Genomic DNA, 288358 nt, shown 5'->3' with positions numbered 1-288358 from the left:
GTAAAGGCGGTGGCTTGGTGCCTGAGCTGTGGGGTTTGACTGGGAGATGGGGGTAGAATCTCGACTCCACTCTGATATTGACGTTTTTGCTCAAATCTTTGGCTGTCTTAGTGCAGTAATCCTCTGCATGTGTTCCCTAGCAGTGCCCTTCAGGGCAGGTGTAGGAGGCACAGAGGTCTTTCTGCTCACAGAGAAGCACTGGAGGGATCTGGAATGTTGAGCACACAGTGCTCTGTCCCTTCAAGGGCAGGAATGCAATACCCATTGTCTGCCCAGAAGTCTAGGAGAATCTAGACACGATCGCTAGCTTGGTGCCCTTTGCCCTGCATATGTGGCTAGTGACTTTTCCAGCACCGAATCCCCACCCCATCCCCTTATCGACGACTTGTTTTTCTTAGTCTATAGAACCCGTTCTTTATGGACTTTACAAAGAGTTTCCGGGTATCACATCTGATCTGTAGTTATCTTTCTTTGTCCCTTAAGGAGATTTATGGATGCTTTGTTGTTCATGCAGGATTGAGTTAATCATAGCCAGAGTAGTTTTCACCAAATTGTGCTGTGCTTAAGTACGCCTAAAATACACCACTTGGGATCAGACTCCTGGAATTTGAACCTGCACCAGCTCCTGAGATGTGTTGAGCCAACCTGCTTTCCTGTCTCCTAAGGCTCATCTCTCTGTAGCCTGTTAAGACCACAGAGACCCCCACAGATGCGGCCAGAACTTGGTTCTGTAGTGAGTTTGAAGCCCAAACCCTATGACCATGAGCTCCGTGAGGTACATGGATTGTAATCCTCACTATGCCTGAAGTGGTTATAGAAACGAAATACCCTCTTGATTCTCTGCAGATTTTATGGGGTCCAAAGTCATCATATCAACGGGAGAATTGAACCTGCTGGATTTTGGTTTTCTCCCCAAGTCCCTAAAACCAGCAGGCTTGGGGCCCTATCTGACCCCAGAAGCCATGTTTTCTCCCTCTGCACTGTTACCATTTGATAAAGGTAATAATTTATCTAAATGAGTTTTGGACTCTGCTTTAGGACCTAGATGAACAACACATTCTTAACACTGTCTTAAGGATATACACTTGTCACTCCACAGTGTGGTGTTTGATGACTGGGAGCTGCCTTCATGCAGGCTAAAAAGACCACAGTTTACAAATTGACCCCTTTCTTCAGGCATAGGTGTTTCATGGGGGCCAGGCAGATTGGAAGCATCAGGGATGGTCAATCTCATTCCAGCTATCCTGCAGGCCTTTACATAGAGAAAGAATTTAGCCCACATAGCTCAGTGAAAAGGTGTAACATTCAAAATGCTGAACTTTAGCTCTTTGGAGCAGGAAAAGAAGAATCAAGACTGAAAAACAAGGAAATGAGTAAGACACGTACAGGCTGGTGGAACCTGGCCTAGGAGGAAATATTTACATGAGTGTTCAGCATTGACTTTCTTTTTATTGTCGCAAATTGGTAGCAGATGCCTGCCTTTTCAGACAGACTCACAGGCTGATCTGAGAGACTCCGAGTTAGACAGCAAATCACTCTGCCACTTGATATGTTTTGGAAGTTTTTTGTCGTTGTTTTCAAAGGAACAAGAATGCACACCAGGGAGCTCTAAAGCAGTGCTTTTGTGAATGGTGGTTAACGAGGGACGCCCGGGGGAGTGTTAGTTCAGCCTGGGGTAGCCATGCCCGACCCTGGCCACTCTGTTTCCTTCGTCCTCCAACCTCAGGGCACAGGAGAAACAGAGTGCCTCTGTTGGACTTCAGGGCCCCTTGTGGGCTACATGTGGCAGGATCCCAGGATCATGGCTTGCTCAAGTGCACTTTCCCTAGGGTTGAAAACAGTGGCTTTTCATTTTGAGCCCTGGGTTTAGTCTCAGCGTGTTTTCTTATGCTGCAGGCAGTGGTTTTTCTTACTGAATGTAAATGCCTTATAAAATAAGGTTGGATGGTTTGACACCTCCTTAGGCCTGGAACACTTTCTCAGAGGGGGGACCACATGCCAGCATGAGCTGATATCCCTTGAGGCTGTCGAGGGTCATCTAGGTAACAGGGAGAGTCGAGTCTGCCTTGGTTTTGATGCTGGGGTGCCATCAGACTTTGAGAATCTGGGGCTCAACCTGAGAAAGTGATATGTATATGAGGCTGTGGCTGGAGGAGGGCGTGCTGGCCTGGAGGATGGCCTGGAGGAGGGCGTGCTGCCCCTCAACTAGTGCGCAAGTCACCACCACAGGGTTTCTCTTACAGCTTGGAAGTTCATCACCAAGGGACACCAGGGTAGGAACCTGGAGGCAGGAGCTGATGCAGAGACCATGGAGGGGTGCTGCCTACTGGCTTGCTCTCATGGCTTGCTTTCTTATAGCACCCAGGGCCAGCAGTCCAGGGATGGCTCCTTCCACGGTGAACTGGACTGTCCTCCATCAATCATTAAACAAAAAGATGCAGCCCAGGTTTGCCCACAGGCCGGTCTGGTGGGAGGTTTTTCTCATTGAAGGGTCCTTCTTTCAAAATGACTCTAGCTTGTGTCAAGTTGAGGTAAAACCAAACAACAGTTACTGGTGGAGGAGCTACATCCTAGCATGGTGGGGAGACCCTGGCAGAAGCATGAGACAGGGGGTCCAGCTGTCTGCAGCAGGAAGAAGAGAATGCTGGGAGTTGGTTTACTTTGAGTTTGGGATCCCACAAAGTGGTGCCTCCCGCATCCAGGGTGGACTTTGCTCCTCTCTGGAATCACCATGAGAGGCGTGTGTGCTAGCATGTGCTTCAGTCAATGAACAGGGAAAGGAGTGGTCACATCTGGGCTGTGGCTTAGCCTGTGGTCAGGCTGGGAACTCTCACACAGGAACACAGAAAGAGAGAGGATGAGACAGCTCAACTCTGCACTTCTGGCTGACCTTGGCCAAAGGTTTCTAAGCTGTGAACAGGACACCCAGAGGGCAGTGGGCACCACCCTCTGCACAGAGGTCCTGGGAGCCTGGCCACTGCCCATCAGTGTCTGTATCTTCTTCACAGTACCTGTACACCACACAGGTGACTTTTTACAAAAAAAGTCTTGCTCATGATACGTTCTTAATGCTCTTGTTGTTTTAACAAGGTTATTGAAAACGTTGGGGAATCCTGAACCACCGCCCCAGGCTCAGTCTCCAGAGAACCTCTGGTCACTCAGTCAGTACATAACCTTGTTCTCCACGTGTTTAAAGCATCTGATGACTGCGTGCTGTTGATGTGTGCTTGAGCCCACGCATGACAGCCTGGGATTCATGCCTAAACGAACGAAGGGTCTCGTACATGCTTGTCCCCAGGGCATATCAGCTTCCTCGTGGTTGGGAACACTAAACTGAACATTAGTTCTGTGGTTTGGACCATTTTAAATAGTCAAATTATGACACAATACACAAAAATTTAAAAAAATAACTGAATTACCAAGTGTGTGTGGAGGGGAAGGGCAGGTGCTTACTGTGCCGACTGATAAGAGCACAGTGTTACAGTGTCCCTCGGTCACTGGGCAGCCCCTGCTCTGTCTCTCTGCCTGTGATCCCCGTCAAGAGCAGGATGTGGCTTTGATATAGAAGTTAATAGATGAGTTCTGTATTTGCAAATTTACTTGTGTTTTGTGATAGCCACATTTGTTTATTTGGTGCTGGGGACCAAAACAAGGGTATGGTGCCTGCTACATACCTGGCCCCTAGAATGTGTAAATAGTGAGGACTCTGTTTTGATCAGGCACTTATTACTGTGTTTTCAGGAGACGAGGGCTAGAAAAAGGCCAGCCTCATCTAATGTCATGCATTCCTCACCAGCCCCTTAAGGGGTGAGGGCTAGCCTCATTCTCTTCCTTTCATGGATGAGGATGAGAACAATTTACATGACTGGGGTCACAACAGAAAAAAAGACCTCTTGGCTCCAATCTGTCTTTAGCCTGTGGTGCTGTGCTGGCAAGGAAAGCCCAAAGAATGCAATGCAATGAGAGGATGCGTGGGGGGGATGGGGGGAGATGCGTACGATGGGGGGATGCATACGACGAGGGGGGGGATGCGTACGACGGGGGGGGGAATGCGTACGACGGGGGGGGGGATGCGTACGACGGAGCGGGGGGATGCGTACGACGGGGGGGGGGATGCGTACGACGGGGCGGGGGGGATGCGTACGATGGGGGATGCATATGATGACACCATATCTTGATACTGTTTTTTTAAAAAAAACTTCCTCCTAATGATTTCTGTATAATATATTCTCCTTGTGATTAAGAGTCCAAATTCTGGAGCCAAAATTCCCAGGCTTGGGTCCTGGCATTGTGGCCTCAGCTCTGGACTTGGAGTGGTTCATAAATACGGTAGAACAGGACCAGGGAGACAGCTCAGGTGGTAGAGTTTGTCATAAAAGCAGGAGAACCTGAGTTTCACCTCCAGCTGTGCAGAAAGCCAGGCCTGTAATCCAGCTGGGAAGACAGATCCCTGGGACCCAGACCCCAGCCAGCCTTGCCGGAAAGGCCAGCCCCAGGTCCCAGTGCGAGACGATCATGCTCAGTGTGAGTTGTACACACACATGTGCGTGACACTTACACACACACAGACGGAGAGACTGATTCCTGGTTCCCTATTTATGAAATATGGATTTATCTGGGGCCTGCACCCACAGAGCCTGTATTTTAGCCCAGAACAACACTGAGTATGCTAAGTACTTGAGAGCTGAGCCTGGGCCATCACCTGCAGCCCCCGATGAACACAGAAACGACACAGTATGGCTATGGCTCCAAGTCAAAGAGGATTTTGAAAAAGTTCAGTCCCTTTGGGACATGTGGCTTCTTCTGAGCCTGGGAAGTTCATTTTGAGCTTTCTGTCTGAGTCTGACTGCCGGCAGCTAGCAGGTTAGACTGTGCCACTGAGTCTGACTGCCAGCAGCTAGCAGGTTAGACTGTGCCACTGAGTCTGACTGCCGGCAGCTAGCAGGTAAGACTGTGCCACTGAGTCTGACTGCCGGCAGCTAGCAGGTTAGACTGTGCCAGTTTTTCACCTTTTTTTTTTTTTTTTTTTTTTTTGATGAGTAGCCTGTTAATCAGAGGGGCACCTGATGGGTCCCACCAGGACCTGTGACAGGGTGAGCAATAGAGGATTAGAACGCAGGAGGTCACAAGAAAGAGCAGCATTCATTTCTGTGCTGCCCCCTCCCCGCCCCTGTTAACCAACTTGCCCGTTTTCCCTCCCTCCCTTCTGCTGCCCAGCCATAGTAGAACAGCATGGATGGGGCAGAGAGAGCCACAGACACCCTGGACCCAGGCAGACCCATGCAGAGTAGGATGCCTTTCTGCGACAGCAACAAAGGGTGGGGCAATTTCCACACCTGTGTAATTATGGTAATTCAAGAAATTTATGCCCTTTTCTTGTTTCTTGAACCACTTATACAGTTCTCCCTGCTCTGACCCTGTCCTCACAGCCGAGTGGCACAAAATCAGTACGGGGTAGTTGGGAACAACTCAGGAGGCTTAGGCCAGTAGCACAGCCTAGGAGATTCCACGGAGGGTCTTCTAACCTTCGGTCAAAGGGACCAAGGGAGCTTCTCCTGTGTTGACATTTGTCCTGTCATCTGATGAAACGACTCGACCTAACCTGCTTACATAACTAACGCGTGCTCCTGCTCGCAGGAGGACTGCTCTCCCTGAGAGGACAGGGCCGCTCATCCTGTGCTCTGTCTTAGGTCGACCTGCACTAGGTGAGGATTTTTCTGCAGCATATACACTTCCTATCAGTGAACAAGAGCTTCTTTCTTCCTGTCTGTTTATTTTGCCTGGGGCAATGGTGCAAGATTCTCTGCTAAATAGAACTCAGTCAGATGATCCCAAGTGTGTGAGCTTGTTAAAGACATCTGTTTAAGTTTGAAAGAAGTAATTAACGCACACTCGGACAGAAGCTACTGCTAGCGAGACTAGTTTGTCCACTGGCATTTTCTGCGTCTCTCGAAAGAATCTTTTTTTTAATTTCATCTAAAGATAAAAATTTAAAGAACATTAAAATTTGATTCTTTGCTCCCTTTAAAAGATACATTCACTATCTAGTTAACCTACTTAATACTAACCTTCCACTGCCCTGTAATATTTTTCTCCTGGAGACCCAGAGACAACTCTAATCTTTTGCCGTTTTGAAATTTTCTTATCTAGGAGATGAGCTCAAGTGAGGGTTTTGGTGAGACGCTGATTTCATTGGTGGGAGCTTGACTTCAGACATGGCCAAGAGGAGGCTGGAGAGCACGAGTGAGGACTTAGGTTCAGATCCCAGCACCCATGTGGCATGCATCTGCAGTCCTTGTACTCATGCGCGAGTGTGGGAGGCAGAGACTGGAGAGCCCTGTGAAATGTTCTGGCCAGCTAGTCCGGCCTGTAAACAACAGAGAGAGCCTGCCTCAAATGAGTGGAGGGTGGGGACCAACACCTAAAGTTGTCTTCTGAACACCATGTGTGACCACACATGGCCATAAACAGGCACACAAAACATGCACGCACACACACACACACACACACATTCCAAAGGCACAGGCAAAGCTGTCTTTCAGAAGACTGTCCATGACAGGTTCAGGCCTAGGCAGAGCGTGTATAGAAAGTCATGGACGTCTGCTGTGGACAAAAGCACCTGTATGGCTTGCCAGATGTTAAGGGTCATCGAACACATCGCTGTCTGAGTCAGCAAAGCCACTGGCAGGAGCATGCTCAAGATGTGCTGTGAGGAACAGCTATGGGCTGAACTTGAAAGGTCTCTAGACACGCATGTTTGATGCTTGGTCCTCCACAGGTGTGGGCTGAACTTGAAAGGTCCCTAGATACGCGTGTTTGATGCTTGGTCCTCCACAGGTTTGGTCCTCCACAGGTGTGGGCTGAACTTGAAAGGCCCCTAGACACGTGTGTTTGGTGCTTGGTCCTCCACAGCTGTGGACTGAACTTGAAAGGTCTCTAGACATGCGTGTTTGAATGCTTAGTCCTCCATAGGTGATGCTGTGTTGAGAGGTTATGGACACTTTAGGACATGGAACTAATGGAACTAACAGACATAGACCACCAGAGTGAGCCTTCTATTTTTAAAAATTCTTTGGGAGTTGCATACAGTGTGTTTATATTTTTCTTTTCTATCCTCTAACTCACCCTAGAGTCTTTAGTCCCCTACCTGTTCCCTCCCCACCCCCACCCTGTTCCCTACCCACCTAACAACATGTTTTTTTCTCTCTTAACAAAAACAAAAAAAGTCACAAAAATCAGTGGAGTTTGGTTAGTGTTGGCCATCTGCACCCGGAGATGCTCCAGCTCGTGTTTGATGTCACTCCATTGCTCCATTGACGAAAACTGCTCCTGGTCAGTCAAGGTGTGAACAAGCAGCAGCTCCCACTGCCATGGGTGGAGCTGTGCCTCCCCACCACAGTAATCCCAGAAACTGTGCCCCAGTCCTCCTTTTGGTGGTTTCTGTTGCAGTGAGGTGAGAGTCTGCACACAGGGGCCCGGTCCTCACTCAGACACTCCTCTGTTCTGCAGGTCCCTCTACATGAAGCATGGTCCGTGACCACTGGTGCTCACTCTGTTGGCCAGCTACTTGGGAGGCTGGGGCAGCTGGGCATCCCAGCAAGACCTCATTAAAAGCAAAGACCTTGTGAATTTAGGGGGAAATAGTCCATCCCACTTTAGCTGTCATGGCATGTCAACCATTTGCCCTAAAATTACTGACCAGTACTGTGTGTGGGTGCTGTGTCCAGGAAGGTTCTGTCTGGAGTTGTACTGATTAAACTACATTGGATGTCAGTAATGGCGACATTGCTAATTTGGTGTGCTTACTCCTCGGGTGGATTTCGTCTTCATCCAGCCGTTCTCGGTATTTCCTTTACTCGTGAGAGCAGGCTCACGGCAGCTCTCATGGAGGACTACTGTCTGAGACTCCCCACATAGCTACACCATTCCACGCTTTGGTGCTGTGCTTGGCACATCTTTGAGTTGCTCTGTTCTTTACTTAAAGCAGAATCTGGGAAGCAGGTAGATGTTGGGGCTTGGGAACTCTGGGCCGCACATGCTGAGCACATACCATGCCATGGAGCTGTGTGCCCAGTCCCCTATCACATTTTAAGGTACCAGGCACATGCGGTGTGGTAGCACACATCTGTAATAGCCCAGCATTCACTTAGGAGGCTCCAGAAGGTTTGCAAGTTTCAGACCAGCCTGGGCTCCATAGCAAAACCCAGTCTCAGAAAAACAATAGCAAACAAATATAATGCCAGGAAAACAACAGGAAGGTTTTAGTTACTTTGTAAGACATAGATAATTGCCTTTAGCAGTTGTCCTGGGTGCATTATGAGCTTCTAAAGCCAGACATTGCTTAGACAACTAGCAGAGAGGAGGAGCGGCCTGGGAATGAGCCCCTGTGTTTTTTACTCTGGCCTCACAGAGACAGACACCTAACAGAAACAGTTGAGGGCCGGAGGACTTGGGTTCACCGTGGTGGGGGAGGCATGGCTTCAACTGTGGCGGTGGGAACTGTCTTGTTCATACCATGGCCGACCAGGAACAAAGGTGAGACAGACATTAGACAGCTGCTCAATGTCCCAAGTCCTCCACAGATCTGCAGCTTCTGGGGTGTGTTTGTTGAGTCTACCTGTGTGTGCCAAAGGCTGGGCGCAGGACTTAAACAAAGATATCCTTGATTCTTACCCTCAGAGAGCTTGCTGTTCTGGACTGAGGACAAAGAAGTAAATAAACGATTACAAATATAGGCCACAGTTAAGTGTCCTGGAAGAAACATCTTATTTCCTGCCAGCAGCCGTGGAATGGGAGGAAAGAGTGCCAAGGCCATGTGGCAACCAAGAACATTTAGGGCAGCTCTGAAGTTGGAAGAGGTGACAAGGCTGTTTAGACCGTGGACTTTGGATCTTTTGTAGCCCAGGCCGGCCTCAAACTCAATATGAAACTGTATTCTCCTGCCTCCGCCTCTTTAGCGCTGGGATTGCATGCAGGCACATCTAGTGCTGGGATTGAATGCTTGCTGGGTGCATGCTTTCTCAGCTCAGCCACAGCCCCAACCCCTGCAGCATTTTCTTATTGCAGTGAGAGACATGGGCTTGCATTAGCTCCCAGCATGCTGAGCAGGAGGACCAGTGACTGGTCAGGTAGGAGCGGGCGGGAGCGTGAGTGTTTCGTGGTCGAGTTCAGAAACACACAAGGGAAGGTTGTCAGAAGTGACTGCTGAGTTGTGACCTCTTAGAGGTGAGTGACTGTCCTGAGGTGGGGCAACCTGAGGGAACTGGTCTCACTGGGAACTGAGCATGTGAGCGAGAGCCACTTATGCAGAAACCTCTGGGAGCTGAGGAGGGCTCAGGGGTCAGGCTTAGGCATCACCAGTGCATAAAGAATGCTTCAAATGTTTGTGAGAGTGGACCCGGGTAGAAGGACCGAGGTGGCAAGGGGCAGGTGCTACATAGTTAGAAGTTGACTAGCCTGGGGTCAGAACTTTGTGTGACTGTCACCGTGTGGAGGTGGAGGGCAACTGTGAATGGGGAGAAGCAAGTATGTGGGGTACAGAGAGGGTGTAGCTGCACAGGTAACCCAGGCTCAGGGACACAGAGGCATTCCCGTTGAGGTGGCAGAGATGAATTTGCAGTGGCAATGCAGAAACAGCTTGACTGTGGTTGGTTGACAGCAGACGAGCCTGTAGCTACTGAGACCAAGAGTCTCTTCAGCCTGGGAAGCGCCTGGATGAGCACGTGTCTCTCTCAAGAGCCCTCTGCTGTGCTAACAGGGATATTCATTAGTATTTGTTTTCCTTACCAAGATTTAAAAGCAATTGCTTTCAAATGTTAGTGTGTGGCATGTATCTTTATGGTAGGTCAGTTACTACCATCCTATCCATGAAGAAGGGAGGCACAAGAGAGCTTGGTGAACACATCTTGGGTCTGAGGACTGGGCTGGTCAGATGGCTCAGCAAGAAAAGGTGTCTGCTGCCAAGCCTGGTGACATGAGTTCAATTCCCAGAACTGACGTGGTGGTGAGAAACCCGATTTCTGGAAGCTGTCCTCTGACCTTCATATATATAAGTGGCCTGCACACACACAATACACATATAATAAATAAATGTTACTTTAAGAATTAAAACCCCAGGACCAAGAGGCTATTATGCTGGTCTGGGGCTGAGGTTTCAAGCATGGTGCCTCCGTCTCAGGGCTTCGTGGTTGGACGGGTTAGCTTTCAGAAGTGGAAACGCTTTAGGGGCTTCCTTCTGGAGTCTCTGGAGCCCTTTCCGCTTCATACCACACAGTTTAGGATTGGGCCGGCTCTCCCTCAGGTCCATGCATGCCAATCAGATGACCCGTTAAACCCCTCCAGAGATGACCAGCTAATGTTTGATTTAGGGCATGCACATATGGAGGGGTTGGGTACTGTCAATTATGTACATAAAAAGTCAGTTGTTTTAAAATGATAGAGCGGACCGCATGCACTTGGGGGAGGGTAGGCTGTGCTCATGCTGTGCTCCAGTCTATGTGTGTCTGGAGGTGGCTGAGCTCTTGAGTGCACACTGCCCACAGTGACTCCTCGCCCAAAGACGGCGTGCCCTACAGTCTGTGCTGTATATGATCGCTGCCGAGTGGACTCTTTAATAGAGAGGGGGGCCTCTTCTCCCCATTTTATAGCAAAGTGGACTTAGGACTTGGCACCAGCTCTGAATGACCAGGAGGCAGGAAGCTGGAAATAGAAGCCAGATCACTCCTGTGTCTGCCTCATTCACGTGCTAGAGCTCGCCTCAAGATCATTATCAGCGGAAATTATTTCCCTTAATCTCCTGGGAGTGTGCTTTAATATTTTTATGCTGACTTATGATAATTTGATTCTGCGATTTTTAATTAAGTAAGGTTGAAAACTTTTTAGGCTACTTCTGGAGACTCATGAAGTCTTTCCTTATGTATGATAGAAATGTACATAGCTACATCATGAACTGAACCAAAATGGGCTAAAGGAGCAGGCTTTTACTGTCCTCACACTGTCCACCCCCACCCCAGGAGTCCTCAGGTTCTGAACAGTTCAGCTGAGGCCATTGTTTTTCAAAAGCTGCTTGAAAATTCAGCGTCCGTCTTACTTACTATGCGCTTTGCTCTGTCGTTTTATTGGTGGTTTCGAAATGCACTTCAAAGGCTGACCAGACAGCATCCCTATGGGAATCACTGGTTAGAGTCTACTGATGACAATCGGTGAGTGGTAATTTGGTGCTAATTATTTGGTGACTAGGAGCATATATGTGTAGAATATTTTGTATGTACAGTCATTGCGCAGACAATTGTTGTGTACCCAGGATCCCTAAGTTCCTAGGCGGGCAAGACCGGAGTGTCTGCCCTGCTGTGCAGGGCTGCAGCTGAGGCATGGGGGTGAGGTCAGTGTCCATGGGGCTCTATATGCAGGGAAGGCTAGGAGGAAGGCAGCAGGGTGGGGGGCATTCTAACCCAGGCCTTGCTTCCAGTGCCTTGGAGATGTTTGCACCTAGCACAGCCTTGAAGGGAAGAGGACATTTGTTTGTGGGGCATGGTAACGGAGGGACCCTGGTGTGTAGAGATACAAGCTTGCGGTCAATTTCTACACATACAGCCACCCTTAAACACAACAGAGGAGGCAGGCAAATGGCTCCTAGGGTGCCACCAATTGCTGAGAAGGAAGACAGTAGTCCTTCTGAGGCTGCCTCTGTTCTTTTCACTCTGGAGGCTCCTTGAGGTCACCCAGGGACAAGTCTAACCCTGAGGCAGTGGGTGCAACTGACATCAGTTTGTCCTGAGAAAGTGGGGGGTGGGTGGGTATTGTACCTTCGTGTTTCCCACAGCATTGTTGACTGCCAAAGGTGGACACAGTCCAAGTATTCACTGGAGAGTCATGGGCATAGGCATGGTGACATCTGTGCATGCAACGGAGTATCAGAGTATCGTCCGGTCTTCAGAAGAAGGGAGATGGAGGAGGTATTATGATGGCTGTGCGGACGATTCACCCAGGGGCAGATGCTGTGATTCCACCTCCTAAGTTGCCTAGCATGGGCAGATGAAGGGACAGGGTATTTAAAGGAGGCAGCCAGGGCTGGAGGGGGTGATGGGAAACTAGCATTTGGTGGGTGCAGAGGGTTTGGGGTGATGAAACAGGAGATAGATGGTGCTGATGACTGCACGGCAGTGTGTATGCCTCCGCGACCATATATAGCACACGGCAGTGTGTATGTCTCCACGACTGTATATAGCACACGGCAGTGTGTATGTCTCCACGGCTGTATATAGCACACGGCAGTGTGTATGTCTCCGCGACCGTATATAGCACACGGCAGTGTGTATGCCTCCGCGACCGTATATAGCACACGGCAGTGTGTATGTCTCCACGACTGTATATAGCACACGGCAGTGTGTATGTCTCCGCGACCGTATATAGCATATGACAGTGTGTATGCCTCCGCGACCATATATAGCACACGGCAGTGTGTATGTCTCCGCAGCCGTATATAGCACACAACAGTGTGTATGCCTCCACGTCTGTATATAGCACACTTGGATGTGACCATGATGGTGAGTGTCACATGTACCACAGAATTAACCTGCACGGACAGCATGCCTGCAGCTCAGACTGCAGAGGAGCCTGGAGGGAAATGGCTCACCGCCTCTCTTCAGTGTGCTGCATTTCCTGCCAGGGTCGTCGGGTGCCCCTCAGCACTAGGGACTCCTCAGAAGAATTATTTTAGGTACCTTAAATAATACAGCGGCCTAAGGACCTGACCGCATCAGGTCATACATGTCATCTACCACCTGCTTCTATGACAATTGCCTCTCTGGCCAGAGAAGAGGTTATTTCTCATGATGACACCCCAGAACTGTGGGGGTTACGCTATCCCAGCCCTGCCCAGGCTTCTTAGGTTTATTTCTTGCAGTCCCAACCAATCTTCTCACTAGGCTGAAGCTTAGATTGTTTCTACCTTTTGGCAAAGTCACTGCCCCCTTGGAAATAAGCTTTGAAGTTGAAGGTAAAAGAGCCTGCTTTCGGCAGAAGCAGCAGGAAAGAGCTTCACTTCTTTTGAAGCAAACTTCAGGAGGACTGAGGAGAATTTAAAAGGAGCAGAAGGGAGGCTGGAGCCTGGTCCCTAGAGTAAGACTAAGGGGGTTTGAAGTAGCGTGAAGCCCTGAAGCTCTCAGACACTTCTGGAAGCCAAATGTTTGCAGAGGTAGGCGTGCTAATTATGTGACTTGATCATGATACCTACCAAACTATGGCACTGTCACCCTGTAAATACAAAGACATGTGTGTGCGTGTGTGTGCGTGTGTGTGTGTGTGAGAGAGAGAGAGAGAGAGAGAGAGAGAGAGAGAGAGAGAGATTCTCCAGCAGTCTCCCATGATGATCAGGGTCTGCTTCTCTGTGGGTCACAGAGACAGCCCGTTGAAGGGTAAGTGAGTCATGGCTGGATGAGGTCAGGTGGTGGCCTGCAACTGACCCAGCACAGCCACACACTAGAGAGCCACCATCAGGAGGGGCAGCAAACCTCTGGAGGGAACAAGTTGGTCAGACAATGTTGTGTGCCTGCCAGTTACTCTCTCTCTGGAAGACAGCCCTCGTGTTTTCCTGATGGCTCAGAAGATAAAAGATTGTGCCCTTTTGAAGAGTGGGACCTCAGACATTTCCCCAGCCCTCGTCTCTTAGATTTGAGGTCTTGGACGAGGTCTGTGCCCCATGGGAGCTTCAGTTTCTCCATCTGCAAATTGGAACTCAATAGCATTCATGTTGAGGTGCCCTGAGAAGTTAACACTCCCTGTCCATAAAGCCCATAGCAGAAGACGTGGTCCATCAACACTGCCCCGTCCATAAAGTCTATAGCAGAAGACGTGGTCCATCAACACTGCCCCGTCCATAAAGCCTATAGCAGAAGACGTGGTCCATCAACACTGTCCTGTCCATAAAGCCCATAGCAGAAGACGTGGTCCATCAACACTGTCCTGTCCATAAAGCCTATAGCAGAAGACGTGGTCCATCAACACTGCCCTGTCCATAAAACCTATAGCAGAAGACGTGGTCCATCAACACTGCCCCATCCATAAAGCCCATAGCAGAACGTGGTCCATCAACACTGTCCTGAACATAAAGCCCATAGCAGAAGACGTGGTCCATCAACACTGCCCTGTCCATAAAGCCCATAGCAGAAGACGTGGTCCATCAACACTGCGTCCATAAAGCCCATAGCAGAAAACGTGGCCCATCAACACTGTCCCATCCATAAAGCCCATAGCAGAAGACGTGGTCCATCAACACTGCCCCGTCCATGAAGCCTATAGCAGAAGACGTGGTCCATCAACACTGTCCCATCTATAAAGCCCATAGCAGAAAACGTGGTCCATCTCAACACTGCCCCGTCCATAAAGCCCATAGCAAAAGACATGGTCCATCTCATAGCCTAAGGAACCACTGTCCTTATGTTCTTCCTGAAACCTCAATGCTATGTTAAGGACTATGTGGCTACATGCAAAACAAAGTCCCCTTTCTGCCACATTTGCCAACTGAAGAGTTTGACGGACAGGGTTGCTTCCACACCCTACCTGCGAGTTCCATGTCCCTTAGGTGACTTGTGGCATTTCAGGTCCATCTATAAGCACACGCTTTTTATTGCACTAATAGCTGAAGTTAAACCACTAGGGTTTTATGAACCCAGGAAAATGGCCTCTTAATGATTACAAGACCTTAAATGTCAGACCTGATTTAACAGACACAGTAGAGCATCAGGAAGAACCTGCCCTGTCCCAATGCTCCCAGCCTAAGTTTCAAAGGACTTTGTCAAAATGCAAACTGAGCCTGAGGCAGGAATCAGTGGGAGGGGCAGCTGTGCTTTGTAGAAGAGAGGCTGAGACCTCCTTTTCCCATTAGCTGTCCAGGGAGCCAGCAATTGCATGCAAACAGATTAGATTATTCGTACAGGTGGGGCTAGTGCACACATGAAGGGTATGCCTGGGCACGATTTCCCACCCAGGTTAGTGACCTCTGGGGTTTATCCTCACTCTGGCATCCCGGAAGTCTTTGATTCCCTCCACGTGTTACCCTGAGCTAGGCTGGGGTTCTCTCCTTCCTGTGACACCCAGGGTTCATTGCAGTCTGTTTTGTAATTAGCTCCTATTGTGTCTGCCAGTTCACGTGACCCTGGCGCCTTGCAGTGTGTGTTTAGGAAGTGAAGGGTGACTTCTTTGTTTTGCTCAGAGTCTGGGGGTGGAGGGGGTGCGGTGCTGACTGAGGGGTCATGCCGCCTGACCTTTTGTGGTGCTTGCTATTTTGGTCAGCTTTCCCTGTTTTCAGGCATGCTGATTCCCGCCCCCGCCCCCCAGACAGGATTGACATGTTGGTTCCTTGGTGACATTCCAGTTTGCTATCCCCACTTTTCATCTGAGTGTGTCTAGACAGTATTTCTCCTTATGACTCTTAGGAATCTACACGTTTTTCAGAGGGCACCTCATCTCCAGCGCTGGCTTTCAGCTTTCCTCTCAGCTCTCTGTCACTAAAGCCCTAGGGCAGTGGTTCTGGCTTGTATGGGCACTCCCAAACACATAAGCATTCTCTCTCTGACAGAGGTGTGTGCATATATATTTATATATGTATATATATTTATGTATGTATGTATATGTGTGTGTATTCTTTTCCACAGCATCCGTGTGATATCCCCAAAGCCTTGACACGAAGGGACTTTGCAGACCTTTGAGATAGACTGTTGAATCCAATAAGTGGTAGAATCCTCATTGCATCTGAGCGACTTCGTGTGGCATTAGGCACAGCTCTCTTGCTGCAGGGTGACTTTGGAAACTTTCCCTCAACAGCCTCGTCATTAGAACTGCTGCTGCTAACTATATATACAGTGAGGTAGTTACACTAACACAGCTTCCAAAGACTGGGAGGCTGCTTCCTCTCTGCAGATGCTGACGGAGCAGCCTGGATGATGGAGAGATACGTGGCTCATTTTCTACAGACCAGAGCAAGCCTGAAAGAAGGGCACTGAGTTTCAAAGATGTCTTCTCCCAAAGGCCAGGGGAAAGGGAGAGAGGAGAGAAACAGAAGTGGCAAGGAGCCTTCCTGCTTGCTCTGTCCGTGTGCAGAGTTGGGTGACAGTCCTGTGCTTGAGGCCAAAGGCTCTCTAAGCAGCCTGAGGGCAATGCTGTAGTGTCTGTGTAAGTTGTGGGTGGGCCCGGGCCCCTCCCATGCCCACGTAGCTTTCAGGTCTAACTGGTGGCTGCCGTAGTGCACTGGAAATAGGACTCATAGGAACCATTAGTGTTACAGTGGTCCTCATCCTGGTGCCCCTACTGTCTACCGCTGACCTGAGCAGCCGTTCTACCTCCCAGGGAGGAAAAGTTGAACCCCATAGTTTTCACAGTGACATTCTTGAGGGTCTCAGCAGGGGCTTTTGAAGTTCCACAAATGGTTGGTTCATTTTCAATATGTGTTTTTTCCTCGTATTCTTGTGCATCTATAGATTTCAAATATCATACATAAATGTTTTAACAGCTCTATTGCAATAAACTCTGCTGCCATCTGTTTACTGAAAGCCAATGGGTGTTACACTCCCTGCACACTCATGGAGTTATGGAACCGTCTTTGCTGTCTAATCTTAGCAAGCTTTCATCGCCTTCAAAGGAAACCCTGTAGTCACGGACGGTCCCCATTCCCTGCTCTGTGAACCTGCTTCATCTATGGCTCTGCTTCTTGGGACATTTCATCTAAATGAATTCCTAGGCAATTCTGCCTTCGAATGTTCTCAAGGTTCATGTTGTAGCTCACGTCGATACTTTATTTCTTTTTAAAGGCTTATTGACACTGCACTTTATTTGGCCATTCATTGGTTGATGGGCACGTGGGCTTGTGTGCCGCCTGCTGCTGTGAGCATTCCTGGTGAGTTCTTGTGTGCACAGTGCTTGCATTGCTCTTGGATCATATCAAACAGTGGAGCTGTTGATTGTGAAAGGTACCTGCTTCACATGTTAGGTATAGTTTATGAGTTTATGTATGTAACATATCCACATTGTGAAGGTTTAAATGTCAACCTGCCACACTCTAGAGTCACCTGAGAAGTGTGTCTCAGCTGAGGGATTGCCTAGATCAGGTTGGCTTGTGGGCTTATCTGTGGGAGATAGTCTTGATAATTGATACAGGAAGGCCCAGCCCATTGTGGACAGCACAATTCCCTAGGCTAGACCCTGAACTAGAAGAGAAGGGTAAAATAGCTAAGCAAAAAGCAAACAGGCAGTATAGGTGATTCCTTTCTCATTGCTATTGACTGTGGATGTGATACGTGATTAGCTGCATGAGTTCCTGTCTTCTCCCAAAAGTGTGGGAGAATTATGGCGGGGGGTGGTGTGTCAGTGTACTTTTAAAGCAACAGAAAGCACTAGAATAAACACATTGTTGTAAATAAGGTGTTTTAAAACTACAGGAAAATAAAACGACCCCTACTGTCTTATAACAAAGCCTGACACACTGATGACCTGCGCAGTAATTACTTAACTAACGATGCACTAATTAACTCACGCTGCCAGAGCAGGTAAAATTTATGCAGTTAAGTTTCATCTCTGCCATTAACTGAAGAGAACGGGGTCCCAAGATGTTTGAAAATGGTTGCCACAGGCTCTGTTTATCCTTGCCAATGGGGATTATACCCCTATTGTATACGCAGCACCAAAAGAAAAAATGAGATGCTGAGATTCACCTTGGACTCAAAAAAGGGCATCCTTGTCTTCAGGTTTCCACATTTGTTTAAATATCAAAAGAAGGTGCTGGAGAGATGGCTGAATGGTAAAGAGCTCTTCCTGAGGAACCTGGTTCAGTTTTTAGCACCCCATAGTGTCTCAGCCTGCAGTCCCAGGGGATGGAATACCCTCTTTGGTCTCCCTGTGTGCCAGGCACACACATGGTACACAGAAATACATGTAGACAAAACACTCATACAAATAAATAGTAAATAATTTAAATATCAATAGATTTTATGTGTTATAATCATGATTGGGCCATAGGTAAATATTTCAGCAATTATGTTTATAAAGTTTGGAATTGCTGGGTGGTGGTGTCCCACTCCTTTAATTCCAGCACTTGGGAGGCAGAGGTGGGTGGATCTCTGTGAGTTCAAGGTCAACCTGGTCGATGGAGTGAGTTCCAGGACATCCAGGGCCACACAGAGAAACCCTATCTTGGAAAAGCAAGCAAATGAATATGTATCAGTGTGGGGGGCTGAGATTGATGCTGGTGTCTTTGTCAGTCACTTTCTATCTTAAATATTGAGAGAGACTCCTTCGCTTACCCCAGAGCTTACTAGTTTGGCTAGCTGATTTGCTCTGGGAATCCTTGGCCAGAGTGCTGGAATTCCAGGCAGGCCACCACACCCACCTGACATTTTTGTGGGTATTGGGGATTTGAACTCTGGTCTTCATGCTTGTATGCCAAGCCCTTTACCTAGCACTGAACCATGTCCCCAGCACTCCAGCGAGGACCTTCTGAATTCCCCAGAACTGTTACACCCCATGCTGCTTCTCTTCTCCATCTGTGACTGCAGATTTATTGAAAGTCCACTGCATACACGTGCTAGTCCCTGAAGGGGATCCAAAGAAGGAAGGACCATGTTAGCTGGTTTTAAGATGCCTGTAACTGGTTGGAGGTAAGTGTAAGATAATCAGAGCAGAGTCATCCAAAGTATGACTGTTTAGGTATGAAAATTTGCAGGTAGCGCCAATACACCAAATGTTGTAGGAATTCAGAAAATGCCAAGGACAGCTTCCTGAACCAGGTGGCACTGTGCTGTGACTGAGATGAAGGTGGCATTCTGGTGGGTGGAGAGAGGATGCTGCCAGTCAGCTGGGGCATCTTTTACCCCCAAACCCACTTATGAGACTAATGCTTCATTAGTCTGGTCCCTGTTAAGCTTTGACAAAAAGAGATAAATATGAGAAAGAAAAACAGGCATTTTACAATAAGTTTCTAGAAAGGAGTTGACCTCCCCTAGTGCCTGGACTGGAGACGCTGGGGATGAGGCAGATGCTCCGTGGGCAGATACACTGCAGTTCATCTCAGCAGCTCCTAGAAAACTGGGATTTACGGAACCCCATTGATCTTGAATTTGCTATAAATAATTGCGAGCTGTCAACATCCTTTGCTGCTGCAGGTCCTTCAGAACAGAGAAAGGTCAGACCAGGAGTCAGGAGCTTTTAATGGTGGCGTCCTCACCAGCAGGTCTGTCCGCTACAGGTCCCTTGGCGCCTTGTGGACAGGCAGCTCCGCCAGCCCTAAGGGAGGGTGGGATGCTCACCTCCAGGCTGGGTCTGCCTTTTCTCTCTGCATCTTCTGTCCTTGTGTGTCAGTCTTCACAGAATCGAGCATAGGTTCTGTGCTTTCTCATGAAACATGCATGTGTGTCTGGCTTAGGAAGATGTGCAGCTTCTAAAGGGGTCTTCCAGGAACTAGGAAACTAAGAAAGGTGATGTCACCGAGGTTGAAGGCAAGGGGGATGGAGAATGAAACCGGCTTCTGAGGAGGCTGAAGCCTTTCTCAGGGATGACAGCTGCATGACCCCTTCCCAGCACCCCAGCCCTCTGCAGGTGTTTCTAGGCCACCTCTGAATCACAGTGTGTGCACAGCTGTTCTGTGACTAACACCATTCCCACACAGTTTTGCATGTAGCCACAGTGGCTCCTGGGCCCTGTATCTCCTGATTCCATCAGCCTGGGAACCTACCCATCGCTGGGCTCCCTGGGCTCCTTCCTGAGACTAGACTTTGTTCCAAGGAATGCTATGCCTCACACTCCCCTGAGTCCTGTCTCCCCAGAACCTTCTGCCATTGTCAGGGCCTCTGTTTTGGCTGTGTTTTGTCTAGCCTTTGGCCTGCTCTGCCTGCCCCCTCCACACCCGGACTCTTCTGATCTTAGCACCTGCTGGGAGCACAGGGTTGCCAGTGCCTGCCTGCCTGCCTGCCTGCCTGCCTGCCTGCCTGCCTGCCTGCCTGCCTGCCTGCCTGCCTTGGGGAATGCAGAATTTGATTCCTGGAATCTGGATGTCCTGTCAGAACATCCCTGACCTGTCCCTGAGCTTCTTGGGCTTGGGTTCAGTCCCCAGGGTGACTCTGAGTCTAGATTTTGACTGCTTTTTTTTTCCTATTATTTCCTTCCCACCCTTACCCTGGCCTGTCTTGGCTCCCACTTGACACCTCTGTCACCAAAGGGGAATCCAGTATATTCCGAGGGAAAACTGGTGTCATCTGTCTCATAAGGTCGTAAGGTCCACAAGACTGGTCTGGATCCTGACTTTTTGAGCCAGTACATTTGCTTTCCCTGGTTTTGTTCTGAACATTTGATCAGCGTGTGTCCTCCAGCTGCAGGCATGGGCCCTAGTCAGGTCTGCGTGATCTGGAACAGAGCCAGTGGTCCCGGGCCAGTCCCTGCATTTCCTGACCATCAGAAGTATACCAGACATCGATACCTTCAAAGTGATGTGGTAGCCTGTGTAGTAGCTTCTCAAGTCTTCCTCCAACTCCTGGGAGAGGTGTTTGAACTTGTCCCAGAGGGACTTAGTCACTCTGGGCTTCCGTGTCACATTTGCAGGGCCTAGGTGCCCAGGATGGCCTGCAGGGGCTGACGGCGGATGCCTAGCCAGATAGTAAATCTGTTCATAGCTTGTCCGCCCCAAATAGCTAGAAGTACTGCACTGATCTCAGACATGGGCTTTCCAGGATTTGGCAAGTCTACTGAGAACCCTTGCAGCAAGAATAAGAAGCCAAGCACCATTTGTGTTCTCTGCAAACATTTAGAGTCTTTCTTAACCCACCTAGAACAATGTGAAAACAGATCTTATTTGAACAAGCTGGTTGCAGCACCTGGTGTTTTCATTTTAATTTGATTTCTTTGCCTGATTCATCAGATGGAGTCTTTTTAAAAAATAGGTTTGAGCCAGGCAGTGGTGGCACACACCTTTAATCCAAGCACTCGGGAGGCCGAGGAAGCAGATCTCAATTCCAGGACAGCCAGAGCTCCACAGAAAAACCCTGTCTCGAAAAACAAAAGCAAACAAAACAAAAATTGAGATTATAATATAACATTCTCCCTTCCTTTCTTCTCTCTAAGCCCTCCCATATGTCCTCCCTTCTCTCCTCCAAACTCATGGCCACTTTTTTCATTGTTATAATATACATATATGTATATACTTATATATTCCTAAATAGAGCCTGCTCAATCCGTAGTATGTTGTTTCTTGTGTATATGTTTTCAAGGCTATTTGGCATTGGACAACCAATTATGTGATTTCTCTAGGGAACCTCTCCTTTTTCATAAAAAAAAAAAAAAATGAACCTGTTTTCCTTCCTTTCTGAGGAAGACTCCAGTAGCCCCTGGGGATTTCTATCACTCTGGTCTGTATCCTGGGATGGCTCTGACATCAGGACAGTCAGCAGTAATATGGGAAGGAGGCTGGTGCGTGCGGCAGGCTGGCTGGGAGCCCTTTGCCCAGTAAACTGCTGAGGAGGTGTTAGCCTGACTGGTTCTGTGACTGCTGACCCAGCCCAGGCAGTATGGCACTGCCCTGTTAGATTCCACAGCTAGCCTGAGGTTCTCTTTACTCTTTTAAACACTTCTTGCTGCTAGGTGAGCCACTAGGGGCCGTGCTCAAGTTCAGCAGCTTTTTTGATGAAGCTTCAGATCCTTAGCGACAGGACAAAGCTTAGATCTGGTGATTGGGAGTGAAGGCCATTTTGCCTATCTCAGCGAAGTGATTTGACATCCACTAAGAGTCCTCTTGAATTTTGACTTTAAAGTTTGCAATGCTTGGCCAGCGTTACCTTACCTTACTTGCAGAATGCAGCGCCAGCTCAGAGGGCTGTGGCTCTTAGGAGTTTAAAACCCTGAAAAGGAAGCAACAGCAGAACATTCAGGAGTTTGGCTTTGCTTTGAGAGCCTTGTCTTTGCAAAACATCATGTTCACAAGAAACACAGAAGTGATGGCAGATGCAGGTTTCCATACAGCGCTGTACTGTATATAGGGTTCCTTTAAATAGCAGACTTCCACAGTAAACCAGTGACAGATGGCAGAGAAATGCCATGTGTTTTAGGACACTACAACCTTTTTTTGGCAGAGCAAAGACTATGTCCTTGAGGCAGGGTGCATGAGTCAGGGCATGAGGCCTGTGCTCAAGAAAGAAGAGACCTTCCCACGTCTTACAGAGGGCTGGCAAGCCTCAACCCAAGGGCCAAGACTTTTAAAGTCTCTGAGTCTGTGAAGGAGCCTGGGGTTTCAAGCTTCCCTAGTTTATAAGATAAAGGTGGGGTTGTGCTTTATCCAGTCCACCATTTCCCTATTCAGCAGTGGGGAACTTTCCAAGAATGGACTCTGGGTCTTAGGAAGTAGAATGGAGGCTCAGACATCAAACATTGTTCACTAATTATATATAAAGGAGAAGGCCAAGTACCATTCTAAGGGAAGTTGAGGACTGCGCATCTGCCTAAAGAAGGACTTCTGTAGCCAGCCAGGGGGCTCTGATTATTTGAATGAGAAGAGCTCCCATGGGTCGTTTATTTGAATGCTTGGTGTGGTAGTTTGAATATAATTGGCCTCCATAATCTTATAGGGGTGACACTATTAGGAGGTGTGGCTTTATTGGAGTGGGTATGGCCTTGTTGGAGGAAGCGTGTCACTGTGGGGGCGGGCTTTGAGGATTCCTATGTTCAGGATACTGCCTAGTGTCTCAGTCGACCTCCTGTTCCCTACAAGATGTTGGACTCTCAGCTGCTCCAGCACCATGTCTGCCTGCATGCCGCCGTGTTCCCCACTGAGATGATAATGGACTGCACCTCTGAAACTCTAAACCAGCCCCCTCAATTAAATGTTCACAGCAACAGAAATCCTAACTAAGAAGTTGGTACCAGAAGTGGGTTATTGCTGTGATGGGCCTGACCGTGTTGCTTTGGAGAACCCAAGATGCCAGAGATGCCAGAGTCTGGGGATACCCACCAAGAACAGCTGCTGATAGGGAGTGGAATCAGCCCAAGAGAGAAAGTGTGTTGCAGTCAAAATGAACAGAGTTGGAGATCTGAGAGTGTTTTGACTTCAGACATGGAGATGTAAAGTTTAGAGTTTGCCCAGCTGGTTTTCGGTCTTGCATTGGTCCAGTATTTCCTTATTATTCTCCCTTCCCTGTGTTTTAGAATGGTAATGTACATCCTGTGCCATTAGGTGTTTGAAGTATGTGATCTGCTTTTTGATTTTGATTTTACAGAGGATTGTAGTTAAATCTCAAAAGAGACTTTGAACTTTGAAGCAGGATTGGGACTGTTATTGACTAGGGGACTTCTGAAGTTGGACTAAATGCATTTTGCATTATGATATTGTTACAAGCTTATGGGACCAGGGAGTGGAATGTGGTGGTTTGAATGGAATTGGCCCCCATAATCTCCTAGAAAGTGGCACTATTAGGAGATGTGGCTTTGTTGGAGTGGGTATGACCTTATTGGAGGAAGTATCACTGTGGGGGCGGGCTTTAAGGATTCCTATGCTCAGGTTTCTGCCCAATGCCTCAATCAGCTTCCTGTTGCCTGCAAGATGTAGGACTCTCAGCACTAGCACCCTGTCTGCCTGCACGCCGCCATGCTTTCTGTCCTGATGATAATGGACTGAGCCTCAGAAACTGTAAGCCAGCCACCCCAATTAAATGTTTTCCTTATAAGAGTTGCTGTGGACATGGTGTCTCTTCACAATAGAAACCTTAGCTAAGACAGTTGGTTCCTAGCTGGTGCAACTGTTTGAGAAGGCTTAGGAGGTGCGGCCTTGTAGGAGATGTGTCACTGGGGTTAGCTTTGAAGTTTTCAAATAAACGTCCCTGCCATTCCCAGTTATCTTTCTCTGCCTAGAACTTGTGGATCAGTATGTGAGGTTTGAACTCCTGCTCAGTTCCATGCCTGCCTCCTGCTGCCTTGTTCCCTGCTACCACGGTCATGGGCTCCTGAAACTGTAAGCCCCAAACAAACTCTTTCTTCTGTATGCTGCCTTGGTTGTGTTGTCTGAACAGAGCAGTAGAAAATTAACTAATACAAAAGTCCTCTGTCTTGTCTTGTTTGGTCTTGTCGTGGGGGAGGGACAAGATTGATCAGTGGGCACCTGGCACAACACTAAGGCAGATAAATTATGTGCTTGAGGATATACTAAATATTTTTTTCTTTTAACAATCATCTGAACAGATGTGATCATGTCCCTAGCTTGTCACCTGCTTATGTAATTAAGGTCTCTACCATCATTCCCACACCTGTGAAGAGCTAACTCTGCCCTCCAGTAGCCCAACTCATAGCCCGGAACATTGTGTGAGTGGGTTCACGCAGGCAGACGGAACATCAAGGCAGGAAACCTTTGTCATGGCTGCTCCCCAAGGGCCCTACCTGTCCACCCAGCTTTGGTTCCAGAGAAAACAGACCTAGATCTTCACTCTTCTGGCCCTTTGTATGTGTGTGGCATCCAAGTGCACCGTACTAGGTCCCTGCTTGTGTCCTCCCTAGCCTCAGTGACCTACTTTCCTTTGCTCGGTGACCTTTGTAAGGTTTCCATGCAAGGATGAACGAGACAGGTCCTTGCTCGGGGCTGGTTATGATAACCTCGATTCCAAGTGTGCCACTGATGCTAGTGGGTAAGGGAATTAAATGAGGGTCACTCACCCTTGACCAGAGCAGGCTGTTGGCAGTGACCTCCTTTAGTGGGATCAACTGTCCTTCTCATTAGAATCCCCTGGTGGTTTAAGAAAATCCTTTTAGCTCAGCCCAGACAAGTAAGCAGACTCTCTGGAGGCAGGCCCAAGGGGCAGACTTTACAAAGGCTGTTCTGAGATGCAGCGAGGCTCAAGTGTATTGGCTTCAGGTGCCTTCCTTGTTTTACACAAGGACATACACCAAAGCCCAGGAGTCAACTTTTAACACATTATATCCTGGTCCTAACTCTTGGGGCAGGGCTTTCCACTCCTTGGGCAGTACTCACTACCTGGCCTTGTCCTTCTAAGATGCCCTGGCCACTGTGGTTTCTACCTCCCTCTACCTTCACTCTTCCAGGGTCCTCAGAGTCACTGCTGGGCAGGATGAAGACGGCGGTCACCATGGAGCCCACTTGCCCTGGACAGGATGGATGGGTGACAGCTGCTCCTGCCCTAGAGATGGAGATAATGGTTCTCTTGTGCTAAGAAACATTAGGGATGCTGGGTCCCCCTCTTTCACCCTCACTATCTACTGTGTAGCTCTCTTCCTTTACCCCCAGCGACTTCCTCTTAAACTCTCAGTGTATGCAAATGAATTTATTAGAACATGGCTACTCTGCCCATCTCCGGGTCCCTGGGGTATCCAGTGACTTCTTGCAGATGAGCTGTGCGGGCTTAATTAAAAGTAGAACACTTTGGTTCGTGTGGGTGTATTCAGATACGTAGATTACTGTCGTGGATCTCAGCCCCTTCCCTGCTCAGCATCCTGTGTTTAGTGTTTTGAGATGAGTCCGAAATGCTTTCAGGAAGCTGGCTAGCACTGGACATTAAGTGTGACCCGCACTGGGGTCAGTGTGGCCGGCATGGTAGGCCCTTGCATATAATTATCAGACAAGAGGGCGGTCCTTAGGTGTGGCTCGGTCTGCTAGTCATAGGTACTTTGATTCGGTGACTTCAGCACATAATGCTTGTGTCTGAGTCTTGTCTATTACTGAATGTCTGTGTGGTTAATAACGTAGCATGCTGTTTAAAGGCTAAGTATTCTTTATCAGTCATTACAATATGCAAAGACTTTTGCTCATCAGCTGTTCCTATGATAAAGGGGTGGCCCAGTAATGCGCTTAGCCTAGGAAACAAATTGCAGGGTGAAAGTGGCTGCGTAAGCTAGCTGCCTGCCCTCAGCTACCTCATCCACACAGCTTCCTGTGGATAGAAGGGTAGGGAAAAGCTGTTGCCATGGCTCCTGGAAGGGTTCAGCATGGTAAGGGGTGGAGATGATCACTAGAGCTAGTGATCACAGGACACAGCCTTCTAATAACAAGATAGACAGGTCTTTATCTTAAGAAGGGCAAGCATTGCTGCTGGCTTGTCTTGGCACCGTGTTAGAGTTTCTTACTGTGACTGATAGTGGGTTTTTCTAGGTTGTGTACCTGTGTCTCAAGGAATCTTCGTGACTAAGGGAAGCATGCCTATTGATTTAAAGGAACAGATGAACATTCAAGGTTGAGACTTTTCTTTCCCTTTTAAAGGCTTGAACTCTTGGGTGTCCGTCTATCTTTGTCTCTGTCTGTCTGTCTTAGTCAGGCTACTGTAACAAACCACCAGAGATGAAATTTACATTCTCACAGTAAAGGCCTGGACGCCTCTAGACAGTCTGCTAGCTTGGTGTTTGGACTGGTGAGTTTACAGACAGCTGACTTCCCCATGTGACCCCATGTGGCAGAAAAGGAATTGGAGGGCTTTCGTGGGGCCTCTTCATAAAGACACCCATCCCACTCCTGGGGGCTCCTCCCTTGTGACCTAATTGCCTCCCAGACTCCACGTCTTATACTGTTACATTGAGGGTTAGGATTTCATGTGAGCTGTGGGGTTGAGGTGGGGAAAGAGAACATTTAGTCTGTAATAATGTTCATGTGTGACTCTATACCTGTTCAGTTTACGAGGAAAATACCCAATGTGCTGATTAAGAAAAAAAAAAGCAAGTCCTTAGAACAGTATGGAAGATGTATTCTAATGCAATGTGTTCCGAATATGCAGCCCTCTTTCCCTGGGTGGGAAGAGCAGAACTGGATGCAGCTTTTCTACAGAAGCACCTTTGGAATCTGCACTTTGGTGGACCAGTGAGGTGGAGGAGGAGCCTGGGGAGGGGAGCTCCTGAGTTCAGGGGACATTTAGCTGCTCTTCACTTTGTCACTAGGAAAGCTAGTCTCAAAAGATTAAGGAATTTTCCAGTGGTTCTGTGAATTCCCGCCTGAACTCAAGCCCCTAAAGAATGGCAGGCCATGTGTCCCAAAGCCAGGCCAGCAGTCATACTGTTTAAGTGGACAGACAGTGTCTTTAGGGCTGGGGGAGCCTGACAGAGCTTGACTGGGACCTGGATTACGCCTACTCCTGAGCAATGGCTACAGAGTTTACAGGGACCTGCTAAGGTGATTACAGGAGGGAAGGCAGTTCTCAGGGGCACACCCTTCAGTGCTCACCCCAGAATCCTGTTCTACAAAGGGAGGCTGAGCGCATAACAGGATTGGTTGAGACTTTAGTATCTGTAACTTACATTTACTTCTGCGTGTGACTGTTGTGTCCAGTGATGTTTAGGGATGCACCCCATTAATCTATTAATCCTTTACTTCTGACTTCAAGGCTTCAGGTGGTGCCAGGGGTACACTACTCTTCCATAGACATGGGAGACGTGGAGATGTGGGCAATAAGACAGGGCATGGAAGCATGGAGGCAGATCTTCTTAGTTACCAAGACCTTGTCTTATTTCGGCCTGCCAAAAGAAACTAGATTGAGGTCATTTGTAAAGGCCATATGCAGTTGGACAACTGAAAAGTTGTCATGCTAAGTATTCATTCTCACTGGTCTCTGAGGGTTAGACTCAATCATTTGTTTCCAGTTCTCCAGAAGTGTCATGGCCTTTCTGAGACAGTAACTGTTTACACATGATTGAAGGCAAGAATCAAGAGATCAGGCACTAGCCATGCAAGCATGAAGACCTGAGTTCAATCCCCAGTGCCCATGTCAACAGCTGGGCAGGCTGGCATGCCTCTGCATGCTGATGAGGTGGAGACACGAAGCTCCCAGTCCTAGTAAGATACCCTGTGTGATAGTTTGAATGCAATTGGCCCCCATGATTTCACAGGGAGTGGCAGTAGGAGGTAAGGCTTTGTTGGAATGGGTATGGCCTTGCTGGAGGAAGTATGTCACCATGGGGGCGGACTTTGAGGTTTCCTGTGCTCAAGATACCTCCTAGTGTTTCAGTCTACTTCCTGTCGCCTGCATGTCAGCATAGAGCAGCTCCTTTTCCAGCTCCATGTCTGCCTGCATGTGCTATGCTCCCCGCCATGATGATAATGGACTGAACCTCAGAAACTGTAAGCTGCCACCCCAGTTAAATGTTTTCCTTTCTAAGTGTTGTTGTGGTCATGGTGTCTCTTCACAGTGATAAAAACCCCAACCAAGACACCGTGTCTCAGTAAAGATGGGTAGTTCCCGAGAGGAACAGAATCAAAGGTTGCCCTTTGGCTTGTACATGCATGCACCCACGTACACATGTGGACAGACACGGGTACACAAATGATAAAATGTGCTTTCAAAATTGAATTTCCATCAGTTCAAATGATCAACGTTTGAATTCTTAACAGCATATGCTCAGGAAGGCTCATGGTGCCTCAGCAATCCTGTGTATTGTAAGAGGCATCATGTTGTTTTTGTCCTGAATTTTCATGAAAAAGAGGTCAAATTTTCATTTTGGCAATGGACGCTTAAAACAGGTCTTCTGCTTCTATAACCACCACAAAGAGGCCTGTCCCTGAGTGGCATTATCAAGATGCAGGCAAGCAAGATGGGTGTGGCGTCCTCTGCAGGGCAGGGGCACAGCAGCTTCTTTAAAGATAGTTTTTGTCTTAATCTGTTTTGTTTTAATTTTGTTTATTATGATTATGTGGGGTGTGGGCCAGGTACACAAGTGCCACTAAGGACATGCAGCAGTCAGATGGCAAAGTTGGGACGCCCGTTCTCCCACACGGGAAGGAACTCTCAGGACCCGCCGAATCTTGCCAGAACTCCTTTCTTTGTATTGAAATCATTTCCCCCTTCCTGTTCTTTCCTCCAAGTCCTCCCATATAGCCCTCCCTGCTCTTTCCGATTCTTGGCCTCTTTTTTCATTAATTGTTGTTAATGCATATATGTGTATGTGTATACATTATAATCTTAAATACATAAATATAGCCTGCTCAGTCTAGATAATGTTACTTATAGGTACCTGTTTTCAAGGCTAGCTACTTGGTATTAGATAGCCAATTGGTGTGTTCCTCCCTGGGGAAGACTTTCTCCACTCTCATCATTTCTTAGTCTGTGAGGGTTGAGGCCCCTTATTCTCCCTCCCCACCCTGCATACCTGCACATGCCCGTTGCTGTCCTTGTTCAGCTTGTGTTTAGGTAGTCGTGGTGGTGAGGCTGACTATGCTCGGGAACCCGGCTCAGCACTCCCTGGCCCTCTGGCCCTTACAGTCCTTCCACTGCCTCTCCCACAATGTTCCCTGACCCTTAGGGGTGGGGTGTTTTGTGTCCACTGTGGGCCTGGGCTCCACAGCTTTGCGTTTTGATTAGCTGTGACTTTCTGTAGTGGTCTGCATCTGTTGCAAAGTGAAGTTTTATAGCACGGATTCTAATTGTTCTTAATAAAAACCCAGAGTCAGATATTAGGGATGAAAGCTGAGAGATCAGAGAAGCAGAGCAGCCAGCCACTAGAGAGACCTTTTACCTCCACCAGATCCTCAGGCTGTCCTCAGACTGCCTCCTCTGGCTAACTGCTTCAGACTGTACCTCAGACTGCATCTCCAGACTCCATCAGTCTCCACCAAACCTCAGACTACACCAAGCTCCTATCTCCTCCAGCCTGGGCTTCCTCTCTCCATATCCCTTCTGTTTCCACTTCCCGTGTGCTGGGATCCCAAGTGCTAGGATCACAGCTGTGAGCCACCACTGCCTGTCTCTGTTTAATCTAGATTAATCTAGTGTAGCCCAGAGTGGCCTTGAACTAACAGAGGTCCCTCTGCCTCTGTCTCCCCAAGTCCTGGGATTAAAGGTGTGTGCCACGACTCCCTGGGCTCTCGTGGCTTGACTGTGCACTCTGATCTTCAGGCAAGCTTCGTTTGTTCAAACGCAAATGAAATATCACCACAAAGTTTCCTTGATGAGGGGTAAGGACCATACTGCTTATGGGCGTAAGGACAGTTATTTAGAATGTACTGAGGGCTGTATATGCTGGGTTTTGTTTTTGTTTTTTGTTTTTTTCCTCCTGATAGTTAGGAATTCTCACAGTTTCTGATCAGTTTTACTGTGCACTATTAACTCCTGGATTTTTGTCTCTGTAGGCGTCGCCTTATCTCCCAGAGATCATCATTAGAGACCCTGGAAGATATTGAGGAGAACGCTCCTCTCCGGAGGTAAGTTCTCGTGCTTCGTGTGTGTGTGTGTGTGTGTGTGTGTGTGTGTACATTGTAACAGCTGGCAGTTTTTAGTTCCTAATCTTCTGAATTAAATTTTGAGAATAAGTAATTTGACTCCCAGGGACAAAGAGTTCTGTGTGGAACCCGACCCTGAAGATGTGAAAACTAGGGTGCTCCATCAATAGACTGGAGCAGGCCAAGCCGCTTGCAGACTTGGTGGTTCTTATTCCTGTGGTCTGTGGTTGGTGTTGGTCTGAGGAGCTGAGGATGGCACACAAGGCCTCCTCATGCCATCTGTGGTGGCTCTTGAGTCTCAGCCCCAGCTGCCCTTTCATCTTAAAAGTGGCTGTTTATGGAAACAGAGCCATATTAGCCCTGGCATTACACAGTACTTAAGATCTTATGCTTCACTCTCAGCAGGAGAAGCAACCAGATCTCCTCAGGAGGTGATGGTGACGTCACTCCTTAGCTAGTTGCTGGGGCAACTTGGTGAAGATAGTTGCAAGTACTCTCTTGGGTTTGGAAGCATTCCATTCCATTTTTTCCATCCAGATTAGAAAACGCGCTAGCAAAGCACATTTTTGGGATGACAGCGATTGCTTGTGACCGGCAGGTTTCCCTCCCCTCGTCCTGCCCTCTCTGTTGGCCCACATCAGTGCAGAGCTCTGGCCAGGCCTTCCTTGTGAAGGAGAAAACACTCGTATGTTGTGTCTTCTTGCCTTCTCCCTGCAGCTCCAAGCTGGCAAGGGAAAAGTGTCTGGTTCCCTCCTTTGAAATAGCCAAGGCCAAGAAGACAGGTGTGGACTGACTTCAGCCCTTCCTGAGCCTGCATCTGGGTTCCATCTGCCTGGCTACACTCTAGGATGTAGCTTCTCCTATGCCACTGTGGAGGGCAGAGCGATGTCCCGAGAGGGCTCCTCACCAATCTGGGAAGCAGAGGAACAAACCCAGATATCAGGTGACTGTGAATCTGGCCACTGACATCATCCTGAAGGCCAGGGTCTGGTAGGCTGGTCTCTACTTTTGAAGTCTCTGGAAATATACCAGACTCCCAGTAGCCCCAAAGGACATGTTCTGTGAGGCAGACGGGAAGAAGCCACTTCCCTGAAGGCACCACACATCAGCTCCATCAAAACACAAGGCAGGGAACTGGCTTTGTTCCGAGTAACTGGTGAGCAGGGAGGAGGGAGGGCAGTGCTCCCAGGTGGCAGCATGTGACTGACCTCAGAGCAGCATGTCATCTCTGCCTCCACCCCGACCTCAGCAAGGAGAAAGGAGAGGGGCCTAGTGCTCGCCAAGCCAGTGTGTGCAGTTGTGTGACAGTTGTTAGCGGAACTCCAGCCCATCAGGGTAGCGGTAAAAATTGCCCTCACTAGGGTTCAAGATCAGGCTATTTTGTCCCCAGGAAGTTAGAGGGTTGAGATTGACCTGGGGTGCCCCGTTAGCCCCAGACAGGACGAAGAGTAAAAGCAGCCTATCCTGCAGTAACTGACTTCTCCCAAGGGCGCTTACAGAAGATTGTCCTGAATTTCAAAGGAAACTTGTGTAAACATCTAAAAGTAACCTAAAATCAAGGCAGTTTTTTAAGTCTTTATTTCTCTAAATGAACTTCCAAAACAAAACAAAACAATAAAAAAACCCCAACTTCTCAGGGCCAGTGAAATTCTCAGTGGGCAAGGGCACTGGCCACCAGTCCTGCTGACTGGAGTTTGGTCCCTGGAGCCTGCAAGTAGCAGAGAACAACCGGTTGTTCTTGGTCTCCACACAAGCCCTGTGTGGCCCACGTGTGCCCCATTAGTCAGTACCTACATATATAAATAAGCAAATAAGCGTGGCCACTACAGAAAAGGCGTTCGCATTTGCTTAGATGTCCTGCCCCCAGGAAACCAGCCATGTAGAAGAAGCCATGCTAGTTGGGAATGTAGGACTCCCTGGCAGTAGTGGAACCTAGGTTCTCCCATCGGTAAAATGGGAGGGTCCAGAAAGGCTGACCTGTGAAGTCGGTTTACCGCCTCTGACAGGAAATGTCCCAGTAATGGCACTGAAGTGTTCTGGGGATGGGGGACAAGACGGGGTGGAAGGAAGGCTCTGAGCCTGGTCTGCTTTTAAGGTTAGTATGCAAAGCAGTTGCCTCCTTGGTAGCTATTAAAGCTTAATTAAGTGTATCCTATAATCAGTGCTAACAAGGAAGAGCTAAATATTCATTGAATTAGTTTTTAATTTAATTCTCTCCTCAGTTAATTTCGCTTCACTCAAAGTGTGTGCTTTTAAATAGGTATTTACATGATAATGCAGCCAGCTCCGTGAATCATCCTCTGCCTGACCCGCCGTCACCTGCGGCCCAGTGTTCCAGTTTCCTTGGCAATTGTTGCTAATAGCTCTCTTAAAGCATGGTTTTGATTCCCTGGGGTTTTGGTTAGATGCTTTTGAAGAAGCAGCATAGCACACAGCTTGCTGAGGAAGGCTTAGGTCAGTGGGGTGCATGGAGCTGACACCCAGAGATAGGACTTTTATTGTTATCCTTTCTCAGAATATCACAGTGTTTCCTGAGCACCCAGCGCTCCAAGAATGGGAGGCCTTTGGGGAGTTTGCCACCGCTCTGTGATCACCGGGGACCCCCAAACAGCACATTAGGAACACAGCCTTGATTGGCCTCCTGTGGCCGTGGCAGTTGCCAGCACCTGCCCGCTTTCCTAGACTTGGGTGTTGGAGCTACCTCTGTTTTAGTCACTGCGGCCCTTCTGCTGCTTCCAGCCTCCCTGGCAGCCCAAGGAATGAGGGTTCCTCTCTGTAGCCCCCAGTTTGTTCCCCTCCATTCTGTCATCAGGGCCCAGTGGGACCAGAGCTTGTCAGGTGACAGACGTGCTCAGACTGGTTGGCACAGAAAGCTCTGGTTTGGGGTTGGGGCAGAGTGAAGAACAGGACATTCTTAAACTTATGGCCCTACCCAGAATCCCCTGGAGCTTCTTTTCTGTTTAAGCCTCAATTGCTCTTTTCCTGTCAGCCACCCCTTCTGCGCAAGACAGCGGGAATCGTGAGTGTCTTGTAAACCTGGAGTCAGCACGGGAGCAGTTTGGGGTTCTGGGTCTGTTATACTCTTTGGTCCCTTGAGCCCCAGAACTAAGAAGATGGAGGTCCCCTCTGGTTCTGCCTTTACTTGATTTCTTCAGGCAGCCCTCTGCAAGGCTTCCAAAGAAATTCCACTTAACGCTTCGAATTCCAAGCCTTTAATAAGGGTTGCTGTCTTGAGAATATGGAGGTCCATCCCCCACCTCCCACCCACCTCACAACTTATTAATAATGTAACACTTGGGATTTGTATATGACTGTGTGCGCATGCACGTGTGTAAGTGCCTTCATGCATGTGTGCATATTCATTTAGTTCTCACAGTGTTAGTGGCAGTGGGGACTGGAAGTGTTGCCAACAGAGCTGTTAGTTGGGAGCCCTGAGTGGTCGTGATCAAGAGTATAGTAACGTCAGGGTTGGAGGCTGGGGGGACCGTGCGTCTGCTGAAGCTTCAGCCCACTGTAATGGACAGTGACGGGAAGTGGGCTTCCCTCTGGACACACAGCCCATGGGAGGGTGTTTCCTAGTAAAACCCACCAGAGAACACAATGCCTTTGCTTAGGCCTGCATTGGTTTGCATTAGTGAGATTTATTCAAGTGAGGTTATATTTTAGGGTGGTTTTGTTTTGTTTTGTTTTTTAAATATATTGTGATCTGTACTCTAAGAAAGGGCTTCCAGAAAGGCTGGCCTCTGCTGGAGGGGTTGGTCAGGGTAGATGGGGGATGGACCAGGCCCACCCCCATCTTGGAGATTGCCCTACAGGAGAGTAGAGACTGGAGTTGCCCTGTCGGTCTAGAACCCTTCTTGTTCCCCAGTTCAGTTCCCTTCTGCTATTAACTTTACCCCAGTGCAGCCACGTCCTCCCGTGTGGCCTTGAGACAGAGCTGACTGTATTCAGATGCTGTCCGCACCCAGAGCTCAGTGTGGAGTGCTTTTCCAGAACTTCTTTTTGAAAGTATAAGGTTATAGACATCCACATCCTATAGCAGGAGCCAGTTCTTGGGCTCAGAGTCAGGAAGGATTCTAATAGAAGGGACATAATTAGCTTTGTCAAGGCAAGACTGTGGGGCTCTGGGCAGCTTGATACGCACCCGTCAAGACAGGCTCTAGAGAGACAACCAGAAAGTAGGCAGGCCTGGATTCTTGTTTACTCCAAGGGAACACCTGACTCCAGAAAAAGCACAAAGTGGGACCACCCAGGAATGGACCAACCAGCATCCACAGGGGAAAGTACCTAACATTCCAACCACTGTAGATAAGATCACCTGATGTCCCTTACCCCAGCACACACCCATCCCCTTTAACCAGGGCACCCAGACAAATGTCAGCCAACCAGGGGTCCTGAACCTTAGAAATCCCTCTCCCCAACCTCTGCTGTTATAAAAACCCCACCTCAACTGAGCTGGGGCTCTCTGATCATGCCGAGACACACGGAAGAGTCCAGGTTAGAACTTGAATAAAAATAAAGGCTCTTTGCTTTTGCATACAAAACTCGGTCTCCCTGTTGGTTTTGGGGGGCTCCGCACTCTGGGCATAATAAAGACAAAACTCCAGCCTGTCGTGGTGGTATTTTTGGCTCTGGCAGTGGTGCCCATGTGGTTCTGTAAGCCAGCATTCCCGGGTTCTTCAACAGTCTCCTCAGTCAGCAATGCTTCCCACCTACAGGAGGGATTTTACTTTTTAAATTCGGTCGCTTTGGTTCAATAGGTATTTGATTATTAAAATTTATTCTGAAGCAGTAAAATGAAACAGAAACTACCTAGGTCCTAATTCTCATTCAGATTAAGCTGTGACTTCCCAAGCAGAGTCAGGAGCTGGGGCAGCTCTCCAAGGTTCCCAGGCCAGATCCTGCTCCAGAAGAAAATGACTCAGGCTTGTTTTTGAAATGAATGTTGCATGTAATCCCTGCAGCCCCAAATCTTTTAAATTTACAAGGTTCTATTCCCTTTACCTGTGTTGATTTAGGGTGACAGCAATACTAAATGTCCTTGGGACCCGTTTAGGTTACACTGTTGTAACTGGGGACTAAAGTTAGCTAGCTTTTCAGAGACGCACATAAAATGTTACCAGTATTAGCGAGGATATTGTCTGTCATTGGGTTTTTAAAGTTTCCTTGCTCCGGGCTGGCTGTATTGTTTTCCTTAGGCTACCCCACCCCCACTCCTGCCTGCCATGAGGTGACTCAGCCATTTGTCTGGTCTTTCCTTCCTGTCTTTGTGTGGATGGCTCAGTTGTCCACTAGGCAAGGATAGTGTTTTTTAAAATGACTCTTTTTTTTCCAGATGTCGAACACTCTCAGGTTCTCCCAGACCAAAGAATTTTAAGAAGATTCATTTTATCAAGAATATGCGCCAGCACGATACCAGGAACGGCAGGTACCACAGCGGCACCAAGCTGCCAGGGCCACCGGGAGGGTGGCCAGGGGAAGGGAGAGGACCGCTTAGTGACCACAGCTAAGCAGGTCCTAGCCAATGCCACGCGTCCAGACATCTCCACCTGGGGAACCCGAAGAGCGTTTTGATAGGACACGAGTATGCTTTCCCAAAAAACTTTGAACAGAGTAACAACTGCTTTTTGTTGTTGTTTTTCTGTTCTGTTGGTTTTGTTTTCATTGCTGACCAGCAGCACTGTCTGGGCTGGTCAATAAAGGCTGCCAGACCTATGCCTGAACTTGGCCTTGGCTATTTAGGCAACTCTTTAGGAGGATGGAATCTGGACTTTGGCAGGCAGATCTTTCCTCAGCGGGTTTTGGGCCTGCTGACACTTACTGGAAAGCTTTCTCCATCCCCTCACTAAATAACAATTATGTTCGAGAAGTGTACAACCTTAATATTAAAATTCTCCAGAGAATAGCACTGCTGCTACCAGCCATTCCTCCGAGACCTCTGGTGTCCACTGATGCCCCCTGACCCTAAAGGATGTCCTCTTAGCTGGCATGCTAAGAGCAGAGGGCCTGGTGCCAACCCCACCTCATTTGATAGGATTTCTAGAAGACCACGTGGTCTTTCCAACACTCGCCAATTCTTACAAAATGAAATAGCTGAGATCTCTCAGTGATACTCAGTGAGGCTCAGCTTTCCTGTTCTTCTGCGGGTAGGAGACACAGTTACGTCTTGGGCAGTGACACTGGGTAGGAGACACAGTTTATGTCTTGTGCAGGACACTGGGGAATAGGTTTTTAAAGGCCTTCTTTCTTGAGGTTTATACCTCTATTTTATGAGGCTTATCAGAACATAACTTTATAACGGTTGTGATGGTGTCGGAACCGCGCCATCAGGGTCCCCACATACCTTTCCAGACTTTATGTGATCTTCCCGTTACGGTTCTCCAGCCAGTGCTCACATTGTGCGATTTTTTGAATTTTTGTTTTGACTCTGATGCTCGCTGTTTCTTTCAGATCACTGTGCTACATTCATTCGCTCACCATTTCTGTTTGCTTTTGAGGCTGTTTCTATGCCATTTTTAGTCTTTATTCAAATCTTTGGGGTTTTCCCCAGTATCTCTTTAACTGTAACATAAACACAGAAAGGCTGTGATTCCCAAATAAAATCAGTGACAAAGCCAGAGAGGTGAGCCCAGTTTAAAGGATTCTGCTTTCAGTCCTGACCACCCAGGCACACCACCAGAGAGGGTCCCCAGGCATGGGCAGGCAGTGAGAGAATGTAGCTGAAGAAGGGTCAACAGAATGGGATTTGAAGTTACAGTGTGGTGCTGACCCCCCTCCCCCGCCAGGGACCACTGCTGTCAAGGACACAGCCTCCCTGAAGAACTGGGACAGGTGTTAAAGGTGGAAACAGAGCTGTGAGAACCACAGGCTGTAGGGGGCGCTCTACCTGAGAGGGCCCCTGGGGTTCACCTTCCACCCTGGGATTTATTAGTAAGGACGGGCTGTCCTTGTGTGAAACAAAACTAGAAAGGAAGCCAGGAAGAAAATAGGGTTTCTAAGGCAAGAGAAGGGATCAGTGACTGGGGTTGAGGAAAGGGGGAGTGGGCCGGCCCTTCAGAAAGCAGACCAGCAGCTTTGTCTGGATGCAGGTCTCCTGTGGATTTGCCGAGACATTCAGGTGAGCCTCAGGGTAGAGGGACCTCTAGTCATGTGCTTTGGGGGGTGTCTGTGTGGTGGCTGAGGGTCCTTGTATCCTGCCTCAGGAGTAGGGGTGTGAATGCGTGGCTCTCATCTGAGCAGTAGCAGTCATGGCTCTGGCATGGCGGCTGCCTGCTTACCGCTGTGCACAATCCCCAGGCCTTCTGGTGATGTCTCTTAAACTCTTAGCCTAGTTTTTTAATGTAAGTGCAAACCAGGGGCCCTTGGCTCATCTCCCCTGAAGATGCTGGTAGGGGCTCTCTTGACCCCAAGATGTCTGGCAGTGTGGTAGAGGCCATCATTGAAGACAGTTGGCCTCTCAAAAAACAGACAAGAATGTCAGCACAGGACTCTGGGCTAGAAATCAGTTTGACACATACGTTTTAGAGAGAAATGAGAGAAAGGTACCCCCAAACTGAGAACTATATAATGGGAGACAGTATTGTAGCATTGGAAAGCAAACACACACACACGGAATATAAAACCTGAGATGGCCTCATAGTTGGCAGCATCAGAGTGTCTGCTGGAGAATAACTCCCTGGCATTGAGGTGGCTCCCTGTTCCCTACCTAGGAACAGCGTCCCTGAGACGTAGATAAACCTGTGAGGTAGGTAAGGCCTGTGAGGTAGATGCAAGCAACTAGAATAGAAGCACAAGGTTGCATGGTGGATTCACGTTTGGAGTGTGTGAGGAAGAAGTGCAGAGGAAAACAGCTGATATCCTCCTGCAACTGGGCAAGCTGCAAGGGACTGTCCCCTGACCCAGATCACAGACCAGCCTCTGAGAGAGGAGTAAGCCATGATCCCTCACCTAACCGGCAGGCAAGGGAACTGGAATGGAACCTGCTGTTCGAGGCCTCACACAGGACGCAGGCTGATGCTCCAGCCCTGGGGGAAGCAGCTAGTTGTGGGTTTATAATAGGAAAACAACGTGGTTCCCAACTAAGAAGTGGACTCCTGTGGTGAGGATTACGTTGCCATGAGGGAGTAGCCACTGCCTTGAGTTGCCAGTGAGCAAGGCTCACTAGCACCAGGTGGCTCAGTAGCACGGGTGCCAGGCTGGAAGCCCTTGATACGCTTTGTTTAGCAACTAAAAACTCAACAGGTGGCCTGCCCCACATCATCAGTCCCACTACCCAGGAGGCAGAGCAGGTGGATCTCTCTGAGTCCCAGGCCAGCCTGGGCAACATAGTAAAACCCCGTCTCAAAACTCGGGAACCTCAGTAGGCTGTCCAGGTGTGGTAATGCCTGCCTGCAATCTCAGCGTTTGGGAGGGGAGTCCCTGTCACAACAACCAAGCCGGGATGTAGCCTGTTGGTAGAGCTGTGCCTAGCAGATACAAGGCCCTGAGTTTGATGCGAGCACTGAAAAAAATAATCATCAGTATTTGTTGGACACGAGTAGGTGCCTTTGGAATGAGTTGTAGTTTTCAGAACCAGAACTCAAGGAATGGAAAGAATCATAAATACAAATAATCAGGGCTCGAGCTACAGCTTGGTGCTAGAGAACCTACCTAACGTGCGTGAGACCCGGGCTTCATCTCCAATTAACACAAATGAAAAAGTAATCCTTGGATTTTTATAAGGAAGACTCTCTTGTTTGTGGTTAAACAGTAATGTCTCACCACTAAAGTGTCCTCCTCTCCCCTCCCACACCTGTGGGCACAGACAGCTGTCACAATAGCGTCTCACCACCAAGTGTCTCCCTCTTTGTCCCATCCCTGTTGAGCGTGGGACAGCTGTATCTCAAGGAGACTTTAAGGTTACTAATGAGAGCTCACCTTCAAGGTGGAAGAGGGAATCTATGATGGGATGTAACATTTTCTTGCCTTGATTGGCTTTGAAGGCAGAAACAGGGCTAAAGACAAGGAATGCAAGTGGCCACAAGCAGCTAAATGGACCATCAAACCAGTTCTTCCCACAGCCTCCAGTGGAGACTGCCTGGTGCAGGTGCCTGCAGGCCCATAGTAGCGGCTGGCGCTATAATTAGAAGGTAATAGCTTTGTTGCTCTAAGCCAGTAAGTGACGGACCCTGGTAGCCAACAGAGCAAATACTGACTGAAAAGAGGGAGGCAGAGCTGCAGCCCAGCTGTGTGACTGCACACCTCTTCATCATGTGAGAGCAGGCTGTCCATCCACTGCAGCGCAGGTGGGACTGTGAAGTGGTCTAGTTGCCATTGGAAACAAATTGGAAGTCGCTCAATCAGCATAGCATCAAGTGGTCGTAACAGACAGCAAGGCACATGCTTACAGGAACGGAAAAGAAGGTCCAGCCAGGCGTCTGTGACCCAGGGCAGCGGTTTTCATGGTAACCAAGGCCTGCAGAAGAGTAGAAATCGAGCATGGTTGCATGCAGAGGGGCGCTCTCAGCCATGTGAAGGGCCGACTGGCATCCAGTGCAGCTAATCTGAACTTTAAGCTGTGGCATGAGTGGATTAAACTAGATACAGAGGTAGGTGCTGTAGAACCACATTTCTATGAAATGTGCAGTGAATTCAGAGAGGCGGAAAATAGGTGAGGTTACCGGGTCACAAGGAGAGGGCTCAGGGCTTGGGGTAACGTGTGCACATGCTGTGACTAGACGCCGTCACCCCAAGTTGTATTGACAAATTGTCTAATGGCATGTTTTACATTTTCTGTATATTTTGCTAAGATAAAGTAACAAAACACTGGCAATAGGGACAGGACTTTAAAAACCATTTCAGAGGAAGAGAAGAATAATGTACTTGAGGAGGCTGACATACTTACAGCCTCCTCAAGAGAACTGGGAAGCAGAGAAACAAAGCAGTGTGCCAGCCACACAGTAGGTACTCAAACACACCAGACAAACTGACTAACGAGGCCGTGGAAGCGGAGTTGCAGCTTCAGGACCAGAACCTGGGTATGGAAAGAATTAACAATATGAAATGATCTTTGGTACACCATGAAGAAAATTTAAAGTTCTAAGCCTAACGCCAAGCAAGCGTTACCTTAAGAAAGTCTAAAGGAGTCTGTGATAGTGGCAGAGGATAAACTTTAATTATCAGCCCAACAGGCCTCCGGCTGTGGCTGGCAGAAACGACGACCAGATGGTGTGTGTTTTAGAAGAGAGTGTGGAGGTTCCTAGCCATCCACATGAGTGCACTGAGAAGTCTTGTTAAATTAGCTTCATTTCCTCACTGATGGAATAACTAGGTTAGTAAATTAGGAGAGTGCTGTAGACATTGCATTTCTTGATTTCAGCAAAACGTGAGGCTGTTCTTCATTACAGCAAATCCCAGTGGGTGGAACAGAGGGGCAGCTGTGCACTGGCTCTGTGCGTGTGCACTGGCACTGTGCGCGTGCACTGGCACTGCGTGGGCACTGGCTCTGTGCGTGGGCACTGGCTCTGTGCGTGGGCACTGGCACTGTGCGTGTGCACTGGCTCTGTGCGTGGGCACTGGCACTGTGCGTGTGCACTGGCTCTGTGCGTGGGCACTGGCACTGTGCGTGTGCACTGGCTCTGTGCGTGTGCACTGGCACTGTGCGTGTGCACTGGCACTGTGCGTGTGCACTGGCACTGTGCGTGTGCACTGGCTCTGTGCGTGTGCACTGGCACTGTGTGTGCAATGGCACTGTGCGTGTGCACTGGCTCTGTGTGTGTGCACTGGCTCTGTGTGTGTGTGCACTGGCTCTGTGCGTGTGTGCACTGGCTCTGTGCGTGTGCACTGGCACTGTACGAGTGCACTGGCCGGTTTGCTAGCTGGTTGACCACCCTCCGCCACAGGGCCTAGAGTTGTGGAACAGAGATGGGACACTAAGCTATGACCCTCATGACCAGTCTGCAAAGGACCAGAGTGGAGAATGTCTGGTACAGATGGGAACCGAGGTACAATTGCTTCATCAGCTGGAAGTTCTGGGCCTAGTTCAGCGAGATCAAGTTTATCAAGAATAGATGCGATTATTCGCTGTCAGCTGTGGTATAGACGAGACGCCATGTGAAAAGCTATCAGCGTTAAGATGGGCAGGATGCTGACTTAACCACAGTCCAGCCTACGTTCGCCTGCCCTGAACATATATGGCTTTTGTACCCAGTTAGAGTCAGTCCCAACAGTCACATTGTGGCTGACGTGAGTGTCCTGTCCTAACTTAGGATGTTAGCTTGTCCCAGGGTGGCCCATGGTAGTCAGCCCCGTGCGCTTGAACACCAGGTGCCCTTGTGGGGGTCTGACTTTGTCTCCTTTCTCGTAGTCCATTCTGGATGCTGTTTCTTTTGCTCACACCACTCATACATGTTTACTTGAGCCAGTTTTCCCTAAATCCTTGACCATTGACTAATCATTTTTTAAGTATGGGAGCAAGAGTGCTTGTATAATAAGTATGAGAGCCTGAGTCAGAGCCCCAGGAACCATGTCAAATTCATGTATGGTTGCTCCTAGCTATATTCCCAGTATTGGGGTGCAGAGGCAGGGGCATCCAGAGACCTCAGAGATGGCCAGCCTAGTCAAAACAGTGGCCTGTGGTTCCGTGAGGTACCCTGTCTCAAGGGGATAAAGCCAAGAGTGCTAATGACGTGTGATATCCTCTGTTCCTAGCACAGCCCTCCATGTTCATATGCATGTACCACACACAAACACACACTTAAAAATGTGGAGTCAGTGGAACTCGTTCCGCACTCCGCCACCATGTGCTGTAGTGTGCAGCTTGCCCCTCCCACCGGGGGCCCCCTTCAATACAGGGTATATGTTTTGCAGTCACGTGATTGCATTGAAATTTCACCTCCCTTTTTCTAGTTAGCAGTTTGCTGACTGCACAGGATGCAGTGGTGCAGTTCATCCAATGCAATTCAGTGCATCTTGCTGGTACTGCTCTGTGTGGGTCCTTATAGAACGAGTTCATAAACAAAACAACGGTCTTGCCTCTCCTCCCAGTGACTTGCCAGGGTGACGTAGGAGGGTCATTTGAGTACAGCTTGGGCAACATAACAGGACCCTGTCCCAAAACAAACAAAACCAGTCTATAGAAAGCATAGCCGTGACACGGCTTCCCTGTGGTATGTGAGAGTGAGTGTGTGTGTCTGCCTGCCTCTGCTGCCGGTACATCCTTGTTGCTGTTTTCAGCTCGAAATTTATAAGAAGCAAGAATCCAGCCACAGAGGACAGCCAACTTTAGGTGGGAACCAGTTCCCGTCACAGAGGACAGCCAGCTTTAGGTGAGAACCAGTTCCCATCACAGGGGACAGCCAGCTTTAGGTGAGAACCAGTTCCCGTCACAGGAGACAGCCAGCTTTAGGGGGGAACCAGTTCTTGTCACGGGATAGCCAGCTTTAGGGGGGAACCAGTTCCCGTCACAGGGGACAGCCAGCTTTAGGGGGGAACCAGTTCCATTTGAACCAAATCTTTCTTGGGTGGATCAGGTCACGGTATTATTGTGGAGACCACCTGTGCAGCCCAGACCAGTCGGTCTGGACCTTATGATTGTCCCGCGGAATGATGGGCGTCCTTAGAATATTCCTGCCTCTGCCTTCCAAGTACCAGGATTGCAGGTGCACACCACCATCCTCTCCTTTGTTAACAGGTTGCCTAGAGCTGCAGGAGGCCAGGCTTTGGGCTTCAGGCCAGAGCCACACTTATGGCTCCAAGTGCTGTCCTGGAGGAGCTAGTTTTCCTAGGAAACTAACTTCTATGACATTGTGTTTGCATCCCCAAACTTCACAGTCCTGGGCTGTGGGTCCCTGACTCATGTGTTGACACCCTAACCATATCCCTCAGGGTGGGAAACCGAGTCCTTGCGTGTGTAATTGCGTAAGCTGAGGTCATTGATTAGAGGGCGTAGTCCAGTGAGAATGATGACCTTAAGAAGCAGACCCTGCTCAGGGAGGACGTGGCCTTAGTAAACCCTGTGTTTGGAAGCCCTCCTGGGAAACGAGATTCTCTTCAGAGGGCGCACGGCCCTCTCCACACCTTGATCTTGGACCTCTGGCCCCAGGACTAAGAGAGAAATCCTGATGTTTAAACCACTCGGGTAAATGTAGCCCAGGTGGGCCTTAAACTCACTGTGTATTCCAGGCTGGCTTTGAACTCGCAGTAATTGTGCCCCAGCCTCCAGAGTGCTGGGGTTACAGGAGTGTGCTGATACCCGGTTTATCTTTGTAGTCTTTACAGGACAAGTTTAATTAGAAATGACGCCTCCATAAAACTGTTAGTAGCCCGGCTCGGTGTGGTGAGCCTTCCAGCCCAGCGTGCAGGCCCTAAGTGGGAACACTGTGGTCAGGTCTGGTGGCCAGAGGCAATACTGCTCTCCATGCTGTGGCCCTCTAAGCTCTCTTAGCTCTGTCTTGTTTATCTCCTGGCCGCTTCCTCCACTATCAGATCTTTTCATCTCAGGCTGATTGTCGCTCGCCCTCAGGTCACTTCCTCGGGCAGCCTACCTTCATCTACTTTGGATGTTCTTCAGCAGTACCCTCTGCTTGTCCATTGCAGAATGCCTGTGTCTGTGTCAGGGTGTCAACAGTCAACTTCCTGAGGGCAGGGCTCTTGCCTGCATCATTCCTCAGATCCTCAAGGCATCGTCCAGTGCCTGGCTAGAAGGTGTGCTTAGAAAGTGCTTAGAGAGAGGGAGGACCAGCTAGCTTGTTTCTCAGAAGCCTCTTGCCTCTCCCTAGATGGCAAGATAAGCTTCACCTCCCTAGCGGTACTAAGGACCTGGGAAGTGATAGGATTACATTAGGAGTGAAGGGCGTGGCGGTGGAGAAGGTGCTGCAGGAATAGAGGAACAAACTGACACCTCGCTGCAGGAATCACTGGGACACCTAGCTTAGATCTTCAGTGGGCATCCCTCTTAGCCCGGACCAGCGTCTTCCAGTCCCTGGGCTCCTGAGGCCCTTGTAGCTCCACGTCACTGCCTGAGTCCCAATATTCTTACCTGCTAGAATCCCATGCCCCTCTATAGCCTGCCCCAGGTACCGAACACTCACACCAGGCTAGTTGTCCACACCACAGCAGGGTTCCAGCACCTTTCCCAGGGCTCCTTCTTCCTGCCAACTCCCCACACAGAAACAGTCTCTGTCCCATTTCCGGATGGATGGGAACATACTGCTTTGTGAAGAATGTTCTTGGAAGCCCCATAGACTTCTGCTTTGCCCTTGTCCTCAGTGGCCCATCCAACAGGGAGAGGGTATGTGACGTAAAGGAGGGAACTTGTTCCCCAGTGGCTAGCGAGCGTGTAAATGGGGCACAGAAGAACATTTTCTTGTTGTTGTGACAGTGTTCATTCAACACTCATTATGTAATTGCCGGCTTCAGGCACAAGAGAAAGGGGTCAAATCCTTCCCGCTTTTAAATGAGCATTGTGAGCGGAGGAAGGAGCGGCTGTGGGAAAGGCGGTCTGAGTGGAACTGGGAAGGGACTGGGTTTTCCAGACACCATGCTGTTCTTTTGACCTCCTCTGGGCACAGCAAGCACAGTGTGTGCTCAGAGGATCTACCCGGGGTGGGGAGGAGGCACAGATCCAGCCAGAAGGAACAAAACCAAATGGCAGCCATATTTGTTTCCTAGGCTGCCTTACAAAGCACCCAGAGATGGGTGGTTCTGTCATTTCTGGAGGCTTGGCACGCAGGACCATGTTCTCCGGAGGCTCTAGGGAGAACTTCTGTCATCATCGCTGTTGGCGGTAGTCCTAGGCATCCTCAGCCCTCAGCAGTATCACCTCATCTCTGTCTTCCAGTCTCGTGATCTCTTCCTCCGTGCATGTCCAGGTGTCCACAGATCACTCTTTCCTTGTAAAGACCCAGCACATGAGACCAGCTTCAATGCAGCATTTCATCCTAACCCAGCCATGTCTGAAAATCCTTGCTTCTACACAGGACTGTAGCCACAGAGGGCAGGGCTGGGACTTCACAGGTCAGCCCACGGCTGGGACTCCACAGGTCAGCGCACAGTACTGTCTTTACTCCACACAGGGTTGTATCGACAGAGGGCAGGGCTGGGACTCCACAGGTCAGCACACAGTACTGTCTCTACTCCACACAAGGCTGTATCCACAGAGAGCAGGGCTGGGACTCCACAGGTCAGCGCACAGAACCACCATTGTCACTATTTTCTCTTGCTTCCTTATAGAGCAAAACAATCCCACACCAGTTTGGATTCAAAGGGTTATTTATTTGAGGGGAAAAACTTACAGAACACCATCCTACATGACAGCCAGGAAAGGAGTCTAGTCACTGGAGCAAGAGAGAGCGAGCAAAGGGCTGCCGCTGCTTTTTAAAGAGAAAGAGACCACGCCCCAGTGGGCTGGTATCTCAGCGGCTATTGGCTGAAGGAGCAGAAGGAGCTCCCGCAGCACTTCCTAGGGTGGAAAGAGTGAATCTGGAAAATGTATATCTGCATATGTTCAGATCTTGATATAGCCCTGGACTGTGTTTAGATGCTGTTACATTGTAACACTGCCCCGGTTGTTACAAGTGTGATATTTGTTTCTTTAACGCCATTGAACTGCTTGTCATTTTTAATATTCTTATGGAATATTTCTGCTGTTGTGGAATAAGGATAAAATTTCTCAAGATTGGCAGGCTCCTCAAGGAAATGGAACAAAAAGATGGTTTATTGGCATCAAGCAACACATAATGATCCTGGGTGGTGTTATACAAGGTTGCCAACACTGAGGGTGTGAAAGCAAATTCCGTGAAAAAAAATGGCCATGGAAAGTTTGTGTATAGAGTTGAAAGGTCCCTTTGAGAGGCTGTGCACCCCAAGAGCATGGGCATGACCCTCTGTGGATCCTCTGTGATCCCCTTTGAGAGGCTGTACACCCCAAGAGCATGGGCATGACCCTCTGTGGATCCTCTGTGATCCCCTTTGAGAGGCTGTACACCCCAAGAACATGGGCATGACCCTCTGTGGGTAAGAAACCCAAGCCTGTCCCAGGCTGCTGGGCATGCTTCGAACCTCCTGAAGGCTTTAGAAAACGTTGTGTATCCAGAGGCAGCCTGACCCACAGCCCCATAGAGGTTTCTCCTTAGCTGTTTTGTTCTTTTCTCTGGAGACATTTATATGGAAATGTGACCTTTGCTTCCTCATAGACCCATCTTCCTGGGATTAATTCCACCATTGAAATCATAATAAGCTTTCGGGACATCTTGACTTCAATATAGTGTTAGATGTTCCTGATGGGGAAGGTTTCCACTGGAAATGATATATGTGGTTGTCTCGTGCCATTCGTGACCACCAGTGTTGAACTTAATTCTCGCCCTCGAAGGAGGCAAACAAGCTGGATGTTCTTCCAAGGCGTCTGTCTCCCTTGTGATGGATGGCTCCTGAGAGCAGAGCCAACCTGCGCGTTCCCATGAGCCTTTTGGTTCTGGCATGCCTTAGAGTTGCCTGCATGAGGAGTCTCATTCTGGACTTGTTGTTGCCTGCCTGTTCTGGCTAATGCCTGAAGTCCCTGCTGGAGGCCACATCCACTCTGGGAAATGTGAAAGACGTATTCCCAGGAACTCCAGTGGCAATGTTGGTGATGTTGTCATGGGTCTACTCTGCAGGTCTCTGCCATGGCTTCTTCCTCTGGTCACTGTCCAGAGCAGAGTCCATGGGAAGGCTGAGCCCAGAAACGGCAGGAGCGACTCAAAAGTACAGGGCTCCTCTCTCCAGACTGGCCAAGGAGAAACCCACCCTAGTGGAATCGTTGGGAAGCAGTCTGTGTTCCTGGTTGCTAAGCTTGGCTCCCTAATACAGTAACACAAATTTCTGAATGAGATCCATGGTGTCAACATCTCCTATACCTAATCGTGAGGAACACCCAGAGTGCACCTTCAGTTCACAGAACAATACAGCCCTTTTCCTGCTGGGCGCCTTTGTGGGCAAAATGTTAGAAGACTTAGATTGCCCTTGACACCTATCGTCTCTAGTTTTCTTCTTCTATTAAAGATGTCCAAACAGATTTGGTGTGTGGGAAAGGGAGACGCATCAGTACTAGTAGCAAGGAAGGTGCCGCAGTAGTAAGACCATTGAGTTTGGTCAACGCCCTCTTTCCTCTGTGTTTTAGGGTCGCTGGTGTTGAGTGACTGGGGGTTTGGGCAGCAAGGGTCAAGGTGGAGCAGAGTGGAGGGTGGAGCCTCTGTGGCTCCAGCAGTTCTGATGGTGGTAGTGTGTGATCCGCCACTCTCACGGTGACCTGCAGGCAGGACTAGAGAGCTACTGTGGAACACACATAGGCAAAGGCAGGCTCGTTGGTATCCAGGAAGCCCATAGGTGCCCAGCTAAATGCCTGAAGGCAGATCTTATACGAAGTTAGGGAGATGATCATGGCCAGGAAGAGCTCAGGTTCGTATCCGGGGCTGCCACACCTGCTCACCTTCAGTGAGCCCTTCACTGGCTTGTGCCTTACTGGCTCCAGCATTTAGTTCCTGGCACATAATCGTTTCAGTCATTATTGTGTCCGTGCAAGTAATTGCACAGACACGCCATGTGGGAAGTTATCTCTGGGATTCGTGTGTAACAACAGTCCAGCAGGTGTGACATATTTGACTCAGGCCCACTCAGGTGTGACGGTCTTGGCCCTCACTCTGTTTACACTGGGTCTGAACGCTAATGAGCTCTGTGTGTTACATCATTGGGCCCCGTGTTCGCTCTTTCAGCTGCCTCCAGCTTTGCCTTTCTTCCTCTTAGCAGCACTAAGATCTGGAGAGATTCTAAATGCAACTCCACCCAAGAAGCCTGTCTACACTGGAGGTGAATCCTATTTAACAAGCATCGGGTCTGCCAGGCAATGCCCCAAGGGTTTTTCTACTACAAACTCATTTTCTTTTTCCAGCTTCCCAATAAAATCATTACTGATTTTACGCCATTTCACTCATTTGTTCATTCATTCATTAATTCACTCACTCATGTTTTGTTTCTTCAGACAGGATCCTGTATAGCCCATATTAGTCTCAATTTGTTGCATAGTCAAGGCTGGGCTTGAACACCTGATCCTCATGCCTCTGCCTCCCAAGTACCGAGAAAACAGGTATGTGCTTCCATGCCCAACTCAGTACCATTTTTTAGATGGGGAAATCAAGGCTCAAAAGAGAGACAAGGTGACAAGGCTGGTATCGAGCTAGGAGCTTTGCCTTCATCCTCTTTGTCCCTACAAATAGGAACCGTTATAGGGCCAATGGTCTCCCTGGTTGGTGCTTAGGTGCTTCTCTGCATCCAGACTGTGTCAGACACATTGGGTACACATCTGTAGAGAAACAGCCCGGTGCTGACCCCTTGGTCTTGCCCTCTAGAACAGGAGACGAGTGACTGGGAGCCTGTCTCCCCCAGTGTGCACCACTCACCTGGCCGAGGGGTGACTTCCCAATTGGGTTTTGAAGACTCAGTGGGAGTTTGCCGAGTATGCCTAAGCAGGACATCACAGACTGAAGAAATAGCTTGTAGAGACACAGGATTAAACTGGCCTTTTCAGTAGGTGGAGCACTGTAAGTACTCAGCATGCAGACATGGTAAGACGCATGGGAAAAACCGTGTCACCTACAGTGGAGAGGCAGGGCCAGCAGTGTGGGGTGACTTCATCCCAGGACTGTGGGCAATTTAACATCATAGTTTCAAAACAAGGTTAAGATCTCCAAACCCTGATTCACTCAGTAGTGCTGTTTTCCCTGCTTGTGACATTGTAATACTGAAGGAAATTTGAAAAGTAAATAACTCCATATGTGAACTCTATTGACCTCGTGCCAAAAAGAATGATTTTTATTTTCTTCCACTCATTTTTTTCTTTTTCTTTTTTTCACGAGCAATTCCCCTTGGCAAAAGTTATTCTCAGATGGCAGGATAAGTGCTTTGAGGGGTTTTGTTTTTGTTTTCAATGTTTTTTCAAGTGGCTTTGATTGCATAAGAACATCGTGTAGAATCACTCCAGTAGATTCTTTATAGCAGGGGTGGTGGCTAAGACTGATTATATAATTGTTCCCTCAGTCTATTCTCAGAAGCTAACATGTTGCCAGAATATGAAAAGCTAATGATGGTAATGGATTTGAACATCTTTCCAACTCACGGGTCTGGGCACGGTTGCCCTCACATTGTTTACTGTGGGGCAGAAATCAGTAGTCCTGATGTGGTGTTCACCATGCCTGCGCTGGCCACCCAAGATTCAGTGCGGTCTGCTCCGCCTTGTCTGCACAGCTCACGTCTCCGGCTGCACCTCTCACGTATGGCTGGTCTCGCACGTGCTAATATTTGGGTGGGGAAAGGCAGCAAACTTCTGCTGTGCTGAGCCTTGTGTTTTGCAAGAAGAGCAGAATGCCATCTGTTGGAGGAGGTGCGGGAGTATGCAAAAGCTGCTGTGAATTCCATGAATGTTTAATTTGCTGTAGAACTTATTTTAAGTTTGTTTTGTTTTTTTAATTTGGAGTCTTTGCATTTAGTTAGTTGTTTGTTTTTTTGTTTTTTGTTTTTACTTTTTAGAATAGTCCTTATCAGTGGCAGAAGATCCTTCTGTAGTATATTTTCCGTGCTGCCGTACCGAGACAGTACCCAAGTCGGGTATGTATATGCATGCATGCTTTACAGTTCTCTGGGTGAAAAGCTCAGACACCAATGTGCACAATGTGACTTGCCTTTCTCTCTTCTGAATTTGCCTAGATTTGACGTTACAAATTCAGTGTCTGATTTTGGGGGTATGTTCTACTTTCTTTTCAGCCAGAAAACTTCCTTGGTTTTGTGTGTGTGTGTGTCTGTGTGCATGTGTGCACATGTGTGCGCGCGTGTGTGTTTGTGCGTGTGTATGTATGCGTGTGTGCATGTGTGTGCGCGCGCGTGTGCATGTGTGTGTATGCGTGCGTGTGTGCATGCGCGTGTGTGTGTGTGCATGTGCGTGCGCTCATGAGTGCAACTTCTTCACCATCTGCCTATTTCTGAATGTCCATTTTTATCACCTTGTCCTTTACTATAAACCAAGAAAAATATGAGGTTCGCCATATGCCACTGGGTCGCTCTGACTGTTGGAAAAGGTAGGTTGGGTGAGGGCTCAATCCTGTGACCGGACTGCATCTTGTGTCTTGGCTTTGGTTTGGAGCGGGACTGCCACCACAGGACAAACATGTCACAGCAAAGTGGCACCAGGAACAGATGTGCATAACTGGAGTCTGGCGAGAGAAAAGCTCCCCTCGCTGGATTAACCAACCCTGACTCTGACTCTGAGCACAAAGCAATGGTAGGGGGTCTGGACTTGCACGATCACCTCTCCTCACCACTGCCTGCAGCCTTTGGTTCCTCCCTTGTCTCTAGACTCAGCCCTACTCTAGCACCTGTCAGGGGGGTGCTGGTATTTGGAAATTGCAGTGTGCCACCTCTGTCAGGCAAATCGCTGCACTGGTCTCACAAGCTGTCCCAAGGCTCTGCTGCTGTCTTTGAACTCTCCTCCTGATCGCTTAGCCTGATAAACTTCCTGGTCCTTACATGGATTATGTGATTACCACAAGAGTATCTACTGGTTACATAAATGACTTACTGAGCACACCAAGTGTCGACCTTTTTACTTAGAACAACCTTGCAAAGTAGGTGTGTCTAGGAAAAAGTAGCAGCGGATCTTACGGCTTGGAGGTCTGAGGCTCATGCAGGAGCAGCCATGGGCTGGCTTCAAGGATGTCCCACAGAAGCTTTCCTTTACCTACCTAACTTGCCATGGCCACAGCTGTCTCAGAAAGGCAGCCATTTCCAGGGCAACCAACTGTGGCAAGGCCCAGAGCATCTGAGTGTGAGCAGCCCCAGGGAGGTCTGTGCCAGCAGCCGATGGATCTCTCTGGGCAAGCCTCTTCTAGCCATGACCTGGATGGGTCCGTCCTAGGGAGCCTCCTCATTTCTCTGCACTCCTTTGCTGACCCTTCTGATGGATGCATTCTTTCTCCAGCTCCAGCACGTTCTTTCATTTCTTTGCATACTACTTACCATATGACCAGGCACTGGCGATGCAGGGAGAGAGGATAGCATGGTACCCATGCTCCTGAACTTAATCCATGAGAGGAAGACAGATCAGATTACATATATATGATGTCACTGTTTTAAATAGATGCTGAAGATGTTCCAACGAACACTGCCCCTTCCTAGCCAAGGACTCATTCCATTTCTGTAAGAAAACCTGGCTTCTCCATTCATTTCATCTTTGAAATGTTCACATTCATTCCCCAGGGGTCAATTTCCATATGCAGCTACCCCTCACTGCTGTACCAAGAACTTAGCATTTTACACTATGATCTCTGAGAGCAGTGGTCCCAGGCAAGAGTGGGAACGGGAACCATTTGTATGGCCCCACCTTTTGCGTGGCCACACAAGTTCCACTGCTGTGGCAGTCTTTCCGGGATGGAGCATTGATGTTATCTCCTTCCCAGAGGGTACCCGGGGCTCACAGGGGTTTGTGGACACAAGGTTCCCAGCATGGCACATGGCATGCTGAAAGGTAAGTGAGTGGGGCCCACTGGCCAAGACCACCCCTTTTGTGACAACAAAAAAGGGGAGTCAGTGTGGAGAACTTTGAAGATTGTATGCTTTTCAGCTGTGGCTTTGAAGGTTTGGGTATTTTCCTTAAAGAAATATTCGAATGGAGCTTATCCAAATCATCTATCTCAACATGGCTCCACGTGGCCTTCTCCATTTTTAGTTACCTCAGGGGAATGCAGGCTGCCAGGTAACTGGTCCCTGAACAGCGTCGGTTCATGCCTGGTGTCCCTGATGCTAGGAATGTCTGCCTGTCTCTTAACCGCCTGTGAGCCTGACTGTTCTGCAGTGTGGCGCTGAAGAGAGACATTTGGATATAACTTTATGTCTTAGATGTGAGCAGATTCGAGTCTACCATTTCTCAAAGGTTTTTAGTTGAGGAAACTAAGGGGCCCAACAGTGAATTCTATACCCAAAGAATACAGTTTCTTTGGAAGACCCCACAGGGAGACCAGCCTGTTGTCTGTGACAGTCTACCTTCTACCAAAGTAACAAGGAAACTGTGAGTGGCCAGGTGGTGTACTATGCTCTTGACATTTTAATAAACAGACATCCTGTTTATAAATAAATAATAGCCCATTTTCCATAATTATCCACTGATAACTACAATTCTTTTATTAATGATTAATGGGAAGTAGCTGTTGAAACAAAGGTATATTAATAGACATATCTAAGAAAACATCCATGTCAGTCCACTACGATAGTGTTTGTTGGTAACAGCACTAGCTGTCTTAGCTCGTGCACACATTGACTTATTATATAATACATTTCCACATGGAGGAAGCTAGTCCTGTGACGTAGCCGTCTGTCACAGCAGTCCAAGGCTGGAAAGACCTTCAGAGGTCAGACAATCTGCCCTTCCTGCTTTGATTCTGGGGTGGCCAAGATGGGACTAAGGTGGGGGTTGTGTATCAGCCCTAGAACTCTGAGCTGTTTTCTGGTTCCCATGTTTCCTTTGTGTTTCTCTGTGTGGAACAGGGAGAGGACCTGGTTATTCCATACTGTTGAGTATAGCACACACCAGTAGGGGAGATGCTGCACAGCCCTAGCTTCATCACAAGAGGGTCACAAAAACAGGAAACTCCCTAGTTCCTCTGCATGTACTTGAACCTCCTTTGCGGGACAAGCGTCTCTCAGATAGGCAGCCTTGTCTTCCTGGGTGTGTTTTCTGACTTCCCTTTCGGCATGGCAACTTCCCAACTCCATCTCCCATAGTCTTGCCTCACCCCGCCTCATCTCCTGCTGTGGCCCGAAGCCTTGTGTGTTGTTTTTTCACCTGAAGTGAACACCGATTTTGGTACCTGACACCAGCTGAGCGATGCTGCCAGATTGGTCTTTAGAGAGCTTTCCCCATCCATTTCTCATGGTTTTTGCATCCAGTCCTTTGTAGTCGCCAGTGTGCATGAGAATCGTCATCAGAATCCTTTGCTGTGTAGGATCTGCGGCCCCACCCACCTCTCCTCTCCTCTCCCCGTGTGCGTGTTCAGGCCTCACTACTGCAGGATTCGGTCCTGTTCTTGGAATCCGGAGCCTGCCTGCTGGTTACCAGGCCTGTTCACGGCAGCGGGCATAATGAGCATGAGGGTGTCTCTTCTCATAGACTAGACAAACTTCCTACCAAACAAAACAACCAACAGCTGAGTCCGCCCAGAAGGGACTGAGAGAATCCAGACAGCTGGGTAGCGGAGTGCTCCCCCATGCAGGTGTACTGCGCTAGATGTGTGAGCCCTTGGGGAAATAGAAATGTTCGAGACTCTGGGAACTCCCAGAGATGTCTGAGGGTAAGCTGGCTCCTGGCATGGTTAATGGCCTGCTACATGGAAAGAATTCAATAGAGAGCCATGCCCAAACTGGGGTTCTGCTTCGGAGCCAGGATTCCACCCTGGTACGGGAGAAATCAGAAGGGAGCTTTGCCAGGAGTCCCCAGCTCTCACAGGACCGGCCATCACTCAGCCCTTCACCCCTATTCCCTTATGATTGCTGTTTGGAATATTTGGCTCATGTCTCCCAGGCTGCTGCGGGCTCCAGTGGTTATTTCCTCCTTGTCTGCACGGCTGGTGTGGTAGCGGTAAAATCCTGTTGAGAGTCGTGAGTGAGACGTGGTTCACGCTCCCCACCTATCAACAATCAGTGGCTTCTAGCACTCGCTGAAAAATTATTCTTCATGGGGCTTTTTAAACTTTCAGACTTGCAGACATGCACAGATGGGGTGAGTTCTGGAGTGTTCTGGTCTGGGTGATGGGACAGGGCTTGAGTTCCTCAGCTTGAGAACAATGTGGATACTCAGTGTACACACAAGCCGCCAGGTGTGTGCTGGCTCGTGGCTGGAGTCTCCCAGATGACCGTTAGCTCCAGTGGACGCAGACGACCTGGTTATTTGATGGTTGTCCCAAAGTTCAGACTCCCTCAGTGTGTAGGGAAAGCTGTTAGGGAGAACATTTTTTGTTATGATTCTCAGAGGGTGTAGCTACAGCTTTGTGTGCTAAAACCAGAGTACTGAGCTGTGTGGGGCCGTTTCCTAGCGCCTCTCAGTGTGTTTGCTCAATTCTTTCTCCTAGCACTGGGTAAGATAGGTTCCTGTGTTATCATTTTGCTTGAGAAGAATGAGATACAGTGGGGCTAGGCAACCTCAGCTGAGAACGGTGAGGGCGGACGGTAGCAGGACTGTCCACTGCCATGGGATAGCTCAGTCCATAGCACTTAGCCCCAGCTATCCTCCCTTCAACCACACTTTTAGGTTGGACTTGCTGGCTCATGACTCTGTGGTATTTATAGGCGTCATACAGGGGTCACTTCCTGGGAACTTTGGTGGTCAAGCTGTTGGGCCATGGCTTTCAGAAGGTGAGGGGTGCTATTTACCCTTAGACATTAACTTTCCCGAGAGTAGCTCCAGGTAGCCGTGGGCAGACTCTCTTTCTCCCTGAGCTGAACCCAGAGCAAATTCTCTACCACTGAACCACAGCTGCAGCCCTGACTACTTGCTTGGTTTTATTTTGAGGTAAGGTCTTGCTACATTGCCCAGACTGGCCTCAAACTCATGATGCTCTTGAATAATGGGAATTACGGGGATGTGCCACCATACCTGCTCTGGGTGGAGTCTTAAATGAAGAATAATTTCCCCCATTTGGTGTTTCCTGCCTTTAGTCAGAGGGAGGAATGGCTGTTCTGGTGCTGTCCTGAAATGCTCCGCTTGATCCTCCCGACACCTTCCCCACAGGGCCCATCTAGGCTTCCGGCCTCCTCTTCTAGTATTGGAAAGGGATTTAGGGACTTGTAAGTGTTTGTCCCCAAGTCTAGACCCAACGTGTGACTGCTGCCTCTCTTGGGGGTCCAGCGTTTCTGTCAGAGGGTCACTCTTCATAGCAGAAGACCTGTCATCACTGCCCCCATGGGTGACAGGACTTTCAAAACAGAGTTTTCTTTCTATTAAACTTATTTTTTTTTTCATGTATGGGGCATGTGTGAGTGGAAGTGCCTGCACAGGCCAGAGGCGTCAGACGCCCCTGGAGCTGGAGTTACAAGTGATTTTGAGCCCCCTTATGTGGGTGCTGGGACCAAATTCAGGCCCTTTGCAAAAAGTCCATGTTAGCCACTGAGCCGTCTCTCCAGACGCCACAAAGCTTTAACTGCTCCTAAATGTGGTTTGGCTTACACAGTTGCCCACATGTAGCATTTCAGAAAATCATCCATTATAATTTTGATAGCTCTTTTTTTCTGAGCCTCCACATTAGAAACACGGGTCTTGCCTGCAGTAGACACCCATGTGACATGCCCTACAGTGGCTCTGCACACACGAGTGCATGCAGGGTGGCAGTGGACACTCGGTGTCCTGAGCAGCAAATGCAGAATTCCTATCATGGTCAGGGTTGTGGGAGGCACGCAAGACCTCACAAACTCTCCAGGAGGAAACAAAAACTGGCATCGGCGCCAGGAATAGCCCAGTGGGAGGCAGTGCAGCCAAGGCAGACAGATGCCACACCCCCGGCCTCTCCCAAGGAAACACTACCCTTGCAGTTCCCATGGGTCCCCCGGGCTTGCTGAGAATGCCTGTCTTGCCCAGGTGTGACTCATGTCCTCCAGCAGACTTCACAGGAGCACTTAACTCTAACAGGGCCTGCGCCACCTCTGGGGAGCTGGGAAATGTGGTTTTCCAGCTCTCTGGAGTCTGTGGCCTTGGCAACACTGTTTTGGTTCACTGAAGATCCCTCTTGTGTTTACTTTGAACCTGGGGAGGCCAGTGAAGAAGCCCCCTTTCCAGCATCGTCCGCAGAAGGAGCCCCCAAGGCAACACAGATCCCTAAGAATTTCTATCCCCCGCAGGTGTGTTCCCCTTAAAGACACCTGCTCATCAGATTCCAGTCACCCAAGGAGGGTTCTCAAGTGCAGGGAGCTGTGTTCCCTGGTCCCCGATCTGCCCGCGCAGTCCTCACACAGCACTGACGTGAGCCTCTCGTCCCAGCTCTGATCTGTGGTTTCTCTGTGTGGCTGTTCTGAGAGCCCCGTGCTCTTGTCTCCTTGCCTGGGGCAGGCAATGATATAATTCCCCAGTAACACCCCCTTCACCCAGTGACCCATTCCCTCTGCTTAGTCGACAGAGCCACTCAGAATAGCAGCCACAGCATGTGACATGAGCCTTCTGGGGTGGGGACTTGGTCTTTCATCATCACATCGTCCTTCTCACTGAAGGTCTAGGCCCCTGTTCACCCTCTTTTGTGGTCCTGACAAGCGTCTTTCTAGCACCGTCTCTCCCCAAGGCATCTCAGAGCCAGCAAGATGCCTGTAGATGTTTGTCCAGCTTCCTTTCCTGGGTTTCCATCTGGAATCCTGCTCTGTCGCTTGCTGATCCCAGCCTAGTCTGAAGGAAGTCAGCCGTTCCAAACAGCTTCTGTAGGCCCCTTCCCCACCCCCGAACCTCACCAAGGCTCTGCTAAGAACCTCTGTCCAGTGCCTTTGCTGAGGCCTATGGAACGTGCCCATAGCATGGTTTTTTGTTGTTGTTTGTTTTGCTTTTTGGATTTTTTTTGTTTTGTTTTGGTTTTTGGTTTTTTTGAGACAGGGTTTGCACTGGCACTAGCTCTTGTAGACCAGGCTGGCCTCGAACTCACAGAGATCCACCTACCTCTGCCTCCTGAGTGCTGGGATTAAAGGCGTGTGACACTACAGCCCAGCTCATAACCTGTATTTTAACTTGTGGACACGAACTGTGTCTTAGTTCCTCTCAAAGGAGTTCTGCATGGAACACAGTGGACACATCGCTTTCCTAGATAACTGGACGGGTGGGTGACGTGTTTGTCAGGGCCGAATTTCTAGACTTTGAGGATTTGCTCATTTCATGGAGGAAGCAGAGCACAGTGCCACCAAATGCGACAGGAAGCATGCTCTGGTGAAAGCAGGTGTTCTGTGGAGCCCTTGGCGTGTTCCTTAGGGGCATCTCCAGAGAAGCAGAGAGCTGGACAGATGACCATTGAAGGGCCTTGAAGGGACTAACGAGGTGATCCAACTGGGGCCCTGGGCTCTGCCTCTCTCCAAGTGACTTTGTCACAGCAACAAGAAACTTGCTAAGCCTGGAGCTTAGCCCTATGCTCTGGTGAACCCCAGCTAGGCCCCTCCTCTGTGCTCACTAGCCAGATGATCAACGTCCACACAGCTGGGGCAGACTGCATTTTACCTCACTGGTAAGGCAGGCGAGCCATGCAGGGATTCAAGCTCATTGCTAAGGTCGCGTGGCTTCTGCGCTATCTTTTCCTAGGCCCCACTAGTGTCTCCTGACTTTTGTCAGAGTTGGTGGCTTGACTGGGTCTAAAACAAATCAAAAGATGAATAGCACATGCTCCTCTCACCCCCGCAAGTCAACACACTTTTTCTTCAGTTGTACCCTGCTTCTGTTTAAACAACAGACCTTTTAGGTGGAAGCCAGCTAGTTAGAAGGGGACAGTTTTCCCAAGGTCAGTGCTATGGAGACAGGGTATTTTCATCTTGGTACGAGGTGACATCCCTGCCATCATGCATCCTAATCACGCCCTGTAGTCCTTTCTTCTTGGCTCTTTGTAGCTGGCTCACTTCCTTTAGAGGCTGAAAGGGCGTAGTGTGGCCAATCCCTCTTTATAACATTGCATCCATTAGGAAGGTACATTCCGGTTCCAGACTGCCCGCTCTGAGGGTTTTAGAGCACAGTGCACTAGAGTGAGAGACTGTCAGCAGAATGTGAAGGGTTATCCCAGCTCTGTTTCCATGCTAAAGGTGCTGCATCTGTGCCCAAGGGCTTCTTTCCTGAAATATGCAGACATCAGAGGGTGATTCTGCCTAGGCATCTGACCAAAAAGAAGAAAGTAAGAATGACCCAGTGGTTGATTTGCTATTTGGAGATTTGGAAAAACAAGCTAGGTGATTCTGGCCAAACCAGTGTCTATGATATACTGTGTGGACACAGCCATTAGCCCTTAGTTGAGCAGTAGGTACTGGATTCACTGGCTACCAACTCAGCAGGGGGCAGATTGCTCAGTGGGGTGCAAGGTATCTTTGGGGGGGTGTCCTAAATTGTCAACAGCTTGCACATGGTGTTTGTGTCCTTAGCTTTTGGCATGAGGCAATCAGATGAGGTCATCTGCTTGGGTCCATTTCCTGATAACTGGCCATTCTGTGACACAGAACAAATTCTATTCTTAGAGAGCCTAAATGCACTGCCTGGTCTGGGGCCCCGTTCCCTCCTCTCCACCCACTCACCCCAGAAACATCTCTTTTCCAAACTGTTTCTTTCCTCACACCAAGCATATTCCCACACAGCGACCGATTCTGCCTGATCTAATGGATGAATCATGCCATTATCCGGCCGTTTGCAAGAGCTGCCTTTAGACAGAGTTTGGTATAAGCTCTGTTAAGACCTCTTCATTGTCTGCCAGTCGCCCTTCTAGGGATGACTTTCCCGTGATGTGCAGAGTCTGAGAGGCCAAGATTTCTCAGTTAAAAGCTGCCTTTGATTTCACTTTTTTTTTTTTCTGTCTGCTGTGGCCTTTGTTCATTGACTTTGAACTTTGGTGGTATAACTCTGCCTCCATGCCAGCAGGAGAAACTGGTCCAGGATGTCCATTGCACTTGAAGGAGTAGTGTTAGCTCTGTAACTGACAAATACTAGATATGATGAACTTAAAAGGAAAAGGTTAATAGGTTTGTGGTTTTAGAAGTTTCAGTCTGGGGCTAGGGGGTAGGGCATGCATAAAGACCTGAGTTCGATTCCTGGCGCCAACATGAGAAAGCCATGGAGCAGTGGCGCATATTTGAAATCCCGTTGCTGAAGAGACAGACAAGTGGATCCCCTGGGCTCTGTAGCCAGGGAGCCTAGTCTATCAGGCAAGCTCCAGGCCAGTGAGGCACTGCCTCAAGAGGGTGCACCGCTCCCGGGAACAACATACAAAGCTACTCTGTGGCTTCCACACATACATGTACATGCACATATACATTTTCATTCACTACAGGTGCTGAAGCTGAGTCATGGCCTTCATGGTAGGGTTGCGGGGATGGGAGTTTTCTCAGTAGCCCCTTCTAGGGCCACCTCCTGACCTAAGTCCTCCATTGGGCCCTCCTAGGGACTCCTCCACCTCTCAGTAGTACACCAGGCGAGGGAGCAAGCCATTTAGCACTTGACCTTTGGGGGACAAACTACAGCAGACTACAAATGGGGCTTCCTGACAGCGCACCTGTGTCCTGGAGTCCCCACAGTGTATGATCTCTTAATTAAGACTCGCTCACAAGTGATATTTCCTTTCCTAGTCCAGTTTTCAGAGCTCTGCTTTCTCCTAGTCTCTTCTTTTTGAAGGGTCTAGAAATCCTGTTAATATTTAATTAGCCTTACATTATTTACACATCCAAGTGTTTGAGCCATTGTGGTCCTTTAAAGAGCAAGTCACTGGGTGGTGCTCCCAGCTGGTGCTCCCAGCTGCTCTGTGAGTCTGAGCTTAAGACACCATTAGAGATGTCACCCATGGGCAGAGGTCAGGGCAGCCAAGTCTTAGAAGCAGAAAGCCTTGGAAAGTCCCTAACTGGATCACACTGCCTTTCCCCCATTTACTTCCAGGTGTAAGTATTCAATTCTTTATTTTTTTTTAAGTATTATTGTGGGGGAGTGTATGTGATGTGGGTGCATGTATGTGGGGGTCAGAGGTTAACTTCGTGGAGGCGGTTCTCCGCTACCTTTCCATGTGTCCTGGGGTTCACACTAGCTCAGCTGGTTTGCATTGCAACCACCTTTACACACTGGTTTGCAATCATATTTTTTTTTTAGATTGGGTCATTGATTTTTTGCCTCCAAGGGAAAGAAAGGACTCTGAACTTCTCATCTGATAGGGAACCCTGTTTTCCTACAAGATCAGTTGTGTGCATTAATGATAGCCAGCCGAGCCTTTAGAAAAACACAGAGTTGGAAGCTGGCTATGCAGAGGTTAATGGGGGAGGGGTCCATAACCTTTGAGCACATGATAATGTAGGTTGACAGGTGGCTCTGATCAGGTGACTCAGCAGTGGTGAAATGTGATGTGCTGGCTTTGTGCTATAGCCGCTGAGGCTAAGCCTGGGGTCCAGGGGCTGTCAGGGCTGTGGCACACTGCTGTGGAGGACGCTGGAGCCCCAGATGAACCAGACTGGTTTTTAAGCATGTAACTGCTGCTGGCTGTCTCCCTGAACATGCGTTCATTTAGTCTAATCCCCTCTCATCTTGCCACCCTGGCCCTGTCTCTATCCCCTCCCTTCCCCAACTGACCGGTTCCGTGGCTGGTCTTCGCCCTGCATTTGCAAATTTTTCAAGTTTGTGGGAAAGCCAGGCTAAGCTGCAGTGTCCCCTGGAGCTAGGGTGACAAGGATTTAGAACCGAAGTTGTCCGTGGCTCTTCACCAGTGCTTTGTGACCCCTGCGGAAGTAAGTAGATGTTCTCCTACAACCTCATAAGCCATATTGTCCCCAGGCAAAAGTGCCACATTTGAGCCTTAATATGTGTAAATCTGGAATACCCCAAGCGGGACTTGAACTTGCCATGGTTTTAAAGACAGGTACTTCTATGTAGGCCTGGTACCTACCCCTGCCTCCAAATGCTGGAATTAATGGCATATGCCACCATGCCCACTGCCTTTTTGATTTTTAAAAGCAGTTGGAGTCTAAGTAAATTAACATTTGAACCTTACATATATCTGGGATTAAAAGAAGATCCTTGGCTTCTCAGAGAACGTCTGCTTTTAATGGCTTCATTCAGCCATCGCTCTGTGGTGTTGTCCTTACTGTGAGTTTAAGGCTGGCGGTGAGTGAGTCCCGTTATATTTTTAATAACATTTTATAAGATTTTAGAACAGTGGTCTTAGAAAACATTAAGATTTTATCCCTACTCTAGTGGGACTTTTGGTTAATTTTTTTCACTGGATATTCTTTTTAAAGCTTGTCTTTGGGTACATCAGTGCAACTCATAGTTCCTTTCTGCAGGCACTTCCAGTCATTCAGGCTCCTGAGAGAGCAGCCAGCAACACTCGTGGCTCTATTAACTCACACATGAGGCCAAGGCAGTTATCTGTAATATTAGGGAGCCCATTGTGAAATTGCTGTTATTATGCCAGTCATATGGCTCCAACGGCAGTTTCCTGCATCCGTGCTAAGGTCAGGTTTCAGTGACATTTATTGAAGCACTTAGTGGGAAAACCCAACCCAGAGAAGATGAATGGCCGGCACCCTTGTGCTTTCGGATTCCAGCAGATTCACGAAGGGAAATGGATATATGCCTGAAGATGTAGCTCAGCTGGTAGAATATTCGCCTAACATGTGCAAAGCTCTGGGTTCAGTCCCTAGCACCACAGATGACTGGGCATAGTGGCACCTGCCTGTGGCCCCAGTCCTTAGGAGGTAGAAACAAAAGGACCAGAAGTTCAAGATCCTTTTCTGCTGCTGAGTTTCAAGGCCACCCTGGGCTGTAGCTCAGATCCTAAAAAGGAAAAACCACATTCAGTGATGATCAGAAATGTCATGGGTGAGCTGTTTTCTGGATCTGACTCTCGAGGCACGTATGTGTGTGTGCTCTTAACTCACGCCCAAGAGCCAACCTGAGAGAATGCACAGAAGCCTGGATCCCAAACATCACCAAGTCACGTTCTAGAGTGGCTAGCATATGCGTGTACCAGCTGCAGCTGAAAAGATTCTTTCCTCCCTCATCTCCCTTTCCAGTCTCCATAACTATGCGAAGACAGACGCAGGGCAGTGTTCTCAATCTTCCTAATGCTGCGACCCCAACCATAAAATTATTTCATTGCTACTTTATAACTGTTATGAACCTTAATGCAGGCTATCTGATATGTGACCCTGTGAAAGGGTCATTCGACCCCCAACAAGATTGCTACTCACAGGTTGAATGCCGCTGGCCTAAGGGATTTTGTAATGCCTAGGACCTGGGGGCCACACACTGGTCATTGCTTACTGATGTGCTCTGACACTGCCAACAGTCTACTACAGCCCCCCATGGCCCCTCCAGTATGCCTGTACCACCTGCACTGTGGGTTACTACACCCCCATGGCCCCTCCGGTATGCCCTGGGCCACCTGCACTGTGGATTTTGGAGTACTGATAGAATGCCAAGCAAGAACACCCCTGGGCACCATTTCCTCCCCATTGAGGGTCACCTTGCTGTTCTCATTGTTCTTCCTGCCTTGAGGATGCCTGCACAGCCTCCTCAGAGAACTCTGGCTTGAAAGGTAAACATCCCTGAGGCTACAGACAGCAAATGGCCAGGCTACTTTGGGGAAATAAATGGGGAGACCAGATCTACATTATTAAACACATTGTATGTGACTGTATGGTTTTATCATGGAAGTTATCAATGAATGGAAGTCACAGTCCTGACAGGAAAGGACTAAGAGTTAGCCCAGTATGGTAGCCACTGGCCACCAATGGCTATTTACATTAAGCTGATTAAAATTTCATACAATTAATATGGGCATGGTGGTGGTACATACCTCTAACCTCCACACTCTGGGAACTGAAGCCGGAGGATCGTGGACTAGCATAGGCTATAGAGTGAGTCTCTGTCTCTGTCTCTGTCTCTCTCTATCTCTATCTCTCTCACACGCGTGCACGCACGTACACACAATTTATACAACTGAAAAATGATGTGGGATGCCCTTCTGTATATGTCTTGATTATATTGGTTGGTGAATAAAGGTGTTTTGGCCACTAGCCTAGCAGAGCAAAGCCGGACGGGAAATCTGAACAGAGATAGAGAGAGTGGGTGAAGTCAAGGCTGTGCCATGTAGCTGCTGAAGGAGAAAGATGCCAGAACATTAGCGGTAAGCCACCTCATGCTAATACATAGATTAATAGAAGTGGGTTAATTTAAGATGTAGGAGCTAACTAGGAATATAACCTGAGCCATTGGCCAAACAGTATTATGATTATATAGTATCTGTGTGATTATTCAGGTCCCGGGGGGCCAGGAAACAAAAGCACAGTCTCCAATTATAGAAAAATTAGCTTTCTTAGCCAGACCATAGTTCATATGTGGCCAGTGACCACTGTGTGGGACCGCGCAGGTGGAGAACACGAACTGGTCCATCCTGAATCATACCTGACCTGAGGCATAGTTGAAGATTAATCTTTATATTACTCTCTCACCCAGCTTGACCCTGGCCAAGGCACAGCGAATATTCTATTAGAAGGTAAAATGGCGAGGGGGGAAATGGTGGCACTAGCAGATCACATGACTTGACACATGCAGGGAAGCCTAGGGTGGAGCCTAGCCTGACCTTTGTGGACCCAAGTGTCCCTGAACACTTGGACAATTTCCTGGGTCCATGAATCTGTGATTCTCTACACAGGGATTGTGGGTCTGCTCCTGGGGGGTATCCTGTATGAAGTATAGTTTTGTTATAGCTTTATTTCCCTTGTGTGGGAAGAGGCATGACTGGCTTGCCCTGCCCACTGTGTTGTGCACTTTACTGACTGGAGTCAGGCTGTCCTGAGGACTCAGTAAGTCAGCTGAAAGGATTCTGATAGGAGCCACAGAGCACCACAAGACAGCCACACCGTCACTGGCAAATGTCTTAGTTTCTTTACCTATGAGATACGTGCAGATGGATGAGACATAAAACACTCCTGCAGGTCCCTGCACACAGGTGGCTTTGAAATTTATTCCTCTGGTTCTTCTTGCCCCCATACCCCCAGAAAATGGTACCTACCTTTCTATTAATGTCAGCATTCAAGTTTTTAATGGTATGCATGCTGCCCCCTCCATATTTGTGATTGATTTTGAGAATCACTATAGGTAGCTCAAGTGCAGGCAGATCAGTCAGGTTGACTAGTTTCAGGGGACCCGGTGGCCTCTGTAGGCACTGATTTCTCTTTCCCTAGCATGCTCTGTTCTAGCAGCCGGTTCAGTCAGCAGAGCAGCTCTGAAAAGCCACACACATAATCCTAGACACCCTAGCCCTCAAGGAGGGTGGTCTCTATCAGAGAGGACATCACAGAAGGACTTCGATACACATGATAGCAGTTGCCTTGCCTAGAACATTCTTGAAGTCCTCATTTGGATGACTTGTGCCTCCTTGTTACATTTTTTTGCTTTGTTTGGTTTGGTTTGGTTTTAAACAGGATTTCTCTGTAGCTTTGGAGCCTGTCCTGGCACTAGCTCTGTAGACCAGGCTGGCCTCGAACTCAGAGATTCGCCTGTCTCTGCCTCCCAAGTGCTGGGATTAAATGTGTGTGCTACTACCACCCAGCTCCTTCTTTTGAGTCTTGCAATGCTATACTCCCAAACATGGAAGGCAAGCTTGGTGTTGGGAATTACATACATGAACGGGTCTTGAGAAGTATTTATAATGTTATTGGAGGGACTGAGGAAGGGAGGGAGGGAGGGAGGGAGGGAGGGAGGGAGGGAGGGAGGGACGGAGGGAGGACAGACATATAGGAAGGGAGGGGACCCTATAAACTGAGAGCTCTAAGATTTGCTTGCCTTTGTCCTATGTGACTTTGATGTCATTTTGAGCGTGGTGAACCATGTCCTCAAGAAAATGGCTTTAAAGATGTAGTGTGCCTAGGTACCACCAGCCTAGGTCTGCTGGTTGATTTTGAAGACTGCCCCAGGCCATCCTTGGCAGGCCCACAGATCAAAGCAGTGACTCAGCTGAGCCGGAGGGGTTTGCTTTCCAGTGTTGGAAGTGGCATTCTTTCCCTTCTCTTCCCGCTCATCACTCCCCAGCCCTTTCTGTCTTCCTGGGTTACTGTTGGCCTTTCCATATGGCTTTCTCTTGCTGATTCTCAAAAGTCTCCATCCGGGTCCCATGGTGAGTCATATTGCCAGTATGGCCTTCACCAGCAAGCACTGGATCAGACAGAAGCTGGAAGGCAGGGCCAGACATGGCTGCAGTCACAGAAAGCCCTGGATCCCCTGCTCCATCCTGTACTCACTAGCACAGGATGCCTGGACGACTGTCATAGGTAATCAGAATGACACTAGGTGACTCTGGAGGGGCTCATCCTTTGACACAGTGAGAAATTCTACCTGGATGTAGTCACAGTGACCCTATCTCGCATCTCCGGGGTGGTGTTAAGTGTCAGGAAGAACATTCTATAAAGCCTCACTCCCCACAACATGCTGTCTTGGTGGCCTTGACAAGCCTCAATTTCGTCCTCTGTAAAATGGGTTAATGGTAACATCATCCCCAAACACGTGATGGTGAAAGGCCATGCTGTTGGAAGGCTCATTGTTATTATGGGGACACGCACTGCTAGGAGCTTGGCCTAACTCCTGTGGCACTGACCCTTTCATTACTAGCAAGCACCTAGTGTAGCTGGAGTTATCACAGATGATAAAGAGTGGCAAGGAGAGGTGATCTTAGTAACTTCAAAAAGAAGCCAAGATCCCAAGAGACCCACTGTTCACTAGGAAAGCCTTGTGTCTCAAAACATGGGCCATGTTGAGCATGTTGGTAACCAAGGGCTTCCGAGCCCCTTTCTTCTCATGTGTTCTGTTCATTGGATTTCATATACACTACAGGCGGTACACGAGAGTGACCCCCAAGCACACTGAAGCCCCCCAGAGAAAGGCACCAAAACCGTCATTTCGCAGGGTGACTGTGCTGCTTTACGCAGTAAGTGTCACATTTTGGAAAACACACACAAGCGTTTCCTCTTGGCTTGTCCTTCCTAGGGACCTGAAGTTGGATGGAGGGAGGCAGTCAGCAGGGGCCATGAGCCTGAAGGAGATCGTTGGCCTTGATGGTGTGGAGCTGGGTGCTGATGGGAAGGTAAGGTTTCCAGTATCCAACACAAGGCCCAGGATGCAACACAGAGCTAGGATGTAAGACTTACTTGCAAGGTTGCACCACGTCACTGCAATTCTGCCAGTGTGCAGACAGAAACCGCGAGTCAGTAACTCAGCAGAGGCCCGGCAGGAGGTCCCGAAGTATATGCATTTCTCTGCAAACACTGTTTCTAGATGATTGCGCAATACTCACACATGAACACACATCCACATTCCAGGATGGGGTGATGGTTCGCCTATCTATAAACTGGAGGTGCTGGTGAGCACTAGTCCAACCACTAGTAAGGTTTTGTCTTCTGATCCTAGGAAGCCCAGCCCAGTGGCCACAAAACCATGGTTAGTTTGCAGTCCCACTAAACAGGCACATTCCTCTTTCACCCACAGTACTGGGAGCTGTTATATGCTAACCTCTGGTACTGGGTAATAGGTCATCTCTGTACAACCTCCAAAAGCCGGCACCCCTGGGCGGAAGCTCCCAGTGTGCCTGCCGGTGAGCAGTCCTCACCTCAGGGCAGCTGTCACCTCTGTGTCCGAGACACAGTCGCTAGTCAAGGCTGTATGTGGGTTGCGTGCTCGTCTTCATCCTAAAGGGTGAGTGTTCACCGAGGAAGGATGAAGGTTGGGGTCGAGCAGAGGGTCACAGCCAGCTCCTTCAGGGACGCGTGAGAAGAGCCAGAAGTCCTTATCAGAGACTCCTGAGGCCTGGTGTATTCTGAATCCTCTCCTGGATTATAAGACACCTTGTACGTGACATAACATTCCAGCACATTCTGAGATGGTACCTTATTGTCTGGCATGTGAACATTTCAACCACCCACCAGGATAGATAGACCGGATGGGGCCAGTTAAACTTCACAGATCAGAATCTGTTCAGGTGATGCTTGGGTATGAAAGTGGCACCAATTTGGCAAAAATGAATACCAAACAAGTTTCCTTTTTCTTCCTTTCTTTTGTTTTGTTTTGTTTTTGAGACAGGGTCTCTCTATGTAGGCCAGGCTGCCTTCGAACTCAGAGATCTGTCTGCCTTTGCTTTGAGAATGCTAGGATTAAAGACGGGCCACCAGGCTGGGCCACCAGTTGCATTTTTCCAATCCCATTAGATTCCAGAATTGCATGTTTTTTGAAAAGCAAACCTGATCTTAGAGTAGCAACAGAGCAGAAGACAAGCCGGCCACCCCAGGCATAACCTGTGTTTGTTCTTCCCTTTTAGACAGTGTCCTATACCCAGTTCCTATTACCCACAAATGCCTTCGGAACCCGGAGAAATACCATAGACTCCACCTCCTCCTTCTCCCAGTTCCGGAACCTGAGCCACCGCAGCCTCTCCATAGGCCGGGCCAGCAGCACCCAGGGGAGCCTTGACACAGGTAACGTTAGTTCAGAGGGTCTGGTGACTCGTGGCAGGAGATGCCTCAGTTTACAGTACAAATGGGACAAGGTCCACGGGTGAGGTGAGGTGGGCAGGCACCAGGTATGAACTCAGGTCACACAGGCTCAAACACATACCCAGAAGATCTTTCTCTTAATTAGCTGCTCTGTTACCAGCCCCCAGGGCCTACCTACGTGGGAGAAACCCAAGCCGTTGCTCTCTCCCAGGCTCCCAGCTCCTTAGGCTTCTGTATCCTATTGTGCATCCTGCCTTCTGCATTTCCCACATAACTGGGTCCTGAAGCGCAGGACTGGGTGCGCGTTTCCGTTGCTCACAGTTATGAACGGGGATGACTTTTGAAGGATGAGCTGCACATTCCATGTTTGCCCACACACAGCTACAAGGATGGAAACTCTTAGCGAAATTCCAGGTGAGGGTCTAGGAAATGGCTGGCACAGAAACATGAGGGCCTGAGTTCAGATCCGTGGCAGCCACGTAAAAGGCCAGCACTAAGGAGACAGACAGGCAGACCCACGAGTATTGCTGATCACTGGCCTGGCAGTATTGGTGAACTCCAGGTTCAATGAAAGACCCTGTCTCAAAGATGGTAGAAAAGTGATTGCAAGAAACATTATATCAACCTCTGGTCTTGACACACACACTTGAATACCTGCACACAGACTTACAAACGCATGTGTACACTTACATACACTAACCCTAACCCACACATGAAATTCCAAGTAAAGGTGAAATTCCCTAGGTCAGTCTGCCCCTGTCCCAGTTCCCCATCACCTGCAAAAGTCATTTGTGTCTGTGTTTTCTAGTGGCTATCACAGCTGGGACATGATTCACACACAGCAGCCTGTCCGGAAGCATTTACCCAGGTCATGGCCCCAAATGTCACAGATGAGTTTAGCAATTCTCTCTGAGGCTGGTCTAGGACCATGTGCTGTGACCTACAAGAGCATAGGGCACATGCAGTGTCAAGTTTTGTGTTCTGGGTCAGGGAAATGACCACATAATTTACTAACATAGCAAAACATCCGAATGGTAAGAACTGGCCAGTCTTTTTGTAAGCGTGTGGATATACCTTATTGCCAAGCAGAGATGGTCCCTAGACATCAGAGCCATTGTGTGACTCTGAGACAAAATGGCCCTGAAGCCGCCTGTCTTCAATAACTGTTCTCAACATTTTCCTAGCAGCCTCAGCCTCAACGAATCTGGGGCCCCTAATTACCATTTTGCTTGTGGCCTTCAGGAAGTGACCTGGGAGACTTTTTGGACTATGACCCAAATCTCCTGGATGACCCCCAGTGGCCTTGTGGCAAGCACAAGCGTGTCCTGACTTTCCCTTCGTACATGGTGAGTGGTACCTGCTGACGGGCTGGCGGGTCTGTTAATGCTCACAGCATCCTGCAGAGGCCTCGGGGAGGTCTCTGGACTTTGCACCTGGGACATTCTATTGAGTTCTCTAATCAGAGTTGCAGGATTCTGGTTAACTGGCCTAGGAATGCCATTTAGAGAGAGGCTGAGAAGGCTGGGTACCGGGGACATGAAAGCTACCACCCAGCTTTAGAGGCCTTCACTTCTGAGAAGGGCATGCCAGGATACACACCCTGGACTCCACCAGGGAAGGCCTGACCTTTCCACGGGAGCACCAAGTTCGAGCTGAGCTGAGTTTGGATCTCCTCAGTGACTGTAAGTCTCCACAACACCCCAAACCCCGGGTGAGTAGGGCACGGGTGTTACAAGCAACACTGTTCTTGCTGTGTGTATCCCATGACTTCCTGGTTTCCCTTTGTGTAATTTTGATGACACATTCTGCCTGACTACCTTCCCTACCGTGGCGGGCTCTGGTAGAGCTGTCCTAATTGCTGGAAGCAGGAAAGAGTCTACTATGCAGAGAAATGGACTGACCAGGCCTGTCAATCACAGCATCAGCAGAGGGAACATCTGCCCAGATGCCCTGCCTCTCCGTGCCTTCTGCAATCCATGGGCACTTCCTCCCCTAGCTCACTCTAACTCCTTATCTTAGAAGCCCTACCCTCAGCATTGAGCCCAAGGGGTCTCACCGAGGTCTTTTGCGTCTACAGATGCCAAGGAGCTAAGTGACTCCAAGTCCTCAAAGGTTGTCTGCATTTGTGTTTAGAGTTTAGAACCCCTGGTCAGCACTGGGCCTTTGCCGGTTACTATCAGTGCTTGTAGTCAGAGCCCTGCTGTGCCATATTGGGTAGAATGCACTTCCAAAGTCATTTAATTTAAAATGACCGTTGTCCTCACTTTTTACTTCTTACCCCTGAGCTCCTAACATGGTTGTGTATAGGTAGGGATTGTTGGGTTTAAACGTTCGCACGTTTGTTTGTTTGTGTTCCATGCCCTGTTCATTCAAGGAACACAGCAAGACTCATTCACCTTGGTGATCAAAGTGACAATCCAGTGACAAAATCCTGTGCTGAAGGAGCCGCTGAGAAGTTGCTGTCTGCATGAGGACATGCGTTTTCAGTGTGGCCCACTTTGTCTATGGATGATCACTTTATTAACTAATTTGGGCAGGAAACTTGCTCAGAACCCCAGGGAGACCCTTTGCTATTGGCAGGAAGTGGGGAGCTGAGCCTCTGACTCCTGAGTCGGACTCTGCTCACTGATTTTGCCTGCCTGTTTCTGAATGACCTGTCTCTGTGCAGTCAGCAGTGGGACCTAAGGTCAGGGTATGAGGACCATTCTCTGCCTAGAAGATTAACAGATGTCTGGAGGTTTGAGAGAGTATGAAGGTGTACTGCTTGTAGCTGATGGTGGGGTCCTACAGGGGACTTCCCTATGGAGATGTTGTCTTGTGGCAGCACTGACTTCCCTTTGACAAGAATGGCAGGTTCCAGACCCCATATACCTGCTTATTTTATCGTGAGCTTTGGAGTTCTGGCCCCAATCTGTGCAGACACCGATGACACAGCTAATTTGCCCCCCTTGGACACTTGGATGACTTTCCAAGTGAGAGTACATGTCCAGCCCTCCTCATCCTGTGTTCCCAAGTGGGTCGTTTTTCATGTGTTGACAATGGGCTTCCAGGAAGAGTCTGTGTTTTACCGAATGCCATCATTCTTTGGCTGCATTTCCGAGTCCAGGCCATGAGGCTTCTCCACCTATTCAGGCCCCAGACAGTGGTACTTTTGATAAAAGACAGGATATCCATTTTTTTTTTTTGTCTTATCAGTTAAATTGTTGACAATGTGTAACAAACAGCTTCAGGCAAGCTTCTGTAACTCAGAGAAGCCTACAGCCTACAGGGGATTTAGATTGATCTCCTAGGAACTAGAGTGCAGGATTCTTTATTTTCATAAATTTGCCTGACTTTTGTATGTTGCGGAGCAAATCTAGAATTTGCTTATTCAGCAAATGTAGTTACCACCCTACTGTGTGCGTCATTGTTTTTTTTTTTGTTTTGTTTTTTTTTTTTTTTTTCATTTTTTTTTCTTGCTGATTTTTTTATTAATTAATTAATTTAATTATTAAAGATTTCTGCCTCTTCCCCGCCACCACCTCCCGTTCCCTCCCCCTCCCCCAATCAAGTCTTCCTTCCTCCTCAGCCCAAAGAGCAAGCAGGTTTCTCTGCCCTGTGGGAGGTCCAAGGACCACCCACCTCCATCCAGGTCTATTAAGGTGAGCATCCAAACTACCTGGGCTCCCACAAAGCCATTACATGCAATAGGATCAAGAACCCATTGCCATTGTTCTTCAGTTCTCAGTAGTCCTCATTGTCCATTATGTTCAGCGAGACCGGTTTTGTCCCATGCTTTTTCAGTCCCCGGCCAGCTGGCCTTGGTGAGTTCCCGATAGATCATCCCCATTGCCTCAGTGTGTGGGTGCACCCCTCGCCGTCCTGAGTTCCTTGCTCGTGCTCACTCTCCTTCTGCTCCTCCTTTGGATCGTGAGACTTCAGTCCAGTGCTCCAATGTTGGTCTCTGTCTCTGTCTTCTTTCATCGCCTGATGAAGGTTAATATTCAGGGGGATGCTTATATGTTTTTCTTTGGGTTCACCTTCTTATTTAGCTTCTCTAGAGTCACGAATTATAGTCTCAATGTCCTTTATTTATGGCTAGAAACCAAATATGAGTGAGTACATCCCATGTTCCTCTTTTTGGGTCTGGCTTACCTCACTCAGGATAGTGTTTTCAATTTCCGTCCATTTGTATGCAAAATTCAAGAAGTCATTGTTTTTTACTGCTGAGTAGTACTCTAATATGTATATATTCCATACTTTCTTCATCCATTCTTCCACTGAAGGACATCTAGGTTGTTTCCAGGTTCTGGCAATTACAAACAATGCTGCTATGAACATAGTTGAGCATATACTTTTGTTGTATGTTTGGGCATCTCTTGGGTATATTCCCAATAGTGGTATTGCTGGGTCAAGAGGTAGGTTGAACCCGACTTTCCTGAGAAACCGCCACACTGCTTTCCAAAGTGGTTGCACAAGTTTGCATTCCCACCAGCAATGGATGAGAGTGCCCCTTTCTCCACAACCTCTCCAGCAGAGGCTATCATTGGTGTTTTTGATTTTAGCCATTCTGACCGGTGTAAGATGGTATCTTAATGTTGTCTTGATTTGCATTTCCCTGATTGCTAAGGAAGTTGAGCATGATCTTAAGTGACTTTTGGCTATTTGAACTTCTTCTGTTGAAAAGTCTCTGTTCAGCTCAGTGCCCCATTTTATAATTGGATTGATTAACCTTTTACGGTCTAATTTCTTGAGTTCTTTGTATATTTTGGATATCAGACCTTTGTCAGTTGCGGGGTTGGTGAAGATCTTCTCCCAGTCAGTGGGTTGCCTTTCTGTCTTAGTGACAGTGTCCTTTGCTTTACAGAAGCTTCTCAGTTTCAGGAGGTCCCATTTATTCAATGATGTCCTTAGTGTTTGTGCTGCTGGGGTTGTACGTAGGAAGTGTTCTCCTGTGCCCATGTGTTGTAGAGTACTTCCCACTTTCTCTTCTATCAGATTCAGTGTGTTTGGACTGATATTGAGGTCTTTAATCCATTTGGACTTGAGTTTTGTGCATGGTGATATATATGGATCTATTTTCATTCTTCTACAGATTGACTTCCAGTTTTGCCAGCAAAATTTGTTGAAGATGCTCTCTTTTTTCCATTGTATACCTTTAGCTCCTTTATCGAAAATCAGGTGTTCATAGGTTTGTGGGCTAAAGTCAGGGTCTTCTATTCTATTCCATTGGTCGACTTCTCTGTTTTTATGCCAGTACCAAGCCGTTTTCAGTACTGTAGCTCTGTAATAGAGTTTGAAGTCAGGGATGGTAATGCCTCCAGACAATCCTTTATTGTATAAGATTGTTTTGGCTATCCTGGGTTTTTTGTTTTTCCATATAAAGTTGATTATTGTCTTCTCCAGATCTGTGAAGAATTTTGATGGGATTTTGATGGGGATTGCGTTGAATCTATAGATTGCTTTTGGTAGAATTGCCATTTTTACTATGTTGATCCTCCCAATCCAAGAGCAAGGGAGGTCCTTCCATTTTCTGGTGTCCTCTTCAATTTCTTTCTTCAAAGACTTAAAGTTCTTGCCAAATAGATCTTTCACTTCCTTGGTCAGAGTTACCCCAAGGTATTTTATGCTATTTGTGGCTATCGTGAAAGGTGATGCTTCTCTGATTTCCCTCTCTGCTTCCTTATCCTTAGTGTATAGGAAGGCAACTGATTTTTTGGAGTTGATTTTGTATCCTGCCACATTACCAAAGGTGTTTATCAGCTGTAGGAGTTCTTTGGTAGAGTTTTTGGGGTCGGTTATGTATACTATCATATCATCTGCAAATAATGAAAGCTTAACTTCTTCCTTTCCAATACGGATCCCCTTGATCCCCTTATGTTGTCTTATTGCTATTGCTAGAACTTCAAGCACTATATTGAAGAGGTATGGAGAGAGTGGACATCCTTGTCGTGTTCCTGATTTTAGTGGGATGGCTTTGAGTTTTTCTCCATTTAATTTAATGTTAGCTGTCGGCTTGCTGTAAATAGCTTTTATTATATTTAGGTATGACCCTTGTATCCCTAATCTCTCCAAGACCTTTATCATAAAGGGGTGTTGAATTTTGTCGAATGCTTTTTCAGCATCTAATGAAATGATCATATGGTTTTTTTCTTTCAGTTTATTTATATGGTTGATTACATTGATAGATTTGCGTATGTTGAACCAGCCCTGCATCTCTGGAATGAAGCCTACTTGATCATAATGGATAACTTTTCTAATGTGTTCTTGGATTCGGTTTGCCAGTATTTTATTGAGAATTTTTGCGTCGATGTTCATGAGTGAGATAGGCCTGTAATTCTCTTTCTTGGTTGGGTCTTTGTGTGGTTTTGGTATCAGGGTAACTGTAGCTTCATAAAAGGAATTTGGCAATGACTCTTCTGTTTCTATATTGTGAAATACATTAAGAAGTATAGGTATTAGCTCTTCTTGGAAGTTCTGGTAGAATTCTGCATTGAAACCATCTGGCCCTGGGCATTTTTTGGAAGGGAGATTTTTGATAACTGTTTCTAATTCTTCACGACTAACAGGTCTATTTAGATCGTTCACCTGTTCTTGGTTTAGGTTTGGTATATGGTACTTATCTAAAAAAGTGTCCATTTCTTTTGCATTTTCCAGTTTTGTGGCATACAGGCTTTTGTAGTAAGATCTAATGATTCTCTGAATTTCCTCTGTGTCTGTGGTTATGTCCCCCTTTTCATTTCTGATCTTATTTATTTGCGTGTTCTCTCTCTGTCGTTTAATTAGTTTGGATAGGGGTTTGTCAATCTTGTTGATTTTCTCCAAGAACCAACTTTTTGTTTCATTGATTCTTTGGACTGTTTTCTGTGTTTCTATTTTGTTGATTTCTGCCCTCAGTTTGATTATTTCCAGTCTTCTACTCCTCCTGGGTGTGTCTGCTTCTTTTTTTTCTAGAGCTTTCAGGTGTGCTGTTAAGTCCCCAATGTATGCTTTCTCCGTTTTCTTTAAGTGGGCACTTAGTGCTATGAACTTTCCTCTTAGCACTGCTTTCATCGTGTCCCATAGGTTTGAGTATGTTGTCTCTTTGTTTTCATTAAATTCAAGGAAGACTTTAATTTCTTTCTTAATTTCTTCCTTGACCCAGGTGTGGTTCAGTAGTTGACTGTTCAGTTTCCATGAGTTTGCCAGCTTTCTGGGGGTAGCTTTGTTGGTGGCTTCTAACTTTAATCCGTGGTGATCTGATAAGACACAGGTGGACACTGATATTTTTTTGTATCTGTGGAGGTTTCCTTTGTTTCCAAGTATGTGGTCAATTTTCGAGAAGGTTCCATGAGCTGCAGAGAAGAAGGTGTATTCTTTCCTATTTGGGTGGAGTGTTCTATAGATGTCTGTTAAGTCCATTTGATTCATTACCTCCAACAATTCTCTTAATTCTCTATTAGTTTTCTGTCTGATTGACCTGTCCATTGGTGAGAGAGGTGTGTTGAAGTCTCCTACTACTAGTGTGTGTGATTTGATGTCTGCCTTGAGTTTTAGCAATATTTCTTTTACATAAGTGGGTGCTTTTATATTAGGGGCATAGATATTCAGGATTGAGACTTCATCCTGCTGAATCGTTCCTGTTATGAGTATAAAGTGTCCCTCTCGATCTCTTCTGATTGATTTTAGTTTGAAGTCAGTTTTGTTAGAAATTAGTATGGCCACACCTGCTTTTTTCTTAGGACCATTTGCTTGAAAAACCTTTTCCCAACCCTTTACTCTGAGTAGATGCCTGTCTTTGTGGTTGAGATGAGTTTCTTGCAAACAGCAGACTGTTGGATCCTGTTTTCGTATCCAATCTCTTAGCCTGTGCCTTTTTATTGGTGAATTGAGACCATTAATATTAAGTGATATTAATGACCAGTGGTTGTTAACTCCGGTTATTCTTACTGCTTTTGGTAGAAGAGTTTGTGTGTCTCCCTTCTTTGAGTTGTGCTGTTGAAGGGTCGCTAGATGCCTGGGTTATTGTAGGCAGTGTTGGCAATGTTGGATTCCTTGGGTTGTGATTTTCCTTCTATTACTTTCTGTAGAGCTGGATTTGTGGCAACGTATTGTTTAAATTTGTTCTTATCCTGGAATGTCTTGTTTTCTCCATTGATAGTGAACGATAGCTTGGCTGGGTATAGTAGTTTGGGTTTGCATCCATGGTCTCTTAGTTTCTGTAGTACCTCTATCCAGGACCTTCTGGCTTTCATGGTTTCCATAGAGAAGTCAGGTGTAAGTCTGATCGGTTTACCTTTATAAGTTACTTGGCCTTTTTCCTTTGCAGCTCTTAATATTCTTTCTTTAATCTGTATATTTTGTGTTTTGATTATTATATGGCGAGGGGACGTTTTTTTTTGATCCAGTCTGTTTGGTGTTCTGTATGCTTCTTGAATATTCAAAGGAATATCTTTCTTTATGTTGGGGAAGTTTTCTTCCATAATTTTGTTAAAAATGTTTTCTGGACCTTTGAGCTGTGCCTCTTCTCCTTCTTCTATCCCTATTATTCTTAGGTTTGGTCTTTTTATTGTGTCCCATATTTCCTGAATGTTTTGTGATGAGAATTTGTTGGTTTTGGTGTTTTCTTTGATCAGTCCGTTTATTTTCTCTATGTTGTCTTCAGAATCTGAGATTCTTTCTTCTATCTCTTGTATTCTATTGATTATGCTTGTTTCTGTAGTCTCTGCTCGTTGACCTATATTTGCCATATCCAGCTGGTCCTCAGTTTGTGTTTTCTTCCTTGCTTCCATTTCAGTTTTCAATTCTTGGACTGTTTCCATTACCTGTTTGATCGTTTTTTCTTGGCTTCCCAGGGTATCATTTACGTATTTACTCATTTCTTCAAACTTTTTGTTATACTTCTCATCCATTTCTATGAGGGCGTTTTTTACATGTTGTTTAAGGGACTCTATTGCTTTCAAAAAGTCAGTTTTTTCCTCTTCTCCTGTGATAGGGTGTTCAAGTCCTTGTGTTGTAAGATCATTGGGTTCTGGTGTTTTCATGTTGTTTTTCAGATTGTTGGGAGAATTCTTGCCTTGGCGTCTGCCCATCTCCTCTTACCGAAGCTATCTATTGGGTTTGATTTAATTGTAGCGGGGCAATCTGTTCTCAGTGCAGGCTTCACTGTTTCTTGCCCGCACTATCCTGTATCCAGTGCCTCCGCCGCCCGGGCCCGCCTGCCGGTGCCTCCGCCGCCCGGAATTGTCTGTGCGCCGGTGTTTCCGCCGCCTAGGCCTGCCTGCCGGTGCCTACGCCACCTGGGCCTGCCTGCGCGCCGGTGCTTCCGCCGCCTAGGCCTGCCTGCCGGGCCTGACTGTCGGTGCCTCCGCCACCCGGGCCTGCCTGCACGCCGGTGCCTCTGCCGCCCGGACTTGCCTGCGTGCTGGTGCCTCCGCCGCCCGGGCCTGTCTGTGCGCCGGTGCTTCCGCTGCCTAGGCCTGCCTTCCGGGCCTGACTGCCGATGCCTCCGCCACCCGGGCCTGCCTGCACGCCGGTGCCTCTGCCGCCAGGACTTGCCTGCGTGCTGGTGCCTCCGCTGCCCGGGCCTGCCTGCGCGCCGTTGCTTCCGCCGCCTAGGCCTGCCTGCCGGTGCCTCCGCCGGCCGGAACTGTCTGTGCGCCGGTGCTTCCGCCGCCTAGGCTTGCCTGCCGGTGCCTCCGCCACCTGGGCCTGCCTGCGCGCCGGTGCTTCCGCCGCCCTGGCTCCGCAGAGGGATGCGGCCGCTCGGCTGGGGCAGGCACGGGAACTCCGGGGACCTTGGCCCGCGGTCCCGCGTCCGTGGAGGACAAGGAAACTTTGTGGACGTCTACACGGCGTTGGTCCCGGGACTCGGGGGCTCCGGTCCCCTCCCTCCGTCTCCTAATCTGCCGAAGCCTGAACCTGTGTGCGTCATTGTTTACTGGAGAACTAACCATCCATAGTCCCCTCTCATCGGCCTTAGAATGAGAGGGAAAACCCAGCAGCAAACAAGGAAGCAAATGACCGTGGTCGTGAGGAGGGTGTGGAAGATGCCGTCCTGGAAAAGTGATAGGAGTTGACGAGGGGCATCAGAGATAGGTTCCCTGTGGAAGGCAAGGGTGTGTGCAGAGTGGAGTTGAGACCATAGAGTGACGAGCCTGCATCTGTAATGGGCTGCTGATTCCCAAGAGGAACAGTAAGAGTTGGAGTTATTTGAGCAGTTGCTAAAGGACCCTCAGTAGAAACCTGAGGCCCATGAGGAGGAATAACACCCCGACAGCCACCCCATCGGGTAGATGCCAGGTCTCTGAGGCTGAGCTCTGCTCTCTGCTGTCCCCAGCGCTTCCTCACCCCAACAGCCATCCCATCAGGTAGATGCCAGGTCTCTGAGGCTGGGCTCTCCTGTCTGCTGGCCCCAGCGCTTCCTGCTGCCGCTTCTGCCAGCTCAGGGGAGCAAGGGACCACCAACCTCTGGATCCTGCTGTCTCAGCATCATCTTCTCAGACCACAGTTCTGTCAAAACCAGGGGAGAACCCAAGCCCGAGGCCTTGGGCCTGTGTGCCGTGGAATTTCAGGCCCCATTAAAGCCATTTTAAGTGTGTAGTCTCGTGAATTCTGTCCTTTGGTCCCAATATAGATCTAGTCTGGTTTTCTAATTCCCCATCTTCACTAAGGCCACCACTCTTCTGACTTCTGGAACTGTGCTTAGTTTTTCACCTATCCTGGAAGTTTGTGCAAATGGAATTAGAGACAATACACTCTCTTTGGTCCATCGTTCACACAACTTGGTGTTAGTGAAACTCACCCTCAGAGTTATATTTAATTGCTGAGCAGTGCTGGATGAACACAGTTTACCCAGTCTCTCACTGATGGCCACCTAGCTGTCTCTGGTGTAAGGCTATCATGAAAACTGCTGCCATCAATATTTCTGCATGTGACTTTTGTGGGCATGGATTTCTTTTTTCCCTGGATAAAGTCCCTATGGGTGGTCATTCGGTATCAGCCATCCAGGCTGTAGATGGGTAGATGCTTCCACTGCCGCTGTTCCAAGTGATATGTCAGAGAGCCACTTGTCACTCAGCCTGTTGGGAGGGTCTACAGGAGAAGTCCCTCACTTCAGAGTGGAAGTGGCACTAAGGTGACCTTGCACTAGATGTTGAACTTGAAACCTCCCAGGGCAAGTATGGAAACCACAGTGCAGCTGCACCTGTGGTTCAGCCTGGAAACTTCTAGAAGGTGACCACAGAGCACGAAAGCACATCATAAAAGGAGACCACAAACCATGAAGGCACGTCAGGCTGCTTGGCTGCATGCAGGCTCTTGTCGGGCATTAGCTAATGTCCAGCCAGAGGGTGGAAGGGTCCTGTCAGGACCACGCTTCCTGTGCGTGCTGCATAATTGAGGAGAGTGGTTCTTTATCATTAGAGCCTGGCAGCCTGTACTGGCAGTGGTCTCATTATTACCTGGTTTCCTCCCTCCTTTGTGGGTGTGAAAAGCAGTTAAGGAGAGAATATGAGAAAGAACTGAGCTAAGGGCAGCAAAATTAACCCTGACAATGGATTGGTGAGTTCTTTTCTTCCCTTATTCTGCTCTGACATAAAAAACGGACAGACATTCTTGATGATGTCTATAGATACTCACATCTCAACAGAATACCTGGTAGGTGGGTCTCTGGTGAAACTCTTCTCATTCCATGTACTTACCTGCAGCGTCCTAGTCCTTTGGCAAGCCCACAGCATCCTTGCATCTCCCTTAAGCTGTAGAAATATATGTTAGGATTCTGATTTCCAATCCACTATGAAATGCTAAGCAGTGGGAAATGGAGGACTCGGTATAAAGATTCATTTGGCCTGCCCTGCTTGGTGCTTGGTGGCTGGACTCTGCCCCCACCTCCATAGATGGAATTATTCTTGCTGCTTGTTTTCAGTAAGAATTATACTGGTGGCTTAGGTGCCCACCTGGTTGCAGAATATCCGAGATGTGAAGCATTTGCTGCCCATCCAATGTCTGACAGCGGACACGCTGACGGACAGCAGGACCCCCCCACCATGTGTCTGTGTGAGCTGCACTCTGCTTCCTTCAAGGCTCGAGTGTTGGGAATGCCAGGTGTAGGCTTAGCCACCAGCCTATCCCTATTGTTATCCTCCTCCTCGTCGTCCACTGTTGCCTCCAGAAAGCGGATTAAATGCCCACTGCTGTCAGTCAGATGGATTTCGTCCCCAGCACCCTGCCTAATACCCTGAACAAGCAGAATGTCCACTCTCCGCTACTCCACTCTACTGAGGATGCTCATGGCTCTCGGACAAGTACAGCCAAAGCAGAACTGGGCACTGATGTTTGCAGGACTAGAAGGGGCTGCCCAGATCACTGCCTGCTACTGCTCCTTCCTTTTAAGGCACGGTGGGGAAACTGAGGCAGCCTCACTTCCTTGGAATGTTCCCACTAGGGTAAGGGTGAATTTTGGCCCCAAGAGACAGTAGCAGAGTGGGCGGCATGCCTGCCTCTGTTCGGAGCTGCTTGTGAGGATGCCCAGACTCCAAGCCCTCGAGGAAGGAGGCCAGAGCTCCACCAGACCCTCCGCCACCTGTTAGCTTCTAAATCCTACCCTTCTCCAGTATCCTTACTGAGGCATATGGCTCCCCGCTCTGCCACTGCACTCCAGGGTTCTCTCTTCACATATCATAGCTGGTGTGGCTGAGTGGAGTCCAAGTACATCTCCTTGGATTTCCCTCCTTCATGAGTCAAGGTGGAGTAACTATAGAAAGCAGTGTACCCCAGTGTCAGCTGTAGGCCTTCCATCTTTTTCTGGGCCCTCTCGCGCGCTCTCTCCCCCTTCTCCCTGCTCCTGCCTCTGGTGAGGGCTATGCACTCCTTTGTCTCCTTTGTGAATGGCAAAGTTGTCTTTGGGATGGGGTTCCTCCCCTCAGCTGCCCCTCCTCTTTTCCTTTATTCAGCTGAGTGCACACTACTTCCTGTGGCCGGAAAGCTGCACACAAGTGCATCCAGGGACCTTACTTTGATTGGGCCCCTTGTGGCCTAGAGTTAGGTGATGTGCTGTACTTCCAGGTCAGGAAGGAGCTAAGCCCTGTTTGGTTAGCACTTTGATAGTAACACGCCTGACAATATCCAGCATTGTAAGTTTTTGTCACTGGTGTGTTAGACCTGTAGTAAGCCTAAAGTATCAGCTCTGTGTTTCATTTCTTCTTCCCCACACCAGAAAGGGTGGCTAGCAGGGACTGGGAATCCTGCTGAGTCTCCCACTACCGCCTCTCTGGCTCATTGTCAGCACTGCAATGAACAGTGGTCTCTGGGATGACTGGGAGGGCCAGTCGTAAGGGTCATTGTACAGCTCCCTCAAGAGAGCTTGCCATGCTCTTTTCTCCATGGAGACCTATAGCTCAGAAGACAGTGGTGCTAGGGTAGAGGGTAGCCCTTCTGCATCCTACAAGGTTTGGAGTCAGACCGCCACCACTCAGCCTAATTCACTCCAGGCAGGTGAGTGAGCAGAACACAGGGACAGCCCTCCCGATCAGATGTCCTGTGGCCATCAGCACAAAGCAGGTATCTTGTAGAGATGCCAGAGGAGGGAACTGAGGGCTAAGTACATCAACAGTGTGCTCCAGGCTACCTGGATGCCATGTGGCAGAGCTGGGTACAGAAGCAGAGCTCTGGCTGAGTCTCCCTGAGAAGCGGGAACAGTGAGACCAGGAGAGCTGCCACAGCAAGCAGAGAAAGGAGGTGCCTGTGAAGCCTCCCGCAGACCGAGGTTAAGGCTGACTCTTGGGAGGCTGAGGTGGCCCTGGGACAGGGGCTGAACCCTCAGCCTCAGGGAACAGGTGGGGTCAGAGGCTAGCAAGGCTACACAGCAGCACCGTTAGGTCCAGCCCACGACTGTGGCCAGGACTCTACCTCTAAGAGATGCTGTGACTTCCTGTGACCTTAGGACATTGTTGCTCTCCTACAGGTTCTCTGTAGATATGAACGAGGGAAAGTGAGGTGAGTGGGGAGGAATGTGAGCCCTGGTCTGACATGATTGTATCGTAGGAAGGGACAGAAAGGACGGGGTGTTGTAGTGAGGCATCCTCCAGTCTTGAATATCAGAAGCTAGGGGTGAGCAAGGAACATTCTAATGCTCCGTGAGTACAGCCTGCCAGCCTGCCTGGATTGTAGACTTTCAGCTAGGTCTCCAGCCTGCGGTTGTCAAAGCTACCCAGATGGTGGGAGCTTGTTACAGCAGGCCAGGAAACCAAAGTGGCCACTTCCTGTTCTCAGCCAGTCTTGCAGAGCACAGCTTACCACTGCTAATCTTCCCCTCGTATCTAGAGGCATTTCACTGCCCCCTACACACCCCAAAATAGACTGAGGCAGACAGGCTAGAGTGGCTGTTACTGGGCCCTTGCCTCAGTGACGTAGGCTGTCACAAGCCTATAGTCCACGTAGAGTATAGCAGCCTCCCTCTAGGGTCCTGGGCCACTGGTTCCACCTGGCCATGCGCCAATCTCATGCTTCGTGTGAGGAACACCTTTGTTTGGGCTACCTCTTGTCGCTCCTCCTGGAGGAACCAACTTCTTGGTAGTCAGACGCTGAAGCTTGAAGAGAGACAGCCTCCCTGAAGATCGAGTAAGGGGTTTCTCGTCTTCACAGTGCCTGTTACTGGGCTTTGACCACAGCTGATGTTTGCAGAGGACCCTCCATGTGCCTCAAAATGAATTATCTAACTCACGAAAGACTCTGACGTCAGCAGCATGACAGGGCAGCAATTGAGGCTAAAGCAAAAGGATTGGGAGTTTAAGGCAAGCCTGGGCTACATGGTGATATTAGGGGGACAGGAGGAGCCCAAATAAATGAGCAAGTCAAATGCCAGATTGGAGCTGAGCCTTGTGTGCTGCGAACAGTTGAGAGGACATTGGACTACAGCTAGAAACAAGCACACAGTAGGTTGAGAGTGGTACAGATTCACTTGTGCCTGCCAGTGGCATCCCTGTGAACTTGAGAGCTTTGCCATCCTGGTAGTTGATGACCAAGGACTGGGCTGAGGGTCTCACATCAATACTCAGTTGCCCAGCCTGTACTCACTCACTACCAGCAAAGGACATCCGAGCTCCTTACCCCAACTGCACGTGTGTGTCTGTTACAGACTACTCAGCAGCCACTCCAGGTGGGGCTGCATGGTTCTGTTGGGAAAGTGCTTGCCTTGTAAGCCTGAAGACCTGAGCTTGGGTCTCAGGACCCATGTGAAAAAGGCTGGGCCTGACAGCACACTTGTAATTCCATCTATGGCGAGGCGGAGCGACAGAAAGGATTCCCCAAAGCTCCCTACTGACTAGCCCTATCTAATCAGTGAACTCCGGGTCAGTGAAGGACCCTGTCACAACATCCCTAAAGATGCTACTTGAGGTTATTGTCCACTCCCAACTTCTGCAGCTGGGAACCCACTAGCAATACTGCCGGAAGCAGGCCGTGCTGCCCTTGCTACTGGGAACCTGCTAGGACTACTGCCGGTGGGAGGCCATGCTGCCCTTGCTGTGTCTCCACCCACAAGAGATGTCTACAGTCAGTGAACAAGAACTGCTCAGCCACTCTCAGTAGCAGAAATAACAGGAGTGCCACCTCTTCTCCAGTCATAAATGTATTTGTCATCCCAGCTGCAAGAGTCAGGAAACATAACTGCTAGCTCTTGGTCTTTGTGACGGAGTAAAGCTTCCCAGAATGAAGCAGAATTTTAGGGAAGGTTAGTCGTAGGAAAAGCACCCTGTGCACTAGGGAGCTTAGCTAGATGAGTCCAGGATGCAGCGTCACAGAACAGAATGGAAAGGATGGTTGGGTGGCAAGGATAATCTGATACACAAGTCTCTAGACTTCAGACATAGAAGCCAACTGAAAAATAAGTCATGGTAGACATATCTTGGCTCCTAGACCAGAGATTGGGTGACTTTGACTGGCCCTGTCTGTAGTCACACCTCTTTGTGACAGTCTCTTGAGAAGGCAGCTACTGTCAGCTGTCCATTGTCTGATTAGGGAAGAACAGCCTGGAATAACAGCATGGAAGTCTGTAAGGGGAAGGACCAAAGTGGAAGGCCAGGATCTCACTGCTGGCCCTGCCTGCAGCTTGCCGAGGTTGCCACATCACTGGGCCTCAGTTTCCTCACATGCAAGTTGAGATGGGGTGCATTCAGAGAAGCGTTAGGTGAGCTTTCATGTTCCCACATCCAGCCAGCTGTAGTGCTTCCTGCAGGGAAGGACCTGGGCCTCTCATTGCCTCAGACATCTGGAAAGACCTGTTGGAAAATGCAAATGCCCATTTGAATTGGATGTCTTTACTTGGTGTTACTCACCTGATTTCTCGTCTCCCCAAATGTGAGCTGGATTAGCAGAATCAAGTTAATATAGCTAACAGTATTTGTACTCTAGGGAAGGAAAATGCCATTGAGATCACTTTTCACTGGGCATATGCGGCTTCTAGTTGCCACCAAATGCAGTTCATGTGCCTATTCTAAGTCTTGTCAAGCTAGGGTGTAGCTCAGTGGTATAGCACTTGCCAGAGCATACCCAAAGCCCTGGGTTCAATTCTCAGCACCGCCAAAATCTAAAATCTCATTAAGCATCACATCAAACCAAGTGTTCAGAAAAATCCACAACTTTATTTAGTCAGGGTCACTGAGAAATGTTGGATGGATCTTGCCACTAGTGGGTCATCCCTGGGGCTGGGTGGCCTCCACCTCACATCCTGTGGAGAGCATTGACCTGCTGGAGTGACTTCTGTTGTCAGCCTAGAGTGCTGGCCCTTGGTAGATGCACTCTGGGGATGAGCTGAAGCTAACTGGCATGACCCAGCAAAATATAAATTCATGGTTAAATATGCAGAGCACTGAGCAAGGGAGCCCAGGACACTCCTAAGGTTCAAAGGAACCTGTCATAGGCAGAGTTTAATCAAGGGACTCCTAAGAATTTTACCATTCTATACGTACAATGGAACATCACTCTGCCTCTGAAGGGCAGTGCCGGCTGAACCCTGAAGCGTTGACACTGAAGGAACCTGTGATGAGAGAGCAAACACATTATTCTACTTACATGAGGCAAAAGTTAGCTCGGGCTCGGGAGGTGGCTAAGCAGGTAAGGATTCCTGCCACCAAGCCCGACAACCAGAGTTTAATTTCTTGAATTCGCATGCTAGGAGGAGAGAACCAACTCCCATAAGTTATCTTCTGACCCCCCCCAACACACACATGCATCATGGCAAACACAGTCATGTACATGTGTATACACACACACACAAATTAATGTTAAAAAAGTATCTGGACATAGCACTCACATATGTAATCCCAGCAGGAAGAATACAGAGTTCAAGGCCAGTCTTGACTACCTCAAGCCCTGTCTCAGAAACAAGCAAACAAACGAAAATGCTTGCTGGGGCTCAAGAAAGTGAACAGGAAGATGGTTGGATGGAATACCGGATATAGTTGTGGTAACTGTTGCATAACAAGGGAAAAGTCTTAATGCCACTATTGGTGCCTTAAATGGTGAATTTTATGCATGTTTTGTCATGTTTTACAAAAAAAAAAAGATTTAAACAGCAGCTGGAATGTGTTGAGCATCTGTAATGTGCAGGGACTTGTACAAAGCACCTCTCATGGTTCCCAAGATAACCAGGGGAGGTGGGACGTGAGATGTGGGGTAAATGAGTCAAGCCAGGGAGGGGCTGAGGGTGGAGCCTTTGAATCCTAACCCATATGGACAACAGGTTGAGACGGTCACGTGCCTGATGGTCTGTCTACTGGCTGCTTCGGGCCTAACTTGTACATTGTTCATACATCTGACCCGTGGTTACAGTGACGTTTCTTGCCTCCTCTATTACAGACCACAGTGATTGACTACGTGAAGCCCTCAGATCTCAAGAAGGACATGAACGAAACCTTTAAGGAAAAGTTTCCTCACATTAAGCTAACACTCAGCAAAATCAGGAGGTATGGGAGCTATGGATCACCCTGGACTTTCCAGCCAGGCCCCCTCCAGCATGCTCCAAGCTCACACTGTATTATAGTTCTCCTTGTTCCTCAGGAAAAGAAATACAGTCACATTCAGTAGACACTCTTCCGCTCGTGACTGACTTGTGCCTGGATGTCATGGGAGAGCCCAGAGCATCAGGCGTCAGGCCAGACTCCTGACCCGCTAGTTGGCACAGCTCTTGGGGAGTCATTCAGTGAGAAAAACCGTTTCACGTTGTCTGCCTGCAGCTTGCCAGCTCAGTGAACCTGAGATTATAAAAGTGAGAGGACGGAGCTGGGGGTGGCTCTCTGTCAGCAGCGTGCTGGGCTTCCAGGAGCTGGGGTGGGTCTCTGTCAGCAGCGTGCTGGGCTTCCAGGAGCTGGGGTGGGTCTCTGTCGGCAGAGTGCTGGGCTTCCAGGAGCTGGGGTGGGTCTCTGTTGGCAGAGCGCTGGGCTTCCAGGCACAGAGACTTGGGCTCACGCTCCCTCAGGACACAACCCAGGCGTGCTTATACAGTCCTGTAATCCCAGCACTTGGGAGACAGAGCAGAAATCTGAAAACACGAGTCATGTCTAAAAAAATCAAAGGTCTCAGCTTTCTGGGATGCAGGCAAAACAGAAGTGCACAGAATTGGCACCTGAAGGCATGAGATAACTTCACCTACCTAGACATGACTTCAAGGCCCTATCTTTGAAGCCAAAACAGAGACACAGGCCGGTTTTCGCATGCAGATGATTGGATGGGTTTGTGGTGCTTCACATCTGCCAGCCGTTCACCCTGTCAAGCTAGAGAGGTGCTGACTTGCCTTGTGGCATCCACATGCCTCCAACATCACAGGCGTGTGCTCACCACCTCTGAGATGCTGGAGTATGTGCAGGGTGTACCTAGTGTATCCTAACACATGATTCTGGCATTTTCTAAGCCAAAGAATAATAAGAATTAAGCATCCATGCTTTGTGCATTTGCTAGGCCACTTTCCCAAGGACCCTAGTGGTTCTGCCTTTAGCCCAACACTTCTTCTCCCTGACTTAGAGTCTAATCAATACTTGGCAGAACTTAGACCAAGCACCTGCTGTAGCTCTAAAATAAGCATGGGTCTCTTTCTTCACTTTGAGGAACCCTGCCCATTTTCCCGGGAACTCAGATATACACAATGTTCTGTGGTATCTGTCTCCTGCTCTTTGGAGCCCTGCCTGCCTGTAATCCTTGGACGTGGTGACCTGAGCTGTGCTGTGTCTGTGTTAATAGACCCACAGAGGGGCCAGAGCTCCCACATCAGTGTGGATTAATCTCAGCCTACATCCCCCTGCGGGACGGAAATAGAGAAAATGCCTTCCAGATGGTGTCATCGTCGTCTTGAGGGTCCCCAGAGCTCTCTCAGGACTCCTTGCTTCCTGTCTTTCTCCAGTCTGAAGAGAGAGATGCGGAAGCTTGCCCAGGAGGATTGTGGCTTTGAGGAGCCCACGGTGGCCATGGCCTTTGTCTACTTTGAGAAGCTCGCCCTCAAGGGGAAGCTGAACAAGCAGAACCGGAAGCTCTGTGCCGGAGCGTGTGTGCTGCTGGCAGCCAAGGTTGGAAGTGACCTCAAAAAGCATGAAGTCAAGCATCTAATTGATGTAAGTGAGCTGGGTCTTGATTGGGGGGGGCGAGGGTGCACTCAGTCCAGGGGTCCCCTGGCAGGCAGATGGACTTTAACAGCTAAAGGGATGAGGGCTGGAGAATGATTTGTAGGGAAATGGATGATCAACCTGGACAAGATTAAAAAGCCATCATTAGAGTCATGACCTAAAAACCCTGCTCAGAGAGAGCTTGAATGATGAAGTTTGTGTCTTGGGGTTTCTATCGCTGTGAGGAGACACCATGACGTGACAAGCCTTATAAAGCAAAACATTTAATGGGGCGCTTACAGTTTCAAAGGTTTAGTCCACTGTCATCATGGTAGTAGGACACGGTGGTGTGTATGGTGCTGGAGAAGGAGCTGAGAGTCCGGTATCTTGATCTGCAGGCAGTAGGAAGTGCACTGTGGCATGGATGTGGCTTGCACGTAGAAGACCTCAGAGACCACCTCCACTCCAGTGACACACTCCCTCCAGTAAGGTCATGCACCCTAAGAGTGCCCCTCCCTTTGGGGACCATTCCCTTCAAACACCACATATGGTATCCACCAGAGTCTTGTGAGCAGCGTGACTGTAGAACACCCACCAGAAATTATGGGTTCGATGTAATAATGGTGTGCCCTGACTTCTAAAGGACAGTCTCACGAAACAAGGACACCCTGACTGCCCAGGGTGGGTTTATGAACACCTGTTTTAACCAAGAGTGTAGGCAGGCTTTGTGGTAGGGGCCCAAGCCCAGCTGCCTGCGAGGCTAAGGCAAGAGGACTGAAGTTCAAAGTCAGCCAGGGCAACCTAGTGAGACCCTGTCTCAAATAATAAAAAAAGTGGGGAGGGATGGAGTGTGGTGTTGAATCTTTGCCTAGCACGTGTATATTTCCTAATACACAAATGTATATTATATGTTGTGTATGTATATTTATATAGTGTATAAATAAACAAAGAAAAGCCGATCAAGAGCCACTGAGAAAATATGCTATCACTCACAGTTCCCAAGAGAAAGGACCTTCCTGTGGGCTGCTGTAGCACAGCCATGGAACGGCTGGTTTAAACAACAGAAACTGACATCATATCACTGTGAAAGCCGGATGTGCCCTTTTTTCTGAATCTGGTCTCCTTTGAGGTCACCAAGTTCATAAAGACTACCCAACTCGTCTGAGACTAATTATCTTCAGAGCCCTTATCTCCTGACTGTTCTTCACTGGGGCCAAGGCCAGCACTGTTCATTTGTGAGGGCCGCACCTTCCGTGCATATGATCAGAACCCTGTGGGGGCAGAAGGAAAGGGAAGAACTGTGGGCAAGAGTCTTCATTATTATTCCCAGAAAGGGGTTCTCACCAGGCAGGTGTGTAGGCCTAGGAGTGGCCAGTTTGAAGAATGCCTGTCTGTGCTGGACTGCCTGCAGGTGGACAGCAGCCTCATCAGCGTGAAGGAAGGATCTGGAACTCTTGCGTTTTAAAAGCTTCTCACAGGAGTGTCCACTGCTGACTGGAGCATTTGAGGAGTGGGTGTTATAAGTGCTCAAAGCCTGGCGTGCACAATTAAGTGCCCTGTAAATGTTAGCAATTCTGAGTCCAACAAAAAGTGATCGTCCAGCTTACTGCTCAAGTCCTGAGGCTCTGCTGTTCTGTCTGGAAACCCTGCAGACCTGGTTCCTGGATGGTCACAAAGAAAGGGCTTCAAGGCAGACTCATTGCAAGGCTGAGATCTCAGGGCAGCTGGATTCACCAGGTTTATGGGCAGATAAGCAATCCTAGCCATAGGGCAGATCTGCCAGGATTTCATATCGGGCTCACGGGCTGTGACTTAACTGTTGGGGGCAGCAGGAGGAGTGTGGTCAGGGAAGGCAGGGACAGCAATGAGGATAAGCTGTCACAGGCACCGAACAGACAGTTGGTACCATGTCTTACGTATCTGAGTACCCACTGTCTCTACTGATGAAGAGAGTAAGGTAGGATCTTGCTACTTTTTTAAAGAAAGAATATTATTTGGGTTATGGTTTACTAATTTTCAGAAATGGTACAGGGTCCAGTGTGTGCAGTAGATACATGAACATGGAAGTGACCATTGCGTGCCAAATCCAAGCTGAGCATCACTAGGCTTACACAGTTATCCCCATTTTATCCATTGGCCTTTCCTGGTCTCAGTTACCCAAGTCAACCACAGCCCAAATACTGCATAGGAAAGTCCTAAAATGTCATTTGTATGTTTTGGGTTGTGCACCAGGCTCAGTGTGATGAAAGTTCTCCCTGGCCACCTCAGACGCGAATTGCTAGACTGACTGCCCAAGCATCCTAGTGTGCGTGTCTGTCCTACTCCTATGGACACCCTGGGTCACAATGCCTTCCTCTCATCACGCAGGCACTGCATGGCTCAGCTCAGAATAAGCAACAGAGAAAACACGTTTGTGGAACTTCACTACACTATAGTTACTGTTTCAGTTGCTGTTGAGCTTATAAATCAGGCACAATAAGTAAAGTTTTACTATAGATATACTATTTTATTACATATCTATAGGATATGGTATTTTTTTTTAGGATCTACTTGGGGGTCCCCAGATAAAGTGGGAAATTTACATACTATGCATGTAACGAATGCATCTTTAGAAGTAACGCTCATACAGTTCTAAGCATATTCATACGGTACACATTTAATCAGAGCTCAGTACTATGCCACATGGCAGAAGCTGATGGTATCAATACAGAGCAACAGTTCTGATCTGAAAGTAGCACCCTGATGTGAGGTCCCCTCTCAGTTTTCCCTCAGTGCCATCAGCCACTGCTCTGTGAGATTCTTCATTAGCCAAAAGCTGAGCTTAAACTGAGACCAAGTGCTCTAGCCAAAGAGGGAACTTTCTATCCCCCGTGTCTCTTCTGGTTCTAATCCTGGAAGTCCGCCTTGCCGAGTGAACAGGTGAGGGGTCATTGCCACTCAGCCGACAGCCTCACAGGGACTTGGGTCCCCATGAGACTAAATCACAAATCTCATGCCATGCCAAGACTGCCTGTGATGCTTGCTAGCCGATGTCTCTGACCTCTAAGCCTGACTCAGTTATAGCAGGTGCAATGAGAATCCCAGCTAGGTGGCTCAGCGCAGCCGTTTCCCGGCCATGTGACTGCAGATGAGCGACGTCAGCCTCTCGAGTTTTGACCACCTGTAAAGTGGGCACAAACGCAGCATCAGTGGAGTAGTGAATGGAGTTGTCCTGAATCCCCAGACAGATGGCCCTCGGGGACGGTTCACTGTCTGCACGGACAGACGGACGATGGTCTGGGCATGTTTTCCTCACCCCTGAAACACACACTGGAATTTGATTTCCACTGCAGGGGTGTTGGGAGGGGACACCAAGGGGGACTTGTGCAATCTTTTGGGAGTTGATGTCTCCTGAAACTAGAGTAGCTACAAGAGCCGCGTGTGAGGAGTGCAGCTGTACGGCTGTGAGTCCCGATTTCTGGAGGGCGTGGCTGTACGGCTGTGCGTCCCGATTTCTGGAGGGCTTGGACCCAGCCTCCCCGAGATGGAGCGGCGCAATGCCTTTACCAGACGCATCTGCCCAACCTTCAGAACCTCTCTTTTAAAATCCCCCAGAACCCAAAGTTCTGTTACAGCAGTGGAGAGCAGATGCGTCCATGATACTCCCTAGCTTGATGGTAGAAAAGTTGCACTTGGAAAAAAAAAACAAACAAAAAAGCCTAATTTGTTAAACACAAAACTAAAATGGCTCTGTTGACTTTACAGAAACTGGAAGAGAAGTTCCGGCTGAACAGGAGAGAACTGATTGCCTTTGAATTTCCAGTGTTGGTGGCCTTGGAGTTCGCACTGCATCTTCCAGAGCACGAAGTCATGCCCCACTACAGACGCCTGATCCAGAGCTCCTAGCACAGGCCCCAGGAGGGCCAAGGACGCTTCCTCTGAGTGCAGCGGCCTTGCTGCTACCAGAGAGGAGGGCTAGAGCCCGGCCTACCACGCTGAGTCTCCTGGCAGCTGTATTTTTTACAGAGAAGCCGTACCTGGAACTGGCTAGGGAGATGTCGCTCAGGCTCACCAGGAGGAGCGTGGACTGGGAATGAGGCCTTCCCGGGTCCCCAGGTGGAACTCAGTTGTGCCCATTCCTCCCAGGCCCATGTGAAGTCCGAAGCTGCTCAGGGCCTTTCCTGCAGACTGGTTCTGACTGGGAGCGTGCTGTGCTAGAACAGAGGGAGCCGAATGTGCAGGGTTGGGAGAAGCTGCTTAAAGTTCCCTCTCCCTGTGTCAAGAGCGTGCCAATCTATTTTTATATCCGCCATCGGAAGTGCACTTTCCCTGGGCACAAGGGTGTGGGTGTGCAAGTGTCTTAGGGGCACTGTGACACTTGACTCCTAAGCCAATCCCCACCTTCTATGGAGCTGACTTGCAATGATTTCTAGGTAACAATGACTCAGATCCAGAGTGACTTCTCTGCTCTTAGGAAATAACACTGTTTAGAGACTGTACCTGCCACCCACCGGAGGGGCAGCAGTTCCTGGTGTAGCATAAGTCGTGGAGAGTGGCGCTCTGAACTTCCTGCCGCCACACCACGGGCTTCTGTTTAATGCTCTAGCTCCTGCCTGTGGAGACATGAGGGCTGCACTCCATAGCGTGTATTCCTGTACTCTATGTTAGAGTGCGAAATGAGCGCGTTTATTGTGCTAAATACATATATGTGTGTATGTTTTAAAAGTCCGTATTGGGGGTAAGACGCATGATTGGAGTCTTGTGGCTTTTGCAGCTGGGACAAACTACCTTTCAAGCTGTGGTTAAGTTGATTGTTATTATACAATTGTGACTTGTCCTGATTCATTCTGGGGCTGCCTGTCCTGAAGTACTGACCATGCTGTCACCTGGTAGTTATACAGGTGTAACTTTACTGAAGAAAGCTATGGCCTTGGAAAAAAAAGAATTAAAATATTTTGTTCTTTTGCATATACATAAATGTGTGTGTGAAGATCAAGTCTCAGCCACTTGTTGTAGTCAGGGTTTCTATCGCTGTGATGAAACATCAAGACCAAAAAGCAAGTTGGAGAGGAAAGGGTTTATTTGGCTTATACTTGAGCATTGCTGTTCATCACTGAAGGAAGTCAGGACAGGAACTCAAACAGGGCAGGACCCCAGAGGCAGGAGCTGATGCAGAGGTCATGGAGGGGAGCTGTGTACTGACTTGTTTCACGTGGCTTGCTCAAGCCACCTTCATGTAGAACACAGCCCAGGGGGCACCATACACAATGAGCTGGGCCTTCCCTATTGATCACTAAATGAGAAAATGCCTTACAGTTGGATGTCATGGAGCCGTTTCCTCAGCTGAGGCTCCTTCCTCTGATGACTCTAGCTTGTGTCAAGTTTACACACACACACCCAGTACACACCTCTACAGCTGATTTCCTTGCTTCCATGCCACCTCAGAACTTGCCAGTCCTCTGATTACCTGGAGAAAGAAGGGTGGAGGAAGCAAGCGTTTGCAGCGCTCACTCTGTAGCCCAGGCTGGACTCAGACTAGGAATCCTTCTGCCTCAGCCTCCCCAGTGTGATGTAGGCATGCCCTGCCCTATCTATGGAACTGAAGTTTGTTATTAGACGTGGTCTCACTGTAGCCGGGACGACAGGTACACACTAGCACTCCTGGCCCATACAAGGTGGAGAAGCTGCAGCTGCCGTGAGAACATGGAGCCTCTTAGGCTGAATTAGCTGAATTCAGTCCTAAATATTTTGCTAGCAAGTTTCCTCATCCAAGTATCAGTTGGGTGGGATATGATGGCACATAGTCTTTTTGGTTGCTCAAAAGTTCAACTAATATTTCAGGAACACACTGCTTACAAAGCAAACTGGGAAGCACAAAACCTCCAAACTCTCTGTTTCCTGACCTTCAGAATGTCCGTGGCCATCCTTTGCTGGAGGTATCTGTCACCACGCACCCAGGTGTGCTTTTGGACTCCCAGCCCCTCATTCAGAACCTGCCAGAGAGAGAACTACCCCGATAGACAAGGCTCCTGGAGGAAGAGATGGCCCAAACAGTTCCCAGATGCCAAGCTGGGATTTGGGGGACCAAGTCCTGCCCTGTATCTTGAAACCAGATTTATATTCTTGGATTTGGGCTGATTCGTGTTCGAGCAACTATAGATGGATTCAAGATGTTACCAGTCTTTTCCCTTTTAGTTTAAGCACTGTGTGTGTGGAGGCGGGAGTCTTGTCTTAACTTGGTGGAGGGGGTGCCTTCACTCCGAGCTGATGGTCACGACTCCAGCTTTCCAGGGGCCACAGAAGATGAGAAGAGTCGGGAACACACACCCCTCAGACTCAAGAAACCTGAGCCTGCGCTGTGAGAAAGATAGGAAGGCCAGTTCTAGAAGCTTCTGTGGCTTTGCCCTTTGCCTTTATCACAGGGGGAATCCTCTGACCTGAAGCTTTCCTAGGGCTCTAAGAGACTTCTGCTCAGTTACCTGCTCCTTGAGACAGCAGGGCTGACCCCAGTCTGGTCTGCAAGGCACGGGCACCTCTGCTCCAGTCAGCCCTGGATGCGAGGGCACAGATGAGAATCAAACCCTAAAGTGGTACCCATGAGAACGGGGTCAGTTCCCATGCCTCCTTGGACCTGCCCCAGAAGCCCCCGCCAGCCACTTCCCCTCTGCTGTATCAAAGGCAAATAGGGTTTGTTGTCCTCGGCAGTTTCTTTCTGGTCAGAAATTCCCCAACCAGTTTGTCTGTTATCATCAGCCAGCAGGCTCCACTTGGAGTGGTCACTTCCCACAAATCACTCTGTGTCACGTGTCCCATCTTAGTGACTAGGGAGCAGGACCGGACTGAGGTTCCTTCCCCTCCTTGTTACTCCTTCCTGTTCCCATCATCCCTGCAACAGCAAATCAAACAGCTCCAATTCCTTATCTGTCGCTCTCTGACATTTCCTGTTCCCATCATCCCTGCAACAGCAAATCAAACAGCTCCAAATCCTTATCTGTCGCTCTCTGACGTTTCCTGTTCAGTGCTCTACTGCCGAGGCCTTTGCCCTCCAGGCCTGGTGGCCTCCGAGGGCTGCCTGCTGCCCCTTTGCAAGAATCAAACAGGAAGGGAAGAGAGGTGAGCTTAGGTGTCGTGCCCCTAGTGAAGCAGGGGGCTTGCAGGGAACACCCACGGGCAGGGTACCCTGCAGTCATTACCCTGGGACTGATAAAGACAATGCTACCAGGTGAGGGTTCCTGTGGACAGGAGGAGAAAGCAAACACCAGTTCAGATAGGGATTCACATAATTCAGACAAACGCTGGTGCCTTCCAGAAGTGCAGAGCTGATAAGAGTTGCAAAGGATGAGCTGTCTGAGTTAGATGTTGCCTGGGGCGGGTGGTTCAACAGAACACTGAGCTGTTACTGGGGATTAGAAAGTATGTCAGTAACACCATGGACAGACAGATGGGGGTATGGCATGCCTGTTAGTGGCAGAGTCGCTCATGAGAATCAGAGCTCCCTGTGGATAAGACTTCCTTCTTGGTGACAGACAGGGAAGCTGGTTAACTACCTGAACAGCTGTCCTGCAGAGCCCTTTGGGGGCGCCTGCCAGCCAAGTTGCCTGTGGCTTCTCTTTCTCTGTTCCATGCAGAGAGTTGAGAGACGGTCTTTGGCTTACTAATGCCAAGACCCTCCACTTCCCCTCTGCCCAGCCAAGGAATCAGAGACAGCTTGAATACACGAACCCTCTCCCTGTCTGACACCTGGAAGAAGACGGTCCCCATTCTGCCCTTTGTTCCTGAAACTCATCAGAGCTCCCAGCATGCTGTCTGTCTGTCTATAAGTCTGTATGCCCATGGCATCAGCAACTCTTCTAAAAAATCTCTTACCCAAGAGGACAATCTGCCTCAGTGTTCCCCTTGAGCCCTAAACCTGAAACCTTTTTATAGAGGTTTGCTGAAAGCCGGGTTTGAACCGGGGATCTTTACGGCTATTAACACCATGTACAAGACAGTCAGCCTAACACAGTGATTGAAGCACCACCCTCATGGGATGTCTAAGTCAGAGTCAGGTGGACAATGCTGCCAGTCTGCCCTTGCTCACCCTGGAGAGCCTGGGATGGACTGGGAAGAGACATGACCCAGTAAGACCTGACTCTGCCCACTAAGGAGGGCCTGGCTGTTAGTTTAAGATTGATGGGGGCAACTTGGAAATAAAAGACACAGCTTGACATCAGCAGAGACAGAATTGTCCCTTTATAGAACACCTGAAGGGCCACAGTCTTTCTGCCAGAGTAGAGACTATGCCCACATGGTATGTGTGTGGGGTAGGGGTTGGGGATTTTATAGGGTAGAAAGAGAACTTTGGGGATGGAAGATTCCACCTGCAGGCCAGTGACCTTGCAGTCTCAAGGTGGAAGACATCACTCAGAGATGTGTAAACTTCCCGCCAGGTACTGACAGTCACAGGTGCCACTAGGGAAGCCAACTTTCCTGTCCAGAAAGTCTCCATCTCCCTGAGGTCTTTAGATCATTAACCCCTCAGGGGCCACCCCGGTCTTCTATTCTGCTACCTAGTATATACGTGGTCTCAGGACACTAAGCTTCATCCCTACCTAAGCTGTAGATGAACTTCAGACTGGGTATTATTACATACAATTGGGTCAAGGGACCTTTTAGGTTCAAGTTTAAATCCCAGTTAAGCTCTTCCAGATGGGCACCCTAGCGACTCTCTCTAGGTCTGGGTCGCATGGCAGTTCCGCTCTACCCTGGAACTCCCTCCTGCCACGCCCCAGCGCATGCCTCTGTCTACAGGACCAACATCACCCTCCTCACTGGCTTCTCTCCAGGTGTTTTGTCACTCACTCCCCAGGCTGCTTGTCCCCTATGCTGGCAACACACAGCCTGCTTCCCACCTAATCCCTCTTCCTCTCTACCTTACTCCATTTCATTTCTTTGCACCTGCTGCGCCTGGGATTTCTTGTCCCATCTCTTGTCCTTCTTCAGTCTCTTTCTGGTCCTTGGCTTCTACCAGGCGTGGGAGTCCATTGAGGGTGGTGTGTTCCCCACTGTCATGTCCTTCCCTGTCCTGTGGATCCTCGCACACAGTCCCACATTATACCCATAGTACCCACTGAATGCAAACTGACAGACTGGACACTCTGAGCACACAGACACCTGTGGTCTCAACTGCACAGAGTCCTTTGGCCACTCACTTGGGAAGTCCCTACAAGGCCTTGTTGTCTTTGGTGGTTGGGTGATTTCCATAGCCCTCTGAACATGTAAACATTTGGGTTTTACACACTTTCTCTGAATGGTCCCTAGAGTTCTCATGCTGCCACAGCCTGGCCTCAGTGAGACACCTGGGAAGATGTGCAAACCCAGCCTGGCCTCAGTGAGACACCCAGGAAGGTGCTCTAACCCAGCCTGGCCTCAGTGAGACTCCTGGGAAGGTGTGCAAACCCAGCCTGGCCTCAGTGAGACACCCAGGAAGGTGCTCTAACCCAGCCTGGCCTCAGTGAGACTCCTGGGAAGGTGTGCAAACCCAGCCTGGCCTCAGTGAGACACCCGGGAAGGTGTGCAAACCCAGCCTGGCCTCAGTTAGACAGCTGGGGAGATGTGCAAACCCAGCCTGGCCTCAGTGAGACTCCTGGGAAGATGTGCAAACCCAGCATGACCTCAGTGAGACACCCGGGAAGGTGTGCAAACCCAGCCTGGCCTCAGACACCCGGGGAGATATGCAAACCCAGCCTTGCCTCAGTGACACACCTGTGTGGACCCAGCCTGGCCTCAGTGAGACACCTGTGTGGACCCAGCTGTTCCAGGATGCTTAGACTGTGCTCTCAGTTTTCCACAGAGACTGAATATGATTTTTCAGAAAGCCTTTAAAAAACAAACAAAAGACACAAAATCAAGACCTATGGGGGAAAGAATGGGAAAAGATGATTATTCTTTCTCAATACTTTTCCTCATTGAAAAATTTCATCTCTGGATCCTATTGGCCTAAAAATCTGAACTAAGAGATATGGTTCTTACTATAGCCAAAAGAAGCTTCCATAGGAGGCTGGGGAGCTGGCCCAACTGTTAAAAATGTTAGTTGTTCCTTCAGGGGACCCAGGTGCTGTTTCCAGTACCCACAAGGTGGCTCACAACCATCTACGACTACAGTGCCAGGAGGTCCGATGCTGCCTTCTGACTTCTAACCTGGCGTACATATGGTATACTCATGCACATAAAATAAATAAATCTAAAAACAAAGTATCCAGAGACCAATTTCCTCTTCTAGGGCAGACCCTTTGCTGGGAGATTTAGGAGGCATTTGATGAACACTTGTCAATGTGGTCCTCAGAGTCACCCGGGGACCTGTAGAAAGCAGGCTCCTGTGACTCCAGACTCTCTGGAGATGCCATATGGGAATTTGGCATCCCCAGGCGGCATTTTTCCCTTCCCAAGCTTGACAATCATAGCCATAAAGGTGTTGAGGTGTCCTAACAAAACTCACAGAAGGCAATCAGAGACTCTGATGTCAGCAGGGCTTCACATGTACGCCAGAAGTCAGAGAGCCCAAGTTGGGACCCAAGATTCCAAGGAGCCAGGCTCCTAGCCCACAAGCCACAGTTTATATTTTTAGAAGCAATGCAGATGAGTTGCTTCTCTGACATTAATCTCTCTGTAGCAGGGCATATGGTGGTGGGGTAACAGATTCTATACCTCTCTTCTCCCTGAGTACTGGAGGATGGAGGGAGAAGAAAAATCATGGGCAAAATAGGTTTTGGTACCTAATATGCCACATAGGGAGACACAACCAACCAAACAGAAAAAAATACCAATGGGAAATAAATCCTTGTGTCCTAGACTGGGAGATTTTTTTGTTGTTATAATGCTAATACTAAAGTCTCCAGAACCCAAACTGTGAGCCTTTGGAAGTCACTCAGAGGGGATGTGAGATACGCTGGGTCCAGAGCTCCACACTGTACAAGAGAGATGCATGGCTGAAGCAGTGTGAATGCACAGCAGTGCCCAGGAGAAGGGAGCCTGCTGGGGCAGTGCAGGAATGCAGTGACTGAACACAGCCAATCATACCCAGAACCATTGCTCTAGAAACCCAGTCCCCAGCCAAGGGCAACTACTGCCCAGGGCCTTTATTTGCAGGGCACACACCTAACCGCTGAAGGACAGCTGCATATGGAGACAGCCACAGCCTGCCATCTCACAGTCTGCCCTAGAGCTGACTGCCCTGGCTGCTACTCCCTTACAATGCACGCAGTAAACTTTTCTTTCGGGACGAGAGAGCTGGCTTAGCAGTTAAGAGCACCGACTGCTCTTCCAGAGGACCCAAGGTCCAATTTCCAGAATCCACAAAAGCTAACAATTATCTGTAACTCCAAGATCTGACACCCTCACACAGACATAGATGCAGGCAAAACACCAATGCACATAAAATAAAAATAAATTATAAAACAAAAACAGAAACCAAAAAGAACTTGCTCTCTTCTTCTCTGATTTGACTTGGATGAATCCTTCCATGGCCAGTGAGTCCTCCCACCATAGAAAGAACGGGCAGTTAAGAGAAGACCCGGCCCCAAGTCTTGAGAGACAGTAACATCTTATGACAGGGCAGACATGAAGGCATCTATAAAGAAGAGAACGAGTGATAAGAACGGGGGAGAGTGACGGGGACAATTAGTGACATGGTTCACAAAAGCCAGGACAAGGACTTATTCTTAGAAGCTGGAGAGATGTGGTCAAGAGATGAGGGAGTCTCAACTTGAGTCAAAGCTGAGAACACTGCGAAGGACTTTCATAAACACTACCCTAGAGGTGTGAACCCAAACCACAGCATGTGGGACGGAACGGGGGACAGAGGAGTGAGGTCAGCAAACAGAGCTACCGCTCTTGGGGCAAAGTTTTCTGTGGACAAGAGAAAGCTGGAGAATAGGTTTGAAGCTAGGAACCAAACTTCAGCCTTCACTATCAGTCTGGACACAGAGAAGGGAAACTTCCACCCATATGAACCTGGCTTTACTGTTGTGCAGTCTTAGCTCACATGACTTTACTGCTGTCTTAGCTCATATTGCTTTATAGTTCAGAACTGGACTCATAAGTACACGGTATACTTGTTTACTTCAGACACTCACCAAAGATGCATCAACTCATCGATGAAACCAGCAGACAGTCTGCACCCAAAGAAACTTTGAATCCATGAGTTACAGCCTCCAATCCTGAATTCCTGCTTTGAAAGATTTACCTAGAACCAGACCCAAATCTTACCTCTCTTCCCCAGTCTGAACCATGCCCAAACTTTGCTGTTCTTTTCTACTCCTGAACAACTCAAACTTTGTCTTGTTGATGTGTCTCCTGGGGACTTGGAGGGCCATATACACAGAGGTGATGGAGAGAAAGCTTCTGTGTTTTCTAAACAGGGCAGATGGGAGGGTTTTTAAATCCAATGGAGAAGCAGGTTAAGTAACTTAAAAAAGACATCCCATCCCTGGAGTTCTGAGGAGAGAGAAGACTTGGAATTGAGATGAACCAAATGTCAAAGAGGGAAGTTGGCACTCCTCAGGCATGAACAGGACGGAGGGGTAGGAAATGGGGTGGGGGCACTCACCTGACACCTTCTGCTCTTCTTTCAGCAAAGTGTGAGGCCCCTCTGAGCAGAAGAGAGCCAAGGCCTGAGACACGAAGAACACCTGTTGTAATAAGGGGAAGGGGGCTACGGGTTCCTTAAGAAGCTGTGTATTCCTAGAGCTGGTGTTGGACAATTCTGTATTCTGTCAATTATGTTTTAAATAAGTAGACAGGCAGGAAGTATAGGTGGGACAACCAGACAGGAAGTAGAAGAGGCAGGTCAAGGAGAACAGAAGAATTCTGGGAAGGAGGAAACCCACTCCTCCACAGTCCTGTCCAGACACTGAAGAAGCAGGATGTGACCTGCCCCGCTGAAAAAGGTACTGAGTCATGTGGCTAACATAGATAAGAATAATAGGTTAATATAGCTACAAGAGCTAATAAGAAGTCTGAGCTAATGGGTCAATCAGTTTATAATCTTTTTTTTGAGTTCTAGAATTTATTTATATTTTTATTAATTAATTAATTAATTAAATTATTAAAGATTTCTGCCTCTTCCCCGCCACCACCTCCCATTCCCCCCCTCCCCCAATCAAGTCTTCCTCCCTCCTCAGCCCAAAGAGCAAGCAGGTTTCTCTGCCCTGTGGGAGGTCCAAGGACCACCCACCTCTATCCAGGTCTATTAAGGTGAGCATCCAAACTACCTGGGCTCCCACAAAGCCATTACGTGCAATAGGATCAAGAACCCATTGCCATTGTTCTTCAGTTATTAAGATACCATCTTACACCTGTCCCAATGGCTAAAATCAAAAACACCAATGATAGCCTCTGCTGGAGAGGTTGTGGAGAAAGGGGCACTCTCATCCATTGCTGGTGGGAATGCAAACTTGTGCAACCACTTTGGAAAGCAGTGTGGCGGTTTCTCAGGAAAGTCGGGTTCAACCTACCTCTCGACCCAGAAATACCACTATTGGGAATATACCCAAGAGATGCCCTAACATACAACAAAAGTATATGCTCAACTATGTTCATAGCAGCATTGTTTGTAATAGCCAGAACCTGGAAACAACCTAGATGCCCTTCAATGGAAGAATGGATGAAGAAAGTATGGAATATATACATATTAGAGTACTACTCAGCAGTAAAAAACAATGACTTCTTGAATTTTGCATACAAATGGACGGAAATAGAATCAGTTTATAATCTTATGGAGACCTCTGTGTGATTTTCTTTGGGACTTGCCGACTGTGGGAACAGGGCAGGACAGAAACCCCGACAAGCCTGGCCCTCATATTACATAGAGCTGCTGGAGACAGCATGACCTGTTCTATAACTTCTTGAGTTAACAGATAACGAGGGCTTCTGGGTTACTACGTTCCCATCTTGCTAAAGTCATAAATACATTAACTAATTATTAGTGTTGGGATGATCCAAAGCCAATGCTCAATAAGCAAGCATTCTGCAACCAATCTGTAGCCCCAGCCCTTCATTTTCTGAGACACTTCCACACCTGTTTAAAGTCACCTTACACACAATTTACTCTGTCACCTAAAGCCAATCATGAGGAAGCCCTGCTGGATGAGGGTCACAGGGACAACAGTGACATTTGCTGTTTGGTTCCTGTAGTGGTTTGAATGGCAAATATCCCCTCAGGTATTTGAACACTGCCCTCTAAGTTGGTAGCACTATTTAGGGAGATGGTACAGCCTTGCTGGAGGAAACCCATCAGTGGGGACAGTGAAATGATTAAAAAATGAGAGGCAAAGAGAGTACCTTTGCCAGCCTCCCAAGGTATGCCCCTAAGAGAACAGAGTTGGTGCATGAGGTTTACTGCGGGAGGGGGAGGGGGAAAGGAGTGGGGACATGAGAGAGGCAGACAGACAGGGAAGAGGCAAGAAATAAGAAAGTCAAGAGAAGCCAGAGACTGAGCTGTGCCTGGTGGACACTTCAAAGGGGTGTGCATGTCACGCAGCTGCTGGTGGAGGCAGAGGCAGGCTGGGAAACTCACATTCTTCTTCTTTGATTATTATAAAAAGATGAGGAAATAGGAAGGGGTGGTGGGTGGTGAGGCGGAAATGGGGGCACCATGTTCTTTAGACTGCTTCCAGTTGTCTGGGAGTGTCGGCATCTTTGAGGGACCTGAGAAAGCTAGGATGCTGGGTACTTCCTGGGATAACTGGCTGTTCTAGTCACTGTCCAGGCTCTGTGAGACCATCCGGCACTAGGAAACTGCCGGCTTGGTTCAGCAGTCCGGGCCACCTGGGGCATACTCTCTGAAGCTGTCCTGGATGCAGAGTTTGAGGAGACACCTGGACTTGGTAGGATGCTGGCAGAACAGAAGATAAAGTTAAGTTTAGGAGGAAATTTTTTCTTAGGTCCTGGTAATTGAGGCAGGAGATTCCCAAGACCAAAGAAAGGTGGGGAGGCTTTGAACATTCATAGCCTCACCCCAGTTCCAGTTTGCTCTCTCTGTTTTCTGATCTCTCTGCTCCCTGCTCTGGCTGCATGCTGCCATTTCTCCCCACCACTATGGTGGTGGTGTTTATCACAGCAGAATAACTAATACAGTAACTATGTGCAGGTAAAAAGGCAAGGTGCTACACACACACACACACACAAACAAACAAACTTTCTCCTCTTAATTCTCTCAATAAAGCAAAGAGGGAAAATTACCTTTGACAGCGTAAACTCAGTGAGTTTAGACCCTGTGCCAGAGCAGATGCCCAGGAAGCTGCTCACCCCCAGAGGCAGCCCTGGCCTCACTTGATCAAGACAACAGGCAAAGACCATGGAGGGTGAGGAGACAGAAAATTCTTGAGGAGGAAATTCTGCTTTGCTACTGAATAAAAATGAATTCTTTGCCTAGGGACAAGGTAGAATTTACTCCCACAGAGTTCCCCCAAAAGGGGTAGGGAGTTGGCTAACTATAACCCAAGCTTCCCCAGGCGAGTCTGAGCAGAGACTGCCCTTCCTCTGGCTGTCAGGCAGCTTTCTTCCAACTTACCCACACTCTTAGGGTCCCAGTCTCTAAGGCTTCTTGAGGTGTCCTCTCCAGCTTTAACTGGCACTCAGTGGTTTCTGTAAATAATGTTGCTTCCATCCTTGGCTCTACAAGGTAACTAAACACAGGATGAAATCCTGGAATCTCTGCTTCTGTTTGTATCTGCCTCCTGTACTCTGGTCCACCTGGTCCCTCTGCATGGAGGAACCTTACTCACACAAGGTGTAGATACCTAGTGCACTTGGGCAAGTCACTGTCCTAACCCTGCAGTCACCTTTATCCTAGAGATAGCAGGGTCTATAGGCAAAACAGCCTACACTCAACAACAATTTACAGTGGAGAGGCTAGCCCTGCATAGATCATCCTGTAAGACCCTAGGCTAGCCCTTGGAGAGATGGTCCTGTAAGACCCTCTGGTGCCCTCTGGGAAAGACAGATTACCTGAAGGTCTACAACACAGGATCAAGGCAGAGACAATGGCAGGGAAGGCCACACCTTGGCCAGAGCAGAATTTAAACACACCATTTGGCCTGCCCTGATTCTTGTTAGAACAAAGGTCTGCCCCTAAAAGACAGTGGTCACTTTAAAAGGTCAGATCCCACAGTCTGAAGAGACCAGGCCATGCCTCCTGGCAGCTCTCCCTGGAACAGAGTCAGGAAGCTGTCAGTGCATGGCCTAACAGCAGCTCCTGATTTGTGGTCTTAACCTCTTCCTGGTTCCTCCAAGCTCTTCTTCACCTACCCTATGCTAAACTAAATCACATGGTGTGAAGATTCTGGTCACCTCAAAAAGGTCATGAAAGGCCAGGTTTCTTTGTTTTGGGGAATTGATCTAGAGACTCCTAGATCAGGGAGAATTTGGGAGGGGGTGTTCCTCCAAAGCTGCTCTCTGAAGAGTCCACTCTCCCACACCCATGCTTACTCTTAATTAAGCTCGTTTTCAGCCTCTAACGGGAAAAGTCTCCTTCGTAGGATATAGTGGCTCAATGTCTCAAGTACTGAAAGCAAGTAATTGCTCTGTTTGTCCTTTGTGTCATGTTACAGCAGTCTTTTGCCCTCTTCCCCATTTTTGGATATGGGTATTATAAGCATATGAAAATAAATGTGGGTGTTCTCGTCAGTATTCACGGGATATCCCTCCTGGCTCTATCCTATGTCTCTGTATTTCTATCTCCGTTCCTCCTACCTAGTTTTTCTAGTCCACATGCCCCACCCTGACATTGTGAACCCTGCTGAGTATGGACCCCAACAGATGTCACCTCAATGTCACACTACCACAGGGTAGTGTGTGTGTGTGATGCGTGTGCTGTATGTGGTGTGTGTATAGTGGGTGTGTGGTGTGCACACGTGTGTGTGGGGTGTGAAGGGGCAGCAGAATGTGGAAACTTGGTGATATCTACAAGCACCTCATCTTCTCACAGCCCTCATGCAAGGGCAGCTACCTACGACCCTCAGACTCCTCCAGGGTTTTTCTGGTCCCCAGTGAATGACTGGATTCCAAGTTGCTCACAACTCAGCTATTAAAACAGTGATTATATAAGGAGCTTTGGAAGACAGGTTGGGTGGGACACTGTTTAAGGCTCCTCAAGGAAGAGGAAGAGTGTGTCTTGGGGCTGTTAAGACACACTTGAGGTGGCCACCGGACAGCCATGCTTAGTCAGGGGTGCCTGACTACAGGATAAAGTGCTTATTAAGAACAAGTCGAGTGAAAAGTCAGAAAAGGATGAAGGGGTTCTGGAAACTCCTGGAGAGGGAGAGAGGAGTTAAGAAGAGTGAGTTGTATCATCTTACTTGGGGATTTGATGGTAAGAAGGGATGGGTGCATCCCAAGGTCAGGGTATGTGATCCAATTCTTGACATGTAACAAAGGAAACAGGTTGGACATTACTGTAACTGCAACCCCCCTGTCCTCTGTGGACAGCTTCTCTGATGTCCACAACTCTCCTCTCCTCTGTGGACAGCTTCTCTGATGTCCACAACTCTCCTCTCCTCTGTGGACAGCTTCTCTGATGTCCACAACTCTCCTCTCCTCCATGGACAGCTTCTCTGATGTCTGAACTCCCCTGTCCTCCATGGGCAGCTTCTCTGATGTCTGAACTCCCCTGTCCTCCATGGGCAGCTTCTCTGATGTCTGAACTCCCCTGTCCTTCATGGGCAGCTTCTCTGATGTCTGCAACGCCTCTGTCCTCCGTGGACTGTGTCTCTGATGTCTGCAACTCCCCTGTCATCCATGGACAGCTTCTCTGATGTCTGCAACTCCCCTGTCCTCCGTGGACAGCTTCTCTGATGTGTGGACACTTGGTAACAGTAAGGAAAAGGACAGGATCCCATCTGTGTGTGGTGTCTGGAGTTAACAGATCATAAAGTAGAATACTGATCACCTGGAGAGGGGAGGAGAAGGGCAAAAAGAAGTACTATTTGGTGTGTGTAGAGCTCTGTCTGGGATTCTGGAAATGGTGATGTCTGTGCAATATTTTACATGCATCCAGTGCCACTGCATTGTACTAAATTCTGAATTAAAAACTGAGGGCCACTCCCACCAGCAATGGAGGAGTGTTCCTCTTACTTCACATCCTCTCCAGCATAAACTTTCATTAGTGTTTTTGATCTTAGCCATTCTGACAGGTGTTTTGATTTGCATTTCCCTGATGACTAAGGATGCTGAACAATTCTTTAATTTAAGCCATTTGAAATTCTTCTGTTAAGAATTCTGTTTAGATCAGTACCCTGTTTTTAAATTGGAATATTTGTTATTTTGATGTTTAGTTTCTTGAGTTCTTTGTATATTTTGGAGATCAGCCATCTGTCAGATGTTGGATTGGTGAAAATTTTTTCCAATTCTGTAGGTTGCCATTTTCTCTTGTTGACTGTGTCATGTGCCTTACAGAAGCTTCTCAGTTTCAGGAGATCCCATTTATTTATTGTTGATCTCAGTGTTATGCTACTGGTGTTTAGGACGTGGTCTCCTGTGCCAATGTGTTGAAGGCTATTTCTCACTTTCTCTTCTATGAGGTTCAGTGTGGTTTGATTTACGTTGAGGTCTTTGATCCTTTTGGACTTGAGTTTTGTGCATGGTGATAGATATGATCTATTTTCATTCTTCTACATGTTGACATCCAGTTATGTCAGCACCATTTGTTGAAGATGCTTTCTTTTTCCCCATTGCTAGTGGGAATGCAAACTTGTCAAGCCTCTTTAGAAAGCAGTATGGTGGTTTCTCAGAAAATTGGGAATCAATCTACTTTAAGACTGAGCAATATCACTCTTGAGCATCTACCCAAAGAATGCACACTCATACCACACCACAAAGTCATTTGCTGAACTATGTTCATAGCAACATTATTTGTAATAGCCAGAACCTAGAAACAACCTAGATGCCCCTCAACCAAAGAATGGATAAAGAAAATGTGGTACGTTTACACAATGGAGTACTACTCAGCAGTAAAAAACAATGACACCTTGAAAATTGCATGCAAATGGATGGAACTAGAAAAAGAAAACCACCCTGAATGAGGTAACCCAGACACAGACAAAAACACAGTATGTACTCACTCATAAGTGGATATTAGACATAAAGCAAAGGATAACCAGCCTATACTTCATAACCCCAGAGAAGCCAGGAAACAAGGAGAACCCTAAGAGAGACATACATGGATCCCCCCGGGAAGAGAAAGTAGACAAGATCTCCTGAGTAAATTGGGAGTGCAGAAGGAGCAGGGAGTGTGGAAGGGGAGTGGGGATAGGAGAAGGGGTGGTGGGAGGAGAACATGAGGGATTGGGAAGGTCAAGTTGGGGGAATGACAGAGAAGGAGAGCAAGGAAAGAGATATCTTGATAGAGGAAGCCATTATGGGGTTAGCAAGAAACCTGGCACTAGGGAAATTCCCAGAAATACACAAGGATGACCCCCAGCTAAGAAGCTAAGCAATAGATTAAGCTGAGAGGGGGGCCTTAACTTTCCCTGTAGTTAGACATCCAGTAACTGATGGAGGCAAATGCAGAGCTCCACAGCTAAGCACTGGGTCGAGTTCCTGGAGTTCAGTTGAAGGCAGGAGGGAGAAGCGATAATATGAGCAAAGGGGTCAAGGCCATGATGGGGAAGACCACAGAAACAGCTGACCTGAGCTCACCGACTCTGGACTGACAGCTGGAGAACTTGCATATGAACAAACTAGGCCCTCTGAATATGGGTGACAGTCGTGTGGGATCACGACAGCCTGAGGGATCAGGATTTATCCCTAGTGCATGAACTGGTTTTTTGGAAACTTGGAGGGATACCTTGCTCAGCCTAGATTCAGGGGGAGGGCCTTGGTCCTGCCTCAAGTGGATGGGGGTGGCGTGAGGGAAAGGTGGGAGGAGTGTGAGAAGGCAGGGAGTGGGAGCTGGGATTGGTATGAAAAGTAAGAGTGTTTTAAAAATAAAAAAAAAAAGAACTCAGGATCAATGAGATGGTTCAAGGGATAAGAGCACCCACTGCCAAGTGTGATGACATGAGTTCAGTCCCAGGAACCCATTGGTAGGAGGAGAGAACCAATTCCCAAGAAGTTGTTCTCTGATCTCCACATGTGAGCATACACACAGACACAGGTTTGTGCACTTGCACACGTGCACATGCACACATGCATGTACACACACATATACAGTAAATAAATAAATAAATATAAAAACATTTTTATTGGGAGGCAGAGGCAGGCGGATCTCTGTGAGTTCGAGACCAGCCTGGTCTACAAGAGAAACCCTGTCTCAAAAAACCAAAAAAAAAAAAAAATTTTTTAAAGAGGCTAGATAGATGGCTCAGTGGTTAAGTGCTTGCTGTTCTTCAAAAGAAACTGACTTCATGTCCCAGCATTCACACTACCCAAAGTTTACATTACCCAGTGCTCACACCACCCAGCACTCACACTACCCAAGTAGCTCATAGGTGTTGCCTGTGATTCCAGCTTCAGGATCTGAAACCCTCTTTTGGCATCCATAAGCATCTACACATATCACATATACTTGCAAAAACATAAAAACAAACAGGAAAAAGATAATAAAAAGGCTGAGATACATCTTAGTAGTAGAAAGCTTTGCTTAGCATGTACAAGGCTATGAATTCATTCTCCAACACTTCAAAACAAATAAAACATAAATGGTTGAGCTGCCAGAGAAGCTTCATGGGACAGCAATAAGTCCAAGAGCAGCATGGGCTCCAGACAGAAGAGCATCGCAGGCTGGTGTTCCATGTCCCGTGTTGGGTTCTGATGGATCAGCTCCAGACAGAAGCGCATCGCAGGCTGGTGTTCCGTATCTCGTGTCAGGTTCTGATGGATCAGACCGACAGTTGCAGCTCAGCCTCACATGTGGTCACTTTGCATAACTTGGAATGTAGGACTTAATTGTTGTCCAGTGTGAAATATCCCTTTATACTGTGTGAAAAATGTCGCTGTGATTAGTTTACTAAAGAAGTTGATTGGCCAACAGCTCAAAGGATAAGGTTATGGGGAAAGCCAAACATAGAATTCTAGGAAGAAGAAGACTGTAGTCTAGAGTCACCAGCAGATGCAGAGACAAGCAAGATGGGCATGCCATGCTGAGAAAAGGTACCATGAACACAGCAAAGCATAAATAAGAAATATGGGTTAATTTAAAATTTAAGAGATAGCTAATAACAACCCTGAGCTATTGACTAAGCATTTGTAATTAATAGTAAGTCTCCAGGTCAGTTATTATTTGGGAACTGACAGGTAGGAAAGAAATGTCTGCCAACAGCCTAGCTGAAGCAAACTGCTAAGTCTTGGTTGCTGTCTGGTGGCTGAGGGGGTGACACAGACAGCTTGCAAATCTACGCCTCTCTTAACTGTTTTCAGGGCTGGCCATGAAAGACAGATGCTAGGCAGTGAGGAAGTGTGTGTGAGGCCTTGAGTTTGACCACCACCCCCAACACTACACAGGTACACACATGCCTGCATGAGGTCTGGAAACCACACATGTACTCTGTACTTAGTTTTGAGTAGAGAAGTTTTTTAACAATTCTCTGTTGCCCTTAACTTTTATTCTTCCTATGTATTGCCAATCAGAATGCTACAGTTCAAGCCTTCTAAATCTTAGTTGCTTAAACTAAAAGTCATCTTATTTCCCATGAGTCTCGGCCAGGCCCAGTTTGTCTGCTGAGGGTTGGCTGGGCTAGGTTAGCCTTGGCTTGGAGGCTGTTCTGCTCCTTTCCACAGGGTCTCTCACCCTCCACCTAATGCAGGCAACAGGTTTTTCTTTCTGTTCAGAGAGAGTAGGAAGTCGCCCAGAAAGGCAGGTCTAGTTCCCCACCCTTCTCTTGTATTTCCACGGTTCCCATGATGGTTTCATCACTCTGGGTGGATTAGCCTTGTCAGGTAATCTGGCCAATAACTGGGATGAAAATTATACTGCCCACCTTGAATCTCGATGCTAAGTATTTCGTATAATTCCATGTGCTCTTGCTGACTTAGCCATCTGTAGCCTTAATGACCATGGTTGGGGATATCTCTGCTTCTAAGAGTACTAGAGGGGTGCTGGACACTCAACAGTCACTTTCTCAGACCCAGGGAAATGTTTACAGTGACCAAAGGGGGAACTCACCTAATTGACACTGTTGGATGGAATGCTGAGTGGTCAGTTAACTGGAAGATAAGTCTATTGCAGATGGACTAGAGATAAAGCATAGGGTCCTAGTGTGGCTCAGACCAGAAGGAGCACAGGCACCAAGGGAGTACATCCCGGGTTTTTGCACCAAAATGCAAGTCTCCTGTATCACCTGACTACCTGGTCAAGCATGGAAGCCTTCACTGCATGCGAGGGGACAGCCTGGAAGGAGAGTCATCACTGACACAGCCATCTAGAGACACGGGCCTGGTGAGGTTCTCGAAACCCAAAGAAAACAAAGAATATGAGATGGAGCCCCAGAAACTAATACACACATCAAAGTCAAGACTCAGGAAGAAGTAGGAGACTGGGAATTTCTTAGATTCCTTTCCTGAGTCTAAGTGCTCGAAGCAGCAGCCACCGGCTCAGCCATCCACACTGCATCCGTGGACTGACTGCTTATGAGGCTCTACCGATGCAGATGCAGTGTGAAATGACTGAGGTGCATCTTTGTTGCAGGATATCTGGTCACACTGTGAAACCTGAGACTGGATCAGGGGACAGAGCCAGCAACCAGCAGACAGGAATTAGCCATAGAGAGCATGGAGGGGCCAGGAAGATAAGCAATCACAGAGAAATCCACCAGAGCAGCAAATGAGAGACCGAGGCTCAAAACCCTGGCCTGGTGAGTGATGCTCAGAAAGACACCAGCTGCTAGCTCCCCACGCAGATCCTTTTAATGACCCAGTGCTGATCCTTAGCTTCTGTCCTGCAGATCAACTAGGCGAACAGTGCCTGGATTAAGTCTCAAACCTTGCTCTCCCTGAGGCCAAATCTCCAGTGTGAAGACAAATGGGCTCAGAAGCCTAGCCTTTGAAGCTAGTCCTCCACAGAAAGCAGGAAATAAATGACTCAAATGTTCCCTCTGACTCAGGCAATTGTTCAAATGAGCTCTCCTCATAGCTGCCAAGGGAGGGAGAGGGTGTCCCTCAGGCCCGTCCTGGGTGAGGGGAGGGTGTCCCTCAGGCCTGCCCTGGCTGAGGGGAGGGTGTCCCTCAGGCCTGTCCTGGCTGAGGGGAGGGGTGTCCCTCAGGCCTGTCCTGGCTGAGGGGAGGGTGTCCCTCAGGCCTGTCCTGGCTGAGGGGAGGGTGTCCCTCAGGCCTGCCCTGGCTGAGGAGAGGGGTGTCCCTCAGGCCTGCCCTGGCTGAGGGGAGGGGTGTCCCTCAGGCCTGTCCTGGCTGAGGGGAGGGGTGGGTGTCCCTCAGGCCTGTCCTGGCTGAGGGGAGGGGTGGGTGTCCCTCAGGCCTGTCCTGGCTGAGGGGAGGGGTGGGTGTCCCTCAGGCCTGTCCTGGCTGAGGGGAGGGGTGGGTGTCCCTCAGGCCTGTCCTGGCTGAGGGGAGGGGTGGGTGTCCCTCAGGCCTGTCCTGGCTGAGGGGAGGGGTGGGTGTCCCTCAGGCCTGTCCTGGCTGAGGGGAGGGTGTCCCTCAGGCCTGTCCTGGCTGAGGGGATGGTGTCCCTCAGGCCTGTCCTGGCTGAAAGCATAGTGAATAGAGGAAGAGGTAAGCCAATCTATGATGGAGGTGGGTCATTTTCTATCTGTTGTTTCATTGGTTAAGTAATAAAGAAACTGCCTTGGCCCCTTTAATAGGACAGAAAATTAGGTAGGCGGAGTAGACAGACAGAATGCTGGGAGAAAGAAGCCGAGTAAGGAGTCGCCATGATTCTCCCACTCCAGACAGACGCAGGTTAAGATCTTTCCTGGTAAGCCAGCTCGTGGTATTACACAGAATATTAGAAATGGGTTAGATCAATATGTAAGAGCTAGCCAATAAGAGGCTGGAATTAATGGGCCAGGCAGTGATTGAAAGAATACAGTTTCCGTGTAATTATTTCGGGGCATAAGCTAGCCATGCGGGCGGCCGGGTGCCGGGGACGCAGCCCCGCCGCTCATATTACAACAAATCTACTTCATCCACGGCAGTCCATTGCCAGTCAGACTGACAGAAGGAAGAAAGAAGCCAACTCCTAGCAAGAGCACAGGAGCCCCAGCTCACTGGGAATGAGGGATGTCTCTACCAGGACCTGCCCCTCCCCATGGTGTGCCATCCAGGTCAGAGGCCTGCAGATGCCCCATAGGTTGCTGGAATCCAGGGTCGACTGTGTGCTTCCCTGGTTTGTCCAGGATGCAGCCATACAAGTGCTCGGAAACAACCTGAAGCATAGGAAGTTCCTTTGGCTGACTGTTTTCACGTGTGACTCTGTGATCTCAGCCTAGTAACATGAATTCCAATTGGTCTTAATAATAAAAACTCAGAGTCAGCTATGGGATGAAAGCTGAAGGATCAGAGAAGCAGAGCAATCAGCCACTGGAGTTCTTACCTGCTGTGAGATAATGCTCCTGTACACTGTAAAGATTTGTCACTCATATTGGTTTAATAAAATGGCAATTGGCCAGTAGCCAGGCAGGAAGTGTAGGTGGGGTAACCAGACTAAGAGAATTCTGGGAAGAGGAAAGGCAGAGATGCAATCATTAGTTAGACACAGAGGAAACAAGATGAGAATGCCTTACTGAGAAAAGATACCAAGTCACGTGCCCAAACTTAGACAAGAATTATGGTTAATTCAAGTTATAAGAACTAGTCAGTAATAAGTCTGTGTTTCCTTGGGACTAAACAGCTGTGGGACCAGGCAGAACAGAAACTTTCACCTACACTTATCTCTACCAATTTTTTTCATCAAGATCACTCAATTTCTGGTCTAGAATGGATAAATCCAACTCCAAATCGCTCATGGATGCTTTATACTTTTGAACATTTGTTGGCATGGAAGTTTTCAGTTCCTTCAATGATATCAGATAATTCGGCTCTTTCTCTTTTTCTTGCTCCAAGCTTGCAATCTGTTCATTTAATGTTTTGTTTTCTGGTGCTAATGACTCCAGCTTGGATGCATCTACCTTATATAAATCCTTCAGTTTCTACTGCAGCTCTGCATTCAGTTCTTCAAAGCTGTCAGCACTGGTCATGAAACTCTCATGGAATTTTATGGTGTAGCTCAAAAACTATGTTTAATTATCTATAATTCCATCTTTAGATTCTTCTCCCCAAGGCTGCCCATCATCAAATAAAGGTGAGCTTCCTTAATGGCACAATAAATCTTTTTTTTTATTTCTTTATTAAAGATTTCTGCCTCCTCCCTGCCACCGCCTCCCATTTCCCTCCCCCTCCCCCAATCAAGTCCCCCTCCCTCGTCAGCCCTAAGAGCAATCAGGGTTCCTTGCCCTGTGGAAAGTCCAAGGACCACCCACCTCCATCCAGGTCTAGTAAGGTGAGCATCCAAACTGCCTAGGCTCCCACAAAGCCAGTACGTGCAGTAGGATCAAAAACCCATTGCCATTGTTCTTGAGTTCTCAGTAGTCCTCCTTGTCCGCTATGTTCAGCGAGTCCGGTTTTATCCCATGCTTTTTCAGACCCAGGCCAGCTGGCCTTGGTGAGTTCCTAATAGAACATCCCCATTGTCTCAGTGTGTGGGTGCACCCCTCGCGGTCCTGAGTTCCTTGCTCGTGCTCTCTCTCCTTCTGCTCTTGATTTGGACCTTGAGATTTCAGTCCGGTGCTCCAATGTGGGTCTCTGTCTCTGTCTCCTTTCATCGCCTGATGAAGGTTAATATTCAGGAGGATGCCTATATGTTTTTCTTTGGGTTCACCTTCTTATTTAGCTTCTCTAGGATCACGAATTATAGGCTCAATGTCCTTTATTTATGGCTAGAAACCAAATATGAGTGAGTACATCCCCTGTTCCTCTTTTTGGGTCTGGCTCACCTCACTCAGGATAGTGTTTTCTATTTCCGTCCATTTGCCTGCAAAATTCAAGAGGTCATTGTTTTTTACTGCTGAGTAGTACTCTAATATGTATATATTCCATACTTTCTTCATCCATTCTTCCATTGAAGGGCATCTAGGTTGTTTCAAGGTTCTGGATATTACAAACAATGTTGCTATGAACATAGTTGAGCATATACTTTTGTTGTATGATAGGGCATTTCTTGGGTATATTCCCAAGAGTGGTATTGCTGGGTCCAGGGGTAGGTGGATCCTGAAATTCCTGAGAAACCTCCACACTGTTTTCCAAAGTGGTTGCACAAGTTTGCATTCCCTCCAGCAATGGACGAGTGTACCCCTTTCTCCACAACCTCTCCAGCAAAGGCTCTCATTGGTGTTTTTGATTTTAGGCATTCTGACAGGTGTAAGATGGTATCTTAAAGTTGTCTTGATTTGCATTTCCCTGATCGCTAAGGAAGTTGAGCATGACTTTAAATGTCTTTTGGCCATTCGAACTTCTTCTGTTGAGAATTCTCTGTTCAGCTCAGTGCCCCGTTTTTTAATTGGGTTGGTTAGCCCTTTACGGTCTAGGTTCTTGAGTTCTTTATATATTTTGGAGATCAGACCTTTGTCAGTTGCGGGGTTGGTGAAGATCTTCTCCCAGTCAGTGGGATGCCTTTTTGTCTTAGTGACAGTGTCCTTTGCTTTGCAGAAGCTTCTCAGTCTCAGGAGGTCCCATTTATTCAATGATGCCCTTAATGTCTGTGCTGCTGGGGTTATACGTAGGAAGTGTTTTCCTGTGCCCATGTGTTGTAGAGTACTTCCCACTTTCTCTTCTATCAGGTTCAGTGTGTTCAGACTGATATTGAGGTCTTTAATCCATTTGGACTTGAGTTTTGTGCATGGTGATATATATGGATCTATTTTCATTCTTCTACAGATTGACATCCAGTTTTGCCAGCACCATTTGTTGAAGATACTCTCTTTTTTCCATTGTATACTTTTAGCTCCTTTATCAAAAATCAGGTGTTCATAGGTTTGTGGGTTAAAGCCAGGGTCTTCTTTTTGATTCCATTGGACGACTTCTCTGTTTCTATGCCAGTACCAAGCTGTTTTCAATACTGTAGCTCTGTAATAGAGTTTGAAGTCAGGGATGGTAATGTCTCCAGACAATCCTTTATTGTATAAGATTGTTTTGGCTATCCTGGGTTTTTGATTTTTCCATATAAAGTTGATTATTGTCTTTTCCAGATCTGTGAAGAATTTTGATGGGATTTTGATGGGGATTGCGTTGAATCTATAGATTGCTTTTGGTAGAATTGCCATTTTTACTATGTTGATCCTCCCAATCCAAGAGCAAGGGACATCCTTCCATTTTCTGGTGTCCTCATCGATTTCTTTCTTCAAAGACTTAAAGTTCTTGTTAAATAGATCTTTCACTTCCTTGGTCAGAGTTACCCCAAGATATTTTATGCTATTTGTGGCTATCGTGAAAGGTGATGTTTCTCTGATTTCCCTCTCTGCTTCCTTATCCTTAGTGTATAGGAAGGCAACTGGTGTTTTGGAGTTGATCTTGTATCCTGCCACATTCCCAAAGGTGTTATCAGCTGTAGGAGTTCTTTGGTAGAGTTTTTGGGGTCGCTTATGTATACTATCATATCATCTGCAAATAATGAAAGCTTAACTTCTTCCTTTCCAATACGAATCCCCTTGATCCCCTTATGTTGTCTTATCGCTATTGCTAGAACTTCAAGCACTATATTGAAGAGGTATGGAAAGAGTGGACATCCTTGTTGTGTTCCTGATTTTAGTGGGATGGCTTTGAGTTTTTCTCCATTTAATTTAATGTTAGCTGTCGGCTTGCTGTAAATAGCTTTTATTATATTTAGGTATGATCCTTTTATCCCTAATCTCTCCAAGACCTTCATCATAAAAGGGTATTGAATTTTGTCGAATGCTTTTTCAGCATCTAATGAAATGATCATATGGTTTTTTTCTTTCAGTTTATTTATATGGTGGATTACATTGATAGACTTACGTATGTTGAACCAGCCCTGCATCTCTGGGATGAAGCCTACTTGATCATAATGGATAATTTTTCTGATGTGTTCTTGGATTCGGTTTGCCAGTATTTTATTGAGAATTTTTGCATCAATGTTCATGAGTGAGATAGGCCGGTAATTCTCTTTCTTGGTTGGGTCTTTGTGTGGTTTTGGTATCAGGGTAACTGTAGCTTTATAAAAGGAATTTGGCAATGACTCTTCTGTTTCTATATTGTGAAATACATTAAGAAGTATAGGTATTAGCTCTTCTTGGAAGTTCTGGTAGAATTCTGCATTGAAATCATCTAGTCCTGGGCTTTTTTTGAAAGGGAGATTTTTGATAACTGTTTCTAATTCTTCACGACTAACAGGTCTATTTAGATCGTTCACCTGTTCTTGGTTTAGCTTTGGTATATGGTACTTATCCAAAAAAAAATGTCCATTTCTTTTGCATTTTCCAGTTTTGTGGCATACAGTCTTTTGTAGTAAGATCTAACGATTCTCTGAATTTCCTCTGTGTCTGTGGTTATGTCCCCCTTTTCATTTCTGATCTTATTTATTTGCGTGTTCTCTCTCTGTCGTTTAATTAGTTTGGATAGGGGTTTGTCGATCTTGTTGATTTTCTCCAAAAACCAACTTTTTGTTTCATTGATTCTTTGGACTGTTTTCTGTGTTTCTATTTTGTTGATTTCTGCCCTCAGTTTGATTATTTCCAGTCTTCTACTCCTCCTGGGTGCGTCTGCTTCTTTTTTTTCTAGAGTTTTCAGGTGTGCTGTTAAGTCCCCAATGTATGCTTTCTCCGTTTTCTTTAAGTGGGCACTTAGTGCTATGAACTTTCTTCTGAGCACTGCTTTCATCGTGTCCCATAGGTTTGAGTATGTTGTCTCTTTATTTTCATTAAATTCAAGGAAGACTTTAATTTCTTTCTTTATTTCTTCCTTGACCTAGGTGTGGTTCAGTAGTTGACAGTTCAGTTTCCATGAGTTTGTCAGCTTTCTGGGGGTAGCGCTGTTGCTTTCTAACTTTAATCCGTGGTGATCTGATAAGACACAGATGGACACTGATATTTTTTTGTATCTGTGGAGGTTTCCTTTGTTTCCAAGTATGTGGTCAATTTTCGATAAGGTTCCATGAGCTGCAGAGAAGAAGGTATATTCTTTCCTGTTTGGGTGAAGTGTTCTATAGATGTCTGTTAAGTCCATTTGCTTCATTACCTCCAACAATTCTCTTAATTCTCTATTGGGTTTCTGTCTGATTGACCTGTCCATTGGTGAGAGAGGTGTGTTGAAGTCTTCCTCTACTAGTGTGTGTGGTTTGATGTCTGCCTCGAGTTTTAGTAATATTTCTTTTACATAAGTGGGTGCTTTTATATTAGGGGCACAGATATTTAGGATTGAGACTTCAACCTGATGAATTGTTCCTGTTATGAGTATAAAGTGTCCATCTCGATCTCTTCTGATTGATTTTAGTTTGAAGTCCGTTTTGGTAGAAATTAGTATGGCCACACCTGCTTTTTTCTTAGGACCATTTGCTTGAAAAACCTTTTCCCATCCCTTTACTCTAAGTAGATGCCTGTCTTTGTGGTTGAGATGTGTTTCTTGCAAACAGCAGAATGTTGGATCCTGTTTTCGTATCCAATCTTTTAGTCTGTGCCTTTTTATAGGTGAATTGAGACCATTAATATTAAGTGATATTAATGACCAGCGGTTGTTTACTCCGGTTATTCCTATTGTTTTTGGTAGTAGAGTTTGTGTGTCTCCCTTCTTTGAGTCGTGCTGGTGAAGGGTCGCTAGATGCCTGAGTTATTGTAGGCAGTATTGGCTATATTGGATTCCTTGTGTTGTGATTTTCCTTCTATTACTTTCTGTAGGGCTGGATTTGTGGCTACGTATTGTTTAAATTTGTTCTTATCCTGGAATGTCTTGTTTTCTCCATTGATAGTGAACGATAGCTTGGCTGGGTATAGTAGTTTGGGTTTGCATCCATGGTCTCTTAGTTTCTGTAGTACCTCTATCCAAGACCTTCTGGCTTTCATGGTTTCCATAGAGAAGTCAGGTGTAAGTCTGATCGGTTTGCCTTTATAAGTAACTTGCCCTTTTTCCTTTGCAGCTCTTAATATTCTTTCTTTAATCTGTATATTTTGTGTTTTGATTATAATATGGCAAGGGGATTTTTTTTTTGATCCAGTCTGTTTGGTGTTCTGTATGCTTCTTGAATATTCAAAGGAATATCTTTCTTTATGTTGGGAAAGTTTTCTTCTATAATTTTGTTAAAAATATTTTCTGGGCCTTTGAGTTGTGACTCTTCTCCTTCTTCTATCCCTATAATTCTTAGGTTTGGTCTTTTTATTGTGTCCCATATTTCCTGAATGTTTTGTGATGAGAATTTGTTGGCTTTGCTGTTTTCTTTGATCAGTGCGTTTATTTTCTCTATGTTGTCTTCAGAATCTGAGATTCTTTCTTCTATCTCTTGTATTCTATTGATCATGCTTGTTTCTGTAGCCTCTGCTCGTTGACCTAGATTTTCCATATCCAGCTGGTCCTCAGTTTGTGTTTTCTTCCTTGTTTCGATTTCCGTTTTCAATTCTTGAACTGTTTCTATTACCTGTTTGATCGTTTTTTTCTTGATTTCCCAGGGTATCATTTACGTATTTACTCATTTCATCAAACTTTTTGTTATACTTCTCATCCATTTCTATAAGGGCGTTTTTTACATGTTGTTTAAGGGACTCTATTGCTTTCATAAAGTCAATTTTTTCCACTTCTTCTGTGTTAGGGTGTTCAAGTCCTTCTGTTGTAAGATCATTGGGTTCTGGTGTTTTCATGTTGTTTTTCAGATTGTTGGGTGAATTCTTGCCTTGGCGCCCACCCATCTCCTCCTATCAATGCTATCTAATGGGTCTTTTAAGTCAGGAACAGGTTTCCCTGCTGGCCAAGAGCCCCGCTTACAAATTGCCCTCACTCGTTTCCTGGCTCTTGCTGTGGGCCAAGATCTCTCTCACCACTCAGAAGGATCTTCAGGACCAGGACTAGGCTCCCCGTTTACCAGGGACCTCGCCAACAAAAGGCCTATCCCTCTGTAGGCCAGCCACCCAAACAGAGAAACTCCCGCTGCCCTCTGTCCCGAGCTCCCGACCCAGTGCCTAAACAGGCTATACTGGGTGATCCTGCGGCCCCACAGAAGGGAGGGGGAGTGAAGGAGGGCCCTGGGCACAAGCTGGGATGTGCCAGGAAGAGAGAGGTCACAGCAGAGGAGGAGCAGCCCCAGCAGAGGGTATCAGTCCTCGCAGGCTAAGCAGGGGGTGAAGGGGGTCGGGGAATGCTCCCGCTCTGTTTCCTGTGTCCCGCCGCGGGCTTAGGACACTCTCCCCACTCATGAGGGTCTTCAGGGACAGGACCAGGCTCCCCGATTGCCCGTGGACCTCGCCAATAAAAGGCCTCCCACTCTGCAGGCCAGGCCCCAAAAAACCTACTTGATTTAATTGTAGTGGGGCGATCTGCTCTCAGAGTGGGCTTCACTATTTCATGCCTGGACTATCCCCCATCCGCCTCCGTCTGTGCACACCGGGGGTCCGCAGCTTCCGTCTGTGCGGGCGTGGGGGGGGGGTCTGCCACTTCTGTCTGCTTGGGCCAGAGTTCCGCCGCTTCCCCACAATAAATCTTGATACAATCTACTAGCCACACTAAGGCTGCCACAATTTGAAGCCAGATATGAGGGGCTCCCACTGTATACATGGAGCTCTTAAGACAGTGCAAAGGGATGCCCAAGGTCTTTAAAAATTCTTGGAACCTCTTATTCAAATTTTGTAATAGAAAACTAATAGGCACAGGAAGCCATAAAGAAAGGCAAAGATCTCCAGAAAATCTTTAGATAATGGGGCTTGTTGAGACTTCATGAATACACTACATACATTACCATTTTCTGTAAGAAATGCATAGAGCCATCAAATACATTGTTGAATGAACACTTTATCATTAAGTAGTCTTGAATCTTTGATTTTTCTAGAACTGGAAAATATACCAAGTTGACTGAAGAAGAACGCTAAAAAGAAATCCCACACTAGCTCAGAATTGAGTATAATAAAGGGTTATTCATTTAGGGGTAGACTCACAAATTACAGTTCTGTGCACGAACGGGGAACAGGAACTGAATCACACTGCCAAAGAGAGGCCAAACACATGCTTTACATAGGCATATATAGTATAAGAGGCCACACCCAAGAGGGCGGGTAACTTAAAGGCTACTGGCTGTAGGAATTCCTACAGTAGTTGACTATTCCTAGATCTATGTCCACTAGTTCTTTTACAAAATATAAAGACTTTTCTTTCATATGTAGGTTTATTTGTACTCAGCTTTCCAAAGGTTGTCCTCTCTTTGGTTTGAGGGGTATGAAGGTTTATCAAGGTTTAGGGATCTTAACTCCTATATAGAGAAGCGACCAGCACCACTGGTGAAAACTTCATGCCTATAAGGTTTCTCCTGGTTTTTTAATAAGACCTAGCAACCAACTTTCTGCAAACTGCACAACTGAACACAAATATGGTCACCAAAACAAGAGCTTCTGTCTCCACCAACCAAGGGTCATTTCAATTTTAAAATTTCCGCTAGCTTAACAAAACATGGAAACCTGGATATTCTTCCACTTCTCCTCTTTCTTCTTCAAAGAACTCAGATTGGATGTAATGATAGTCATGCCAAAACTTGGTGGCCTGGGGTGACTCCAATGTGGGGAACTGCCTGCCATTAAAAACATAAAAGCACATGTCAACAACAAAGGTTTAAAAAGATTTTTTTATCATGTGGCAACAAGCCAAGGAAATTATAAGGAAATGTTCTACTTGTCCTTTACACAACCAAACAACACTACCTGTAGGAAGTAATGCAAAGGGTACTCAAAGAAATGAAATATGGCAGATGGATGTGTTCTGTGGGAATTGCAGCCCTGAGTTGATATCCCTGCCCCCATTTGAGGTGCTTATCTGCAAGGAAAACATAATAAATTCTCTCTGCTTCTGGAGCGGGAAAGGAAGGAATTTGAGTGCATGGTGACCGGTCCTTGATCCCTGCCAGGGTCAGGTTACAGTCCCTTCGCAGCCCCCTCCTCATTTGGTGCCATGGTATAAAACCAGCCCAGCAGACAATAAAGAAAGCTGTTCCACCTCAACCTCCTGTTCTGTGTATTCATTCAACCTGGACACCCTCCGCCGAGACTCTTGGTTCCAGCCCGTGCTGGCGCGGCAGTGTTCCATTTTGTAGAATTTGATAAATTAAAATATGTACATTACACCGGTGATACCTATTCAGGTTTTCAATGGGCAACTGCTTTGATCTTGGAAAAAGCTGATTTGGTAATCACATATTTGCTAGAAGTTATGGACATCTTATATATACTTGTACAAACAAAGACAGACAGTGTTCCAGCATTTGTCACTAAGAAAATGAAACAGGTTTTTGCTTATTATAATATAAAGCATATTACAGGTATACCACACAATCCTACAGGGCAGGCAATTACAGAAAGATCAAATTGAACTCTATAGGATATGCTAAATAAACATAAAGGAGTAATAAAGATCTCCAGAAATATATTGTATAATGCTTTATTAACTTTGAATTTTCTAAATGCTAATGATAAAGGAAGAACAGTTGCCGAGAAACATTGGATAATAGGAAAAACTATGGAATTAAATCAGATATACTTTAAAGACATCTGAAGAAAAGGGACAAATCATACAGAAAAAATGTCCAATGAAAAAGAGTAAAATTTCCTATTAGTATGTCACATTTTCAACAGGATAAAAGTACATAAATCTTCCCAAATGTTTGCGTCTGCTATTCTCTATAGAAACATAAAGCAAATGATCTTTATGTAGTCCTAGTCCAATTAAAGATTAAATCTGGATTTGGAGTTGGAGTGTGGCTCTCTCCTTCTCTAAATCCAAGTGTGCTTGTTAAAGTAAGATCCAAAATCTATCTCATATCAGAACTACCTGATATGAAACAGAAGAAAAACCAAAATTAAGGGACTATTATTGCCACTAATCTCATAATCCTTTTGGTTTCATTTTAACTCTTTAACAGCTTTACTTAAAGTATAAGTATTATCTCAAAATTTATAAGATTTATATACATATATATATTTAATTGTCATGTTATTAATGGTCATATAGAGTACTATTTCTATAAAAAGGCTACCTTCCTGCACATGATTTCAGGTTGAGTCTCTATCAGTTTTCTGCAGTGAACTATGACCATGCCTAACAGTGACCTTTGATATCTCCAAAAGGAGAATAGGGCCTCACAACAACAATTCCTCCCAAACTATGATAACACCATCAAGCTGAAAAACACCACCTAAAAAGTATCTTTGGACTATAAACTGTTCAGAACAATGTTGAGGTGGCTAGCTGAGATAATACAGCCTCACAAACTACTCTAGCCAGGACAAGCTCTGAACTTTCCCATTACTCAGAGACTGGACAACAAATGATACAGCTGCTTCTTCCAGGACTTGATAATTAGTCCCAAATTTTCTTTTCAAGATTCCCTAAAGATGCTGTCACCCCCAGACAGCAGGAAGTAAAATTAAGAAGATGTCCTCACCCCCAGACAACAGGAAGTAAAATTAAGAATATAACACCCACATTCCCAAAGGGCAGGATGGATAGTTTTTGGTCTTTCATTGGGTTATGGATATTTTTCAGTGTTTAAGGGGATTGGTTACAAGTTGTTATTGGTAATGATCAGGAAAAAAGCTAAACAAGGGAGATTAGATTCAGGGTTCTTGTTTTGAAAAGGAAAAAAGGGGGATACAGATATGATAGAATAAAGGTTAGATTATTGAATTGACTCTGAAAAGAAAAAAGGGAGGATATAGATATGATAAGATAAAAAGGTAGATTATTGAATCTATTTTTTAAAAAGCAATGACTAGTCTTAAATATTTTACATTGTATTAGTCTTTTGTATCCTGTAAATAAATTTTGCATATTGATACAAATTTGAGATTAATTTTGTTAAAACAAATTGTACATGCATATCCCCATTAAAATCCCATCAAAATTCTTCACAGATCTTGAGAGGACAATAATCAACTTTATATGGAGAAACAAAAACCCAGGATAGCCAAAACATTCTTATATAATAAAGGATCGTCTGGAGGCATTACCATCCCTGACCTCAAACTCTATTACAGAGCCTCAGTATTGAAAACAGCTTGGTACTGGCATAAAAACAGAGAAGTCGATCAATGGAACCGAGTAGAAGACCCTGATTTTAACCCACAAACATATGAACACCTAATTTTTGATAAAGGAGCTAAAAGTATACAATGGAAAAAAAGAGAGCATCTTCAACAAATGGTGCTGGCAGAACTGGTTGTCAACGTGTAGAAGAATGAAAATAGATCCATATCTATCACCATGCACAAAACTCAAGTCCAAATGGATTAAAGACCTCAATATTAGTCTGAACACACTGAACCTGATAGAAGAAAAAGTGGGAAGTACTCTACAACATATGGGTACAGGAGATCACTTCCTACGTATAACCCCAGCAGCACAGACATTAAGGACAACATTGAATAAATGGGACCTCCTGAAACTGAGTACCTTTTGTAAAGCAAAGGACACTGTCACTAAGACAAAAAGGCAACCCACTGACTGGGAGAAGATCTTCACCAACCCTGCAACAGACAAAGGTCTAATCTCCAAAATATATAAAGAACTCAAGAAACTAGACTTTAAAATGCTAATTAACCCAATAAAAAATAGGGCACTGAACTGAACAGAGAATTCTCAACAGAAGAAATTTAAATGGCCAAAAGACACTTAAGGTCATGCTCAACCTCCTTAGCGATAAGGGAAATGCAAATTAAAACAACTTTAAGATACCATCTTACACCTGTCAGAATGGCTAAAATCAAAAACACCAATGATAGCCTTTGCTGGAGAGGGTGTGGAGAAAGGAGTACACTCATTCATTGCTCGTGGGAATGCAAACTTGTGCAACCACTTTGGAAATCAGTGTGGTGATTTCTCAAGAAATTTGGGATCAACCTACCCCCAAGATCCAGTAATACCACTATTGGGAATATACCCAAGAGATGCCCCATCAAATGACAAAAGTATCTGTTCAACTATGTTCATAGCAGCATTGTTTGTAATAACCAAAACCTGGAAACAACCTAGATGCCCTTCAATGGAGGAATGGATGAAGAAAGTGTGGAATATATACATATTAGAGTACTACTCAGCGGTAAAAAACAATGACTTCTCGAATTTTGCGTGCAAATGGATGGAAATAGAAAACACTATCCTGAGTGAGGTATCCCAGACCCAAAAAGAGGAACATGGGATGTACTCACTCATAATCGGTTTCTAGCCATAAATAAAGGACATTGAGCATATAATTTGTGATCCTAGAGAAGCTACATAAGAAAATGAACCCAAAGAAAATCGTATAGTCATTCGCCTGGAGAGGGGAAGTAGACAAGATTGCAGGGCAAAAACTGGGAACTTGCGGGTGAGGTGGCATGGGGCAAAGGGGAAATGGGATGAGAAACATGAGAAGGGGAGGATGGGAGTAGCTCGGGGGATTGGGATGGTTGGGATATAGGAAGGGTGGATACGGGAGCAGCGAAGTATATATCCTAACTAAGGGAGCCATCTTAGGGTTGGCAAGAGACTTGACTCTAGAGGGCTTTGCAGGTGTCCAGGGAGATGTCCCCAGCTGGTACCTTGGGCAACTGAGGAGAGGGAACCTGAAATGACCCTATCCTATACTGATGAATGTCTTACATATCACCTTAGAACCTTCATCTGGTGATGGATCGAGGTAGAGACAGAGACTCAATTTGGAGCAACGGTCTGAGCTCTTAAGGTCCAAATGAGGAGCAGAAGGAGGGAGAACATGAGCAAGGAAATCAGGACCACGAGGGATGTACCCACCCACTGTGACAGCCCACCAAGGCCAGCTCGTCTGGGACTGAATAAGCATGGGTTGAAACTGGACTCTCTGAGCATGGCGGACAATGAAGGCTGATGAGAAGCCAAGGACAATGGCACTAGGTTTCGATCCTAATACATGAACTGGCTTTGTGAGAGCTTAGCCTGTTTAGACGCTCACCTTCCTGGACGTAGATAGAAGACCTTCGTCTTCCCGCAGGGCAGAGAATTTGGACTGCTCTTCAGTATCGAAAGGGAGGGGGAATGGTGTGGGGGGTGGAGAAGAGGAGTGGGGATAGGGGGAGGAGAGTGGGGGGAGGGGGCAATATTTGGGAGGAGGGGAGGGAAATGGGAAACTGGGAGCAGGTGGAAATATTAATAAAAAAAACTTAACAATATATTAAAAATAAATAAATAAAACAAAGCTTGTCTGTGGAAAAAAATTGTACATGCATTTCTATTCTTGTTCAAGGTATTGTACCTGTACTGTAGCTCAACTAACAATGTAATGCAAATGTCTAGTTCTTGAAAGTTATTATTACCAACTGTTTAGGATGATAATGAAATGCAGGTTAGTAATTAGTCACCTATTATAATCAAACTTGTAGTTACATTGGGTTTGCTTTCAAGGTCAAACAGAGAAATATATTAAATAGACAGATCATCTTCAAACACTTCAGAGATCTACAGAATATGGCATTTAAGATGTTTTAATACCATAATTCTTTATGACAATGAGACATGTCTGCTCCTGATAGCACCAATCTACTACAGAGACAATGATGAGTATTAAAGAAATTCCACATGAATTTATTTTCTTTGTGGAAAAAGTAAGCCACTGGGCAAGAAAATGTCATTGCCTTGACTGCTGACAGTATGCTGTTCTAACTGGACAAGCAGGGCACAAGCAGTGACTACCAAACCTTGCCAAGACAAGATAGGACAGTCCTTCAGAAATCCTACCATAAAAAACTCTGTCGAATATTCTAGGCCTGTAGGCTGAAGATGGATACCCCAACATTATAGAGGAATGTCTGTTCAGGCAGCCAGCTGTTTCCGTCATTTCTCACAATTTTTTAGAAGTCACTTGCTTAAACTTTCTGCTTATTCAGTTAATATTATTTCCTTCTTGGATCTCTCATGGAGCTGAAGACTAGATAGTTATAGTTTTCCTTGTTTACCAGACTCAGAAAAGAAATTTACTAAAGAAATGTAAAGTATATAAGGTTGAGAGACATAAAAAGATAATTTTGAGGTGATAATGCAAGTTAGAATAGAAAGTGAATTAAGTACAAGACTTTGGACTCACCAACATAGGAGAGATAATGGAGTACTTTTTCTGAATTTGTCAAATGCAAATGAATTAGACATTGTTGATGCATTTATTGTATATAATTGTTATATTTGTTGTATATAGTTTTTCTTATATACACTATAACCTTTTTATTTTAGACAAAAAATGAAATGTGATATTTTGTGTTTTATTAAAATAAAGCTTGCCTGAAGATCAGAGTGCAGAGTTAAGCCACTAGAGGCCAGGGAGTGATGGCACACACCTTTAATCCCAGCACTCAGGAAACAGAGGCAGAGGGATCTCTGTTAGTTTTAGGCTAGCCTGGACCACACAAGATTGAATCTGTCTAAAAAAGAAACAGAGATCACACAAAGGTGATCCCAGCACTTGGGATCCCACACCTTTAATTCCAGCACTAGGGAAGAGTGATATGGTTGAGCAGAGAGAGGAATATAAGGTGGGAGGAGAGAGGAGCAGTGTGGTCTGAGGCAGCAGTCTGAGGACAGGATTGCCCCTTTGGTCTGAGCATTAGTAGAGAATTCATAGCAGCTGACCTTGTGGAGATTTCCTGTTCAAAGCAGACACATAACACATGTTTGCCCTGAAGCCTGATAGACAGACAGACAGACACAGACACACACACACATATACACACAAGTATCATTTCCCATCCCTATACTCAGATCACAGCAGCCAGCCCCTCCACCTTCCAGCCCCATTCCCATGCTCAACTTCCCAGTGTGGCCTCCTCTCATGGAGATGAGAGAATACCATGGAAATGAAGAGGTGGAGACTGTGTGGTCAAGGCCTACCTCCAAGTCCTCACACCTATTCTAGCAAGTTGAACCTCAGGAAACTTACCTCTTCTGCATCTGTGTCCTCCAAAAAATTAGTCTAAGGACCATTTCCCTACCACAGGCCTCTTAGAAAGAGCAGGTGAGATGCAGTATGGGTAAGTTGTAGTGAGAGCTGGCTCCCTGGAACAATGGGATGTCACCCAGTCATTTCCTCAGATACCTATTCGCTATGACCCATGGGGCTCTCTTCCAGTCTGTTCAACTCTCTCCTCCTAGAATGGGAACAACCCAAAGACAAGTTCTATCCCGAGCTCCCTCCCCTGGGAGTTGCCTCATTCCAGACTCTACCCTGCCCCTCTGCACAGATACTCAAGACCATTCCCACAAGGTATTTAAATAGAACCCCAGAAAACAAACACATTATTTTCCAGTCTTCCTTTCTCGGCTCCTCTCTAAGGGGCCGGAAAGCCATCTGGGAGCATTGATATCCATTAAACCTGGGGTTTTTCTAATTTGGTTTGATTGGTGTGATTTGGATTATTGAATTGGCAGAGAGACGTCTGAGGTGCACAAACTTTTCATCGGGTTCCTCCTATGGGCATACATCTGTCTGGAAGTCATGGGGACAGAGACTAATCCTCTGTGTGCTCAGAGAAGGGCTGGCCAGGCTGGACCTCCTGAGAGAGGCAGAATTGAGGCTCTGCAAGGAACAGACTATTTATCCCACATCTTTCAGGCAAGGCTGGGGCCTCTGCTCTAGTTCATAGTAGATTTTTCTTTCCTGCTTCCCTTTTTTTCCCTCTACTTTTCTCCTCCTTTCCCCTTTCCTGCCTCTTCCTCCCCTGCCCCTCCTTTTCCTTTTCTTTTGTTTTAGATTAGATCCTGCTGTGCTGTCCAGGTAGGGCCCAACCAGTCTTCCTGCTGAGGCTTTTGCATAGCTGGGATTATAGGCTAAGGAGGCACCACCATACAGCTCTGCTTTCTGTTGCTATATGACAGACTGCCACAAAACGTAGTGGCCCAAGATCATGCTACCATATGTCACTGCTTGGATGGGTGATCCTTCTGCCCATGTGGCAGTGGCTGGGGACACTTGATGGTACTCAGCTGGTCTGGAGCATGCGGGACAGATGGTGAGGTAGCTGGCACAGAGGTCTGTCCACTGGCACATAGTGTTATGCCCAAATCCATGAAGTCCCCCAAAAGCCAACAAGAGGACCAAGTCCTGAACATAAAAGCAAAGAGCCTTTATTTTATACAAGTTTGCAAACTCGGTTTCTCCACATGTCCAACGTATTGGAATAAATGGAGAGCTCAGTTAGAGTTGGGTTTTTATAAGTAGTAAAAGTGGGGATGAGGGTTTTCTGAGGTCCAGGACCACTGATTGGCTGACATTTGTCTAGGGGTGTCCTGGTGAGTGTGTGCTGGCAGGTGATCCTATCTACAGCGGTCAGAACGTTAGGCATTTCCTTTGGATGGTCTGTTCTTGGGTGGTGCTCAGGTAATCTCAGTTTGTGGTTCTTCCTGCAACCAGGTACTGCTTCAGGGTAAACTACTGAGACTCAGGCCTCCATTAAATTTATGGATGGCTGAGTCCTACACTGGCAGGTGATAATAGTTGGAAGTAAAGAATTTCCTTTGGGTGATCTGTTCATATTTAGCTCATCATGGCTGTCTCCTACAATAGGTGCTGGTCTCTTCAGCATGGTGGCTCCCATTCCCATAGACTATCCCAGAAGACCAAGACAAACACTGAAAAGCTGGTTCTGACCCGGCTTTGAAAGTCACTTAACACCACTGCTACCACATCCTAGTGGCCATCCCAGAATATAGAGAAGGAACAGAAAGGCATTGGGCATGGGTGGGGACCTCCTTGGAAATAAGATCCAACAGCCTCTCCAAGCTGAGCTCAGGGACAGACCTTGAAGCCTGGACACTGAGTAGGAAGAGTCCAAGAGCCCTCACACCTATGTCTGCTTCATTGAGAACAGGAACTAAAGGGCCATAAGACCATCCTGGAGTCTCAGCCATTTGACCCTGTCTCCCACTGAGTGTTTTTCAGTACTTTTCTAAAGCAACTCAGTAGTGAAGTCTTTTTCTAAGCATTAGGAGCCTTCCACCCGTGTTACCGTCTTTCATTCAGCAGATCTGTGATGTAGGAGGGTCATCTGTCTATGTGTTACTTTCATTGGTTAATAAAGAAACTGCCTTGGCCTTTTGATAGGCTGGCCCTTAGGTGGGTGGAGTAGACAGAACAGAATTCTGGGAGGAAGAAAGCAGAGTCAGGCAGACACCATGCTTCTCCTACCCAAGACAGACGGTGGTTAGACTCATGCCGGTAAGCCACAGTCAAGTGGCAATACAGATAATAGAAATGGGTTAATCAAGATGTGAGAGTTAGCCAGTAAGAGGCTAGAGCTAATGGGCCAGGCAGCGTTTAAATGAATACAATTTGTGTGTTGTTATTTCGGGTGTAAAGCTAGCCGGGTGGTGGGACACAGCCCACCGCTCCTTCTACAGATCTGGGACAGCACTCCCTTTTTCAGGCCCACAGGTCGAAAAAAGAGAAGAGTGTCCTCTGTCTAGACCATCTCCCAGGCTCCTAGGCCCCTTCCCCAACCCCAGCCATTAACCATGCTAATCCAAGAACTCAGCAAAAGGAGGCATATTGTTCTGGAAAAGGGCAATGGCTTGAGACCACCCACATCACCTTCTTGTGGCTTCTGGTGGCAAAAGCCTAGGGTGGTGCTCAGAAAAACTAGAAAGAAACAAGGGATTTCTGTGAAAGGTAGACAACTGGCCTATTCCAAGGTCCCAGAGTCTGAGTGAGGACCCTGTTAGCTATGCCCTTTCTTTCATCTATGTATAGGTGAAAGGTTTTGGTGAGATCTGGCAATCCCAGTGCCGGTGCCCAGAGGAGGGCCTTTTTATTTTATTGAAGGCCTTGTCTTAAGCCTCAACCCACTGAAAGGGCTGACTCTCTTTTGTTTCCTCATACAGTGGCTTAGCCAGCTCAGCGAAGCTGGGAATCCAGAGACAACAGAAGCCAGCTGACCCAAGGAATTCTCTAACCTCCCTGCTGGAAGTTGAGGTAGGCATTTTAAGCACAGTCTTTTTACAGGCTTCAGAAAGCCAACACTGCCCTCCCTTGGGTATACACTCCAGATAAGTCACTTTAGTTTGACAGATTTTGGCCTTTTTAGCTGATGCCCGGTACCCCAGAGTTCCCAAGGCAGTAAGCAAATCACCAGTGCTTACCTTGCAGTCTTCTTCAGTGTCCGCTGCTGTCAGGAGGTCATCCACCTACTGCAAGAGAGTGACTGTGGGTGTGTCCTCCAGTATTCCCTTCGTCAAAGATGGTTGGGGAGTTTTTGAACCCTTGAGGGAGCCTGAACCAAGTCAGTTGTCCATTGCGTCCCTTCACTGGAGTTAGTTAGCCACGAGGCCCTGAAAGGGTGGAAAGGCCCAATCTGGAGCTCAAGTCATCTGCATCCAGCAGTCTGAGACAAGAAGACCAGCTTGACTTCAGGGCCAATCTGGGCTACAGTAAGAGACTCGTTTAAAAACAAGGTGCATCAGCAACAACCTTAAGAACTCAGCTCCCAGGGATACCATCAATCATTTCTATAGTTCTCCCCTGTGGAGTTTTTTTAAAAAGGAAAAATCGGAAAATTATCAAGAAAATAAGTGGTTTATTTTTCTTTATAGCCATAACAGTGCAGTTTAATACACAACCACACAGAACCTTGCTTTTCTCAAAAGAAAGCATATTCTTTATTGGTGCAATTCAAATAAAATCCACACTGGCTTTTCAATGGAGCTGGAGTCGGGAAAGATAGTGTGCCCCTTTATTTCCAGTACTGGGGAGGCAGAAGCTTAGTTCAAGGCTAGCCTGGCCTGTACCTCCAGCAGGACAACCATGGCTACATAGCAGAGACCCTGCCTCAAAAAACAAACAAATGGAGCTGGTAAGGATTAAGAACTAAATAGGCAAGATGACATAGGACTGTGGATACTGCGGAGCCCTGGGCCAGAGAGCCACAGTAGAGCTCTAGGGGTAATGCCGTGTAGGGAGCCCCACGTCATTCCTGGGTCCCCTGAACATTCAGAGCTGAGCATGAGAATGGGGGCTACACAGACGGAAACTGGGGGTTGGTGTGCTGTTTCTCTCTCCTTCTCTGCTCTTCCCCCTCTCCCTTTCCCCTCCATAACCCACTAAATAAATATCCAACCTCACTCTGCATGGCATGCCTATCCATGTCTCTCTGTGTCTCACCTGCCACATGGCTTCCTGCCCCAGACCAGCGCCTTCAGAGGCCTGCTTGGGGAACTGCGCTGCCCTGCCTGGGACTGGCTGCTCTCAGGACCTGCTGCCCACTGCAGTCACTAGGGAACCTGTAGCATTTTTACTTAATCCATTACACACATAATTTAAAATAAAATTGTATTTTAAAAGCAGGTTGTAGGCCTTGAGTGTTGGCTCAGTAGTTAAGGGCACTTGTTGTGCTTACACAGCACATGGGTCAATTCCCAGCACACACATGGCAGCTCACTACTGCGTGTGACACTACTTCAGGTATACACATGGTACACAGTACACATAAAACAACAGAATAAATAAATCTAAAAAATACTCTAGGAAAGTGAATTGCAAACCACATAAGCATCAAGTCTTGGGACATTTTCACCTTAAGTGGTAAGCTAAGACCAGAACAAGATGAACTAAAGATCCTCACATCCTGAATACACAAACCCATCCTATTGTTTCATTTTCTTTGTTTCCCAACACATTGGAGAAGACATTCAGTGATAATGGAGCTGACTTCACTCTTCCTGGGACTGAGCCTGGGACAAGGAGGAGGTTTTCAGAGCCCCAGGGGGTGGGGGCTCCAGCAATGACGCAGGTCTCCTACACTCCAGGGCTGATGAAGTGACTTCAGTATGACCCAAACTCTCTGACACTTGCCAGAATCAAGTATCTGTAAAAGTCATCTATCTGATCTACATTGGAAGTAGAAAAAGATAAGATCTCCTGAGTAAACTGGGAGCATGGGGATAAGGGGAGAGGGCAGAAAGGGATGGGGGAGGAAAAGAGAGGAGTAGAGAAAAACATATAGCTCAATAAAAACAATAAAAAATTTTTAAAAAATCAGGATCAGAATCAGAATCAGAAACCTGGTTTTGTTTCATTTTAAACAAGGTCTCATTTTATAGCCTTGGCTGGCCTGGAATTTTCTATGTAGACAAGACTGACGGCAAATTCACAGAAATCCTCCTGCCTCTGCTTCCCAACAGCTGGTATTAAAGGTGTGTGTGTCACCAAACCTGGTCAGATCCAAAACTTGGAATCTATGTCAGCAATGTACGTTCTAATGAACTTTCTGCATGATTCTGTTGTACACTGAAGTTTGAGAACACTGTAGAAAACTAATAAATGACCATTTTATTGATCCTCTAAAAAAAAGTATTTGTAAAATCAGTGAGAAGAAATATTCAGATTGAAGCATTATTTTCTTAAGCCTTAGAGGATTCAGAGTCAAGCAACTATTTTGTGCAAAGTAGCTTCTCCTCAGTGGTAAGGTCTGGGACTTTACTCCAATCATTAATTTGGTGTGAGAGATAAAATCCAGTGGTCACTGCCTTGAGATCTCGTCTGAGAGATGAAGGAATTACATTTTAAAAAACTTTAAGGAACAAAACCTAGGCATAGGAATGCATGCTTACAGTCTCAGCCCTCAGAATACAGAGCAGGTAAGGTGTTGGAGACCCACCTGGGCCACATAGGACTCAAAAGGCTTCAGGTAATTGATTAGTCACCAGCCTAACCTAACAGATTCTACAGAACTCAACACATTCTGACAAATTCACAAGAACCAAAAGAAATTTAGAAACCAGAAGTAAATCTGCATCAACCACAAAAAGCCCTTCACTCACAACACCATCTAAAGATCTTTCTTGGTATCTCACTTGGTCCAGAACGCTGCTCAGTCCCAACCCTGCCCTGCCCTACATGACTCTCAGGAGCATTCATGCCTTGTTTTCTGTGGGTGGCATGGGCTCCAGGTAAACCAGAAAAATCAAAGGAGGGAAGAGACTACAAAATGGAAAGATACAAAACACCAAAAAAAAAAAAAAATGCAATAAGATTCCATGGGACTGTAACCACAAATACAGGACAGTGTTTGGTGGAAGTCTTGGTGTCCAGAGGCTGTGGTCCATCCAGAGGACACAGCCGTCCCATTAAGATCCTCTGCCTCCTGATTCTGCAGAACTGGGTGCAGCGGAGTGGAGATGGTCCTACATGAGAAGATGTAAGATGGGTCCTTTCTCTGCGGCGGTGCAGAGGCCCCTGTGAAATCCTCCCCTCAGTAATGAGAAAGTGGGGTGTTTGAGTCATCAGCAAACAACGAGTTCAGCTTGGTTGCACTCTCAGAGTTCTTTCTATGTTCCTTAAGAGGGAGGCCCAAGCACTGTGTTCTCCTGCAGCAGATGAGTGTTTCCTTTCCTTGAACATCTCCATCAGGAACTTCTCCGCTCTGAGAAAACCAGCAGGGCCTCGCCAAGTCCACCAAGCAGGAAGCTGCAAACAGTAGCATATGGTCAGTTTCCTCACCCTGTGGCCTACTAAAACTGTCTGGTACCTATAAACAGCAAGCAAGAGTGATGTGCCCCACGACTACCAGCCCAGGCAAGCCTGGCTCCAGGCACAACCCAGGAACCATCATACCACGTAAGGGAAAAACATCAGTTACATGGTGAGAGGTAAGAGGTCTGGGAGGCCTCCTCAGGGAAGGGAGAGTACCCACATATCCTGACCAGTCGACACTCTGGAGGAAAACCATAAGAAGGACTTCTCATACTCCTTGGATGCTTCTGGCTAAAAGGGATGGGGGGATATGAAATTATATACACACAGCCTTACATTAGGAAGGGCGTGGCTTCTGAACTTAGGCTAACAACAGTTACAGGTGAGCACATACGTGGGAAGCATGACCTTCCCACCAGCACAGAAAGAGAGGTATGTAGTCAGCAATGAAAGCAGAGACACGTGAGCACTGCAGCCGGGAAAACAGTGAATATTTAACATGCCTAAAATTTAATACAGCCAAAGATCTCTCCATTTTTTATTTTAAACTTGTTGGTAGACAATCTGGTATCTGTTGCTCTTCTGGGGACTGGGCTGGGGCACTGCCAAGGGATTACAATGGTGGGTCCTGTCAGTGAAAGGCTTTTCAGAGGTGCCTGCCAACTTTCAGTTACACCACTTTTTCTGTTCTTCCTTTCTATCTTCTCAGCCAATATCCCAGCTATCTAATGCAAATTCAGCACACACACACTCATCATGGTACCTTTATATTTCTAACATGTCTGGGGTGCTGAGTACATGAAACACATTACCCTCACGGTGAAAACCTATATTGTGATGCTGACATACAGGGAATCTGTACCACTTTGCACTTTTAGAACAAGAATGAACTATGTATGAGAATGTAGACGTAATAAACTTATGATCATACAGACATGAGTTCAGATTTATTTAAGCCTTCATTTCCCTACCTGGTCTATTGGAGCAGACCATACCTAACAATGTGTAAAGACTTGAAGTTAACATCTGAAGCTATATACCTCTGTGCTTGGCCTATAATAGACTACCAATAACACATGGCTATTCCCGGAGCAGCAATTCCTGCCTTCGTGGCAGTATGCTACCCAATCTCTGCTGGAAATATCTAATGAGGGACATGCATGTTGCACAAGTGAGTGACCATGGATACATCACTGAACTCAATCTCTATGGACCTCTTTCCTAGGGGAGACACTGGGTCAGCTCTAAGGACCAAGACATGGCACCTTCTCACACTGTTGTACCTCACCATGAGTCTGCTCTGCAAGACAAGACAAAAAAAGACAACTCTACTCTTTTACCACATTAGAGACGTGGAGAATTCCTCTCGCTCTGGGTTAGCACATAGGAGTACTGGCCAGGAAGCCAGTCATATCCCTCTATGAGACAAATGGTAGAGATGGAGCGGAAGATGTTCCAAGTGCGAATATTATGTCCCTCTTTCCTGCAGACACCATCATAAATAGTGAGAAAAACTCAAACACTTTATTTACCTCAAAGAAATGTAGCTGGAACTGGTGTCTTAGTAACTGTGTACACCTATGAAGACTTTCATAATCACCACTATAGGACTGCTTTAGTAACCCAGAAATGGTCTAACTTTCAAAAGACCATACCTAGAAATACCTATGTGTGAACACGGGGAGCTGTTTGGCTCTTATCTAGTTTGAGACCCTAGAAGGTATAAGGACTCTGTATAGTGATATTTTATTTGTGTTTTAACAAATAAAGCTTGCCTGAAGATTAGAGTGCAGAGTTAAGTCACTAGAGGCCAGGGAATGATGGCACACATCTTTAATCCCAGGACTCAGGAAACAGAGGCAGAGGGATCCCTGTTAGTTTTAGGCTAGCCTGGACCACACTGAGCTCCCAAGGTCCAAATGAGGAGCAGAAGGAGGGAGAACATGAGCAAGGAAGTCAGGACCACGAGGGGTGCGCCCACCCACTAAGACGGTGGGGCTGATCTAATGGGAGCTCACCAAGGCCACCTGGACTGGGACTGACGAAGCATGTGACTCTCTGTGGCTGACAATGAGGGCTGACTGAGAAGCCAAGGACAATGGCACTAGGTTTTGATTCTACTGCATGTACTGGCTTTGTGGGAGCCTAGTCTGCTTGGGTGCTCACCTTCCTAGACCTGGATGGAGGGGGGAAGACCTTGGACTTCCCACAGGGCAGGGAACCCTGACTGTTCTTTGGACTGGAGGGGGAGGGGAGGGGGACTGGGGGGAGGGGGAGGGACATGGGAAGAGGAGAGAGGTGGAAATTTTTAATAAAAAAAAAAGAACCTAATGCCTATTGTAGGAAACCATACTGCTCTAGATGACAGAAAAGCTATAGAAGAGAGAACAAAAACTTTAGGAAAAACCATAAAGTGAGTATTTTTGCAAATTTCAATAAATGAACAAAGATCAAAATTAAAATTACAAATAAATGGCATTGTCATTTAAGGTCTGATAGACACAGGTGTAGATGTAAGAATAAATGCACCATAATCTTGGCATTCAAATTGGCCTCTTCAGGAAGTAAATGTTTAGCTTTTAGGGGTTAGAAGTTTATCTCAGGTAAAACAATATGAGATGGTTTGAATGTATTGGACCAGATGCACAGAGAGTATTAAAGACAATGTTACCAACATAGCAATAAATATGTGTGGACATGATTTGTTAGAGCAATAGAATACTCACATTAACATTCCCCCAATTTTAGAAACAAACCATAAATTAATGTATGTTTCTGGGAAAAATATTTGTAGGTATTATAAAGACTAGTCACCGACCATTCAGGACACAACAGCTGCTAATCTTTCAAAGACATCAATAGCCCTATCTTTAAAATGGTTGGCAGTTAAGCCTGTATAGGTTACACAATGGCTTTAACAACAGAGAAAATGCAAGCTTTAGAACAGCTGGTACAGAAGCAGTTAAATGCTCAGCATATTGAAGAATTAATCAGCCCTGTAATTCTCATGTATGTGTTATTAAGAAGAAATCTGGAAAATAGAGTGGTAACATATCTAAGAGCTGTTAACAAGGTGATTCAGCCAATGGGCTCTCTACAGTCTGATATTCCTTTGCCTTCTCTATTGCCTAAAGGATGGCCTCTTATAGTTACTGACTTAAAAGATTGTTTCTTCACTAAACCTTTACAAGAAAAAGACAGAAAACTTTGCCTTCACCATGCCTACTTATAATAATTCTCAGCCTGCTAAGAGATATCAATGGAAGTTTCTCACACATGGAATGTTAAGTAGTACCACCCTGTGCCAATATTTGTAAGTTAGTCATTAGGAATGACAAATAATTTTCTGGATGTATAGTTTACCATTACATGGACAACATTTTATTATCTGATTCATATGTACATCCTTTAGAAAGAATGTTTCAAGAGGTGAAGAAAATTTTATCTTGTTGGGGATTATAAATTGCTCCTAAAAAATTCTATTCATTATTTAGGCTATAAAATAGGTTTACAAAAAATTAGCTCCAAAAAGTGTAAATTAGGTGAGATCAATTGCAGACTCTTAACGACTTTCAAAGATTACCAGGAAAAATTTCCTATCTATCGTCCACTTTTGGGATAGGTCCTAATAAACTGAGTAATTTGGTCAAAACCTTACATGATGACAAGGACTTAAATAGTCACAGGAAATTATCAGCAGAAGCTGACAGAGAATTGACTTTGGTGGAAGAAAAATTACAGAATACACATGTGGGTTGTGTGAATCTAAAGCTTACCTGCATTCTGGTCATATTACCCTGTAAGTATTCCACTACAGGAATTTTAATGCAGAGGAAAGATATTATCTTAGAGTGTATCTTTTTTTTTACCACACAAGACAAGTAAAGAATTAAAAACTTATGTAGAAAAAAGTGTCTGAGTTATTAATTCTGAAAGAAAAACTGAGACTTCGTCAATTAGCAGAAAATGTAGTACTGTATGGGCAGAAAGTGAACCCTGACAAAGAGCTTGCAGTCATCTTCGGGGAGAGATCAACAACAAATATCCCAAAAGCAAGAAAATACAACTTATAAAGAGAGCTAACTTGGATCCCTCCTCACATTGTACAGGGAACACCAATATCTGGATCCCCTGCAGTCTATACTGATGCAAATAAATAAGAAAAGGCAGGTTATAAATCAGAAAACTGAAGTAAAGTAGATCTAAGCCCTTATGATTCTGTCCAAAAGTCAGAATTATATTATATTCTCATGGTACTAAAATGGATTTTATGGACCCTCTCAACATAGTTACTGATTCATAATATACAGAAAGATTTGTTTTACATATTGAAAGCACTGAAATTATGCCAGATGATATAGAATTGACTTTATTATTTTTCCAGTTATAAGAAACAATCAAGAATAGGAACCATCCCATATATATGTATGTATTTGGAATAGCATATATTCCATCCTAGAAGGATCTGCCAGGTCATATAGTACAAGTCATGCAGAAACTGATCAATTATTGATTGTAATTATGGTGAAGGCCACAGAATTTCATTTAAAAAATCATATCAATAACAAAGGTTTTAAAAAAGGGCTTTTCTATCATGTGGCAACAAGCCAAGGAAATTATAAGAAAATGCCCTAATAGTTCTTCATACAACCAAACTCTACTACCTGCAGAAAGTGACCCAAAGAATACTCAAAGGAATAAAGTATGGCAGATGAATGTGCTCCATTTTGTAGAATTTGGAAAACTAAAATATATACACCACACCATTGATACCTATTCAGGTCTTCAATGGACATCTGCTTTGAATTTGGAAAAGGCTGATTTGATAATCACACATTTGTTAGAAGTTATGGTCATCATGGGTATACCTGTACAAATAAAGACACACAATGTTCCAGCATATGTCACTAAGAAAATGAAACAGGTTTTTGCTTATTATAATATAAAGCACATAAAGATATATCACACAATCCTACAGGACAGGCAGTTATAGACAGATCAAATCAAACTCTAAAAGATATGTTAAATAAACAGAAAGGGATGATAAAGACCCCAGAAATAGATTGCACAATGCAATTATAAATTACTAACTTTGAACTTTCTAAATGTTAATGAGTAAGGAACAACAGCTGCTGAGAGACATTGGATAATAAAAAAAAAAAACTACAAAATTAAATCAGCCGATAGACTTTAAAGATGTATTGACCTCAGAATGGAAACCAGAACATGTATTATGTTGTGGAAGAGTTTTGCTTTTGTTTCCACAGGAAAAGAAAAGATGTAGATACCATCAAACCTGATAAAGGTTTAGATTGAAACAAGAGATACCTCTGAATTAGAAGAGATGATACCTCATCAAGCAGCATGGCTGTTCATTTAAACTAACCTATAAAGCTAACAAATACTTTTCATTTGATCAGATATAACTTGCCAAAAGAGAAATGCTCCAAAATTAGGGTTGGGGAAGAGTTTTGTTTCTGTCTTTTGAGGAGAATAAAGGTATCCAGCTAAGGAATCTGAAGACCACTGAACAAGTGAGACACCTGAAGAAAAAGTAACCCAGGGAGCAAATTGGCCTATTGGTGTATCACATCTCCAACAGGATAAAATTTCATAAATCTTTCCACATGTGTGTGTCTGATGTTTTCTACAGATATATAATGTAAATGCTATTTTTGTAGTTCCAGTCCAATTAAAGATTAAAGTTGGTATTGGAGATGGAATGTGGTTCTCTTCTCTAAACCCAAGCTAGCTTATTAGAATAAAATCCAAAATCTCTGTCTCATGTTGGAAGAGCCACCTAATATGGGACATAAGAAAAACAAAAATTTAAGGACTATTTTATTACCACTCATCTTATAATCCTTTGGTTTTATTTTGACTCTTTGACAGATTTTCTTAAAATATAAATATTATATCAAAATTTATAAGATTAACATATATATGCTTTAATTTTTTTGTCATGATATTAATGGCCATAGAGAGCACTAACTATTTCTGGAAAAAGACTTCATCTACCTTCTTGTACATGATTTTAGGTTTAAGTCTCTGTCAGGATTTTTTTCCAGTGAAACATGATTATACCTAATAGCAACCTTAGAAATTTCCAAAAAGAGGATGGGGCCCCACAATGATAATACCACCAAGCTGAAAAATACCACCTAAAGATCGTCTTTGGACTACAAACGGCTCAGAACAATTTCAAGGTGGCTCGCTGAGATGATACAGCCTCACAGATTACTCGAGCCAGGATTGGAGAGAAGTCCTATTCTTTCCCATTATGAAGAGACTGGACAACAAATGACAGAGCTACCTCTCCCATTACTTCACAATTAACCCAAAAGTTTTCTTTACAAGATCCCCTAAAAATGTCATTGCCCCCAGACAGCTGGAAGTAAATTTAAGAATATGATGCCCACATTCCCAAGTAGTGGGTTGGGTGGATTTTGGTCATTCAATGGATTATGGATATTTGTCATTGTTTAAGGGGACTGGTTACAAGTTGCTATTGGTAATGGTCAGGAAAAGAGCTAAACAAAGGAGATTAGATCCAGGGTTCCTGTTGTGAAAATAAAAAAGGGAGCTACAGATATGATAGGATAAAAGAGTAAATTATTGAATCTACTTTTTAAAAGCAACTAGTAGTTTTAAATATTTTACATTGGATTGGACTTTTGTATATTGTATGCAAATTTTGTATATTGATACAAATTCGAGATTCATTTTGTTAGAACATACTGAACCTACTGTACCTACATTTCTATTCTTGTTCAAGGTATTGTACCTATACAGCTCATTTAACAATCAAATGCAAATTTCTACTTCTTGGAAGTTATTATTAACAACTATTTAGGATAATAAGGAAATACAAGTCAGTAATTAGCCACTTATTATAATTCAACTTGTAGTTATATTAGGTATGTTCCCAAGGTCAAACAGAGATATATTTTAAATAGACAGATTGTTAGACACTTCAGAGATCTACAGAATATAGCATTTTGTTATAATAAGAGCAGCACCCTGCATTCCTGCCCAGATCCTGGCTGCCTGGCTAGCTTATGCCCCAAAATAACAACACACAGATTGTCTTCATTTAAACACTGCCTGGCCCATTATATCTATCCTCTTCTTGGCTACTTCTCACATCTTGATTAACCCATTTCTAATAATCTGTGTTTACCACGAGGTCGTGGCTTATTGGGAAGATTCTAACCCACATCCATCTCAGGCCAGAGCCTCATAGCATCTGCATGACTCTGCTTTCTCTCTTCCAGAATTCTGTTCTGTCTACCCCACCTACCTAAGGGCTGGCCTATCAAAATGCCAAGGCAGTTTCTTTATTTGACCAATGAAAGTAACACATAGAGAGAAGACCCACCTACATCAGCATTTAAGATGTTTTAATAATATAAGTTCTTTTTTATATATAAAACAATGAGGCAGGTCTTCTCCTGGCAGCACCAATCTACTTCAGAGAATATAATGGGCACTGAAGAAACTCCACATGGAGTTTACTTTCTTTGTGACATAAGTTAGCCACTGGGCAAGAAAATCCCTTGCCTCAACTGCTGATGTTATGCTGTACAAATTGGACAAGCAGGACACTAAAGAGAGTGACTACAAAATACTTTCAAGACAAAGCAGAACAATCCTTCCAAAATTCTGCTTTATAGGAAAGTCTATAAATTATTCTAGGCCTGTATGCTGGAGATGGACGCCCCAATGTTGCAGAGGAACCTTGGGTGACTGACCAGGCGGCCAGCTGTTTCTGTCATTACTCACAGTTTTTGGAAGTTGCTTGCTTGCACTTCCTGTTTACTCAGTTAATATTATTTCCTACTCAGGTCTCTAAAGGAGTTAAAGACTAAATAGTTATCATTATAGTTTTCCTTATTTACCAGACTCAGAAAAGAAACTCACTAAAGACGTGTAAAGTATATAATGTTGAGAGCCATCAAAAGATAGTTTTGGATGGTAATGCAAGTTATCATAGAAAGTAAATTAGATACAAGACTTTGGACTCACTAAGATAGGATAGATAATGGAGTATTTTCTCTGAATTTGTCAAATGCAAATAGACTAGACATTGTTGATGTACTTATTGCCTATATATTACATATAGTTATAGTATTTATAGTATATAGTTTTTCTTTTATTAGTTATATCCTTCTTTTTTATTTTAGACAAAAAAGAGAAAATACTATGATATTTTGTTTGTGTTTTAACAAATAAAGCTTGCCTGAAGATCAGAGTGCAGAGTTAAGCTACTAGAGGCCAGGGAGTGGTGGCACACACCTTTAATTCCAGGACTCAGGAAACAGAGGCAGAGGGATCTCTGTTAGTTTTAGACTAGCCTGGAGCACACAAGATTGAATCTGTCGAAAAGAGAAACAGAGCTCACACAAAGGTGATCCCAGCACTTGGGATACCACACCTTTAATCCCAACACTAGGGAGGTGGAAACAAACGTGATATGGCTGGGCAGAGAGGGGACTATGAGGCAGGAGGAGACAGGAGCTCAGTGCAGTGTGAGGTTTGGTGGAGACAGATGGAGTCTGGAGATGCAGTCTGAGGTACAGTCTGAAGCAGTTAGCCAGAGGAGGCAGTCTGAGGACAGCCTGAGGATCTGGTGGAGGTAGAAGGTCTCTCTGATATGTGACTCTGGGTTTTTATTATTAGTACCAATTAGAATTCACACTACAATTCCGTCACTTTGGTAAATGAAGGGGGCCGGAAGCCCTTCTTTGCCCCCGTGAGCTCTCCTTGAAAGCCCTTTCTTCACCTGAAGTAGTTCTGCTGTTCCTCCCATTCAAGAACATACCATTACCTCCTGTCCCTGGACAAGCACACACACAGCAGCCTGAGAGAAAGGCTGCATGGAGCTCTGTTGGGGGACAATTTCATTTTAAACACTTCTCACTAATCCTCCTTAATCACCAGGAATGAACCAGGGCAGTGCTGGCCCTTGGCCAGCTGTGCTCCTACAGCCCGGGAACAAAGCCCGAGTCTAATAACCTCGCATTCATCCCTCTGGCAGGGAGACTTTATGAAGCACCCAAGGAGCTCAGTGATTGGGAAAATGAAAACAAACCTTGTTTCATTTACTGTGCAGAGAGCAAAGAGGTGGACTTTGATGCTGTTTTCTAACCAGCAGGAGCAGCTCACACGGGGTCCTGGAGTCTTCATGGCATTAGAACTATTTAAGTCAAAGCTTGAGTGAAGTGTTTGCAAACCTTGTAATCCTCACCATTCCTGAAATAAACTCGCTTCGCTGAGTAAAGGCATAACCTCAGGCTGGAGAGCACACACGGCCAGAAACACCCATTCCAAGTGTCTCTTCCAGAGCGTTGTTTCAGAGCCTTCCCAGACTTTCTCCTGTGGGTATCAAAGGCCTTGTCTCATCTTACAACTATTTTTGTGGCTACCTGGCTAGTTCCTACTAAACTCAACAGACAGACAATATTTTCCCTCAGATACAAACCCAGCACAAAGATATATCTCCAATGAATGACCAAATTGTTAAACGTGTTCCCCATCTCACATCTATACACCAACTACTTGGTTTTTCCTCCCTTCTACCCTACTAAAATGTATTTCCCTAACATCTCATTCCTTTGCAGATAAAATTCACAATCTGATAAAGTATTATACATGTGAAAAGTAATGGACCTTTTTTCTTGACAGTGTGTTATGTAGCCCAAACTTCAACTCACAACATAGGCAAGAATACAGCATACCTAGTTTAACGGAGCACTGGGGATGGAACCCAGGGTTTTGCTTAAGTTTAGGCAGGCACACTACCGATGGAGACACATCCGTAGCCCTTAATTTTACCTTTTTAAATGAAATGCCAACATTAATTCAAACGGGAAACTGATGTTTCATTCACTATAGTCCTAAAGGGATTTAGAGAATAGACATTCTCCCCTGGCTCCTAAATTCATTTTCTGTTTACCAAGGCTTGAGTAGTCTCCAGGAAGGTGATCTAAAATCAGAGGGAGAGCATGTCTTGATTCAAAGATAACTGAAAACCTTTTTTTTCTTTCTTTTCAGGCAGGCTTTCTCTATGTAGTCCTGGATGTCCTGGAACTCACTCGGTAGACCAGGCTAGCCTCAAATTCAGAGATCTGCCTGATTCCGGAGTGCTGGGATTAAAGGTGAGCGCCATCGATACCTGACTGAAAATCCTTTTCTTTGTTTTTGGTCTGAATAAATGTCCAAGGCTAGTCTCAGTTTGTAATCTTCCTGTGTCGGCCTCCCAAGTGTGGGATTTTAGAGCATGTGCATAACATCACACCCAGCTCTTTCCAATCATTTTCTGAATACCCTTGATGTTCATGAGGTTTGTACTGAGATAAAGTCTGAGCCATTGTCATGACTGGCAGTCTGGGAGAGATGGCAGCTCCAGGGAATGACAGGCAGAAGTGAAGAGCTGTCATGGAATCCTTGGAAGGAAGCAGGTACACTGTGGTCATTCTGCACAGTCTTACAGTCAAATCATTCCAACAAGCACTGCACACATCTGGGGGCAGGTGATGTGGGAGTGATTTCTTTCTAATCTGTTGCTTTCATTGGTTAATTAATAAACTGCCTAGGCCCATTTGATAGGCCAACCCTTAGGTGGGTAGAGTAAACAGAACAGAATTCTGGGAGAAAGAAGCCCAGTCAGGGAGTCACCATGATTCTCCCACTCCAGACAGACACAGGTTAAGATCTTTCCTGGTAAGCCAGCTCGTGGTGCTACACAGAATATTAGAAATGGGTTAGATCAATATGTAAGAGCTAGCCAATAAGAGGCTAAAACTAATGGGCCAAGCAGTGTTTATAAGAATACAGTTTCCGTGTGATTATTTTGGGTAAAGCTAGCCATGCGGGCGGCCGGGTGCCAGGAACACAGCCCGCTGCTCCTATTTCTACAGAGTGGCACCCAACGTGGTAATGAACTCCACGTAAAACCTGAGAGGCCTTAAAAAGGACACAGAGAGAATTTAAGACAACTTTTTGCTGTTTGTGGGTTGCATACCGCAAAGAAATTGTCCTGACTCAGCAGCAGGAAAAAACTGGCTGTTTTAAAATGCCAGCTTTCTGGGCTGTGCCACCATCGTGATCTCTGTCTGGCTCCTGCAGGAGACAGAGCTTTTGAATGGATCATTTGGAGTAAAGTGCTACGGCTTGCTTGATGGCAATGTGGACTGCTGTGTGCCTGGAACTGTGTGTGGCTCAGGGGCACCAAATGGCTCTGAGGCAGGAGAGCTCAGCTCCACCATGCTGAACTGTGCTGGTCTCAGGCAGGAACTACCGCAATTACCGTAATAATAGCGCAGTTAAGGTTTAGACTGGGCAAAACACAGGTGGTATCATATTACTTGTACATGGTGCAACTTAAGTTTTTAAGAAGTGCTTAACATTTTAAGAAATGCTCCTGGATAGTAAAAAAAACAAATTATGGATTCACAATAGGACAGATTCAGACCTATAAATGGATCACAGTGTTGGATGAGTGTACGTAGGCTTTTGAGAAAAAAAGAGAGAGAGAATAAAATTAATGCCCTTAAAAAAGGGGGGATAAAGTCCTTAAAGAGACAGAGTACAGATAGTTATAGATTAAAAGAAATAAAGAAAAATAAGCCACGTAAAAATGGAAAATTCACAGAGTCTGGATTATGTACACTGTGTTTTCTTTAAAATTTTTGACTGTGAAGGAGCTAAGTACAGAGAGACATTTCATTATATGGGCTGCCAAGCAGAACCAGAATGGATATAAGGGTATTATGACTTCAGAATTTGGGCCTAAGGATATGATGTTTTGGAGAGGGTCTTCTTTTGTTTTCACAGAGGATGAGACCCTGTGGATTTCTTCTATCCCAATATGGTATGATAGACCACGCCCTCCTGAAAGGTTGCTGTGAACACCTTCAGAAAATTACTTCCAACTGAGATGAACCTGGCAGACAGGTTACACCATAAAAGACCTAAATAACAGTGCCCCCATTCAGCAGGAAGCAGTTTTGAGAGAAAAAACTGCACCCATGTTCCCAAATATTGTTTATGAATATTCTTTTACATTTAAACGGGGAGATGATATAGGTATGAATAATTTGCATTGCTATAGATTTTAAGGTCAATTTTGTTATAGGTATATGTATTTCTGACCTTGATTAAGGTTTTGTGATTGTGTAGTTCATTTTAAAAATGTAATGTATAGTTAGGAAGTATAGGTTGTTGATGGATAATCATCAATAATAGTCAAGCTTGTAGTCATGTTAGATTTTCTGGATATATAGAGATATATTTCAGTTAGATAGCATTCTTCATATCTTTAAAGACTGCAGAATATGGCATTTAAATGTTTTAATAACTTAGGGTTTTTCAGGGGACAATGAGACACATCTGCTTCTGACAGCACCAATCTACTTCAAGAAGATGGGCATCAAAGAGGCTCCTTATGGAGTTTGATAGCCATTTGGGCAAGAAACTGCTCTTGCCTGGACTATTGCATGAGTGCATGCATGATATGGCACACGTGTGAATGTCAGAGACAATTTGTGGCAGCTGGATCGGCACCTTTATTCACCAAGCTGTCTTGCCAACTCAGAAACCCTACTCTAGATGGCCTTATCTGAGCAGCTAAGATGCTGCCTTCCCAGGAGAAGAGACTAGCCAGTCAGGTATGTTTCAGCCCATGCTCAACAGAGAGCACCTTCCAGGCCAGTTATCTGTCCACTCCAACACAAACTCACGGCGGGTTACCATTTCCAAAGGAGTGTGGGAATCCGGATTTGCAGGAAGAAATCACCTAATTTCTAAAATTTGAAATTTAAAAAATTTAAAATTTGATAATCAATCAAAACATAAGAAACAACAACTGTACAGGAAAATACATAGATCTAAAACATTTTTAAAAATCCAAGACCTGTAACCCCTGCCCTTTGTGACTTTGGATTAGTTTAAATTTCCAGGGGACAAAGAAAGACTAGCCAGTCCCATCTGGAAACCGAGAGCTGGTCTAGCACTGGGCCATGCTTGAACTCACATAATGTGTGGACCGACCGCCTGGGTGAGAGGCAGAAGGCGGAATTACAGCTTGACACTCTCCTTCTGGATGTTCACTTTGTGGCTGGAAAATTCTTCGCGGCTGAAAACCAACCCTAATCTCAAGGGTAACAACCCAGGGATTTTCAAAGCCAAGGTTCCTTTTGCAATACACATACATACTGCTTCCTTGATTTGGGTCCAAATGGCCTTTCTTTCCATTTTGCCCAGGGCATAACCTCAATTCCACAGACGGAAGCTGCCTGGAGACAGAGTTCCTTCCAGACAACCACCTTGCTGCTTGCCCAAGAGCAACTGATTTCTCACTGAACTCAGCCTCACTCTGATTTCTCTCACTCAGCTCAACACCTGGATTTCTTTGCTTCATTGAAATTCTATACAAAATATGAAGGTGTGCACGTGAGCAAGAAAACTACTGTCAAGAGTTTTGGCTAGCACCATGGAGACAGAAAGATAAACACTTACGCCAGCTTCCCTGGGTCCCCTTTTTGGGTTTTAACCTTGCATACTGACTTGTACTGATGACAAGGCTTTGCCTGTGCTTGTTAGTCCCAGAGTTTGGGAGCTTGGACACACTAAGGTCTGGGTTTGAATTCCAGTATGATATCATCTTGTCTATAAAGCTCTGAGGAAAATCAGTTAAATACCACGCTGCCTTACCCAGGAAACACTCTTTACTGTCCAACCATCATCATGATGCCATCGCCTTCACCTAAGAAACACTCTACTGCCCAACCCCACCACGTTCTTTATGGTTGGCCGTTACTATCACCGAGTAAGTAGCCCCTATGTTTAAACACTGTCACTAGTCTGCGGCACTACTGGGAAGGGCAGGAACCTTTCAGAAGCAGGGTCTCCCAGCACTCGGGAGGCAGAGGCAGGTGGATCTCTGTGAGTTTGAGGCCAGTCTGGGCTACAAAGCAAGTACCAGGACAGGAGCCAAGGCTATACAGAGAAACCCTGTCTCAAAAAAAATAAAAATAAAAATGTGTAAACAAATAAGAACAAAATAAAGAGAAGAAAGAAGGCGGAAGAGTGTTTCCTCGTTTTTACCCTTCTGCTATTGTCCAGACAGGAAATGTCACGGAGAGAGGACAAGAATTCCTTACCCTGTGTACTCACTTTTGTCTGCCTAGGGTGACTCAGGCAGGGTTTGCCATCGGACAGGGGAATGAGTGTCTGTGGACACCACAGAAGTAGCAAGTCTGGCTGTCACTGAAGGACAGTTCCTAACGCATACACAAGGCAAAGCCAGCAAGGTGGCCAGGACAGACCAGTTTATCAGAATTACTTTAGTACCAACAAGAGAAAAATATTCCCCCACTCAGAATCAGACTGTGCTTAGGTAAGGCTGAGTAACCTAAAGATGATGTAAGACTACACAAGAGGATATGAATAGGTTAATGGAAACACTGCACCACTTTATGTAGAAGACATGGACACCAGTTCCCAAATCATGATACAGAGACTTATTATTAGTTTTGAATGCTTGGGCTAGCTTAGGCTCATTTCTGGCTAGCTCTTTTAACTTAAATTAGCCCATGTCAAAATCTCCTGAGTAAATTGGGAGCATGGGGACCATGGAAGAGGGTAGAAGGGGAGGGGAGAGAATGGGAAGGGAGTGGAGAAAAATGTATGGTTCAATTAAAAAAACACAATACAATACATACATACATACATACATACATACATACATACATACATTAGCCTGTCTCTCTTTATCTACCTTTTGCATCAGGGATTTTTACCTTTCTTCCTTCTGTGTATCTTACTTTCATTGCTTCTCATGTCTGTCTGGTCCCAGGCATGTTCCCGTCTCTCCTCATTCTCTTCTCTCTCTGTTCTCGTTCTTCCTCTCTCAAGTCTAGATTTCTCCTCCTATGTATCCTTTCTGCTCGCCAGCCCTGCCTATCCATTTCCTGCCTAGCTAATGGCCCTGTTCAGTTCTCATTAGACCAATCAGATGCCTTAGGCAGGCAAGGTGAAACAATGCAATATATCTTTACGTAATTAGACACACATCCTTACATTGTTACACAAATGCAGCATAAACAAATGTAACAAATCTTTACATAGTTAAATATTTCACAACAGGTATTTGTAAGGGCTTCTGGATCAGCCAATTGTTCCCTTCTTAGACACCAAGGTATCAATGATGGCAACTCTGAGATAGATAAGTGGCTAAAAGGCATTCTGGTGATATGTTGAACTAAGTATTAGTTAGATATAGAATCTTCAGTTGAAAATGTTGGTATATAAGAACATACTGTCTAAGTGACAATACTGTATATCATGAGTTGTGTAAGAGTAAGAGTGTGCTCTTCTGAATGTCAATTCACACACTGATAACAGTTGAAAGATAAAGAATCAGGGCTTGCTTCCTCACATCTGCCACCCCAGCATCTTATAGACTGAGGCAGGAGGATTAATGCTAGTTCAAGGCCAACCTGGGCTACAGTGTGAGATGTAGGTTAGAGAAGAGTACTTGCCTAGCACATGAGGCATTGTGTTTAATACCTAGTACTGCAATCAATCAATCAGTCAACCAACCAACCAACCAACCAACCAACCAACCAACCAACCAACCAACCAATAATTCAATGACTAAATAAAAGAGGGAAGGCTTCACTAACATGAAACTTTTCTCAGGATGGAGACATCTACCCAGCACACATTCCTGCTTCATTTGAGCAGAAACCAATACCGTGATGAATGTGTGTCTTCTCTCTGCAGAGAACTTACCAGCCCACAGTTGCACTGGTCAGGACCATATCAAACAGCAAGAGTGACAAGCCAGCTGTGAGGACCTGCAATACAACAAACGCCATCAGATCAGCAGGAGTCTGGGAGGCTCCCATGTCATCTCTCCCACGCTTTGAAAGGACTGTCTCGACATCAGTCACCCCTGTCCACAGGCCTCTGCATTTAGCATGGCCTCTAATCGGAAATGCTATGTCCTGTAGTCTACTGGAATCCCCAAAGAAGCACTGAGTTTAAAACCACTCAGAAGAGAGGTGCAGTGCCACAGTTACAGAGAAGCTGTATCAACAGTACTTCCCTTGTCTCAACGCACAGCGCCCAGCTCCAGGGTCATGACGATCACGGGCCTGTGCCCAGATCCTGAGGGAAACACTCATCTGTCCACACAGCTTCAGCTCTCTTGTCCCTTCTAATACCCTGGTCTTTCTAGACTGTGCACGCCTTCTTAGAACCCAGGTGCTTCATGGCGGAAGAGAGCAGTTGAATCTGCAATTATCTGGATCATAGAAGGTTAGTCCTACACCTTTTAGAGCAAGGAAACTTGGGAATGGTGGCCATGGGATCCAGACTCCAGAGTGTATCTCAGAACAGTTGTCATGGAATGAATGTGAACCAATGACCCAACTCAGTCCACACTTAGAATGTCTGTGTTAAGCCAATTCTGGATTCTGCAGGCCAGAGGAGCTACTTTGAGGAAGGTAACCCTAAGGACCTGCTTTCTCGCAGTGAGAGAGTGGGGTACAGGCTGCTGCTGAGAGCCATGTAAGCTGGGAGTGCTCAGAAAACACAGCTACACCCCCATCCCCACCAAGGGGGTGCCCTGCACTGTCCCAGAGGCCTTTTCGGGTGTCACAGTTGGGAACAAGGCAGAAAGAAGATGGCCAGGGGTGGGTTTAACAAGCCCCTCCTCGTGCACTGTCTTACATTTGACATGGTTCTTCTCCATGTGTGCTCAAAATTCAAAACTGGGCTATCTTGCAGGTCAGATGTCTGATTTGGGAAATAAGGCATGCTACCTGTACAAATGTGTTTACCACCTCCTCACTTTCCAGTAGAGGACAAAGCTGAGGATGGTAAAGGCTAGCCCTAACCTGGAACCCCTGGACCTAGAGTTTCTGAAGGCAGTGACCTTTAAGGACCACTGTCCCATCATGCCCCCATTTCTACCTACCAGAAGTGTTTCGTTTGCACTTTCCCCAAATATATTTCATCGAGATTTTCCCATTTATCTGTTTGGAGAAATATAGTTTTATACGGTGTATGTTTGTTTTTGCTCTATCTCTTTTCATTCACACTTTTTTTGTTGTTGTTGTTTGTTTTTCGAGACAGGGTTTCTCTGTGGTTTTGGAGCCTGCCCTGGAACTAGCTCTTGTAGACCAGGCTGGTCTCGAACTCACAGAGATCCGCCTGCCTCTGCCTCCCGAGTGCTGGGATTAAAGGCGTGCGCCACCACCGCCCGGCCTTCATTCACACTTTTATTGCCATTTTCTCTTCATTTGTTTTCATTCCACAATCTTGAACAAAATTAAGAATCCTGATAATCCCTCTTTTCTTTAAAAACATTTATTATTTCCTGGAACAGTGCTAACAAGGACACGTTTCCCGGCACTGATAGGAGGGGAAGATGCAGTCTGCGATGGTTATTAGCTACGCTGTCAACTTGGTACACTGCAGTCTGCGATGGCTCTCAGCTACGCTTCAGTTTGGTACACTGCAGTCTGCGATGGCTACGCTGTCAGCTTGGTACGCTGCAGTCTGCGATGGCTCTTAGCTACGCTTCAGCTTGGTACGCTGCAGTCTGCGATGGCTCTCAGCTACGCCGTCAGCTTGGTACGCTGCAGTCTGTGATGGCTCTTAGCTACGCTTCAGTTTGGTACACTGCAGTCTGCGATGGCTCTCAGCTACACTGTCGGCTTGGTACACTGCAGCACTCCACTGTGACAGTGGAACCCAGCGTACATCTGTTTTCCCTCTTTCTCCACCATTGCCTGTACCTCATTTTCTTCTTTTCAAAAAATGTACATTTATTGAGTACAGTGTATATGTATGTATGTATGTATGTGGGCATCACAGTCCATGTATAATGTAGGTGGTTCTCTCCTTTCACCATGTGGGTTCTGGGGTCTGAACTTAGGTGGCCAGGCATGCCAGCAAGTGGTTCTGCCCTCTGAGCTATCTTGCTGGTCTTCCAGCCACCTTTAACATCTCTTGGAGGCTTCCTTTGTCCATCTTCTCTGCCTGTTCTCTGATTTACTCTTCATGTGACTTAGTCATGACTAAGAAGAGGGAGGCATCCCTTGTCAGGGAATATTTTCCACCAGGTCTGTGCCTTGGCACCTCCACACAGTTCTGGAGCTGAGCAGGAGTCTTGTCTGCTGGGACTCGGGCAGCTGGCCTGACTGTGCCTGTGAACTGTGCCTTCTGCCAAGAAAAACATGGCTTTAAATTTTAAAACCAGTCCTGACTTGAAAATCAGTCTGCTCTAACAGCCACGCTGGTGCCCTTGCCTCTGTTTCTTCCTGGAAATGTTTGTGCAACCTCCCGGCTTCCTCTTGAGCCACATTTCCAGGATCCCCCGAAGTTTTCTTTTTTAATAAGTAAGACCGCTGATGGCCGTGACACGCGTTGACATGCTATAAATCGGTGTGGCTTGTTTCTGTCAAGACTGCAGTGGCAGGCTTGCCTGGCAGGCTACTGTGGAGCTGAGCAGGCTGCTCTTCCATCTACCCCATAAGAACCATCAGGGCTTGGTTTTCACACCTTCTTTTCCTTCCATCACTAATCCGAGCAGGGCAACCTCTCAGAAAGGTGGATGCTGGCAGCCAGGTAGTTGGGCCTGCGTGACCAGTGAACAACTCCCAAAGGCTGACCTCTCCATGGCTGAGGGTCAAATTCATGTCTGCTCAATGTGATATGTTTCTGTACACAAGGGCTGCTCACTCCTAATCCTACCTATGAGGAAGTAAACGCCAGTAGCTGAATGCTCTATGCCAGAATATAAAATGGCTCATGTGTAGTCACTAAGGGCAATACCTAAGCAACAGAAGGACCTCCCTTGACTGATGGATGGAGGGTCTGTAACTTAGAGGTAGCGTGTGACTTGCCCCAGGGACTTTGAGGCTTGTGGCAGAGAGAGTAAAACCAAAGCCTTGTCTCCTAGCTCAACCTTCTCTCATAGCCAGGAACTCGAGAAAGGCTACACAAGTCACATGTGGCTTTCAGAAACCGCTGGAAGGTTGGGGAGACAGTAAATTGATAAAACGCTTGCCTCACAAGCATGTGGATCTTACTTAAGTCCACAGGATCCATGTAAAAGCTGGCATGGTGGTAGATGCTTGTAAACCCAGTGGTCTCGAGATAGGCACACACAGGCAGGTCCTTAGAGCTCACACACTAGCCTGCTTGTCCTACCTGGTGAGTTCCAGGTCAATAAGAGATCGTGTCTCAAACAAACAGTAGAAAAGCACTTGAAAAATGACAGCTGAGGTTGTTCTCAGACCTACACACCCATATACACAAGCACACAATACATGTGAGCATCTACATACACATATGAACACAAGAGTTCACTGAAAGCAAATCTCTCATCTCCACACGTGATGTTTACAGTGACATCATACACAAAAGGCAGAGTTAGGAGCAACCAAAATGTCCGTTGAGAGATGATGACCAGGTAAAGAAAGTAACTCACAATAGAGTATCACTCAGCTTTGAAAAAGAGAAAATGTGATGCATATTTCAACGTGGATATTAGGCCAAGTGAAATCAGAATCCACTCAAAGTTATCTGTCATAAAACTCATGAAGGTAGAAAGGAGAATGATAGTTTCCATGGCCTAGAGGAGCCCAGAAGGGAGAGTTATTGTTGAATTAGCCATTATATATAAATAATATATATATAATAAATAAATAATTCATTCAGAATTGTAGTTTGGAAAGAAGAAAAATTATTGAGAAAGATAGTAGTGATGGTCACACAATAGTATAAATCTATTTAATGCTACTAGGCTAGTCATTCATGGTGGTTTTAATAAGAATGGCTCCATAGGCTCATATGTTTGAATACTTGATTACCAGAGAGTAGCACTATTTGAAAGGATTAGAAGGATTAGGAGTTGAGATCTTGTTAAAGGAAGTATGTCACTGAGGGTATGAGAGTTCAAAAGTCCATGTCAAGTCCCGAGTCTCTTTCTCAGCCTGCATACCAGATTGTAGCTCTCAGCCACTGCTACCATGCCATGGGTGTGGCCATGTTCCCCGCCATGATGATAATGGACTAACTTCCTGACACTAAGCAAGTCCCACTTAAATGCTTTCTTTTGTAAGAGCTGCCTTGGCCCTGGAGTCTCTTCACAGCAACAACAGTAACTAGGACATCACTCGAGAATGCTTAAGTTACAGAAGGCATGGCTCAGCAGTCAAAGCGTTTACTGTGCAAGTGTGAGGATCTGAGCTCAGATTCCCAGAACCCATGTAATTGTCAGGTGAACATATCATCCTGCCTGTACTTCCATACAAACGGTGACACAGGAGCCCCAGAACAAGCTGGCTGGCACGATCAGCCTCGAGGTTGACCTTGCCTCTGTGAATGAGGGGAAAATGCAACAAAGGATGATTTCCCAATGTTGCCCTTGGCCCTCTACATGTTCAGGCACACATACACATGAACAACGGAAAGAAAAAGAAAGGCTAAGACAATAAATCTATGTTTATCAGAGAGACAACAGAGAATTTAGTTCCCAACTCCCCAGTGCCAACCAGTCACAGAACAGTCATGCTAACAGAGACAGCAAGCACAGATTTTCTTGCCCCTCTCCTATTGTTTGCTAAGTACCAGTTGTGGGAAAGCATTGATTCTGATGCCTGCTTGTACCAGGGGCATCTTGAATGTCTTGATTTTTTTCTGCTATAACAGAATGTGTAATTTACAAAGAAAAAAATTAAGATGGATATGGCAATTAAACTTGGCCATGGTAGGTGAAGGCAAACAAAACCATGGTTTAATATTTATTTATTTATCTATCTATCGATCTATTTTCAGGGTGGGGGAACATGTGCCACAGTTCATTTGTGGAAGTCAGAGGACAAGTTGTAGGAGTTGACTCTCTTCTTCCACCATGTAGGTTTGGGGAATTAATTCAAGTTTCAGAAGCAAGCATTTTTTTTTTCAAACAGGATTTCTCTGTGTAGCCATGACTGTACTGGAACTCACTCTATAGAGCAGGCTGGCCTTGAACTCACAGAGATCCACCTGCCTCTGCCTCCTGAGTGCTGGGATTAAAGGTGTGTGCCACGACACTGCAGAAGCAACTACCTTTACCAGTTATGACAGTTAGTTGTAACTATTACTTGATACAATGCCTAGGTTAGGTTAGCCTGTGGGCATGTCTGTGGGGTCTTACGTTAACTAAGGTGGGAAAACCTGCCCGCTGTTGGAGGCACCATTCTCTGGGCAAGGAGTGGAAAGGAAAACAAGTAGGCACACATTCATTCTTTTCTGTTCTTGAGTGTGGACATAATGTGGCTGGCTATCTCAAGACACCCGTGTGGTCTCACAGGCAATAACCTGAAATCATGGTTTATAAACCCGTTTCCTCTAAGTGGCTTTTGTCAGAGTATTCCATCACAGCAACATGAAATGAAACTAAGACACCCACTGAGCTCTGTCACTAGTTCCCCATAACCTGCCATAAGAATCTAAAACTAAGGCCAGGGTTAGTGGATAAAGCACTTACTGTGCAAGACCGGAGTTCAGATTCCCATAACCCATGGAAAGTCAGGGAAGCATGATGGCCACCTTTAATCCTAGTATCTGGTGGGTAAAGATGGCATCCTTGGGGCAGACTGGCTACTCAACTAAGCAAGCCAGAATTGGTAAGCTCACGGTTTAGCAAGAGACCATGTCTGAACAAAAAAGTGGGAATGAATGAGGAAAACAGTATCAGCCTCTACCACATGTACACACGTGCACATAAGTATGAAGTATGCATGTACACCTCTCTCTCTCTCCCCCTTTCTCTCTCTCTCTCTCTCTCTCTCTCTCTCTCTCTCTCTCTCACACACACACACACACGCACGCACGCACGCACGCACTTGCAAAACAAACACAAAACCCAGAGCAGAGACCTGTTTGGTTCACAGTGGGCTGGAGGTCAGGGGTCAAGAATATGACAACAGCATCTAGAGTGGCCTCCATGCTATGCCATGCTACGACATAAGGGCAATCGAGACAGGGCAAAGAAACTGAATCAAATTCAACCTTTTCCTCAAGAGCCCAAGATAACCACTTCCAGAACAGCATCACCTATGAGGGAAAGCCTTGTGAACCTGCAATGGCATTAACTTTCATCATGATTTGGAGGGGACAGTCAAACTACAGAGCTAGTGACCTGGGGAGTTAGCACTGGGGCTGAGAACATGGGGGTGTTCCTCATGCTCCATCTTATACTGTGCGCCCCCAGGCTACCTGGTCCATAGAATGGAATGCAGCCTTCACAGTGACTCTAGAGCTACCTCAGTTTCCCTCCTATTGCTCCACACTTTCTCTGTTCTCCAACCCATAGGAGACGCTTCCTAGCCTGCTAGGCTCTGGCCAGTCCTTGGTCTCTGGACTACAACCATAAACCAGAGTCCTTGGACTGAACTCAATCTGAGTTCTAATTATGACTACTTGACTACATCTGAAATGAGGGATTTTTTTTCTTGCTTAACTTGAAGTAGGAAGCTCCACTTCTAATCCTGATCTTGAGATGGGAAGACACCTGCCTTTAATCACACCTTTCTTCTGGGCCACACCTTCAGCTCAAAGCCTATATAAGGACAGGGAAGAGGGGAAGCTCTTGCTCTTTGTCTGCTGGCCTTAGCCTTGTTAGCAAGTGCACTCCTTCGCTGACGTTAGAGCCTACATCTTCGGGACTCAGCGTCTACTGAAGATTCCCTGAGACATTCAGCTTTGTGGACTGAGCAACTTCTGGATTCTTGGACTTTCTGTTCATAGGCAGCCATGGTCGGATTAGCTGGACCACAGCCTGTGAGTCATTCAAATAAATCCTTCTTCTATATACAGAGAGTCATTCTGTTTGTTCTGTTACTCTAGAGAACCCTGGATTTCTGGCCCTATATTCTACCTGCTATTTTCAGAAATAATGAAACTCTTATCCCTCAGTGGAGCTCCCAAATTTCACTGCCTCCGCTCTTTCCTTGCCCTGGACTTTAGGAAAGCACTAGGGACTAGGTAAGTTGTCCATGTTCCTTTCACCTGAGCAGCAGGCAGTTCCTGTGCCGTTCACACACAGTCGTGATTAGAACTGAGCTTCCGATATTCCTGAGCTGAGTCCAGAGGTTAAGGACCCTACTGGAGTAACCATCTTTCAACCTTTTCAATACCTCCAACCACCTTTCATGCAATAATATTGCCGAAGCTAAAAGAAAGCACCTCAAATGAACTACATTCTGTCCTTCAAAAGTGTCAGGAAAAGCATCTGCATTCCTCTAAGAGCTCTTGAAGTGGCTAAAGCTGCCCCTTGTGGAAGGCTTCCAACTGCTCTCAGAATTTGCCATCCAGAAGATGTAAGAAATGGTCATTAATGCTAATTGCTGTTCCTGCTTTTAAAAAGCAGTTTTAGAGACACGGGCTCTTCCCAGAGAAGAAAGGATCTTGTCAGCTCCACATGCCCCTGAAGCCCTGAGTAATAAGCACCTCATCCCACCACAGGCGCAGCCCGAGCCAGCAGCGGCAGAACTCACTGCAACATGTAATGGGAGCTGCGGGCTGTGTTCCTGCCGCCCCAGCTCCTGGTTGCCTGGCTAGCTTATGCTCCGAAATAACAACACACAAACTGTATTCTTTTAAACACTGCTTGGCCCATTAGCTCTAGCCCTTACTGGCTAATTCTCCTATCCCGATCAACCCATCTCTAATAATCTGTGTAGCACCAGTCTTACCAGGAAAGATTCAGCATGTCTGACCAGGTGGCTTGCTTCATCGCATCTGCCCTGGGGAGCAGCTGCATGGCATCTGAGCTCACTTTCTCTTCCTCCCAGCATTCTGTTCTGTTTACTCCACCCACCTATGTTCTAACCAATGAGGGCCAAGCAGTTTCTTTATTATTTAACCAATGACCTTCCTCCATCAGCAACACGCAGCGTCAGGCTTTGATCTTCTTGGCTTTGTCAATGGGTATCATAACTTTTGTGTTATTTAAACAAATTTTGCTATTTAAAGTGGGTCAAGTTTGTTTTTCAAACATTCATTTCAAACCTAAGGTGGGGTGGGGTTAGGGAAGATCAGTGGGGAACTTGCCAGACAGTGAGATAATTGGGGGGAAAGTTGGAGATTCCGAGTCCCTGTCTGTTGTTACTTAGATACACATGATTCCTTTGGCTGTTGTTTTTGAGACAAGATCTCACTATGTAGCAGGCTGTCCTGGAACTCACTATGTAGACAAGGCTGGCTGTGAACTCCCAAAGGTCAGCCTGCCTCTGCCTCCTGAGTGCTGAGGTTAAAGGTGGGTGTACTATGCCCAGCTGTCACAACTCTGAAGAAGAAAAGTAATACACACCACTGCCTGCTTCTGCCCCAGACACCCCTTAGCTAGTTCCCCAGACAGTCTCTAAGCATCACCCTTTCCTCAGTATGTTCCCCTGCTGGAGCCATCTCAAGGCCCTCCCTACGCAATTCCTGCTCACCTCCCAAGAGTCCATCCCTAGAAAGCCTTTCCTGAACTTGACCCCATGCATGTATTGTTTCTTCTCTGCGTTTCCATGGTCCCTTGCCACACACATGCCATACTCTACTCCAACATGGTCTGGTCCCCTAAGCAGTGTGTGTGCTAATCAGCTGTGTGTGCTCAGAGGCTAACAACAGAGATCTGCATGGGACGGATGCCTCATGAGCTTCGTGTGACTGCACTGGATCATCAAAGTCGGGAAAATAGTCTGTGACATCACAACACTGATCAGTTAAAATCCTTCACAGATGTGGGGTGACTAAGATACCCCCGGTCCCTCACTGCTGACTAATTATCTCCACAGAAAGGATTGAGATCACCCTAATGCCAAGTCAAACATGGCAGGAAAGGTTCTCACGGAGTCCTGGACTAACTGCGGCAGAGGGATGCAGGGATGCAGTCTCACTGTTGGGTTTCATGGGTGGAAACTAGGAGGAAACATTTCTCAAAGGAAGGCATGGAAAGTTCTGACAGATGGACAGACGGAACAAAAGGTATCCTTTTCTTCTTTCCATGTATATTTTACATACGCATGTCCATGTGTGTGTCCGTGTGTGTGTGTGCAGTCCAGAGACTGACATCATGTATTTTCCTCTTTCACCTATTCTTTGAGGCAGTGTCTCTTAACCAAACAGAGCTCACCAGTATAGCCAGTTGCTGGACAGTTTGTTCTTGGGATCCCCTGCCTCTGCCTTCTGAGGTTAGAAATAAGGTGACTATCATGATCACCTAGCATATATGGGAATCCACTGCTTGTCCTCATGCTGTGTGACAAGTGCTTAACCCCTGAGACATTTCCCCAGTTCCAAAGCGTAGTTCCAGACAAGCTGTACCAGTGTCACCTGAGAGGTTGCAAGAAGTGCAGTAGTTCAGACCCCATCCCTACAGAACGTGCTCAGAGGACACTCAGAATGGGAGTCTGTTCCAACTGCCTCCAGCTGCTCTCCAGGGACAAGATGAGCATTCTCAAAGCACCTGTCCAGGGCTGCAGAGCCTTAAAGGTCTATGACAAACAGTCCTGGAGTCTGCCCTGCTGACTCACATAGGGATGCCCCAAATCGAGCTTATTGCGAAGTGCAAGTGGAAATCTAATACGACATTAATAACTTGCTGGGCAGTAGTGGCACATGTCTTTAGTCTCAGCACTTGGGAGACAGAGGCAGACAGATTTCTGAGTTCAAGGACAGCCTGGACTACAAAGCAACTTCTAGGACAACCAAGGCTACACAGAGAAACCCTATCTCAAAAAAAAAAATTAATGTGCCAGAATTTGTTGCCTCCCCATGAGAGCCCTTACCCACTGGGAGGAGTGGATGGAGTGTGGGCAGGGGAGAGGGATGGGGTGTGGGGGGAGGAGGAGTAGGGGAAGAGCTGTGGTTGAAATGTAAAATAAAATTTTAAAAAGTAAATAAATAAATTAAAAAGAGAAATTCAAACTATTCAGAATAACCAAAAAACTAATACTTTAAATTAAAAAATAATAATAGTAAATTACAAAATAACTTAAGAGCAGGCTTTTTGCACTCCCTCCCACACCCAAGGAATTCTTCTATGTTCTCCAGATGGAACCACAGCTAAGACTAGGAAATTATTTGACATCCATTAAATATCCAAATAATCCTTACTATTCACCCTGTGACTTATTACCATGACCAGTAAGTATAATTATTAATGAGCAAGAACTCTAACTAGCAGACCTGACTATTAACAGTACTTGATATTGCTCATTAAAATATATGGGTTGTTCACTTTGCCAACCTTGTAAGCATAGTGGTGTTGAGAACAGAGATAAACAAAATGAGGCTGAGCCCACATGAAGGGAAGACAATTTCCTGTAGAGAAACATTTTTCAAACACCTGTATTTTATGAGAGAAGAAATCAAAGAACAGAATTAGGGAAATGTAATATGGATTTCTAGGTTGAGGTGAGGAAGAAAGCAACCAATGTAAGGGGAGTGAAATGCCCAGGAGAACCAGGGCCAGGACCCCTGCTCCAGTCTCTGATGGAGGGAGGGGAGCCCACTGTACAGATGAACAAACTGGGGTCCACAGCAGACAACCACCCCTGATCACAGCACAGTTTCTTGAGTCCTGGGCCAAGCTCCCTCTGCTTGTACAGCAAGGTGACCCTCCACAGTAGCTCTGTAGACCAGACTGGCCTCAAACTCACAGACATCTGCCTGCCTCTGCCTCTGCCTCTGCCTCCTGAGTGCTAGGATTAAAGGTGTGCGCCACCACTGCCTGGCTTCATCAGGACTTTTTAGGGCCAGGTTTGACATTCTTAAGAAATTCTCCTATAAGTATTATAATAAGATAGAAGTAGATCCCTGATTATTGATATTACTAATTTAAGTGTTGCTATATTAGTAATTTAAGTAAGAGATCCACACAGTTGTCAACAGCACAGAACCACTTGGTAACACAGATGTGTAAGGCAGACTCGGTAAGACAAGCCATCATCAGTACTGTCTCTGTCAGTGCTGTGGGCTCCCTCACCACACCCTTTTACTTTCTCCCCAGAGAGGTATGAGGGCCCCAGTTTCTTGCCAGCCTTGTTATGATCTGTCTTTTTAACCACTGCCACCTAACGGGTGGGAGGTATCTTGGACTTGTGCTTTTCTGTTGGTTGATGATGGTCAGCGCTGTCTCATGGGCTCATAGGCCATTCGTTCATCCTCCTTGGAAACCTGCCGTTTAGATTCTAGACCCATTTTAAAGATTTTATCTTTCACTATTGAGACGTAAGAGTTACTTACACATTCCAGATTTTTAAATTGGTGTGTGTGTGGGGGGGGGGGTGCACACGAGTTCAGTGCTGCAGAGGCCAGAAGAGGTCATCAGTGTTTGGAGCTGTGAGCCGCCCTATCTGGGCAATGGGAACTGACCTTGAGACCTCTGTAAGGGCAGGAGGCACCGTTAATGATTGAGCCATGTCTTCAGCCCCACTTCTTATCTAAGTGCGGGTCCCATGTCAGACATACAATTTTCCCGAGAGTGTCTTTCTCAGCTCAGAGTTTTTAATTTGAACAGCCCCCACATGAGCTGCTTTTCTTCTTGCTTGTGCTTTGGTCTCATAGCCATGTTTTAAGTAACAGGAATTCTAAATTACTGTTTCATCCAACATCTTAATTAACATGATCCACACATAGCAATGGAGCAATTCTCCATGTGTTCTTCGAATATGCAATATGAGCTTTCTAAACCATACACTAAGTCAGCTGATATTAGGGAACTGGCCAGTATGATATTAGGGAACTGGCCAGTATGCTCTAGCACATGAGTCCTTCCCTAACTCGGAAGACATCTGATTAGGCTATCCAATGAGCATGAGAACACAAAACTCTAGTAAACCACACACAGTGTGTAGTGATTTTGGAAATGTTAGTAACCACGTCTCTGATACAGGAAGAGAGGGACGGAGGGGGAGCTGACCCGCCTGGCCCCTGTACTTTATTTATTTACTTCTTTGTCCATTGCATTCAGCATTTTCATTAAAATGTCAGTCTTTAGCCCAAAGCTGTTTCTTCAGTTTGAAGCAATTCCCTTCTTCTTTCCTCCCCTTTTTTCTTTCTTTTCTCTTTTTGTGGTGTTTGATGTTGAAATGAGGCCCTTCACATGCAAGGTTAATCTCTGCTCCACCGCTGTGCTACAACACTGCTAATGCCAGTACGTGGAGCACTTGTGGCTCTGTCCCTGCTGTCGTTAGGCACACTTACCAATTCAGTCCTCCTCTATATCTTTTTGTTCTGTTTTTGATTTTTTTTTTTTGAGACAGGCTTTCTCTGTAGCTTTGGAACCTGTCCTGGAACTCACTCTGTAGACCAGACTGGCCTTGAACTCACAGAGTGATGTGGGAGTGTCATATCAATCTGTTGCTTTCATTGATGAATTAATAAAGAAACTGCTTGACCTGATAGGTTAGAACATAGGTGGGTGGAGTAAACAGAACAGAATGCTGGGAGAAAGTGAGGCAGACGCCATGCCTCTCCTCTCTAGGGCAGATGCGATGAAGCTCCGACCCAAGATGGACGTAGGCTAGAATCTTCCTGGTAAGTCACCACCTCGTGGTGCTACACACATCAATAGAAATGGGCCAAGCAGTGTTTATTTATTTTTTTTAATATTTATTTATTATGTATACAATATTCTGTCTGTGTGTATGCCTGATAGCCAGAAGAGGGCACCAGACCCCGTTACAGATGGTTGTGAGCCACCATGTGGTTGCTGGGAATTGAACTCAGGACCTTTGGAAGAGCAGGCAATGCTCTTAACCTCTGAGCCATCTCTCCAGCCCCCAAGCAGTGTTTAAATGAATACAATTTGTGTGTTGTTATTTCTGGGGCATAAGCTAGCCAGGCGGCCGGGAGCCGAGCAGCAGGAATGCAACCCACTGCTCCTTTCTACAATAGGGATCTGCCTGTCTCTATCTCCTGAGTGCTGGGATTATAGGTGTGTGCCACCACTGCCTGGCTGTTCTCCCTATCTTTGCATGTGAATGTTCTTTGTAAAATACCTACAGAGTCTCCAGGCAGCACCTTCTACCAGGAAGCATTGCCTCCTACAGGGCATGGGTTCAAGTCCATCTGGAATGGTAGATGGGGGGAAGGGTACAGATGGACTCAGAGATGGGGTGCAGCTCTAGTAAGTTGGTCCCCTCGATTTTATCTAGTCCCTCGAAGCTGGATCTCCAGACTCAGGTTTAGGAGCTTGGTGAGTGTCTGTCTCCTCATTCATGAAAGGTCTGCCTTTTTGTGGTTCTGAACTTGGCTGTTTTAAGCTCCTCCACCCCATCCCATTCCATCCTACCCCATCCAAACTGACAACTATCTAAACTCCTTGAACATTTACTGCAGGTACCTTCTAGAAGGATTCTGACCCACAAGACTGAATTTCTCCATTGCCTTTCTAGGCTATGCTGCGGCCTCCAAGCTGCCTCAGAATCTAGCAAACATCTCATAGGAAAGCTGAACTTGCCTTTATGGCTCCTCCAGTTTCCAACCCTTCAATAAATCCACTGTCTATCAAAAGTTCTACTATTTTCTCCTTCCCTGAGAATATGTCCTCTTGAACCAAACATCTCTAGCTCACAGGCAGAAAGAGCACATACCTTCCCTCCTTGCTCACCGCTACCATAAAGATATGAGTCTGTGCTACTCCATATACCTAGGGATGGTTCTTCTCTCTCTGGAAATGTATTTCACAAATCCCCATTGCTTTCATAGCTCTTCAACTGCCTTTAAAAATGAGATACGTACAACTTCTTTCTTCCTAGTTGTTTCTGTTGAAATGTTGGCCTGTTACATTGTGCAAAATTCTAGTCTGAAATGAAAGTTTCCCCGTTATTACATACAAAGGGAAACAGGGCCAGTGAGCTGTGATCTAAAAGCTCCTGGCTTTCAACCCAGGCTTGGCCAACCACTACTCCCCTGCAGCCATTGCTGCAGCCATTGGATGCCATGCTGAGGCAAGGTGGAAGAGCCTGTGGGAACTCTTCCAAACATCTTTCTGTTCAAAAGCAATCGTAATAACTCACCACCACAGTGTTAATAACTTGACCTTTTCCTAGTATTTTACGTATAATGGCCTGGAACAAAAGAACTTTCTCAAGGGCACAGTGTCTACTTGAGACACAGGTAGCCAGTGGTGCTTCCTATGGAAGTTTGGAGAGGAGCAATGTTAGTCCCTTTCTACTTCAGCCTCTGCCTCTGCAGGGTGCACTTCTGTTTCCACATCTCTCCTGTCATCCACTTCCAAGTTTACTGCAGAGGGAAGAAGTCCTTTGATTGTGTGATATACAGATTAATAGAAATGGGTTAAATTAATGTAAGAGTTAGCCAATAAGAAACTAGAGTTAATGGACTAATCAGTGTTTTAATGAATATGGTTTCTATGTGATTATTTCAGTTCTGGACAGTCAGGACAAACAAGTGGCCTTCCAGTTACACAAGTCCAAATGGATCAAAGACCTCAACATAAAGCCAGCTACACTGAACCTCATAGAAGAGAAAGTGGGAAGTACACTTGAATGCATTGGCACAGGAGACCATTTCCTAAATATAACCCCAGTAGCACAGACACTGAGAGAAACAATTAATAAATGGGACCTCCTGAAACTGAAAAGCTTCTGTAAAGCAAAGGACACGGTCAACAAGACAAATGGCAGCCTACAGAATGGAAAAAGATCTTCAGTAACCCCATATCAAAGGACTAATCTCCAAACTATACAAAGAACTTAAGAAATTTGTCATCAAAAGAACAAATAATCCAATAAAAAAAATGGATTACAGATCTAAACAGAGAACTCTCAACAGAGGAATCTAAAATGGCTGAAATACACTTAAGAAAATGCTCAACATTCTTAGCCATCAGAGAAATGCAAATCAAAATAACTCTGAGATTCCATCTTACACCCGTAAGAATGGCCAAGATAAAAAAAACACTGATGACAATTTATGCTGGAGAGATTGTGGGGTAAAGGAAACACTTCTGCATTGCTGGTGGGGATGCAAGCTGGTACAGCTCCTTTGGATATCAGTATGGTTATTTCTCAGAAAATTAGGAAACAACCTTCCTCAAGACCCAGCAATACCACTTTGGGGTATATGTCCAAAGGATGCTCAATCGTACCACAGGGACATGTACTATGTTCATAGCAATATTATTTGTCACAGCCAAAACTTGGAAACAACCTAAATGCTCCCTGACCGAAGAATGGATAAGGAAAATGTGGTACATTTACACAATGGAGTACTACACAGCAGAAAAAAGTGACATCTTGAAAATTGTGGGCAAATGGATGGAGTTAGAAAACGTCATTTTGAGTGAGGTAACCCAGACCCAGAAAGACAAATATCATATGTACTCACTTGTAAGTGGCTTTAAGACATAAAGCAAAGAAAACTAGCCTACAATTCATAATCCCAAAGAACCTAGACAACAATGAGAACCCTAAGAAAGATATACATAGATCTAATCTACATGGGAAGTAGAAAAAGACAAGATCTCCTGAGTAAATTGGGAGCATGGGGACCATGGGAGAGGGTAAAAGGGGAGAGGAAAGGAAGGGATGGGAGCAGAGAAAAATGCATAGCTCAATAAAATCAAAAATAAAAAGACACACAAATTTTTTTAAATGTGGAGTATAGATATAAATTTAAAAAAATTAATAAGAAGTTGACGTGGGATACCCCTCTGTATGCTGTGAAAATGTTTTATTATTATTGGTTAATAAAGAAGATCCTTTGGCCTACAGCAGGGTAGAATATAGGTAAGAAATTCAAGTAACAAGACAGGGAGAAAGAAGGCAGAGTTGGGAAGACACTCGCAGCCACCAGAGGAGTAAAAGCCAGAGCATCACCAGTAAGCCACGGAGCATGTGGTGATGTAGATTGTTAGAAATGGGCTAATTTATGCATGGAATTAGGCTGAAAGAAGCCAAACATTTATAAGTAATATTAAAGGTCTGAATGATTATTTCATAAGTGGCTGTGGGGACTGGCAGGCAGGAGAGAACAGATGGGACAGAGAAAAGACTTCCAGCTACAATAAATCACTGTATCATTATCTGAGAGCTGGAAGTCCCTAAAAGAAAGTCTGACAAGAAAGTCCTTAGTAGGACCAAGGTTAAAAAAAAAAAAAGTGGAATGTGATAGTTCACTTGTAATCTTATTTCTGGGGAGGCAGAAACAAGAGGGTCCTTGGGGCTCACTGGCCAATCAGATGAGCCAAACTGGAGAATTTCAGGTCACAGTAAGATAGTGGTTCAAAGCCTTCCTAACACTGCAACCCTTTAATTCAGTTCCTCATGCTGTGGTGACCCCCAACCATAATTATTTGTTGCTACTTTACAAATATAATTTTGCTACTGTTATGAATTATAATGTAAATATCTGATATTTGGGAAGGTTAAGCAACCCTTGTAAAAGGGTCATGACCCACAGGTTGAGATCTGCTGCAGTAAGAAATTTTGTAAAAAAAAAAAAAAAAAAAATCAGGAGAACAATTCCCAAGATGGACCCTTGGGCTCCACATGCATATTCACACTCACCCCATGCCGGAGTTTCTGGCAGAAAGGGTGGGGGCAGAGCCCCTGAGGAAACTCACACACTGAGTCGGGAGTCTGTCGAAGCAGGATCTCTTATTCCATCAGGCAGGAACTTATATAGGGCTGAGGTAGGGGGTGGGAATCTTGAAATGGGTTGAGGCGGAGTAAAGAATAAAGACCAATAATACCCTGCCACGTTTGCGGTGGCTGGGCAGAGGTGGGTTTAGGTCCAAACAAAGGCACCCATTTTCTCAACACTTACGAGATATACTAAACCTGGACTCGACTTTTCCAAATGTATCTTAAGGCGGTAATAAATCACGGTTTTGAACCAGTCAAAAACTATAAAAATACATACAGCAGAGTGTCCCCTCCCTATCTGCCCAGTTCTCACTTCTTGCCACAGACAATCGTGTTTATTACTTAAGGTTTTTTTCTGTGCATGTAATTCAATATAAATACAGATTATGGGTTTGCTTTTGTTTTTGTTTTTACAAAGAAAGCTGGCATGCTACACATATGGCTTGACTTGGTGTTTATACTTAGGGTTTTCTCTTGGCAGTTTGCTGAGAGTATCCATATGTTTTCTTTTTTCTTATTCATATAATTTATAAGTTTTAAAAGATGGACTGTTCTGAGAAGCTCGATGAACTCGTGCGTTCTTCTGCCAGGGACACGAATCACTTCTCACCCAGCATGTCGACACCACCCTCCCATCTACACGCCTGTTAGTAACTGTCTGAGTTAACAGATTCACAGCCATAGCATTTCCATCCTTACATTCAAGTTGCTATTATTTACAGAATAGTGGCTCCAAAGCAAAAGTATAGTGATGCTGGCAATTTTATTGAGGCATATTTTAACAATTGTTCTGTATATTATTGTTGTTATTACTTCCTGCTGCTAACTAATAATAGTTTAATTTATTCAACTTTACATGAGGTATGTATGGATAGGAAACAATGTAGTATATGAGGTTTGGTACTATCTGTGACTTCAGGTTGTACTCTGGGGGTCTTGAGATGTATCCCCACAAATATGGAGGAGCTACTGTATCAGGGCAAAGGGCATATACATTCGTAAGTATAAAATGTCACTTCAGTAGGCATTGGTGGCATATGCCTTTAATCCCAGCACTTGGGAGGCAGAGGCAGGTGGATCTCTGTGAGTTAGAGGCCAGCCTGGTCTACATAGCGAGTTCCAGGACAGACTCCAAAGCTACACAGAGAAACCCTGTCCCAAAAACAAACAAACAAAAAAATATCACTTCAGAGTTTTGTGGAGATAAATCAATACCCCTAAAATACAAAGGATTAACTAGGGTTTGCTCCCTATTAAGCATGTATAAAACCATGGTATTCCCAACAGCTACCACATCTATCTGTCAGACTTTCTGGTACTTTGTAACATACTTATGAAATCCAAAAAGAGCATTGGCACTGGAATGGCTGGTGCAGGTCTAGTCTGTCTGTAGCTGACGAGAAGACAACGTAACACTGGAGGCTCTCCCATACTCATGGCAACTCGTGTCCTGCCTGCCGTGAGGATCTGAAAGTACAGACCTAGTATGGAACACAAGGCAGCTGCTAAGCATTAACTGCCAGCCAGAGACCTCCAAATAACACAGGGTATGGCCATGCTCTTAGTTACCCCCAGGACTAATGGCAAGACCCTACAGTCTGATTTCGGGGCATAGAGAAGTCAAACAAACTGGTATTGAAACTTTCCTTCTTGCTGACTGGCTTTCACAATGCTGGAAGGTGACAGTGGAGGCCACTAGGGAGAAAAGACACCAACAGTGTGACTCATCAGTGCGGCCTGTACGCTACAATACCCTGCCAGACAAGGTGTGCCTGCCAATGTGACAGTGGCATGAAGTGATGGCTTAACCAACTGTTCTGTATTAAATCTCAGGCCTGTTACAAAGAAAGAAATTCAGGCTTCATACTATAAGCCTGGTCAAAAGCTTGTGGCTTACAAGGTCACAAGCCCTAGGGAGGAAGCTATTACAGTTGTTTTGCTAAGCCACATGATGTCAAACTGTTTCCTTATGCCCATAGGTCAGTGCTGCCTTCAGCCTTGGCCAGAGAAGCTTCTCTTTGCAATGACCAAAGTTAATGCAGACCCCTAGCTAGTCAAAGTGCTGAGAATTAAGGGTCTATTGAGTACCCAGCCCTAACTAGGACATCTCTATCAACTCTCCACTCCTAAGGCTCAGGGGACACCACAGAAGAGGGGCAGAAAGAATGTAAGAGCCACAGGATGGGACGCAACACTGTGAAATGCTGTCTTTGGACAATGATATGGCCACTGAACCCATAGACACACTGTAGCTGTGATTTAACCAGAACAAGGTAAGTCAACAAGACAGTCCACATTCCCATGGGCAACATGGCTGGACTCAGTAAATAGTAGCTAAACAAAAACAGAGAAGACACGAAGGGGTGAGTAGGAAGTGTAGGGGTATCTGGGGCATCAGGAGAGTACTATTACGTGTATAAAACTGTCAAAGAATTAAAAAAAATTTAAAAGATAGTCTTTAAAAAATAAAACAAAAGAGCTAACAGAGCTGGAGAGATGACTCAGGTTAGAAAGCACTGGCTGCTAGTCCCAGCATTTGGGAGGCAGAGGCGGGGGGATCTCTGTGAGTTGGCAGCCAGCCTGGTCTACAAAGAGAGCTCTAGGAGAGCCAGGGCTACACAGAGGAAACCCTGTCTCTGGGGGTGGGGGTGGGGCTGTTAGACAGCTTGTCATGCAGACAGGGAAGGTGTGAAAGAGGTCTCAGGTGATACAGTCAGTTTCTTTCTTTCCTTCTGTTCTACAGAGGTATGTATCCAGTGTCAGACATTGTGCCAAATACCCAGCAAAGCCTGGTGCACTGGACCTACTAGTCTCAAGCCATCCCTTGCCTGGCCTGGCCTCTGATAAGCAGAGAACCCCTTGGGCTGGGTGAGTGTACAGACTTTCCCATCTCAGGCCAGTCACTGAGCGCTGTGAACAAGTCATTCACTGAGCTACGCTTCCATTTCTTCAACCACGCTAAGACAGATGGAAAATTCCCAAAGTCACATAAAAACCAGCAGGTAGATATGGTTATAACACAGTTGCAGAATGCATGCCTGGCATGCATTTGATTACAAGTATTGCAAAAATAAAAGCAATCAAACAAATAAATAGAGTGGCAGAGAATAAACTCACTTTTGTAAAAATTAACAAAAGAAAGCTCAGTGTTTGGTACACTCTAATTTCAATTTTCAGAATGCTAAGACAGGAGAATCATAAGTTTGAGGCCAGTTTGGGCCACACAGAAAGACTATCTGAAAAACAAAAACAACAAAGCAAAACTAGAAATATGGGGCTGGAGCCATGAGCGCACCCTCGCAGAGGACCTGAGTTCAACTCCCGGCACCCATTTCACACTGGGTAGTGATGTGGCTACTGCATGCTTGTTTCTCACTAGTCTTGGATGTCTGAGTTTGCATGTTCCACATGTCTTGGTAATAGCTCAGCTGTTATTACAACTAGCTGCCTGGGCTCAGAATGTGCCCCAGGCTTCATTGTATCTGATATGACAAAAAGTTGTTTTATGCTGTTCTACCTTATTAAACAAAAACAGCTAAGGTATTTGGCATGGCTAAAATCTGTAACAAAAGTTAACTTAGAACTAGTGATTCCAAATTGTAACTGCTCTGAGAAACAACATGTGGGCAGGAGCCACTAAGTACAAACACGGCAGTCAACATTTTTACTAAGGACAAAGAAGAGGGAGGTCATATGACTTCACTGTCATGATGTAGCATTCTTCTGTATATGTGTTGCTTTCATTGGTTGATGAATAAAGCTGTTTCAGCTACTAGCGTAGCTGAGTAAAGCTAGGTGGGAAGCTCAACCAGAGATAGAGAGTGTAGGCAGAGTCAAGGAGATACCATGTAGCCACTAAAGGAGTAACATACCATTCTGGTAAGCCACAGCCTTGTGGCAATACACAGATTACTAGAAATGGATTAAGATGTAAGAGTTAGCTAGGAATATGCCTGAGTCATTGTCCAAACAGTGTTGCAATTAATATAGTTTCTGTGTGATTATTCAGGTCTGGAAAGTTGGGGGGGGAGCACAGTCACCATTTACATAATGGTGCCTAACATGGGGCTCGAACCCATGACCCTGAGATTAAGAGTCTTATGCTGGACATTTAGCATGTGTTTTTGCTTGGTGTTGTTCATGTTGATTGTAGTTCTATTTTTGTGTGTTTTGCCTTTTCTTTTTCCTGGACAATACTTGATATTTGTTCTTATGGCATATAGTCCTATATTAGGTTTAGAACCCTCTTATTTAGATAAAAGGGAGAGGTTGTGGGAATTAATTCAGCCAACAGCCTTTTGGGTATCAGCCCATTAGGCTGTGGTCTGAGGTGCCATAAGAGCAGACAAAGAGTGCTCATGCTCTCTCTTTCTTGGTTGGTGGTCAGAGTTCGGTTCGCAGCTTCCAGTGCCCACAGAGGACCATGGCTCTCTACCCTTACTGTGAGTTTTTCCCCAAACAAATAAATACTTGTTACCCTTTATTACAGGCTCTTGTGGATCTCCTTAATCACACCTACACTGCCATCTTTAATGAAGGTGACCACGTGGACTGGCCCCACCAAGAAGACATTAGCTCTCTGATATATTTTAGATTAGGATATAATACTGTATAATTCCTGTCCTGTCCTAAAAACAAAGTTTATGAAAGACAGGATTTAAAACAATGCTGGTTTACTGGGGCCAACTGTTTACAATGTGAAACCTTGGTTTTGCCTTCCATGGATTATGATTATGCTCTGTCTCAGGACCACAGCTGAACATTAGAGACTGAGATATCCCCATTTTATGATGCCTAAACAGTCTGACAAAGGGTCTCTCTTTATCTAAGGTCTATTCAGGCTAACAAAGACCAATTTAAAAATATATACCTTGGTATATGTGCCTAACATTAGTAAGATGTAGCTTATTTGATAAACTAAGTCATGCAAGAAACTGATAGATTTACCAGTTTAACACACCCCAATGTTACAACCACCCTGTAGCTGGTTAGTTCATTAGTTAAGTTTCCTGTTAAAAATACAGGCAGGTTTGCCTCGTTCACAGACTTCACAGTACAGAATAAACAAGTTTCAGATGTAACTTAGGAGGTTCAGAGTTTAACACCAATAAATGCAGTTTTGATAAACGGATAGACCACTGACCACAGTGTTCAGGAGTCCTTAAGTTTCTGTGGATTTTACTGGCCCAGCCTTTAGGGCTGCATACAGGCTTTTTCAGCATGACTGTATTGTCTCCAGCCACATATAACAGAACTCAACTGAAATGCCAACTCCTCCCCCTCTGAAACAAGTTAGCATCTGAGAAGGTCCAAGCTTGAGGGCATGTTCAACTCTGTTCCTTCTCACCTGCGCCTCAACATCCTTCCCTCGCCTCCTTTGCTTGTTCTACCTCTTTTGTTAGTAAATTTCCTCCGGCTGTCTTCTAAGCATAGACTTAAAGGTGTGTTTCATCCAGCTAAAGCCAGGCCGATTTAGGAATCATTTTCATACCTTTTAACCCAAAGACATAGCCTTTTGCTATGACAACAAGATGTAAATGTGTTAGAGCTGTTTTGCAGGTACCTGCAGGTTCCTGGGGAAAGAGATCTGCTACTATATAAGAAATCTGGTCTTATGTATCAGTCTCTAGACAGATCCATTCCTCCTACCAGAGAGTGCCAAGGCCAACCCACAGGGGGTCCTCCAGATACACCAACCCCCGTACCAGCTCTGAGGACACCAACTGGGCAAGGATTGGCAGGTTGACTTCCCCCACATGCCCACTCATAAAAAGCTTCATTATCTTTTAACTCTTGCCAATAGCTTTACAGGATGAATAGAGGCATTCCCCACCTCCAGAGAAGCAGCAGATGTGACTCCTGGAACACATCATCAGTGCTGGCACCACCTCTCCAGGCTCAAGCAGACACGTATCCAGCAACTGGGACCTGGTTTTCCAAGACGTTCCCGTAAAGGGCAAATCTGCTCCTGTGTCTTGCTCATTCATCCTTGCCTCTTCCATACAATTCTTTCTGGCAGTCTTCACTCTTCCCATGGCTAGTATTGTTCATAGGGCCCGTGTTAATAATCTATTTTCTCTCCCAGCAGCCTGCCTTCTCTGCTTCCTCAAGGAACAGATTCCTGAGGTCTCCAGGGTAATAGCGAACTGAATGCTTCTTCACCCAAAACTTCCGCTGAGTAAGCATGAGCTCCCCAACTTCCCATCCCCACTCTGTCCCATGCCTGCAGGAGGTAGCCAGACTTGACCCCAAGGGAGGTTAAGGTGGAAGGTCCACCTCACCCCCTCCTCCCTCTCTCCAAGCCCTGCCCCCTTTCAAAAAAGCCAACCAAGAGGCGGCTCCTCCCTCAAGCTGCTGAAGATCAAGACCTACAGGGTATTTAAATTGCCTTCTACGGAACAGCCATGTGGTTTTTCAGTCCTTTCTCTCCGGCTCCTTTCTGGGGACCTAAAAATCACCCAGGAGCATATTACCCTTTAAGCCTGGACTTTTAATTCTTAATTCCATTTGATTTGGATTACTATGTCAGCAGAGGGGCTTAATATTGGGGTACAGAAACCTTTCGGGTAGCTTAAAGCTACCTGTAACTCTAGCTGCAGGAGGACTGGATGCCTCTGGTCCATGCAGACACTGCACTCAGGTGCACACACCCACACAGAGGAGCAGGACTAAGAATAATAACTTAAGCTGAGTGTGGAGGAACACACCTCCAATCTCGGCACTCGGGTGGAAGAGGCAAGTGCATCTCTGTAGCCTGGCCTACAGAGTGAGTTCCGAGACAGCCAAAGCTACACAGTGAAACCCTATCTCAAAACAAATAAAACAATAAAATAAGCCATTTAAAAAAGCAGATAGGAGAGATGGCTCAGTGATTAAGAGCACTGACTGTTCTTCCAGAGGTCCTGAGTTCAATTCCCAGCAACCACATGGTGGCTCACAGCCATCTATAATGAGACCTGGCGCCCCCTTCTGGAAATGCGGGCACACATGGAAGGAAAGCTGTACATATAATAAATAAATAAATCTTTAAAAAAAAAAAAGAAAAAGCAGATAGGAAAGACAGATGATAGACAGGTAGATGACAGGTCAGTAGATAGATAGGGCAATAAGTGTTCTCCAAAATATCGATTGTGATGGAATCAATAAGCTTTATCTTCTTGTCACTGGGTCTCTACATTTCTCATCAGTCTTTAGGAGGTCTCCTTTTTAAATTGTACATTAGGTTCTGGCGTTGGTCTAGTTTTGTTTTCTGTTTAATTTTTATGTATATGGGTATTTTGCCTGCATGTGTGCACCACCATGTTTGTGCCTTGTGTCAGGCATCCTTAAGAGGCCAGAAGATGCCATGGATCCCCTTGAACTGGAGCTACAGAGGGTTGTAAGCCACCATGTGGGTGCTAAGAATTAAACCCAGCTCCTCTGGAGGTGAAGCCAGGGCTCTTATTGCTCTGGCTCCTTGTTTTCATTTTTGTGAGACAGAGTCTCACACATCCTGAGCTGGCCTAGAACTTGCCTTGCAGCAAGTTCTGAGAATGACCTTGAACTCCTGACCCTTCTTGTCTCCACCTTCCAGGTACTGGGATCACTGTGTACAGCCATCATCTTCAGTGCAAGTTTCCCTTTTAATAAAGGGAGTAATTCATTTCTAAAGCTTTTTTTTCTATATATCATGGTTCAAAATTAAGTCATAAGATAAAAGTTACCTGTTTCAGTAGTGGATAGCATACCCTATACTATACTGATGGGAAAATTCAAAGCCTAGGAAGGAACCATGTGGTCTGCACTCCGATGTTTAACCCTGTCTGGGCATACTGACATGATACTGAGTGAAGGATGGCTAGGTACCATAGCTGCGTGGGTACAGGATGTGCTCCTGGATCCTGCGGCAGGCTCTTTCTTCCCACCAGCTTCCACCAGCTCTTGGCTTTCTAGAGTATTTTCTATATCATATAGCTATGTACAAGAGAATTTCAACAACCAGGTGCAGGCATCCATGACAAGTCAGTCCCCTCCACCAGACCACGCATGGCAGTCTCACCAGGTCCCCTCTCTCCAATGTCTCTCACAGCTTGGTGAGGGAAAATTGTTTGTATTCTGTCAATCATGTTTTAAATAAACACTGATTGGCCAGGTAGGAAGTATAGGCGGGTCAACCAGACAGGAAGTAGAGGCAGAGTGATGAAAACAGGAGAATTCTAGGAAGGAGGAAGCCCATTCCACCACTCCTGCCCAGACCACCGAAGAAGCAAGATGTGATGCCCCGCTGAGAAAGGTACCGAGCCATGTGGCTAACATAGACTAGAATAATGAGCTGACATAAGTTATAAGAACTAATATGAAGCCTGAGCAAATGGGCCAATCAGTTTATAACCTAATATAGACTCTCTGTGTGATTTTTCTGTGGGACCTAATGACTGTGGGAACCAGGCAGGGCAAAACCCCAACAAGCAGGCCCTACATGTTTCAGAATGGCGGCCAACGTCCGACCCGCATGTTAGAACAGCTCACATGACAGAGCAGAACCAACACTGAGTACTTCAAGGAGGGCCACAGGACTTAAGTCCTGAGACCTGGTTTCAAGTCTGAGCGCCTTCATCCAAACGCATACAAACTATGTGACATCTTCCTATCTCCATCCCCAAAAGGGATACAAGTTTTGAACCACACAACTATAATTAAAATCATTTAAGAAAGGTGTGTTAAAGCATCTGTCACACAGCCTAGCCAAAAGTGAGCACACAGTGAGTGGCAGTTGTGACTGTTCCTTGTAACTTCATCTTATATTCCACAAGTGGGAGGTGGAGCTGAGGGAACATCTGCTTTGGGTTCGGGGAGTGGTTAGGTATTCCTATCTATGGAGCTAAAAAATCCTCTTATGTTTCACACATAGGCAGAAGGACCTAGGATGTCTGTTTATTAGGGAACACGAGAAAGATGTCATCATACTTCATATGGCAGGGGGATGCTAAAGAGCAAAGCCCCTGCCCCTTCCTATAATGGGAATCAATAACTTGTAGAACTGTGGGAATTGCAGCCCCAAGTTGATATCCCTGCCCCCATTTGAGGTGCTTATCTGCAAGGAAAACATAATAAATTCCCTCTGCTCCTGGAGCGGGGAAGGAAGGAATTTTGAGTGCATGGTGACCGGTCCTTGATCCCTGCCAGGGTCAGGTTACAGTCCCTTCGCAGCCCCCTCCTCATTTGGTGCCATGGTATAAAAGCCAGTCTCAACTGGACAATAAAAGAAGCTGTTCCACCTCAACCTCCTGCTCTGTGTATTCATTCAACCTGGACACCGTCCGCCGAGACTCTTGGTTCCAGCCCGCGCTGGCGCGGCATAGAACGTATCCAAATTGTGGAGCAGAAGTCGGTCTTCAAGCTTGCCTCGATTGGTCATTCCCCGTAACCTCAGGGGTTCTTGTCACCTTCCCATTTCTCATACAAAAGCTGGCAGGCCACCTCTCACTGACATCGTTACCCACAACACATCATGATGTGTGCCGACAGCCCGGCAGGCTGGGGCCAGGAGAGTTGTCAACGGAAAAGCTTGCTTTACAAAGAATCCGATCCTAACTCCAAAGCACAGGGAGCCTGAGAGGCCGGAGAGGAGCACTCTGACCACACAGCAAGCCTGAGGCCACCCCAGGGAGGTGCACCAGGGAGAGGCACCACCCGGAACATGGTGTGTGCTTTGTTAAACAGTGAGCCTGAGAGAATGGCAGGCAAGCAGCATTCTTTAAGCAACCCCAGCCCCTGACAGAAGAGTGTGCCTGCCATCCCAGCTCTGCACCTGTGCAGCTGAGCCAAACAACACACACTTCTGCCATGCCATGGAACATGGGAACTCTGAGCTCATCTCTTCACCTTAGACCTGAACTGTTTGTTAGAAACATTTTCCAGTCATGGCATTTGGAAGACATGGTGGTTAGTAGCCAGACTAACAAGGCTCCAACCTAAAAAATCTTCCTTTCCCCAACAGGAAACACCCAGACTGCAATGCCAAAACAAGAGGCAGGAGTTAGTTGTTAAGGAGCCGGGCTACAGAGCAAATGTGGCGGAGGCTTCAGGGTAGGAGAGCACAAGGAGGGCAGCACATGTGAAAATGTCAGAATGAAACCTAATACTTTACATGCTAATTTAAATATATTTTCAGCTGGGCGGTGGTGGCGCACGCCTTTAATCCCAGCACTCGGGAGGCAGAGGCAGGAGGATCTCTGTGAGTTTGAGGCCAGCTTGGTCTACAAGTTCCAGGACAGGCTCCAAAGCTACAGGGAAACCCTGTCTCGAAAACATCAACAACAACAAAATTCAAAACAGCTTTTGTGAAATATAATGAACTGGTCATAAAATTTCCTCTGTTAAAGGGCACAGTTCAAACATGTCCATTGTCCTGATTGTGTGGCCACCACGGTCTCACTGCACAGCACTGGACTTGTCTTCCCCTTTGCCTGTGTAAGCACTCGGGGTGTGGCAGCTGGTTTACAATGGAGGCGCTGTTGGGTATTACCACATCCTACCCTGCACGCTGGTCTTTCCCACTGCGTCAGTGGCTGTGTCCCGTCTCGGCTCCCACTTCCTCGGCACCAGCTTACAGGAATAAAAGCTGATTCCCACCGGGGAATCTAAGTGTCTTTAGAGACAAGGAAGCACTTCTTAAACATTAGGGAAAGAGATAAATTAGGTCCCCGAGTTACTTGAAAAAAAATTAATGTATTTTAAAACTGTATGGTATGGCTTAGAATTTCCTTGGTAATTTTTGGTAGTTTTAAACTCTTCAGACTTCACACTTCCATCAACAAGGCCACACCTACTTCAGCAAGACCACACCTACTCCTACAAGGCCACACCTACTTCAGCAAGACCACACCTACTCCTACAAGGCCACACCTACTCCAACAAGACCACACCTACTCCAACAAAGCCACACCTACTTCAGCAAGACCACACCTACTCCAAGGCCACACCTACTTCAGCAAGACCACACCTCCTAATCCCTGTCAAGAAACACCACTCCCTAATAACCAAGTAAGCATTCAAATGTGTGCATCTATGGGGGCCATTTCTATTCACACCATCAAAGCCTGTATCAACAAACAAAACAAAACAAATCACAAAGCAGAGGGGGCACTGAAACCAGCTGGGCATTGTCTGAGGGGGAGAAGAGTCACTAGACAACTCAGGAAAGGAGGTAAGGGAAATAGAAGCTGTGTGACCACAACCAACTTCATGGAAGTTTCAGAAAGAATCCCACAGGGCAGGGATACTCCAGTAGAGGAAGCATCTGCTATCACCAGCCCAAGCCGGGCGGCATCACAGGGATCCAAGATAGCGCTTCCTCGCTGCCTGCTAGAGTGCGCCAGCTTTCTCGGAAAAACAAGACATAGAAAGGCAACACACGACACCTGTGCGGGATGAGACTAAATCACTGCCAAGAGCTTTTCCCTCGAATCCTAACATTCTAGAGGTGCGAAGAAGAAGCGGGGGCTCAAAGCGGCACACCAAATGGCAGCAAATGCGTGGCAATCTGGAAGAGCAAGGCAGATACAGATGCAATAAGATTTCTCAGGAGGGCAAGCCTGTAAGATGTCTCAGTGGACAAAGATGCTTGCCAACCAACCAGAGAACCTGAATTCAGTCCCTGGGACAGTATGGGGAAAGCAGAGTACTGACTCCTGTGGACTGTCCCTCACCTTCACACATACACAAATAAGTAATTATAATATATGATTCTATTTTTATAGGGGGAGAACAAGGCCTGGATGAGAACCTTCTTCAAAGATGACAAACTCTCCTGCTGGGGGCTAAGAGAGGAACAAAGTTAATGACAGATGGGTGAGTCTCTAAGATGAAAGACTCCGGGGCTGGAGAGATGGCTCAGCGGTTAAGAGCATTGCCTGCTCTTCCAAAGGTCCTGAGTTCAATTCCCAGCAACCACATGGTGGCTCACAACCATCTGTAGTGAGGTCTGGTGGCCTCTTCTGGTCTTCAGGCATATATATAGACAGAATATTGTATACATAATAAATAAATAAATATTTTAAAAAAAAAATAAAAGATGAAAGACTCCACGTGCTGAGAAATAATCTAACACAGTGTGGCAGATGTCCACTAATCTAACACAGTGTGGCAGACATTCACACACTGAGAAATAATCTAACACACTGTGGCAGACGTCCACACACTGAGAAATAATCTAACACACTGTGGCAGACGTCCACTAATCTAACACAGTGTGGCAGACATTCACACACTGAGAAATAATCTAACACAGTGTGGCAGACGTCCACACACTGAGAAATAATCTAACACACTGTGGCAGATGTCACATATTTTGCTCCTTTTCAGAGAAAAGCGAGGAGATTGTGTAAGGACTGGCTTAACCAATGGCTCCTGGCCCCATTTTCGCCAGAGGAGTCCAAGAGGGCTTAATGGGCTTATTTCGACACTGCTCCCTGGAAGCTTGTCTGTTTGGTACTCTTTGATGATTAATCACAGTCCCCACCCCACCCCACGATGGGAAGTTTCACAAATGTATCAAAATAAAAGACCACTGTTGTTATTTTAAGTTATCTAGGATATGAGGCCCACCCAGAGAAACCTCACAGTCAGGACATTTACAAAATTAACTGTCTTCCTTAGTAAATAAGAAGCGAATTCCTTCAGGTCAAAAGTTGTGAAACCCAGAATTGCCATCATACTTTTGCAACACAGAACCCTGAGAAGATGGATGGCACTAAAATTAGCCCGGGGAGGGTGTAAAGCACAAAGATAAACAGCCACCTTGCCCAGAGCACCAAACACCACAAATGACACCCACTTCTGCAGATTCATTTGACAAAAGGAAACAGAACCTGGCTTTTTTTTTTTCTCGAATTCAGAACAGTATTTCCCTCTTGGAAAATCTTGCTCATAAGCAAATGATTCCTAGGTAACTGGCCACGGTGCTGAGTGTTTCCATACGCTTCCCCACGAAGAGTCCCTCCCTAACATGCCACTCCACATTCCTGCGCCTCCCTGGCAGTCATGGAAAGGTATCGACAGGCTGCTGGTATTGCTGAGCTAAAGACTGCAAAGGAAATTATGCCGCTGCCTCTAGGCTTAAATTTTCCATGAAAAATTGTTCTCATTGCCACAGAGGCTTAGCCAGTGAACAAGAAAGATGATTTAATTAAGAGACAGCCATAATTAGATTTTTTTTTTCAGTACACTCTTTCAGCATAAAAGTTACATTACAGCAGAGCTTCATTTTACTGCACGGCTTATTTTCATCAGACCATTCCAGAACACACAGAAATGGTGAGTTAAACTCAAAGGAATAGAAGAAAAGGAATATTAGAGTAAGAACACCCATCATCAAATAAGCTTTGAAATGTGGTGTGAAGCGGGGGTGATACGCTTGAAAAAACTGAGAAAGCAGGAAGAGCCATAAACACATGGGCACAGGAAGAATAAACCTCACCTGTGATGACGCCTGAGGTGAGGAAAGACAGAGCTAGCCTGGTCAACTGACAGACAGCGGAGGAAAGACAGAGCTAGCCTGGTCAACTGGCAGACAGCGGAGGAAAGACAGAGCTAGCCTGGTCAACTGACAGACTGCGGAGGAAAGACAGAGCTAGCCTGGTCAACTGACAGACAGCGGAGGAAAGACAGAGCTAGCCTGGTCAACTGGCAGACAGCGGAGGAAAGACAGAGCTAGCCTGGTCAACTGGCAGACAGTGGAGGAAAGACAGAGCTAGCCTGGTCAACTGACAGACAGCGGAGGAAAGACAGAGCTAGCCTGGTCAACTAGCAGACAGCGGAGGAAAGACAGAGCTAGCCTGGTCAACTGACAGTGGAGGAAAGACAGGGCTAGCCTGGTCAACTGACAGACAGCGGAGGAAAGACAGAGCTAGCCTGGTCAACTGGCAGACAGCGGAGGAAAGACAGAGCTAGCCTGGTCAACTGACAGACAGTGGAGGAAAGACAGAGCTAGCCTGGTCAACTGACAGACAGCAGAAGACATGGAAGGATAACAAAAGAAAGTAACAGTGGTAACACACACAGTGGGTGGAAGAGAGTGCTTCAGACCTAAGAACCAGCTCAGAACCTGATGACATGGCTGCTTGTCATTTCCTTGGACATGCCAAGAATAAGGTAACAGCCAAGAATAAGCCTTCCTATAAACACCTCAGGTAGAAACTAAAAACATCAGGGGCCGAGGAGACAGCTCAGTGGGTAACAGACCTGAGTTCAGATCTCCAGTGCTCATGTGAAGTTGGCTATGGCAGGGAATACCTATAACACCAGTACTTACGTATGTAGATACTTAGAGCTCCCAGCCAGCTGGACAGCTGAGTAAGAGAGGGAACAACCTGGGCCAGAGCAGGCCTCGGACAGTGAACCCCATGAGAGCAGGAGCAGATCCAGACGAGGGTCATTAGGGAAGCAAGACTGAACCAGCTCCCTAGGCCAGTGTGAGCCTGAGGTGGTGATCTCCATGGAAGCAGGAGCAGATTCAGACAACGGACATTTGCAGAGCAGGACTAAGCCAGTAACCTGGGCGAGAGCAGACCTGAGACAGCAAACTCCACAGGAGCAGGTATAGAAAAGAACCGCTGAGCAAGTGAGCCAGAGCCAGAGCCAGAGACCACTGTGGGTCTGGGTGTAAGTCTGGGACCTCTGAGGGAGTACTTCTGAGCACAGACCTCTGTGGGTCCAGGCATCAGTCTGGGATGTCAAAGGGAGTAGTCAGGAACCAGAAACCTCTGTGGGTCCCAGGGAGAGTCTGGGACCTCTGAGGAAGTGGGCCTGAGCCAGGCCCTCCACAGGTCTGGGTGCCCATGAGCCTGGGACCTCCAAGGGAGTAAATCAAAACCAGAGACCTTTACAGTACCAAGCCCAAGCCAGGGACCTCTGCAGGAATGGATTCAGATCAGGAACATTTACAGAAACAGATCTAAGCCAACAATCTAGGCTAGAGCAGGCCTGAGACAGCAAACTTCAAGGGAGTGGAGCAAAGCCCAGGAATGCTAAGCAATCTCCAGGAACAAGAAGTGAGCAACAGGGTAACTAGAACTGTAGCAATGACTGTACCCCAAGGAACAACTATCTGAGCCTTGGATTCACTGGCACCTAGAAGATTAATCAACAGAATCACAGCCAGACCCAACCATACCTATCAAAGGAAAACATGAGTAGAAAAGGTAAGAACACACGCAACACCACAAAGAGCAACACGACACCAGTAAAAACCTAAAGACCCTACAACAGCAAGACTTGAACAACCAAATATAGATGAAGCAGAAGAAAATGACCTCAAAAATAACTTCAGGAGAATGTTTGGAACTCTTTAAGAGGAAATGAGAAATTCCCTCAAAGAAATGGAGGGAAAGACAAACAAAAAATTGGAAGCCATCAGCAAATCCCTTAAGAAAACCAAAAATGCAATCAAACATATGAAAGAAACTATTTAGGACTTGAAAGCTGAAATAGAGACAATAAAGAAAACACAAGCCGAGGGAATTATAGAAACAGAAATCATGAGAAAACTAACAGGAACCACAAACGCAAGAATGAACAGCGAATACAAGAGATGGAAGAGAGAATCTCAAGCGCTGAAGATACAATAGATGAAATATTGAAAAGAAAACATGAAATGTAGGAAAAGCTTAACTCAAAATATCCAGGAAATATGGGACACCATGAAAAGGCCAAACCTAAGAATAATAGGTACAGAAGAAGGAGAAGTTCAACTCAAAAGCACAAAAAATATATTTAACAAAATCATAGAAAAAAAACTTTCCCAACCTAAAGAAAGATATGCCTATGAAGATACAAGAAGCTTTCAGAACACCAAACAGACTGGATCAAAAAAAAAAAGTTCCCTTGAAACATAATAATCAAAACACTATGTCTGATGTGGGGTTGGTGAAGATCTTCTCCCATTCAGTAGGTTGCCTTTTTGTCTTAATGACAGTGTCCTTTGCATTGCAGAAGCTTCTCAATTTCAGGAGGTCCCATTTATTCATTGTTGCTCTTATTGTCTGTGCTACTGGGGTTATACGTAGGAAGTGGTCTCCCGTGCCCATGTGTTGCAGACTACTTCCCACTTTCTCTTCTATCAGGTTCAGCGTGGTCAGATTTATATTGAGGTCTTTAATCCATTTGGACTTCAGTTTTGTGCATGGTGATAGATATGGATCTATTTTCATTCTTCTACAGGCTGACGTCCAGTTATGCCAGCACTATTTGTTAAAGATGCTTTCTTTCTTCCATTGTATAATTTTAGCTCCTTTGTCGAAAATCAGGCGTTCATAGATTTGTGGGTTAATATCCGGGTCTTCGATTCGATTCCATCTATGCCCCAAATACAAGGGCACTCTCATATGTAAAAGAAATACATCTAAAGCTTAAATCATACATTAAACCCCACACACTAATAGTGGGAGACTTCAACACTCCACTCTCACCACTGGACAGGTAAGTCAGACAAAAAATTAACAGAGAAATAAGGGAAATACAGATGTTGTGACTCAAATGGATTTAACAGACATCTATAGAATATTCCATCCAATCAGAAAAGAATATAACTTCTTCTCAGCACCTCAAGGAACCTTCTCAAAAATTGACCATATATTTGGTAACAAAACAAACCTCAACAAACACAAAAAACTGGGATAACCCTGTGTATCTTATCAGATTACCATGGCTTAAAATGAGAATTCAACAGCAATACTAATTCCATAAAGTACACAAACACATGGGAATTAAACACCTGAATCATCAATGGGTAAAGGAAGAAATATAGGGAGAAATTAAAGACTTTCTAAAATTCAATGAAAATAATCACACAACATATCCAAATTTATGGGACACAATGAAAGCAGTGATAAGAGGAACGTTCATAGCACTAAATGCCTACATAAGGAAGCTGGAAAAATCCCACACTAGTGAATTAACAGAATGTTTGAAAACTTTAGAACAAAAAGAAGCAAACTCACCCAAGAGAACTAGAGGACAGGAAATATTCAAATTGAGAGCTGAAATCAACAAAATAGAAACAAAGAAAACAATACAAAGAATCAATGAGACAAAGAGTTGGTTCTTCGAGGAAATCAACAAAATAGACAAACCTTTATCCAAACTAACCAAAAGGCAGAGAGAGAATATCCACATTAACAAAATCAGAAATGAAAAGGGAGACATAACAACAGACACAGAGGAAATACAGACAATCATCAAGTCATATTTCAAAAACCTGTACTCCACAAAATTGAAAAATTTAAAGGAAATGGACAACTTTCTGGATAAATATCACTTACCAAAATTAAATCAAGACAAGATGAGCAAATTAAACAGACCTATAACTGCTGAAGAAATAGAAACCGTCATCAAAAGCCTCCCACCCAAAAAAAAAAAAAATCCCATGTCCAGATGGTTTCAGCTCATAATTATACAAGATTTTCAGAGGAAAACTAATACAAATACTCCTCAAATTATTAGAAATAATATTGCCAAACTCTTTTTATGAGGCTACAATTACCCTGATACCCAAACCACATAAAGACATTACTAAGAAAGAGAATTACAGACCAATCTCACTCATGAACATTGATGCAAAAATACTAAATAAAATACTGGCAAATCGAATCCAAGAACACATCAGAACCATCATCCACCATGAGCAAATCAGCTTCATCCCAGAGATGCAGGGATGGTTCAACATACAAAAATCTGTCAATGTAACCCACTATACAAACAAACTGAAAACTAAAAACCAAATGATCATCTCAATAGATGCCGAAAAAGCTTTTGACAAAATACAACATCCCTTCATGATAAAGGTCTTAGAGAGAGCAGGAATACAAGGAACATACCTAAACATAATAAAGGCAATATACAACAAGCCAACAACCAACATCAAAATAAATGGAGAGAAACTCCCAGCGATTTCATTGAAATCAGGAACAAGACAAGGTTGTCCACTCTCTCCATATCTATCCAACACAGTTCTTGAGGTCTTAGCTAGAGCAATAAGACACTAAAAGAGATCAAGGGAATTCAAATGGGAAAAGAAGTTAAACTCTGACTACATGCTGATGATATGATAGCTTACTTAAGCGACCCCAAAAATTCTATCAAGGAACTTCTACAACTCATAAACACTTCCAGCAATGTAGCAGGATACAAGATTAACTCAGAAAAATCAGTAGTCCTCCTGTACACAGATGATAAAATCGCTGAGAAAGAAATCAGAGAAACATAACCCTTCACAATAGACACAAATAGCATAAAATATCTCAAAGTAACTCTAACCAAACAAGTGGTAAACTTGCATGACAAGAACTTTAAAACTTTGAAGAAAGAGATTGAAGAAGACACCAGAAAATGGAAAGATCTGCCATGCTCTTGGGCAGGTAGAATTAACATAGTTTAAGAGGCAATCTTACCAAAAGCAATCTACAAACTTAATTCAATGCTTATCAAAATCCCTGCAAAATTCTTCACAGACCTCAAAAGAATGGTACTCAACTTCATATGGAAAAGCAAAAAACTTAGGATAGCCAAAACAATATTGTACAATAAAAGAACTTCTGGAGATATCACAATCCCTGACTTCAAACTCTACTACAGAGCTATAGTACTGAAAACAGCCTGGTATTGGCATAAGAACAGACTGGAGGACCAATGGAACCGAATCGTGAACCCCAGATATTAATCCACACACCTTCGAACACATGATTTTTGACAAAGAAGCAAAAAATATCAAATGAAAAAAAGAAAACATATGTAACAAATGGTGACTGGCATAACTGGATATCAACATGTAGAAGAATGAAGATAGACCCGTATCTATCACCATGCACAAAACTCAGGTGCTAATGGATCAAAGACCTCAACATAAAGCCAGTCACACTGAACCTCATAGAAGAGAAAATGGGAAGTACACTTGAACACATTGGCACAGGGAACCACTTCCTAAATATAACCGCAGCAGCACAGACACTGAGAGAATCAATTAATAAATGGGACCTCCTGAAACTAAAAAGCTTCTGTAAAGCAAAGGACACGTTCAACAAGACAAAACGACAGCCTACAGAATGGAAAAAAATCTTTACTAACCCCACATCAGACAGAAGTCTGATCTCCAAAATATACAAAGAACTCAAGAAATTGATCATCAAAAGAACAAATAATCCAATTTTTAAAATGGAGTACAGACCTAAACAGAGAAATCTCAACAGAGGAATCTAAAATGGCTGAAAGACACTTAAGAAAATGCTCAACATCCTTAGCCATCAGAGAAATACAAATAAAAACAATTGAGATTCCATCTTACACCTGTAAGAATGACCAAGATCAAAAACACTGATGACAACTTATGCTGGAGAGGTTGTAGGGAAAAGGGAACACTCCTGCATTGCTGGTGTGAATGCAAGCTGGTACAGCTGCTTTAGATGTCAGTGTGGCAATTTCTCAGAAAATTAGGAAACAACCTTTCTCAAGACCCAGTAATACCACTTTGGGGTATAGGTCCAAAGGATGCTCAATCGTGCCACAAGGACATGTGCTCAACTATGTTCATAGCAGCTTTGTTTGTCATAGCCAGAACCTGGAAACCACCTAAATGCCCCTCGACTGAAGAATGGATAAGGAAAATGTGATACATTTACACAATGGAGTACTACACAGTGGAAAAAAACGACATCTTGAATTTTGCAAGCAAATGGATGAAGCTAGAAAAACATCATTTTGAGTAAGATAACCCAGATACAGAAAGACAATTATCACATGTACTCACTCATAAGTGGTTTTTAAACATAAAGCAAAGAAAACCAGCCCACAAATCATAATCCCAGAGAACCTAGACAACAATGAGGACACTGAAGGAGACATACATAGATCTAATCTACATGGGAAGTAGAAAAAGGCAAGATCTCCTGAGTAAATTGGGAGCATGGGGACCTTGGAAGAGAGTTGAAGAGAGGAGAGGCAGGGATGGGAGCAGAGAAAAATGTAGAGCTCAATAAAAATCAATTAAAAAAAGAAAGAAAAAGAAATAGAGAGGACACCCATCATCAACTCTGGGCTCCCTACTCATACATGGGCATGTACACACATCCATGTGCACACATAAATAAGTACATGAAATCAATAAAAAGTAAAAATTTATATTATTAAGATGTCAGAAAGCTTGCATGATTCCCCTATTAAAACAACTCAGCCTTTTGTGTGTGATGTATGTGTTTGTCTGTTTCTGGTGTTTGCATATATATGTGCAGGTGTCCCATGTCTACATGTGTATGGAGTCTTAGTGGTCAATGTTGGGTGTCTTGTCACATTTTATTTTTTTAGTTTAGGGGCTACTGAGCTAGATCAGCAGTTTAGAGCACTCGTTCTTGCGTAAGACCCAAGTTCAATTTTTAGCACCCACATGAAGGCTCCCAACCATCTGTAATAACTTCAGTTGCAAGGGATCTACCTCTGGCCTCTACAATACATACACACAGGCAAAACACTCATACACATAAAGAAATATAACCTTTTAAAAACTTAGTTTTATCTAGCCCATTGACATATTGAAGTCTCCTGCCTAGTTCAATATCTTGGCAACAGGTCACAAAATATGTTGGCATGCCCCATCGAAAAAAGAGAAAGTAGCTGTGTTGTGGCCTTCATCTGCAAGAAAGTCTGAGACAGAAAGTCAGAGCTCAGAAAACCTCCTGTGTACATCAAAATTTTATCAGGATAAATCAAGATAAATTTACTAGCAGCATTTGCCCCCCTCTTAATAGAAACTCTTACATGGGAGTTTAGACCAGGGTGGCAGTCACGTTATCCACAAGGAGATGTTCTTATGGAGACAGCTTTGAAGACTCCCAGGCGATGCCAGCATATCATTAAGACTAGACAGTGATCACAGAGCAGCCAACTGGGGGTCTCCATGGAAACCAGCAAAAATACATTTTCAAATGCACAGTGACTGTTTTGGATCAATGACTCTTTATATAAGTCTAGAATGCTGTGAATGGCACATCAATGGCTTCTTTTGTTGGGCAATCTCAGTTTAGGCTGTGAGAAGCCTTGTTCTTGTGGATGCTGCATTCAGAGCAACATGTAGCAGGCAGTAAATCCACACCACAAACCAGCGAACACAATGGTAAACTCACAGCCAGGAAACCACTGATCAACTTTGTGAAAGGACTGAGCCAGCGTTTGACAGAGCCAAGGACCTCTCACCAGTCCAGGGCATTCAATGCCCTCAATAAGGTAGAAATTAGTGTTGTGCTTATTCACCGAAAAGGACACAATTTGCACACCTGAGACTAGGTGAAAATTAAGTCTTTATTTAGGTCTCTATTGTCCTCCACAAGGCTGTTTGCTAGACCCACGTGTATCAATTCATTCAATGTGCTCTGAACCAGCAAGAGCTCATATTGTAGTACCTTCCAGTTTTACAATGTTTCCTTCCTATGAAGAGCATAGTATCCAAAGAGCAACGCCTTCTAAGAGTGAATTCTGACTATCTGAGTTAAGGACAAAAGTCCCAATAAACCCCTGGCACCAAACTCTTCCACAAGAAAAGGTTAGACCAAGTGACAGGGACAGAAGAAAGTCCCACTGTGGAGTGATATATTCCAGTAAGTTCTTATAAATCTGGCAAATGTTTTATTGAGTAGGTATCATGATTCTCAACACTAGCAGTTCCCTGTACAGAGCTGTATCAGATGTAAAGGCTACAGTGAGGTGGTCACTGCAGTCCTGCCAGCTCAGAGCTGTCTTTAGATGCCCTGCAGTCCAGACTCTGCTTTATGGAGGAAAGACCTGAGGGTTTCAGGGTGACACCACTGGAGCAGGCTCCTATATTTACGATGGCACTGTTTTGGGAGGAGGGGCATCAATAGAGGAAATTGGCCACATGTGCAGGTTTTGAGGTTTAGATCCTAGCCCCACTTCCTCTCCAATAACTGCTTCCTGTTCCATGGAGAAATGGAAAGTTGCTGCCATGTCTTCCCCATCATGAAGGCCTGTGTCCTCCCAAACTGTAAACCAAAATAAACCCTTCCTGCCTTACCATGTTCTGTTGAGTATTTGATCACGGCAATGAGCAAAGTAACCAATATTGGTATCTTGTCCATCATAGCTGCTATGACTAATGACCAGAGACTGGGGTGCTTATAGATGACATAACTGTACTTCTTACTCTTTTGAGGACTGTCAAGTGTAGATCAGAATGTTGGTGGGTTCTGTGTCCCGGAAGAGCTGCTTCTCAGAGACAGCATCCTTCTTCTGTGTTCTCACAGTGGATAGGCAAAGCAGCTCCACGAAACATTTTATTTTGAGACAGGATCCCACTCTGTAGCCCTGGATAGCCTGAAACTGGTCACATAGACCAGGCTGGCCTCAAACTCAGAGATCTGCCTGCCTCTGTCTCCTGGGTGCAAGGATTAAAGGTATGAGTCATCATGACTGACTGGTGCCCCTTTTATAAGGCCACTGATGTCACTCAGAAGGACTCTGCTGATGTGGGAGTGTCATATCAATCTGTTGATTTCATTGGTTAAGTAATAAAGAAACTGCTTGCTTGGCCCTCATAGGTTAAAAACATAGGCGGGTGGAGTAAACAGAATAGAATGCTGGGAGGAAGAGGAAGTGAGCTCAGATGCAGGGCAGCTCCTCTGAGAGACAGACGCCATGCTCTCCTCTCCAGGGCAGATGCGATGAAGCTCCGACCCAGGATGGACGTAGGCTAGAATCTTCCCGGTAAGCGCACCTTGGGGTGCTACATACATGAACAGAAATGGGCCAAGCAGTGTTTAAAAGAATACAATGCGTGTATTGTTATTTCGGGTATAAAGCTAACCATGCGGGAGCCGGGCTGTAGGAAGAGGCCCGCAGCTCCCTACTACACTCTGCCTTCATAATCTTACCATGTGCTAAAGCTATACCTACGAACATCACCTTAGAGATTAGGATTTCAAACTATGAATTTTAGGGGGGCACACACATTTTATATCATAGAAGAGAAGCTCGGTGAATAGTGGGCAGAGTCAGGGAGTGAGCACTCTTCTTCCCTCCCCAACCACAGAATTCCACACCCCATACACATCTCAAGATGGAGACTAAAGTTCTGTCTGCCTCCTTCCCATCTATCACCATCTCTGCCAAGGCTCATGGGTAAAGGCTTTCTGGTTTCTCCAGGACAGCCCCAGCCCCCAGGTTCTTCCACAAACTATTGATACCAGTCTTCCTGACTTCCCCTCATTCTCTGGCTTTCATCATTCTTACACCCAAATCCTTCTTCTAGAAAATACATCTCATCACGGGCTATCACCCTCTAGACCACAGCTCACAGCCTTCTACGTCTTCAGGGAGTTAGGACCCATCTTCTTTCCTACTTTGCCCTTGACTGCTTCCTCAAAGGCTGCCAATGTCCTCGCTCTATTTTTTCAACCTGTTCTCTTAACAGCACTTCTCACAGCCCTTCCCGGCCTTCCTTCCACCCTCTGCTGTCACTAGGAACCTGCTTGTCTCCCAAGCTAAGAGTCTGCCTGTGTTCTTCCATTCCTCTCTCTTTCCTCTCCCAGTGACCACTTCCATGCCTGCACTGTTTTGATGCAGGATCTAAGTTCTCACCCACTTCTCCAGGTTTCCAACGCGAAGCAGCTCTAGTTAGATGCTTGGCTGCAATGTGCATCTGTCTAGAATATAGTTCACCAGCTTTTCCCCTGCGGTCTCATTGTTGTCACTTCTGTCTGTCATGCCACAAATGTTACACTCCTTGAGGCTCCTCTGGATCCATGTTACTGGTGTTTTACAACTATCATCACCCACGCCATCTGTTCTAACATGGTCTAGACTTTATTTCATCATGTCCCATAGCAATCATATGATAGATTGATTAAAATTTACCTTCCTTCAAATTTTCAGGCAGATCTGATTCCCAACGTTTTTATTCCTTCCACTGAAGTTTTGGTTTACCTCCAGTCTAAATGCTGGAAGCTCATTTCCTTCTAAGATCTGTTTCTACGTTAGCATGCCCAAGCATTGTTTATCATCCGGCAGCTCATCCAGAGTCCACAATGGGCTCTACAGAGTAGCTTCTTTCCCTAAGTTTCCTATGCCTTCACCGGCTCCTCTTCTAACCAAACTCAGTTGCCCACCTGCTCCTCCTGCCTTACTGCTCCTGCAGCTCATCCTGCCTTACTGCTCCTGCAGCTCATCCTGCCTTACTGCTCCTGCTGCCTTACTGTTCATCCTGCCTGGCTCCTGTTCCTTTCTTCAACCTTGCCTGGGCAACCATGACTCTCGGGGTCTTTCAGCCACTCCTTTGCTACCCAGATTGGCATCATTGCCCAACTCACCCTTATCTATTCTGCGTTATAACAGGCCTTGGACAGGCACTGAACACAGCTAAGGCATTTCTCCTTCCTTGTGTCCGTCACTTTCCAAAGACTTCCCTAAAGAATGTTTAGTAATGGTAGAATCATGTACAACAGGGGTCTGTTGAAAGAGAAGCCTTTATATCATATCATATCATATCATATCATATCATATCATATCATATCATATCTTCATTATACATCTTACAGGATTGCTAACTGTTTCAGGCTGGTAGTAAAATAGAATAAGAAAGAATTTCGGATTGCCTTTTTGTCTTAGTGACAGTGTCCTTTGCTTTACAGAAGCTACTCAGTTTCAGGAGGTCCCATTTATTCAATGTTGCCCTTAATGTCTGTGCTGCTGGGGATAAACGTAGGAAGTGATCTCCTGTACCCATATGTTGTAGAGTACTTCCAACTTTTTCTTCTATCAGGTTCAGTGTGTTCAGACTAATATTGAGGTCTTTAATCCATTTGGACTTGAGTTTTGTGCATGGTGATAGATATGGATCTATTTTCATTCTTCTACACGTTGACAACCAGTTCTGCCAGCACCATTTGTTGAAGATGCTCTCTTTTTTCCATTGAATACTTTTAGCTCCTTTATCAAAAATTAGGTGTTCATAAGTTTGTGGGTTAAAATCAGGGTCTTCTACTCGGTTCCATTGGTCGACTTCTCTGTTTTTATGCCAATACCAAACTGTTTTCAATACTGAGGCTCTGTAATAGAGTTTGAGGTCAGGGATGGTAATGCCTCCAGACGATCCTTTATTATATAAGATTGTTTTGGCTATCCTGGATTTTTTGTTTCTCCATATAAAGTTGATTATTGTCCTCTCAAGATCTGTGAAGAATTTTGATGGGATTTTGATGGGGATTGCATTGAATCTATAAATTGCCCTTGGTAGAATTGCCATTTTTACTATGTTGATCCTCCCTATCCAAGAGCAAGGGAGATCCTTCCATTTTCTGGTATCCTCCTCAATTTCTTTCTTCATTGACTTAAAGTTCTTGTCAAATAGATCCTTTACTTCCTTGGTTAGGGTTACCCCAAGATATTTTATGCTATTTGTGGCTATCGTGAAGGGTGATGCTTCTCTGATTTCCATCTCTGCTTCCTTATCCTTTGTGTATAGGAGGGCAACTGATTTTTTGGAATTGATCTTGTATCCTGCAACGCTACTAAAGGTGTTTATCAGCTGAAGGAGTTCTTTGCTGGAGTTTTTGGGGTCGCTTATGTACACTATCATATCGTCTGCAAATAATGAAAGTTTAACTTCTTCCTTTCCGATTTGAATCCCTTTGATCCCCTTATGTTGTCTTATTGCTATTGCTAGAATTTCAAGCACTATATTAAAGAGGTATGGAGAGAGTGGACAACCTTGTCGTGTTCCTGATTTTAGTGGAATAGCTTTGAGTTTCTCTCCATTTAATTTGATGTTAGCTGACGGCTTGCTATAAATAGCTTTTATTATAGTTAAGAAAGAATTTCGGATTGCCTTTTTGTCTTAGTGACAGTGTCCTTTGCTTTACAGAAGCTACTCAGTTTCAGGAGGTCCCATTTATTCAATGTTGCCCTTAATGTCTGTGCTGCTGGGGATAAACGTAGGAAGTGATCTCCTGTACCCATATGTTGTAGAGTACTTCCAACTTTTTCTTCTATCAGGTTCAGTGTGTTCAGACTAATATTGAGGTCTTTAATCCATTTGGACTTGAGTTTTGTGCATGGTGATAGATATGGATCTATTTTCATTCTTCTACACGTTGACAACCAGTTCTGCCAGCACCATTTGTTGAAGATACTCTCTTTTTTCCATTGTATACTTTTAGCTCCTTTATCAAAAATTAGGTGTTCATATGTTTGTGGGTTAAAATCAAGTCCAAATGGATTAAAGACCTCAATATTAGTCTGAACACACTGAACCTGATAGAAGAAAAAGTGGGAAGTACTCTACAACATATGGGTACAGGAGATCACTTCCTACGTATAACCCCAGCAGCACAGACATTAAGGACAACATTGAATAAATGGGACCTCCTGAAACTGAGTACCTTCTGTAAAGCAAAGGACACTGTCACTAAGACAAAAAGGCAACCCACTGACTGGGAGAAGATCTTCACCAACCCTGCAACAGACAAAGGTCTGATCACCAAAATATATAAAGAACTCAAGAAACTAAACTTTAAAATGCTAATGAACCCAATAAAAAAATGGGGCACTGATCTGAACAGAGAATTCTCAACAGAAGAAATTCAAATGGCCAAAAGACACCTAAGGTCATGCTCAACCTCCTTAGCGATAAGGGAAATGCAAATTAAAACAACTTTGAGATACCATCTTACACCTGTCAGAATGGCTAAAATCAAGAACACCAATGATAGCCTTTGCTGGAGAGGTTGTGGAGAAAGAGGCACACTCATTCATTGCTGGTGGGAATGCAAACTTGTGCAACCACTTTGGAAATCAGTGTGGCGATTTCTCAGGAAATTTGGGATCAACCTACCCCAAGATCCAGTAATACCACTATTGGGAATATACCCAAGAGATGCCACATCAAATGACAAAAGTATCTGTTCAACTATGTTCATAGCAGCATTGTTTGTAATAGCCAAAACCTGGAAACAACCTAGATGCCCTTCAATGGAGGAATGGATGAAGAAAGTGTGGAATATATACATATTAGAGTACTACTCAGCAGTAAAAAACAATGACTTCTCGAATTTTGCATGCAAATGGATGGAAATAGAAAACACTATCCTGAGTGAGGTATCCCAGACTCAAAAAGAGGAACATGGGATGTACTCACTCATAATCGGTTTCTAGCCATAAAATAAAAGACATTAAGCATATAATGTGTGATCCTATAGAAGCTAAATAAGAAAGTGAACCCAAAGAAAATCATATAGTCATCCGCATGGAGAGGGGGAAGTAGACAAGATTCCAGGGCAAAAACTGGGAACTTGTGGGTGAGGTGGCATGGGGCAAAGGGGAAATGGGATGAGAAATATGAGAAGGGGAGGATGGGAGGAGCTCGGAGGATTGGGATGGTTGGGATATAGGAAGGATGGATACGGGAGCAGCGAAGTATATATCCTATCTAAGGGAGCCATCTTAGGGTTGGCAAGAGACTTGACTCTTGAGGGGTTCACAGGTGTCCAGGAATATGTCCCCAGCTGGTACCTTGGGCAACTAAGGAGAGGGAACCTGAAATGACCCTATCCTATACTGATGAATATCTTGCATATCACCTTAGAACCTTCATCTGGCGATGGATCGAGGTAGAGACAGAGTCTCAATTTGGAGCAACGGTCTGAGCTCTTAAGGTCCAAATGAGGAGCAGAAGGAGGGAGAACATGAGCAAAAAATCAGGACCACGAGGGATGCACCCACCCACTGTGACAGTGGAACTGATTTATTGGGAGCCCACCAAGGCCAGCTGGTCTGGGACTGAATAAGCATGGGTTGATTCCGGACTCTCTGAGCATGGCGGTCAATGAAGACTGATGAGAAGCCAAGGACAATGGCACTAGGTTTCGATCCTAATACATGAACTGGCTTTGTGGGAGCTTAGCCAGTTTGGACGCTCACCTTTCTGGACGTAGATAGAAGGACCTTGGTCTTCCCGCAGGGCAGGGAATTTGGACTGCTCTTCAGTATCGAGAGGGAGGGGGAATGGAGTGGGGGGAGGAGAAGAGGAGTGGGGATAGGGGGAGGGAAGTGGGGGGAGGGCAATATTTGGGAGGAGGGGAGGGAAATGGGAAATGGGGAGGAGGTGGAAATTTTAATTAAAAAAGAATAAAAATAAATAAATAAGTAAAAAAAAAAAAAAAAGAAAGAAAGAAAGAAAGAATTTCGGAGCCAAATGAGGAGCACGCACACCAAGGCTACAGCAAGCACTGCAGGGACGGTCTCTCCCCATGCTGATGGCATCCCATAGCTCTGGGAAGCAGAGCAGGAGAGCTGCATCAGGAACTGACTGATGCCCAAGCAGCTGGCCACAGGCTGGATTATTTGAGGCAGGAACCCCATCCAAAGGCAGGGTCATTTGATGTCAGAAGATACATAGGCCATGTCATGGTGCCAGCCCACAGAGAAGGACATGGAAAAAGGAAGGTTTTACTCTAATTAGTCTGCTTGCCCCCACTCTCACTAGTTTATATATCCTGACACATTTCCTTCACTGGTGTTAGAACGTAATTCTTTGGGATTCCAACATGGACTGAAAACTGGCAGCTGTCTAGTCCTCCCTGGGACTCCATCACCTGACCGGAACTGCTAAGACATCTGATTGCAGACTGAGCAATGGCCGGATTCTTGGCCTTTCCTAAAGGAGCCGGCTATGGTTGGACTACTCAGACCACATCCTATTAAATACTCTAATAAATCCCTTCCCTTACTGATATATAGATAAATATTAGTTCATTCTACCAGTTCTGTTCCTTACAGAGCCCTGACTAATACAGTCTGAGTCACGCATATATGAAATGTAATTCCACCAAAAAACAGACCAACAACAACAACCAGAAGGCCAGTGAAATATTCCATGGGTAAAGACACTGCCATCAAACCTGATGACCTCAGTCAATCCCAAGACTCACATGGTGGAAGGGAAGAACTCCACACATTGTCCTCTGGCCTCCACATGTACATATACGTGCTCATTCACAAATAGATATAAGAATCACAGGTGTGAAAAAATATCACCTATAATCCCAGCAATCGGAAGGCAGAGGCAGGCAGAGTTCTGTGAGTTCGAGGCTAGCCACCTGGTCTACAGAGCTAATTCCAGGACAGCCAAGGCTACACAGAGAAACCCTGTTTCAAAAAACAAGCAAACAAAAACAAGACAAAGAAACAAAAAAAAAAAATCATGTCTGATATTGTAAGGTTGGTCAAAAGTTCATGGCTTCGGAGATCATAGGGTTGAAAACATTATTATTATTATTATTATTATTATTATTATTATTATTATTATTATTTGGTTTTTCAAACTCACTGTGTAGACAATTCTGCCTCTCAAAAGCTAGAATCTCTGTGAGTTCAAGGCCAGCTAGATTCTACAGGGCGAGTTCCAGGACAGCTAAGACTACACAAAGAAACTCTATCTTGAAAAACAACATCAAAACAAAAGAGTTTAGTTCAACAATAAAGCTCCTGCCTGTCTGTTTAAGACTCTGGGATCGATCCCTAGATAAACAAAATAAAAACAAGCCAAACAAACAATACCTTAAACTGAATCAGAAGATCTATCAGAAAAAGAATTTCCCAAGGGCCATTAAAAGGACAGGCTGGGTTTTATAAGCTGCAGCTGTCTTCAGGACAAGAACGCTGGCTGATGACAATGGCGTTAGCTCCAGTGTTATACAGAGGAGCTCAGTGTTACACAAAGCTGGCTTTGAAAGGGCAGCGGGTGCTGCTGCCACTGGGGATGCCTCGCCTTTCCTGGCTCATCATCACTAAGAACTCTCTCCAACCTCGGCTGCTTCTTTCCAACGATGGAGAACTCAAGCAGTTTGAAATGAAAAGCATGAGATAAGGCACTACCCAAACTGGGAAGAATTCTCACACAGGTTTAAATCTGATGGAAAGACCCACTAAGAGTGGCAACTCAGGCTGTGCCCTCCTTACACACCCACACGTCATTGTCACACTGTTCTCTTGAATCCATTCACGTTTTCTGGTTCAGTCCTTGATGCTCCCAGTGAGAAAAAGAGCTCAGACTTTGCTCATGCATTAGATCTCACACGCTCAAGGTTACTAAGAGAAGAGACTTTTCTTTTTCCAAAGGTTGCTAAGCATTATAATGTTTTCTGGATCTTAAAGTATTTCTCAGATTCCAAGAGAGAAAAATGATAATCATGATAGAAACATCACTGAAGCCAGGCATGGTGCTGATACCCTTAATCCTAAAACTCAAGAGCAGAGGCAGGATGTTCTGTGAGTGTGAGGCCAGCCTGTTTACACAAGGAGTTCCAGACCAGTTAGGGTTACACAATGAGACCCTGTCTCAAGAAACAGAGAGAGAGAGAGAGAGAGAGAGAGAGAGAGAGAGAGAGAGAGAGAGAGAGAGAGAGAGAGAGAGAGAGAGAGAAAGAGGGAGGGAGGAAGGAAGAAAGGAAGAAAACAAGCATGCAAATGATTGCTGATATGACCCCTTGAACAATGGTTAAGAAAGAATACTATTTTAGAACCAGGAACAAGGCCTCTCAGCCTGGGTCTACAAGTTTTTTGAGGGATCCAAATTCTCCTCTAGCACCACAGGGCCATCCTTCTGGGTCACTTTCTGAAAACATTGGCACCGATGCGGTCACGATGACATCACCAGGCAATGCTGTCTCACCAAGTACAGTTGTGGTATGTTACATAATGCCAATGCATTTGGACATGCAGCTGGTCCAGGGGATGGGTATACTTGGCCGCTAAGAACACAGAACTCACATGTGATAGAAAAGATGTGTGTTGGGGGTGGGTTACAGATGTACTGAAGAGGGAGAGAGAGAACTTATCTGAAGCTGCTAAGAACTTGATGGTTCACCTAATCTAATCCTCTACACTCACTTAAGGATTAGCATCAAACCACAAGAATAAACTAAAAATTGCCTTTCCCCCAGAATTGGGGGAAAAGTTATAAACTTCCTTTCAAGTTGTGAAAAAAAAAAGCAAAGGAAATTCTCAGAGACCAGTGGTCAAATAGGCCAAACCATACACAAATCAACTCCATCACATCGTAAAAGCCAGAATGAATGTCATGTTCTACAGCCCGTAAGGAAGGTTTGTGAGCCACAAATCCAGCATCGAAATGAAAGCTGTGGCTTTCTTTTAAATGTGATGACTTTTAAATAGTTTTTTAAAGATTTATTTATTTTATGCACATCGATGTTTTGCCTGTACATATGTCTGTGTGATGATGTAGGTACTTCTTTCTTTCTATCTATTACTTTCATTGGTTAATAAAGAAACTGCCTTGACTTTTCATAGGACAACAGCTTAGATAGGCGGAGAAGACAGAACAGAAAGCTGGGAGGAAGAAGGCAGTGAGGCAGTTGCCATGCCTCTCCTCTCCGAGATGGACGTAGGCTAGAATCCTTCCCGGTAAGCCACCACCTCGTGGTGCTACATAGATTATCAGAAATGGATTAATCAAGATATGAGAGTTAGCCAAGAAGAGGATAGATTTAATGGACCAGGCAGTGTTTAAAAGAATACAGTTTCCGTGTAATTATTTTGGGTAAAGCTAGCCCTGCAGGAGCCGGGTGGCAGGAAGTGGCCCGTAGCTCCTTCTACAATGTGAAAGTGTCAGATTCCGTAGAATTGGAGTTACAGATGGTTATAAGCTGCCATGTGGGTGCTGGGAATCGAACCCAGGTCCTCTGGAAGAGCAGCCAGTTCTCTTAACGACTGAGCCAGCTCTCCAGTCCCAATGTGATGATTTTTAGTAAGCAAATTTAGTAAGTTATGTGATTATGCAATCATCACTACAATGTAGCTTTAGCTTATTTCCACCCCACAAAACCACAACTTCTTTAAATCTGTCTGTATAAATTTGCGTTTTCTGACATTTTACACAAAAGGAATAATATATGTATTACTTTGTGACTATGTTTTTCCACTGAGCAGAATGCTTCCAAGAGTCATCTGTATTCTAACATATATTAATAGCTCATTTCTCGTTACTCTTTAATAGCATTCTACTACATATATCCGATATCTTGTTTATCCATCCACTAAAAAACTCACGTCTACATTCTTTACGTGGTTTGGTTTTATTATTAATGCGACCATAAACACCGAAGTATGGGGTTTTTGATGGGTGTGCATTTTCATTCCTTGTGAGCATTTTTGGGCATAGAGGTCCTTCATGGTTGTCAGTTTGCCTGATAGAAAGTACTGAGATGTTTTTCAAAGAGCCTGCATAAATGTCTATAAGGATTCTGGCTCTGCCTCATTCTCAAAGTCAGCCTCCTAGTAGCCTTGATGCAAGGTGTGTCTCTTCTGGAGACTATGTAGTTGGATCTTGCCTTTTAAAAATACAATCTGACAACTTCCACCTTTTGAATGGAGTATTTTTTTTAAAGGTTCATTTATTTTTATTCTTTGTGTTTGAGTGCTTTGCCTGCAAGTATGTTTAAGCACCACATTCATTCATGGTGTCCACAAAGACCAGAAGAGGGTGTCAGATCCCCTGGAACTGCACTTATAGGTGGTTGTGAACCACCATGTGGATGCTGGGAATCAAACCTGTGTCCTCGCAAGAGCAGTCAGAGTTCCCAACCTCTGAGCCATCTTTCCATCCCTTTAAAAGGAATATTTAGTTTATTAACATTTAATATAATTATTGATATTGCCACTAGCATCACATCTCTCAGTCTTTATTTATTTGTGAATGTCTTTATTTCTGTCATATCTGATGGACAGTTTTGCTATGTATTAAGTCCCTGGTCGCATATGTCTTTTTTTCCTTTAGCATGTTGAATGTGGCCTCCTCTTGCTGCCTCTGGCCTCCAGGTTTTTGTTTTGAGGCTTGTTTGCTATTTTTCATTAATTGCACTGATTTCTTCCATGTGTGCTGAATCCTTTTTCCTTGATGTCTTTAACATATTCTCTTTGTCTTTTAACAGTCTGATTATAATTTGTTTAGGTAACATGCTGTTTTTGTTTGTTTTCAGGACTTACTGAATTTTTATGTCTTTCATAAGATCTGGAAGTTTCATCCATTATTCACCTAAATACTTTTCTGTCCCTGATTCTTCCTTTCCCAAGACAGTTTTTATATATAAGCTGATATGTGTGATGTCTCACAGGTCTCTGGAATGCTGCTTACACTTTCCAATTAACTTTTTTCTTTGTATTAAACACCTTCTTCTCTCTTTCACAGTTCGCTTTTTCTATCATCCAATCTGCTGAGTCCCTCTACAGAAATCTCATTTCAGTATATGTTCAACTGGTTATTTCCTAATTCCCTGTGACTAACATTCTGAATTCATGGATCTTCCGTCTGATTTCACACGGCTGTAGTCCCACCCTGAGTGTCCTGAAGGAGCCACTTTGCAATGTTCTGAGCTAACTCTACATCTGAAGCCAGATAAGCCAGTTCCCACTGACTTTTCCCATAGGCCATAATTTGCTTCTCTAAATGTCTTTAATTTTTTGGTTGAATACTGTGCTTTCTAGGTAATATGTGGTAGCAACTCTAAGCTCTGACTTTTCCCACATCTTATTACTGCAGCTGCTTGTGTTACTTGTTCAGTGATCTTCCTAGAGCAAATGTGAAATTTGCCTCGCCGAAAGGTGCGAGTGTAACTGGTGTCCTGGCAAGGACCAGCCAGAGGCTTTTGTTCAAATGCCATGAGCCAGAAGATCTTGTCTCTGCTTCTACGCAGCTGGAGAGGACATCTGAACCTCAGGCACTTTTCCTGGCTGCCTTGGCTTGTACCTTCCTCTGACTCTTTTGGCCAGGGATGTGTGGGTATGTCTGAGTCTGCTCCACCTCTGGTGTGTTCCTAGACACAGAAGCATTCGGTGTGAGATGTATGTGGGCTACAGAGCTCACAAGGCTCCTATAGGGGTCAGCAGCAAGACCTCTGTCCACAGCACTCCAGTGAGGCCTATAAACTCAAGACAGTGGAACTACTAGCTTCTCCTGTTCACTTCTGACCAAAATGACCACCCGAATGAACAATGCCCCAAACAGAGGGTGTGACCTCTAGAAGGAAGGAAGCTAATTTTCATGGCTCCCCATCACGCTGGTGGAGCAGGGCAGCGGCAGGCAAGGACACTGTGAATTCACTCCGTCCCTACCAAGAACAAACACTTCTGGCTTCTTGTGTGCTTTTAGTCAGCTTTTGGAGCATGAAAATGGACACTTTGGACAATGTTATTCCAGCTTTCAGCTTGTTTTAGAGACTCTGTCAACTTCCTCCCTCTCTCGTGCTTAAGATCTCAGGCAGCCTCCCCATTTTACCAAGAACAACAAATACTGTTAAAGGCAGGCCATGTGTGTAGGTGACATCTCCACTGTGCAATCTCATTCCAGAGAAAACAAAAGCAATGGAAAAAATACAGATGGCTGAAGACAGGAGCTCCAATAACTAACTTATCTTAGTTAGATGTAGGTCCTAAGCCCCTAAGAACCTTCTGCGTTCTTCAGACAGGAGGGGAAGGAGAGCGTTTCTGTTGCCATGGTGCTTCACACAGTCCCCTTCTTCTCCCGAGCCTTCCCAGCCCACCCTCATCTCCCTTAGTCAGCCCTGGCCATTGTGATACACAAAAGCTACTCTTGTAACAATCCTAGTCTTGAAGGCTCCGGAAGTCTCTGCTTCTGGCCATCTGTCGGCTTTCCTCTAGCACCTTTTAGGAATGTGATGAGGTGAGAGGTCTCAGAAATTATCACCAGGTACAAGTCACTTAAAACGGTTTCCCCCTTGACACAGCCCACGCTGAGAAAGCTGGCCACACAGGCTTCTGAGGTAGACTTTCCCAGTCCCTCTCTCTTACCTTAGCAAAGAAAATCCAGGCTGCGCACTGCCCTGGGGCCAGAACGCTTTTCAGCTTTACTGTGCTGAGCATGAGAAAGAATCCTAAAACTCCGCTGAAAGGAGAAAACACCCCTGTTAGTGAGGCAGCCTTCCTTCAGCTACAGTCATCAACTCCAGCTCATCTACCTCCACCCTAGAGCCAGGCTCTCCCTCCCTCCCCTTCCTCCCCAGGGGCTGTGACTACAGCTCGCGTCCCATCAATGTCTACTTTCTGAGCATCTCACAACCTCCATCACAGCTGTGTTTTCTAGTACCCTGGATAAAAACACAGTTTAGAGACTGGAACCTCTACTTGTCTAAACAGAGATGAGAGTATTTCATTGGCAGTTGAGAGAGGCTCAGAAACCTGGCTGTCACAACAGAAAATATGTAAATGGGCATTGTTATGGTTTCAGTATTAAGCACTGTTCCATCACAGATGTAAATACTGTTAGGGGAGGGGCTGTGGGGACATGAGGGTCTCCGATTTTGGATTAGTCCATTTATGGAGTCATCATTTGAAGGCATAATGGAGAGATAATGGAAACATGAGGAGGTGGGACCTGGTCAGAAGTGCGCCCCTGGAGGTGCATCCATTGCTCCCAGCCCTTTCTTTCTGATCTCCTTTCTGCTTCAGGAGGCAAACACCTCTTCTACTGTATCCTGCCACCGTCAAAGAATTAACATGCCTTTCCAAAGAGAAACTGCTCACTTAGAGTTTAAGAGAAGAAAATCTTCACACACACACACACACACACACACACACACACACACGCATGCGTCAGCTGCAGCTACTGCTCAAGGAACAGCCAGTCTCAAACAGAAGGTTTTACTAACTTATACGCACTCCAGGCTTACGCATTTTACATATACTGTCATCCTTAAATCTCTTGAGGTCCCAGCCCTAGGTTACACTTTGAACAATTTAAACACACAAGAGACTGCAAGTCTGAAATGGGCAGATGAGACATTTACACAGCAAAGAAGGCCATTGATGGAGGAAGGTCTTTGGTTAATTAATAAAAAAACTGCTTGGCCTCATAGGTTAGAACATAGGTGGGTGGAGTAAACAGAACAGAATGCTGGGAGGAAGAGGAAGTGAGCTCAGATGCAGGGCAGCTCCTCTCAGAGCCAGACGCGATGCAGCCAGCCGCCAGGTCAGACATGCTGAATCTTTCCCCGTAAGCGCACCTAGTGGTGCTACGCAGATTACTAGAAATGGGCTAAATTAAACATGAGAATTAGCCTAGAAGAGGCTAGATATAATGGTCCAGGCAGTGTTTAAAAGAATACAGTTTGTGTGTTGTTATTTCGGGGCATAAGCTAGCCAGGCAGTCGGGAGCTGGGTGGCAGGAACGCAGCCCACAGCTCCTTCAACAGCCATAATTGTTAAGTACACCAGCTGTTTTTTTTTCCCCGTGAGTAGCTGTTATATGGGGTCATCTTGTCCACCTGGCAGAACTACACTTTTCCTGTCAGTAGGGCACAAGGACCTTACTGACAGACACGGGGACTTAACGGTAGCTGTAACTCACCCTGCACTACACCCTTGAGCTGCTGGTGGAGGCATGGTGGCAGCCAGCCGTGACGAACAAACATTTCATCCTAACATGGTGAGGGCTGCTTGCCTCTAATGGGCCTGGGGAGCTTCAGGGGCAGTATTCCGTTAGCTAAATTCCACATTGTGCGATTTAATGTGTCTTAAGCAAATCTTTTAGAAAACTCTCTATTGTCAGTTCTATGACTCCTACATCACCACCACAGCAGGGCATAACAGGATGGGTCTCCCTCAGGCTCAAAGTGAGGGAACCAGACAACCTGGGGCAGACATGTGAGCCAAGAGCCCAAAGAGATATTTTGATATTTGAATATTTCTCTTAGACACCTGTCACAGCACCGAAGTCTAAAGCAGTCATCAAAGAGTTGGAGCGGGATGTTCTAGGGTGCACGCCCTGAGGAACACAGAAAGACAGCCAGTGTTCCGAGTTATCCTCTTGGTAGCTTCCACCCCAGCAGCCAGGACCCAAATCCCAGGTGTGTCCAATCTCCCAAACCTCCTCATATCCTTGGGTCTTGCCCTCCCCCTCCAACTCCAGCGGAAGGGCATGAGCATAGCCTGTTCCCTCTGCACAGACTTGACTAGGATGAGCTTGTCTCTGCTGTGTAGAGAAACGCCCAGTGCTTCCCTCCCATTGTTTGGCTTGCTGGTTTGTGAACAATTTCTGAACTGTGGTTACTCTATCTCTATCCTCTGTTCAGCTCTTCTACCCCTTTGATATGGGAAATATCCCTCTGAAAAACAGAGAGGGGATCTCTAAAGTGAAGGACCCCAGGAGAGAGAAAGATCTGTTTCAGGGGTCTCTAGTCATGGCTATCTCCTTCCCCTGAGGTAAGCATGATCCCCCTCTGAGCTTTCCCAGGACTTCCTGAAGGTAACACTCCTACCCTGAGAAATCGCCATGGAGGAACTATTGAAATGATGTGGGAAACATTTTTAAAAAGGTCAGCAATGCACTGACGGCAGATGGGTACAAAGATAGTTAAGACAATTCAAGCAAAGATCAACAGCTCTTAAAATAAAAGGACCTGATCTAACACATTGAGTTGGGAGAAAGCTGTCGATGGTACAGGACCAGAAACAGCCAGAGTGTGTCCCCACAGAGCCAATGCCAGTGAGCTGTGTTCTGTTCCAGTAACTAAATCAGTGTTGACCATGCCCCAGAGCCCACCTGCCCACACTACCAACAGTCACACTCAAGGACACCAATTCCAGGTGTCCATTGTGAAAGCTCTGCTCATGGGCAGGAGAATGGCTAGTCAAGCTGACGAGAGCTGGGGAGCTCACAGGAGCACTGTTGGACTTCCCTGAAGCTTTCCAGGGTGAGAAAGAAAATCTTCACAAGGTTCAAATTAGGAGAGTCTATAATATTGCCCCATTGCCTCAAAACACCTGAGGAACATGGCATACTCATTCCAGAAGCAGTACTTAGCTACACCTCAACTTAAAAGAAAAATGATTTATTTGTTTTATTATTTTCTGTGTATGGGTGTTTTGGCTCCATGTATTCATGTGCACCTTGGGACTAGAGTTACAGATGGTTCTAAGACACCATGGCACTGGGAATTGAACCCTGGTCCTCTGCAGCAAATGCTCCTAATCGCTGAGCCAGCTCTCCAGTCTCTACATCTCAACTTCTTACCTATCTGCAAAGATTGCCCCATGGGTATCACTTTCTGTGGGGAGATGGATAGCATGGTTTTTAGTCATGGTTGAGAATTTTGGTTTTGTTTTTTCTTGACTAATGACAGCACGAACTGAGCATGTGCCATGCACAGGCACTGTCCAAAACATACACCTCTACTGATTAGTATAAAAGCCTGTAAAAAAAATCTTTCTCCCTGGAAGAGTAAAGACAAGTTAAAATCCTGCATAAGATCCTCAGCAGGGCCGGGCGGTGGTGGCGCACGCCTTTAATCCCAGCACTTGGGAGGCAGAGGCAGGCGGATCTCTGTGAGTTCGAGACCAGCCTGGTCTACAGAGCTAGTTCCAGGACAGGCTCCAAAACCACAGAGAAAACCTGTCTCGAAAAACCAAAAAAAAAAAAAAAAAAAAAAAAAAAAGATCCTCAGCAGGGCCAGGATTCAACATCAACAGTTTAGAGATTTTTCTTACAGCTGACCTGGGCAGATATTGATAATGGCCCCTATTATCTGGGCCAGGTATGATGCTAAGGAACTTATACATATTCGAGTCACACAATATTGGTATTACTGTTCTTTGTCACAGATGAAAAGACAAAAACTTGGGAGGATCAGATAATCTGCCCAAAGGCCACACAACTGGCAACCTAGCAACCACCAACCCCGGGGTTCACCCAGGTCTCCTCTTTCTCTCCTGGCAAAATGCAAGCGTGAGACTGTGCCTAAAGCCTCCCCAGCCCTCACCACTCAAGGCTTTGTCTAGAAATGGTGGGGCAGGACGACAATGAAGAACTTGGTCTCCATCCTTGAGTCCTTCCCAAAGCCACCTTGGTGTCTAGACTACTAGTTGCCAGTTTCTACCATGTACTTCTGAGTCTTGGAGTTCCACTGAGGATTTTTACAGGTTGGCTCTGGCAGCAAGAAAAAAGCCAAGATCAAAATGGCGAGGACACCAACATCCCTTGAACTGAATCAATTTTGTTAGTTTTGTGCCCTGAAGTTCTGTGTGGTAGTTGTGGAGGGGAAGGGTGGGAAGCCCAGCTCTTCGGCAAGCTTGAAAACCACAGGCCTGGCTGAGGCACAGGCCTGCACAGGCCAAGGTCTGCAGGACTCAGGCTGACACGTGTGAGTGTTCAGAATGCCTGCTGGAGACAGAGCTGCTTCCCAGAGTGCCTCCTTCCGCACCTCAGTTGGCTCACCGTATTACGCTGGCCTGCACAGAGATGAAGACATAGCTAACAGCACAGAAAACACGTGACGTGGCAAAAGATTACCTGGCACAGCAGCTGCCGTGGAATCTGTAGAAAGACAGGAACGGAAAGTCCGCGGCACTGAAGAGGTCACCTAAGGAGCACAGCAACAGTGATGCAATGGTCCACACAGCTCCCGCAGGGCCCCCACCCAGCTATTCTGGGAAACAAGACGGTGTCTTCTGCACAATTCATTCAGTTCTCCAACTCTCATGTCCCTAAGAATCTTCTACTTCCTCCTGCTAAGAATAAAGTAATGACAGTGACCATTAAGCGAGAGCCTGCTTTGTACAAAACCCTACATGACGTGTGGTGACTTATCTCTTACTCCTTGTCGTGACTTTGAGAGGTTCTGTTACCCCACTCTAGTTCAGAGAAGGGACACAGCTTAAACTGTGGAACTGTGGAACTGTGGGGGCAGAGTGCACACCCAGGTCAACCCAGGCCTTAGATCTCTGGCAGCAGCAGCAGCCCACACAAGGGACAGCAAAGGAGGAGAGTCTTTTTAAAGATTCTTTTCTTCTTCTTTTTTTTTTTTTGGCTTTATGTTAAAAAAAGATCATGAACACATTTGCTGACATCTTTTTCATGTTAGTGTTTAATTACTGCACAAACAGCGACTGTGCACACTCATTTTAGCTTAAGCCCAAAGGGTACATTTATTTCTTGTGAAGTAAGCTCATTCTTTTAGTTCCACTTTTAGTACAAGAGGAAATAATCACACATATTGGCTGTTTCTCCCTGGAATTTGAACTTGGTCACAAACAAGAAGTCAGGAGATTAAAAAAGCAGAAAGCCTTCCAAAAATGTCTTGAGAAAAGGAATTAAGCACTTCCACAGTGGACAGATTAATCCTTTCAAATCTGGAGTTTCTGACACTGCAGGGGCCTGCCTCTCTGGGGTCTGGGCTTTGGTGTGGGTCTGCCCTGGGCCGCTGGGAGATTGGGCTGACATTCCAGCATCCCTTGCCGCAGAGCCTTGTGGTGGAGCTGTGAACACTTCCTTCCTTCACCACTTACGCTAATGAGTCGAGTATTTCACAGACAGCTCGGCAGTAGCGTGTTTGCCTAGCACACTCAGGACCCTGGGTGCCATCAGCAGGAACATGCACGAACATGCAAGCATGCATGCTCAAACATATTTCTGAACAAGAGTCAGTGAGCTGCCACACTTCTGTAAAGCCCCCTAAGCAATCTCAAATAATTCAACTGAAAGCTCCAAATTCTGTAACTCTGAGAGCTTGCATGTTTAAGATTAAGATCAACCTTCACTCATGCACATGTGTGTCTAAATAAAAGCGTCCCCAGGGCTTTGGTTTTCATGCAACCCATTAAAGGTCAAGGGTTCTCACTGTTTTTAGGTCTCTACCTTCCAACTGAAGCCCTTGTTAGTAAAGTCTCAGCCCTCCAGCTTCCACATCTCTGACATTCTGCTATTGCCTCCTGCTACGAATAAAGTAATGACAGTGACCATTTAGCGAGAGCCTGCTTTGTGCAAAGTCCTGTGTGACATGTGGTGACTTATCTCTTACTCCTTGTCGTGACTTCGAGAGGTTCTGGTACCCCACTCTAGTTCAGAGAAGGCACGCAGTTAAAAGTGTGACTGTTGAACTGTGGGGGCAGAGTGCACACCCAGGCCAACCCAGGCCTTAGATCTCTGGCAGCAGCAGCAGCCCACACTACGGGGAGTATAAGAGAAAAGAAGCCTGCCTTTATCCACCAGTTTCAGAACTTTAGTGTATAATACACATGGCGCATCCTGAGGTTCTTTTCTGCAGAGAACGGCAACTAAGATAACCCTGGGACGGTGGCCCTGCTCAGGCATGTGGAGGGGATATCCCTGGAGAATTTGTTCTATCTCTTCTGCAGCAGCTGGCCCTTGGCCTTTGCCCAGTCTCCCAGTGTGAGAGGAACTGCAGTGCAGCCAGAGAATAATGAGGGATGGTGGAGACGGTGATCAATTAAATCCAGGACCTTGAGACTCCTCTGGAAGAACCTCCTCTTGACATCCCATCTTTCATCATAAATGTTCCAGCCGGGTAAGCCAGTGAGGGTACACGGGTAATATAGATAGCCAAGGCCAGGCTCTGGAAGGGAGTCTAAAGAACAAAAAGGATGATGGGGGGGGGGTAGATGAGGAGGGAGGGAAACAGCAAGAGTGATGGATAAGGTAGAGAGGAGAGAGGGAATAACAAGAGGGATGGGTGGGGTAGAGAGGAGGGAGGGGAATAACAAGAGGGATGGTGGGGTAGATGGGGGAGGGGAACAACAAGAGGGATGGGTGGGGTAGATGGGGGAGGGGAATAACAAGAGGGATGGTGGGGTAGAGAGGAGGGAGGGGAATAACAAGAGGGATGGTGGGGTAGAGAGGAGGGAGGGAATAACAAGAGGGATGGTGGGGTAGATGGGGGAGGGGAATAACAAGAGGGATAGGTGGGGTAGAGAGGAGGGAGGGGAATAAAGAACAAATCTCAGTCTTAAGAGAAGACTCTTCTTAAGAAGAGTCCCAGCTAAGTCAGGGCGGTGGTGGCACACGCCTTTAATCCCAGCACTTGGCAGAGGCAGGCGGATCTCTGTGTGTTCAAAGCCAACCTAGTCTACGAAATGAGTTCCAGGACAGCCAGAGTTGTTACACAGAGAAACCCTGTCTTCCCCCCTCCCCAAAAGAACCCTGCCAGCTAGATGATAATCACTACCCAGATGACAAAAGCCACTCTTGTAAGGGAGTAAGGAAGAGAGAGAAGCAAAAATGTCGGATGAAAGAATAGCCTGCCTTTATCCTTAGGTCATTTCTCACACCATCATATTTATACACAGCATCTACTTGTCTGCACACCTCGGCTGCCCCACCACCTAGAACTACCAATCCTTCGAGAGCAGGGACTCCATCTCGCACATCCCCGTCGCCACTCTAAGTCAGCCTTACAAAGACACCTCGGCAAGCACCACTGAAAGAAGGGCATCTGAAGAACTGGGTGCTGCTGTAGGCCAGGGATGTTCTAGACGCGACTGTGTGGCCCGCAATTTCCAGCTGACTCTCAATGCTTCCCTTCTGGTGCCCCCAGTCTTCCCCTTACTAAAGCAAGGGTTTTTTTTTCTTCATTTTTATTTTTCTATAAAATGTATTCTGATCATGGTTTTCCCACCCTCATCTCCTCCCACATCATCCCCACTTCCTTACTCATCTAACTCTGGTGTAGGAGGGCCTTCTGTTCATGTGTTGCTTTCACTGGTTAATGAATAAAGAAACTGCTTTGGCCTGATAGGGCAGAACTTAGGTAGGCAGAGAAGATAGAAGGGAATGCTGGGAAAAAGGGCAGAGTGAGAGCCGCCATGGATCTTCTGCCTAAGACGGATGCTGGTTAGAATCTTGCCGGTAAGCCACAGTCACATGGTGATACACAGATTAATAGAAATGGGTTAAATTAAGATGTAAGAATTAGCCAGTAAGAAACTAGAGCTAATGGGCCAAGCATTGTTTTAATGAATACAGTTTATGTATGGTTATTTCGGGTGTAAGCTATCCGGGCAGCCGGGACAAACAAGGGGCCCTGCTCCTTGTGACATAACTCCACTCTCTAGAAAACAAACAGGCAAATTAAATAAATAAACAAGAACTAAAAAAAGAAAAGAAAAATCAGAAACACAAGAAACACACACACAGTGGGTTCCAGGACAGTTAGGACCATGTAGCCTCAAACTCACAGAGATACACCTGCCTCCACTTCCCTGGTTCTGTGATTAAGGGGAGTCTATCTGTCTTTGAACAGCCAAGGTCAGTAACACTGCTATAAATACCGCAAGGAGGTTACAGAGTGTAGCTTTCCCAAGCCCAGGAGTGCTCAATCTGGGAGCCTGTGAACATGTGAAGATGCTGGGGGCTAAAGATGGACCAACTGTTAAGCACTTTCTGCTCTTACAGAGGACCCAGGTTTGATTCCCAACACTCACCTCAGAAGTCTTACAACCCCTGTAGCTCAGGGACTCGCCACTGTAGGTGCATACACCCATGTGGTGCACATACATAAACTCGGGCAATGCACATAAAATACTAACCGTCTTTAAATTAAAAAACACAAGCGAAGATGTTCACAAAACCCTTACGCTACTCTATCTGAGCTGCATGGCACAGGCACCAAGTAAGTGGTTGGGGGCTGACTCATGCCTGTTGAGGTCTCTGTTATCAAGGGTGATTAGTAGGCTAGGTTCCAGCTGGCACTTTGCCGAGCAGAGGACAGGAACCCCACTTCTCTGAAGGTTACAGAGCACAAAATTCCAACATGAAGTGAGGCCTGAGGTAAACTTGCTGTCTCCCCATCTCAGCCCTGGAACTGGCCAGGAATGGGGTGGGGTCGCCTCTAGAGGGTGGCCAGTGCCGCTGCTTTACCTCACCAGGGGCATCCCACGGACCGAGGTCATTGGTGGCTCATATTCCTGAGCTCTCCCTGCTCTTCTGGGGGCTTTAAAGTCTCTTTTTAAACCCACAGCAGATGGCCCCATAAGAATACAAAGTGCAAACTTCTAAACATGGGGAGAATTTCTCTGCTCCTGGTCAAAAAGCTTAAAGAGAAAGGAGTGGGGGTCTTCTCAATTGTGGTTCTAAAATTCTTGAATTTATTCTCTTGGTAAATTGTGAGATCAAAAGCTCTAGGAACAGATTGGCTCCATCTCCCCAGACCCAAAAGAAATACACTGCTCAGGGCACGCAAGCTACCTACTTGCTCCCATGCACGTAGGAGGCATTTACAGGAACATTCATCCTTCAGCCAAGGGAGAGCAGGAGCAAGAACTCCATGAGGAGAGCCTCCCCCACTAGACCAAGTCAGACTGAGCCCTCCTGCTGTGCTGGGTGAAGCAACAAATGGCACTAACACTGTGATAGTGACACTTTCTTAGTTAAATGTCCAGCTGCTCTAAGAGCCAACAAGTCTATTAGCTGTTTTATCTGCTCAACTTTATAATTAGTGGTAAACAACCATTAGAAAATGTGGTTTAAATAAAAATGGCTCCTATAGGCTCATAGGGACCGGCACTGTTGGGAGGTGGGGCTTTGTTGGAGGAAGTGTGTCCCTGGGGGTGGGGTCTGGTGTTTCAGAAATCCCAGCCAGGCCCAGGGTCACTCTCTCTTTCTGCTGCCTGAGGATCCTTCTCCAGCACCATGCTGCCTGCATGACACCATGCTGCCTGCCATGATGATAATGGACTAAACCTCTGCAACTGTAAGCCAGCCTCAAATATTTCCCTTTATAAGAGCTGCCATGGGCATAGTGGTTCTTCACAGCCATGGAAACCCTAAGACAGTAAACACCACCAGGATTGATTTAAAGTTAATGGAATTGACTCCCAAGGGGTAGTGCACATTCTGAATGTGATGTTAGTGTTAACTGTCAACTTGACAGAGCCCGGGATTATCTGAGAAATGGCTTCTGGCATGCTTGTAGGAGATCCATTATGTGTACTGAGATGAGAAGACAGGCCCACTGTGGGTAGCACATTCCCTGGCTGGGATCCTCGACTGTACAAATGGAGAAAGAGACGACCTGAGCTACAACAGGCATTCACAGTTCTTCCTCCTGACTGCAGATGGGATGTGTCCAGCCCCTTCCCTTCCACACAGTGTTGGAAAATGTCCTTCAACAGGAGACAGAATAAATCCTTATTCCTGGTTTGTGACAAAACCAGGAGAAGAAACTAAGACACTGAACTATCATTTTTCATACCAAAGTCCTATCTTAACGTCTCTGTCATCTGCTCTAAGAAACAAAAATAAGCACTTGACTACTGCTCAGTGACTTTGCAGTGATGGCTACTGACCTGGCGAAGCCCTTACCTGCATTTCTTAATGAGCTTCACTATTCTAGCCAAGAGTTTCCCTACTCAGAGATCTTCAGCTCAATAGGTAATCAAGGCAAACCATCATTGCTGCTAAGGTTTGAAGTCTATGGAACTCCCCAGATAGGAGAAAAGAGAAGCAAACACATTCATTCTTAAGGCACCTTGATACACAATTTGAAAAAGTTCCAAAAAAATTGCAAACATGATATTGATATTGACTAGAACACACAGAGACACCCCCCCCTCCTTTTTAAGTTTTTTTGAGACAGGGTTTCTTTGTATAACCTTGACTGTTCTGTAGACCAGCCTAGCCTGGAGCTCGAAGATTCTCCTGCCTCTGCCTTCTAAGCACTAGAATTAAAGGTGTGCACCACCACCACCCAGCCGGTCAGAGCACCTTTATAGAAAGAATAAAGTTTGTAGCTAAGAAGATGGCTCAGTCAGTAACGTGCTTGCCACACAAGTACCCATCTTAAAAAAAAACAAAACCAGGCATGGTGGCGTGTGTCTGTAGTCCTAGGGCTGGAGAAGCCTGGTCGAATCAGTGAGCCCCAGATAAAAGTGAGAGATCATATCTCAAAAGAACAACATGGATGATGTCCTGAGAAATGGCATCCAAAGTTGGGCATCAGTCATTCACAAACTCACGCATGTGCACATCCCCACACACATTAGCATGCAAAATACACACACATATATATATGCATACATACAAACAAAAAGAAGACACCTTTATATTACTCAATCAACATGCGAGGAAGACAGTGTGGTTTACAATGTCCCTGATCAAGAATTAGATCGTGACCTTGCTTCTAGTATACAGAAGGATCTAGCTTCTGAATGCTGCCGGCATTTACTCACCATCCCGCATCTACCTTTGCCAGGGGGTTTGCAGGACCCTCCTATGACACTAGACATCCAGGACTTCGGAAAATTGGGGGCATTCATTTCCTAGGAGTTTCAGGTATTGATAGCAAGGGAAGTCAAGGTTATTCTTGCTGCTGACATAAGAGGCACAGCCAATTTTAGCTCTGCAAAAATCCTTCTCATGAGCCAAGGACAATGGCACTAGGTTTCGATCCTAATACATGAACTGGCTTTGTGGGAGCTTAGCCTGTTTAGATGCTCACCTTCCTGGACGTAGATAGAAGACCTTCGTCTTCCCGCAGGGCAGGGAATTTGGACTGCTCTTCAGTAGCGAGAGGGAGGGGGAATGGTGTGGGGGGAGGAGAAGAGGAGTGGGGATAGGGGGAGGGGAGTGGGGGGAGGGGGCAATATTTGGGAGGAGGGGAGGGAAATGGGAAACGGGGAGCAGGTGGAAATTTTAATTTAAAAAGAATAAAATAAATAAATAAATAAATAAATAAATAAATCCTTCTCATGATCTAAATTTCCTATACTCAGCCTCTTTAATGACACTACTTTGGTTAGTATGAAGTCACAGATGGACTCCTTCTATATGATGAGCTTACATGTGTCACACTGGTCTCTATAACTCAGTGATACTAATCTAGACCAACCCTCATTTACCATGCAATGGTTTAAAGTCTGAAGACTAAATGGAAAGCAAACCTCAGGGGCAGGGGTGGTGGTTCTCTCTCTCTAGTTCTAGGGATTGAACCCCAAAGTTCACACATGCTAAGCAAGTGTCTGCACCTCTAAGCCCTGACAAAGACAATTTGAAGGATAAATACTCCTCTTCCAGTGTGACCCTCTCCAAATTAGTTCTCAAATTGGAGTTTTCTTTTTGTCTCTGACATACCTTCTGGTTGAGATAGAATTCATACCATAAAATCCACCCTTTGAAAATATACACTTTCCAGGGTTCAGCGTAGCCACAGCTCTGTAGCCATCACTGCTGTGTAATCATAGAACATTTGCACACCCTGAAAAGAGAGACTGATGATCACTGAAGATAAGTCTCTGGGCAAACCACTCTACACTCTCAGGCAGCTGACCCAGACAGTGGCAGTCCATCCAAGGCATTTTTATATTGACCTGAAAACTTAGCAGTAACTCAGGGTAAAAGGTTGGATCGGTGGCCAGGACAGATGAACTATCACCAGCATCTATGTTTGAAAACAAAAGCACTGCAGAAAGCAAGGCCCAAGTGTCCTAGAAATGAATTCGCTTGCTCAGGACATTTCATAATAACATACAGGGGCCCCAGAAAAGCAGAAATTAAGAACAGGATCACGACGGCAGATGCCCTCAGCTCCAGATTCCCCTCTACACACCTGCTTGGCCTCATCTTGGTCACAGTCACGAGGTCAGGTGCCCTCAGCTCCAGGTCCCCTCCAACACACCTGCTCAGCCTCATCTTGGTCACAGCACTCAACTCCTCTGAGCTTCCGCTCCCTTACTTGTAGATTTGGGTAGTACTAGGGATTATTGTTGAAATCCCTCCCAGCTCTGATGACTGTGTGATACATTCATAATCTCACCAGGTGGTAGTGTTGTATGCCTTTAATTCTAGCACTCTCGGAGGCAGAGTCAGGTGGATCTCTGAACTGGAGACCAGCCTGGTCTACAGAGTGAGTTTCAGGATAGCCAAGCCTGCACGGAAAAATCTTGTCTCAAAAAAAAAAAAAAAAAAATCAAAAGAAGAAAAAGAAAAAGAAGCATAATCTCTTAGCTGAAGGACAAACAGATCTCGATGGACTGGAAAAAAAACACACACAAATCCACCCAGACTAACTCAGGGATAAATGAACAGGGAGGCTGGGAGATCCTGTGAGTGGAACTTTCCATCTGAAAGGCAAGAGGCACCTTAAACATCTGTAAGGCCCAAAGCATGAGAAGAGGTGGTTGAGAAGACAGATAACAGATGATATAGGTGAAAAAAGAAAGCACTTAGTACTGACAGTTTTGTGGGCTACGCGGTGCTTTTAATACATGACTGTTAGGGGCCATTTTGGGCCTCTCCTTTCTCACAGGGCCTAGAAATAAAAACCTAAGGAGATAGAAACCTAAAGTTAACTAAAACAGTGTGTGCTAATCTTAGAGACTCAAGCTCCGGAAAACACCACAGAGTGTCCTCATTGTTTGCCGCTTATAGCTAACAGCAGGTGTTCTAACCTTCTAACTGATGACCTTGTAACTACCCAGCACAGCTGCTGAGCTACCCAGTCCCTCCTGGACTATTTAAGACAAAAAGCTTGCTTCAATAAACGAGATCTTGACAACAGAACTTTGCTTGGTCTCCTTTCTCTCTCCCGCCCATGATTCTTTTGGGTAGTGCCTCTTCAAGACCCTGGAATAACTGGACCTACTGGACAGGTCACGTGACAATGGTGAGGGCATTCAGCAGTGTCCTAGGTAGCGGTACCATTGCTGTGATAGAAACACCATGACCAGAAGCAAGTCCCTCTAAAACTCATGCTCAAGAATAACCTACCTTGTGCAGTAAAAGGAGGATTTTTTAAAAAGTGATGAGAGGTGGGGGTCTCTGAGAGACGAGCTATGGTGAAATGGGGTAACAGCGTAAGGGCACTGCCCACCCACAATTTAACACTGCCTGACTTACTTAGTTAGTGTTTGTTTGTTTCCTTTCTTTCTTAAAAAAAAAATTCGAGACAGGGTTTCTCTGTTTAACAGCTCTGGCTGTCGTAGAACTCAATTTGTAGAGCAGGCTGGCCTCCAACGCATAGAGATCCACCTGCCTCTGTCCCTGGGTGCTGGGATTAAAGGTGTGCACCCCCACCACCGACTGAAATGAAAGCATTCTAAAGTGACATCATTTTACTAGAATTCTTATCATATGTGGGTGTGGAGGCTCACTGAACATCTTTACTTATTTCCCTTCCCAACCTGGCTGCACCAATTCCATCCTCTTCCTGGGCCTGGCCTCTTACCTACCTTCTTAATTAGTCCATTGACGGTTGACCTGCGAGGGCCCAGCCCTGACCCTAGAAACCCCAGTGACCCAACAAGAAACAAGTGGCCCTGTGACCTGTACCAGAACTGGAACTAAAGTAAACCTCTTTTTACAAGATAATTTACCCTTGGGGGTTGGAGAGATGGCTCAGAGGTTAAGGGCACTGGCTGCTCTTCCAGAGGTCCTGAGTTCAGTTCCCAGCATCCACATGATAACTCACAACCATCTGTAATGAGATCTGGTGACTTCTTCTGACCTGCAAGCATATATGCAGGCAAAACACTGTATACATAATAAATAAATAAATTTTTTTAAAAAAAGATAATTTACCCAGTCTGGGTTTGTGTTACTACTAGCAATAGAAAACAGCTAATAGTACTTAAAACTGTCCATGGAAAAAACAAACTGCGTGACAGAGCAGAGCATTTGGGGAAATTCCTAAACCTGAAAAACAACCTCAGAGCAGCCGAGGCAACAACAACATAAAGATAATTTGAGAACCAACTCACTACTCCAGCATTAAAAAGATCGGGTGGCAACTATGACAAGAAATTATATTAAAATGATGCTGGCAGGGAGAGCAGGAGGGACTCTATAGTTACACTGGCAACCAAGTCTGATTAGCTGAATCCGGTCCTCAGAAGCTACATGCTGAGAACCTCCTGCTGCTGAGCGTGCTCTCTGGCTGCAACACACAGTGAAAAATACACAAATGCACACACACACGTATGCGCACACATACACACATATACATAGACACAAACACACACACGCAGGTGCACACACATATACATAGACACAAACACACACACGCAGGTGCACACACACATACACATAGACACAAACACACACATGCACTCAAACACAAGATATAAAGATACATTTTAAATGATACTAACTAGAAATAGAATGAATTTGAACTGTTTCACCAAATACTAGCACAGAAGAACAGCTCTGGGTAGCAAGGGAAGCGATCTCAAAAGAGTGCAAACAAAACAGGTGACAGCTCAGTCTGTACTGCTCTCCCTCCCTCCCTCCCTCCCTCCCTCCCTCCCTCCCTCCCTCCCTCCCTCCCTCCCTCTCTCTCCCTCCCTCCCTCTCCTCCTCTCTCCCTCTCTTTCTTCCTCCCTCCCTCTCTTTCCCTCCCTCCCTCTCTCTCCCTGTCCCTCTCTTCCTCCCTCCCTCTCTTTCCCTCCCTCTCTCCCTCTCCCTCCCTCTCACCCTGTCCCTCTCTCCCTCTCCCTCTCTCTCTCCCTCTCTCTCTTCCTCCCTCCCTCTCCCTCTCTCCCTCTCTCTCCCTGTCCCTCTCTTCCCCCCTCTTTATCTCCCTCTCTCCCTCTCTCTCTTCTTCCCTCCCTTCTCTTTCCCTCCCTCCCTCTCTCTCCCTGTCCCTCTCTCCCCCCTCCCTCTCTCCCTCTCTCTCTCTCTCTCTCTCCCTCCCTCTCTCTCTCTCTCCCTCTCTCTCTCTCTCTCTCTCTCCCTCTCTCTCTTCCTCTCTCCCTCTCACACACACACATTTTATCCAGCCATAAAGGAAAATATTATGTGAAATGGACAGAACTAGAGATCATTGTATTATATTTTTTCTCACATGCGGATTCCAGGCTTAACGCATATAAACACACACACATGACATAAAGCATGAAGGAAGTAGACTATTTGGGGAAGAAGAGACAGTGGAAGTGGCCCAGGGAGGACAAGGGACAGTAGCAGAGTGCGGTCATTAGTAAAGAACAGTAATATCTTTGGATGTGTCATAACAGAACCTACCATTTTGTAGGCTAATTAAAATTTTCAAAGTTCAAAATATAAGGTAAAACTTTTAAAAAAAAATAGGGATAAGAATAAACTCATGGGCAATAAATCCACAACGAAGTATTTTTTCCTCTTCCTGTTTCACAGTGATGGACCCAGGGCCCTATACGTGCTAGGGAAGTATTCCACCACTGAGTCACTCTGCCCCACCTATGGAGCATTCACAACCTCATATCTGTCACACAGTCTTCAGAGACAGCAGGCTCCAAGCCCTGAAGACAGGGACTGTAAGTGAGCAACAGAGTGCTTACCTGTGGGATGAGACGCCACTGCCAGGAGTGCCACACTGGAAAACAAAACAAAGTTCAGCAAAGCAAGCAGGAACACTTTCTCGAGCACACAAAATGCATTAAAAATACACATTTCCTGTGGGCAAGAGGGCTCCTGCTTAGAACAAGAAGGGTCTCATGCCCTCCTTCACCTGTCACCTTCCCTGACCCTGGCTGGCCTATTATAATGCTCATTATTTTACAATGATTATTTGAAAGCTAAACAAAGCAAGTTCCAAGCTACAAATAGGTTGCAACCTAAAAGCGAGCGTTGAGTGTGAGATAAGGATATTTTTGTCATAAGATGAGCTGTGTAGCCAAGCACTGGGCCGAGCTCTGGGAATCCAGTTGAAGAGAGGAAGGAGGAATTTTACAGTCAGGGGCTGGGGTCAAGATCATGACAGGAAACCCACAGAGACAGTTGACCTGAACTAGTGGGAGCACATGAACTCTGAACCGACAGCTAGGGAGTCGGCATGGGACTGATCTAGGCCCTCTGAAGGAGGGTGACAGTTGTATAGCTTGGGCTGTTTGTGGGGCCCCTAGCAATGGGATCAGGACCTGTCCCTGGTGCTTAAACTGGCTTTTGGGGACTTAGTCCTCATGCTGGATGCCTTGCCCAGCCTTGATGTGGGGGGTGGGGGTGGTGCTTGGTTCTTTCTCAACGTGATATGTCATGCTTTTTTTTTTTATTGATTTTATTGAACTCTACATTTTTCTCTGCTCCCCTCCCTGCCTCTCCCCTCCCCTTCAACCCTCTCCCATGGTCCCCATGCTCCCAATTTACTCAGGAGATCTTGTCTTTTACTACTTTCCATGTAGATTAGATCCATGCATGTCTCTCTTAGGGGCCATCCTTTCTTGACTACCATAGAAGGCCTACCCCTTTCTGAACAGAGGAGGAGGGGGTATGGGAGATAGATGGGAGGTAGAGGGAGGGAACGGGAAGAGAGGAGGGAGGGGAAACTGTGGTTGATATGTAAAATAAATGAAAAACTTTGATAAGAAAAGATGAGCTGTGTAAAAAGTAGTTAAATTCCAACTGATTCACAAATGTATCATCCATCCACTGCACAGCCGAAAACTCCTTAGCAGATACTCAACAGAGCCAAGTGCTGAGGGACAGGAAGGAGGGCTTCTCTGGTGTGGGTCAATCTCGCATTACGTCATTTCTCTGGGAGCCTCTCCATCTCCCTGGACTCTTACTGCTCCCTGAAGCCCAGCTGCAAAGGGCTGAATTCCCACCTTCGGCTACTGCTGCATTTAGCAAAATTCCCCGTCATCTGGGAAACTGATCTAGTTACAGGATAGGAATAAAATTTACTGTCTAAGCCTGGCAGTGATAGCACATGCCTTTTTTTTTTTTTTTTTTTTTTTTGGTTTTTCGAGACAGGGTTTCTCTGTAGCTTTGGAGCCCGTCCTGGAACTAGCTCTTGTAGACCAGGCTGACCTCGAACTCACAGAGATCCGCCTGCCTCTGCCTCCCAAGTGCTGGGATTAAAGGCGTGCGCCACCACCGCCCGGCTAGCACATGCCTTTAATCTCAGCACTCAGGGAGCAGAGGTAGACGGATCTCTGTGAGTCTACCTGGTCTACAGACTGAGTTCCAGGACAGTCAGGGTTACACAGAGAAACCCTGTCTCAAAAAAACCAAAAAAAAAAAAAAAAAAAAAAAAACCAACAAAACAAACCTACAAACCTTGCTATATAAGTATAAGATCTGGGTTTCCACAGATAGGAAGGCTGCTCAGGTCTACACCCTGGCTGTGTCACAGAGTAGCCCAGCATCCTCTGCTCAGTCTACACCCTGGCTGTATCACAGAGTAGCCCAGCATCCCAGTTTATATCACAGTCTTCAAGGACAGCATATGGGCATTTCTGATTTTCCAGACTCTTCCTCTAAAACACAGAGTCAAGCTGACCCCAAAGACTGGCTTCGAGATGCTAGCTAGCTAAGCCCCTGCTGATGAGCAGTATTTAAGCCTTATCTATGCTCTTGATTGTTTTAATGGAAGGCTCTCAGAACAGCAGGGTTGGGAAGAGAGAAGACTCATGGGAAAGTGGAGGGATCAAGTCCTGGGTCCCATTATTTAAGAGCCTACAGATGATAAGACAAGATTTATACATGGTCATAAATACACACATGCGCACACGCGCACCCCCCCCCACACACACACACACCACATATGAAACACTACAGAACTGATGATGCCTAGTCCTCTGCATGGGCTCTGTACATCTCTTCACATATACCCTTCATTATTTTAACTCTTTGGTCACACTTTCAGGAGTTATTGCTCCATAGCCAGGATAACAGAACCCTTTTCCACCCCAAAGTGTCTCCTAAGACTTGCCATGGTACCTTAAATACGATCAGGATCACTCCGTTCAGTTGAGTTGACTCTCTAAACCCTCTTTGCAATTCCACAAACCCAGCCTTGCCCCACACTTGTTCTGTGCCCTCCGGGGAGCAGAACATATTTTACTCCTCTTGGGATTACAAGCAACCAGGCATACAGCTGATCCTCAATATGGGTTCTGATGGGCTCATACTGTATCTGTGGTAAGAATATGTCTGAAGAAAAATGTAACTTGAAACCCCTCAGAGTTCTAAGATTATAAATTACATACAAAGGCTAAAGAGGAAGGTGTGCTAATATAAAAATTATGCTAGTATATAATATCTGATGAATAGCAGATCTTTTTAAAACCTACTCCTTGATAAAATATTTACTGAGTGCTAAATGTGTATTCATGTGTTTGTAACTGTTGTCTGTGTGTGATATGTCTGTGTGTGTGTGCTTATCTCTGCTGTGTGTGATGTCTGTGTGTGTACATGTTTGTCTGTGTCTGTTGTGTGTGTGGTGTGTCTGTGTGTGTGTGTCTGGTGTGGGAGGTCCTTTTGTATATGTGTTGCTTTTATTGGTTAATGAATAAAGAAGCTGCCTTGGCCTGTGATAGGGCAGAGCAGAACTAGGCGGGGGAGGGGACTATACTGAATGTTGGGAGAAAGAAGGTGGAGTCAAGAGATGCCATGGAGCCAAAAGAGGAGAAAGACGCGAACTGCCAGCTGGAATCTTGCCGGTAGGCCATGAGCCTTGCAGTAAAATATAAATTAATAGAAATGGGTTAAATTAAGATGTAAGAGATAGCCAATAAGAAGTTAGAGCTAATAGGCCAAGCAGTGATTTAAATAATATAATTTCTGTGTGATTATTTTGGGTCTAAGCAGCCTGGAATGAACAAGGGGCTCCCTCCAACATCTGTCTCTCTGTATGTGCCCTGTGTGTGTGTGTCTGTGAGTGCGTGTGTTCGTGTGTTACTGCTGATTGAACCTATGCTTCATATGCACACTAGGCAAGTACACTATTGTCGAGCTATAACTTCATCCCTATTTTTACTGTTGAGTTTTAGAGATAAAGTCTCACTAAGTTGCCCAGGCTACCCCTGAACTCACTTTGCAGTCCAGGACGGACACTAAACTTTGGATCACCCTGCCTCAGTGTCTTCAGTAGCTAAACATAGGCCTGAGCCATTGGGCCTGGCCAGGAACTGTCCCAGTAATAGAATGACAGTAAACCATGCTTACAGGACATAGACTGGGCTGGCCTGGGGAACCGTGGTCTCCAAACGCTAGCCTGCGTGTTTTCTCTCACTGAGTCACTCCCCATTGACAGACTTGTGCATAATCTTACCTGGAGAGCAAAGAAGTAGAGAATGTGTCAACAACATTATAGTAATAATTTTATATTTTATGCATTGGGGGAACTCAAGATTATAAGGAATTTACAATACAAGGACACTCTCACCTACTACCTAAATTCTCCAAAATGCAGATAGAAGACTAACCTGTATTTAGAAGCTTCAGTTATTTTCATCTCTCTAGCCAATCTTTCCCTGTACTGTGGCCTTATTCATTCAACTGAACCGCAAAAAAAAAAAAAAAAAAAAAAAGGCATTAGCCCTCTCCTTATTCCTACACTGTACTTCTCAAGGGAAGAACCGTGTCTTATTTACCTCTGTGTCTTAAGCAGTATAAGGCATACAACAGATGCTCACAATAGGTTCTGATGCAGATAATCACCTCTAGGTGTGTCGATAGTGGCAGCTCATGGTGGGAGCAGCAACAAGTCAGAGTCAGGAGCAAATTCACCCAGTGGAGGAAAAATATCTGCCAGAGACTGAGAGTCCTACACTTATTGCATCTCCCAAAATATTGAGAGACCCAAACAAGTCTCTCCCTTGGTGGACTATGCTCCACGCTTGCCTGGACAGGGACAACCCATAAATCTGAGCAGAGTGCAGATTTCTGGATGCTGATTGTCCAGAATCAAGCAGCAGTGGCCAACTGAACAGTGGTTCTTTGCCGTGTGAGGGCCCATGCCTTTAATCCCAGCACTCAGGAGGCAGAGGCAGGCGGATCTCTGTGAGTTCAAAGCCAGCCTGATCTACAGAGTGACTTTCAGGACGACAGCAGCTGTTTCACAGAGAAACCCTGTCTTGAAAAAAAAAAAAAAGAAGAGGGGGGAGAGAGAGGAAAAGAGGGAGGAAAGGAGAGAGGGAGGGACAGAAGGACGGAGGGAAGTGGTCCTCATTATGATTCAACTATCTTCGCCACTTACTGAAGGAAAAAAAATCTGGACAGAGTTAGCGCTTTACTGGAGTGTGCCACAGCCTCAGCCTGGAAGACCCGGGTACCAGGGTTGTAGGCAATAAATATCCTCACACCAGATGGAGGAAGAAAGAACAGAATAAAGAACTGAGGACCACAGGGGCTCACTTTTCTGTGTTGCTATACCTCTGTTGCATGGCATATATCTTCTGTAGAACTATTTCCAACAGCTCAACACCTGGGAAATACTTTTCAGTGCTGGGGATTAAACCCAAAGCCTAGTGCATGCTGGGTACTTTGCCACTGAACTGTAACCCTGGGAAACATACTGAAATACCAAGAACCACTGGCAATTTTTTGGAAAAGTATCTTAAAACCAGTAGCTGGAGGGTAGGGACAGGCAGATCCCAAGGACTTGCCAGCCAGCCAGCCTAGCTGAAATGACACGCTCCGGGTTAGGTGAGAGACCCTCTCTCACAAAATAAGGTAAACGACAGACGAAGAGCCCAGAAGTTGACCTCGTACAAACACACAGCACAAGCAGAATGAATAACTGGAGGGTTCTTTTTTGTTTGTTTGTTTGTTTTTTTGTTTTGTTTTGTTTTTTGGCTGAGTATGAAGGTAACAAACAGCCATGCTTAGAGTAAGTTTTACATTCAAAACAGTGCTGTAGGGGCTGGAGAGCTGGCTCAGTGGTTAGTGCGTAATGCTCTTACAGAGGACCTGAATTCAATTCCTAGTACCCATATCATGAGGCTCACAAACACCTGTAGCTCTAACTCCAGAAGATCTTCCGGCCTCTGCCAGTATTTGTTTTCGTGTGCATGCACGTATGAAAAAAACAGACAACCTAACAAAAATCAAAATACTAAAGGGCGTTTTAATAACTGCTGGGTTGAGTTGTACACCAGGGGCTTTCTCTGAGATGGAGCTGCAAGGGACTCCATCAGAAATCACCACCACCAAGTGCTGAAGTAGACATCTAACATGGTCCTCTCACTGCAAGTCTGGACGTCAGGCACTCTTGGATCCTCAGCAGCAAGTCTCACTTTCTCAGCCAAGTCTGCAGCAGGTAGCCTGAGGCTGCTAAAGCCCAAGAACCATCCTGACTATCCCATATAGCACGATGACCCATCCCCTGATCGGCTGGAGTACAGGCACACACAGGAGTCCATATGCCATACATAAAAGGTTACACATTAAGCTTCAGACCTGACTAACCACCATAACAAATATACCATGAAAACAGCCAAAAGTCTAGATTAAAATTATAATTCTGAGAGTGTCTGAAGCTCACATCAGTGGGATCTGGCCTCTGGAGCTCTGCTCTGCACCCGTGTGTGTGTGTGTGTGTGTGTGTGTCAAGACAAGAGCCAAGCTCAGAACTACTTGTACGAGGGATTCAGGATGCAGTCTGGAAGCAAAGGTGTGGGCACCAGAGTAAATATTTCTCACCCTCCAGGGGGAAGTGGGGAACCCTCTGAAGCTCAGGCCAAACAGGCTTTTCTTGTTTTGGTTAAGAACAATCATTGGATTCTTCAGATTGTGATCAACTCACAACATTTTAAACTTGATTTCCTAGCAAGCCAACTTGTTTAAAATTCACTAATCAAAATATTATTGAAAAATTAAAAACTCATCTCTAAGCAGGATACGCATTATTCTTGAAAAGACGTAAATTCTGTCTTACCTGAATATATAGTTCAAGTACTGCTGGTCAATGTCACTGAAAAATTAAAGAGAGACAAAGAGAAGACTCATAATATAATGAAAAGAATTTTTAAATCTATAAATGGTCATTATACTGTATTAATAAATTCTGCCTCTAAGTTATTAATTTTATAAATTATCAAAGGAGAAGGAGCATTTCATATTTGAGATCAATTCTTGTCATTTGACCTGAAATAACTTTTTAAATTTCACACAGCTCATTGAACATGGAGAGCTGGTGCCTACATGGAGTCCTCAGCCCATGTTCTCATCTCTTTGGTGAGGGAAGGGACTCTGCAAACTACGGAAAGAGAAATGTGGACACCAACCTTTGACCTACAATCTGTCCTGTCTGCACGATATGCTAGTGCAATCAATGGTGGCACAGAACTGTGGGAACAGCCAACCAATGTCTGATTTGACTTCAGGCCCACTCCATAGAAGGAAGCCATACCCAACACTGCTTGGGTAACCAAGAATCAGAGACTAGATAGTCCTAAGGTAAAACCTAATGTAAAACCAAAGACAACTGGCAGATGGATGGATGGATGGATGGATGGATGGATGGATGGATAGATGATAGATAGATAGATAGATAGATAGATAGATAGATAGATAGATAGATAGATAGATAGATAGATATAGATGATAGGTAGATAGATGATTGATAGACAAATAGAAAGAAAGACAGACAGATGATAGAGACAGACAGATAGATGACAGAGATAGCCAACATATAGATAGACAGATGATAGAGATAGACAGATTGATAACAGAGATAGATATACAGATGATAGATTAGATAGGTGATAGAAAGATGATACATACATAGATAAATATAGATAGATAGATAGATAGATAGATAGATAGATAGATAGATAGATAGAAAGGATAGGTGATAGATAGATGATAGAGAGATAGATGATAGATAGATAGATAGATAGATAGATAGATAGATAGGGTAGGTGATAGACAGATAGATGATAGATAGATAGATAGATAGATAGATAAGATAGGTGATAGACAGATAGATGATAGATAGATAGAAGATAGATAGATAGATAGATAGATAGATAGATAGATAGATAGATAGATAGATAGAAAGAAAGAAAGAAAGAACTGATTCCTGGTGATATTCTGCTGTACTCATAGATCAGTACCTTTCCAGTCTTCACCAGAGAGCTTCCTCCAGCAGGAGATGGGAACAGATCCAGAGACCCACAGCCAGACATTATGCAGAGTTTAAATTGGAGGTCTCTACCAAATCCCTCCCCTCAGAGCTCGGGGAACTCCATGGAAGAGGTGACAGAAAGACTGGAAGAGCCAGAGAGACAGCGACACCAGGAGAACAAGGGCCTCTGAATCAACTAAGCAAGGTGCACATGAGCTCACGGACACTGAGGCAGCAAGCACAGGGCCTACACAGGTCTGCACCAGGTCCTCTGTGTATATAATATATTACATTGTATCTATTAGTTTGGGGTTTTTATGGGACTCCTGAGAAAATGAATGAGTCTCTGACTCTTGTACCTGCTTTTGGGACTTTTTCCCTCTTGTTGGGTTGCTGAGTCCAACTTTGATATGAAAGTTTTTGATTCATCTTACTATATTTTATTTTGCCATGTTTGGTTATTATCTCTTAGAAGTCTGTTCTATTCTAATGAGAGAGAAAGGGAATGGAGCCTCTTTTCTCACACAATATATCCTAATTATAGTTTCTCTCAGTTTCTCCACACCTCCCCTCTATCTCATACACTCCTTCAATGAAAGAAAGAAGGAAGGGAGCAACAAAAGAAAGGAGGGTGGGAAGGAGGGAGGGAGGGAGGGAGGGAGGAAGGAAGGAAGAAAGGAAAATTAGAAGCTAGATTACTGACATGGTAAAACACAGAAAAAAAAAAGACAAACTAACCAACTGTTGTGGGATAATGCTCGTGTACACTATAAAGATTTGTCACTCATATTGGTTTAATAAATGCTGATTGGCCAGTAACCAAGCAGCAAGTATAGGTGGGGTAACCAGACTAGGAGAATTCTAGGAAGAGGTAAGGGAAAGAGTTAGTTACCAGGCAGATGCAGAAGAAGCAAGATGAGAATGCCTCACTGAGAATAGGTACTAAGTCACATTAAACACAGACAAGAATTATGGGTTAATTTACGTTGTAAGACCTGGTTAATAATAATCCTGAGATAACTGGTCAAACAGTTTACAATTAATATAAGCCTCTGTGTGTTTCTTTGGGACTGAAAAGCTGCAGGACCAGGCAGGACAGAAACTTCTATCTATACCCAACACATTTCGGGATCAAACAAAGTATATTCTTATTTCAAATTAGTTATCCAGGTAAGTAAAGAATGAACCAGTTCCCTCAAACTAGGAGTAAGATTAGAATGAAAAAGCCCACTACAGCATTGGACATGCAGATGACTGTCAAGAAACAGGAAATACAAATTCTAAACCCCTTCCATAATGGGCCCATTCCTTCTGAACACAGTTGCCAGTTTAGTGCTAATACACACCTCACCTGGATCAGTTGCTTCCCATTTATGTGTTCGCTACTTTCAGGAGAGTCAGTTATCAACTCTATCAACTGTCTTGGACCGCTGGATGCACTGGCTTTCAGGGCTGGTATCCTTGGTAGATAAAAATCCAGGGCCATGAGAGGGCTCAGTTGGTATTGCTGTTCTGAGGCCCTTGGTTTGCTGTCTAGGAGTTGATGTGAGAAGGAGAAAACTGACTCCCAAAAGCTGTCTTCTCGTTGGGTGGTGGTGGCCCATGCCATTAATCCCAGCACTCAGGGGGCAGAGGCAGGCGGATCTCTGTGAGTTAGAGGCTAGCCTGGGCTACAGATTAAGTTCCAGGACAGGTTCCAAAGCTACAGAAAAAAATCCTGTCTCAAAAAAAAAAAAAAAAAAAAAACAAGCTGTCTTCTCACATATGCATACTATGCACACAGTATTTCTCTTTTAAAAATCAAGAATATGCCAATAGTTCAAAACTCAGCTAAAAACTTCTATCTCAGTGTATGTTCTAACACTACATGGTACTTACTTAAAGAACCATGTGCTATTCATCCAACCTCAGATTTAAGTGGGTATCATGTACTTTGAGGCTTTGTTTTTTATGAGACATGGTTTCTCTATGGAGCCTAGTCAAGCCTTGAACTCTAGATCCTCCTGCCACAGACAAATTTACAGGTACCACACCCGGCTCTGCTGGCTTCCAGCTGCAAAAAGACTTCATTCAGAGAACAAAAGGCAACCCAAGAAATAAAAGTCACAGGGGCAGGGCCGAAGGACAGGAGTCATCCCCTAGGCCTTCTTCTCCAGGCCTCCAGGCATCCCCACACCCAGAGGCCAGCTGGCCAGTATCAGGCCCCAGCTTGGTGGAAACAAGAATTCTTTCCTTTTACTTAAATTTTAATTTTTTAAATTTTACACTCACCAAGACTGTTTCATTGGCTACCTACAATGACTGGGAACTAGGGAGACTTCCAGATATAAACTGAGTCAGATTTTAGGGGCAGTGGAATCAAGAACACAGAAGTTGCCCTTCTGAGCTAGGTGCAGTCAAATGTCACCCTGGAAAACTAGAAGTATGGACGTTTCATTAAATCACCACCTAGATGGCTGTGACTAAAGAATAGGAGGCTTCCCTGCCTCTGCACACATTGTTAAAGGCTGGTGACAATCAGCCCAAGAGGTAAGTGGTCCAATGAGCAACGAGCGATGGCTTACAGGGAAGACTGTATCACATGTGGGTCACATCTCTTTAGTCAACCAACTCCCAAGATGTTAAGAGCTCACCTTAACATGCTGGGCTTCTGAGATTTCCGAAGTATTCTGTAAGCCCCTAGAAAACAAGGGACATGAGTCATTGGTACCTTCTGTTTAAGGAGCTGCCTACACCTCCAGAAAAGCAGAAAATTCACAGGGAAAAGGCAGCTGGCCTCCCCAGACCCCAAAAGAGTTCTGGTTCCTTCTCCCTGTGTTGTCAGTCCCAAAGATAGGAGGAGAAATACCACTGACCCACATCATCGTGGTCAAATTAATTAAAGCAAGCAATTAACTAAAGCAAGTTTTATATTAGTATAAACCCCTAAGGAAGGGTTTGAGAGGTCAGCAGCAGACATGAAGAATATAAGATTTTTATAGCTTAGAGGAAAGGGAGTTCCAATGGGGGATTTGGTGGGCAAATAGGTAGGATTACAGGAACAGAATATAAGCATAACAAGTTAGTCATAACAACCTCCAGAAACAGAGACATGATAGCATGGTGGTCATAACAAGGTAGTCATAACAAGCCTTTTGAAAGAAAGGTAGGCTTGCTAGATGGTTATAGACAACTATTTGAAGCAAAGACATGATTGCCATTCCTGGAAAAGGCAGTATAGATCCATTTGTACTAAGGTTACAGGTGTGACATAGTCCAATTCTGGAGAAAAAGAGGTTTAATCATAAATAGAAATGAGCCTAGTTTGTCTTTACTATAAATGGCTTTTAAGCCTAAGATGGAGGCAGGCTGGTTCATCAATTTCACAGGGAAAGGCCCCAAAAGGGCACTGGCCCCTTCTCCCTCTTTCATACACTGACAGGAGGAAATGAACGGAAGGGTTGCAGGGATACAAATCCCATGACAAGGTCAGGCACTGCGATTGCCGAAGGAAGCACTTGACCAAGAGTGACCAGGTGGTCCAGAGGTACTGCCAACAGCAAGCTCCACTTCCTTCCCGCGATGCCCGTAAAGAAGGAAACCCCTGGGATTTTTGGTTGCAACAAAACCAAACAAGATACACTGAACTCATGACTTGAAATAAAATCAGATTGTCTTTTAATTTCATCTTTTGGGTTTTTTGTTTGCTACTGGAAGAATTTTAGACATGACATTCTGATTGTCTCTCAGAAAGCCTACATGTTCAGAAATGAGTTCCAGGTAGATTTCCAGTGGTTTAGAAAGCAAGCATTCCTTAGAAACTTGTGAAAAAAAGGTTTTCCATCCCAAAAGGAGTCCTTCCCAGCAGCTTCCTTAAATCCACATTTGTCCACTCCTGGTCCCTGGCTTTCTCCCTGTCTCAATCATTCGTCTCTCTCTCTCTCTCTCTGCTATGCTCTTTCTCTCCATAGCTCTCCTCTTCTCTCTGTTTTCTTGACTCCCTAGTCTTGGCCATGTCCAACCTGCTACTTTCCTTCTCTCTGCTGTGGACCCTTCCAGATGCCTCTTAATAGTTTCTCTCTTACCCACAATAAAAATCTTGCCCCTAATAGAGCGGTCACATCAGTAGTTTCTTTACTGAGTCCCCTGGCATACACTGAGTCCGCCATTTTTGCGGAAGAACAACTAACATTACAAGTAAAACCCAAACCAAGGAGAGTTTGACACAAAAGAGAAATTATGTTGGAAACAGAAATACCTGAGGAGAAGTCCAAAGTAGAAAAAGAAAAATCTGGAAATTTTCCATTTAACTTTAACCTTAATATCTTAATTAATTTCCCTATTGTGTAGGGTCACTTAAAAAATGGCTACACAACCAGGCGGTGGTGGCGCACGCCTTTAATCCCAGCACTTGGGAGGCAGAGGCAGGCGGATCTCTGTGAGTTCGAGACCAGCCTGGTCTACAAGAGCTAGTTCCAGGACAGGCTCCAAAGCCACAGAGAAACCCTGTCTCAAAAAAAAAAAAAAAAAAAGGCTACACAGTAAAGAGCTTAATAATAGTTCTCAACCATTTAAATAAACACTTTAAAAAACTTACCTACACAAAATAAGTGAACTACAGCCCAAGAATATCCATCTGCATCAAACTGTAACACAGAATTAAAAAGAAAAGGAAAATCTAAGTTATAGACAAACAGAAATTTGTACAGCAGGCAGGAGCCAAGTGAAGAGAGAGCCTAAGGCTCCAGAGCCCCTTTTCCAGGCCTAGAATCAGCTCATCTCCCCAGACACCTTCCTGGGTTCTTCACTGACCCCTCTGTCCCCCACCAATGTGTTCAAATGCAAATCCGTGACATCCAAACACCTGTATAAAAAATGGAATCTCTCTCGATGGAGACAAGCCATTCATTGTCTCTTCCCTTAAGAAGTAATCTGGTTGGGTGGGTCCAAGACCTGGCAGGGAACTACCCACAGAAATGCAGGACCACTCTAGGAAAGCTGGCTCACCTTAAAACATGCTAAGCGGACAAATGGAATAATTATTCTTTTAAAGACATACTGTTTACTTCCCAGCACAGTCCCTGCTGGCTGCAATGGGGTTCAGCTGTCTTCCACCTTTCTAACTCAGAAAGATGCTGTGCTAGTTTGAATGTAATTGACCCCATAAGCTCACAGGAAGTGGCATTAATAGGAAATGTGGCTTGGTTGGAGTTGTGTGGCCTTGTAGGAGGAAGTGTGTCACTCTGGGGGCGGGCTTTGAGTTCTCCCATGCTCAAACTACTCCCAAAGTCAGAGATCATTTCCTGCTGCCTGCAAAATGTCTGCCTGCACTCCGCCATGATGATAATGGACTGAACCTCTGAACTGTAAGCCACCCTAGTTAAATGTTCTCCTTTATGAGTTGCCGTGGTCATGGTTCTCTTCACAGCAATAGAAACCCTAACTAAGACAGATGTAATTTTGTTCTTTTTTCTGTCTTTCGCCAATACTGGCCAGAACCTACATACGCGTTTTCTGACACTTTCTTCAATGATTCTTTCTTCAATGCCCCACTCCTCCTCAGCCATGGCGGCTGCCTGCCACCCTGTGGCTACCTCCACACCAGCCAGGTCCCCCTCACCCCCCACCCCACCCCACCCCACTTCTCTCCAGTATTCTCTGCAGGTGCTGAGATTTAGAGCTTGCTCATTTTGGGGTGGTGCTATTTTAAGCTCTAATGAAATTGTCCTCCAGTTTCTGTTTGAGTTCACTCTTCTTTGTTACTAGTAAGACTAAGACCCTCAAAAGGAAACCCTGATTTCCCAAGTATCATCCGGAGACCATGAAGGAGCTCTCCAAACTCCAGTGACATGGCAGACACATCTTCAGTCACATCTACAGTCTCCCAACCCGAAGAACAAAGACATCCCGCATTTTCCCAAGCGTGACTGTTTCCTGTTCAGCACAGCCAAGGGGACTCCTTCCTTCACATGGTAGGCGAGCAGTTTCTCGCTGCCCCACTTCAACACTGACTCTTCCTTTTTTGTTTTTCTCTGTAAGACTTGACATCATCAAACATTCCACAGTTTCCTTGTTCTGCTTCTATCTCTCACTCTGCAGGAAGTAGGGATTAGAACAGAGTACATATACTAATAGTTTGACATAAAGTAAATCCCAGAAGAGCCATGCCCCACCCCGAGTTGCCCTGCTTTCTCTCTGCTTAACACCCCTCATTCTTCCATATTTAAACCTGGTAAGGAGAGGCCTGCTCCAATGTCACAAAGCTCTGGATAAAATTCTAAAATACACATTTACTAGCTTATTTGGAGCACATTCTTTGATTAGAAAAATAGAGATTAAAAAGTCCCTACCCTTTCAAAATTGTCGAGATTTTGTGTGTGTGTGTACACACATATATGTGCGCACGTGTATATGTGTGCAGATATACAAGCCTATAGGTGCACAGGTGGAGGCCAGAGACAGACAGCAGGTGCATTTCTATTTTTGAAACAGGGTCTCGCACTAAACCTGAAGCTCACTGACTGGCTAAAAGCCCCTGAGATTCTCCCTGCACTGGGCTTGTGCCCCCACACCAGTTTCATTTTTCGTTTTTAACTTGGGCACTGGAAACCCAAACTCTGGCCCTCAAGTATTTACCCAATGAGCCACCTCCCAAGCCCTTATTGTGAACTCCAAAATAAGACAAAGTATATAAATCATTGTCACAGAGCCCACCATAAGGCAAGTCCCCATAAATGTTAGTTACTGTTAGGGCCCCTGAGCCTCTAAAGTGCTTCCCAGCCTTAATGTCTCCCCATGTCATGATGATCTGTTGCTGTGGCCTGTTTCCCTCTCCTTTGCTCTAAACAGCCTCCAGTGTCTGCTGAAACACACTAATGTACGTATCCTTGGAGCCCAGCTCAGTGCCTGACTGTTGGTAGAGTCTTGATAATGCCAGGGAAGAAAGGGGGAAAGGTAAGAAAGGAAAATCTAGCAATGAGATGATCACTAGTGCTGAAATGCGTCTCTAAGGGCTCCTAAGATAAACAGCCTGGGCCCAGGATGCCAGTAAAAACCAATCTTCAGAGGAAGAAGGAAAATCAACTTTGATTGATTGCCCAAAGCTGGGGTGACTCGGGCGAGGGATCACAGGTTCCCAAGGCTGGTCAGACGGCATGCTGCCCACAGCCACTATTGAAGGCCTGGAGAAGGTGGCCAGCCTGGTAGCTTCTGACTGTCTTTGCAGGGCCAGGCTATTGTGGTTCTGAAAGAAAGGCAGAGAACACTGCACGTCCGAGGTGAGCTATGAAAGGCTTTGACGGTGCTGTGAGTTCACTCGACTTACCTGTGCGTCCTGGAAGGGAAGGCACCCTGCAGCAGCCACGAGGAAGAGGGCACTGTGAACAGGCAGATAAAACAGGCAATGTCAGCTTTCAACATCAAAGCACGTCTCAGAGAGTGTAGGGCAGGGGAGGACACACGCATCCACTGGAATCTCTGAGACCACCCAGGTGCTCTGACCATCTGAGAGTCCCACTATCTGTACCTCACAGTCACGTGTTCTGCTGACAGCTGGGCACTTCCTCCTCTGTGACTCAGCTGGCTTGTCCCTACAGCCCAGTATTCACAGAGTACCTGAAAACTAGAGTTGGCTTACCCCAAAAGTGTTCCTGTTCCCCCCAGATCCCACCAGATACGAAAGAGGCAAACTGGGAGATCAGATCAAAATCATGTCAATTACTAAATGAATGTGCATGGAAAGTACATTATGTCTTATCCACCGCTACTAATAACTGACCTCAAGATCTCTAATAATAGGGCATATCCATCATGTGCTCTTGACAGTGCCCTCAGGACACAGTGTCAAGTCTGTGGCTTTGAACTGAGCCATGAGGAAATGATACAATAAATCCAAACTTAGGCCCAGACCGTCCCAAGTGTGGAGACCAGGCTGGCTGAGAAGGCAGAAGCACTTGTCGCCAGACCTGATGAGCCTCTCATGGTGGAAGGAAAGAATTAACCCCAGTGAGTTGTCCTTTGACCTCCACACATCACACACGCTTTGGTACAATCACATGTGTGCACAACACACACACACACATACACATCACAATAAATAATTGTAGTTTTAAAAACTTTTAATGGGAAGGCAAGTTTAAAAAAAAATAGAAAACGGTTGAAGAACTGACCAAGATTAAAGGACATGCAAGACACATACCACTCTGGAGGGAAACTGTTACAAAACACAAACGGGCAAATAAAAGCATCAAATGGATGCCAGGCTTCTAATGTCACTGGTTATGTAAGGGGTGGCTGACATTAGGAGACATACAAAGTATTTAAGAACAGGGTTATGGCTATACAACTTATTCTCAAGTAGATCAGAAAAATATGAGTAATGAAATATATATTCTTACATACATTAAGTTATATTTATATATATATATGGGTTCATGTATATATGAGATATATGTGTATATGTATATAAGACATATGCATAGTATTTAGTTTAATAAAAATATTATCAATAAAAAATTAAAACTTTTATCTTTATTTCCCAGATAAAAAGTTTTTTAAGAAAAACCTCTTATAATCCTGAAATACAAGTGAGGAACCACAGAGCTGGGATTGGCTTCAAAGTCATCCAGGTGGATCTGTAAGCTAGAGCCATTGAACTAGGAAACATAGAGACTTGATTATATTATTCTGTCTAATTTCTACTATTGTTTAAAACGTTCTCTTACAAAACCCCATCACAGCTGAGCAGTGGTGGCACATGTCCTTAATCCCAGCATTCGGTAGGCAGAGGTAGGCGGATCTCCCAAATCCGAGCCAGCCTGGTCTACAGAGTGAGTTCCAAGACAGGCAGGGCTACATAGAGAAACCCTGTCTAGAAAAACAAAAACAAACAAACAGCAAGAACAAAACCCACAGCCAATCAGAGGTATTTTCAGAACTCTCCTGGCTGCAGGCTTTGTCTAACAATTCTCTCCCAAAGCACAAGCCTCTGCTCTGCTCTGTCTCTAGTCTCTGCTCTGGCCATTGTATACAGACAACAACACAGCCCTGGGCAGCTTCGCTGCTGACCAGTTGTTACGCCGGATGACAGGTAAAAGAGGTCAAAGGCATTTCGTACAACAGTGGCATTCAGTACAGATGCTGTCATCTTCACCTGGAAAAACTTTTATTTCATTTTTTGTTTCAGTAATGGGGCCTGACCCCATGGTCTCACACATGCTAAGCAAGGGCTCCACCCCTGAGCTATACCAGCCCTGCTTTTACTTTTATCATGAGACAGGATCTCACAACCATGCCAAGCTGACTTTGATTCTTGTGCCTCAGCTTTCTGACAAATTGGTATTACAGGGTTTTCTATGCCACCATACATGATTTTCAGGAGTTTTTACATATGGCATTATCAAGCATTTTATGCCAATATGTTATCTATGTACAAAATTCTGTATTCTTTTTATAGATCACACACATCTATACATGTACAAACACACACACAACAACCTGAACAAGTCACAACTCAGCACATGATGCTGACCCACCCCAGTGGTCCTCCCTACTGTAACATGTGGCTGTGTACTGTACCCAGACTTGTGGTTAGGGCACTAGGCAGGAGGTGGCCCTGGAGATCCGTCATAGCTAGACCCTACCTTTGGGAAGGTCAGAACAACATAGGCCAGCCTGTGGCCCAGAAGCCTTGGCACTCAGCCTACCCTCCTGACAACCATGGTGAATTTTCAGTGTCCTAGAGGACAATGATGGCAAACAGGAGCGGGGACTGTCAGCGGCTTTCTTGGTCAGCACAGAACAGGCTGGTTTTAGTGGTAAGGAGAATCCTGATGGGCTTGAGGGCTGACTCAAGGAATGGAAGGCCACACAAGGATGAGCAGGATGGGGAGTGTACACACATGTGCAGGCTAGAGGTCATGCCTCAGGAATGATCCACGTAGCTGGGTTTTTCTTAGATTATTTTATTCTGGTGTGGGAGAATTGTCTATATTCTGTCAATTATGTTTTAAATAAATGCTGATTGGCCAGTAGCCAAGCAGGAAGTATAGGTGGGACAACCAGACAGGAAGTAGAGGCAGGTCAATGAGAACAGGAGAATTCTGGGAAGAAGGAAGCTCTCTCTGCAGTCCTGTCCAGACACCAAAGAAGCAGGATGTGACCTGCCCTGCTGAAAAAGGTACTGAGCCATGTGGCCAACATAGATAAGAATAATGGGTTAATATGTTACAAGAGATAATAATAAGCCTGAGCTAATGTGCTAATCAGTTTATAACTTATGGAGACGTCTGTGTGATTTTCTCTGGGACTAAACAGCTAGGGAACTGGGCAGACAGAAACCTCAGTCAACATTATTCATATGATGTTTACTTACATATATGTCTGTGCACCAGATGCATGCCTGGTGCCTGAGGAAGTGGTGAGCCTCCGTGTGGGTGCTGGGAATCAAACCAGGTCCTTCACAAGAACAAGTGCTCTTAACCACTGAGCGAGCTCTCAAGCCCAGATCCACTTTATTTTTTGAAACAGGGTCTCAAAACCATGCCTTTCCCATTGTATCACACACTGGAATTACAAGGCTTTTAAAATGGAGCTGGGGAATGATCATGGGCATCGTGCTATCATGCTCATGCGGTAAGCACTAAGAACTGAGCAATCCCACCACCACTCCAGTTTTGTTTTAGATTTTAAGTTGTTTCCATATTTTCATTTGGTTCATCACTACTACTGCACAATTAGTGAAGTTTTGTGTACTCAGCATAGAAATATAATATGGGTTCATTTTTTTCCCTTGGAAGAAAATATTGCACCCTTTTAATCCCAGCACTCGGGAGGTAGAGGCAGGCGGAGCTCTGTGAGTTCAAGGCCAGCCTGATCTACATGGTGAGTTGCAAGACAGCCAGGACTACCCAGAGACACCCTATCTCCAAAAAAGAAAATATTGCAGCCGGGCGGTGGTGGCGCACGCCTTTAATCCCAGCACTCGGGAGGCAGAGGCAGGCGGATCTCTGTGAGTTCGAGACCAGCCTGGTCTACAAGAGCTAGTTCCAGGACAGGAACCAAAACCACAGAGAAACCCTGTCTCAAAAAAACAAACAAAAAAAAAAAAAACAAAAAAAGAAAATATTGCAAAAAGGAAAAAATAATTTTAGAAATAAGAAACAAAGTACAAATATATGACTGCTGATAGGAAATTCCTCCTTCAACTGTTTCCCAACAAGTTTACATCAGGTCAACTCTGACATCCTTGATATATGACTGCTGATAAGAAATTCCTCCTTCAACTGTTTCCCAACAGTTTACATCAGGTCGACTCTGACATCCTTGGGGTGTTTGTTTTCTTTTAACTTACCTACAGATCTTTGTGGGCGATGTTTTCTGTATGAAAGAGAAAAGACATAATACATTAGTCTTTCTGAACTCTTTCACTTCCTTCAACAAAAAAATTTAGATTAAAAAGCAAATAAATTATTAAACAATTTTTAGGGGGCTTAAGAGCTCACTGCCAGGGGCTGGAGAGAAGGCTTAGCAGTTAAGAGCTCTGGTGGCTCTTCCAAAGGTCCAGAGTTCGATTCCCAGCATCCACACAGTGACTTATAACTATCTATAACTGCAGTCCTGTGGGATCCAATGCCCTTTTCTGGGGTGCATGCATGCAGACAAAATTTCCATATACATAAAATATGTAAGTAAATAAATCTTTTCTCTTTTAAAGAGAGCTTGCTGCCCTAGTGTTTCCTGCTGCTTCCTGTTGCTTGGACAAAGAATGACAGGTGGCAGCAGAGTCCTCTGCCAAAGCACTATGACCACGATACAGTGTTTGTTTATGAACTAGATGATGTCGGTGTCAATTTTCAAATCTTACACACAAATCCAAGGACATGGAGAGAAATCAATGTGATCTACACCTGAAAAGAAACTAATCTCTAGTTCAGCTTCTAGTCTCTGTGTATGTATTCATTTATTTACTGATTTTTTAAAAAATATTATTTGTGTGTGAGTGTGTGTGTGTGTATGTGTGTGTGTGTGTGTGTGTGACTTTACATGCACCACATACATGCAGATGCCCACAGAGGCCAGAACTGGAGTTACAAGGTGACTGATTGTAAGACACTCAGAGTGGGTGCTGGGAACCAAACGCAGGTCCTCTGCAAAGGCAGAAAGGAGTCAAGTCCTCTAAGCCATATCTCCTGTCAGAGCTAATGGTTCTGGGAAGAGGACTAGTCTTGTTATATTTCCCAGGCTGTCCTTGAACTCTTAAACTCGACCGATCCTGCCTCAGCCTCCTGTGTAGCAGTAACTCCAAGCAAGCATCATTGTGCACAGCCACTCCTGTGTCTCCCTAAAGATCCCTTTCACTCACCCGGCTCTGACTGAGCAATGTCAGACATTCTCTGGTCTAGCAGAAATTCTGGAAACAGAAATGTGGATAAGGAGCATTTATCTCGCCCTCAGAGAGAAGGAAGAAGCAGCAGGTTGGGAGAGTGTAAACCTGGCACTTAAAGTGCCTTGAAATGAGGAACTTCTGACCTGGACTCTCTCCGTCTTTTTAATCAGATCAAGTAAAATTACCCGTGGCACAGAAGAGTAAAGTTTCAGCGGAGTCACACAGATTTTTCTGCTTTGTGATGAAAGAGGAGGAAGAATGACAGCTTAAATCTGGATATTTCAGGATCATTTTAGTATCTGGGACAAGCTACAACTTCTGACGCCTGTTCAGATTGTGTGTTGCTTAGAACAGCGCTGCAGCCAGGCCCAGAGACACACCCCTGTCATTCCAGCATGAGAGAGAGAGAGAGAGAGAGAGAGAGAGAGAGAGAGAGAGAGAGAGCACTGACAAAAGAAAAATGTGGTCTGCTCTTCAGAATACATTAAGTTTTCTCGTGTTGGTAAGTGATGATCGCATTTTTGTTCCTTTAATAAGCAGCTTCTATTCAAGAACAAAGCTATGACTTGTATCTTTGGGGTCTTTTGAACAAGCATGGCGAGCATGGGCAAGCATGGCTGTGCTGCCCCCTAGTGGGTAGAGTGCCTGGGCTCATAAGACCTGCATCTTGAATCTTGTTATTGTAAAATGTGCTGTCTTTCAAGCTATATTAGAAGCTAAAGATAGTGGAGCCCTCACAAGTCTGGCTGAAAGCAAGTATGGAGGGCACGGGTTGTGGGGCCATCTACCTTTGCTGAATAACTTGTCTTCCCAGCAACCACTGCAGGGTTTACGACACAGAGCGATCCAGTTCCTAAGAGGTCAGCCTCTTAGGCTTTGTTTTGTTTTGTTCATTAAATTACCCCCCCCCCCCGTTTTACTTAGTCTGGGCTTTGTTTCTTTCGGTACAGGGTATCATGTATCTCAGGTTGGCTTTGAACTCACTCACCTTCCAGGGACTCAGGAGTATACCTCCAATTATTCTGATTTCATGAGACACACTCTGTATCTCAGACTGGCCTGGAACTCACTATGTAGCTCAAGCTGGTCTTGAACATAAAATAACTTTCCTGCCTCAGCCTCCTGAGAACTGGGATTACAAGTATAAGCTACCATGCCCAGATCTTTTTTAAATTTCACACCCTTTCAGACAGACTAAAGAGGCTGAGAAACTGAGTGATGATAACACATTCGAAGCTCATCACACAGCGCCATTCCCCTAGGGCTCTGAGAACAACTTGGTCATTGCTGTAAGGCATTCTCATTTTCAGGGCCTTGCTCCAGAAACAAGTACTCCCAATATCTCAGGGTTTGGGGTTACAAAATGCAACTCCTGGGAAGTCCTATCTCAGCTGGGTATGGCAGCACAGGCGTATAGCTTCAGTTCTTGGGAGACTGAGACAGGAGAGCTGTAAGGTCAAGGCCAGCCAGAACTACACAGTGAGAAAGACCCCAGTTCCAACGAGAAATGGTCACATGACAACAATTACAACAAGATACAATCCAGATATCACTGTGGATAGTTAATTTCCTGCAAGCATGGATTTGAGTGTGCCAGGCTCTACCTGTACTGTCTAGTATAATTATGGTTGACAGACAGGACGTGAAGGAAAGTAGGGAAGAGGTCTTGGGGTTTGGGCTCCACATTCTGGTTCCATACCCGACCCTTTAATGGCACAGCCGGTTCTTCAGTGATAACCTCCCTGACCTTTAGCCACCAGCCTTCAATGGCTTCCTGTGCCTACCTGAAGTGTAGAAAACCCCAGCCATCCCACATAGCTCACTGGAAAGGCTTCCCTGTGGTCCCCACACATGGATGCAGCCCACATATGATCCTTGGGGCATCAGAGTCCACGTGTTAACGTCAGCTCTTCCCTACTCTGAGCTTCACAACGGTCGTGAATGCACTTTCCTCTCTCAACTTCAGGCCTGGAAGAACGTTTGTTTAGTACAAACAACACACGATGAAAAGCAAGCCAACAGAGGCAGTATTCTAACACACCAGGCCATGAGGCTAATCCCACAAGCCACCAGCCCCTTCCAGCCAGAGCCTGCAGGGGGAGGGGCGGCACGACTGAGAGAGAGCACACAGAATGAGCTGCGGGTGGTCGAAAATGAACTGCAGGCTCTCCGCCAGATAGACTCTCATAATCTGGGAGTGCTATCAGGAGGAGTCAGTTTTACTCTCTAGAGTTTATAAATTTATATATAACGGTAAAGCCAATTCTCCTCATAATTTTTGACATTTATTATTAGTGGGGGCACAGAGCAGGTCTGGGGACAGCTCGTGGCAGTCAGTTCTCTTCCACTGTGTAGGCTCCAAGACCCAGACTTGGTTGTACAACTCGGAGACAGCCCTTACCCAAAGAGACCCCTCAGTGGCCCTGACTGTAACATCTGACAGCGTGTGAGGGAGAGAGCGCTGTGTTCGTCACAGAAAGATACCCTTCCAGGTTCTCAGCTGTAATGACGTAGAACATATCACAGAACAAAGAGGTGGCACAGGCGGCACTTCAGGTCCTGGGCTACAGAGTGAGACCTTGTCTCCGGGATACCAGAACTCTTGGTACAGACCTGGAGTCCCAGAACTGTGGAGGCAGAAGCACAAGGATCAAGAGTTCAAGGCCAAGTGCTAAGGAGTCAGAGGCAGGGAGAGCTCTGTGGTCCAAGTCCATCGGTCTACATGGTGAGCTTCAGACTAGGTAGAGCTACAAAATGAGGTTCTGACTCAAAAAAAAAAAAAAATCAAAACAAATCAACAAACGGAAATCCAGAAATCTTCATCTCAAAGAAGATTTTAATGACAAAGTGCTAAGAAACCACCTACGTGTGAGCAAACAGGGACTGGCTCACACAGGCTTCATCCAACACGGGGCAGCGACAGCAGTAGGCTGTCTGAGACTTGATAGATGAAAAAGCCATTGTGTCAGTACATCTATATATGTGCAAGGAAAATGTCTGTAAAAATACAGGCTTTTCTGGTGTTTTTCCTTTGCATTTCCTACAGCTGCTTATATCTTACTACCTTCACTATGGAGAGAGGTCTGTGGGTTTTCTGAGAGACAGGGTCTCGCACATCCTGCATAGCCAGGTATGACCCTGACCTTCTGATCCACTTGACAACTGCCAGGACCACAGGCAGACGCCACCACAACCAGGGCTTCACATGAGCTAAGGACACTACCAGTTGAGCCATGTCCCCAGCCAAAGGTCTGTGACTAAAATTCTCACCCACTTGCTTGCTTCGCCATTTACTCTGATCAAGACTGGTGCTAGCCAGGTGTGTTGTACACACCTTAGGCTTAGAGTTTCAAGGTCATCCTCAGCTACACCGTGAGTTAGAGGATTGAAATGGCCTGGGCTAAATGATACCCTGTCTCAAAGAAAAAGAAAGAAATGGCTTGTTGGTTTGTGTGACGAAGGAAATAGAGTTAAAGACTCTAAATATTCCGTGTTCCCTAGTTACTGTCACTAATCCTTTCATCCAGAAGCCTGATCCTAATTTGTAAGTAAAGAAGGGTCTCCCTGAGGTCAGAAAAATCCTGGGGTACTCCCTCACTTGACTTGATTTCTACCTACCCCTGCCCTTATCTGTAGAATCTTCCTGACCAAACCAGGAATCAGAACTCTGTCGGGGTACAGACCTTCATTTCTGAACTCATGGCTTAAAAACCTGAGTGATGTGATTCAGCCCCCACCCCAAAAAAAGCTCAGCAGCTGAACTTGAACCTCAGAAGCCCTGGGGCTTGTTTATGGGGTATAAAGAGGTTTATCATAGGGCTCTGCTCTGAGGGAGGGGAGTCAAAGGAAGTCAAAGGGATGCAGAGAAAATAATGCCCTGTCACCAAACATAACACACACACACACGAGAAGGGACTGGTAATTCCATTTTACAGTTCTATGATTCTAGCACTCCAGATCCTGAGGTGAGAGTTTTTGCAGCCAGTCATTGCTGTATAGTGAAACTCTGTCTCACCAACAACAAAAGGATGCCACATAAAATTTCACTTTATTCTATGTATTCAAAGAAAGTCACAACAAAGTACATCTCTAGGAGCCTCTAATTCTAAGTGATTAAAATGGGGTGCTGTGGGGAGAGCATGTGTGAGAACTGAGGAGATAAGGAAATCACAGTGATGTCAGAGAGGTGTCCCCTGGGTCCAAGGAGGAAAGCTGGAAATGCTAAGAGATAGTCACTCCCTCACTCTGCTCTAGGACAGCCTCAGAAGAGTGGATGCAGGCCCTGCCTGGCTGTCCTGGGAACTTGCACGCTGAGCTCCCATTCATTAGTCCTCAGCCAGCTACCCTGAGACACAAAGACCTATGAGTGCCCATAGCATGGGAGTGTGAATGGAGCAGGTGTGGGTAGAAGAAGAGTCTCCAAGATTAGGACTCGGGTGATGATCCCCAAGTGAGAGTCAGGCCTGGGGAAGTAGCTGACAGCTTTGCACTTCAGGTCTTGGGGTCACCAGAGGACAGCAGGTCAACTCTGCTGGGGCTCTGAGCTCACGGACAGAGGGTGGCTGGGACAGAGGTATGGGCATGAAGACAGAAGGCCCTGAGACACTGCCCTAGCAAACCATTAAAAAGCATATGAAGGATGAGGAAGAAAGAGGTCAGGTCATGAGGGAAAGCCTGAGGCTCAAAAGAGAACCAGAACAGAAGGGCTGTTAGGGCCAAGGAGTCCAGAGAGTCCAGAAAAGCAAACAGGTTGACAAACAGCATATACCCCCAGTGAAGAGCCAACTGGCCAGTGGCCCCTGACCTCAGGACTCTAGCCAGAGCGATGCCTGGGTAGGGTGGAGTGAAGCAGGAACAGCTGAAGCTGAGGGGAACAAGAAACCCTAGAAAATGCTGGGTCTCACTGCCACTAAGGCCCGTGGCCAGAAAGAGATGGGTAGGGTGGGCAGAGATGGCAGGGCAAAGGGGCTTGTCAGGCTTCCTGTTTGGCTGGTCCAGGGCTGGGTTAAAGGAAGTCAGTCTCCCTGGGCTGACTCCACCTCACGGGTATGAGACTATATCTCATCATGAGTAAATACTGAGTGAGTGCACGGGTGGGAAACAAGCTGCCAAAGTGACACTGGGCAGAGGAGGGGAACTGACAGAGCCTCCTCCAGTGAGTAGGTGGGGTGGCAAGGACACCTCTCTCTCTCACGCGTGTGTCTCAAGTAGCCAGCTAGCTTCTCTAAAGTTCAGAAATTCAAAACATGATAGGAAACAAAATGAGCAGATGTCAGAAAAAAGGAACTCCTGAGAGAAGGATCAGATTAAAGTCATTGCTGTTGCTACAAACAATCACAGGGACCTACTATGTGCCAACAAGGTCAGGAAACACTTAAGCCTATTAATGCTACTGTGTCCTCCTTATAATCCCGAAGTTGAGTGTCATTGGTGTGGCCTTTCACAGAGCCCCCAAAATGAAGGACCTATTTCTGGGGTTACTGTTAGATCAGGCAAAAAACTAGGGAGCTGAGGGAAGTAGATCCTCAAGAGGAACATTCTAGCAAATGATCCTCAAACTGTCATTGCTCAGTCAAAGGCACTTACCATGCAGGTCTGACAAGCTGTGTTCAAGGCCCAGGACCACAGAATGTGGAAGCACAGAACCAAGTCCACAAAACTGTCCTCTGATCTTCATGTGTGCCACATATACACACACACACACGCAAACACACACACACGCACGCATGTAAACACATGCACCAGAAAAGGTTGGGGGGCTGTAGCTCAATGGTAGGTGCTTGGAGAGCATGCATGAAGCCCTGGGTTCCATCTCTAGCACCACAGACATGGATATGGTGGAACAGATGCATAGCCCTTAGCCACAGAGCCTGAGGTACATGAGAAGGGCATCCTGGGCACTAAACTAACCACAGATTCAATGCATAAAGTGATGACAGATATTCTTAAAGTCAAACTCACAGTAACAAACACAGTTACCCATCTCCTACCTCAAATACCTATCCTGAGTTTGGGACTGCATGGGGCAACCTTCAGACTTAAAACCAACAGTAATGGTTTGTATGGTTATTTTTTAACGTCATTGGTCTAAGGAGGTAAAATATGATTTCTGTGCCCAAGGCTCATGTCATGGGGCAGAAGGAAAAGTCCCTTCACTTGCCAACAGAAGCCTCGATGGGCAAAGGCTCAGTGGGACAGACTGCTCCTTCACTCACCTCCCTGGTCCTCCCGCACTGCCTCGCCCTTTGTGGTTCTGGCTTCTCCTAACTGTTCCTCTCTTCATTACTGCTTGCTGATCTTTCTTCTGGTCCCTTAGTCTTTTTGTCTGGGAAGATGCTCCAACACAGGCATCCCTAACTGTAGCTCCACTCATTCAAAGACTCGGGTGATCTTCTAGTTCCTTACAGTGTCAGATAAGGCTAGGCCTTAAAGGAAGAGTCAGTCTCCGCGAGTGGGCAAAGGCCAGCATCTTGTACGACACTCAGCTGTGGGCTTCCTTATGCTGTTGGGACCAGCTACAAGTGAGAGTGCTTTCCCACACCAAATTCTGTGTCCTGAAAGTCTGGTTCTTCACTGGCCTGGGGTCCAGCTGCACTGCCCATCATCAAGCAAGCTGGGTCCCCTGAATCAGTGACCACTGCCAGGCAGTCTTCACTGGAACTGGTGGGAGAAAAGGGATTACATTTGGGCCATGTGCTGGCTGGTTTTAATGTCAACTTAACCCAAGCTAAGGGAACCTCCATTGAGAAGAAGCCTCCACAAGATTGGGCTTCAGGAAAGCCTATAGGGAATTTTCATAATTAGTGATTGATGTGAGAGGGCCCAGCCCACTGTGGGTGGAGCCACCCCTAGGCTGTTGATCCTGAGTTCTCTAAGAAAGTGGTCGGAGTAAGCCAGGGAGGCATGCCAGTGAGCAGCACCCCCCGCGGCCTCTGCCTCAGCGCCAGCCTCCAGGTTCCTGCCCTCGCTACTGCCCTCACTTCCAATTGCTTCTGGTGTTTCATCAGAGCAACAGTAACCCTAACTAGGACAGGCTACTGAGGGAAAAGCGGGTCCCTGACGTTTAAAGTAAGGGCTATGTAACCCTAACTAGGACAGGCTACTGAGGGAAAAGCGGGTCCCTGACGTTTAAAGTAAGGGCTATGTAACCCTAACTAGGACAGGCTACTGAGAGAAAAGCGGGTCCCTGACGTTTAAAGTAAGGGCTATGTAACCCTAACTAGGACAGGCTACTGAGGGAAAAGCGGGTCCCTGACGTTTAAAGTAAGGGCTATGTAACCCTAACTAGGACAAGCTACTGAGGGAAAAGCGGGTCCCTGACGTTTAAAGTAAGGGCTATGTAACCCTAACTAGGACAGGCTACTGAGAGAAAAGCGGGTCTCTGACGTTTTAAGTAAGGGCTGTGTAACTTTTTTTTTAAAGGCAGTTTGCTTATTTACCTCTTTCCAGACACACTTCTGGTACCCGCAGATGAGAACTTCAGCTACATTATGCAAAATGAAAAACACAGGAACAGCCTGAAAGCAAACAGAATAGCAAGCATCAAAATACGTTCTCCCATCTTTCAGTTACTTGACTTTTGTTTAAAAATAAGGTGTGCAGGAACATGCAGCGTTCAGTCTCTCCAGCAAAGAATCTTCTAGGCCAGCACTTTGCTGAGTATTCTTCATTTTTCCTCCAAGATTTATTTATTTATTCTATGAGTAGGTTTTCTGCATGTATAGTTGTGTACCATGTGTAGGCACAGCTACTGGAAGCGAGAAGGTATCAGATTCATTGGAACTGGAGTTACAGAAGTGGAGGCCACTATATTGATGCTAAGAACAGTGCCTGGGTTCTCTGCAAGAGCAGCAAGTGCTCTTAACCACTGAGTTGTCTCTCTAGCCCTTGAAGTATTAATCTTGGTGGGGTGTATGCCAAGGTTCCTCTCCTATGGGGTTTTCATCCTCAGTCTTAAGTACCTCCTCTGTATCACGCACGACGCCGGGTGCAGGGCACAAATCCCATGAGCATGGTGGACACACTGTCCCCAGCATGCAGGAGCTCAGGTGGCGTATCCTGCAAGACACAGCAAGTCCAGCGAGGGAAGAGCAAGCCTTCATGGTGGAAATGAGGTCTTAAAACACAGAAGTGAGCAGCATTATTGTGTGATAGGGTGACCTGGAGCTGATCAAGCTAAGAATTTTAAAACAGGCTTTTTGACTAGCTGATGACAAAGAAGTGACCATGGCTTTTGGTTTCTCAACTATGAATCCAGAAATGAGATTAAGTTTGGGGTTGAAAATTTAGAACTTTGGAGTTGAACTAAGGACCCAGAGGAGGTTTAACTGTCTAATTACACACTGTGGGCAGTTGTCTCCGTCTCCCTTGGCCTGGCTGACCAGCAGCTGCAACAGGACCTGTCTGTAGGCATGAAACTGATTCCAAGCACACAGATAACAAGCACATGGATAATGTCACATGATTAACAGCTCCAAGTTGCCCAGGACTGTTTATTTTGGAGGCAGGATCTATGAGCTATACAGCGCAGGCTGGCCTCCTAGAGGTGAGATTACAAACGCGCAGCTCAATACCCAGAATGCTAACAGTCACCAATTGTTGACTTTGCATTGCTCCTTAACCCTCTTCCAAAGCAGATGACACTGTAGCTATGAGCCTCGCAGAGAAGGCGGACAAAGTCTCTGAGACTTCCAGACAAGCTGCTCTGCTGCAGCACCGGACTGAAATCTCAAGGTCCAAATCAGGAGCAGAAGGAGAGAGAGCACGAGCAAGGAACTCAGGACCGCGAGGGGGGCACCCACACACTGAGACAATGGGGATGTTCTATCGGGAACTCACCAAGGCCAGCTGGCCGGGGTCTGAAAAAGCATGGGATAAAACCGGACTCGCTGAACATAGCGGACGATGAGGACTACTGAGAACTCAAGAACAATGGCACTGGGTTTTTGATCGTACTGCACGTACTGGCTTTGTGGGAGCCTAGGCAGTTCGGATGCTCACCTTACTAGACCCGGATGGAGGTGGGTAGTCCTTGGACTTCCCACAGGGCAGGGAACCCTGATTGCTCTTAGGGCTGACGAGGGAGGGGGACCTGATTGGGGGAGGGGGAGGGAAATGGGAGGCGGTGGCGGGGAGGAGGCAGAAATTTTTAATTAATTAATTAATTAAAAAAATAAATAAATCCCAACAGGGATGTAAATCCCAGTGAGCCTGCCGCTGTCCAGGTTCAACAGGACTAGCATGAACCAGATCCTGGCAGCTAGTTAGAGGTGTGCCTTATCCTTGTGGTTCTAGCACTCAGGAGGCTAAGGCAGGAGGATCACTGCTGGTTCAAGGCCAGCCTGGGCTACAGAGTGAGTTACAGGCCAGCCTGGGCTACAGAGTAAGTTACAGGCCAGCCTGGACTACAGAGTGAGATGCTGTGACAAAAAAATCAAGCAAATCCTGGCAGCAATAAAACTGCTAAGGTCTAAAACGGATGAGCTCTAACCAAAGCTATGTTATTTTAAAGGAGGTATCACTGATTCTTCCTTAAGTTTTAAATCTAAGTTTCTCAAGCCATTTTTCCTACTGAAAAGCTAACAAATTAGAGACAGACAGCCCACAGCTGACCAGTTAAACTGTATCCCCAGGGCAGAGATCGACCAAAAGCAAAGCCGAAGCTTCCTTGGCCTCTAGCTGCAAAATCCTCACTCTAAACCCTGCTGTTTTGGTTCTAGAGGCTTGCTGTTGCCTGATGCCTTGGGAACACCAAAGCATTTCCCCCATTGCTGGGTCCAAATATCTAACAAAGAAAAACTTAAGAGAGTACAGTTTATTCTGACGCACAGTTTGAGGGGATCCTGCCCATCATGACTGACTGACAGAGAAGGAAGGCGTGTGGGGCCATCAGCAAGAGGTAGCTAGTCAGACTGCCTCCATAGTCAGTGTTCTAGTTCCTGCTCTATTGCCGTGATAAGACACATGACCACAGCAACTTATACGGCAGGCTTGCTTACATTTCAGAGGGTTAGGTCATGGCCAACCATCATGGAAGGGAGCATGGCAGCAGGCAGGCAGCCATGGCGCTGGAGCAGCAGCTGAGAGCTCACGTCTGGAGGCAACAACCATGAGGCAGAGAAAGCTAACTAGGAATGGCATGGGCTTTTAAAGCCCAATGCCTACCCACCTGCTGTGGGACAATGGTCTTGTATCCTGTCACTGTATTATTTTACTAAAACACTGATTGGCCGGTAGCCAGGCAGGAAGTAGGTCAGGCAACCAGGCAGGAAGTAGAAGTAGGGCGATAAGAACAGGAGAATTCTGGGAAAAGGAAATGGTGAGTCTGCAGTTGTCATCCAGACACAGAGGAAGCAAGATGAGAACGCCTCGCTGATGAAAGGTACCAAGCCACGTGTCTAACACAGACAAGAATTATGGGTTAATACAAGTTATAAAAGTTAATAAAGGGTGCACTCCTCGCGGTCCTGAGTTCCTTGCTCATGCTCCTCCTTTAGATCGTGAGACTTCAGTCCGGTGCTCCAATGTGGGTCTCTGTCTCTGTCTTCTTTCATTGCCTGATAAAGGTTAATATTCAGGAGGATGCTTATATGTTTTTCTTTGGGTTCACCTTCTTATTTAGCTTCTCTAGGATCACGAATTATAGTCTCAATGTCCTTTATTTATGGCTAGAAACCAAATATGAGTGAGTACACACACACTGAGACAATGGGGATGTTCTCTCGGGAACTCACCAAGGCCAGCTGGCCAGGGTCTGAAAAAGCATGGGACAAAACCGGACTCGCTGAACATAGCGGACAATGAGGACTACTGAGAACTCAAGAACAATGGCAATGGGTTTTTGATCCTACTGCATGTACTGGCTTTGTGGGAGCCCAGGAAGTTTGGACGCTCACCTTACTAGACCTGGATGGAGGTGGGTGGTCCTTGGACTTCCCACAGGGCAGGGAACCCTGATTGCTCTTTGGGCTGTTGAGGGAAGAAGACTTGATTGGGGGAGGGGGAGGGAAATGGGAGGCGGTGGCAGGGAAAGGCAGAAATCTTTAATAAATAAATAAACAAACAAACAAACAAATAAAAACAGCTAGGTACAGCTTCAGCTAAAATACTAGGTTTACACTTGATCTTCTTTCTAGGTCATGTGTTTTTAAAAAGTGTGAGTAGCAAAGCAGGTAGGGAAGGGCCGGGCGGGTGTTCTAGAGAGAAGGTTCTAGAAATGTAAATAAGTCACGTTAAGACTCATAGCAAATTGTAATTTAGATCTAAATGAAGTTCACCATGTCCACACCTCTCTCCCTCCTCTCTGTCCCTCCCTCTCTGTCTCTCTGTCTCTCTGTTCTCTCTCTCACACACACAGACACAAATCCTTCATTGGCAGAGCTCTGAGCGGTCAATAAAAATCTTGCTGGAAAAAAAAAGTTAATAAAGGAAGTAGACAAAGACAAGATCTCCTGAGTAAATTGCATGGGGACCTTGGGAGAAGGTTGAAGGGGAAAGGAGAGGCAGGGAGGGGAGCAGAGAAAAATGTAGAGTTCAATAAAAAAAAAAGCTAATAAGCCTAAGCTACTAGACCAACATGTTTATAATTAATGTAGACCTCTGTGTATTTCTTTGGGACTGACCAACTACGGGACCAGGTGGGACAGAAACATCTGTCAACAAACACCCCAGTGACACACCTCCTAGTCCTTTCTTAACAGTTCCACCAACTGGGGACATTCAGACATATGAGCCTATTGGGGTCATTCTCATTCAGACTACCACAGTCAGGAAAGTGACCCACTTCCTTTAGCAAAGATCCACCTCCTAAAGGTCCTGTGGCCTTTAAATACAGCGGCACCAGCTGGGGACCAAAAGTGATTAAATACAGGAGTCTATAGGGGTATTTCACACTCAACCACACACTGCCCTTTATTACCCTCATAGGCTTAACTTCAGCAGGACCTACGTGGGTTAAATTAGACAAAAATTATGATATGTGGCGACTGTAATAATAGTGGGTAGAAAACACTGAGCATTTATCATACACCAGACAACCATTGTAGCATACTCACCATTAACATCCCCACTACGCTGACGAGAAAACTGAGGGACAGATTGCTTCTGGTTCTTAACCTACTATTAATTGCTTAAAATCACTTTTTCTGAGTTGTCATCATTGAAATTGCCAAGGCTTGACCCAAAAACATACATGCTAGGCAAGGTTCTACTCTGAGCCACACCCCAGCTGAGGCCACTCTAGATATTTGTTTCCCCCACGGAGGACCGAGAGAGTTTATTTTTATACCCTTATGACTTTGGGGATGATCTCAACAAGACAAGTTCCTATCATCAGCCACCATAGAGCCCAAATCATGATTCTGGAAACAAATCTGCCAAACGTAATTGATCATGTTGTACCTCAGGCCATTTCATTTAATTATATGGGTGTACAATCCACAACTAAATAATTAATATTTCACCCACATGCAAATGAAATTTTTTGATATGAAGATAAATTGTTAACTATGAACTTAGAAATTTGTCATTATTCTCATGCTTTCTGGGATACAATTTTGAAGTCTCAGAAAAATTTCCCATAGAAAACCCTGGTCCTGACCACAGGCATGGCCTTTGGTCAATCTACAGAGGTATAGATGACCCTAAGTCAAGCACGCTCCTGGGTTAGCTTCTCCTTATTAGTATTATTACATTTTAGTTATTTCTGTGCATGGAGGGAGTGGGTGAGTGTGTGACCTCAAGAAAAGATCAAAGGACAGCCTACAGGAGTTAATTCTCTCTCCACCAAGCAGGACCCAGGGATTAAATTCGGATCCTTAGCCTACAGGAGGTAATTCTTTCTCCACCAAGTGGGTCTCAGGGATTAAACTGGGGTCCTCAGCCTACAGGAGGTAACTCTCTGCCCATCAAGTGGGTTCCAGGGATTGAACTTGGTTCTTCAGCCTACAGGAGGTAATTCTCTCTCCACCAAATGGGTCCCAGGGATTAAACTCAGGTCCTCAGGAGTTAATTTTCTTTCTCCGCCAACTAGGGTCCTCAGTTTTATCGGCAGGCACATCTACCTGCTGAGGCATCTTGCTGGCTCCCTACGTTAGCTTCTTAATCTCTATAAAAGAATGACAGTCCTGTTTCTTCACTTTAGATGATTTTTTAAATATGCAGATATGTCCTTAATGTATTCTATAAAACAATTGCATGCAGGCAGGCCCTCTCCATAGAAAGCAACCTTGAAGATACTTGTTTTTTAAGAGTGCATCTTACACTAGCCCAGCTCATCTTGTAATTCACTATAAATCCCAGAATGGCTTTAAATTCTTGGCAATCCTGCCTTGACCTCCTACAAGTTAGAATTACAGGTATGTGACGCTACACCTGGCAATTTTTAGTTGTTTTTTTTTCATGGACCACCACACTGTTCTGCACAGCAGCCACACTATTCCCAGTTTCTGACAGCAATGCCCCAGCATCCAGATTTCCCCACATCCTTACCAGCACTTGTGGTTGGCAACAGTCACCCCGATGGGAATGAAGCAGGGTCACCAAGAGTTAGTATCTGCACTTTCCTTTTTCTTCACACAGACTATACTTAACATCTGTGGGTGTTTCCCTGCATATATGTCTGTGGACAAGTGCATGCCTGGTGTCTACAGAGAACAAGTGTCTCTGGGGCGCTCGGTCACATGCGGCTCCTCTCTCACACCTCTGCAAAGAACTTGGGGCCATCACTGAAGGAGCCCGAGGCCAGTGAAGACTGAATAGAAAGAGTGTCTGGACATGACAGGAGCCCACAGCAGCTGCCACCGATGCATGCGTCGGGCATGCCTGTGCACCTCTGTCATCCCAGCACTCAGGAGGGGTTAGCGAGGGAGGGGGGGTGTCAGAAGTTCAAGGTCATCCTCAGCTACACAGAGTTTGAGCCTGGGGCAGATGAAATAAAACGATAACAATGACAACAAACAACTTTGGGATGCTCTCTTCTCTTCTAACCTCTACAGAATCAGTCAACTGTAGTGTGGTGTGGGGAACCCACAAAGAACTCCCCACGGGGCCCTGCAAAGCTGACTCAGCTCCCGGATGCCATACATCAGACAGCTTCAAGGCTTTGTCAGATCTACTCAAAAGTGTTTCATATAACAATACACCCACGATTTTAACTGCACACATCCCCATGTCTTCCTGGAGTCATTATCTGGCAGGCTGGCAGCAGAACTGTGAGCGCTGTTCTCCATCCAACACAAACTGTCTGAGTGCCCGGTGTTTATCCACCCGAGGAATGTCTACACAGCAACGGAAATGCAAAGAACTGAAAAGATGCTGGGTTGAATTCTCTCACTGAACAACAGGTGCCTCCTACTCACTGTCCTCCCACTTCCGGTGGGTATATGGGGTGGGAGTTCTTTCTCTAACAGCTCTGAATTGAGCAGCTTCTCTTTGCCTGTTAGACAAGGCCATAGATGCTCTAGGTTAGTCCACTCAACTGTCAGGCTCAGGAACTCACATGAAAACGGAAGTCAATTGGTTAAACTAGAATGTAATTCAACTTCTTCAAAAAGTTCTGTTGTAAACCACAAGACAGCTCAACCGAATGGTGTATTTTAGGGCTGAAGCTGATGTAAACCCTGTAACCAAAGAGCAAGCTAAAGACAGGCTTGCCCAGAAATTGTCTTTCTGAAGCAGAATTCTAAAGTGCAGAGCCCTGACTGCTGAGAACAGACTGAGTGGGGATTTAAGGTGGGTTTCTGAGGGATTTTAGCCATGTTATATCGGAGTCCTTGTTAAACAAAGTGCCTGAACCTGAGAACAGCCGCACCCTCTTCTTAGTCTGGCCACCTCACCGCAGACTGAGCCCTGAGCCTCTGTCTCCTCCTGTCAGTTCTCCATGCTTCTTCGGTTGCAGTGGGAGATGGTAAAGCTAAGGTCCATGGCAGGCTAGGAAACACGGCCTCACCCTCCCAGCAAGTCTGCAGAACAGCCATGGCAGTAACCACAAGGACCCAATCTAAGTGAAGTCTGGGACTCAGATAAGAGCCATGAGGAAGACAGTCTCCTCATGAACTGAGAGGAGGTGAGGCTGAGGTGATCGGCACTGACACTGACAGATACCCTGTGGAAGTGGAAGACAGACAAACTGAGTTTGTCACTCCCTCTGGACCCAGCCAGGCCTGAAGTGAGTCTCTATCCTAAAACTTACTTACATGAACCAGTACCCTTCCTGACTGCCTAGACTAGAGTGTGCTTTCGAACAAAGAAGACTCTACGTATTCAGACGCCATGGCACACACTTGTACTCACACAGATTCTAAGTGGTCAAGTTCCGTGGCACACACTTGTACTCACATAGATTCTAAATGGCCAGGTTCCGTGGCACACACTTAAACTCACACAGATTCTAAATGGCCAGGTTCCGTGGCACACACTTAAACTCACACAGATTCTAAATGGCCAGGTTCCATGGCACACATTTGTAATCCACTGCTCAACTGACTAAAGACAGAGGATTGTAAGTTTAAGGCCACAATAGGCTACACAGGAAGACAGTCTTTAAAAATAGAAAAAGTCCAGGCTGGAGAGAGGACTCAGCAGTTAAGAGACCTGATTCTTCCAGAGGACCCAGGTTCAATTCCCAGCACCCACATGGCAGCTCACAATGACTGCAATTTCAATTCCAGAGGATCTGACACCCTCACAAAGACAAACCAACATACATTTTAAAAAGTAAATCATTTTAAAATTTTAAAAAGCTTTTTTTAAAAAAATTCCATCTGCATTAGTTCTTAAGGAGACCAATCTGAAAAGGATAACATATGACACATCAGAGGAGCTGCCACTTGTGGGGACTGGAGGCAGTCAGTACTCTACACCTACGCCTTTCCCTCCACTAGGTCGCTGGTCTTTGCCTCGTCCATCAGTGACAATGGCTCACATAAAGATATAAAGGAGGGCTGGAGGGATGGCTCAGTGGACAAAGCACTCAATGCACAAGCATGAGGACTTGAGTTCAGATTTCCAGAAACTACCTAAAAGCCAGGTGTGAAGGGGCACATCTGTAACCTAAAAGCCAGGTATAAATGGGGCACATCTGTAACCTAAAAGCCAGGTGTAAAGGGGCACATCTGTAACCTAAAAGCCAGGTATAAAGGGGCACATCTGTAACCTAAAAGTCAGGTGTGAAGGGGCACATCTGTAACTTAAAATCCAGGTGTGAAGGGGCACATCTGTAGCCTAAAAGCCAGGTTGAAGGGGCAGATCTGTAACCTAAAAGCCAGGTGTAAAGGGGCACATCTGTAACCTAAAAACCAGGTGTGAAGGTGAAATCTGTGACCTAAAAGCCAGGTGTGAAGGGGCACATCTGTAACCTAAAAGCCACGTATAAAGGGGCATATCTGTAACCTAAATGCCAGGTGTGAAGGGGCACATCTGTAACCTAAAAGCCAGGTGTGAAGGGGGCACATCTGTAACCTAAAAGCCAGGTGTGAAGATGAAATCTAAAACCTAAAAGCCAGGTGTGATGGTGCACATCTGTAATTGCAGTGGTAGAAAGGGTGGAGGTAGGCAGATCCCAGGGTCTCACTACCAAGCTACTGTAGCTGAAAGTGTAAGATACCATGTCTCAAATGCAGTGTGCTTGTGTGTGTGTGACACACACATGCAGTGGAGCATGACAGAAGATTCCTATTGTTGACCTCTAAAATCCACATATGCACATACATATAATGATATTTTATTTGTTTTAATAAATAAAGGTTGCCTGAAGATCAGAAAAGCAAAACAGCCAAGCCACTAGAGAAGCCTTACCTCTACCAAGGCTGGGCGACTGCAGACTGAGCCCTGAGCCTCTGTCTCCTCCCGTTTTTATATTCCCCTCTAGTGCTGGGATTAAAAGCATGTGACTCCCTAGTACTGGGATTAAAGGTGTAAGTCTGGATATGTTTCTGCATTGATCCTGTGTAGCCCAGGGTGGCCTTGAACTCACAGAGATCCAGCTGCTTTTGTCTCCCAAATCCTGAGATTAAAGGTGTGTGACACCAGTGCCTGGCCTCTACTGGCTTAGTTTTACTTTCTGGTCTTCAGGTTATACCCCAATATCTGTTTCTGGGTTTTATTATTTGTGCTACAATTGACACACAATGTTTGGGGTACAAATTCACCAAAAAGCCACTGGCATGGCCCGGAGCTGCACGTGGGGCTCCCGCTGGTGGGTTTCTTTTCTTTTTTCCATGCGCCTCTGAATGAGTTTGGGATGTTTCTGTTGCAGCCTTCAGGTAGCCCCCAACACATGTGCTTTTTCTAAACAATCGCCTGTGCGTTTTTGCAGACAACCCCTCCCCCTCCCCCCTGGGTTGCGGGCTCTCCCTGAACCTTGGGCTGCTGCCAGACTAGGTAGCTACCTTGAAATCCAGCCAGGCTCTTACTGTTCTACACAGCAGCAATAAGCCTCACAACTTCATCAACATCGTCAGGAGAGGGGCTGGAGAGATGGCTCAGAGGTTAAGAGCATTGCCTGCTCTTCCAAAGGTCCTGAGTTCAATTCCCAGCAACCACATGGTGGCTCACAACCATCTGTAATGGGGTCCATAACAAATAAAATAAATAAATATTAAAAAAAAAATAAAATAAAAAAAATTAAAAAAAAAAAAACATCGTCAGGAGATTTGGTGAGACAACCGGGAATTCTTAAAGGGAGGAATCAGTTAAAACAGAGAGTTTTTTCCGACATTAAAAAAAAAAAAATGGGAAAACCCACTATAACGGAAAAATTTGGGTCTCTGTGATAATATGCTAGGCAGTTTGAAAGCAGACGATTAAATGAGAGGTGAGAGCCAGTGGCTGGCTGCTTTGCTTTTCTGATCTTCAGGTTGAACCTCAGTATCTTTCTCTCGGTTTTTATTATTCATGCTGCACACACAGTGGGAACACCTACACACATATATGCACACACAAAGTGGGTACACCTCACACGTATATGCTCACACACAGTGGGTACACCACACATATATGCACACACACAAGTGGGAACACCTACACACATATATGCACACACACAAGTGGGTACACCTCACACGTATATGCACACACAGTGGGTACACCTCACACATATATGTACACACAGTGGGTACACCTCACACATATATGCACACACAGTGGGTACACCTTACACATATATGTACACACACAAGTGGGAACACCTACACACATATATGCACACACACAAGTGGGTATACCTCACACGTATATGCACACACAGTGGGTACACCTCACACGTATATGCACACACACAAAGTAAAAGATAATAAAGGATAGAGAGAAAACTGCTCTAAACCTATGAAAAATCATTGCACAAAAAGCATTATTTTTATAAGCCCAATACCTGACTTTTTCAACCTTTAAACTTTTGTCACCCATAAATATCCAGTACATGGAGGGAAAAATTAAAGCTAATGGAACCAGTAAGAAGGAGTACAGAGAATGGGAAGTACCTGAATACTCCAAGATGGGCACCAAGGTGTACTATGGGTCAGCTCCGAGCCCACCCCGAAGTTCCCAACCCTCGGAACATGTCATTCCATCTCCTCAGCAGTATAAATCATGAAAGAAATGATTTAACTTCCAATTATTTTCTCAATTGCTATTTTATAACTCCGAAGCTGTCCGAACAATATTGTTACCCAGCTAGACAGACTCTGTTGGTTTTACCATCTGAGGTGTCAAGAACTAACATAACAGCAAACACTATAAAAAGACTAAATTATTTTACAAATTCTGTACTTTTCCAAATGGCAGATACAGTTATTTTCTGATAAATAAAAATAGAAGTTGATAAGGTGAGAGGAGGCTTTAATACCATCTGATTTCTAAGTCCATGTGGTTTTAACGAACTGCAGTGTAGAGTTCCGATAATGCATTTGGAAACATTTGTTCCTCAGAAACCACACAGCTGAGGAGCTCAGTCCTGAAGCAGGAGGGATGAGGAACGGGAAGACACAATGGACAATTCGTGTTGCTAGTTCCCCCGATACTGCTCCACTCTATCCCACACTTGTGTCCACAGCTGCATCCAGCATCCCCTGGACCGTTTCATCAACCAGTGCTGTTGGACTTTCTGTGAGTCACCAGCTCATGACACAGGGACTTACTAGTTATGAGAGTTTGTCCTTGCCTTAGGCCTGTACCGTCTAGCTCTTAAAACTTAATTAACCCGTATATATTAATCTATGTTCCCCCACGCGGCTCATTGTCTCCCTTCCATACTGTACATCCCATTTCCTCTGGGTCTGGCTCATGAATTCCACCTCTCTTCTTCCCAGAGTTCCTATCTCCGCCCCGAATCCCACCGCCTATCCTTTCCGGCTTAGTCACTGGTCATTCAGCTCTTTATTAAATCAATCAGAAAGTGCCTTGGCAGAGACACATCTTCATAGTGTACAAAAAGGCTCTCCTATAGCAACCCAGTTCCAACTCCTCAGCAGCAGGCACAGGGTCTTGCTCAAGTGAGGCAGACTTCACAGCTGTTGCTACTGTGTCTCTCTGCCCACCTCCGCCTTGTGAGAAAGCTGGCCCTGTTGTATTCTCTAATTATCTGCAGTTCAACAGAAGTAGAAAAAGATGCTTCATGTTATCCCAGGCCCAGGTTTCTCTGTCAGAGTTTGGATATCAAGGGTCCCCTCAGAAGGGCTCACATACTGCAGGCTTGGTCCCCAGGTAGTGGTACTTGTTTGGGAAAGTCTGGAAACTGTAGGCAGCAAGACCTCCAGTAAGTTACTGGGGACAGGCCTTTGAAAGTTACTCCAGGCCCTCCATCTTCTATCTCACTGTCCCCATCTGTCATGGGGTGAACAGCTCAGCCACATCCTCCATTGCTTATGCTCAACCTCACCACAGGCCCAACACCTAAGAGGCAAGGACTCAGTCTGGGACCCTCTGAAACAGTGAGCCAAAATATAGTTCCTTAAGTTGCTCCCTTGGTGTTTTGATTACAGCTACAGTAAGCTGATCAACAGCTCTGTTCTCTGATCTCATTTTACATTCAAGCTGATGTTGGCCCCCACGGATGCCAGGTGCAATAAATTAAAATACAAAAAAAAGCAACAAGGAAAGAGGGGTTGTGTACACACACACACACTAATACTTACCAGTCTGGACAAAGCTCTGGACCCTGCATAGATTATACCCACCGACAGCACTGAAGCAGGAAGCCATGCCAAAACATTAGATCTGAAAAGAGGGGGAGAAATTATAATGCTTTTACTACTTCATGTTTGAAAAGACCTAGCTGGAAGGGTTGACCCTCAGAGGCACCAATGTCTTCCAACAAGGTTGTCTAAATACCCTTGGGGGACCCGATAAGTGAGATGTGTTCTTTACTCACTGAGAGAGCAGACACACACACACACACACACACACACACACACATATATGTGTGTTCTAATATATAATTGTCATGTAACATCTACTTAGCATTCAGGAAACCTCCAATGAGCATGGACAGGCCTTGCCACAGGCCCAGGAAAGGACACAGCTGACTTTCTCCAACGGTGAAAATTTTCAAGCACACCAGTAATTTTTTTTAATGTGTGAGTGTTCTGCATGTACACCTGAAGGCCAGAAGAGGGCACCAGATCCTATTACAGATGGCTGTGAGCCACTATGTGGGTGCTGGGAATTGAACTTAGGACCTCTAGAAGAGCTCTTAACTCCTGAATCATCTCTTCAGCCCCCCAATAAAACTTTTTAAAAGATTGTTTGCCTAAGATATTTCAAACTGCTCCACAGAATCACAACTTTAAACCAAAAAATTAGAAAAAAATGGTTTTTAAATAATAAACCTCAGGAGCTCAGGTGCTCATATTCTGGCAAGGTACACGGTCTGCAAACATGAGGATCTGTGTAAGATCCCCAGGACCCATGTAAAATCTGGGTATGCTGGTGCACCCTGCAATCCAGTGCTGGCCTGACAAGAGGACCTTTGGAGCTTGCTAGTCAGAATGCTGAATCTGAGGGTTCCACATTTACTAAAAGACCTGTCTCAAAAAAATAAAAAATAAAAGGTGGCCTTTAATCCCAGCACTTGGGATGCAGTGGCAGGCGGCTCTCTGGGAGTTTGAGGCAAGTCTGGTCTACAGAGCAAGTGCCAGGACAGCCAGGGCTACACTGAGAAACCCTGTCTTGAAAACCCAAAAAGATAAAAGGTAGACAGTGATTGACGAAGACACCCACAGTCAACTCTGGCCTGTGTTCACATGTGCACAAGAATGTGCACAGATATACATGTGTATGGTTAAGACTATCAAACAAACACTTTTAATTTCTTACAGAGGGAAAGCATCCCCGTATGTCCATTCTGCGCAGGACTGAGTCCATCAACCACATGCTGTATCCATAAGGAAGTCCCACCCTCTCACAGAGAGGTGTAGAAAGTGCGGCTTAGAACAGGCATTGGATAAACCAGGTCTGCCAATCACGTAGACCTTCAATGGAAGGATGCCTGGTCACCTGGAACGCCGGAGGGAAAAGTGGTCAATCAACCTGGTGATTTTCCTGCTATTCTATGAGCCAGCCTTCCTGAACCCCCCAAAATCCTGAGCACTGTTCAGGCCCTAATCCTAGCTTAGTCTCTCAGTGAATAGAGCGCATTCCTATGAAAGAGGCACCAGGTTCTTTGCATCCTCCATCAACAGAATCTACCTTTACACTTACCACAGATCCATCCTCTGACCCTAGCCCTGATCTCTGTTTATAAGCCAATAGAATTCATTCTTATTGCAAGGCCATCAGTCACAACTTCCACTATGTTTAAACATGTAAGGAAAATAGACGACAGGCTCAGTCCCCAGAGTGTAGTTGGTTGTTTTACTTTGTACTCCTGCTCTTTAGTTCTTTGGGGGACCCACCACCCAGTGCCCAATAAATACACAGGGAGGCTTATTCTTTCTTATAAATGCCCAAACTTAGCTTGTTACTACACAGCTTTTCCTAAATTATCTCATCCACCTTTTGCCTCTGGGCTTTTACCTTTCTCTGTTTCTGTATACCTTTCTTTACGTCTTACTCCATGTCTTCTTACTTACTTCTTACTGTGTGGTGGGTGACTGCCCTTTCTTTTCTCGCTCCTTGATCCCTCTCCTTCTCTTTCTCCTTCTTCTCTTTTTCTCCTTCTATTTATTCTCTCTGCCTTCCAGCCCCACCTATCCTTTCTCCTGCCTTGCTATTGGCCATTCAGCTCTTAGTTATACCAATCGGGTGCTTCAGACAGGCCAAGTAACACAGCTTCACAGAATTAAACAAATGCAACATAAAAGAATGCAACGGGCTGGAGAGATGGCTCAGAGGTTAAGAGCACTGCTTGCTCTTCCAAAGGTCCTGAGTTCAATTACCAGCAACCACATGGTGGCTCACAACCATCTGTAATGAGGTCTGGTTCCCTCTTCTGGCCCACAGGCAGGCAAACCACTGTATACTTAATAAATAAATCTTTTAGAAAAAAAAAAGAATGCAGCACATCTTTGCATCATTAAACAAATGTTTTACAGCATAAACAAATGTAACACATCTTAATATTCTACAACTGGAGACCTTGACTCAGTACTGGCAATGAAGGCACTGTCAGCAAGGCAGTGGTGATGCATACCTTTAATCCCAGCACTTGGGAGGAAGAGGTTGGTAGATCTCTGTGAGTCTGTGGCCAGCCTGGTCTACAGAGCTAGTTTCAGGACAACGAGGGCTACACAAAGAAACCCTATCTTGAAGAAACAAAAGGGGGGAGGGGAATGGAGCTGCCCCGAGTTTTCATTCTTATCTTTTCCCAGTTCACTTTCCTGCCAGTGGAAATAGCTGCAGGAACTCCCAACAGAAAGACATTGTTCTGGGAAGTGAGCTGACATCAATAAGCACTGAGGTTGTGGTGTTGACACCATGCCTGCTGCTCCACCTTCTTCTCTGCCTCTGGCCTGAGACCATACAGCCTGGCTACTGACTCTTACTACCAACTTCCCTTCATCCTCTAAGGTCTAAGGGGCTCCTTCCTTCCTCTGCCATTTTTGCCAGATCACGGGTGGGAGCTTATGGAGTTGAAGGAGAAGAGGAGGGAGAGGGTGAGAGAGTCCCATATAACGGGAGAGTCCCAGAAACAGGGCTCCTTTCAAGCTGCTAGTCTGGGGGGCTTTTAAAAGAACTTACGGCAGAAACTAGAGTAGGTGTGGGAGGAGGGTGAGCTGTTAGTCCGGGGCCGATGAGGTGGGTACCCAGGAGCCTTCTCTGACTTCCAGTCACACAATCAGACGTGCTTATTTAGGGGTGTGCAGGCTAATGTTATGTCATCTTGACACAGGTTAGAGTCAGCTGAGAGAAGGGAGCCCCAATTGAGAAAATGCCTCTAAGATTCAGCTGTAGGGAAGCCTGCAGGATATTTTCTCAATTAGTGATTGATGGGGAGAGCCCCGCCCATTGCGGGTGGAGCCATCGCTGGCCTGGTGGTCCTGGGTTCTATAAGACAGTGGACTGAGTAAGCCATGATGAGAAGCCAGTAAGCAGCTCCCCTCCGTGGCCTCTGCATCAGCCTCTGCCTCCAGGATCCTGCCCTGCTTGAGTTTCTGTCCTGCCTTCCTTCAGTGATGGACTATGATATGGAACCATAAGCCAAATAAACCCTTTCCTCCCAAACTTGCTTTTGGTCATGGTGTTTTAATGAAGCAATAGTAATCCCAACTAAGACCATGAGATAGCAAAGAAACAGGAAGTAGAACCCTCTCTTGACGTTCTGAGAACTGCTGATTTGGGGTCCCTGCCCCACTTGACCAGTTCCTATCCCCTGTTCTCATCAAAAGCTGTCCACTCACACAGATGCACACTAACCCCTGGTCAGGTTTCTACTGAACAGTCAGTAAATTCAAGGCGAGAATCTCAAGTCAAGCCTACCCAGCCTAGGCCTTCAATCATGTCTTTGCTCTATGCCCACACACCCATTGTCCACTAATGGGAGACAAGGCTATCGACAGGTAAGCTGCAAGTAAAAAAGCTAACAGAAACATATTCTCCATTAGCACAATCCTGCCTGCAAAAATAGATGTCTACAGCCCCAACAAAAAGATGAACAGAGAGAGGAGCACGCCATCCCCACCCTCAGGGGCCAAGAGATACTGCAGATGGTGGCCATTCCCCTAGGAAAAGGCTTTCCCAATTCTCACTTGTCACACAAGGCTTACAAGGATCAGAAGCAACAACACAAACCCACAGCAGGCCATGCGCCAGAAGTGCAGGACCGAACCCGCAAGCAGAGTGCTGATGAGAAAGACGTGGGTGTTTAAGTCGCCAGGGCAGCTGGCTTGGCTGCAGCAGCCCAGGGCTTTGGAATGTAAGGTCAGTAAAGTCCCAGACCTCTGTACTCAAGTCCCTCTTAAAATAAACAAAGGAAACTCCTGCTGAGTTACAGACTCCAAGAAATGAATCTGCACTGCTCACTGTGGATGTGAGGGGAAGAAAACAACCCTAAGGAATGTCTTATGTGCCCATCTCTACTCTGAAATACAAAAACACAACTTCAACTGGATACAGAAGAGACTTCTGGGAGACAGAGCAGGGAGGCTCAGGGAGATGCTCCAAACATCCAGCCCAGGCACTGACCCGCCATCTCACTTGGGGCTAACAGGAAAGAGCACGCTGTGCTCATGAGACAGTGGCTGCCCCTCAGCCAAAAGGGGTGCAGGCATTTTCCTGAGAACTTCAGACACCTTCAGAGGCCTGGCAGGGATGAAGACATTCAAGGGACACCTGTGTCCCTGACTTTATCAGACTGTCCAAACGACAAATTCCTTCAGGAAACTGGAACTAGCTAGAAGTCTCAAGCTGGAAAAACAGAGTGCCTAGGCCAGCCAGAGGAAAAACTTTTTCTACCAGAGAGAAACGTACAACCTGCCAGACGACCTACAGAAGATGGAACAACTGGTCAAAGAAATGTACAACCTGTCAGACAACCTGCAGGAGATAGGACAGGTCAAAGAAATGTACAACCTGCCAGACGACCTACAGAAGATAGACAACCGATCAAAGAAATATACAACCTGCCAGACGACCTACAGAAGATAGAAGTCAAAAGTGGGCAGGGCCACGCATTGCCAGGACTGCTATCTTAGCTATTTTAATTGGTTTACTGAGGGCAGATGCTGAACATGTGTTACTGGAGCACAGGCTGTGGCTCTAATCCGTAACAGCTGGCTCTGGGGATTCTTGGCTGCTCTGAGCAGTGAGAAAAGGCCATCCTCCACCACACTGTAGGCCTAGTGTGGTACACACCTATTGCTGGTAAGCCAAGACACAACCACATTCCAGAAACAAATGCTCCCAGAGCCTGCAGCAGCTCAGCACCAGAAGCCATGACTTCACCACCCGCCAAATGTGACACACTGTTACCAGAGTCCAGTATCCTTTATAAAGCCTGCACCTGCATGGCTTCTCTTCCTTTTCCACCCTCCCTCCGGTGGCCTTTCATGTTTCCCCACACACCCTGCCCCAAGAAATCTCTTTTATAAGGTCTATTATGCAGTATGATCTTTGTGACATTCCTTGGCCCTTCAATTACCCAGGAGGCAGAGGCAGTGGATCCCTGTGAATTCAAAGCCAGCCTCGTCTACACAGCAAATTCCAAGCTACCCAGGGCTACACAGCATGTTCCAGGCCAGCCAGGGAGAAACCACTGCAATTATAATCTGAGCCATGCCCAAAGGGGAGACCTGGCAAGTACACTCCCAGCGTCCAAATGTCACATATACTAATGTTTTGACAATAATGGGATCCTGTTGCACACACTGTCTCATAATTTCATTAATTTTACAATTTCCCATGGCAAAAAGCCACACCCAATTTACTGACAATTGAATTAATGACCATTAACTTGCATTAGTAATAACTGAACAATACCAATGGCTAGTGAGTGCCGCACGCCTTTAACCCCAGCACTGGAGAGGCAGAGGCAGGAGGATTTCTGGGAGTGAGAGGTCACTGCGGGCTATGGAGGGCCTATGGTTGGATATTTAAGGTTTTTTTACTATCCCAATGCTGTGTGAGTATTCTTGAATATATTATTTCCTCACGTGTATGATTTTTTAATAGTATTCAGGATAAACTCCCAGAAGCGCTATTGTAGGATGCAGGCCCTGAAGTTTAACTTGTAGAGGCTACTCTGAACATCAGGAACAGAGGCGCCACCTGCCTCCACTTTCAATCCATCATCTAGAGGCTTTGGCCTGTATGTCCGTTAATTCTTTCATTACCTTACCCACATAGGAAACAAAGCAGATTTAAAGTCTGTGGTGATCCTGGCAGGGTCTCAGGTCCCTTTGGCATCTGGGCCTCTCGGGAATTGCTGAGCCCATGAGTATGTTTATGCGCACATTTACATGCATGTGTATGTGTGTGCATGAGGGTAGCTATGGGAAGCAACTCCTGGCTCTGCCACGCCCCATCAGTGACATGTGAATCCTAGGTCTGTTTTCCATCTGCATGCCACCTGGCACCACCAAGAACTGTGTGAAGTTGTGGAATGTGTTGGCATACATCATAAAACTGTTGTCACTGAGATGAAGCTAATTAAATTAAATCACTGTTTTTCAAATAGAGCATGCCTTATTGAGAGAACATCTGCTCCCTGCAAACACTGCAATGTTTTGCTATGGGTGCCTGGAGGGCTCCTCAAATGGAATTCTCAAAAATCCTGTATTCTGCTGACATCTAGTGGACCTAAAAATAGCCTCCAGGCATGAAAATAAGAAGAAGGTTCATAGGCGGACCACTGGCATGGCCTAGAATAGTAACCCTACCACTGTAAAGTCAATACTTGTCTTACAAGCAAAAGGAACTTACATATTTTTTTTCTATTCTGTGTGTATGTATGTGTACATGTTTGTGTGTGTGCACATGTGTGCGTGTGAAGGCCAAAGGTCAGTCTCTGACGTCTTTCTCAGCCATTCTGCACCTTGCTGTCTCCTGAGGCAGGGCCTCTCACTAAAGCTGGATGTCACAGACTCTGCGAGGCTGGCTGACCAGTGAGTCCCACCCTGCCCTGCCAGTGTTGGGGTTACAGTGAGTTCCAGCCTGCCCCTGCCAGTCTTGGGGTTACAGTGAGTTCCAGCCTGCCCCTGCCAGTCTTGGGGTTACAGTGAGTCCCACCCTGCCCTGCCAGTGTTGGGGTTACAGTGAGTTCCAGCCTGCCCCTGCCAGTCTTGGGGTTACAGTGAGTTCCAGCCTGCCCCTGCCAGTCTTGGGGTTACAGTGAGTTCCAGCCTGCCCCTGCCAGTCTTGGAGTTACAGTGAGTTCCAACCTGCCCCTGCCAGTCTTGGGGTTACAGTGAGTTCCAGCCTGCTCTTGCCAGTGTTGGGGTTACAGTGAGTTCCACCCTGCCCCTGCCAGTGTTGGGGTTACAGTGAGTTCCACCCTGCCCCTGCCAGTCTTGGGGTTACAGTGAGTTCCACCCTGCTCTTGCCAGTGTTGGGGTTACAGTGAGTTCCACCCTGCCCTGCCAGTGTTGGGGTTACAGTGAGTTCCAGCCTGCCCCTGCCAGTCTTGGGGTTACAGTGAGTTCCACCCTGCCCCTGCCAGTCTTGGGGTTACAGGTAAGCACTTCATTATTTTTTAGTTCACTACTTAGGGCAAAAGTAAGATTTAATAAGCCACTCTTCTAGAGTGGATCAGTATCTTATGCACAACACGAATTGTAAAATAATAAAGTGAGGGATAATGGATAAAAAGAGGCCATTTATCTAAGAGAGCAGAGAGAGGTGCATGGGAGAGTTTGGAGGGAGAAAAGCAAAGAGGAAAATGATGTAATTAAATTATAATCTCAAAAAACTTAAAAAAATTTTAAATAAAAATAATTTAAGGGGGGCTGGAGAGATGGCTCAGCGGTTAAGAGCATTGCCTGCTCTTCCAAAGGTCCTGAGTTCAATTCCCAGCAACCGCATGGTGGCTCACAACCACCTGTAATGAGGTCTGGTGCCCTCTTCTGGCCTGCAGGCATACACACAGACAGAACATTGTATACATAATAAATAAATCAAATAAAATAAAATTATTTAAAAAAATAATAATAATTTAAGGGCTGGAGAAATGGCTCAGTGGTTAAGAGCACTGACTGCTCTTCCAGAGGTCCTGAGTTCAATTCCCAGCAACCACATGGTGGCTCACAGCCATCTATAATGAGACCCAGTGCCCCCTTCTGGCATTCAGGCACACATGGAAGGAATGCTGTACACATAATAAATAAATAAATCTTTAAAAAAAAAAATTTAAAAAAATCGAAAGGCCATGAGTTGTTTTCCATGCACTCTGCTTCCTGCTTGTAGACCGAGATGTGAGCTCTAAGCTCTTCCTCCACCAAGCCTCTGCACAGACATCATGGATTCTAACCTTCCAAATGGTAAACCCCAAATAAACCCTTCCTACTGTAGTTGCTTTGGTCCTGGTGTTTACCACAGCAACAGAAAGTGACGAGCACATTGGTATTGTTCTTAACTGCTCTGTAAGTAGAAAATAATAATAAAAACTCCCACTGGGCAGTGAGTGGCACAAGTCTTTAATCCCAGCACTCAGGAGGCAGAAACAGGTGGATCTCAGTGAGTTCAAGGCCGGTCCGGTCTACGGGGTGAGTTCCAGGACAGGCTCCAAAGCTACAGAGAAACCTTGCCTCAAAAAACCAAACAAACAAACAAACAAAAAATTTCCCAAAAGATATTTAAAGCTCTTCAGTAAGCTCTCTGTAGTGATCTTTAGCCCTAAGACAAAGGCGAATTAATATGGTATTGAGGCTGCGTCTGTTAATTTAGTCTCATATTACTGACACTGTTCAAGATTTATCTTACTATAAAATCACTGAATCTCAAGGTTGGAAAGGAACTAAGAGACGAAACAACTCAAGCACACATCCAAGTGTCCTGGTGCAGTAAAATACATATGTAAGGCAAGTGTGCGTGAGTCATGAGCCAGTTACAAAGGGGCTATGATACCTTAAACTGCTGTTGATCTCCACACAACCCAGTTTCCATGACATATGAAGCAAAAGTCCACCGATGAGTGTCTGCCACCTGGAACGGATGAATGTCCAGATGAGTTACTACAGGCCTACAGAGCCCAGTGCCATCCAGCCAGGACAGACCTGCTGACGGCAGCTAATACGTATCTCCAACCCTTCTACACCTCGCTTTCCCCATTTGCCCAGCTCTTCTCTAATTCTGTAGACAACTTCCCATCTCTACTCCTTTGAATCCAACTCGCCAATACGTGTTGATATTCTTATTTGCCTCTTCTCCTTCTAGACATTTCCTGAACCTCATTCATAGCCATAGATACGGATGACTTCCAGATCCCTGTTCTCATCTAGATACTTGAACCCTGAAATTCCATAGCCTCACAGTCATGTCACATGCCAAATGCTGTCTTAGACACTCCCTGAGCCTGGTCATCATCCTACCGCCCTCACTCAGCCAGCTGAGGCAGCACCTCAACCTTCTCCCTAGCCCTTCCTCTGGCTTCACTGCCCTCGTCTACTTGGCAAAATCGTCATGATTGTATTTTTCCCCATAACAGTGTTCACATCCTAAGCCACCTCCCTAGTTTTTGTTGTAATTTAATCTTCCCTATCGTGCATCTGGCCCTTAGTGATGTGGGACAATTCTGTATTCTGTCAATTACATTTTAAATAAACGCTGATTGGTCAGTAGTCAGGCAGGACGTATAGGTGGGACAACCAGACAGGAAGTAGAGGTGGGGCAAGGAGAACAGTAGTATTCTGGGAAGAAGGAAGCTCTTTCTGCAGTCCTGCCCAGACCACGGATGTGTTCTACCCCGCTGTAAAAGGTACTGAACCATGTGGCTAATATAGGTAAGAATAATGGGTTAATATACGTTACAAGAGTTAATAAGAAGCCTGAGTTAATGGGCCAATCAGTTTATAATTAATATAGACCTCTGTGTAATTTTCTTTGGGGGCTTACCAACTGTGGGAACTGGGTAGGACATAAACCCCAACAAGCCGGACCTCATGTTACACCTTAGCATCCTATAAAGACCCCCAAGGGCTGTCCCCACCATCCATTCTCTACCTTGTAGCAGTTTTTTCTAAGCAGCTAATTAAACCATATCACTTACTTGTTTTAAAAATGTTGATTCGCCAGGCGGTGGTGGCGCACGCCTTTAATCCCAGCACTTGGAAGGCAGAGGCAGGCGGATCTCTGTGAGTTCGAGACCAGCCTGGTCTACAAGAGCTAGTTCCAGGACAGGCTCCAAAACCACAGAGAAACCCTGTCTTGAAAAACAAAACAAAACAAAACAAAACAAAACAAAACAAAACAAAAAAAACCAAAAAAAAAAAAGAAAGAAAAATCAAAATAAATAAATAAATAAAAATGTTGATTCTTCCTCAGCCCTCAGACCTTAGCCCCTTTACAGCCCCATATACCTGGGGTCATGAAGTTCACTAGAGGAACAGTGCTCTTAGCAATATAGTCAGGGACAGCATGTGTTAGAACACTGCCCTCTCCCACTGCGCAAAGCACATCAAAATGCCAAATGAGCCGGACATGGTGGAACATAACTGTAACCCCAGCACTTGGGAGGCTGCGAGGGAGAGATGGCTCTGTGGTTAAGAGTGTTCTCTTCTCTCCCAGAGGGCCTAGTTCAGATCCCAGCACCAAGCTGGGGCTCATAGCTGCCAGTTCCAGGAGACCCAATGGCCTCCTCAGTCACCACACACACACACACACACACACACACACACACACACACACATAAAAATAAACCTTTAAAAGAGGGAGGGGGGTTGTGAGTTCACCGGCATCTCCTGGAGATGACAGGCAATAATCACAAGTATTCTCTTCAGTGGTGTTTCTTATCCTTATTCTGGGGCTCTAAGTAGTATTCAACTTCTAGAGCTACCCAAATGTAGCAAGTTCCCGTGTCCCCTTTAAATACTGCACCCATTAAGGAGCCCCTGTTTGTGAAGCCACCCATGCATCTCCAAGACTCACGGGGGGTCCAGGACTCCCGCAGCCTCGTGCAGCTCACGTCCTCCTGACAGGTCTTAGTGCTGCCCTTCTACTTCCCACTGATTGTAATCTGGACATTCTAATTTACCATGATCATGGCCATGTCACATCCATGTCCAGGGGTCATATATGACGGCAATCTGACCTCTCAGGACACTCTCAGTGTTCAGCTTAGTCACCTCTATACTCTAGATGACGCACACATTTTATGACTGTATTTTAGTCCCAAATGACCTGAGACACCTCACCTCAGAAATGACTATATCATACCTATGTGTTATGATACTAACTGAGAACCCTTGGTCTCCAGGACAAAGTTGCTTATGCATGACTCCAGGCCTTGTGATTTGGGCCAGTCCCCCCCCCCACACACACACACCCCAGGAGATAGTCTCACTCTGCCTTGGGAATTCCCAAGGCACACAGCATGCAACCTTGAAATATGCCAGGCTATTTCCTTCTTTATAGAATAAAGTAATAAGAACTATTGCTTCGCTGCCAGCCAAGAATGGAGCAACTAGCTCATGCCGTGAACCAACCTGCTCTAGAGTGGAGGTCTGAACCTGGTCGATTCACCCCAGAGACATGAAGTAGTGTTTGGAGACTTTTTTAAGACAAGGTTTCTCTGTGTAGCCCCGGTTTTTCTTCAACTCCCTCTGTAGACCCAGCTGGCCTCGAGCTCACAGAGCTCTGCCTGCTGAGTTCTGGGATTAAAGGCGTTCACTCATCAATACCCTCAGCTTATATTTATATTTATGTTTATATTTAACATACATTATTTTATGTGTTTGTGTAGTATGTCTGCAGTCCCTTTGGAGGGAAGGGATGGCATCTGATGCCCTCTTCTGAACTCTAGGAGCATCAAGTACATGGTATACATATATACATACCTACATACATACATACAGGCAAAACATTCATGCACATGAAACAAAATAAATCTTTAAAAAAAGAAATTGATAAAATATTTTTAAGAACAATTTGTTATCAGGCATGGTGGTCCATGTCTTTAATTCCAGCACTTAAGAGGTAGTGGCAGACAGGCAAACTCAGTAAGTTTGAGGCTAACGTGTTCTACATAGTGAGTTCCAGGACAGACAGCCAGAACTATGTAGAGAGACCCTGTCTCAAAAAAATAAATAAGAGAAAAGAACGGGGGGGGGCAGGGAGGGAGGGAGGGAGGCAGGGAGGGAGGGAAAGGAAAGCTAAAGAAGTTTGTAGGAGCCAGGCGGTGGTGGCGCACGCCTTTAATCCCAGCACTCGGGAGGCAGAGGCAGGCGGATCTCTGTGAGTTCGAGACCATCCTGGTCTACAAGAGCTAGTTCCAGGACAGGCTCCACAACCACAGAGAAACCCTGTCTCGAAAAAACCAAAAAAAAAAAAAAAGAAGTTTGTAGGACCAAGGCATGAGAAGCTTAACAGGAGCAGAGAACCCAGAGGAAGTTCTTAACTTCCAGCCATCATCACCTGCCAGTCAGCGTAGGACCCAGCCATGATGAGCTTAAAGGAGGCCTGAGTCTCAGTAGTTTACCCTGAGGCAATACCTGGTTGCAGGAAGGATCACAAACTGAGATTACCCAGACACTAGGCCATCCAAAGGAAATTCCTAACGTACCAACCGTTGTAGATAGGATCACCTGCCAGCACACGTCCCTCAGGACACCCCTAGACAACCAGGGGTACTGAACCTTAGAAATCCCTCACCCCCACCTTTATTACTATAAAAACTCAACTATAAGTGAGCTCGGGGCTCTCCAATTGATTATTCCAATATGTTAGATGCCACGCACCGCCCCCCCCCCGGCGCCCCCCACCCCCACCCCCACCCCACATCTGCACTCTATGCGCTAGAACCCAGTTCGCGAGCTTCGGGCAAGGGGCTAGAGGTTGAGAATACATACGCAGAGACAAACCGACACACAGACCTTCAAACACTGGTACCAAAAGCCCCCCTTTAATAGCACCATGGAGGCTTAAATACCCTGCAGTCTACGGCCAACAGGTGAAAATCCCATCCTCTGATCCTCAAGGCAAAGCACAGCTTTTAGTATCTTCAATTAGAAGGCTCTAGACAGGGAAGAGCAGCTGAAGGCCAGGACTCAATTAGTCCCAACAGTTAGACACAAGGATAGCCCGAGTTTGCAAACTTGTTTAGAATAAAGGCTCTTTGCTTTTACATACGGGACTCTGTATCCTTGTTGGTTTTGGGGGGACTTTGCAAACCTGGGCATAACAGTTCTTTTACCAAATGTCTTTTTTTTTTTTTTTTTTTTTTTTTGGTTTTTCGAGACAGGGTTTCTCTGTGGTTTTGGAGCCTGTCCTGGAACTAACTCTGTAGACCAGGCTGGTCTCGAACTCACAGAGATCCACCTGCCTCTGCCTCCCAAGTGCTGGGATTAAAGGCGTGCGCCACCACCACCCGGCTTACCAAATGTCTTAAGTGGGAATATCCAGAAAGTCATTCCAAGTTTTACAGGTTCACATACAAAAATGTCTGAGGCTTTGAGGCTTCCTGGGGAGGGACATGAGTCAAGTGTCTGCTGAAGAGAAAAATCCAACAGGTCCATTTTATCTGGTGTGAATCCTGGCCTAACAGCACTGCTTTCAGGCTTCCTGGGGAAGGACATGAGTCAAGTGTCTGCTGAAGAGAAAAATCCAACAGGTCCATTTTATCTGGTGTGAATCCTGGCCTAACAGCACTGCTTTCAGGCTTCCTGGGGAGGGACATGAGTCAAGTGTCTGCTGAAAAGAAAAATCCAACAGGTCCAGTCTATCTGGTGTGGATCCCGGCCTAACGGCACCGAGACTTCGGTGACTGCTATCTGAGTTGCTCTTCTCAAGGACTTGGAGCCTTTGTACAAACACACCTAGCAAACCAGGAAAGTCCCAGATGGCTGAGAAGTGCTCAGGTAATGGTTCCTTCAAACATCTCTAGATACGTGGTTTTGATAGGCAGAACCTGGCTTGCTAAATTAGGTGTCTCTTATGTAACAATAAAGAGGCTTTTACAAAGCCACAAGGGCAGTCATCAGAGGCTATTTCCCTGCTGCTGCTCCTGCTGCTGCTGCTAGGCCATTAAACAAGCTGGAGTGACCTTAGTAACACAGAACACCAAAAGCCTACTAACAAAATGGGAAAACTATAGTGTCTCTAGCTGCTGCTGAACCTATGTGTTTAGATGGAGCCTCCAGGTTGCCCCTGTAAGCTCAGGAAAACCCCGATCCTCCTGTTCCCAGAGTTCCACATTTGCTCCAGCCGCTCACGGTTTTGATTTTACCATATGTGGGCAGACCCAGCTTGTGGAGAAACACCAACACCCCTCACCTACAATCTAGAAAACTTCCCTGGCCTGGTTCTGTCAGGTCAGTGAACCTACCCTGGAGTTGCATTGCTCAATTCAGCTGCTGTTATACTTCTTCAGTTTGGCTTGACTGCCTGGGGAGGGAGGAGAGAGAAAACCTAGTGTAGTTCCTAAAGCTGTTTTAAAGAGCTCTCTAAGACATTTTGGACATTTCCTACAAATGCATATGCAAGTAGCTGAAGATACTTGCCCTGGGAGCTGGAGAGATGAGTGGTTAAGAGCACTTGCTGCTCTTACAGAGATCTAGAATCCGATTCCCAACACCCATGTCGGATGGCTCACAACCACCCGGAACTCCAGCTACAATGCCTTCTTCTGGCCTCCAAAGGTACTTCATTCATGTGTCATATACACACAAATACACACAAACATACAAATTTTAAAAAACAAAATCTGGGGGGAAAAAAGATACTCACCCTTGGAATAATGTAGGATAGGTGAATTTCAGGACCGACAGGACATACTGAAAACAAACACAAGACTGATGAACATTTTGAATGACAGAGAATTAATAGAGCATATAATAATATTCCTATTGAAGAAATCTGAGTATTCTATATAAAGGCCTTCATTCCCCCAAGTCTGAATGGGCAAAAGAATGGCCCTCCAAGTTATACTGAAGGGAACAGCTGGGGTAAGATTATATTTTTGTTTTGTTACTGTTTGCTTGTTTGTTCTTGAAACAGGATTTTTTTTTTCTTTTTTCTTTTCTTTTCTTTTTTTTTTTGGTTTTTCGAGACAGGGTTTCTCTGTGGCTTTGGAGCCTGTCCTGGAACTAGCTCTTGTAGACCAGGCTGGTCTCGAACTCACAGAGATTCACCTGCCTCTGCCTCCCAAGTGCTGGGATTAAAGGCGTGCGCCACCACCGCCCGGCTTGAAACAGGATCTTATCTGTAACCCACCCTGACCTAGAACTTGCCATGTAACCCACCCTGGCCTAGAACTTGCCATGTAGCCCACCCTGACCTAGAACTTGCCATGTAACCCATCCTGACCTAGAACTTGCCATGTAACCCACCCTGACCTAGAACTTGCTATGTAACCCAGGATCCAGGTAATCCTTTGGCCCTGGCTTGCTAAGTACTGGAATTACAGGTATACCCTGATTCTTTTTTAATTCTTTGTTGTGTATAATTTATTGATATAATATACATATGTGTACATGTTCATATGTGTGACTGTGGCTTAGCACATGTGTGGAGGTCAGAGGACAATCTTAGATGTTATTCTGCCTTCCACCTTGCTTGAGATAGGTCTTTTGCTATTCATATGCCAGGCTAACTGACCCATGAGCTGCTGCCTATCTTGCTATAGGAGTGTAGACACACATTGTCACATCAGTCTTCCCTTGTGTCTTCCTCCAACCTTGTTTTAGGGGTAAAGACACATGCTATTACGTCAGGCTTCTAGGTGGGCTCTAGGGATCTGAACTCGGGTCCTCACACTAGCGAGGCAAGCACTTTTACCTGAGCATCTCTCCAGTCTTTCTATAAGTCTTTTAATCGGATTTATAGACCTTTATAATGGAGGGATTGTATTTTGTCTTTGGAGATATCTTTTTCTACTATAAACACTTTATTTATGGTCTAAAGCTATTAAATAAATACTTTAGGAAAGGACTCTGTTAATTCTCCACACTATCTTAAAAAAAAAAAAAAAAAAAAAAAAGATGCAGCCAAGCCAGGTGCAGTGGCACACACCTAGCCCAGTGCTCATGAGGCAGATGCAAGAGGAGCTCTGTGAAATCAAGGCCAGCCTGATCTACAAAGCAAGTCCAGGCCAGCTGAAGATACAGTGAGACCCTGTCTCAAAAGAAAGGAGAGGAGAGGAAAGTAGGGAGGGAGAGCAGGGAGGGGAAAAAGAGGGAGGGATTAAATAGTAAGAACCAATGGTATTGAGGACATTCACAGAAGTATCTTCCCTGGCCTACCCAAAACTCTCCCTGAATAAGTTCCTACATGTTCCGATTACAGATCACTTCCTGCGCTGCGTTCACTTGTATCATTCAGTGTGCCCCACCCTACCTTTCCCTGATGCTTCTTTCTGAACTAGAGAAAGGATGAAGAGAGGCCTGGGCATGGCCTGAACACCCACAATAACCTTAATTATAATACCAGTATTTTCTCAATGTGTTGTGTGCTTAGCTTTAGTTCACAAACTGAGGGAGATCTAAGATGCTGATGCTCCGGTGGGGAGTAGGTCAGTGGCTGAGCATGTATCTAACATGTGAAGCCCTGGGTTCTGTCCCTAGTATACAAAATAAAACAAAGTACTGAAGCTCTCCTCTTTTTTTTTTTTTTTAAGAGGCAAAGCAGTGGATCTCCGAGTTTGAGACCAACCTGGTCTACACAATGAGGTCCAAGACAGCCAGGGCTACACAGACAAACCTTCTCTCGGAAAAACAAGAAAGGAAGGAAGGAAGGAGGGAGGGAGGGAGGGAGGGAGGGAGGGAGGGAGGGAGGGAGGGAGGGAGGGAGGGAGGGAGGGAAAGGAAAGAAAAAAGTCTATTAGTTGGTAAATGGCTCAGAGGTTAATAATGCTTACAGATCTTGAAAAAGAACCCTCTTAGATTCCCAGCATACACATTGGTAGGCTCACAACTATCTTTAACTCCATCTCTAAGAGCGCCAATGCCTCTGACCTCCTCAGGCATCTATCCTCACAGACACACACACACACAAACACAGACATGCAATTAAAAATTAAAAATAAATATTTTAAAAAGAAGTCTCTGACAAATTGAACTTTAGCTCTAAAATGTCTCTGAGCTAGGTAATCCCCGCACTCAGGAGGCAGAAGGAAGATTCCAACCCAGCCTTGATCACATAGCAAGGCCCTGTCTTAGTGGGGAAGGGGGTAGGGCTGGTGAGAAGGCACTAACCACCAAATCTAATGACTTGAGTACTACACTCTGAAGTGACTTCTGCAAGATGCCCTCTGACCTCTGCTGGTGTCCCATGATAGGTACAACCAACACATACAAACATTAAATAAATAGACAAAGGCTGGAGAGACGGCTTGGTAGTTAAGAACTACCTGCTGGCTACTCTTCCAGAGGATCTGAACACATGACGGCTCTCAGAACCATCTGTAACTCCAGTTCCAGAGAATCATATGCAGTCTAGGCTCTGCACACTGCAACACACGCTGCACAGACATGCATGCAAGCAAGACAGCCATATGCATAAAATAAAAATAAATATTTTTAAAAATTAACATAATAATAAATAATAGCTGGGCGTGGCGGTCCCACTACAAATCCCACAGAACTTGGGCGGTAGAGACAGGAGCATCCACTAAACTCAAGGCCACTTCCCACTCTTATCAAAATAGGAGTTTCTGCCTCTCAAGATTTTAAACCCTTGGATATAGCGGAAATACCTGAAAAGGAGATAAAGACTAAATGAGTCAATCAGTGGAGTAAGGGCTGATAATCTTTTACACTGCTTCTACTTTGGGTCCTGGGGCAGAAGGCTCTTCGGGACGGGACAGAATGTTTCTGATACCTTCAGTTCTTCTTTCCCTGAGGGAAGAGCAACTGCTTGCTTTCTGCTTGTTTGCGTATATATGTATTTATTAACTTGAGACAGGGGTTCAAGTAACCCACGCTGGCCTCAGACTCGCAAGGTAGCTGAGGAAGACCTTGAAGCCCGCATCCTCCTGCCTCCACCTTCCAAGAGCTGAGAGTGTAAGGTAAGTGTTGGGGATGGAGCCCGAGGCTTTGCGCACGCACGGCCACATCCTCCACTTGAAGACAATCCTCCAAGTCGGAAACGAAGTTCCGGTGAAGTGGACTCAGAGTCGGTTTCCTCGCGGTCCCCATCCGGACCAGACAGCCCGGGGCAGCTTCTGTGACGTGGACCGCACGGCTCGCAGCCCACGCGCAGTCGCGGCCGCCCGCACGCTCACCTTGTTCGTGAGGTGAGAAGCCAGGTAGCAGGTGCAAAAGGTGAGGCCGAGCAGGGAGCGCCTCCCGATCATCTGTCAACTCGCTCGGCTCCCCGGCAGAAGCAGCGCCCACCGGCCGGACCCCACCCAGCCGCCTCGGTCTCCGCTGCCCTGCCACGAGGCTCCGCTCCGCCAATCAGCGAGCAGCTCGCCCGGGAGCCGCCTCCTTAAAGGGGCCGCTCCTGCTAGGACACCTCAGCTTCGCCTCCGGCCCGGGGTCCTCTGAAAAGCGAGACCTCTCTAGCTGCCGGTGGTAGAAAATGGTGGAAAAGAAAGTAAGCACGTTACCGAAGACGTCACAGCATTCCTTATGGTTTGAAGAAAAATAGCCATAGCTATTACTGAATGACTGGATGAAAATACGCGAGGCTTTACCGAATTTTTACGATTTTCTACGTTGCTTCCGTTTAATTTTGGCAAAAACACAAATTAGCCACGATTGAAGTTAATTTTAAAGTGACTAGAGAGATGGTTCAATGGTTAGGAGTGGATATTGCTGTTGAAGAGGACTGCAGTTCGGTTCCCAGCATCCACCTCAGAGGATCCTGCTGGACTCAACAAGTGCACAAGAACAAAAAAAAGTAGCCGGGCGGTGGTGGCGCACGCCTTTAATCCCAGCACTCGGGAGGCAGAGGCAGGCGGATCTCTGTGAGTTCGAGGCCAGCCTGGTCTACAAGAGTTAGTTCCAGGACAGGCTCCAAAAGCTACAGAGAAACTCTGTCTCGAAAAATTAAAAAATAAAAAAGTACATTCTGAAGTACAATATGCACAGAACCAAAAATAAAGTAAACCCAGAAATATTCTTAACAGAAGCTTGAAAACGGAATTTATCTGTAGGTTGTGCCCGAGATCTGTAATCCCAGCAGGTGGGGTAGTAAATTCAAAGGTCACCTGGACTGCAAAATTGGCTTTGGGGATCCAAAGCCAATTGGGGCTGTGTGGCTTTGAGCCACAGACAGGAAAGGAGATCGTCTTTTTCAAAGCAGAATTTTAAACATTTCGCCAGGGCAGGAAATTAACGTTGGTGTGGGCGAACAGTAGGAAATGAACAAGGAAGACGTTGGTGATTTGCGTGGTTAATAAGAGGTGCAGGTGGGCCAGAGAGGTGGTTCAGCAGGTGAAGGCGCCTGCTGCCAAGACAGACTTTTCCAGAAAAAAAATCAGAAGAAAAGAACGGATATGAAAGTGTGGAGGGGCATCACCGGTGTCCAGGGGAGTGTGAAAAATAGGGGTGGATATCATTAAAATGCATTGCATGCACATGAAAATTTCAAAAAAATAATTAAAATAGACTTTAAGCTTGGGGGGTTGTTGGTTTTTTTATTTTCGAGACATGGTTTCTCTGTACTTTTGTTCCTATTGTGTTAGGTGCAGTCTCTGTGATGGCAGTGTTAACCTGACGGTACCTGAAGCAGGAAGAGTCACCTCAAGCGGAGGAACCACTTTCTCACTGGGTGATGAAGAAAGGGAGCTAAGGGGGCGTGTCCATTCATTGCTCTCTGTTTCTGCCTGTGCTGTGATTGACAGCTGCTCAAGCTCCCGCTGCCTTGCCTTCTCCACCAGGGCTGTACCCTTGGACCTTGAGCCAGAATGAAACTTCCTCCTGTCAGTTGCCTCTGTCGTGGAGTCTTTTTACGCTCACAGGAAAGAAGAGACTCAGACATTAGTTTGGCAATTTCCCTAAAGATATAAGAGAGTTCCAATATGTGATTATTGATACTTTGTTACTTGATTTTACTTTAAAGTTCCTATTTTTTCAATACCAGAATGTGGACCTGGATTGTGACCAAACGCAAAACTGCTGGCTAAATATTTATCAACAAATGTTGTGAAAGATTATTGTTGGGTTTAAGAGATGGCTCAGCGGTTAAGAACACTGGCTGTTCTTTCAGAGGTCCTGAGTTCAACTCCCAGCAACCACATGGTGGTTCACAGCCATCTATAGTGGGAGTGGGATCTGATGCTCTTTTCCGGCAATAAAGTTGTATATGAATATAGAGCACTCATACATAAAATAAATAAATCTGTTTGTGGGGTTTTTGTTGTTGTTGTTGTTTTGCTTTTGCTCTTTTAGTTTTTTGAGACAGGCTTTTCTGTGAAACAGTCCTGGATGTTCCGAAACTCACTTCATAGACAATGCTGGCCTCGAACTCGCATAGGTCTGCCTGCCTCTGCCTCCCAAGTACTGAAAAAGGCGTGTGCCACCATCACCTGGCAAATAAATAAATCTCCAAAAAATATTATTGTTGTTCCTAAACACATCCAGAAATTCCAATCAAGTGAAAACAGAAGAAACCCAGAGCGTATGACAGTTTAAAAAGTTTCTACCACAGGATGTGGTGGCAAAACACCTTTAATCCCAGCACTTGAGAGGCAGAGGAAGGCAGGATCTCTGAGTTCAAGGCCAGCCTGGTGGTCTACAGAACAAGTTCAGGACAGCCAGAGGTACACAGAGAAACCCTGTCTTGAAAAACCAAGAGGAAAAGAAATGAATGTTTCTATCCTAAGTCACAGAACATGTAACTCATATTAGCTTAAATAACAGCAATGTGTTGGTTCATTTAGAGAGTACAAAGTCCTTGTGCTCACAGATAAGCACCAGGGATGTTAAACATGCAGAGCTGTCTCTAAAAAGGAAGAGATGTATAAACTGTTTCCTGCCCAGAAGGCTGGTGTCTTACTTAGGGTTTCCATTGCTGTGAAGAGACACCATGATGCCGGCAACTCTTATACAGGAAACATTTAATTGGGAGGCTGGCTTACAGTTCAGAGGTTCAGTCAGTTATCAGCACGGCAGGGAGCATGGCAGCGCACAGGCAGAGGTGGTGCTGGAGTTGTAGCTCAGGGTCCTACATCTTGCAAGCAATCAGAAGTTGACTGGGGCAGTAGGCAGTAGGCAGTATCCTGAGCATAGGAAACCTCAAAGCCCGCTCCAACAATAACACACCTTCTCTGACAAGGTCATACTCACTTCAACAAAGCCACTAATAGTGCCACTCCCTATGAGATTATGAGGGTCAATTATATTCAAACTACCTCAGTTCGGAATAGACGGAATAGATGTGGTTAATACCTGGTGACCTCTGCATACGGCCAGGCTACACCTGACCCCCACAGACTTTTACAAACAGGACCGGAGGTAGTTAATAGCCTAGTGACCTTTGTGCTATCTGTGTGATGGAAACCACAGCAGGTTCTCTCCCAGACCCTCAGGATGACACATGTAGTCTATATAGCCTGACTATATGGAAGAGGTGATGTGTACTTTGAAAGGAGGTTCGATATAATTATGTCTTAAGCTTTGTTGTGCATGCAGGATTGTGTTATACCAGGAAACTTTTTTCAAAACTGTACTGTACTTAAATATGTCTAAAATAAAGTGTCCAGTGGAAGACTCTAGAAGTTTGAGCCAGCACAAGCTATTGAGTTGAGTTGAACCCGAGTTCCTTCTGGCCTTACATGAATCATTGCTCTGTGGCCCTGGTGTTTGCAGAGACCCAGAGGTTCAATGTGTGAACAACTGAAAAATCCACTAGGAAAGCAAGAAAGAGGGAGGGAGGGAGGGAGGGAGGGAGGGAGGGAGGGAGGGAGGGAGGAAGAAGGAAAGCCTAGAATCAGACAAGCTTCAAGTACAGTCTGCTCCAGATATTCGACAATGATGCCACTGGGGACTAGAATGATCACAGACACACGCTTCATTTAAATCCTTAGATGTTTGGGATAATGTTTTCGTGCCCTGTGTGAAGATGTGTCTGCTCTTCCTCACCTGCCTAAGGCATTTTCTGATTAGTTTAATAAAGAGCTGAATAGCCATTAGCTAGGTAGAAGAGAACAACAGGTAGGGCTTCCAGGGAGAGATAGAAAGCCTGGGAAAGAATCTGAGGCTCAGGAGATTCGCCAGCCAGACACAGAGGAAGTAGGTCATGTGGTACTGAGGAGAGCTAACAAATCACATGGCAAAATGTAGCTTAATATAAATAGGTTAATTTAAGTTTTAAGACCTAGTTGGGAATAAGCCTAAGCTAAGGCCAAGCTTTTTTTTTTTTTTTTTTTTTCTGAGACAGGGTTTCTCTGTGGCTTTGGAGCCTGTCCTGGAACTAGCTCTTGTAGACCAGGCTGGTCTTGAACTCCCAGAGATCCGCCTGCCTCTGCCTCCCAAGTGCTGGGATTAAAGGCGCGCGCCACCACCGCCCGGCTACGCATACAATATTCTGTCTGTGTGTATGTCTGCAGGCCAGAAGAGGGCACCAGACCTCATTACAGATGGTTGTGAGCCACCATGTGGTTGCTGGGAATTGAACTCAGGACCTTTGGAAGAGCAGGCAATGCTCTTAACCACTGAGCCATCTCTCCAGCCCCAGGCCAAGCTTTTATAATTAATAAAAGTCTCCACATATTATTCAGGAGCTGGGGTCCAAAGAAACACCTGCAGTTCTTTGGATTTGGTTTTGCACCATCATTGTCAACAGTGACCATTCGTCCTCCTACAGGCTTACTAGTGTGGGTGATAAGCTCTACAGAGGCCAACTATGTTAGTTAGCTTTTCCATCTCGGCAACAAACCTCTGGAAAGATTGATTTGGGCGCAGTTTGTCCTGACTGAGGGTGTGACAGCAGAGTAGGTCTGGGAAACAGTGCCCATGCCTGGGAGCCTGCCCTTCTTCCCAGCCTTCTTTCCAGCCCTAACCCTGCGAGGAATGCTGCCTGCTCGGCCTCCTCTCGGCTGATCTTTCCTAGAAACACTTCACAGAATACTTGGGGCGTGCTCTCCTCACCCTGCTGACAGTCAAGGTTACCCATCACATTGACCAGCAAAGGTGGCTCAGCAGGTATTGTAAAGACATTTCTTCAAAAACCTGGCAACTTAAGTCCAATCCCTGAAACTCGTGTAAAAGTAGAAGGAGAGAACCAATTCCCACAAGTTTGACACTTTTAATTTTTATTGAGCTCTGCATTTTTCCCCTCCCTATCTCTCTCCTCCCTTTCAGCCTTCAACCCTCTCTCAAGGTCCCCATGCTCCCAATTTACCCAGGAGATCTTGTCTTTTTCTTTCTTTTTTTTTTTTTTCCCAAGACAGGGTTTCTCTGTGGTTTTGTAGCCTGTCCTGGAACTAGCTCTTGTAGACCAGGCTGGCCTAGAACTCACAGAGATCCACCTGCCTCTGCCTCCCGAGTGCTGGGATTAAAGGCGTGCGCCATCACTGCCCGGCTTTCTTTCTTTCTTCCTTCCTTCCTTCCTTTCTTTTTTTTTTTTTTGTTTTGTTTTGTTTTGTTTTTTTTTTTTTTTTTGGTTTTTTCGAGACAAGGTTTCTCTGTATCTTTGTTGCCTGTCCTGGAACTAGTTCTTGTAGACCAGGCTGGCCTGGAACTCACAAAGATCCACCTGCCTCTGCCTCCCGAGTGCTGGGATTAAAGGCATGTGCCACCACTGCCCGGCTAGATCTTGTCTTTTTCTACTTTCCATGTAGATTAGATCTATGTAAGTCTCTCTTAGGGTACTCATTGTTGTCTAGGTTCTCTGGGATTGTGATTTGTGGGCTGGTTTTCTTTGCTTTATGTTTTAAAACCACATAAGAGTGAGTACATGTGATAATTGTCTTTCTGTATCTGGGTTATCTCACTCAAAATGTGTTTTCTATCTCCATCCATTTGCCTGCAAAATTCAAGATGTCATTTTGTGTGTGTGTGCTACTCCCTTGTGTAAATGTACCACATTTTCCTTATCCATTCTTCAGTTGAGGGGCATTTAGGTTGTTTCCAGGTTCTAGCTATGGCAAACAATACTGCTATGAACATAGTTGAGCACATGTCTGTAGTGATATGAGCAGCATGGCCGCTTCCTGCTGCCTAGCTCCCGCACGGCTGGGTTTACCCGAAATAACAACACACAAATTGTATTCTTTTAAACACTGCCTGGCCCATTAGTTCTAGCCTCTTATTGGCTAATTCTCACATCTTGCTTTAATCCATATTTAATAATCTGTGTTGCACCACGAGGTGTGGCTTACCAGGAAAGATCTTAACCTGTGTCTATGTCGGGTGGGAGAATCATGGAGATTGACTTCACTGCCTTCTTCCCAGCATCCTGTTCTGTTTACTCCTCCTACCTAATTTTCTGTCCTATTAAAGGGCCAAGGCAGTTTCTTTATTTAACCAATGAAATCAACACAAAACATAAGACTCTCCCATATCACATGTCCTTGTGGCACGATTGAGCATCCTTTGGGTATATACCCAAAAGTGGTATTACTGGCTCTTGAGGAAGGTTGTTTCCTAATTTTTTGAGAAATTGCCATATTGATATCCAAAGGGGCTGTACCAGCTTGTGTTTCCACCAGCAATGCAGAAGTGTTCCCTTTACCCCACATCCTCTACAGTATAAGTTGTCATCAGTGTTTTTGATCTTGGCCATTCTTACAGGTGTAAGATGGAATCTCAAAGTTGTTTTGATTTGCATTTCTCTGATGACTAAGAATGTTGAACATTTCCTTAAGTGTCTTTCAGCTATTTTAGATTCTTCTATTGAGAGTTCTCTGTTTAGGTCTGTATTCCATTTTTTTATTGGATTATGTGTTCTTTTGATGACCAATTTTTTGAGTTCTTTGTATATTTTGGAGATCAGACCTCTGTCTGATGTGGAGTTAGTGAAGATCTTCTCCCATTCTGTAGGCTGTTGTTTTGTCTTGTTGACCGTGTCCTTTGCTTTACAGAAGCTTTTCCATAGCTTTTCAGTTTCAGGAGGTCACATTTATTAATTGTTTCTCTCAGTGTCTCTGCTGCTAGGGTTATATTTAGGAAGTGGTCTCCTGTGCCAATGAGTTCAAGTGTACTTCCTACTTTCTCTTCTATAAGGTTCAGTGTGGCTGACTTTATGTTGAGGTTTTTGATCCATGTGGCTTTGAATTTTGTGTGTGGTAATAGATATGGTCTATTTTCATTTTTCTACATGTTGATATCCAATTATGCCAGCACCACTTGTTAAATACGCTTTCTTTTTTCCATTTAATATTTTTTTTGCTTCTTTATCAAAGATCAGGTGTTCGAAGATGTATGGATTGATATCCAAGTCTTCTTCTATTCGGTTCCATTGGTCCTCCTATTTGTTTTTATGCCAGTATCAGGCTGTTTTCAGTACTGTAGCTCTGTAGTAGAGTTTGAAGTCAGGGATTGTGATGCCTCCAGACCTCCTCTCTATCTTAAGCTGAAACAAAATGGCAGCAGTTGTCCCTAACAAAGATGATGCCACGGTCACGAGGTCCAAACACAGAGGAACCACGGGGATTTTCAACAGATAGAAATAACGAGAGACATAAAGGATGCATAGAACATACATTTAAACAGAATCATATCTGTGTGGCCACACCATTCACACATTATTTTATACAGGAAATATACAGGAAAATTCCTCCATGGCGGGTGCAGGCAGTGAAGGCTGAGACTGAAATAGTTGCCTCATGGACCCGACCAATTTTGCCAGCTTCTGTGGGACCTGCAGCAGTAGTGGTGGCAGAGACAGGGCTCTGTGACCAGATAGGACAGGTAGACAGGCCTGGTCCTTGTGGGAGGCAGCCCAGAGAAGGGAAGACAGGTATGAGTTGGCATGGTTGGATAGAAACTTTTCTGTCTGTCTGTTTGCTGACAGAAATTAATCTCCCGTGTTGAGGGTCTACCATTAGACAGCCATTGTAGATTGTTATTTAGGGGTACATAGGCCATTTTCCATAGCTGGGGAAGGGACGCGAGACAAGATTCAACAGCAAATTTATTTTAGGCATCCCTAAAATAATGTGAGGATCAGTAGATTGGTTTGAACCAGGCCGAGCCCCGTCAGCACAGGGATTGGGGTCCAGGATCACTCCGAGTGGCCCAAAGGACAATAGGCCAAGACTAAGGACAACAGTCTGGTACAGAAAACTAGATCCCAAGGCCGGGCGGTGGTGGCGCACGCCTTTAATCACAGCACTCGGGAGGCAGAGGCAGGCCGATCTCTGTGAGTTCGAGACCAGCCTGGTCTACAAGAGCTAGTTCCAGGACAGGCTCCAAAACCACAGAGAAACCCTGTCTTGGAAAAAAAAAAAACTAGATCCCAGTCCTCGGCTATGGGGAATTACCAGAGATGAACTTCAGCAAAAGCTGACTTGGAGGAGGGGACAGAGATGGAGTGGACAGGAAGCTGGAAAGTGGTCTGGGTCCAGGATCCCCAGGATCCCCATGGGCAGGAGGGAACATGGAGAGAGCCTGGTCAAGTCACACACCAATGTTATAATTTATGGTGCAGTGTAGGTGACCCTGGAAGGTCCCACTGCGGGTAGGAGAGGCTGCAGTTGGGAAACCAACAGATATCCATGCAGAGAGAGCTTGGGTATAAAGTTAGTGGGGATTGGGAGGATATAAGGGTAAGGGGGAGAGAGAGAGAGAGAGAGAGAGAGAGAGAGAGAGAGAGAGAGAGAGAGAGAGAGAGAGAGAGAGAGAGAGAGAGAGGAGGGGGAAGGTAGAGGCAGAGACTCCCTCTTCAGAAGAAGAAAGGATGGAAAGAGAGAGACAAGAGAGGAGGCAGGAGATCAGCTTGTCTTGGCAGGAAGGGGGAGTCTGGGAGCGGGCAGAGCTTGTTTCTTAAAGGGACAGGGTGCCCAGGTGACAGAGCAGGCCAGCATAATTAAAATTGTAACAGTAGTTATGTGGCCCAGGGCAGCTTAGCCACACATATGGGGCCCAGGTCACACAGTTGCCATGACAGGCTTCATTAAAAACCAGCCAAGAAAGTAGACTTGAGTTTTAATTTACCTGCAGGCAGCACATAGTTCCAGAAAAAGCCACAAGCTGACACCACCCTGGGTCAGGCCAGCCTCTAAGGGCAAACACCTGACATTCCAAACACCCCAACTGTTAGATAAGATCAGATAAGAACACTAGATGTCCTTGAGACCAGCACACACTTATCCCCTTTTGCCAAGACACCCCTAGACAAATGCTAGTTAATCAGGGTTCTGAACCCTAAACATTCCCTCACCCCCATCCTCTACTGTGATAAAACCCTACCCTTCCTGTCTACGCATTTGTACAGTTGGACATAGGGGGTCAAAGCGTGAGCTTGAAAAAGGGTTTTGTTTTTGCATAAGAAGGGCCCAGACCCTCCCCCAGCACTCTTCCTCCTCCCCCAGCTTTGGCAGCCATGGCATGGCAGGCCTCAGGAAAGACCCAGCAAGATGTAGGTGTATTGGTCTGTCCTGTCCCTTTAGAAGACAAGCCACACACAGTCCACTCCCTCTCCCGTCCATGCTGAGGTGGGCGGATCTTCCTTCTTTTTCCATCTCCCAAAGAGGAGATGCAGTGGCTGCTCTCCCCTAGTCTGCTCTTCTTCCTTCTCCCCTTCCCCTCTTTCCTTTCCCCTCCATAACCCACTAAATAAATACTTTCTCTGCATGGTGTGCCTATCCATCTTGCTCTCTCACCCACCATGCAGCTCCCTGCCTGGGACCCTGCTGCCTTCATGGCCTTCCATGGTCTCAGGACCCCGCTGCCCAGTGCTGCCCCTCGGGGACCTGCAGCATTTTACCTAAACTCAGAAGGCTCTCCTGCCCCTTCTCCTGGGGTCAGAATCCGGAGCCGGATATTTTTCCCACAACAACCATGTATCCCATCTGCCTGAACGCGGACCTCTACACACACCAGCAGCTTCAGTGGTGAGTTTTTCCCTTTCAGCCTCCAACCACAGCCTTCACGGCTACGGTTGAGCCCTTCGTTGCTTTCCATAGCTAAAATCGTGACCAGACGACCCGGGGTCAGTCCTCCCATGCTAGCACTGAACAGGCTGTGTGGTGCACTAGATTGGGGACCCAGCGCCACTCTGATTTTTCTTTCTCCTTTCTTTTTCATTTCTTTTGGACTACTCATAAGTGGTCCCCGCCGTAAGAAGCCACTAATAGCAGCCTCTAAGCCTCTCCAGCTTCCGAGTGCCCTGGACCAAAGCCAGTCAGGCTTTAACACCCCGACTTTTACAGGCCCTGTGGTGTTCGCTGCCATTTCACACCTCACCTGTAAAGAAGGATGCTCTTCTATAGGCCCAGTGGGGTTTTTTGCGGGTTTTCATGTCTTCAGCTATGGTATAAACCCTCAAACTACACTCTGCCAGTGTTCCACCGGATGTTTTTCCCTGCCATAGCTGCCGGCAAGATTGGTCCGATCCACGAGGCAGCTGTTTTCAATTCCAGCCTTTGCTCCCCACCGTGGCTTGTGGCATGGCAACTCCACGACAGGATGGGATCACACCTCTAGTCTCTCGCTATTTTGTTTAAAACCCCTACAGCTCAAAAACTGTGGCTTTTCTGTACATGAGATCACTGTCATTTTGACTGAGGGCAGGTGACTTCACCGCCATCTTAACTGAGAGCCAGGTCAGGTGACCAAATTCTACCATCTTTACTGAGGTATTCTTTGCCTGGGTCCCTGGTGTTAACTCTGTTACATGGATGGCCTTACTGCCATCTTAACTGAGGTCAGATAACTTCACCACCATCTTAACTGAAAGCCAGCCAGGTCAGGTGACCAAGTCCCACCATCTTTACTGAGGTATTCCCTGCCTGGTTCCCCCATGTTGACTCTGTTACCTGTATGTTTTGTGCAGTGGCATGCCTTTGGTAGGGCCCACCAAGAGCATCCACTTCACTCAATTCCTGTTCACTGTGTGTGTGTGTGCACACTTGAAACTTAAATGCACCTATGTTTACTGTTAAATGTTATAATTGTCTGTTCATTGCATCTCATTTCAGACTACAAAAACAATGTCTCATGGCCGGACGGTGATGGCGCACGCCTTTAATCCCAGCACTCGGGAGGCAGGCGGATCTCTGTGAGTTCGAGACCAGCCTGGTCTACAAGAGCTAGTTCCAGGACAGGCTCCAAAACCACAGAGAAACCCTGTCTCAAAATAACCAAAATAAATAAATAAATAAAATAAAATTGGTATGTACTTTTAAGTCTCTTACAAACAATACTATATATGTAATCCAATCCTTATTTAAAATATATTAAGCTATTCTCTACTATTGTCAGCTCTGCCGTTAACCTTCTCTTGCAAGCAGTTTTTTCTTTTGTCTTTTACAAGTATGAATCTTACCTGTTAAGCTGAGAGCCGATACAGTCAAGCTCGGACCCAGCTCTGCAGACAGATTCTACGGTGTAGTTATAACTCATCTATACCCAGTAAACAGCTCTCAACTGCTCAGAGATCTGGGAAATATGGCATTTAAATATTTACTTATTAAAAAAATTCATAGCAAAAGGAGACAGGTTGGCTTCTAGTAGCAGCACTCTATTTCCTCCAAAAAAGACAAAAGACAAATGGGCACAAAACAACGTCCATCCCCAATTTGCTTCAACTGTCAAGTACTGACCACTGGGAAAAACTGCCTTTCATCTAAACTGAAAATCTCCAGATATGGACAGAAGCACTGGAATCAACAGCCTAGCTGCTCAGGTCAAGGTAGGCTTGTCTTCCTACAGATTTTTTAGCCCACAGGATCTTCTGGAGCCTGGCAGGCCTTGCGCTAAACAGTAAAAGGCAGCAAGACCCTCAGTGACCATGGAGGACCTGAGGAGTAGCTCTAGGTGCCAACCAAGTAAGTTCTCTGTCATTTTTTTTTATCAATAACTCAAGTAAAATTTTATCCTTCTCAAAGATCTCTGACACAGTTTGACAGCTGAGAGGTTTTGTCAGTTTGAAAGGACAACCTCACCAAACAAATTGCAGCAAAATACAAGTTATTAAGGTATGTACCTGCAAGTTATAAAGGTTTGAGGACAAATATGTTATCAAAATTCTCTCTCACACTTTCAGTCTTAAAGATACTTTTTATTATGCAAAAATATCTGTCACAGTCATTCTGATATAAATATGCTGTTGTTTAAAACTTATGTTTTCACTAACCCAAAAAAGTTCTTGTGAGTTCCAGGAAGCCGAATTTAAGGATCCACCTTAAACAGGTCAGATACACCCCTCTCAATTCCCTGGTCCTAAAAAATTTTTTTTTCTAAACTTAACTTTGTCCTCTGTTCTACCAATATCTTAAACAGGTGTAAGAGACACCAGACAGTCCCATATCACAAACACTGGACAGGAACAAAGAGACCAGCTATGCCAGTATATGACCAGCACCCAGCTTTCTCAGGTACCGCCCCCCCCAAGATGATGCCCACAAATAAGCAGGAAGCAGTCTTGGGAATCTGCCGTCCCAATTCCTTTAACCTGTTGTGCATAACCTCCCACCCTTTTATTATAAATGAGATGGGAATGTAATGGTCTGTCCTGTCCCTTAAAGAGACAAGCCCACTCCCTCCCTGTCCACCTCAGAGGCAGGCAGATCTTGCTCCACTTCCAGCCTGCAAGTCTCTTTCCATCTCTCTCCCAAAGAGGTAGCTCCTGCAGTGGCTCCTCTACCCTACCCTACCCCCCACCTTCCCACCCCCCATCCCTGTTTCTCTTTCTCTCTCTGGTACAGCTCCCTGCCTGGGATCTGGCTGCCTTCGTGGCCTGCTGTGGTCTCAGGACCAGCCACCCAGTGACCTGCGGCATTTTACTTAAACCATGACAGTAGGCCCTTCACTCAGCAAAATGTGCTGAGCCTCCAATCTTGTCCTAATTACTAGGAAGAAACTGCCAGGCATCCTCCATGTAGTTAAGATGCAATCAGAAAGCTGAGCGGTGGTGGCGCACACCTTTAATCCCAGCACTCGGGAGGCAGAGGCAGGCGGATCTCTGTGAGTTCGAGGTCAGTCTGGTATACAAGAGCTAGTTCCAGGACAGGAACCAAAACAGCTACGGAGAAACCCTGTCTCGAAAATTTAAAAAAAAAAAAAAAAAGATGCAATCAGAAGTTACCTGGGGGGCTCTAGATGCGCTTTACTGATAATGGCGGATGGAAGTAACTGCCCCCACCATGGCCCCAGGTATAGCTGCAGTTGACCAATCAGCTCAGGACAGGTTTTCCCAGCCTGGAGGTGCGTCAATCCTGAGGCTGTTAGCAGACCCCCAGATGCCTCCTTTGCTCTACCCCCAATATATATGTGACCTGCCCCAGTGCAACTTGGGGTCCCTCCTACTCCACCTGGATGGACACTGGAGGACCCAAGTTTGTTGTAGCCCGCTCCAACAGAAAATCAGCAGGGCCCTAAAGCTAAAGAAACGTTAGACTGAGAGAAACTGAGGCCAAAAACACAGGACATATTTGGGGGGCTGCCAGCTTACCCTGGCCAGGATTGAGTTTATTTCAGACTTTGCTTATATACAAAAGCAGAACAAAGCACAGCACAGTGTCTGACCACAGGACCATTCCTGGCCTGAGTGAGCAGCCTTCTATCTGACAAGTGCTTGCTGATCAGAAGCAGCCTCACTTTCTTTCCTGATGTTCCTGAGGTTTGGCATCAGCAGTGTTTCTTCTACTAGATAGAGTGTTCTTTTCTCACGGGCAAAGTTCTTTCCCATGGGGTAATCAGAACTTTCTCACAGCCTCAAGGATTCAGGCAGAGCAGGCAGCTTGAACTCAGTGACTTTTTGAAGTCATAATTGATTGCAGATGGAAACTGAGTCACTTGTGGGTCACCACAAGAGTTAACTCGTAATTAAATGGACTCTTTGCTTTTGCATCAGATTGGTCTCTTGGTGGTTTTGAGGATCCAGACTCTGGGCACAACACATACAGATTCGGACTCCATGGCGGTCTTCGGGAGACTCTGAGATCTGGGCATAACAGTAGTGTTCTTTACTATAGCTCAAGCCATTGTTACTGCTGGCCCTTGGCCATCCACTCCCTGAGATCACCAAGCTCCCTGAC

At 45.9% G+C, this 288358-nt stretch overlaps 2 protein-coding genes across 11 annotated transcripts in view; one reads left to right on the top strand and one right to left on the bottom strand.

Moving 5' to 3' along the window:
- Cables1 (Cdk5 and Abl enzyme substrate 1) overlaps nt 1-91896 on the top strand; it is a 106180-nt gene extending 14284 nt beyond the window's left edge. The window contains exons 2-10 of one of the 2 annotated variants that reach the window (XM_057788483.1): nt 30080-30151; nt 35505-35597; nt 49706-49783; nt 65901-65997; nt 67225-67381; nt 68642-68745; nt 85214-85320; nt 86751-86958; nt 90694-91896. In XM_057788483.1, the coding sequence (XP_057644466.1) occupies nt 30080-30151; nt 35505-35597; nt 49706-49783; nt 65901-65997; nt 67225-67381; nt 68642-68745; nt 85214-85320; nt 86751-86958; nt 90694-90834 (1057 nt within the window). In that variant the 3' untranslated portion in view covers nt 90835-91896. The remainder of the gene's footprint in view (nt 1-30079; nt 30152-35504; nt 35598-49705; nt 49784-65900; nt 65998-67224; nt 67382-68641; nt 68746-85213; nt 85321-86750; nt 86959-90693) is intronic. The other variant, XM_057788484.1, reaches the window with a different exon arrangement.
- Nucleotides 91897-129660: 37764 nt separating this feature from the next.
- Nucleotides 129661-274622, bottom strand: Tmem241 (transmembrane protein 241). 9 transcript variants are annotated; one of them, XM_057789223.1, is made up of 15 exons: nt 274493-274622; nt 271000-271046; nt 265186-265263; nt 256326-256407; nt 243636-243713; nt 235162-235187; nt 231136-231187; nt 228409-228457; nt 226466-226511; nt 222642-222677; nt 216322-216356; nt 204569-204638; nt 200074-200167; nt 148346-148410; nt 129661-132544 (listed from the first exon to the last, which is right to left on the bottom strand). In XM_057789223.1, the coding sequence occupies exons 1-15, from the start codon at nt 274562-274564 to the stop codon at nt 132484-132486; spliced, it is 891 nt and encodes a 296-aa protein (XP_057645206.1). In that variant the 5' UTR covers nt 274565-274622; the 3' UTR covers nt 129661-132483. The 9 variants fall into 9 exon arrangements, 5 of the variants coding, with proteins under 5 accessions (XP_057645206.1, XP_057645211.1, XP_057645207.1 ...); XM_057789228.1 differs by lacking the exon at nt 200074-200167; XM_057789224.1 differs by lacking the exon at nt 265186-265263.
- Nucleotides 274623-288358: the final 13736 nt, after the last annotated feature.

The sequence above is a fragment of the Chionomys nivalis genome, chromosome 14, assembly GCF_950005125.1.
Source record: "Chionomys nivalis chromosome 14, mChiNiv1.1, whole genome shotgun sequence".
NCBI lineage: Eukaryota > Metazoa > Chordata > Mammalia > Rodentia > Cricetidae > Chionomys > Chionomys nivalis.
This window is presented reverse-complemented; position numbering and strand designations above follow the sequence as displayed.

Bases quoted from the DNA above. Each gene is read 5' to 3' on its own strand.
- Tmem241 (XM_057789223.1), bottom strand. From the start codon at position 274,564: ATGATCGGGAGGCGCTCCCTGCTCGGCCTCACCTTTTGCACCTGCTAC. The intron at 256,408-265,185 runs GTATCATAGCCC...CCCTCTTTTCAG, and splicing joins GAGATCAACAGCAGTTTAAG to ATCTAATGTTTTGGCATGGC. The intron at 243,714-256,325 runs GTAAGTATTAGT...GTTTGCTTTCAG, and splicing joins CCAGAGCTTTGTCCAGACTG to GCTGTTCCTGTGTTTTTCAT.